Source organism: Homo sapiens, chromosome 6 (assembly GCF_000001405.40).
Source record: "Homo sapiens chromosome 6, GRCh38.p14 Primary Assembly".
Classification (NCBI taxonomy): Eukaryota; Metazoa; Chordata; class Mammalia; order Primates; family Hominidae; genus Homo; species Homo sapiens.
Window position 1 is genome coordinate 29,764,753 of NC_000006.12, and position 287,078 is coordinate 30,051,830.

At 44.6% G+C, this 287,078-nt stretch overlaps 2 protein-coding genes, 6 long non-coding RNA genes and 29 pseudogenes across 21 annotated transcripts in view, besides 14 other annotated features; 14 read left to right on the forward strand and 23 right to left on the reverse strand.

Annotated features, from left to right (window-relative positions):
- Positions 364–1,544, reverse strand: LOC353010 (HLA complex group 26 (non-protein coding) pseudogene; annotated as a pseudogene).
- Positions 15,316–15,816: an enhancer, noted in NCBI's record as "H3K4me1 hESC enhancer chr6:29747845-29748345 (GRCh37/hg19 assembly coordinates)". NCBI's record gives its function as "activates a minimal SCP1, AML or CMV promoter by ChIP-STARR-seq in naive H9 embryonic stem cells {active_cell/tissue: H9 hESC(naive)}" and the evidence as "EXISTENCE:reporter gene assay evidence [ECO:0000049][PMID:30033119]".
- Positions 25,469–26,668: an enhancer, noted in NCBI's record as "P300/CBP strongly-dependent group 1 enhancer chr6:29757998-29759197 (GRCh37/hg19 assembly coordinates)". NCBI's record gives its function as "activates an origin of replication core promoter dependent on BRD2, BRD4, P300/CBP, MED14 and CDK7 cofactors, with strong dependence on P300/CBP, by STARR-seq in HCT116 cells {active_cell/tissue: HCT116}" and the evidence as "EXISTENCE:reporter gene assay evidence [ECO:0000049][PMID:35650434]".
- On the reverse strand, positions 26,279–28,321 carry HCG4 (HLA complex group 4). Its single transcript, NR_002139.2, has one exon. It is a non-coding gene; the product is annotated as an HLA complex group 4 (long non-coding RNA).
- On the forward strand, positions 27,154–33,055 carry HLA-V (major histocompatibility complex, class I, V (pseudogene); annotated as a pseudogene). Its single transcript, NR_132323.1, has 3 exons — positions 27,154–27,553; positions 27,685–27,954; positions 32,441–33,055. The product of NR_132323.1 is annotated as a major histocompatibility complex, class I, V (pseudogene) (transcript).
- Positions 33,672–35,374, reverse strand: HCG4P9 (HLA complex group 4 pseudogene 9; annotated as a pseudogene).
- Positions 35,292–38,327, forward strand: HLA-P (major histocompatibility complex, class I, P (pseudogene); annotated as a pseudogene).
- Positions 35,680–36,179: an enhancer, noted in NCBI's record as "H3K4me1 hESC enhancer chr6:29768209-29768708 (GRCh37/hg19 assembly coordinates)". NCBI's record gives its function as "activates a minimal SCP1, AML or CMV promoter by ChIP-STARR-seq in primed H9 embryonic stem cells {active_cell/tissue: H9 hESC(primed)}" and the evidence as "EXISTENCE:reporter gene assay evidence [ECO:0000049][PMID:30033119]".
- Positions 38,380–39,265, reverse strand: RPL7AP7 (ribosomal protein L7a pseudogene 7; annotated as a pseudogene).
- MICG (MHC class I polypeptide-related sequence G (pseudogene)) lies at positions 47,638–47,940 on the reverse strand (annotated as a pseudogene).
- Positions 47,929–48,809: an enhancer, noted in NCBI's record as "H3K27ac-H3K4me1 hESC enhancer chr6:29780458-29781338 (GRCh37/hg19 assembly coordinates)". NCBI's record gives its function as "activates a minimal SCP1, AML or CMV promoter by ChIP-STARR-seq in primed H9 embryonic stem cells {active_cell/tissue: H9 hESC(primed)}" and the evidence as "EXISTENCE:reporter gene assay evidence [ECO:0000049][PMID:30033119]".
- Positions 49,769–50,269: an enhancer, noted in NCBI's record as "H3K4me1 hESC enhancer chr6:29782298-29782798 (GRCh37/hg19 assembly coordinates)". NCBI's record gives its function as "activates a minimal SCP1, AML or CMV promoter by ChIP-STARR-seq in primed H9 embryonic stem cells {active_cell/tissue: H9 hESC(primed)}" and the evidence as "EXISTENCE:reporter gene assay evidence [ECO:0000049][PMID:30033119]".
- Positions 50,270–50,770: an enhancer, noted in NCBI's record as "H3K4me1 hESC enhancer chr6:29782799-29783299 (GRCh37/hg19 assembly coordinates)". NCBI's record gives its function as "activates a minimal SCP1, AML or CMV promoter by ChIP-STARR-seq in primed H9 embryonic stem cells {active_cell/tissue: H9 hESC(primed)}" and the evidence as "EXISTENCE:reporter gene assay evidence [ECO:0000049][PMID:30033119]".
- On the reverse strand, positions 61,377–62,362 carry HCG4P8 (HLA complex group 4 pseudogene 8; annotated as a pseudogene).
- Positions 61,722–66,269, forward strand: HLA-G (major histocompatibility complex, class I, G). 7 transcript variants are annotated; one of them, NM_001384280.1, is made up of 9 exons: positions 61,722–61,795; positions 62,251–62,292; positions 63,084–63,165; positions 63,295–63,564; positions 63,791–64,066; positions 64,666–64,941; positions 65,064–65,180; positions 65,626–65,658; positions 66,016–66,269. In NM_001384280.1, the coding sequence occupies exons 2-8, from the start codon at positions 62,287–62,289 to the stop codon at positions 65,628–65,630; spliced, it is 1,032 nt and encodes a 343-aa protein (NP_001371209.1). In that variant the 5' UTR covers positions 61,722–61,795; positions 62,251–62,286; the 3' UTR covers positions 65,631–65,658; positions 66,016–66,269. The 7 variants fall into 7 exon arrangements, with proteins under 7 accessions (NP_001371209.1, NP_002118.1, NP_001350496.1 ...); NM_002127.6 differs by lacking the exon at positions 61,722–61,795 and having other exon boundaries at positions 62,215–62,292; positions 62,981–63,165; NM_001363567.2 differs by lacking the exon at positions 61,722–61,795 and having other exon boundaries at positions 62,215–62,292.
- Positions 68,836–70,376, reverse strand: HCGVIII-2 (HCGVIII-2 pseudogene; annotated as a pseudogene).
- Positions 80,209–81,408: an enhancer, noted in NCBI's record as "P300/CBP strongly-dependent group 1 enhancer chr6:29812738-29813937 (GRCh37/hg19 assembly coordinates)". NCBI's record gives its function as "activates an origin of replication core promoter dependent on BRD2, BRD4, P300/CBP, MED14 and CDK7 cofactors, with strong dependence on P300/CBP, by STARR-seq in HCT116 cells {active_cell/tissue: HCT116}" and the evidence as "EXISTENCE:reporter gene assay evidence [ECO:0000049][PMID:35650434]".
- Positions 83,250–92,634, reverse strand: LOC105375010 (uncharacterized). Of its 3 annotated transcripts, XR_926681.2 has the most exons (4): positions 92,594–92,634; positions 87,570–87,734; positions 84,304–85,877; positions 83,250–83,651 (listed from the first exon to the last, which is right to left on the reverse strand). It is a non-coding gene; the product is annotated as an uncharacterized LOC105375010 (long non-coding RNA). The 3 variants fall into 3 exon arrangements; XR_926682.3 differs by lacking the exon at positions 83,250–83,651 and having other exon boundaries at positions 83,683–84,396; XR_926680.3 differs by lacking the exon at positions 83,250–83,651 and having other exon boundaries at positions 83,683–85,877.
- Positions 83,360–83,654: a silencer, noted in NCBI's record as "tiled region #7378; K562 Repressive DNase unmatched - State 12:CtcfO". NCBI's record gives its function as "represses a minimal TATA promoter and a strong SV40 promoter by Sharpr-MPRA in K562 cells {active_cell/tissue: K562}" and the evidence as "EXISTENCE:reporter gene assay evidence [ECO:0000049][PMID:27701403]".
- On the reverse strand, positions 87,435–89,300 carry MICF (MHC class I polypeptide-related sequence F (pseudogene); annotated as a pseudogene).
- LOC353009 (HLA complex group 26 (non-protein coding) pseudogene) lies at positions 101,163–102,335 on the reverse strand (annotated as a pseudogene).
- Positions 107,143–109,031, reverse strand: HCP5B (HLA complex P5B). The gene has a single exon (NR_031762.2). It is a non-coding gene; the product is annotated as an HLA complex P5B (long non-coding RNA).
- Positions 121,358–122,255, reverse strand: HCG4P7 (HLA complex group 4 pseudogene 7; annotated as a pseudogene).
- HLA-H (major histocompatibility complex, class I, H (pseudogene)) lies at positions 122,821–126,327 on the forward strand (annotated as a pseudogene). Its single transcript, NR_001434.4, has 8 exons — positions 122,821–123,078; positions 123,203–123,472; positions 123,715–123,990; positions 124,576–124,852; positions 124,955–125,071; positions 125,512–125,544; positions 125,687–125,733; positions 125,901–126,327. The product of NR_001434.4 is annotated as a major histocompatibility complex, class I, H (pseudogene) (transcript).
- HLA-T (major histocompatibility complex, class I, T (pseudogene)) lies at positions 131,691–134,195 on the forward strand (annotated as a pseudogene).
- On the forward strand, positions 141,795–142,697 carry DDX39BP1 (DEAD-box helicase 39B pseudogene 1; annotated as a pseudogene).
- Positions 143,031–143,893, reverse strand: MCCD1P1 (mitochondrial coiled-coil domain 1 pseudogene 1; annotated as a pseudogene).
- LOC353008 (HLA complex group 26 (non-protein coding) pseudogene) lies at positions 145,483–146,648 on the reverse strand (annotated as a pseudogene).
- HCG4B (HLA complex group 4B) lies at positions 159,840–162,463 on the reverse strand. The gene has a single exon (NR_001317.3). It is a non-coding gene; the product is annotated as an HLA complex group 4B (long non-coding RNA).
- HLA-K (major histocompatibility complex, class I, K (pseudogene)) lies at positions 161,907–165,073 on the forward strand (annotated as a pseudogene).
- On the reverse strand, positions 163,446–180,841 carry LOC124901298 (uncharacterized). Its single transcript, XR_007059541.1, has 3 exons — positions 180,029–180,841; positions 163,687–163,985; positions 163,446–163,504 (listed from the first exon to the last, which is right to left on the reverse strand). It is a non-coding gene; the product is annotated as an uncharacterized LOC124901298 (long non-coding RNA).
- HLA-U (major histocompatibility complex, class I, U (pseudogene)) lies at positions 169,012–170,128 on the forward strand (annotated as a pseudogene).
- On the reverse strand, positions 176,160–177,049 carry HCG4P5 (HLA complex group 4 pseudogene 5; annotated as a pseudogene).
- HLA-A (major histocompatibility complex, class I, A) lies at positions 177,780–181,118 on the forward strand. The gene is made up of 8 exons (NM_002116.8): positions 177,780–177,874; positions 178,005–178,274; positions 178,516–178,791; positions 179,370–179,645; positions 179,748–179,864; positions 180,307–180,339; positions 180,482–180,529; positions 180,699–181,118. The coding sequence occupies exons 1-8, from the start codon at positions 177,802–177,804 to the stop codon at positions 180,701–180,703; spliced, it is 1,098 nt and encodes a 365-aa protein (NP_002107.3). The 5' UTR covers positions 177,780–177,801; the 3' UTR covers positions 180,704–181,118.
- Positions 190,453–190,881, reverse strand: HCG4P4 (HLA complex group 4 pseudogene 4; annotated as a pseudogene).
- HLA-W (major histocompatibility complex, class I, W (pseudogene)) lies at positions 191,082–194,306 on the forward strand (annotated as a pseudogene).
- Positions 200,199–200,343: an enhancer, noted in NCBI's record as "145 bp enhancer 17 fragment used in the MPRA reporter construct; PK_construct_3757". NCBI's record gives its function as "activates an SV40 promoter by MPRA in both HepG2 and K562 cells {active_cell/tissue: HepG2 | K562}" and the evidence as "EXISTENCE:reporter gene assay evidence [ECO:0000049][PMID:23512712]".
- Positions 200,199–200,618: a biological region, named in NCBI's record as "nonconserved acetylation island sequence 101 enhancer".
- Positions 200,266–200,276: a transcriptional cis regulatory region, noted in NCBI's record as "NFE2L2 motif; MPRA enhancer 17 activity is reduced when this motif is scrambled". NCBI's record gives its function as "necessary for full MPRA enhancer 17 activity {active_cell/tissue: HepG2 | K562}" and the evidence as "EXISTENCE:site-directed mutagenesis evidence [ECO:0005528][PMID:23512712]".
- Positions 200,323–200,618: an enhancer, noted in NCBI's record as "acetylation island sequence 101 enhancer". NCBI's record gives its function as "activates a minimal heat-shock promoter by reporter assays in Jurkat T cells {active_cell/tissue: Jurkat}" and the evidence as "EXISTENCE:reporter gene assay evidence [ECO:0000049][PMID:17135569]".
- On the reverse strand, positions 205,620–210,993 carry MICD (MHC class I polypeptide-related sequence D (pseudogene); annotated as a pseudogene).
- Positions 210,140–210,790: an enhancer, noted in NCBI's record as "H3K4me1 hESC enhancer chr6:29942669-29943319 (GRCh37/hg19 assembly coordinates)". NCBI's record gives its function as "activates a minimal SCP1, AML or CMV promoter by ChIP-STARR-seq in primed H9 embryonic stem cells {active_cell/tissue: H9 hESC(primed)}" and the evidence as "EXISTENCE:reporter gene assay evidence [ECO:0000049][PMID:30033119]".
- HCG9 (HLA complex group 9) lies at positions 210,363–213,651 on the forward strand. The gene is made up of 3 exons (NR_028032.1): positions 210,363–210,765; positions 212,902–212,965; positions 213,466–213,651. It is a non-coding gene; the product is annotated as an HLA complex group 9 (long non-coding RNA).
- Positions 210,791–211,440: an enhancer, noted in NCBI's record as "H3K4me1 hESC enhancer chr6:29943320-29943969 (GRCh37/hg19 assembly coordinates)". NCBI's record gives its function as "activates a minimal SCP1, AML or CMV promoter by ChIP-STARR-seq in primed H9 embryonic stem cells {active_cell/tissue: H9 hESC(primed)}" and the evidence as "EXISTENCE:reporter gene assay evidence [ECO:0000049][PMID:30033119]".
- On the forward strand, positions 228,457–229,381 carry DDX39BP2 (DEAD-box helicase 39B pseudogene 2; annotated as a pseudogene).
- On the reverse strand, positions 230,390–230,562 carry MCCD1P2 (mitochondrial coiled-coil domain 1 pseudogene 2; annotated as a pseudogene).
- Positions 231,205–231,663, reverse strand: LOC353007 (HLA complex group 26 (non-protein coding) pseudogene; annotated as a pseudogene).
- Positions 236,259–287,078, reverse strand: part of POLR1HASP (POLR1H antisense, pseudogene) — a 60,179-nt pseudogene continuing 9,359 nt past the window's right edge. The window contains exons 4-7 of one of the 2 annotated variants that reach the window (NR_145416.1): positions 271,164–271,231; positions 270,156–270,358; positions 256,915–257,009; positions 247,347–248,805 (exon numbers count right to left, since the gene is read on the reverse strand). The product of NR_145416.1 is annotated as a POLR1H antisense, pseudogene, transcript variant 2 (transcript). Of the gene's footprint in view, positions 237,981–247,346; positions 248,806–256,914; positions 257,010–270,155; positions 270,359–271,163; positions 271,232–287,078 lie in introns of those variants that run through there. The other variant, NR_026751.2, reaches the window with a different exon arrangement.
- On the reverse strand, positions 240,093–241,076 carry HCG4P3 (HLA complex group 4 pseudogene 3; annotated as a pseudogene).
- Positions 241,219–245,204, forward strand: HLA-J (major histocompatibility complex, class I, J (pseudogene); annotated as a pseudogene). Its single transcript, NR_024240.1, has 7 exons — positions 241,219–241,387; positions 241,688–241,917; positions 242,048–242,317; positions 243,437–243,710; positions 244,286–244,425; positions 244,568–244,615; positions 244,783–245,204. The product of NR_024240.1 is annotated as a major histocompatibility complex, class I, J (pseudogene) (transcript).
- On the forward strand, positions 266,961–269,125 carry ETF1P1 (eukaryotic translation termination factor 1 pseudogene 1; annotated as a pseudogene).

Below are 287,078 nucleotides of genomic sequence, written 5' to 3' on the forward strand. Positions count from 1 at the left end.
CCTTAGAAGACAAAACTACCCAAGAGCTGGCAGCAGCTAACCAGCTTGCTATCTGGGATATCACTCTGCAGTGGGAGGGAAGATAGCCTCTACCATGGTGTAGGGGTCCAGGGACCAGGCAGGGAGGTCTTCCTAGTGGTCAGTGCTTCTCACAGTTGGGAGATGAATCACCTTTCGATGAGGCCAAAGACCTCATGTTCCTCACTAGCTGACTTGTTCCCACTCAGTGGAAAAAGAACCCAGAACCTTTGCAAAATTTTAGGAGAGAAGGACTTTCCCTCTTGTCTCTTAGTGCCAGGGTTATGCATGACTCATACTTGAATTGCAATGTGTACACAGCTTAAAGTCTTAATTATTAGAACATAAGAGGCCCAAACCACTGTTGTTATAGATATGTAAAACTATGCAGTACAAAATTAAACAACCCCCAACCAATTAAGAGTGGAGATAAATTATCAATATTTGTAAATTTAAAACAAGATCGACAGCCCTTTAGAAAAACAACAAAAAATGAGACTTTTGCAAGACAATCTAAATGATACGCTAATAACAAACCTTCATGAAAATGACATTTCGACCATCTGAGTTTCTGCTTTAAGTTACAAATTCCAAAAGGTACTAATCCCCAATAATTTACAGTAGGGAGCCCTAAGCCACAAAGAAAGGTGTCAGGGCACACCTGAGACCTGAAGTGAGAACATACCCTCCCTCAGGGTCACGAGTGAATCCTCTAAGACCCCTCCTCCCTCAGACACTCCATCCAGTCATCAGAAGGTCCACACAGCACTAAGACCCAACCACCTCACTGTCTTCACCTCCATGGAGAGAGCCCAGGTGACAGCCATGCCTGCTCCTCCTCCCTCATCTCCCACAGCCTCAGCACCATCGTCTGCCTCGAGTCCACCAGGACTGAGCTCCTCATGCCCTTTCCCTGTTTGTGTCAGTCACACTGGGTCCCCCATATACCCAGCACTTGCATCCCCACAAGGCTCCGCACGCTCTATTCTGTCCCCCCACCATGTCCCCTACCTAACTCCAGAAATCTTCCCTCTGTACTCCCTGGAATCTGGAATCCTCAGTCCATGATCAGCAAAACCTCCTCATTCTCTCTCAGGATGCTCCCTCACCTCGAAGCTCTAGCAGGAACCAGGTCTTCCTGAGGATGTGACCCGCTCTGAAGTTCCCCTACATGGGGGAGTTTCCCAGCAACTTATACCCCTGGGTTCAGAGGTGAGGTGGGGTCCTTGCTCTTCACTGTGGTTCTCAGACCTTTCTGCCTCCCTCCTCCCTAAAACCCCTAAGCTGTCATCAGACTAAGGCGCCGCTCCCCTCATTGTAGCCATTCCCTGTGGGCCCCAAGCCATTCCTGTCAATCCTAACTCTTGTAGCTCCTAGATCACTGTCACCCTCTCCAGCAGTGCTGTCTCCTTGATTCTTTCTGACTTCAACATATGCAGATGTGCTGGGCTGAGTACTAGTCCCCAAAGAGATCCAGTCTTAGTCCTTGGAGTCGGTGAACAGGTTGCATTGCATGGCAAAAGGGACATTACTCATGTAATGAAGATAAAGGACCTTAAAGTAGGGAGATCATCCTGGACTCTCTGTGTGGGCCCGATCAAATCACATGAGCCATTAAAAGGAGAGAATCTGCTCTAGATGGAGTCACATGCTGCAGAGAAGGAAGGCAGAGGAGACACAGCAAAGGGGAGATCAGTGGTTCCAAGCAGGAGGATTGGATGTGCTTTAGGCACCAGAGAGAAGTCTCTAGGATCTAAGGGTGCTCCCAAAAAGGAAGTGGGAAGCTCAGTTCTATCTGCAGGAAGTGAATTCAGACAAGAACCTGAATAAGCTTGGATGTGGACTCTTCCCCAGATTCTCCAGGAAGGAGCACAGACCTGCCCATACCTTGATCTTAGCCCCGTGAGACTGGGTGGACTTGCAACCCACACAACTGTGACATGATAATTAGGTGCTGTTTAAAGCTGCTTGGTTTGTGGTAATTTTTATGGCAGCAATAGACACCTATACAGCAGAGAAGATGCCCTCACTCCCTGGCCTCTCAGATCCTGGAACTCCTTTTCTTCATTACCATCTCCTCTCTCTGCCGGAATCTCAGGACCTTGTCCTCCCCTAGGCCTCATCATGGCAAAGAACCCCAGCCCTTCCACACTCTCAATCTCACACTTCCCACTCTCTGACCATCTTTCCACTCATCCCCTTGCAGGGTAGCCACAGGCTCTGAAGACACTGATGCTATAATTTGATCATATGCTATAATGTAACATCAGTGAACCACTCATTGCATGTGTGCCTGCTTTCCAGGCATGGAGTCCATTCTGTAGTACATCTATTCCAATAATTTTTCCACCCCCTTGAAATTCCCAATCCAGTGATGCTGCTATCTATTCCTTCTCCCTTAGTGTTTGTTGTCCTCTCCTCCCTCCTCATCCATTTTGGATTCTGTAGTAAATAATTTCCATCCCTCCCTTGCCTCTCCCTTTCGTTGTCACACTTGCCTGGCAAAACTACACAGCTAGTGGATTCCACCTCAGCCTACACTGCACCTGCCCCCATAAGCTGCAGGAGGCTGGAGAGCAGCACACAGCATGCTGACTGTTCTCTCTACATTCACGACCCAAACCTCATGGGGAGCCCCCACCATAGCCAGCAATCACCCTCTCCCTGCATGGCTCACTCTCAGCCTCCTCCTGGCCTGGGTGACTCTTACATACCTTCTCTCTGTCCTCACACATCCAATCTTCCTTCCCCATTCTTACTTCCGCTGATGATCTTGCTTCCTACTTCACTGAGAAAACTGAACACATTTAGAAGACAACTTCACAGATTCCACCACCGTCTGCTCATGCATTTGCAGCTGCACCACATGTCAGGCATTTTACTACATGGGGGATTGCTGTGTGTTAACCATCCTGCTCCCAGCCAGAGCCAGTTCCTCTGCTGGTGCCCTGAACATCATCCCTTCTCATCTACTTAAAGTGTTAGTTCATCAATTAATACCTTTTTTTTCCCTCTATTGTCATCCCTTTTCCTTTTATTCCAGTGGATCATTGTGGCACTCATGAGGATGCACATCCCAGGCCCTCAGGTAGAGGAAGAATAATTGATGATGTCCCAGCTGTCGCAGCCTGAAATCTATTGTCACATTTGATCTGAGACCACACCTGCCCCAGCTTTTTCCAACCAATGATTGACCAAAGCAGGAAAACTAAGGCAAGAATATTCCTACTCTGAAGGCTGGCTGAGGCTCCAGGACTCCCTGCCATCCCTACTGAGCTTCCCTTAGCCTACACAGGGTCTAGGATGCTTCCAGCTGACCTTCCTGCCCTCTCTCCTTCACTGGGACTCAGAGTTGCATTGTGATCTGATGGCTTTTCCAGCATTTCTGTCTCTATCCTGATTTTCTCTCACAACTATTTCCCCTAATAAATCCTTACACATTTAATACTGTATTGGGGTCTAAGTTCAGGACCGCAGCTATCACAAGTGGTATCAAGGGTGATCCATGAAAATGACCAAAACTGGAAATTTGAAATAAGCTTTCCCACTGCCTGTCAGGCCAAGAGGATGCCATCTAGGTTAGCGGGGGACAAAGAAAGTCCATAGAGAAGTTGCATCTGAGCTGCCGTGGGTCTCACCAGTGCTAACCTGAGAAGATGCTCTGGTTAGGGGAAGCTATGGCAGATGTGGTGATAGAATGCCCTGCACAATAATGATGGAGTTGGGGGTAAACCCACAAAGACAGTGGAGTTGGCTGGTTACTTCCCAGCTGTGTTGATGCTCTATAAAAGGATAATGAGAATCTGCAGGTTGTTAACAGCTGTCACTGGCTATGTGTGAGAGTCTCTGCAGTGTCTCATGGAGAGGCCTTTATCTCCTGGATCAAAAGAGCAGATAGCATGGAATGGTAGCTGAACATCATTATGGTGGGCACAGTGCTCCAGAGACGTTTGATACTCAGCCAACACAGGCCTTTTATAGGAAAGTCAGGGCCCTGGTGGGGGAACCTCAGATTCTGCAAACTAGAACAGAGTTATCTGATGGGTGCCCTCCTCCAGGAACCCCTGGGCATGCAGAGGAGGCTCACCCTTCTCTAGTAATCGTTCCCACTTCCTATGCTGAAAGATGCTACAGAAGCCTCACTCCTACGATGCAGCAGGAATCCCACTCAGGAGCTTTGCAGGAACTAGCCAGCATGTCCCCATAGGGGCCTGGGGTGCACTTCTGGGATTGGAATTTGAGGGCATTTGATCAATAAACTAGAATTTCAGTCTGGATGAATAAAAATCCTTTGGCTTGGAGGCACTTTCTCAGGACATGGGTTTATCAAAGAACCCAGGACATGGGGTAAACCCACTACTGGGGTGAGTCCATATAGACTGGAAAAAATGATGCCCAACTCTCAACAAGGTAGATATGACCTAGTTATCCTGGAACATGTAGAGGATGCAATAACAAGGCTGAGGGAAGTGGGCGTGATGAAGGCCCACCAGGACCATGCTCCACAAGAGGACCCAGAGGGCACACCTTCCACCAGAGCCTCAGGAACATGCTGTGGAGAGGGACCTGCATCACTAAGAAGTGTCGGGGTGTTATCCTCTGCAGGCTGGGGGGGATGATAGTAAAGGTCCCAGAGTTGTGCTTATTCATATCTCTGGGGAGAATGTGGGCCTGAAGAGACTGAGAACAAGTGGTGGCAGTGACCTGCAAAAGCCGGAGGGCATGGTTACCATGGCAACCTCAGAGGAGCAGCCAAGGGGACTCAAGCTGCAGGGAGTGTGGGGAAAGTTAGTAGAGAGGACACCAGGGTTACAAGAGGCAGCCAACAAGGGCACTGCTTGATATATATGATAAGAAAGCAAGAATTGAGGAGCAGGAGACTGAGGGTGTTCGACCAAATACAAAGCCATGATCCCCTTCTCAATGCCTAGACCTCAATCAAGATTCAGACTCAGATCTCAGTGACAGAGGAGGAGTCCATATCCCTAGAGAAAGGACCCTGGGACACCATGGAGATATATGGCTGGGACAATTCCCTCAGTCTTTCAGCAAGGGAACCTATAGCCATTTACTCAGGAGACTGTACATTGGGGAAGGGAAATAGGCAGAACTAGGGGGGATCATTTTCATTGCATGTAAGCTGATATTGATGCCCAGATGCCCACAGCACAATCATCTTCTCCATCACAGTGGGGCTTACGGAGGCCAGGGAGTAAACCTGGACACATTATGGCCCGCAATGGGACCACTGGATGCATAGACCCAACCCTGATTATCTTCCAATTCCCTGAGTGCATAATTGACACTGATGCTCTGGTAAGTGGAGTCACCCCCACACTGGGTCCCCAGTCTGTGGTATAAGGGATCTCTTGATGCCAAAGGCCAAAGGGAAACCTCTGAAACTGCCCCCATCCTGGCCAAATCAAAAATCATAGTGTGTCCCAGCGTGGGTCTTGTGAAGGACACTGCAAGTATTGTGGGGGTCACACCACCATTACAAAGCTGAAGGAGGCGGGGTGGTGTTGAGGCTGCCTATTGTCTCCGTGTAATCCAGCAATCTGTCCCTGAGGAAGCCTAGTGAGGCCTAAAGAATGAATGAGATTACTCCAGATATGGCCAAGTAGGAGTTATAAGTGCAGCTTTTGTGCTGTCTGGATATCACTGGTAGAGCAGATTAACAAAGCCTTGGGCACACAGTGTGCAGCTGTGGATTTGGTGAGTGCATTTCTTTCCATTCCAATTACAAAGGGGATATGGAGTGATTCACATTCATGTGGGATCCACAACACATTGAATTATAGTTTGCCTCAGGACTTTTGTAACTCCCCTGTCCTCTATAGTATAGTCTTATGACTATACTAGACATACTGGATATCCTAAAGGATATTAAATCAGCTCATTTCATTTACAACTTCATGTTGACTGGGGCGAATGAGCAGCAGGTAGAAAGTGCACTGGCATCGTTGGCAAAACATTTGCACTTCAGAAGGTGAAGATAAACCTTACAGAGCTTCAGGAAAGGTCACTGTAGTGAAGTTTTATGAGTCCAGTGTTTAGGGGAATGCCAGGGGTGTCCCCTCCTAGGTAAATTACAAAGTGTTGCATTTTGCATCCTTACTGCAAAAAAAGAAAGCACACTCTCCGGTGAGCCTCTTGGAGTTCTGACGACAGCACATTCCACATGTAGAAATGTTGCTTTGGCCCACACTCTAGGTGACATAGGAGGAGGCCAGCTTCAAGTGAGGCCTACACAGGAAAGCACCCTGCAGCAGATACAGGCTGCGGTGCAGCCACCATCCCTCAGACCTCTTGGTACTGGAAGGGGCAGGGGTGGGGAAAGATGCAGGATGGAGCTGAACCAAGCAGCAGTGGGAGAGTCATGGTGGAGGGCCTGGGATCTGGAGTAAGATCATGTCATCCACAGCAGAGACATGGCTCCCCATTAGAAGCAACTTTTAGTGTTCCTGGTCCTGATTCGATAGAATGCTTAACCACAGGACACCAAGCAACGATGTGATTCCAAGTACCTGTGTGAATTGGCTTCTGTGTGACCCAGAAAGTCATAGATTGGACAGGCCCAACAGCATTCATCATGAGGTGAAAATGGTCCACCTGGGTTGTGCTTGAATCCCATGTTGACACCCCCAGAAAACACCCAAGTCTGAAGCAGCACTGAACAACCAAACAGACAAATGGAAGTTAGCCAGCCTTCACTATGGGTCAATGCAGGCCTGGTAGGATGGGCACATGAATGGAGCAAGCACAGTGGCAGGCATGAGGCTACATATGGGGCCAGAAGTACTGACTCCCCATTATCAAGACAGATCCAGCTGCTGCCACCTCTGAATGTCCAACTCATCAGCATTTGAGGCCCACCATGTGCCCTAGTGGGGCACTATTTCTTTAGGTGACTAACTAGCCACTATGTAACAAGTTGACTACATTTAGCTACTTCCATCCTAGAAGGGCCTGAGGTTCATCTTCACAGGGGTAGGCTCATATTCCATGGGTGAGTTTTCCTGTCCTGCTCTCGGACACTCAGCCAGCACCACTCTCTGGGTGCTGTTGACATTCCTGATCCACAGGCTAGGTGGTGCTCCCAACCCAGTATCTGCCTGAAGGACCCACTTGGCAGGGAAAGTTCCAGTGTTTCCGTGGCTATGGGTTTCACTGATCTGATCACCATCTGCACCACCCAGGGGCTGCCAGCCACAAGGAATGCTGGAAATGTCTTCTACAGGCAAAACTCAGTGTCATCCTGGAGGAAGCACTCTGAGGGGTGGGGGCCGTTTTTCAGGACATGGTGCATTGTTTGAATCAGAGACATCTCTACGGTGCTGTGTTCTCAATAGGAAGAATATGTGGGTCTAGAAACCGAAAGTTGGAAGCAGGTTTGTCTCCATGTCCAGTCTCTTAGATTCACCCACTGGGGTATTTTGCACGTTTTATCTCCCAACTTTGGGCTGTTCAGGGCAGGAGGTCCTTAAAAAGAGACACATGACAGCCCATTGAACTACACATTATGGTTGTCACCAGAGAAGTTTGGACAGTATGTGCCCAGAGACCAGCTGGTGAGAAAAGGAGTCTCTTCCTCTCCAGGTGCAGGTAATAGATCCTGATCTCCAGGAGGAGGCATGGCTACTTTCACACAATGAGGGCAGAAGTGTGTGTGTGAGAACCAGAGATCTACTTGGGGGCCTTCTGGTTTGCCTTGTCCCTTTGTAAATGTGAGCAGAATCATCCAGCAATCCAGCCTGAGAGGATTTGATTTCCAAGGGCCCAGACCTCTCAGGACAGGAGGTTTGAGCCACACTCCTGGGTAATCACCCAAGGCCCCACTCCTGTGCTCTGACATCCTCAGTGTCATTGGTGCAGAGACCCTGCTTCCCATGGGCTGTTCCCAGCCAGTGATGGGTCACACCAGTGACACTGAGGCAGGACATTCCTGGGAGACCAGGGACTCCTCTGACGGACAGCAGTGGCTCAAAGACTCCTCCATGGCTTTGCTCAACTCTCCTGAGATTGCCTGTGGTCTAGGACACATCCAGTAAACCTTCTGTCCTTCTGTCCATCACTGGGGGTCACATTTGCATCTTGGTCTGTTGCCTTTCCCAGGGTAACCTGCCTCCGTTGCTATATCTCTGACAGGTGTGTCCCCTAATAAAATCCTGTAACTTTAATCCCATGATGGCACTTGGAATGCAAAATCATTTTCATCTGCACACCAGTGACCTCTTACTTACTCCAATTTGTAAAATCCTTTTGTTTGTTCAACTTCTACCTGCATTGGCTCCATTTTGCTAGTATTTGTATTATGCTTTTGAGATAGTCGATGTTTGTTGCTTTAAGTCACTAAATTTGGGGGTAGTTTGTTATACAGCAATGGATAACTAATGAAGCCCTCTTACATTTCTGTTATTCTATAGAGGTTAAATACATCCGTTTTATTTCCTCCCATTTTGATAATATTAGCCATATATTGGGTTCCTAGTTTCTCTACGCCTGTTTTTTTCTTTATTTTCGTTTCTTTTCTCCTTTATTCCTTCCCTTTCTTCTCACTTCTATCTCTCCCTCCCTCTCTTTCTTTTCTATTTCCATTTGCCCTCCCTCCCTCCTTCTCTTCCCCTTCCTTCTTTGCTTCCTTCACTCCTCTCTCCTTCTTTCTCTCCTTTCCTCCATTTTTTTCTTTTTTATTATGACATATTCTGACATATAAAATAACCCTATGTGTTTGTACTATAAGGAAACATTTTCTGAATCTATATGTTAAAAGTATAAAGCCATGGTATATAGGATACAAGTTAACAACAGGAAGTTATTAACAGAGTCTGAATAAGAATGCCTGCTATAGGCTGGGCATGGTGACTCATGCCTGTAATCCCAGCACTTTGGGAGGCCTAGACGGGCGGATCACGAGGTCAGGGGATAGAGACCATCCTGGCTAACACGGTGAAACCCTGTCTTTACTAAAAATACAAAAAAAAAATTAGCCGGTGTGGTGGCGGGCACCTGTAGCCCCAGCTACTCAAGAGGCTGAGGCGGGAGAATGGCGTGAACCCAGGAGGTGGAGCTTGCAGTGAACCGAGATTGTGCCACTGCACTCCAGCCTGGGCGACAGAGCAAGACTCCGTCAAAAAAAAAATCTGCTATAATTCTGCAGCCAAGGCAGTTGCTATTAACTCTTAATTCCTTCAACTCAGTGTTTTCAGAACACATCAACATCACATATTACACATTTATTGTAAAAGCTTAAGTTGGCACAATTACTTTGGAAATCATATTATCATTATTTAGTATGGTTAAAGGCCATACAACATATCATCCAACCATCCCACTCCTAATCATACACTCTGGCGGCTTTCTCGCCTATGTGCCCAGGAGACATGCACACTAATGTTTATGGCAAAAACTGGAATCAGCCTCCTATACATCAATAGCAAAGTAGTGAAATTGTGGTATAACCATAAAATGTAAACCTTCAGCAGTAAAAATGAGTGAATGACAGCCTCCCACACAACAGATAACTCCTATACATAATGTGCATCATGAGAAAAGAAATGTAGTAGGAATTTCTGTACAGGAAGCTTAAAAACCAGTGAAACTAATATTTGGTTTGAGATTATATATACTTATTGTACAAATATTTAAAGAAATACAAAGTAATAATAAAAACAAGACTCAGGATGGGGTCTCATTCTGGGGGATGTGATTGGGCAGCAGCCCAGGGTGGCTTTGCGGGTTCTGTGTCTTATGCCAGTGCTGGGAACCCAGGTAACTACTAGATTATAACTCCTTAAACAGTATTTTTCAAACTAAAATATACCTGTTTCTTAAAAAATGAAAGAAAAAAATATCAAAGTTCATTGCAAGGATCCTTAACAAGAACTACTTACATTGGAAGAAAGCCACAGAGAATTGTAAGGAGCCACATGACAGAGAGGCTCCTTACAGGATGCCATGACAATACCCTTGGCTAAAGGGCCATATGATCCTTGGCTCACAGGCATCTCTCTAGATTTTCAGGTATACAAGATTCAATCTGATGTGCAAGGTAATTCCATTTTGCAAAGGATTTGATTTGTTACATATTCCACACATACAACTGAATTAAACTTTTACAGAATTGGAAATGCACATCATTGATCAAAATAGATGAAACAATAAAAGAGTATAAAGGAACAACCAGTGATGGAATAGCAAATATGAATGGAAAACACAACAGGATTGCTCAAAAAAACTTGAAAGCACAAAATTGCAGTGCCATTTAGAATCATAGTGGTGTCCAAATCACTTCTATCGTATCTGATTCAATACCAGAACAAAAGATGTTAAGTTTATTATAGAATGCTCACCAAATAGCCAGTTTTTGAAAAATCTTATGCCTCAGTTGGAGCTAACCATTTTGGGCTACTGCATCCAACCAAAGCTATTGACATCTTGCTAAGCTAGATGTGTTAACTGAGGTATGAGATTCACATTTTTGTAAATTAAAACCAATTAGGCAAATTTTTTAAAGTGAAATCAAGTTTATGAGAGAAGTAAGGAAACAAAAGAATGGCTACTCAATAGACACAACAGCCCTTTTTTTTAAGTGTAGGCAAATGTTTTTTGAAGATGATATTTCAATAAGAAAATTGGCACTTGGGGCATACTTCAACTAAATGTGAGACACCTTAGTTGAAACAAAGACTTATTTTCAAGTCATTATTTTTACGGCACAGAAGTCTTTGGAATATTTGCTCTAGTTACTCTGGGTTCTCAACTGTTGACTCATTGAAGAGAATATTGTTATTAAAGGTATTTGCAAGAAAAACTCAGACATACTATTGTATCCTCTTTCTCTGTCTCAAACAGTTTTCGCCACAACACCCAAGGCTCTGTGATGTCTCAAACTTTTAATCATTAATTTAAAAAGAGAAGCTTATCACAGAATTAGAAGAAACTATTTTAAAATTCATATGGAACCAAAAAAGAGCTCATATAGCCCGGACAATCCTACACAAAAAGAACAAAGCAGGCGGCCTCAGACTACCTGATTTCAAACTATACTACAGGCTACAGTAACCAAAACAGCATGGTAATAGACTAATGGAAGAGAGTAGAGAACTCAGAAATAAAACCGCATATCTAAAACCATCTGATCTTCAACAAACCTGATGAAAACAAGCAACAGGGAAATGATTCCATATTTAATAAATGATGTTGGGAAAACGGGCTAGCCATTTGCAGAAAACTGAAACTGGACCCCTTCCTTACATCTTACACAAAAATTAACTCTAGATGGATTAAAGACCTAAATGTAAAACCCAAAACTATAAAAACCCAAGAAGAAAATCTAGGCAATACCATTTGCCTGGGCATGGGCAAAGATTTTATGATGAAATCGCCAAAAGCATCTGCCACAAAAGCAAAAACTGACAAATGGGATCTAATTAAACTAAAGAGCTTCTGCACAGGAAAAGACACTGTGATCAGAGTGAACAGACAACCTACAGAATGAAAGAAAATTTTTGTAATCTATCCATCTGACAAAGATCTAATATCCACAATCTACAAGGAAATTAAGCAAATTTACAAGAAAATAACAAACAACCCCATTAAAAAGTGGGCAAATGACATGAACAGACACTTCTCAAAAGAAGACATACATGTGGCCAACAAACATATGAAAAAAAGCTCATCATCACTGGTCATTAGAGAAATGCAAATCAAAACCACAATGAGATACCATCTCATGCCAGTCAGAATGGTGATTATTAAAAAGTCAAGAAACAACAGATACTGGCAAGGTTGCAGGGAAATAGGAATGCTTTAACTGTTGGTGGGAATGTAAATTAGTTCAACCATTGTGGAAGACAATATGACGATTCCTCAAAGATCTAGAACTAGAAATACCATTTGACCCAGCAATCCCATTACTGGGTATATACCCAAAGAAATATAAATCATTCTATTATAAAGTTACATCCATGTGTATGTTCATTGCAGCACCACTCACAATAGCAAAGACATGGAATCAACCTAAATGCGCATCAACAATAGACTGGATAAAGAAAACATATGACATGTACACCATGGAATACTATGCAGCCTTAAAAAGGAAGGAGATCATGTTTTGCAGGGACATGGAAAAAGCTGGAAGCCATTATCCTCAACAAACTAATGCAGAAACAGAAAAACAAACACTGCATGTTCTCACTGATAATTGGGAGCTGAGCAATGAGAATCCATGGGCACTGGGAGGGGAACACTGTGTCCTTTTGGGGGGGGGGCAGAGGTGGGGTGCGCATTAGGAAAAATAGCTCATTCATGCTAGGCTTAATACCTAGGTGCTGGGTTGATAAGTGTAGCAAAACACCATGGCACACGTTTACCTATGTAACAAATCTGCACATCCTGCATATGTACCCTGAAACTTAAAATAAAAATTAAAAAGAAGCTTAAAGCATTAAAGAAAAATAATCACATGAAAGAAGCATTTGATTTACAAAATCCTGAAATAATAATTTTAATTTTGCTTTCAACATGTATGCAAATCCCTTGATACTCCTCCCTTCCAATGGTGCAGCTTAATTCCTTCCCTGTGAGTTCGGCTTGGACTTAATGATGCACTTCTGATATGGCCTCACCCTGTGTCCCCACCCAAACTCATCTTGAATTGTAATCCCCACGTGCTAGGGGAAAGACATGGTGGGAAGTGATTAGATCATGGGGATGGTTCCCTCATGCTGTTCTCATGATAGTGAGTGAGTTCTATGAGATCTGATGGTTTTGCAAGAGTCTTCCCTGCCACCCCCGCCCCCGACAACCTTGCATTTCTCTCTCCCACCACCATGTGAAGAATGACATGCTTCCTTCCCCTTCTGCCATGATTGTAAATTTCCTGAGGCCACCTCTTCAGTCATGCAGAACTGTGAGTCAATTAAACCTCTTTCCTTTATAAATTACCCAGTCTCAGGTATTTCTTTATAGCAGTGTGAGAACAGACAAATACAACTTCTAACTGATAGAGTAGTGCTGATATAACAGTTTTTGACTCTGGGTGTAGAACATAAAACTCACTGCAGCTTCTCTCTCTCTGTCTCTGGGATCATGAGCTCTGGGGGAAGCCAACTGCTGTGCCATAAGCAGCCCTGCAGGAAGGTCCATGTGGCTAAAAACTGAGGCCTCCTGGGACCGGACAACAAGGAACCATGTGAGTGAGCCATGTTTCTTGTAAATCCCAAGCCCTAGTGAAGCTCTCAGATGATGCAGCCCTGGACTGGACTGTAACCTTGTGAGAGGCTCTGAGCCAGAAGCACTCAGGGAAACCTTGCTCCTGGATTCCTGACCATTGGAAACTGCGGTAGATGATGTTTGTTGTTTTGCGCTGCTAAGTTTTATGTAATTTGTTATGCAATAGTAAATAACTAATACATTTTCATAAGAGAGGATGATTTATTGCACTTCAATTTTCATTTGCTCTAAATTTATGATCATGATTATTACTATTTTTGAGACAGCATCTTGCTCTGTCACAGAGGCTAGAGTGCAGTGGCATGTTCACCATTCACTGCTGTGTTGACTTCCTGTGCTCAAATATCCTCTGACCTCAGCCTCCTGAGTAGCTGGCTGGGACTACAGGCATGAACCACCATGCCTGGATAATACTCTAATGTTTTTGTAGAGATGGAGGTTTCACCATGTTGCCCAGGCTGATCTCAAACTCTTGGAGTCAATGGATCTGCCTTCCTCTGCCCGCCACAGTGCTAGGATTGTAGGTGCCAGCCACCACACCTGGCATGAATTAATTATAAGCTATTAAACCTGTCACTTGATTTTAAGAGGTAAGGTGAATCTCCATGGCTGAAGAGGATGTATTTTATTATCATTCACAATGATCGCTTTACTTGAACTTCAATTTCCAACTGTGTCACAATTAAACACAAAAGGAAAATCCAACCCTTGCTAGGCTGATTCTATAATAGTCCCAACAACCACCTCCTGGTCATCCACCTTCCCCCAATTATTCAACCAACTCTACTGTAGGTGCTGCTGTGAAGGGATTTAGCAGATATAATCAAGGTCCTCAATCAGTTGACTTGAGGCTGGGTTTAGCCTGCTTGGACACTCCTAATCAGGTGAGCCCATGAAAGGACTGGGTTCTTCCTGAGCATAGAGATTCACAGTGTGAGAGGGATTCAGTGTGAGGGGTTTCCTCCACTGTGGGCTTTGAAATTGAAGGGGCTGACTAGAAAAGAATGCTGTTTGGCTCCAGGCATTGAGCACAGCCCTCCCTCCTCTCTACCTTGACAGCTAGCAGGGAACAGGAAACTCAGTCTTAACGACTGTCAGAAACTGAATTCTGCCGCCTCTATATATGCTTGAAGGAGGATTCAAAATGAAAACACAGCTTTGGGAAGCCCTGAATAGAGACCCCGTCTACATCATGCCTGGATTTCTGCCTAAAGAACTGTAAACAGATCAGTGGATGTTGTTTGGGCAGGTGTGGTAGCACACACCTGCAATCCTAACATTTGAGGGGCTTACACAGGAGGATCACTTACACTCAGGAATTTGAGACCAGCCTGGGTAATGCAATGAGACCCTCATCTCTACAATTTTTTTTTAATTAGCTGGGCGTGGTGGCATTTGCCTGTAGTTCTAGTTACTCTGAAGACTGAGCCAGGAGGATCCTTTGAGCCCAGGATTTCAAGGCTGCAGTGAGCCATGACTGTGTGACTGCACTTCAAAATGGATGAGAGAAAGAGACCATTTCTCTAAAAATAAATGAATTAATTAAATAAATGGGTATTGTTTAAAGCCAATATTTGTGATAATTTGTTATGCAGTCATAAAATTCGTACAGTCTCAACAGACAAATGGAATGAATTTATGAATTGATATGCACACTAGTTACATAAAATAAAAACTTTCTCAATCTTTTCCAGTATTGTTTATTTTATAATTTTCTGTGATGAAATTAAATTTTAATACACTCATATTTCATTTATTCAGTCAACAAAAATTAATTTGGGGAATAGGAACAGCTCCAGTCTACAGCTCCCAGGGTGAGCAATGCAGAAGACGAATGATTTCTGCATTTCCAACTGAGGTACCAGGTTCATCTCACTGGGGACTGTCAGACAGTGGGTGCAGGACAGTGGGTGCAGTGCACCAAGTGTGAGCCAAAGCAGGGCGAGGCCACGCCTCACCCAGGAAGCGCAAGGGGTCAGGGAATTCCCTTTCCTAGCCAAGGAAAGGGGTGACAGATGGCACCTGGAAAATTAGGTCACTCCCACCCTAATACTGCACTTTTCCTATGGTCTTAGCAAACGGCACACCGAGAGATTATATCCCATGCCTGGCTCGCAGGGTCCTACACCCACAGAGCCTCGCTCATTGCCAGCACAGCAGTCTGAGATCAAACTGCAAGGCGGCAGCAAGGCTGGGGGAGGGGTGCCCGCCATTGCTGAGGCTTGAGTAGGTAAACAAAGCGGCCAGGAAGCTCGAGCTGGGTGGAGCCCACACAGCTCAAGGAGGCCTGCCTGCCTCTGTAGACTCCACCTCTGGGGGCAGGGCATAGCCAAACAAAAGGCAGCAGAAACCTCTGCAGACTTAAATGTCCCTGTCTGACAGCTTTGAAGACAGTAGTGGTTCTCCCGCATGCAGCTTGAGATCTGAGAACAGACAGACTGCCTCCTCAAGTGGGTCCCTGACTCCCAAGTAGCCTGACTGGGAGGCACCCCCCAGTAGGGGCAGACTGACACGTCACACGGCCGAGTACTCCTCTGAGACAAAATCTCCAGAGGAAAGATCAGGCAGCAACATTTGCTGTTCACCAATATGCATTGTTCTGCAGCCTCCGCTGCTGATACCCAGGCAAACAGGGTCTGTAGTGGACCTCCAGCAAACTCCAACAGACCTGCAGCTGAGGGTCCTGACTGTCAGAAGGAAAACTAACAAACAGAAAGGACATCCACACCAAAACCCCATCTGTACGTCACCATCATCAAAGACCAAAGGTAGATAAATCCACAAAGACGGGGAAAAAACAGAGCAGAAAAACTGAAAATTCTAAAAATCAGAGTGCCTCTCCTCCTCCAAAGGAATGCAGCTACTCACTAGCAATGGAACAAAGCTGGAAGGAGAATGACTCTGATGAGTTGAGAGAAGAAGGCTTCAGACGATCAAACTTCTCCGAGCTAAAGGAGGAAGTTCGAACCCATGACAAAGAAGTTAAAAACCTTGAAAAAAGATGAGATGAATGGCTAACTAGAATAACCAATGCAGAGAAGTCCTTAAAGGACCTGATGGAGCTGAAAACTACGGCACGAGAACTAAGTGATGAATGCACAAGCTTCAGTAGCTGATTCGATCAACTGGAAGAAAGGTTATCAGTGATGGAAGATCAAATGAATGAAATGAAGTGAGAAGAGAAGTTTAGAGAAAAAAGAATAAAAAGAAATGAACAAAGCCTCCAAGAAATATGGGACTATGTGAAAAGACCAAATCTGCATCTGATTGGTGTACCTGCAAGTGACGGAGAGAATGGAACCAAGTTGGAAAACACTCTGCAGGATATTATCCAGGAGAACTTCCCCAATCTAGCAAGGCAGGCCAACATTCAAATTCAGGAAATAGAGAGAACACAACAAAGATACTCCTCAAGAAGAGCAACTCCAAGACACATAATTGTCAGATTCACCAAAGTTGAAATTAAGGAAAAAATGTTAAGGAAAGACAGAGAGAAAGGTCGGGCTACCCACAAAGGGAAACCCATCAGACTAACAGCTGATCTCTCGGCAGAAACTCTACAAGGCAGAAGAGAGTAGGGGCCAATATTCAACTTTCTTAAAGAAAAGAATTTTCAGCCCAGAATTTCAAATCCAGCCAAACTAAGCTTTGTAAGTGAAGGAGAAATAAAATCCTTGACAGACAAGCAAATCCTGAGAGATTTTGTCACCACCAGGCCTGCCTTACAAGAGATCCTGAAGGAAGCACTAAACATGGAAAGGAACAACTGGTACCAGCCACTGCAAAAACATGCCAAATAGTAAAGACCATTGAGGCTAGGAAGAAACTGCATCAACTAATGAGCAAAATAACCAGCTAACATCATAATGACAGGATCAAATTCACACATAACAATATTAACCTTAAATGTAAATGGGCTAAATGCTCCAATTAAAAGACACAGACTGGCAAATTGGATAAAGAGTCAAGACCCATCAGTGTGCTGTATTCAGGAAACCCATCTCACGTGCAGAGACACACATAGGCTCAAAATAAAGGGATGGAGGAAGATCTACCAAGCAAATGGAAAACAAAAAAAGGCAGGGGTTGCAATCCTACTCTCTGATAAAACAGACTTTAAACCAACAAAGATCAAAAGAGACAAAGAAGGCCAATACATAATGGTAAAGGGATCAATTCAATGAGAAGAGCTAACTATCCTAAATATATATGCACCCAATACAGGAGCACCCAGATTCATAAAGCAAGTCCGTAGAGACATATAAAGAGACTTAGACTCCCACACAATAGTAATGGGAAACTTTAACACCCCACTGTCAACATCGGACAGATCAATGAGACAGAAAGTTAACAAAGATATCCAGGAATTGAACTCAGCTCTGCACCAAGCAGACCTAATAGACATCTACAGAACTCTCCACCCCAAATCAACAGAATATACATTCTTCTCAGCACCACACCGCACTTATTCCAAAACTGACCACATAGTTGGAAGTAAAGCACTCCTCAGCAAATGTAAAAGAACAGAAATTATAACAAACTGTCTCTCAGACCACAGTGCAATCAAACTAGAACTCAGGATTAAGAAACTCACTCAAAACTGCTCAACCACATGGAAACTGAACAACCTGCTCCTGAATGACTACTGGGTACATAATGAAAGGAAGGCAGAAATAAAGAGGTTCTTTGAAACCAACGAGAACAAAGACACAACATACCAGAATCTCTGGGATGCATTCAAAGCAGTGTGTAAAGGGAAATTTATAGCACTAAATGCCCACAACAGAAAGTAGGAAAGATCTAAAATCGACACCCTAACATCACAATTAAAAGAACTAGAGAAGCAAGAGCAATCACATTCAAAAGCTAGCAGAAGGCAAGAAATAACCAAGATCAGGGCAGAACTGAAGGAGATAGAGACACAAAAAACCCTTCAAAAAATCAATGAATCCAGGAGCTGATTTTTTGAAAAGACCAACAAAATTGATAGACCGCTAGCAAGACTAATAAAGAGAGAAGAATCAAATAGATGCAATAAAAATGATAAAGGGGATATCACCACCAATCCCACAGAAATACAAACTACCATCAGAGAATACTATAAACACCTCTATGCAAATAAACTAGAAAATCTAGAAGAAATGGATAAATTCCTCGACGCATACACCCTCCCAAGACTAAACCAGGAAGAAGTTGAATCTCTGAATATACCAATAACAGGCTCTGAAATTGAGGCAATAATTAATAGCTTACCAACCAAAAATAGTCCAGGACCAGATGGATTCACAGCCGAATTCTACCAGAGGTACAAGGAGGAGCTGGTACCATTCCTTCTGAAACTATTCTAATCAATAGAAAAAGAGAGAATCCTCCCTAACTCATTTTATGAGGCCAGCATCATCCTGATAGCAAAGCCGGGCAGAGACACAACAAAAAAAGAGAATTTTCGACCAATATCCCTGATGAACATAGATGCAAAAATCCTCAATAAAATACTGGCAAACCGAATCCAGCAGCACATCAAAAAGCTTATCCACCATGATCAAGTGGGCTTCATCCCTGGGATGCAAGGCTGGTTCAACATACGAAAATCAATAAACATAATCCAGCATTTAAAGAGAACCAACGACAAAAACCACATGATTATCTCAATAGATGCAAAAAAGGCCTTTGACAAAATTCAACAACCTTCATGCTAAAAACTCTCAATAAATTAAGTATTGATGGGACGTATCTCAAAATAATAAGAGCTATCTATGACAAACCCACAGCCAATATCATACTGAATGGGCAAAAACTGGAAGCATTCCCTTTGAAAACTGGCACAAGACAGGGATGCCCTCTCTCATCACTCCTATTCAACATAGTGTTGGAAGTTCTGGCCAGGGCAATTAGGCAGGAGAAGGAAATAAAGGGTATTCAATTAGGAAAAGAGGAAGTAAAATTGTCCCTGTTTGCAGATGACACGACTGTATGTCTAGAAAACCCCATCATCTCAGCCCAAAATCTCCTTAAGCTGATAAGCAACTTCAGCAAAGTCTCAGGATACAAAATCAATGTGCAAAAATCACAAGCATTCTTACACACCAATAACAGACAGACAGCCAAATCATGAGTGAACTCCCATTCAAAATTGCTACAAAGAGAATAAAATACCTAGGAATCCAACTTACAAGGGATGTGAAGGACCTCTTCAAGGAGAACTACAAACCTGCTCAATGAAATAAAAGAGGATATAAACAAATGGAAGAACATTCCACGTTCATGGATAGGAAGAATCCATATCATGAAAATGGCCACACTGCCCAAGGTAATTTATAGATTCAATGCCATCCCCATCAAGCTACCAATGACTTTCTTCACAGAATTGGAAAAAACTACTTTAAAGTTCATATGGAACCAAAAAAGAGACCACATTGCCAAGAGAATCCTAAGCCAAAAGAACAAAGCTGGAGGCATGACGCTACCTGACTTCAAACTATACTACAAGGCTGCAGTAACCAAAACAGTATGGTACTGGTACCAAAACAGAGATACAGACCAATGGAACAGAACAGAGGCCTCAGAAGTAACACCACACATCTACAATCATCTGATCTTTGACAAACCTGACAGAAACAAGCAATAGGGAAAGGTGCTGGGAAACTTAATAAATGGTGCTGGGAAAACTGGCTAGCCACATGTAGAAAGCTGAAACTGGATCCCTTCCTTACAACTTACACAGAAATTAATTCCAGATGGATTAAAGACTTCAATGTTAGACCTAAAACCATAAAACCCAAAAGAAAACCTAGGCAATACCACTTAGGAAATCAGCATGGGCAAGGATTTCGTGACTAAAACACCAAAAGCAATGGCAACAAAAGCCAAATTAGACAAATGGGATCTAATTAAACTAAAAAGCTTCTGCACAGCAAAAGAAACTACCATCAGAGTGAACAGGCAACCTACAGAATGGGAGAAAATTTTTGCAGTCTACCCATCAAACAACCCCATAAAAAGTGGGCAAAGGATATGAACAGGCACTTCTCAAAAGAAGACATTTATGCAGCCAACAGACACATGAAAAAATGCTCATCATCACTGGCCATCAGAGAAATGCAAATCAAAACCACAATGAGATACCATCTCACACCAGTTAGAATGGCGATCATTAAAAAGTCAGGAAACAACAGGTGCTGGAGAGGATGTGGAGAAACAGGAACACTTTTACACTGTTGGTGGGACTGTAAACTAGTTCAACCATTGTGGAAGACAGTGTGGCAATTCCTGAAGGATCTAGAACTAGAAATACCATTTGACCCAGCCATCCCATTACTGGGTATATGCCCAACGGATTATAAATCACGCTACTATAAAGACACATGCACATGTATGTTTATTGTGGCACTATTCACAATAGCAAAGAATTGGAACCAACCCAAATGTCCATCAATGATAGACTAGATTAAGAAAATGTGGCACATATACACCATGGAATACTATGCAGCCATAAAAAGGATGAGTTCATGTCCTTTGTAGTGACATGGATGAAGCAGGAAACCATCATTCTGAGCAAACTATCGCGAAGACAGAAAATCAAACAGCGCATGTTCTCACTCATAGGTGAATTGAACAATGAGAACACTTGGACACAGGGTGGGGAACATCACACACTGGGGCCTGTCGTCAGGTGGCGGGATGGGGGAAGGATAGCATTAGGAGAAATACCTAATGTAAATGACTAGTTAAAGAGGGCAGCAAACCAACAGGGCACATGCATACATATGTGACAAACCTGCACGTTATGCACATGTACCATAGAACTTAAAGTATAATTTTAAAAAAATGTAAGAGAAAAGAATACCAAAGTTAATTGCAAGGATCCTTAATAAGAACTACTTACATTGGAAGCAAACCACAGAGAATTGTAAGGAGTCATGTGACAGAGAGGACCAGGATGCCATGAAAATGGACTTGGCTAAAAATAGGTCATTTAACCCTTGGCTGACTGGCATCTCTCTAGATTTTCAGTTATACAATGTTCAATCTGCTGTGCAAGGTAATTCCATCTTGCAAAGGATTTGATGTTACATTCTACCACACATACAACTGAATTAAACTTTTACGGAATTGGAAATGCAAATAATTGATCAAAATAAATCAAACAAGAAAAGAATAGGAAGGAATAACCAGTGATGGAATATCAAATATGAATGGAAAACAGAATAGGACTGATAAAAAGAAAAAAAGCTTCAGAAGCACATAATAGCCGTGTTATTTAGAATCATAGTGGTGTGCAAATGACTTCTATCACATCTCATTCAATACCAGAGCAAAAGATGTTAAGTTTATTATGTAATGCCCACCAAATAGCTAGCTTTTGAAAAAAACTTGTTTCTCAATTTGAGCTAACCATTTCAGGCTACTGCATCAAACCAAAGTTATTGGCATCATGCTAAGCTAGATGTGTTGACTGAAGTATGAGATTCACACTTTTGTAAATGAAAAGCAATTTGATTAGGCAATGTTTTCCTAAGTGAAAGCAAGTTATTAGAGAAGTAAAGAAACAAAAGAATGGCTACTCCATATAGCGGAGTTTTTGTTTTTTTTTTTAAGTGTAGGCAAATGTTTAGTGAAGATGATATTTCAATAAGAAAATTGGTGCTTGGGACGTGCTTCCACTAAATTTGAGATATCTTAGACAAAACAAAGTCTTATTTTCAAGACATTATTTTTATCAGACTGAAGTCTTGGAACTATTTGATCTAGTTACTCTATGTTCTCAACTGTGTTAACTAATTGAAAACAACATTGTTATTAAAGGTATTCACAAGAAAAATTCAGAGTTACTGTTGCATATCCTTTCTCTGTTTCAAACTGTTTTCTCCTAAGCACCCAAGGCTCTGTGATGTCTGAAACAGTTAATCATTAATTTTAAAAGATAAGCTTATCGTGGAATTAGAAAAAAAAACTATTTTAAAATTCATATGGATCCAATAAGAGCTCATATAGCAAAGAGAATACTAAGCAAAAAGAACAAAGCTGGAGGCAGCACACTACCCCACTTAAAAGTATACTGTGAGGCTACAGTAAACAAAACAGCATGATACTGGTACAAAAACAGGCACATAGACCAATGGAACAGAATAGAGAATTCACAAAAAAAGTCCGCACATCTACAACCATTTGATCTTCAACAAACCTGACAAAAACAAGCAACGGGGAAAGGATTCCCTATTTAATAAATGGTGATGGGAGAACTGGCTAGCCATATGCAGAAAATTGAAACTAGACCCCTTCCTTACACCTTACACAAAAATTAACTCAAGATAGATTAAAGACTTAAATGTAAAACACAAAATTATAAAAACCCTGAAAGAAAATCTAGGCAATACCATTCAGGACACAGGCATGGGCAAAGATTTTATGATGAAATCGCCAAGAGCATCTGCCACAAAAGCAAAAATTGGCATATGGGATCTAATTAAACAAAAGAGCATCTGCACAGAAAAAGAAACTATCAGAGTGAACAGACACCCTACAGAATGGGAGAAAATTTTTGCAATCTATCTATCTTACAAAGGTCTAATATTCAGAATCTATAAAGAACTTAAGCAAATTTACATGAAAAAAACTTCATTAAAAAGTGAACAAAGGACATGAAGAGACATTTCACAAAATAAGATGTACATGTGGCCAAAAAAACATGAAAAAAAGCTCAACATCACTGATTACAGAAATGCAAATCAAAACCACAAATGAGATACCATCTAATGCCAGTCAGAATGGCAATTATTTAAAACTACATAAACACCAGATGCTGGCGAGGTTGTGGAGAAATAGGAAGGCTTTTACACTGTTGCTGGAAATGTAAATTGGTTGAACCATTGTGGAAGACAGTTTGGTGATTCCTCAAAGATTTAGAACCAGAAATACCATTTGACCCAGCAATCCCATTACAGGGTATACATCCAAAGGAAAATAAATCACTCTATTATAAAGATACATGCATGTGTATGCTTATTGCAGCACTATCCACAATAGCAAAGACATGGAATCAGCCCAAATGCCCATCAATGATGTACTGCATTAAGAAAATATGGTACATATACACCATGGAATATTATGCAGCCACAAAAAGGAATGAGATTCAGTCTTTTGCAGGGATATGGATGAAGCTGGAAGCCATCCTCAGCAAACTAACACAGGAACAGAAAGCCAAACACCACATGTTCTCACTTATAATTGGGAGATGAGCAATGAGAACACATGGACACAAGGAGAGGAACATCACACACTGGTGCCTGCTGGGGGAGGGCAGTGGTGGGAGGAGTATTAGGAAAAAATAGCTAATGCATGCCAGGGTTAATACATAGGTGATGGTTTGATAGGTGCAGCAAACCACCATGGCACACATTTACCTATGTAACAAACCTGCGCATCCTGCACACATAACCTGGAACTTAAAATTAAATTAAATTAAAAGACAAGCTAAAAGGGTTAACGAAAAATAATTAGATAAAAAAATTTTGATTTTCAAAATCCTGAAACAAGAGTTTTAAATTTGCTTTTAATATATATTCAAATCCTTTAATACTGTTCCCTTCCAGAGATGCTGCTTAATTTCCTCTCTTGAGTGTGGCTGGGACTTAATGATGCATTTCTGATATGGTCTGGCTCTGAGTTCCCACCAAATTCTCATCTTGAATTGTCATGCAAATTGTAATCCCTATGTATCGGGGGAGGGACCTCCTGGGAGGTGATTGGATCACGGGTATGGTACCCCCATGCTGCTCTTATGATGCTGAGGGAATTCTCATGAGATCTGATGGTTTTATGAGGTATTTTTCCCCACTTCGATCTGCAATTCTCTCTCCTGCCACCATGTGAAGAAGGACGTGTTTGCCTCCACTTCTGCCATGATTGTAAGTTTCATGGGGCAGCCTTCTCAGCAATGCAGAACTATGAGTCAATTAAACCTCTTTCCTTTATAAATTACCCAGTCTCAGGTATTTCTTTATAGCAATGTGAGAACGGACTAATACAACTTCTAACTGGTAATGCTGACATAAGAGTTTGTGACTCTGGGTGTAGAACATAAAACTCACTGCAGCCTCCCCCTTCTCTCTCAATGTCTCTGGAATCATGAGCTCTGGGGGAAGCCACCTGCTGTGCCATAAGCAGCCCTGAAGGAAGGTCCATGTGGCTGAGAACTGGGGCCTTCTGGGAACAGAAAACAAGGAACTAGGGCTTTTCCAACAGCCATGTGACCCATCCATGTTTCATGTGAATCCTCAGTCCCAGTGAAGCACTCAGATGATGCAGGCCTAGGCTGACAACTGGACTGCAACCTTGTGAGAGGCCCTGAGCAAGAAGCACTCAGGGAAACCTCTCCTGGATTCCTGACCATTGGAACCTGCGGGAGATGATGAATATTTGCCATTTTGAGCTGCTAAGTTTTACATAATTTGTTATGCAATAGTAAATAACTAACACATTTTCACAAAAGAGGATGTAGTATTACACATTAATTTGCATTTGCTCTAAATTTATCATTATTATTAATATTATTGTTATTGAGACAGGGTCTCGCTCTGTCGCCCAGGCTGGAGTGCAGTGGCATGATCACCATGCACTGCAGTGTCGACTTCCTGGGCTCAAGGGACCCTCTTATCTCAGCGTCCTGAGTAACTGGGACTACAGGCATGAAGCACCACGCCTGGCTAATTTTCTAAATTTTTTTGTAGAGATGGGGGTTTCTCCATGTTGCCCAGGCTGATCTTCAACATCTGGAGTCAACAAATCTGCCTTCCTCTGCCTTCCACGGTGCTAGAATCACAGGTGTGAGCCACCACACCTGGCCTAAATTAATTATAAGACATTACACATGTAACTTAGTTTTAAAAGGTAAGGAGAATGTCCATGGCTGAAGAGGATGCATTTTATTACCATTCACAATGATCACTTTACTTGAACTTCAATTTCCAACTGTGTCCAAATTAAACACAAAAGGAAGATCCAACCCTTGCTGGGCTGATTCTTTGATGGCCCCCAACAGCCACCTCCCGGTCATTCACTTTCCCCCAGTTATTCAAGCAACTCTAGTGTAGATGCTGCTGTGAAGGGATTTAGCAGATATAACTAAGGGCCTCAATTAGTTGACTTTAGGCTGGGTTTATCCTGCTTTGACTGTCCTAATAAGGTGAGTCCTTGAAAGGTCTGTGTTCTTTCTGAGCATAGAGATTTGCAGTGTGAGAGGGATTCAGCATGAGGGGTTTCCTCTACCGTGGGCTTTGAAAATGAAGAGGCTGTGTAGGAAAGAACACTGTTAGGCACCAGGAATTGAGCACAACCCTGCCTATTCTCTGTATTGACAGCCAGCAAGGAACAGAAACCTCAGTCTTACAACTGCCAGAAACTGCATTCTGCCACCTCTGTATAAGCCTGAAGGAGGATTCAAAATGAAAACACAGCTTTTGGAAGCCCAGAACAGGGATTCTATCCACATCTTGCCCAGATTTCTGACCAAGGAAGTATAAGCAGATAAATGGGTGTTGTTTTGCCAGTCGTGGTAGTGCACGAATGAATTGATGAATTGATATGCACACTAATTACATAAAATAAAATATTTCTTAACTTTTTCAGTATTTTACATTTTATAATTTTCTGTGATGCAATTTAATAGACTCATATTTCATTCATTCAGTCAAGAAAAATTAATTTAATCCCTACAATGAACCAGGTGTGCCCTCATATGCTTACGTGCCTGACATTCCAGAAGCTTCACAAGACCAAGGTGGAGCCAGTGGAATGTTTTAGGTGGAGAAATGACACACTCTGACTCACAGGAGCAGGACCACTGTGCAGAGAACAGTCACGTAGCAGGTAATGGGACAGTGCTAGTGTCACAAATAAGGAGTGACAAGGTGGTGGGGACTAAGGGGAGAGGAGGGCCTGAGGCATGAGAGGAATGGAGGGAAGGGCTGGAGATGCAGGAGGTGAGGAAATGGAGCAGAGGGAAAGAATTCGAAAGCAGCAGAACTCAGGTTTAAACACATTGTTTTATATATTTTAATACATCAATCTACAGAGCCTTGCAGGGTGATCTTTGCAGTTGGCCTTTAATACCTTATGTGGGTCTGCCTAAAAACTAATTTTTTTATGTTAATCAGGTTTAAAAAATACTAAGTGTTCATATAAAATATACACAACACTTAGAAGTGGATACTTCCTAAAAACAGGCAGTGCATGAGCACTGGTGAGGGGCATTGTGACTGCATTGAGTGCTTGCCACTGTGAGATGAATAAAGTCCGTACTGGCTCCTGGTTACAACATATAGTAACACAGTGGCTACCTTGTATTAGGAGATGTCCTGGACTCACACAGAAACTCAGGGCTATGGAATGAAGGTAAATTTAAAATACTACAAGCGGGAGTCACAGATACATTGTCTGGGAAAGTGAAACTTAGGAGCTTTGTGATTCCTGTTGTAATGCTTTTAGACACATTTATATGTCAAGGGACCAAAGTCACATTTTTGGCCGATTAGATTCCTGATCATTAGGAGTTACCAAGATTCTGCTACCCACTGTAGTTAATAAACAAAAAGCAAACTGGTCTCTATTCTATCTCATGCACTCAGGCACAACTTTTCCAGATTTAAAAAACAAACAAACAACAACAACAAAAAACCCTGTCTCTACACCTCCATTCCCAGGGCAAGCTCACTCTCTGGCAACAAGCTCCCTGGGGTGATTTTTCTTCTAGAAGAGTCCACGGGGACAGGTAAGGAGTAGGAGGCAGGGAGTCCAGTTCTGGGACGGGGATTCCGTGATGCAAAGTGAAGAGAGAGGGACGGGGCCCATTCCGAGGGTTTCTCCCTGGTTTCTCAGACAGCTCCTGGGCCAAGACTCAGGGAAACATTGAGACAGAGCGCTTGGCACAGAAGTAGCGGGGTCAGGGCGAAGTCCCAGGGCCTCAGGCGTGGCTCTCAGGATCTCAGGCCCCAAAGGCGGTGTATGGATTGGGGAGGCCCAGCGCTGGGCATTCCCCATCTTTGCAGGGTTTCTCTTCTCCCTCTCCCAACCTGTGTCGGGTCCTTCTTCCTGGGTACTCACCGGGCTGCCCCAGTTCTCACTCCCATTGAGTGTCGGGTTTCTAGAGAAGCCAATCAATGTAGCCGCGGTCCCGGTTCTAAAGTTCCCACGCACCCACCGGGACTCCGATTCTTCCCAGTCGCCGAGGATGGTGTCATGGCGCCCCGAACCCTGCTTCTGCTGCTCTCGGGGGCCCTGGTCCTGACCCAGACCTGGGCAGGTGAGTGCGGGGTCGGGAGGGAAACGGCGTCTGTGGGGAGTAGCTAGGGGCCTGCCCGGCGGGGGCGCAGGAACCCGGTTGCGGTGCCGGGAGGAGGGTCGGGAGGGTCTCAGCCCCCTCCTTGCTCCCAGGCTTCCACTCCTTGAGGTATTTCCACACCACCATGTCCCGGCCCGGCCGCGCGGATCCCCGCTTCCTCTCCGTGGGCGACGTGGACGACACGCAGTGCGTGCGGCTCGACAGCGACGCCACGAGTCCCAGGATGGAGCCGCGGGCGCCGTGGATGGAGCAGGAGGGGCCGGAATATTGGGAAGAGGAGACAGGGACCGCCAAGGCCAAAGCACAGTTTTACCGAGTGAACCTGCGGACCCTGAGCGGCTACTACAACCAGAGTGAGGCCTGTGAGTGACACCGGCCGGGGGCGCAGGTCACTACCCCTCCACATCCCCCACGGACCGCCCGGGTCTCCCCGAGTCTCTGGGTCCGAGATCCACGCCGAGGCAGCGGGACCTGGAGACCCTTGACCCGGGAGAGGCCCAGGAGCCGTTACCCGGTTTCATTTTCAGCCAAAATCCCCGCAGGTTGGTCCTGGCGAGGGCGGGGCTCGGTGGGCGGGGCTGGCCGCGGGGGCGGGGCCAGGGTCTCACACCCATCTAGAGGATGTCTGTCTGCGACGTGGGGTCGGACGGGCGCCTACTCCGCGGGTATCACCAGCTTGCTTACGATGGCAAGGATTACATCGTCCTGAACGAGGACCTGTGCTCCTTGACAGCCGCAGACACGGCGGCTCAGATCACCCAGCTCAAGTGGGAGGCGGCCCGGGGGGCGGAGGTTCATCCTCACAGGGATAGGCACCTATTAGATGTGGTGTGGTTTTCCTCTCTACTCTTAGACCCTCAGCCAGTATCACTATTGGCATTCCTGAGCCACTGGCTCAGAATTTCAGTACATTATCTGCCCGCGGGACACACCTCAGAGGAAAGGGGATGAAGCGTGGTCCATGACCATGGCACCCCCTGGTCTTATCACCACCTGCACCTCCCAGGGGCTGCCAGCCACACAGAGTCATGGACAGGTCTCTACAGACACAACTTAGTGCCAGCTTGGATGAAACCCTCTGAGGAATGGGTGCCATCTTTCAGGATGTGGTGCATGTATTGAATCAAAGATGTCTCTATAGTGCTGTGTTTACAGAAGGAAGAATACGTGGGTCCAAAAACCAAGAAGTAGAAGCAGGTGTGGCTCCATATCTAAACCCTTATATTCACCTTCAGGGTGATTTTGCACTTCTCATCTCCAATATCTGGGCTCTGTAGGGGAGGAGGTCCTGGTTTCCCAAAGGGGGCACCCTGGCAAGGAGACATTTAAATGAGAGTCCATGGAAATATACATTATGGCTGCCCCCAGGGATGTTTGAATAGTATGTGTCCAGATACAAGCAGGTGAGAAGAGGAGGAGGCAGGGCTGCTATCACACAAGGAGGGCAGGAGATGTGTGTGTGGAAATAAGAGATCCACTTGGAGACCTTATGGTTCCCCTTGTCCTGTTGTAAGTGTGAGCAGAATCATCCAGCAACCCAGCCTGAGAGGGTTTCATATTCAAGAGCCCAGAACCCTCAGGAAGGAAGGATTGAGTGATACTCACAGGTAATGTCCCAAGGCTGTGCTCCTGTGCTCTGACATCCTCAGCAGGATTGGTGCAAAGCCCTGCTTCCCATGGGCTGTTCCCAGCCAGTGACTGGTCACAGCAGGCATTAAGGCAAGCCATTCCTGGGAGACACGGGACTCCTCTGATGGCTAACTGTAGCTGGAAGACTCCTCCACGGCCTTGCTCAACTCTCCTTAGATTGCCTGTGCTCTAGGATGCGTCAAACAAACTTTCTCTCCTTCTGTCCAGCACTTGGGGTCACACTTGCATCGTGGTCTGCCGCCTTTTCTCAGGGATTTCTGGCTCACTTCCCATATTCCCTTACGGGTGTGTCCCCTTATAAGATGTCGCAGACTTTAAGCTCATCTTGGCATCTGCTCCTTGAAGGACTTGGACTAAAAATTATTTCCATCTGCATATCAATAACTCTTATTCCAACCTGTAAAATCCTTCTCTTTATCCAACTTCTGCCACCCCCACAGAATCTATTTTACTTGTGTGTGTAGTATCTCTTTGAGTTAACAGATATTTGTTCTATTAAGCTACTAAATTTTGAGGTAGTTTGTGACACAGCACTTGATAACTATTAAGGCTTTCTTAAGTTTCCATTATTCCATGGATATTATCTACATATCTTTTAATCCCTTGCATTTTAATAACATTAGCTATACTTGCTGTTTCCAACTCTTTCCTCCTATTTTTGAACATTTTAAATTTTGTCTTTCTCTGTCCTTCCTTCCTTCTTTCCTCCTTTCCTCCCTCAGAGCTTTCTCCCTCCCTCCATTTTTTTCATAAACTCCAAGTGTTTAGGCCAAAAGGAAGCATTATTTGAACTTTATGCTAAAAGTATAATGCCGTAATTTATAATATAAAAGTAAAGAAAAGGAAGTTGTTAATGGAATATGAAAAAATGCCTAGGGTGATTCTATAGCCAAGACAGTACCTTTTAACATTTAATTTCTGCCTCCAACTGAATGTTTTCAGAACACATGAGCAACACAAGCTCTTTCCCATTCTTGGTACAAGCACTTGAGAAATCAAATTAGCCTTATCTAGTATGATTAATGTCCATACATCATATAATCCCACCATCTGCCTCCTGATCATACCCCCTGGGGACATTCTTGGCTATGTGTCCAGGAGACATGTACACCAATGTTTATGGCAAAAACTGGAAACAATCACATATACATCAATGGGAATTAACAAAATAGTCGTATAATAATAAAAAGTAAAACTTCAGCAGCAACAGTGAATGAACAGCACCCTCCCACATCAGAGATAACTCTCCTACACATAACATGCATCAGCATCACAGAAGAATGCACATTGTGTGAGTTCTCTGTACGGGGAAGTTAAAAAAAGCAGGTCAAACTGTGATTTGGATATATATATATATACTTATTGTAAAAATCTTTAGAGACAATGAAAAGGAATAGTAAATACAAGACTCAAGATAGAAGTTCCTTTTGGGGAATAGAATTGGACAACAGCCGAGGGTGGCTTCATAGGTTTTGTTTTTTATGCCAGGAGGGGATGTCCAGGTAGTTAAGTTACTTGATCATAAATCTTTCTTTCTTTCTTTCCTTCCTTCCTTCCTTCCTTCCTTCCTTCCTTCCTTCCTTCCTTCCTTCTTTCCTTCTTTTCTTTCTTTCTTTCTTTCTCTTTCTTTCTTTCTTTCTTTCTTTCTTTCTTTCTTTCTTTCTTTCTTTCTTTCTTTCTTTCTTTCTTTCTTTCTTTCTTTCTTTCTTTCTTTCTTTCTTTCTTTCTTTCTTTCTTTCTTTCTTTCTTTCTTTCTTTCTTTTCGAGATGGAGTCTCCCTCTTGTTGCCCAGGCTGGAGTGCAGTGGCATGATCTCAGTTCACTGCAACCTCCGCCTCCCAGGTTCAAGCAATTCTCCTACCTCAGCCTCCTGAGTAGCTGGAATTATAGGCATCCACCACGACACCCAGGTAATTTTTGTATTTTTAGTAGAGACGGGGTTTCACCATATTGTCCAGGTTGGTCTCAAACTCCTGACCTCAGGTGATCCGCCAACTTCGGCCTTCCAAAGTGCTGGGATTACAGACATGAGCCACCATTCCCGGCCCACAAATCTTTAAAGTGTCATTTTTCAAAATGCACCTTGTGTGCCATTCCTGACTGATTATTTGGAAATGAAAGAGAAAAGAAAATACCAAAGTTCATCTCAAGGATCCTTAGCAATAACTACACACGTTAAAACAAAGCCACAGCCAATTGTAAAGAGTCATGTGACAGAGAGGACCAGGATCTCATGAAAAATAGCCTTGGCTAGAAAGAGGTCATTTGACCCTGGGCTAATTGGCAACTCTCTACATTGTCTGGCATACAGTGTTCAATCTGATGTGCAAGGCAATTGTATCTTGCAAAGAATTTGAGAATTTGATATGTTGCTCACATTTTACCACACATACAAGTGGATTAAACTTTTACACAGTAAAAAAAAAAAGCATTGTTGAGCAAAATAAATTAAATGAAAAGACATAAAGGAATAACTAGTGATGAAATAGCAATAAGAATGGAAAACATGAAAGAGATGCTTGTACAGCAATGATAGCAGCACAAAAGAACAGTGTTTTTCAGAATCATACAGGAGTCCAAATCACTTCTACCACATCTAATTAAAAAACACAGTGAAAGATGTTAAACTTTCATAGGATGCCCACTGAATAGCCAGTTATTGAAAAATCTTGTTCCTAGATTGGAGTAAACAATTTCTGCCTACCCTAGCCAAACAAATTATTGTCATGATGCTAAGCTAGTGTATAGACAGAGGTGTGAGATTCACATTTTTCTAACTGCAAAGCACCCTGATTAGGCAAATATTTTTGTAGATGCTTGAGTAAGAAAATTGGCATTTTGGGCATTCTTAAACCGAATTAGAAACTTCTGAAGAGAAACAAACGTAGTTATGATTGTAAAGGCATTATTGTATGGCACCAAAGTCTTGGGACACTTTAATTTAGCTACTGTATTTTCTCAACTCTGTTGCAACTTATCAAAGAGAATATTAATATTAAAGGCATTTACAAAAAAAATCTGAGATATTGTTGTATCTTCTTTCTCTGTCTCAAATATTTAATCAACTTTACAGAAGAGAATTTTAAAGTATTAAAAAAAGTCAGATACAAGAAGTATTTGATTTACAAAACCCTGAAACAATAATGTTAATTTTGCTTTTAACATGTTTATAAATTCTTTGATACTCCTCCTTTCCAGAAGTGCAGCTTCATTCCCTCCCTGTTCGTGTGGCCTGGACTTAATGACTCACTTCTAACTGATAGAGTAATGCTGACATAATAGTTTGTGATTCTGGGTGTAGAACATAAGACTCACTGAAGTTTCTACTTTGGTTCTTTCTTTCTCTGGAATCATGAGCCCTGGGGGAAGCTGGCTGTTGTGTCATAAGGAGGCCTGTGGTCCATGTGACTAGGAAGTGAGTCCTCCTGGGACCAGACAATAAGAAGCTAAAGCCTCTTCCAAAAGCCATGTGAGAGATTCTTGTGTCTTGTGAATCCCCGGCCCCATTTGAGCCCTCAGATGATTCAGCCCTGGAAGACAACTAGACTGCAACGTTGTGAGAGGCCCTGAGCCAGAAGCATTCAGAGAAACTTCTCCTGGATTCCTGACCATGGATAACTGTGGGAGATGATAAATATTTGTTGATTTGAGCTGCTAAGTTGTAGGTGACTTGTTATGCAGCAGTAGATAACTAATACAGCTTCACAAGAGAGGATGAATCACTGAACTTTTTCATTTGCTCTAAATTCATTATAAGATATTAAACATGTCATTTGCTTTTAATATTTAATAAAAATTTCCATGGCTATATAAGATATATTTTATTATCATTAACAATGATCTATTTTTTGATCTTCAACTTGTATGTTCTATTTAAACATGAAAGGAAGATCCAGGCTAGCTAGGCTGATTCTATGATGACACCCCAATAACCACCCTTGGTTTCTCAGGTTACCCCAGTTACTCAGTTGACACTAAAGCAGGTGCTGCTGTGAAGAGGTTTTGCAGATATATTTAAAGTCCCCAGTCAGTTGACTTTAAGATGAGGATTATCCTGCTTAGACGGTCCTAATCAGGTAAGCTCTGAAAAGGACTGGGTTCTTCCTGAGAATAGAGACTCACAGTGTGAGAGGGATTCAGCGTGAGGGGCTTCCTCCACTTTGGGCTTTGAAAATGGAGGGATCATGGGGAAAGAACACTGGTGGCCAATAGGAATTAGAAGCCCTCCCCACTGTCTACTCTGATAGCCCGAAGGAAACAGGGACCTTAATCCTACAATTGCCAGAAACCGAATTCTGCCAACAAACTCTACATAAGCTTGGGGGAGAACCCCAATCTTAAGATGAGGATACAGCTTTGCGAAACTCTGAACAAAGAGTCTATCACATTAGGCCTGGATTTCTGATGAAGGAAATGTAGACAAATAAATGGGTGCTGTTTTCAGCCACTAAGTTTGTGGTAATTGGTTATGTACTGCCAGGAAATAAATAAACAGATTCAAAGGATAAGTATATGACATTTTCTCCACCGGAATGAATTCATGAACTGATATGCATAGTAGTTGCATAAAACCAAATATTTCCTAACTTGCTTTGCATTTTCCATTTCATGATTTTTGTGTGATACAATTTTGAACACAATTATATTTCATTCATTCATTCAACAAAAATTAACTTAGTGCCTACTATGTGGCAGATATACTTTTATATTCTGTAGATACAACTTTGATCAAAGCAACCCAAAGCCCCTGTGCTTGTGCCTTCCATTCTAGAGGCTTCTTGAGAGTAAGATGGAGCCATTAGAGGCTTTTAAGTGAAGAAATGACACAATCTGACTCACATTAGCAGGATTGCTGACCTTTGTGGGGAGAACAGTCATGGGCAGCAGGCGAGGGACAGAGCTAGGGACACAATTCAGTAGTGACAGAGTAGTAGAGACTAAGGGGAGAGGAGGGCCTGAAGGATGACAGGGACAGAGAGAAGGGCTGGAGAAGCAGGAGGTGAGGTAAAGGAACAGAGAGAAAGAATTCTAAAGCAATGGAATTCTCAGACTTAAATACAGTGTTTTATAGATTTTTAATGCATTTATCCGCAAAGCCTGGCACAGTGTTACTTGCACCTTGGTCTTTAATGCATTCTGTGGGGCTGTCTAAAAGCTAATTGCCTCTCTAAGATAAAAAGGTTAAAAAAGGCCGGGCGCGGTGGCTCACGCCTGTAATCCCAGCACTTTGGGAGGCCGAGGCGCGTGGATCACAAGGTCAGGAGATCGAGACCATCCTAGCTAACATGGTGAAACCCCGTCTCTAATAAAAAATTACAAAAAAATTAGCCGGGCGTGGTGGCGGTCGCCTGTAGTCCCAGCTACTTGGGAGGCTGAGGCAGGAGAACGGCGTGAACCCGGGAGGCGGTGCTTGCAGTGAGCGAGATTGCACCACTGCACTCCAGCCTGGGCGACAGAGCGAGACTCCGTCTCAAAAAAAAAAAAAAAGGTTAAAAAAGAATACCAAATGTCTCAATAAAATATACACATAGCTTAGATGTGAATAATTCATAATAATAGGCAAGTGCATGGGCCGGCCATTATAGCTCATGCCTGTAATACCAGCATTTTGGGAGGCTGAGGCGGGAGGATTGCTTGAGCCCAGGAGTTCAAGACCAGCCAGAGCAATTTAGGGAGACCTCATCTCTACAAATATTATTTTTAGAAAAATTAGCCAGGAGTGGTGGCACAAGCCTGTGGTGCCAGCTACTTGGGAGGCTGAGGGAGGAGCATTGATCACATGAGCCAAGGAGGTCGAGGCTTCAGTGAGTCATGAGCGTGCCACTGCACTTTAGCCAGGGTAACAGAGTGACGCCCTGTCTGTAAATAAATAAAAAATAAAAAAATTAATAATAAAGGGAGTGCATGAGCACTGGCGAAGGGCACTTTGGCTGCATTAAGCACTTGCAATTCTGAGGTAATTAAATTCTGTACAGGCTCCTGGTTGCAATATACGGTAATACATTGTGCTTTGTATTGAGATGTCCTGGACTCGCACACACAAACTCAGAGCTATGAAATAAAGATACTGTAAAAATACAACAGACCAGAGTCACAGATACACAGTCTGGGAAAGTAAAACTTCACTTTGTGAGTCTAATTGCAATGCGTTTAGACATATTTATATATAATGGGGCCAAAAATCATCTCTTTTACAAATTAGATTCGTGACCATTCAGGGGCTACCAAGATTGTGCTACCCACTGTAGCACAATCGGAGACCCACGCCGAGGCTGCGGGACTCGTGGAGACCCTCGACACAAGAACCCCAGGTGCCTATACCCGATTCCATTTTCAGTTCAGGCCCAAATCCCCGGGGGATTGATCGGGGCAGAGGAGGAGCTCAGTGGCTGAGGCTGACCGCGGGCTTGGGGACAGGGTCTCCCACCTCCAGTGGATACACAGCTGCGACCTGGACCCGGACCGGAGCCTCTTCGCGCGGGGATGAACATACCCTACGATGGCGCCAGTTACCTCGTCCTAAACCAGGAACTGCTCTCTTGGACCGCAGCGGAAAAGGCGGCTCAGATGTTTTGGAGGAGGAACATGCAGAGCTGCTCAAAACCTACCTGCCGGGAAGGTGGGCGGAGTGGCTCAGCAAAGGCCTTAAGAATGAGAAGGAGAGGCTGCAATGCGCAGGTACCAGAGGCCACGGGTCGCCTCCCTGATCTCCTGCAGATATCCCTGAGCCACCTTCCAAAAGAAGGGGAGGAAAATGGGACCAACGCTAAAATATCCCTCTCCCTCTTGTCCTGAGGCAGAAGAGTCCTCCTGGGTTTCTAAATCCTATACCAGAGAGTGACTGAGGGCCCGCCCTGCACTCTGGGACAATTAACGGATGAAGTCTCTGCGGGAAAGGAGGGGAAGACAATCCCTGGAATACTGATACGCGGTACCCTTTGACCCCCCAGCAGCCTTGGGCACCAGGAATTTTCCTCTCAGGCCTTGTTCTCTGCCTCATACTCAATGTGTGTGGGGGTCTGATTCCAGCTCTTCTGAGTCCCTCGGCCTCCACTCAGGTCAGGACCAGAAATCTCTGTTTCCGCCTCAGACACTAGAACTTTCCAAGGAATAAGAGATTATCCCAGGTGCCTGTGTCCAGAATGTTGTCTGGGTTCTGTGCTCCCTTCCCCACCCCAGATGTCCCATCCATTCTCAGGATGGTCACATGGGTGCTGTGTCTCATGAGGAATGCAAAGTGCCTGAATTTTCTACCTCTTGCCCTCAGATCCCCTGAAGGCACAGGTAACCCTCCACCCCATCTCCAACTATGAGGCCACGCTGAGGTGCTGGGCCCTGGGCTTCTACCCTCTGGAGATCACACTGACCCAGGAGCGGGATGGGGAGGACCAAATTCAGGATGCAGAGTTTGTGGAGACCAGACTTGCAGGGTACAGAACCTTCCAGAAGTGGGCAGCTGCAGTGGTGTCTTCTGGAGAGAAGCAGAGGTACACATGCCATGTGCAGCACGAGGGGTTGCCTGAGCCCCTCACACTAAGATGGGGTAAGGAGACGAATGAGGGGTCATGTCTCTTCTCAGGCAAAGCAGAAGTCCTTCTGGAGCCTTTAAGCAGGGTCAGGGCTGAGGCCTGGGGGTCAGGGCCCCTCACGTTCACCTCCTTTCTTAGAGCTGTCTTCCCAGCCCATCATCCCCGTTGTGGGCATCATTGCTGGCCTGGTTCTTCTAGTTGCTGTAATCACTGTAGCTGTAGTCGCTGCTGTGATGTGGAGGAATAAGATCCCAGGTAGGAAAGGGGTGAGCTCTGAGTTTCCTTCTTCCATTGGTGGATTTCAAGCCCCAGGTAGGAGTAGGCTCATATCTTGCCTAGTTGTGAGGCACCATCTCCACACACATTTACCCTGTTCAGAGGCCCTGTCTATCAACGCTTACTCTTTTGTAAAGCACTTGTGAAAATGAAGGACAAATTTATCACCTTGATTGTGGTCATGGGAACCTGACTCCCAGCAGTCACAGGTCAGGGGAAGGTCCCTGCTGAGGACAGACCTCAGGAGGACAATTGGTCCAGCCTCAACACATCCTCTTCCCTTGGGTTTTCTGATCCTGACCTGGGTCTGTAGTCACAGTTCTGGAAACTCCTCTAGGATCTCATGCCCTGCCTCCTCCCTGGCCTCTCACAGTTTGTTTTCTTTCCACAGATGGAAAAGGAGGCAGTTATGCTCAGGCTTCATGTAAGTGTGGTAGGGGTGGGAAGAGTGATCCCTGAGATCCTTGGGATAGTGTAGACAGGAGCCCATGGGGGAGCTCAGCCACCCCAAAATTCCTCCTTTAGTCACATCACCTGTGGGCTCTGACCAGATTTTGTTTTTGTTCCACCCCAAACAGGAACAGTACCCAGGGCTCTGATGTGTCTCTCAAGGCTTGTAAAAGTGACACCTTAGAGGGCCTGAAGTGAAAGAGGAGTTGGGCAGAGGGGACACAACTAAGCTCTGGAGATTCTTTGATTTGGAATTTTTCAAGGTGTGGTGGGCTGTTCAGTGTCACAACTTACTATGACTGACCTGGATTAGTTTATGACTATGTTTTTTCTAAGATTGCCTTGTGAGGGACTGAGATGCAAGATTTGTTCATGCCTCCTCTTTGTGACATTAAGAGCCTCTGGCTTCTCTTTCTGCCAAAGGGTCTGAATGTGTCTATGTCTACAGTAACAGGTAAGAAATGGGAGACCAGCCCATCCTCATGTCCACCATGACCCCTGATATTGTTTGGATCTGTGTCCCCACCCAAATCTCATGTTCAATTGTAATCCCTAATTTTGGAGGTGGTGTCTGGTGGCAGGTGATCGGCTCATGAGGATGGATCCTTCATGAACGGTTTAGAACCATCTCTTTGGTGCTATTCTTGTGATAATTCTCATAAGATCTGGTGTTTAAAAATCTGTGTCACCTCCCTGCTCTCTCTCCCTCCTGCTCCAGGCATGTAAGTAATGTCTGCTTCCCCTTAGCCTTCCAGCATAATCGAAAGTTCCCTGAGGCCCTCTCATAAGATGAGCAGATGCCAGAATCATACTTTCTGTATAGCCTGCAGAACCATGACCCAATTTAAACCTCTTTTCTGTTTTTGTTTTGTTTTTGTTTTTTGAAGGAAAATTTATATTATTTTAATTATTTTTACATACAGAAAACTCAACAGCATACATTTCACCCAATTTAGTGGCATGTTCTTTACCCTTTGCCTTTTTGAGCTTGGCAATGCAAACCACATACTTGAGACCCAGGACACTGTCTCCCCAGTGATGGCGGATCTCATCGTATCTGTCATTGTAATTGGTCCTGAGAACTCCCACCAGCTTAGCCAAAGCACCTTTGTCTTCCGAGTTAACCTGTGTGAAGGTGACAGTGGTGCAGGTCTTCCTATGGACTAGATGTCCCAGTCTTGCCTTCCCTTTGATAATGCAGTAAGGGACCCCATTTTATGACACAGGACAGGCAAGAAGACAACCAGCTTGATGGGATCTACATCATGTGCAATCACCACCAGCTGAGCTTTCTTGTTCTCCACCAAGGTGGCGATGGTGTTAACTCCTGCTCGAAGGACAGGTGGACTCTTAGTGGGGAATGTCCCCTTTGCCAGCAGCTTTCTTCTTGGCCCGGGCCAACAGCCTCTGCTTCTTCTCTTGGTTTGTCTCTGGTCTGTATTGTGGGCCAGCTTAAGCAGCAGAGTAGCTGTTTGGCTGTCTGGTGCCTGGGTGAACTGGTTAATCTCAGGAGGCACTTTCAGCCACTTATAGAGGATGGTTCTCTGCTGCTGCAACCTGATATAGCAGGGCCATTTCACAAAGTGGGTGAGGTCTCTTTTGGGCTGGATATCCTGTCCAGTGCCAAAATTCTTAGGCCTTTTCTCAAACAAGGGATTTACCACTTTCTTGGCCTCCTGCTTCTTCACGACAGCAGGGGCTGGAGCCACCTTCTTCTCCTTGGCCTTCTTTCCTTTTGGCATCTTGGATGGTGGGAGGAGAAAGAAAGAAACCTATTTTCTTTATAAATTACCCAGTCTCAGGTATTTCTTTATAAAAGTGTGAGAATGAACTAATTCAGAAAATCGGTACCAGGAGTTGGGTATTACTATAAAAATTCTTGAAAATGTGGAAACAGCTTTGGAACTGGGTAACAGGCAGAGGTTGGAAGAGTTTGGAGAGTTCAGAAGACAAGAAAATGGGGGAAAATTTGCAACTTCCTAGAGATTTGTTAAGCTGTTGTGACCAAAATGCTGATAGTGATATGGACAATAGAGTCCAGGCTGATAAGGTCTCACATGGAGATGAGGAACTTATTGGGACCTAGAGGAAAGGTCACTTTTGTTATGCATTGGCAAATAACTTGGAGGCATTGTTCCCCCTCCCTAGGGATCTGTAGAACTTTGAACTTGAGAGTGATGTATAAGGGTATCTGGTGGAAGAAATTTCTAAGCAGCATAGCATTCCAGATTTGGCCTGCCTGCTTGTAATAGCCTATGCACATATGTGTGAGCAAAGACATGACCTGAAACTGGAACTGATATTTAAAGGGGAAATTTAATATCCAGGACAATTCCTAGTGGAGCTGCAGGAACAGGACCCCTGCCAAGACTACTAAATCATAGAGCCACTGGCAATATGCAAGCTCAGCCTGGAAAAGCCATAAGCATTCAATGTTCACCCATGAGAGCAGCTATATGGATTATGTTCACCAAAGCCACGGATATGAGGCTGAAGATGGCATTGTGAGTCCATTGCTTGCACCAGCCAGTGTGCTCAGGGTTCAAGATATAGAGTCAAAGGAGATTATTTTAGAGCTTTAAGTTTTAATGTCTGCCATGATGAGTTTCAACCTTGTGAGGACACTGCATTCATTTCTTTTGGTCCACTTATTTCTTTTGGAATGGAAATGTATAGGAAATGTCTCTACCACTGTTGTATTAATATTTTAGAAGTAAATAACTTTTTTTAATTTTACAGGTGCACAGCTATAAGAACTTACCTTGAGTCTCAGATGAGACTTTGGAATTTAGAGTTGATGCTGGATCAACCCAACACATTTTGGACAATTGGGAGAAGATTATTGTCTTTTGCAATGTGAGAAGAATGTGAGCTTTGGCTGGCTAGGGACAGGATGCAATGATATAAATATTTATCCCCAGATACCTCATGTTAAAATCTGATCCCCAATGTTGGACTTAGGGCCTAATGGGTGGCGTTTGGGTCTTGGGGGCCAATCTTTTATGAACAGAGAGATACTGCCCTCTCTCGGGAGTCAATGAATTGTTGCCCTATTAGTTTCCAAAAGAGCTAGTTGTTAAAAGAGTCTCGCACCTTCCTACTCCCTCTGTTCCTCTCTTACCACGTGACTTCTGCACATACCAGCTCCCCTTTGCCTTCTGCCATGAGTGGAAGCAGCCTGAGGCCCTCGCTAAATGCTCAAACATTTCCAGACATCAGAATCCTGAGCCAAATGAACCTTGTTTATATAAATTAGTCAGTCTCAGACATTTCTTTATAGCAACACAAAACGGAATAAGACAACCCTCTCATCATAGGTATGTGTCTGTGGCAGCCAGCCCCCATTCTCAAGGTATCCAGGATCCTCTCAGCCAAGAGTCCTTTCCTCAGTATTCTAAAGACACTCTAATCACTCAAGAGATTCTAAGGTTTTTAGGAGAAACCAGGGACAAAACTAAATGTTTTTGTGATAACTCATATTACCCCCTTTTCTTTGACCACATATTTTTCATACGAAAAGGATTATAACAGTAAAGAAGCATTGGCATATTATCCAAGTCTCATTCGGTCATTCAAAATTAGGCCAGTTTATCATCCTCTTGTATGAATATGTCTCCCAGAATGACATCACTCAGCTTTGCAGACACCATTCAATCTTATCAGGTTCCAAAAACAAGAATGGTCTCAGGGACATACAGCTTCACCCTTTTAGGCATCCAGTATAGTTGACCTAAGAGACAACATCTCTTGCTCACACCACTTTTGAGGAGATAAGCTAATATTGAATTTTCCTCATTACATAACCCTTTGATTTATTCACCTACCCTCAGCCACTATTCCTCCTTCTGTCCCTTTATATCAGTCTTTTCCAGTTCTAGAAGTGACATTAGGTTTGGCTGCTGTGCTGGCCTAGACTGCATGCAGCAATAGTATTCTACCATGTCTTCTCTTAATCTACTCTTGATCATAGACAGTAGGTTACATAGGTTAGGAACTAGTGCAGGCTATCTGACCACCAGTCTACGTAGCTCTACTTACAGTTAATCCCGACTTTGCCAGATGAAATGAAGGCACAGCGCAATCCTTGATTTGCTTGGGAATTCTTACATAAAGGTATAAAAATATAGTTATGGTTTTTTCCTTAGGGATAATTCCTGTTTCTGGCAGTTCGATTTGCATCCCTGTTCCTGGTACCACTGCACCCTGTGTAAAAAAAGAAATAAGAAATGAAGTGTAGTCATTATTCCAGCATCCTCCCCTTAAGAAGAATTGTATGTACAGTCATAACAGCATCACCCTGATCCATCAGGAAAAAGAGAGGAAGCTACCTAGTGGAGTCAGTTTCGCAGCTCCACCCATGTTGACAGTAAGCACATTCATGAAGATATAAAAGCCAGTCCTTCATGTTTATATTGCCCAACAATTATATTGGCAGTTTTTAGACAATTAGACAACCAATGTTTCAACTGACTATTTCTTTTTCTTTTTTTTTTTGAGATGGAGTCTCACTCTGTCGCCCAGGCTGGAGTGCAGTAGTATGATCTCGGCTCATGCAACCTCTGCCTCCCAGGTTCAAGCAATTCTACTGTCTCAGCCTCCCGAGTAGCTGGTAATACAGGCGCCCACCACCACACGCAGCTAATTTTTGTATTTTCAGTAGAGACGGGGTTTCACCATATTGGCCAGGATAGTCTCAAACTCCTAAACTCAGGTGATCCGCCCGCCTCGGCCACCAAAAGTGCTGGGATTACAGGCATGAGCCACCGTGCCTGGTCAGCCATTTCAATATTCTATCAAAGTTTCCCCTGAATAGTACATTTCCCTGTGCACTGTTGGCTTTTTAAGGCTGTAAAGTGTGTTTTCTTGTGTAAAGAAATGTGACTCAACAGTCCAAATTGGTGTAATCTCCATTTTTCTGGTTCTTGTATAGCCTTTGAAGCATTGACATCTACCCCTGGTTGATCATAGCCCAATCCAGAGTCAGTGACTTCCCTGTCAAGATCCATTGGCAGCTCCTTTGGGGTTGCTGGCATTAGTCTGGCTTGCCAGCTATGAATGATCAAAGCTTCCCACTACAGAATCTGTCACAGAGCTGCCTCTGTCTGTTTTCTTGACCAAAAGTCAAAACAGACAGTATGAGAAATGAGATAAATTACCAAAATTGTGAACACAAGAGAGAGTATCACTAATGACCCTTTAGAAGTTAAAAAACATTATAAGTTAATACTCTGAAAAACCTGAAGCCAATCAGTTAGACCACTTAGATAAAATGGACAGATTTATACAAAGATAGAAATTGCTGAAACTGACTCAAAAATAAATAGAAAATCTGAAGAGAACTGTACACTAAGACAGTAATTTTAAAACCTTCTCACAAAGAAATGCCAAAGCCCAGATATCTTCACTGGTGAATTCTATCAAATATTTCAAAAGCTCTTTCAGACAAGAAGAGAGGAGGCAAGACTTTCTAGCTCATTTACAGAACTGACATTACCCTAATATCAAAGTCAGAGCAAGACTGACAAGAAAAGAATACCATAGACCAGTGTCACCAATAAACATAAATGAAAACATCCTTAACAAACATTGGCAGACAATAGAAAGCCACGTAAAAAAGGATTACATTCCATGACCAATGGGATTCATCCCAGGAATATATGGCTGGATTAACAATTAGAAATCAATTAATGGAATGCACTGTAGTAAGGGAATAAAAGACATAATTATCTCAAAAGATACAGAAGAAACAGTTGACAAAAATGTTAACACCACTCATGTTCATAAGTTTCAACAAAATAGGAATGGAGGGGACCTTCCTCACCCTGATAAAGGGCATCTATAAAAAACCCACAACTAAAATCATGCTTGCTGAAGAAAGACTGAATGCTTTTCTCCTAAGATGGAGATCAATGCAAGGATGTCCAATCCAACACTTCTACTTAACATTGTACTGGAGATTGCAGCTGGTGCAATAAGGCAAATAATTAAAAGTTAAAGGCATCCAGATAAAAAGGAAAACATAAAACTCTATTCACAGATAACATGACCTTGTCTGTAGAATTCACAAGCAGATAAAAGCCTGCTAGCACTAAAAAATGAATCCAGAAGCTCCCATAGGATATAAAATCAAATTAAAAATTATTAACATATTTCTCTATACAAGCAATTAAAATCTAAACTTTCCTATCACAGTAGTTACAAAAAGAGAGAAATAGGAATAAATTTAGGAAGACAGCAGAGTTTGTTGAAAACTACAAAACATTACTGAGAGAAATTAAAGGTCTAAATTCATGGAGAGATGCGGTTGGAAAGCTCAATAATATTGTTAAGATGACAATTCTCCACCAAGAGATCTATAGGTTCAGTACAATCTCTATCAAAACCCCAGCAGGCATTTTATGGAAAATTGACAATTTAATCCTAAAAATGTATGTGAAAATGCAGAGGATGCAGAAAAGCCAACGCAAATTTGAAAAAAAATGGAATGTCATATAAAACTACAATAATCCAGACAGTGTGAAAGCGAGAGACACAGAGATTAATGAACAGAAGTGAGAATCTAGAAAGACATTCTTACATTTTTTTGTCAATTGATCTTCAATGAAGTTGCATAGGTAATATGATGTGACACTTATCGCCATATAAAATATAAGCTCAAACAAATTAGAGACCTAAACAGCTAAAATTTATAAGTTAAAACCATAAAATTTCTAAAAGAAAATATAGGAGAAAATTTTTGTGACATTGAGTAGTTAGGCAAAAGATTCTTACATAAAATACAAAAAACATGATCTACAGATGAAAAAAAAGTGAGAGACAAATTGGGCTTAGTTAAAATTTAAAACTTAAGTGCTCCAAAAGACAATATTGAGAAAATGAGAAGACAAGCCGTAGATTGAGAGAAAATATTTCACAATTTATCACAAATTACATCTGTGATGAAGAACATGTATCCAGAATATGTGAAAAGTTCTTAAACTCAATGTAAGAAGATGAGCAACTCAACTAAAAATGAGCAAAACATGCTCAACTGACTTTTACAAAAGCACAAAAGCAATTCAATGAAGGAAGGAGAGCTTTTCCATCAAATGGTGATGGAACAACTGGACAACCACAGTGGAAAAAAAATAACCTGAGCCAAAACCTCATGCTTCATACAAAAATAACTCAAAATGAGTCACAAGCTTTCATGTAAAGCACAGAGTTAAAATGGCAAACATTGAGCCAGGTGTGGTATCACAGGCCTGTACTCTCAGCTACTCAGGAAGCTGAGGTGGGAGGATCCCTTGAGCCCAGGAGTTCAAGGCCAGCCTAGGCAATAATTTTTTTTCTAAAATAAATAATAAATTTAAATTTTTAAATTACAAACCTTTTAAGAAAAAGTCATCAGAGCTAAGACTGGACAAAGAGTTCTTAAACATAACACCAAAAGTATGATCCATAAAAGTTAATAAATTGGATCTTATCAACACTAAAAACTGTTGTTCTGTGAGAGACCTATGAAGAGCATAAAAAGACAAGCTACAGAATGAGAGAAGATATTTGCAGGCAACATATTCTGTAAAGACTGTATTCAGAATATATGAAGAAATTTTAAAACTCAACAATAAAAATGAAATCCAAATACAAAACAGGCAATGAGCAAGACATGAACAGACATTTCACTGAAGAGGATAAATACTGGGCTAATAAGCAGATGAATAGGTGCTCAACATCATTATCCAGTAGGAAAATACAAATTAAAACCACAGTGATGAGAATGGCTGAAATACAAAATAAAGGTAGCAACAGATGCTGGCAAGGACGCAGAGGAACTGGGACACTCTTATATTGCTGGTAGGGATGTATTTTAAAATGGTACAGCCGCTCTGGAAATGAGTATTGTAGTTTTCTTCAAACCGAACATGCAATTTACCTTATGACTAGCAATTGCCCTCCTAGGCACTTATTTCAAACGAGGGAATACTTTATGTTCACGAAAATCCTGTGCACAAATACTCTTGCAGCTTTATTCATGATACCCCCAAACAGGAATTAATACAACTGTCTTTCCGTAGGTGAGTGAGATCTGCTGGTTGAAATAATAACTGAGTCACACAAGTGCCCTTTCTCAAGGCTACCATCCTGCTTCTCTGTGCAGTAAGTGTTTTATGCATATTTCCCATTTTCTCACAAAGAATATTAAACACGTATACTCAAGGATCAAACTTTAATCCACATAAATTTTTTACTGCTCCATCAAAGACACTCTTAAATGGGACTGCAGTTTGGAGCCACTGCCTGGTTCTGCTAAGGTGCTGGGTGTGTTACCGACCTTGGCATTTGCAGCACTATGGAAAAGTCAACACAATGAAACAGGCAGATGGCATCTTGGTATTACTGTGAAAACAAGTCTGCCTCCAGGACTCTCTGAAGGCTGCTCAGGGGACACACTTTCAAAATGGCAAAGATCAATTATGGTTCCTAGTGGGACACAACCCCTAGCCTATTCCTATTCAGCACTGTCTTGCTCTCTATTTTCCCTCATTCTTCCAACTTATAACTGTATAAATTTTCAAATGTGCAAAGAAGCTGAAAGAATGGTGCGGTAAAATTCAAGCTACCACTCTGCCGTATTTGGTTAATATCTCTTTATATACATAAAAGGAGAGTGTGAAATGATGGACCATGGAGACCCAGAAGGGTAAGGGGGTTGGCAGTTGGTGTATAATAGAGGGGTTTCTTGATAGGTACAATGTGCTTGTCTCCAGTGCTGGATGCTCTGAAGGCCCTGACTTTACCACAACCAATATAGCAATGTAGCAAAATTGCACTTGTGCCTCATGAATATATATGAATCTAAGAAATAAAAAATAAAATAACATAACATGTTTCTTTATAGATACAGGTAGACATGTTTGTATAGCATGTGTGTGAATGTGTGTGTGTGCCTGTGTGTGTGTGTCCACCTGTGTGTGTGTTTCCGTGTAGAGAGGCAGCACAAATTAAGAGATTAAGATTTTGTGACTGAGCTATTCCAAAGTAACTTAAACATAAAACACACATGGATAAATGTGTCTGTGACAACAAACCTGAATACAAACATGAAATAATATGTCTATAAACACATCTCTAGATAGATAGCTTATGAATGAATTCCCTACCCCAGCTCCCTTACTGGTTGCCCTGTGAACACAGGGAGTCAGGGAACAGGACCCAGCTAGGGTCCCTCATCCTTCTCTTGCATCCAGGCAGGTCCTGCATCCACTCTGGCTGCACAGAAGGCTCCCATCCCTGCCTTGGTCTGTTTCACAGGTGCTCCCCTAACTCTCTCTGCCACCACTGCTTTATCTGGATGGAGCTGAGGCTGCCCTGACCAAGAACAGCACCACCCATCTGTGTCCCCAAGACCAGGAAGTTAGGAGGAACCACACAACAAGGTCAGGAACTATCCCACCTCCCCAGTCAGTCTGAACTGATGGCGGGAGATGCTGATGCTTGCTTTACTCATCCTCAATCCCAGCTCACTTATTCTTCATTAATTCAATCCAATCTCCCCAGCAGTCACTTCACCCCAGAAGCTGACTGACCTCTACTCTTCGTAATCAGGAAACCACAAAGCACTCTCCTTCCCCTCCCTGATATCACCCTTCAGCTCTACATCATCATATGTGGGCTCTAACTCTGCAGGGAAGATGTTGCCCCACAGGGTCAGCCCCTGAACACTGGCTGCAAATGTCCCCCCATCCCTTCCCAGCCCTTTCGGTGTTGCTGTGAATCTGTCCCTCACTGAGAACTGGCGGGGAGATGTGGGGGAGGAGGGAAGGTTTCTTTATGCTGTGTCAAAGCATGGAGACAGACCTCTCCTTCTCTCCTGAACCTCACACTATCCCTTCCCAGACACTTGAAATAAAACGCAGACCAGAAATGTCTATTTAAGAGTTAAATATCTATAGTATAAAATATGAAGACAGAGTAGAATGGGGTAATGCAGGAGAGCATGACAGAGATGACAGGACCTCAAGGTGCCAGGAAAGCTGGTGCTGGGCCAGGACCAAGGAGCCATCAGCAGGACACTCACTCATAATGCTCACCTATAATAATACAATTACTGCATATGTAATATATCAAAATATAATAAAATAACAAAATAACAAAAATAATATGGCACAGCTGCAAATACCCCATATATACTAACCCTTTTCATTCATCCAACCACAAGAAATAAATGCTCGTAGTTTCCCCATGTCATAGATGAGGAAAATGAGGCACAAAGAGAGAACATGCTGGTGAGGCCTAGGCAAGGAGTTGAATCCAGATCGCCTGGCTGCAGAGTCTAGTTGCCCTCAGTGGAGCCAGCGAACCCAGGAGCTGACACCAGAGACTGAGATCTCAGCTGTGCACTGCCCTGGTGGTCTCCTGTCCCAACCAGGTGTTGACCCAGGCCTTGCAGGCTCACGCGCTCTGGAAAAAAGAGAGAAACCAATAAATGCTCCCCTGGGTGCAGAGTGCTGCTTTTTATTCCCTGAGGAGTTCTCCCTCCTCAGTCACTCCCAAATCAGATTTACCCTTTCTCTGACGGAAGATGACGTCCCCACTTTTTTCTCCCTCCCATCGCACTTTTCCAGCCCCTGCCAGTCCCCTCCCGTGACTCCATCAACATCAGCACCTGCCCTGTGTCCACCATCCATTGTGCAGTGAGTGAAAGGACCCAGGACTAAGGAACAAGACCCAGGAGGAAACTCAGTGCCCTTTCCTCCTCCTCTCAAGCCTGACCAGCCCTGACACAGTGAGAGGCCTCCCCAAAGAGAGGCCCTGGCCCTGTCTCCATGTCCTTCCAGGTCTGGGCCAAGTCACACACAGTCCTTCTCTTCCTGAGACCCCAGGCCCTCTTCACCTGCAGAGGCACCTGCATACCAGGGCAGGCCCTGCACGCTGTGGGTTCTGCCCTCCACCAGCAGCTCACTGTTCCTCCCCTCCCAGCTCTGAGCAGACAGCTCCTAACTAGAGATCCTATCAGGAAGCCCTGGGGCTCACAGGCCCTGCATGGAAATATGTGGCTGCCATGGAGTCTGCACCTGACCTGATGCTGGGGACCCCCTTGCTCAAGGAGGCCCAGCCTGCCCTCCCCATAACCTGCATTTGGGCTGTGCTTGCTCCTGCCTGTCCACTCAACCCTGGAAATGCAGCTCCACCCCAGGGCTGCTGCTTGGTGAGGCTGCAAGCCCTTCCTGTCCCATTCCTAACAGGGATTCCACCCAGGCCACTGCCATCGCAGCTCACAGGGGATCTTCTTCGCCTGTGGAGTAGGGGGTTTCTTCAGACCCCTCATCCTGAGGCTGCCTCTACGCACCCTCTGCACCTGGGGATTGCCACTGCCACAGGCACTGTCTCCCACATGGACCCTCTGAGAAACGAAGCCCCAAATTTGACTTCCTGTTCTATTCAACATCCTTTACAACATCAGTATTGGGGGAAATCCTATTAAGATTATCCAGCTGAAATTATGTTGATGGACACCAATACTTAAAGCAGGAATTTTGAGAAACTAACATGTAATTTTCATGCCTTTTTCTGGCCAATGTCCCAGTGACCTACGAGAAAACCTTTCCTGCCTACAGGGAACCAGAACTGACAATCCCTCTATAGGAGACACCGCAGGTGAGAGCAGGAGCAACCACAGACCTGCACTGCCCGTGCTGTGGTTGCCTCCTGGACGGGGCCCTCTTGCTGCAGGGCAGGGGATGAACCGTCCCATCTGCCCAGGCCTGAGTGGCCAACTAACTGTGCAATTAGGTTCAAGGATGAGTCACCACCACCTCACTGGCCAGACACACGGAAGTGGAGAAATGGCAGAAAGACTCGGGTTTCCTGGACACCCCAGACTCTCACTGTCCCCTGCACTGCCTCTGTCTTTGCAGAAACTCAAAACTTTCTGCTTGCTCTTTTCCTCTCCCCTCAAACAACCTGACTGTGGGGGAAATGATTCTGACTGTCTCTTATTGTAAACTTACCAGGCAGCGACTACACTAAGAACAAAAACATTGGCTCAGGAAAGGCAAGGTGAGGCCACAGAGCACAGAACAAAGCCCAAAAAACAGCCCACTGGGTACTATGACCCTCGGGGGCTGGAAAAAGTAACACCTGGACATGGGATGAAAACAGGGACCACAGCTGCCCTGACAGAGGGCTGGTCCCCACTCCCCAAATAGCCCAGGGACATCTGCTTATCAACTGGTCCATATTATCTGCAAGGAAACACAGGGAGACAGGGGCCATATGGTGGGAACCCAGAAAAAGCACGGTCTCGAGGGACCCAGAGGACGTGACACCCCTGAGACAGCTCCCAGATGAGGCATATGGGGAGCTGCAAAGTGGACAGAGGATGGCCATGTGCACTCAGGACTCTCCCTGTTACAAGGGGACCTCAAAGGGGCTGTACACATGGGGGCCCTCATTCTGGGCCTCGTGGGTCTTTTTCTTGATGTCCTCCTGATGGCTGGAGAAACAGGGGAGGGGGATGCAGAGAGGAAGGGACTAGAGGCACCACCTCTCCTTGGATTCCTCTCCAGTTTCTAGCCCTCCCTAGATCACATCTGCCTTTACTATTTGCTCCCTCTGAGATAGTGATCATCCAGGCCCTCAGCAATCAGCACGCAATTCCCAACTCACCCACCTGGATGCGACCTGGTAAGCCTGAGAGACAGAGACCGGGATGGGGACAAAGCAGGCACCACGGCCCTCCCTGCTGCCCACTCCTCACCTGCAGCAGGAGGAGGCCACAGCTGGATGTTCGAGGGCCTTGGCCCAGCCCTGGCTTGGGCAGGACTTAAGGGTGTAAAAAATAACCTACATGTGATGGTTCATTTTCAATTCTATGTGCCTTAGTATAGGTTTAAGCAGGCCACATGGTCATAAAGAGATAAAGAAGGAAAATGTACTAAGCCACCATCCCCCCTACTTCTTGCTTTCCCTTTCATGCACTGGCCAGGCACCTATCGGTTGGGGCCCCCTCAACGACCCCTTCCCCACCTCACCAAAAAATGTAGTTTAGGCTAGCTTGCAACATAGATAATTGTACCCTTTCTTATCAACTAAGTGCAGCCATTAGGGACATAAGTCAAATGTTTAAAGAGTCCTGAGACAATCACAATGCATTATGGGCTGCAACAAAATGCAGCAAAAAAAAAAACAAAACCCTAAGGAACATACTTGAAGTCTTAAACTACCAATAGGTGACATCCGGGAAGATCGTAAGTCCTTGGTACTCAGCTAATGAGCAACTGGGGGAGGGAGTTGCGCACTAGGGAATAAATTGTTGAAACTCTCCCTGGTGTGCCTGCATTCCAGACACCCAATATTGCAAAACCGTCACTAACACTCTCACTTTTGCTGTTCTCTGGGTCTCAGAGTCCATTCTTTGGGTTTGGATGGGTGCGTTTGTTTCTCATAATCTAGTTGCCTATATGGGGATCTCTGTGCTTGTGTGAAGTGAGTGAGACTCTGCCTGAAAGGAGAAACACGTACCAATTGATTCATGTGGCCCATTCTATCTGGATGTCCTGGCTCCTCGCAGAAGCCATAGACAAACTTGAAACTGTTATTCAGGACACAATGAAAGTGACATGGGGGTACGGGAGGGTGGGGTGGAAAGCGGGCACCACAGCAACCAGGCAACCTCATGTGTCTTGTGGAAGGCACTGAAAGTACTGTGGGGGTCACATCACCATGAGAGAGCTGAAGGATGTGGGGTGGTGTTGGGGCTGTCTATCGTCTCTACGTAATCCAGCAAACTGTCCCTGAGGGAGCCTGATGATGCCTAAAGAATGAATGAGATTACTCTAGGTATGGCCAAGTAGGAGTTATAATTGCAGCTTTTATGTTGTCTGGATATCACTGGTAGAGCAGATTAATAAATCCTTGGGCCCACAGTGTGCAGCTGCAGACTTGGTGAGTGCATTCCTTTCCACTCCAATTAGAAAGGGGATATGGAATGATTCACATTCATGTGGGATCCACAACACATTTATTTATCATTTGCCTCAGGGCTATTGTAACTCCTCTGCCCGCTATAGTATATAGTCTTAAGACTACACTAGACATACTGGATATCCTATAGGATATTAAATCAGCTCATTTCATTGACAATTTCATGTTTACTGGGGTGGATGAGCAGCAGGTAGAAACTGCACTGGAGTCCTTGGCAAAACAAGCACACTCCAGAAGGTGAAGGTAAACCTTACAGAGCTTCAAGAGTGGCCACTGAAGTGAAGTTTTATGGGTGAACAAGTGCCAAGTGTTTAGGGGAATGCAGGTGTGTCCCCTCCAAGGTAAAAGACAAACTGTTTCATCTTGCATCCTCACCAGAAGGAAGGAAGCACACTGCCTGATGAGCCTCTTTGAGTTCTGATGACACCACATTCCACATTTAGGTGTGTTGCTTTGGCCCACACTCTAGGTGACATAGGAGGAGGCCACCTTCATGTGGGGCCCACACAGGAAAGGACCTTGCAGCAGATCCAGGCCATGGTACAAGCAGCCAGCATCCCTCAGACCCCTTGGGGCTGGTGGTGCCAGTGGTGGGGAAAGATGCAGGATGGAGCTGAACCAAGCACCAGTGGGAGAGTCACAATGAAGGGCCTGGGATTCTGGAGTAAGATCATGTCATCCACAGCAGAGACATATGCCCCCTGTTAGAAGCAACATTTAGTGTTACTTGTCCTGATTTGATAGAATGCTTGACCATGGGACACCAAACAACAATGTGGTTCCAAGTGGCTGTGTGACCCACAAAGTCATAAATTGCACAGGCCCAACAGCATTCATCAACAGGTGAAAATGGTCCACCTGGGTTGAGCTTGAATCCCTTGCTGACACCCACAGAAAACACCCAAGTCTGAAGTGGCACTGAACTACCAAACAGACAAATGGCAGTTAGCCAGCCTTCACCATGGGTCAGCCCAGGCCTGGTAGGATGGGTGCATGAATGGAGCAACCACAGTGGCAGGCATGAGGCTATGTATGAGGCCAGCAGCACTGACTCTCCCAGCCCTACCAAGGTAGATCCAGCTACTGCCACTCCTGAATGTCAACTCGTCAGCATTTGGAGCCCATGATGTGCCCTAGTGGGGCGCTATTTCTTTAGGCGACCAGCCACTAAGTAACAAGTGACTACATTTAGCTACTTCCATCCTGGAAGGGCCAGAGGTTCATCTTCACAGAAATAGGCCCATATTCCATGGGTGGGTTTTCCTGTCTTGCTCTGACACTCAGCCAGCACCACTCTCCGGGTGCTGTTGACATTCCTGATCTGCAGGCTAGGCGGTGCTCCTAGCCCATTCTCTGCCTGAAGGACCCATTTGGCCTGGAAAGTTTTAAAGTTTCCATGGCTGTGGGTTCCACTAATCCTATCACCATCTGCACCACCCAGGAGCTACCAGCCACAAGGAATGCTGGACAGGTCTTCTATAGGCACAACTCAGTGCCAGCCTGGAGGAAGCACTCTGAAAGTGCCATCTTTCAGAACATGGTACATTGTTTGAATCAGAGATGTCTCTATGGTGCTGTGTTCTCAATGGAAGAACATGTAGGTCCAGAAATCAAAAGGTGGAAGCAGGTATGGCTCCATGTCCAATCTCTTAGATTCATCCACTAAGGTATTTTGCCTTTTTTATCTCCCAACAATGGGCTGTGCGGGTTAGGAGGTCCTGGTTTCCAAAGGAGGGTACCCTTAAAAGTAGACAAAAGAGAGCCCATTGAACTACACATTACTTTAGTCACCAGAGAAGTTTGGAGAGCATGTTCCCAGAGACCACATCGTGAGAAGAGGAGTGTCCTTCTCTCCAGGCCCAGGTAATAGGCCCTCATCCCCAGGAGGAGGCATGGCTGCTTTCACACAATGAGGGCAGAAGTGTGTGTGGAAACCAGACATCCACCTGGGAACCTTCTGGGTCCCCTTGCCCCATTGTAAGTGTGAGCAGAATCATCCAGCAATTTAGCCTGAGAGGATTTGATTTCCAAGAACCCAGACCCATCTGGGCAGCAGGTTTGAGTCACACTCCTGGGTAATCTCCCAAGGCCCTGCTCCTGTGCTCTGACATCCTCAGTAGCATTGGTATGGAGGCCCTGCTTCCCATGGGCTGTTCCCAGTCAGTGATGGCTCACACCAGTGACACTAAGGCAGGACATTCCTGGGAGACAGGGGACTCCTCTGATGGCCAATGGTGGCTCCGGGTCTCCTCCATGGCCTTGCTCAACTCTCCTTAGATTGCCTGTGGTCTAGGAAACATCCAGTAAACCTTCTCTCCTTCTGTCCATCACTGGGGGTCACACTTGCATCTCGGCCTGTTGCCTTTCCCAGGGTAACCTGACTCCCTCACAATATCGTCTGACAGGTATGTCCCCTAATAAAATGCTGTAACTTTAACCCCATGATGGCACTTGCTTTTTGGAGGATTTGGACTACAAAATCATTTTCATCTACACACCAGTGTCCTCTTATTCCAATTTGTAAAATCCTTTTGTTTATTCAACTTCTTCTACTTGCGTTGGCTCCATTTTGCTGGTATTTGTATTATGTTTTTGAGTTCGTCAATGTTTGTTGATTTAATCACTAAATTTGGGGGTAGTTTGTTATGCAGCAATGGATAACTAATGAAGCCCTCTTACATTTCCATTATTCTATACAGGTTACGTACATCTGCTTTATTTCCTTCCATTTTCATAATATTGGCCATACGTAGGGTTTCTAGTTTCTCAACGTGTATTCTTTTCTTTATTTTAGTTTCTTTTCTTTTTTGTTCCTTCCCTTTCTCCTTCCTTCTGTCCCTCCCTCCCTCTCTTTCTTCTCTATTTCCATTCAACCTCTCGCCTTCCCTCCTTTTTACTCTGCTTTCCTTCCCTTTTCTTCCCCTTCCCCTTCCTTCTTTTCTTCTTTCACTCCTTCTTCTCTTCCTCCTTCTTTCCCTCCCTTCCTCCATTTTTTCCTTTTTATTATGAAAATTTCCTAACATATAAAATAACCCTATGTGATTGTGCTATAAGTAAGCATTTTCTGAATCTGTATGCCAAAAGTACAATGCCACGGTATATGAGAAACAAGTAAACAACAGAAAGTTATTGACAGAATCTAAATAAAAATGCCTGCTATAATTCTGCAGCCAAGACAGCGGCTTTCAACTCAATTCCTTCAACTCAGTGTTTTCAGAACACATCATCAACATCAAGTATTACGCACTTATTTCAAAAGTTTAAGCCAGGCGTGGTGGTTCACGCCTGTAATCCCAGCACTTTGGGAGGCTGAGGTGGGTGGACCACCTGAGGTCAGGAGTTCAAGACCAGTCTGGCTAACATGGTAAAACCCCATTGTCGCAATCGGTTACTATGGGATATAATGAAGGGGGATGAACACAGAAATAAAGACAAAGACAAAAAGATCTGTTCTAAAAGAAGGGGTCGGGGGCTTCTTGCTTCTAGTGATTCCTTCTGGCAGCAAACTCAGTTTGTCAGTTTGCCAACATCCTGCTTTCATGAGAACAGTTTGCTGTTTGCTCATATAGCCTCCAGTGGTATACTGAGTTGATCACGACCCTCATTCTTTCGGCCTCCAATACCCCGACTCTACTAAAAATACAAAAATTAGCTGGGCGTGGTGGTGCATGCCTGTAATCCCAACTACTCGGGAGGCTGAGGCAGGAGAATTGCTTGAACTGGGAGGTGGAAGTTGCAATCAGCCAAGATAGCACCACTGCAGTTCAGCCTGGGCAACAGAGCAAGACTTCGTCTCAAAAATAAATAAATAAATAAATAAATAAATAAATAAATAAATAAATAAGTTTAAGTTGGCACAATCACTTTGGAAATCATATTATTATTATCTAGTATGGTTAAAGGCCATATAACATATCATCCAATCATCCCACTCCTAATCATACACTCTGCGGGCTTTCTTGCCTATGTGCCCAGGAGACATGCACACTAATGTTTATGGCAAGAACTGGAATCAGCTACATATATATCAATAGAAAACTAGTGCAATTATGGTATAACCATAAAATGTAAACCTTCAGCAGTAAAAACGAATGAATGACAGCCTCCCACACCACAGATAACTCCTATATGTAATGTGCATCATGGGAAAATAAATGCAGTAGGAATTTGCTGTACTGGAAGCTTAAAAACCATCAAAACTAACTAATATTTGGATTGGGGATATATCTATACTTATTACACAAATCCTTAAAGAAACTCTATAATTTCTTTATAGATATTATGAAAACAGCAAGGTACTGGTACAAAAACAGGCACATAGACCAATGGAACAGAACAGAGAACTCAGAAATAAGACCACACATCTAAATAAAGGAATAATAATCACAAGACTCAGGATGGAGTCTCCTTTTGGGGGATGTGAATGGGCAGCAGCCCAGGGTAGTTTACAGGTTCTGTGTTTTACAACAGTGCTGGCTAAAGTCCAAACAACATATCATCCATTCCCTTTTAAAATGGAACTTTTAAAATAAATGTGTAATACTTGATGTTGATGATGTGTTCTGAAAACATTGAGTTGAAAGAATTGACTTAAATTCCTAATTCCTTAAACAGATTTTTTCAAAGTAAAATATGCTTGGTTTTTATAAAAATGAAAGAGAAAAGAATACCAAAGTTCATTGCAAGCATCCTTAACAAGAACTACTTACATTGGAACAAAACCACACAGAATTGTAAGGAGCCATGTGACAGAGAGGACCACGAGGCCATGAAAACGGCTTTGGCTACAAATAGGTCATTTGATCCTTGGCTCACTGGCATCTCTGTAGATTTTCATGTATACAATCTTCAATCTGATGTGCAAGGTAATTCCATCTTGCAAAGGATTTGATGTTACATTCTACCACACATACCACTGAATTAAACTTTTACAGAATTGGAAATGCACATCATTGATCAAAATAAATGAAACAAGAAAAGAGTAGAAAGGAATAACCAGTGACGGAATAGCAATATGAATAGAAAACACAATAGGACTGCGAAAACAAAGAAACAAACAAAACCACTTCAGAAGCACCTGATGGCATGCTATTTAGAATCATAGTGGTGTCCAAATCACTTCTATCACATATCATTCAATATCACAACAAAAGATGTTAAGTGTATTATAGAATGCTGATCGAATAGCCAGTTATTGAAAAAACTAGTTTCTCAATTCGAGCTAACAATTTCGTGATACTGCATCAAACCGAAGTTATTGGCATGCTAGATGTGTTGACTGAAGTATGAGATTCACATCTTTGTAAATGAAAAGCAATCTGATTAAGCAATATTTTTCTAAGTGAAAGCAAGTTAATTAGAGAAAGAAACAAAGGATGGCTACTCCAGAGACAGAGCAGTACTTCTTTTTTTAAGTGTAGGCAAATGTTTTTTGGAAGACGATATTTCAATAAGAAAACTGGCACTAGGGGCATACTTCCCCTAAATTTGAGACATTTTAGACAAAACAAAGACTTATTTTCAAGGCATTATTTTTATAGCACTAAAGTCTTGGAACTATTTGATCTAGTTATTCTATGTTCTCAACTGTGTTAACTCATTGAAGAGAACATTGCTGTTATTAAAGATATTGGCAAGAAAAACTCAGAGATACTGTTGTATCTCCTTTCTCTGCCTCAAACTGTTTTCCCCTCAACACCTAAGGCTCTGTGATGTCTCAAACTTTTAGTCATTAATTTAAAAAGTGAAGCTTATCATAGAATTAGAAAAAAACTATTTTAAAATTCATATGGATCCAAAAAAGAGCTCCTATAGCCAGAAGAATCCTAAGCAAAAAGAACAAAGCTGGAGGCATGAGGCTACCTGACTTAAAACTATACTACAAGGCTACAGTAACTGAAACAGCAAGGTACTGGTACAAAAACAGGCACATAGACCAATGGAACAGAATAGAGAACTCAGAAATAAGACCACACATCTAAAACCCTGTGATCTTCAATGAGCCCGACAAAAATAAGCAATGGGCAAAGGATTCCCTATTTAACAAATGGTGCTGGGAGAACTGGCTAGCAATCTGCAGAAAATTGAAACTGGACTCCTTCCTTACACCTTGCCCAAAAATTAACTTAAGATGGATTAAAGACTTAAATGTAAATCCCAAAACTATAAAAACCCTGGAAGAAAATCTAGGCAATACCAATCAGGACATAGGGATGGGCAAAGATTTTATGATGAAAATGCCAAAAGCAACTGCCACAAAAGCAAAAATTGACAAATGGGATCTAATTAAACAAAAGAGCTTCTGTAGAGTGAAAGAAACTATTATCAGAGTGAACAGACATCCTACAGAATGGGAGAAAATTTTTGCAGTCTGTCCACCTGACAAAGGTCTCATATTCAGAAGCTACAAAGAACTTAAGCAAATTTACACCAAAAAAAAAGCTTCATTAAAAAGTGGACAAAGGACCTAAACAGACACTTCTCAAAAGAAGACATACATGTGGCCAATAAACATAAGAAAAAAAGCTAAACATCACTGATCATTAGAAAAATGCAAATCAATACTACAATGAGATACCATCTCATGCCAGTCAGAATGGCAATTATTAAAAGTCAAGAAACAACAGATGCTGGCAAGGTTGCAGAGAAATAGGAAGGCTTTTACACTGTTGGTGGAAATGTAAATTGGTTCAACCATTGTGGAAGACAGTGTGGCAATTCCTCAAAGATTTAGAACCAGAAATACCATTTGACCCAGCAATCCCATTAAAGGTTATATACCCAAAGGAATATAAATCATTCTATTATAAAGGTATATGCATGTGTATGTTCATTGCAGCACTATTCACAATAGCAAAGACATGGAATCAACCCAAATGCCCACAAATGAGGAACTGGATAAAGAAAATATGGTACATATACACCACGGAATATTATGCAACCATAAAAAGGAATGAGATCAAGTCCTTTGCAGAGATACGAATGAAGCTGGAAGCCATTATCCTCAGCAAACTCACACAGGAACAGAAAACCAAACACCGCATGTTCTCACTTATAATTGGGAACTGAGCAATGAGAATACATGGAACCAGGGAGAGGAAAAACACACAATGGGGCCTGTTCGGGGAGGGCAGTGATGGGGGGATCATTAGGAAAAATAGCTAATGAATGCCAGGGTTAACACCTAGGTGATGGGTTGATAGGTACAGCCAACCACCATGGCACACGATTACCTATGTAACAAACCTGCACATCCTGCACACGTACCCTGGAACTTAAAATTAAATTAAATTAAATTAAATTAAAAGATAAGCTTAAAGCATTAAAGAAAAATAATTAGATAAAAGAAGTCTTTGATTTACAAAATCCTGAAACAATAGTTTTAATTTTGCTTTTAACATATACGTAAGTCCTTTAGTACAGCTCTCTTTCAGAGGTGCAGCTTAATTCCCTCTCTTAAGTGTGGCTTGGACTTAATGATGCACTTCTGATATGGCCTGTCTCTGTGTTCCCACCCAAATCTCATTTTGAATTGTCATGCGAATTCTAATCCCCACATATTGGCGGAGGGACTTCATGGGAGGTGATCGAATCATGGGGATGATTCCCCCAAGCTGTGGAAGTCAGCGGTTGAACCTATTTTTCCTAATGCTCCCCTCAGCACTGCCCTCCCATAATAGGCTCCAGTGTGTGATGTTCCTCTCCCTGTGTCCATGTGTTCTCATTGCTCAGCTCCCAGTTACAAGTGAGAACATGTGGTGTTTGGTTTCCTGTTCCTGTGTTAGCTTGCTGAGGATAATGGCTTCCAGCTTCATCCATATCCCTGCAAAGGACTTGATCTCATTCCTTTTTATGGCTGCATAATATTCCATGGTGTATATGTACCATATAAGGGGATTTTCCCCACTTCACTCTGCATTTTTCTCTCCTGCCACCATGTGAAGAATGACATGTTTGCTTCCCCTTCTGCCATGATTGTAAGTTTCCTGGGGCAGCCTCCTCAGCCATGCACAACTGTGAGTCAACTAAACCTCTTGCCTTTATAAATTACCCAGTCTCAGGTATTTCTTTATAGCAGTGTGAGAACAGACTAATACAACTTCTAACTGATAGAGTAATGTTGACATAACAGTTTGTGACTCTGGGTGTAGAATGTGAAACTCACTATGGCTTCCACCTTCTCTCTCTCTGTCTCTGGGATCATGAGCTCTTGGGGACCCAGCTGCTGTGCCATAAGCAGCCCTGCAGGAAGGTCCATGTGGCTAAGAACTGAGGCCCCCTGGGACCAGACAGCAAGGAACTAGGCTTTTCCAACAGCCATGTGACTAAGCCATGTTTCACATGAATCCCTAGCCCCAGTGAAGCCCTCAGACGATGCAGCCCTAGGCTGACAACTGGACTGCAACCTTGTGAGAGGCCCTGAGCCAGAAGCACTCAGGAAAACCGCTCCTGGATTCCTGACCATTAGAAACTGTGGGAGATGATGAATATTTGTTGTTTTGAGCTGCTAAGTTTTACATAATTTGTTACACAATAGTAAATAACTAATACATTTTCACAAGAGAGGATGTATTATTACACATTAATTTGCATTTGCTCTAAATTTATCATCATCATATTACTATTTTTGAGACAGGGTCTTGCTCTGTCACCCAGGCTGGAGTGCAGTGGCATGATCACCATGCACTGCAGTGTCGACCTCCTGGGCTCAAGGGATCCTCTGATCTCAGCCTCTTGAGTAGCTGGGACTATAGGCATGAATTAACATGCCTGGCTAATTTTCTAATTTTTTTGTAGAGATGGGGGTTTCACCATGTTGCCCAGGCTGATCTTGAACTTCTGGAGTCAAATCTGCCTTCCTCTGCCTTCAACAGTGCTAGGATTGCAGGCGTGAGCCACCACACCTGGTCTAAATTAACTATAAGATATTAAACATGTAACTTAGTTTTAAAAGGAAAGGAGAATTTCCACGGCTGAAGAGGATGTATTTTATTACTATTCACAATGATCACTTTACTTGAACTTCAATTTCCAACTGTGTCCAAATTAAACACAAAAGGAAGATCCAGCCCTTCCTGGGCTGATTCTATCATGGCTCCCAACAACCAGCTCCTGGTCATTCACCTTCCCCCAGTTATTCAACCAACTCTAATGTAGGTGCTGCTGTGAAGGGATTTAGCAGATATAATTAAGGGCCTCAATTAGTTGACTTTAGGCTGAGTTTATCCTGCTTGGACTGTCCTAATAAGGAGAGTCCTTGAAAGGACTGGGTTCTTCCTGAGCATAGAGATTCACAGTGTGAGAGGGATTCAGCATAAGGGGTTTCCTCCACTGTGGGCTTTGAAAATGAAGGGGCTGTGTAGGAAAGGACGCTGGTGGGCACCATGCATTGAGTGCAGCCCTCCCTGTTCTCTACAGTGACAGCCAGTGAGGAACAGGGACCTCAGTCTTACAACTGCCAGAAACTGCATTCTGCCACCTCTGTATAAGCCTGAAGGAGGATTCAAAATGAAAACACAGGTTTAGGAAGACCGGAACAGAGATTCCATCCACATCATGCCCAGATTTCTGATTAAGAAACTATAAACAACAAATGAGTGTTATTTGGCCAGGCGTGGTAGTGCACACCTGTATCCTAACATTTGAGGAGCTGACACAGGAGGAACACTTGCAGCCAGGACTTTGAGACCAGCTAGGATAATATAGTGAGACACTCGTCTCTACATTTCTTTTTAATTAGCTGGGCATGGTGGCACTTGCCTGCAGTCCTAGCTACTCTGAAGACTGAGGTAGGAGGGTCCCTTGAGCCCAGGAATTTGAGGCTGCAGTGAGCCATGATCATGTGACTGCACTTCATCCTGGATGACAGAGGGAGACTCTGTCTCTAAAAATAAATCAATGAATACAATAAATGGGTGCTGTTTAAAGCCAATGTTTGTGACAATTTGTTACCCAGTCTTATAAAATTCATACACAGACTCAAAAGACTCCTGGAATGAACTGATGAATTGATACGCACACTAGTTACATAAAATAAAATCTTTTTTAACTTTTTTAGTGTTTTACATTTTATAATTTTCTGTGATGCAATTTAATACACTCATAATTCATTCATTCAGCCAAGAAAAAATAATTTAGTCCCTACAATGAACCAGGTATGCCCTCATATGCTCAAGTGCCTGACATTCTAGAAGCTTCACAAGAATGAGGTGGAGCCACTGGAGTGTTTTAGGTGGAGAAATGACACACTCTGACTCATAGTAGCAGGACCACTATAGAGAGAACACTCATGTAGCAGGTCATGGAACAGTGCTAGAGCCACAGTTCAGGAGTGAGAGGGTGGTGGGGATTAAGGGGAGAAGAGGGCCTGAGGGATGAGAGGGACGGAGGGAAGGGCTGGAGGAGCAGGAGGTGAGGAAAAGGAGCAGAGGAAAGAATTCCAAAGCAGCAGAACTCTTAGGTTTAAACACATTGTTTTATAGATTTTAATACATCCATCTACAGAGCTTCGCTGGGTGTTCTTTGCAGTTGGCCTTTAATATCTTATGTGGGTCTGCCTAGAAACTAATTGTTTTTTATGTTAATCAGGTTTAAAAAATACTAAGTATTCCTAAAAAATATACACTCCACTCACATGTGGATACTTCCTAAAAACAGGCAGTGCGTGAGCACTAGTGAGGGGCATTGTGACTGCACTGAACACTTACAACTGTGAGGTGAATAAAGTTTGTGCTGGCTCCTGGTTGCAACATATAGTAACATAGTGTGGTACTTTGTCTTGAGGAGATGTCCTGGACTCACACGGAAACTTAGGGCTACGGAATGAAGGTAAATTTAAAATAAAACAAGCGGGAGTCACAGATACACTGTCTGGGAAAGTGAAACTTAAGAGCTTTGTGAGTCGTGTTGTAATGCTTTTAGATGCATTTATATACCAACAGGCCAAAGTCACATTTTTTACCGATTAGATTCCTGATCATTCAGGGGTTACCAAGGTTATGCTACCCACTATAGTTAATAAACAAAAAGCAAACTGGTCTCTATTCTATCTCATGCACTCAGGCACAACTTTTCCAGATTTAAGGGGGAAAAAAAACCCTGTCTTTACACCTACAATCCCAGGGCGAGCTCACTCTCTGGCAACAAGCTCCCTGGGGTGATTTTTCTTCTAGAAGAGTACAGGAGGACAGGCAAGGAGTGGGAGGCAGGGAGTCCAGTTCAGGGACAGGGATTCCGGGATGAAAAGTGAAGGGAGAGGGCCAGGGACCTTGCCGAGGGTTTCTCCCTGGTTTCTCAGACAGCTCCTGGGCCAAGACTCAGGGAGACACTGAGACAGAACGCTTGGCACAAGAGTAGCGGGGTCAGGGCGAAGTCCCAGGGCCTCAAGCGTGGCTCTCAGGGTCTCAGGCCCCACAGGCGGTGTATGGGTTGGGGAGGCCCCGCGTTGGGGATTCTCTCCTCCTTCTCCTAACCTGTGTCGGGTCCTTCTTCCTGGATACTCACCGGGCGGCCCCAGTTCTCACTCCCATTAGGTGACAGGTTTTTAGAGAAGCCAATCAGCGTCGCCGCGGTCCTGGTTCTAAAGTCCTCGCTCACCCACCCGGACTCATTCTCCCCAGACGCCAAGGATGGTGGTCATGGCGCCCCGAACCCTCTTCCTGCTGCTCTCGGGGGCCCTGACCCTGACCGAGACCTGGGCGGGTGAGTGCGGGGTCAGGAGGGAAACAGCCCCTGCGCGGAGGAGGGAGGGGCCGGCCCGGCGGGGGCGCAGGACTCGGCAGCCGCGCCGGGAGGAGGGTCGGGCGGGTCTCAACCCCTCCTCGCCCCCAGGCTCCCACTCCATGAGGTATTTCAGCGCCGCCGTGTCCCGGCCCGGCCGCGGGGAGCCCCGCTTCATCGCCATGGGCTACGTGGACGACACGCAGTTCGTGCGGTTCGACAGCGACTCGGCGTGTCCGAGGATGGAGCCGCGGGCGCCGTGGGTGGAGCAGGAGGGGCCGGAGTATTGGGAAGAGGAGACACGGAACACCAAGGCCCACGCACAGACTGACAGAATGAACCTGCAGACCCTGCGCGGCTACTACAACCAGAGCGAGGCCAGTGAGTAACTCCGGCCCAGGGAGCAGATCACGACCCCCACCTCCATGCCCCACGGACGGCCCGGGTACTCCCGAGTCTCCGGGTCTGGGATCCACCCCGAGGCCGCGGGACCCGCCCAGACCCTCTACCTGGGAGAACCCCAAGGCGCCTTTACCAAAATCCCCGCGGGTGGGTCCGGGCGAGGGCGAGGCTCGGTGGGCGGGGCTGACCGAGGGGGTGGGGCCAGGTTCTCACACCCTCCAGTGGATGATTGGCTGCGACCTGGGGTCCGACGGACGCCTCCTCCGCGGGTATGAACAGTATGCCTACGATGGCAAGGATTACCTCGCCCTGAACGAGGACCTGCGCTCCTGGACCGCAGCGGACACTGCGGCTCAGATCTCCAAGCGCAAGTGTGAGGCGGCCAATGTGGCTGAACAAAGGAGAGCCTACCTGGAGGGCACGTGCGTGGAGTGGCTCCACAGATACCTGGAGAACGGGAAGGAGATGCTGCAGCGCGCGGGTACCAGGGGCAGTGGGGCGCCTCCCTGATCTCCTGTAGACCTCTCAGCCTGGCCTAGCACAAGGAGAGGAGGAAAATGGGACCAACACTAGAATATCGCCCTCCCTCTGGTCCTGAGGGAGAGGAATCCTCCTGGGTTTCCAGATCCTGTACCAGAGAGTGATTCTGAGGGTCCGTCCTGCTCTCTGGGACAATTAAGGGATGAAGTCTCTGAGGGAGTGGAGGGGAAGACAATCCCTGGAAGACTGATCAGGGGTTCCCTTTGACCCCACAGCAGCCTTGGCACCAGGACTTTTCCCCTCAGGCCTTGTTCTCTGCCTCACACTCAATGTGTGTGGGGGTCTGACTCCAGCTCCTCTGAGTCCCTTGGCCTCCACTCAGGTCAGAACCGGAGGTCCCTGCTCCCCCGCTCAGAGACTAGAACTTTCCAAGGAATAGGAGATTATCCCAGGTGCCCGTGTCCAGGCTGGTGTCTGGGTTCTGTGCTCCCTTCCCCACCCCAGGTATCTGGTTCATTCTTAGGATGGTCACATCCAGGTGCTGCTGGAGTGTCCCATGAGAGATGCAAAGTGCTTGAATTTTCTGACTCTTCCTTTCAGACCCCCCCAAGACACACGTGACCCACCACCCTGTCTTTGACTATGAGGCCACCCTGAGGTGCTGGGCCCTGGGCTTCTACCCTGCGGAGATCATACTGACCTGGCAGCGGGATGGGGAGGACCAGACCCAGGACGTGGAGCTCGTGGAGACCAGGCCTGCAGGGGATGGAACCTTCCAGAAGTGGGCAGCTGTGGTGGTGCCTTCTGGAGAGGAGCAGAGATACACGTGCCATGTGCAGCATGAGGGGCTGCCGGAGCCCCTCATGCTGAGATGGAGTAAGGAGGGAGATGGAGGCATCATGTCTGTTAGGGAAAGCAGGAGCCTCTCTGAAGACCTTTAACAGGGTCGGTGGTGAGGGCTGGGGGTCAGAGACCCTCACCTTCACCTCCTTTCCCAGAGCAGTCTTCCCTGCCCACCATCCCCATCATGGGTATCGTTGCTGGCCTGGTTGTCCTTGCAGCTGTAGTCACTGGAGCTGCGGTCGCTGCTGTGCTGTGGAGAAAGAAGAGCTCAGGTAAGGAAGGGGTGACAAGTGGGGTCTGAGTTTTCTTGTCCCACTGGGGGTTTCAAGCCCCAGGTAGAAGTGTGCCCTGCCTGGTTACTGGGAAGCACCATCCACACTCATGGGCCTACCCAGCCTGGGCCCTGTGTGCCAGCACCTTCTCTTTTGTAAAGCACCTGTGACAATGAAGGACAGATTTATTACCTTGATGATTGTAGTGATGGGGACCTGATCCCAGTAATCACAGGTCAGGAGAAGGTCCCTGGCTAAGGACAGACCTTAGGAGGGCAGTTGGTCGAGGACCCACATCTGCTTTCCTTGTTTTTCCTGATCCCGCCCTGGGTCTGCAGTCACACATTTCTGGAAACTTCTCGAGGGTCCAAGACTAGGAGGTTCCTCTAGGACCTCATGGCCCTGCCACCTTTCTGGCCTCTCACAGGACATTTTCTTCCCACAGATTGAAAAGGAGGGAGCTACTCTCAGGCTGCAAGTAAGTATGAAGGAGGCTGATCCCTGAGATCCTTGGGATCTTGTGTTTGGGAGCCCATGGGGGAGCTCACCCACCCCACAATTCCTCCTCTGGCCACATCTCCTGTGGTCTCTGACCAGGTGCTGTTTTTGTTCTACTCTAGGCAGTGACAGTGCCCAGGGCTCTAATGTGTCTCTCACGGCTTGTAAATGTGACACCCCGGGGGGCCTGATGTGTGTGGGTTGTTGAGGGGAACAGGGGACATAGCTGTGCTATGAGGTTTCTTTGACTTCAATGTATTGAGCATGTGATGGGCTGTTTAAAGTGTCACCCCTCACTGTGACTGATATGAATTTGTTCATGAATATTTTTCTGTAGTGTGAAACAGCTGCCCTGTGTGGGACTGAGTGGCAAGTCCCTTTGTGACTTCAAGAACCCTGACTCCTCTTTGTGCAGAGACCAGCCCACCCCTGTGCCCACCATGACCCTCTTCCTCATGCTGAACTGCATTCCTTCCCCAATCACCTTTCCTGTTCCAGAAAAGGGGCTGGGATGTCTCCGTCTCTGTCTCAAATTTGTGGTCCACTGAGCTATAACTTACTTCTGTATTAAAATTAGAATCTGAGTATAAATTTACTTTTTCAAATTATTTCCAAGAGAGATTGATGGGTTAATTAAAGGAGAAGATTCCTGAAATTTGAGAGACAAAATAAATGGAAGACATGAGAACTTTCCACAGTACACGTGTTTCTTGTGCTGATTTGTTGCAGGAGAGGAGAGTAGATGGGGCTGCGCCCAGTGGGTGCTCAGGCCACCATGAACTTTATGTGGTCACTGCTCAGCTGGGTCATCTTTGCTGCTCCATTGTCCTTGGCCCTTCAGTAGAACCTTGTCCCACCAGGACCTGTGATCACATAGACTTGGATATCACCTAGGATGGTCCCTACACGTAGAAGTTCCTGTGTTATCAGAAGAAAAATTTTCAGACCCCTACACCTCTTCCCCTCCTTCCAGGTCTCTTTCAATTGTATTTTCCATCTTTTTTTTTTTTTTTTTTTTTAGATGGAGCCTCACTCAGGCTGGAGTGCAGTGGTGCAATCTCAACTCATTGCAACCTCCACCTCCCGGGTTCAAGCAATTCTCCTGTCTCAGCCTCCCTAGTAACTGGGAGTACAGGCACATGCCACAATACCCAGCTAATTTTTTGTATTTTTAGTAAAGACGGGATTTCACCATGTTAGCCAGGATGGTCTTGATCTCCTGACCTTGTGATCTGCCCGCCTCTGCCTCCCAAAGTGCTGGGATTACAGGTGTGAGCCACCATGCCTGGCTTCCCCAACCTTCTTAAAGGAAGCAGATTCTGAAACTTCCCGAGAGGAGAGGTCCCAGAGTTTTTCATTGTAGTTTACTTTCTGTTGGAACTCCTCTTCTGCTCTCTCTCCTACTCTTCTTCCTGCCCTGAGTTGTAGTAATCCTATTGCTGGCTCCAAACCAAACTCATGGATTTGTAAAGCAGAGTCTAATTTAGATTCATATGTGGTTGGATAATTGGAGCCATAAGCCTTGGGTTATCTTTCCTCAAGAGACAAATATGGTTGTGTGCTGCAGTGTGCAGGAGGATTGGTGTGGGAGGAGGGAGGGAGGGAGGACACAAAAGCAGCCCTGGTGAGAAAAGCACTGGTGCATTTATATCCACATGAGATAATATTGTTCCACAGCGGCTACAAAATGACATTTGGCCTGAGTCTACATTAATAAAGATATTGCCTTTAGAATAGGGGGGCGCACTACAGTAATCATCCATTCAAGTGGCATTTGTTGTCTGCTAGGTATTTGACTGTTTTTGCATTTAGAAAACATCGTTAAAGTAAAAACAGAAAAATTTCTGGCCTTGTCGTGTATACATTCTAGATGCAAGCTTGTCCAACCTGCAGCTCTCGGGATGCATGTGGCCCAGGACAGCTTTAGAATGTGACGATTTTTTTGCTTATCTGTAGTGGCAGATATCATGAAAATTATCCATGCATTTTTTTTCTTTTTTCTATTTTTTTCTGCTCATCAGCTGTCATTAGTGTATTTTTTGTGTGGCTCAAGACAATTCTTCTTCCTATGTGACCCAGGGAAGCCAAAAGATTGGACACCTCTGCAGGCAGATGATATAGTATAAGCAGAGTAGGAACAGAAAATGCTTGAGTTAGAAGGTGGCAAGTGCTGTGTGGCAGGTGATCCAGAGGGTGGGCTGTGGGTACAGGGAGGTGGCTGTTGTGCTGGGTGGTCAGCATGGGCCTTGTTGCAAATGTGACCTTGGAGTAAAGATTTGAGGGATGTGAGGAGTTGTCTACACGGATGTCTCAGAAAGTTCTTTTCAGGCAGGGAAACCTTCAGTGCAGATGCACTAGGGCAGGAAATTGTCTGTGTTCCTGGAAGGAGGAAGAGGCCAGAAGTGTTGAACAGAGAGAAACTGAAATGAAGTCAGAGGTGTGCCCAGAGCAGGTTGCCCTGGAGGGTGTGGGAAGGATGTTGACCTTTGCTCTGAATGACATGGGGAGTTAGAGGACAGTTTTGGAAAGTGGGACATGGTAGGACTTATCCTTTGAAAGCTTCTCTCTGGCTGCTGTGCTGAGAACAGAATTGAGAGGTGGGGGACTAGTGAGGCAGTGGGAAAAACGGTGGGAAAGGAGTGCAGTATTCCAGGATGGAGACGTCGCTTACCTTGACTGGGGTGTGAGCAGGGGAAATAGTGGGAAGTGATGGGATTCTGGATGAATTCACAGCACTTGCTAATGGATTTATCTGTGGTGTGAGAAAGAAGAATCAAGGACACCCACAGTATTGGACTGAGTGAGCAGAAGGGTGGAGCTGCTGTCAATGGAGATGGGGAGACTCTGGCAGGAGCATACAGAGGAGAGGGCATTGCAGGCATCCAGTGGAGGTGACATCTACGAGGAATGAAGGTGAGGGGCCCAGATGCCTCTGCAGCTACAGATTCATCATCCAATCACTATCCTACTTCCACCACCCCTGTGTCTCAGAGCCAGAGCATTGATTCTCCCCTGTGCTGTCTGCACAGGTAGGTGAAAGTCAGGGAAGTTATGGTCTGCTGTTGGTTATAATAAGTCACAGATTATTGTGCTTTCTCAGATAATTAAAGAAATAATAAGAGAATTTGTAACTAGAACACTTACTGAGAAGACCACAATAATGCAAAGTTTTTTATTCATCTAAAGAAGGCAACAGAAGAAAAATAGTTGAGCAAGAAAGATAATATTAGAAGGCAGTAAATGAAAATGGACAGACTTAAACCCAATGAGGTCAACAATGACATTAAACGTAATGGACTCAGACACTCCAATTACAAGACAAATAGTGCAGAGGGATAAAAATAAATAAGTAAATAAATAAATAACCGTAGGCTATTTACAAAAGCCATAATTTCAGTAGAAGGTACAGAAAAGTTGAAAGTAAAAAGATAGAAAAGAAATACCAGACAAACATTCATGAAAGACCACATGGAGATGCCATTTAGAAAAATTACAGCACATGAGTCTCCTGAGACATAGAGTACATGTAGACAGCTCACAGTGTCTTTTTCCTTTTTTTCAGAGACAGGGTCTGTTGCCCAGGTTGAAATGCAATGGTGATATCAGACCTTACTGTAACCTCAAACTCCTGGGCTGAAGCAATTCTCCTGCCTCAGCCTTCTGAGTAGCTAGGACGAGAAGCCTGTGCCGCCACACCTGGCTATAATGTCTCATTTTCTCATTTGCTGTGGTGTGAACAAGGAAACAATATCATACCATGTATTTGACTTGCAGCAGGTACACAACAAATGTCAGGTGAATGAAGAAATAAAACCACTTAGTAATCCAAGCCATATCCACATTTACATTTTACAGGTGAGGAGCAACATCCCAGACAAGTAAAGTAAAATAAATTGATTTACATCATCCAGAGCAGAATCGAGAACACATTCCCTGTGCTAAAGGAATCAGAACTCTACTAGGGGTCATAGCAGATATCATGCAAGTCACATATGTTAATTACTAGAACTGGAGTTGATACATTTTGAGATATACTAAACCAAGGGTTTGGAAGGATTAACTGAATGCAGAAATAAAGGAAGAAAATAGATTTGTTTAAAAGATGGTTAGAATCTTTAAAGAAACAACATCTTTTTAAAGTGGCCTTATGTGGACCAAAGCAGAGATGAGCTCAAATGTCAGGTGGGAAAATGCTTGACTAAATGCAGCTCTAGACCCAAGGGAGACCTAAAAATCCTGGGACATTTTCGGTTGTCACGTGGGGATTGGTGGGAGGGGGTGAGTGGGGTGCTGCTGGCAAACCTCCCACAATGCACAGGACAGACCACAAGGGATTCTCTGTCTCAAATTCTTAATAGGGCTGCTGTTGAGAAACCCGCCCGAGAGGTAAGTGCTGTAATGTCCTCACCATTTCACAGATTAAGAAACTGAGGCACCAGGAAGAAAAGTGTCAGTAGGACCAGAGCTGAAGGTTGAATCCAGGCCACCTGGCTGCAGGGTCTTGGCTTCCCTGGTTAAGTCAGGGACCCAGGAGCCCACCACAAACAATCCCAGCTGCGCGGTGCCTTCATGGTCTGTGGCGCCCCCTGGTGTTGACACTGGGCCTGTGGCCAAATGAGGCTTGAGGGAAAAGGAAAACGGGTTTAGGTAGCGGGATCTCCTTCAGGCTCTCCAGATTTCAAGCCATGACTTACACTCAGAAAAAATAATGTTCACCTTAATTATCTCCCCAACCCTGTTTTTCCCAGTTCCGGCCAGTACCCTCCCTCGACTCCATCAACATCAGTACCTGCCAGATGCCCAGCACCCACCATGTGAGGAGTGAAAATGCCCCAGGACTAAAGGACAAGATGACGTTCCACCCCAGCCATCCCGCCCCTCCTAGAGCTCTAGCTCTGTGCATTTAGTGCTTAGGCTTTTAACCTGGGGTCCGCGAACCCACTTTCCCATGACACTGCGTGCAGAAGTGATGTTACATGCACACATGACTTCATTACAGGACATTGGATATTAATATTCATCCGATCAACTGGGGGCCCAAGATACCACTCTTCCCCCAACAGTTTGTGATCCTCTGAATTAAAGAAAGGGCAGAGATTGAGGGAGGCCCTAACTCCAAATCTTCTACCACTTCTAGGGAAGTGCTGAAAAGAAGTGCAAGGTACTCAACCCGCTCTGGGAATACAGCAGGAAAGCAGAGTGTTCATGGATTTCGAATTCCATCAAAGAAATACAACTTTGGCAAAATATCCAAGTCACTTTTCTAAGCCCCAGGCAGCAGCTCAAAACAAACAACACCAAAAACAAAACAAAATCTCGGCCCAGGTGAAATCATTGAAGACATAAAACTTTGTGAGACCTGTATTTAGAGCGAAGGACAATTCAATTTAGGGCTGCAGCAGAAAACCCCTACATCATATTGGGTTTTTCCTCATCATGAAGTTCTCCTGGAGGGACCTTCTCCCTTCAGCAGTGCATAGTGAGGCCATTTCTGTGTAAAAAGATAGAATCTCCTTGGATTCCTGATGTTTACATTTACTACTCACTTCTTTGACTTTGTAGATGCCAACTTCACATTCAACATCTTTCAATTATTTTCTTTACTTTGTCTAAGCAGAGAATTTAAACTTGTTTCTGAAGCAGAAAACCAGGGACTGGTTATTTGAGCTATCACCCCACTCTGTGGCTCTCTTATGCAATAAGCATAAGAGATTGTGGGCCAACAGAATTTGTAGCAAGATAAACATAAACCCTTCATTTCAGCCTATGTTTCTGTTTGTCTGGTGATGTTCCAGTCTTGCTCCAGTCTTAACATTTTAAAAAGTATAATTTTACTTAAATTTCATTTTATAGGAAGTCATATGTATTCATTTCTGTTAGGTTTCTCAGTGAAAGCCTCCTCAAAACAACTGTGAAGTAAAGACATGTAAATAAATTCATGGTGCTCCCATGTATTCGTGCTCATTGCATCTTACAAATGTGTCAGCCCCACTGCAACAGATGGTGCATCAACAAATGGTGCTGGAAACCTGGATATCCACATGCAAAAGAATGATGCTGGACAAAATTTATGCCCTTCCATTACACCCTTTTCAAAAATTAAGTCAGAATGCCTTAAAGAACTAATCTTAAGAGTTAAACCTGTAAAACTCTTAAAAGAAAATACTGAGGGAAAGTCTTATGGTCATTAGAATTGGTAGTGGTTTCTTGGCTGGTGACCAAAAGTACAAGCAATAAAAGGAAAATGACAAATAAGACTTCATCAAAATGTAAAAACTTTTTTGCATCAAAGGACGCTATTAAGAGGTGAAAAGAGGCTAGGCGCAGTGGCTCACGCCTGTAATCCCAGCACTTTGGGAGGCCAAAGTGGGTGGATCACCTGAGGTCAGGAGTTCGAAATCAGCCTGGCCAACATGGCAAAACCCTGTCTCTACTAAAAATACAAAAATTAGCCGGGCGCAGTGGTGGGCACCTGTAATCCCAGCTACTCGGGAGGCTGAGGCAGGAGAATCGCTTGAACCTGGGAGGCAGAGGTTGCAATGAGCTGAGATTGCACCATTGCACTCCAGCTGGGGCATCAGAGAGAGACTCCGTCTCAAAAAAAAAAAAAAAAAAAAAAAAAAAAAAAAAAAAAAGTGAAAATAAAAGAAACTGCATAGAATAAGATAAAATATTTGCCAATCACATATCTGATAAAGAATTAATATCCAGACTACATACAGAACTACAACTTAACAATAGCAAAACAATCTCATTCAAAAATGGGTAAAAGACATGAATAGACAATTCTCCAGAGAAGATACACAGTAAGGACATAAAAATAAGGAATTCCAATAAGGACATGAAAATATGCTCAGCTTCACTAGTCCAGGTGTTGGTGAGGATGTGGAGAAAATGGAATGCTTGTGCACTGCTGCTGAGAGTGAACAACAGTGCAGCCATCATGGAAACAGGATGACGCTTTCTCAAGAAGGTAAACATAGAATTTCCATATGAAGCAACAATTCCACTTTTGGGTGTATACCCCCCAAAAATTGAAAGCAGGTATGCACACAGATAATTGTACAGTCATGCTCATAGCAGTGCTATTCCCAATAGCCAAAAGGTGGACGCAACCCAAGTGTCCATCAGAGGATGATTGGAAAAACAAAATGTGGTGCATATACACATGGAATATTAATCAGCCTTAAAAGTGAAGAATATTTGGATTGGATGGAACCTTGAAAACACGCTAAATAAAATAAGCCAAAAAAAAGGCAAATATGATATTTCACTTATATGAGGCACCTAGAATAAGCAAATTCACAAAAACAGAAAGTAGAATACAGGTTACCAGGGGCTGAAGGCAGGAACAATGGGCAGCTGTCATTTAATGGGTACAGTCTCTGTTGGGATGATGAAAATGTTCTGAAAATGCATGTTGGTGTTTGTGTAACCACCATCAATTGTAAATGTGCTTAATGCCAATGAATTGTACACTGAAAAAAATTGTTAGAAGGTAAATCGTATAGTATGTGTGTTTTACCACAATTTTAAAAATATATATCAACACCAAATCCAATCACTTCTCACTCCTCTGCCACCTCCACCCCAGAACCATCCTCACTAGGATAGAAAACCGGAAGGGCCTTCCAGCTGGGCTGCCTGCTGACTCTCATGCCCACTGTCCATCACCCACACAACAGAGAGAGCGTGCCTTTCCAATGGGAATTAGGGCATATCCTATGAACGCTCCAGCTCCTTCCCTTCTTAGGCACAAGGAAACCCCAGTTTCCCACCATTTCCTATGCACTCCTTATCACAGGGTCCCCTCTGGCCACTTTGGCCTCATCCCATTACTCTCAGCCTAGCTCATTCTTCTCCACTCACACCAGTTTCTTGTCTACTCCACCCTGTCTCTACCACCTGCCCCTGCTGTGACTCCCACATGCATGTGCTGCCCAGTGATCCACATGGCTCACTCCTCACACCATTAAGGTCCCTGCTTAAATGTCCCATGGTCAAGTGTTCAGAAATGTCTTGTCCAGTGACCTCTTCTGAAATCTATCCCCTGCCATTCCCACCACCGCCACCAATCTTCTAACCCAAGCATATTTTTCTTAATGGCAATTATCAGTGATACTATGACAGGTTTTATTTGTTTATTGTCTGTTGATTTATTAAGGTTACCAAGAAAGAAAGAACCAATAGCATAGGTACATAGATGATAGATAGATAATAGATAGATAGATGATAGATGATAGATAGATGTTAGATGATGATAGATAGATAGATAGATAGATAGATAGATAGATAGATAGATAGACAGACAGATAGATAGGTGATTTATTGGGCTAATTGGCTCACACAATTATGGAGGCTGAGAAGTCCCATGATAGACTGTCTGGAAGCTGGAGAACTAGAAAAGCCAGTAGCGTGGCTCAGTCCAAAGTCAAAGCCCTGAGGACCCAGAATACAGAACAGGAGGATAAAGGGGCTCACTGGTGCAAAAGTCAGAGTCCAAAGATCATCGAACCTGGAGTTTTGATGTCCAAGGCAGGAGAAGAAGGGTGTCCCAGCCCCAGTTCCAGAGAGAGAGACAGAGACAGAGAGAGACAGAGAGACAGAGACAGAGAGAAATTTTACTTCTATCTACCTTTCTGTTCTATCTGGGCCACTAGGTGATTGGACTGTGGCTGCCCACAGTGAGAGAGCATCTTCCCCACCAGTCCACCCACTCACATCCCTTCCAGAAAAACTCTCACAGACACTGGTTTAATACTTACAATTTGAGTAGTCTATAATTTATTTTTTTGAGATTGGGCTTGCTGGCTGGAGTGCAGTGTTGTTCATGGCTCACTGCAGCCTGAATCTTCCAGGCTTAAGCAACCCTCCCACCTCAGACACCCAAGTAGCTGGGACTACAGGCATGTGCCACCAAGCCCGGCTAATTCTTTTGAATTTTTTGTAGAGACAGGGTTTCTCTATGTTGCCTAGGCTGGTCACAAACTCAGGGGCTCAAGCAATCTGCCAGCCTGAGCCTCCCAAAGTGCTGGAAGTACAGGCATGAGCCACCATGTCCATCCTGAGTGTTCTATGAATTTTTAAAATCACAACCATAGAAGAATCTTCATGTACAAACATGCTTGTCAAAATATTCTTTACCAAAAGACAAGATGAAAGCACATGGATCTAAAAGAACCCTGGTGACTTCTCCTTGTTTGAGATGGGATGCAGCTTCTAGAAGTGTGTAAATTTTATGCAGACTTTATGACATGGAAAACTACTTTCATAATAATACATTCAAAAAGCAACTTCAAAATAACCCACAACCACTCTGGGAGGCCAAGGTGGGTGGATCACTTGAGGTCAGGTGTTCAAAACCAGCCTGGCCAACAAGTGTAACCCCATCTATATTAAAAACACAAAATTAGCCAGGCGTGGTAGTGCACATCTGTAATCCCAGCTACTCGAGGGGCTGAGGCAGAAGACTCACTTGCATCCGAGATGCAGAGGTTGCAGTGAGCCGAGATCATGCCACTGCACTCCAGCCCCTGGGGGACAGAGTGAGACTCCATCTTAAAAAAAACCCCAAAACTTATGAATGCAACTTTCTACAATGAAAGCATATATAAAAATATATACATAGAAAACAAAAGAATGGAAGTCAGCATCACTGCAGAAGATAGCTCCAGGGATGACCATTCACACTGCAGTCCAGGAAGTTTCAATAATATGATAGCAGTGGTTCTTTGGAGGGGAAGCCTGGGTGATATTTCTTTCTTCTCTGCATTTTTTTTTCTTTAAAATTCAACCAGGTGTTGATGTGTGCATTTTAAATTCTTCTGTAATCAAATACATTTTCATATTTCTAATGTAGAAACATGTATTTTTAACATTCAAAATAAAACATTTGAAGTAAAATAACAATGAAAAGTGGCTGAACACTGTGGTGGGCACCTGTAGTCCCAGCTACTCAGGAGGCTGAGATAGGAGAATGGCTCGAGCTCACGAATTTGAGGCTATGGTCACACCTGTGAATAGTCACTGCTCTCCAGCCTGGAGAACATAGTGAGACCTCATATTTAAAATAATAATAATAAAAAGAAGTTCAGATCTCCTTCCAATCTCAACCTAAAACAAATTTCTCATTTGAAGTCCATATGGCAGAAATGCCTACTGATGGCTCCTCCAGAGAGTAAAAAAAATATTGTTCCTCTACAATCCATGACTCATCCTTCTGTTACAGTGTTCACCTGGGCAATGAAGTCAACACTGAGAATATCATCAATTTATGGAATACTGATTATCTCTTTTATAGATATATAAATTATAATTATGTATATATATATTATATTATAATATATATAATTACCATCACACCTGAGAGAGTGAGATGGATTCTTTTCTTCCACAGATGAAAATCTGAGTCCCTGAGAACCTAGGGTTTTGGTATGGGTTCACTGAAAATGTTGGCCTTGAGAATTAGGAAACAGCTTCCTGCAGGCCTGCCTGGATGTGAGCCACACCAATGGAGTCTCCACAACAGCAGGAAGAGCAACTGAGAACCCTGGAAGCTTCACACTTGTAATGTTCCATGTCCAGCGGCATTCAGTTGATGGATGGGCCAAGATAAGAATACAGCTCCTTCCTTCAATTGGGGGTGGCAGAGGGGTGAATCAGTCAGCTACACATAATGTGTGTGGTGTTTCTACAGATATCTTTAATTACTCTGCTGAGAACTCCACCTCAAATGTACAAAAACTCTGTACTCACTGGTAAGCAGGATCCTTTTTAGGAAAGCAAAGGACTTTGCTGACTTAAGCAAAACATTTTCTCTCCAAATGAATTATCCTGATTGGATAATCTCTTACTCCCACTGAAATTAGCCCCAGAGTTGCATTTGAGCATTTGGGTCAAAGACAGAAAGTCATTTTGAGGGTTGGGCCTGGCTGATCTTGGACAATGTTCTGAAAGAGGGCTTTCTACTTGCAGAAGAACAAAGGTTTGCTCTGGGTAGGAGATGATGTCCTGAGAAGAAAAGACAGATAGGCAGATTCTCAAGCAAACTCAGGAGTTTACTATACAAAAGATTTTGGAATACCTTCCTCAGCCTCTTTTTCATTGTGGTAAAATACACATAAACACAAAGGATACCACCGTAACCATTTAAAGTGCACAATGCAGTGACAATTCGTATGTTCACAATGTTATGTAACCATCATCACTCTCTAGTTCCAGAGTGTTTTTATCACCTCAGGGGGAACTCTGCACCCATTAAGCAGTCACCCTCCATTTCCACCTGCCAGCAGACCCTGTCGCCACAAATCCACTTCTTTCTCTATCGACTTGCCTCTTATGAATATTTCACAAAAATGGGCTCATAAGTTACGTAGCCTCCTGTGACTGGCTTCCTTCACTTGTCTTGTTTTCAAGATTCAGCAATGTTTTAGCATATGCCAGTGCTTTATTCATTTTATGACCAAATAATATTCTATTGTAGGAAAAAACTATATGTTGTTTCTCCATTCATTGGTCGATGGACATTTTCTTTTAAATCAAATAGGAAAAACAAGAGAGGAATTACAAATATATATATGTGTGTGTGTGTATATATATATGTCTTGTAGGGTTGAGACAATCTCAGTCAGCTTTTTTTAACCTGTGAATGTCGTGATTTCTCCATCATTTCTGAAGGAGAGTTTTGCAGACATACAATTCTTGGTTGATAGTCCTTTTACTTTCTCAGCTTTAAATTTGTCATCCCAACGCCTCCTGAACCCCATGGTTTCTGATGAAAATTTGTATGTTAATCTTATTGAGGATCCATTGTACCTGAAAAGTTCCTTCTCTGTTATTGCTTTCAAGATGGTCTGTTTGTCATTGGTGTAGACTGGTTGATTATAACGTCTCTCAGTGTGGACTTCTAAAATTCTTGCTGCTTAAAATGTATCAAGTTTGTTGGATGAGTAAAATTATATTTTTCATCAAATTTAGGAGATTTGAAGTTATTATTCCTCCAAATAGCCATTCTTCTTTTTCTCTCTCCTTTCTTTGAGGATTCCCAAAATGCATATGCTTGGTGTTGTCTCACAGTTTTCTTAAGTTCTGTTCATTTTTCTTCATAATTTTTTTTTATTTCTGCACCTCAAACTGGATAATTTCAATTGTCTTACCTTTAAGCTTGCCGATTCTTCATTCTGCATAGTGAAAGTTGCTTTTGTAAAAAAGTAAATAGTAAATTTACTCTAGTAAAATATAGTAAAAAATAGTAAAATTACTCTAGTAAATTTTTCATTTCAGTTATTGCACTTTTCAGCTCCAAAATTTCTATTTGGTTTCTTTTTAAACTTTCTATCTTTTTATTGATGTTCTCTATTTGAGTTAAGATAGTTCTTCTGATTTCCTTTAGTTTTTTGCCCATAGTTTCCTTTAGCTCTGTGAACATATTTAAGCAGTCAATTCAAAGTTGTTTGTCCAGTAAGTATGTTCAATGGCCTTTCTCAGGAACAGTTTCTGTCAATTCCTCTTTTTTCTTGAGAATGGGTCTTACTGTCTAGTTTAATTGCATACCTCATTTTTATTTTGAATACTAACATGTGGTGACTTTGAAAATCATGTTTTCTAAACTATTTTTGTATAGACTGTATTCTTTATTGTGTGTCATCACTGAAGTCTCTATTCTGTAAGCTTAGTGGTCAACTCATGATTTGATAGATATTTCCTGAAACATCTTCAGCCAAAAAGAAATAAGAAAAGAAAATTCAATCTTTTTATCTGGGCTCTCTGTGTGTTTTGGGGCATGCCCTCAACACTCTGCTGGGCAGTTTACAATACTGCTTTGGCCTTCATTTCCTACTTGTGCAGATATTGAAAGTTAGCAAGAGGTGTGAACACAGGGCATTCTCAGGTGCTTTGTGAGTCTGTGCGACATACTGGTCATGGAGGAGGCTATACAGATTCCCAGGGATATGGAAGCTTTTCAAAACCCATATTCCCATCTCACTCACCCAGTTTCTCCTCCAGGCTTTTCTGTATGTCTATTACCTTTCTCATGTAATATATTTTTGCCCCAAGGGGGCAGCTGCTGGTTCAGTGGCACTTAAATGGTTTTAGCAGATGCCCTCTGCCTCTGTGACCTAAGAGAGTTCTGAGTAGGGAAAATAAATGCAAACCATTTATTTTCTTTTTCTTTCTTTTTTTTCTTTTTTTAGACAAGGTCTTGCTCTGAAGCCCAAGCTGGAGTGCAGTTGCACGATCCTGGCTCACTGTAGCCTCAACCTCCTGGGCTTAAGCAATCCTCCCACCTCAGCCTCTTGAGTAGCTGAGACTACAGGCACATGCCATAATGCCCAGTTAATTTTTGTATTTTTTGTAGAAATGGAGTTTCACCATGTTGTCTAGGCTGGTCTCAAACTCCTGAACTCAAGAAATGCACCCAGCTGAGCTTCCCAAAGTGCTGTGATTACAGGCATGAGTCACCATGCCCAGCCCAATGTAAGCCATTTCTTATCATCCTTCACGGAGTCACCCAACAGGAAAAGGTAGACAACCACAACACTTTGAGAACATGGTCCACTCGGCTCCCACTGGCATTGGAGCCCACACTAAGGAACCAGGCTGCTGTCTTCAAGATCACTACTGACTTGAACAGGGAGGAATGGGCCAAGGGTAAGATATGGTGCCACAAAGCTCTGCTCCTGAGTTCCAGTTGATTTTTCTGGACTTGCTAGGTTGCAATAAACCTTTGATGATTTTTCAGGGTTCCAATGCAGTTGATTCTTTATCAACCCAATCAGAATATCTGGTGGTAGGTCCAGGAATTCTTGCTTTAACAGCTCTCCGAGGGAATTTTTTTTTTTTTTTTTTGATGGAGTTTTGCTCTTGTTGCCCAGGGTGGAGTGCAATGGCATGATCCCGGCTAACTGCAACCTCTGCCTCCCGGGTTCAAGCGATTCTCCTTCCTCACCTCCCGAGTAGCTGGGACTACAGGCGCGAGCCACCACACCCAGCTAATTTTGTATATTTAGTAGAGACTGGGATTCTCCATGTTGATCAGTCTGGTCTCGAACTCCTGACCTCAGGTGATCCCCCCACCTCGGCCTCCCAAAGTGCTGGGATTACAGGCATGAGCCACCATGCCCAGCCAAGGGATTTTTTTTTATAGTGATGTTTTACAAGCACATTGTCTCTGTGCAGAGGTGGCCCTTGGAGTTCCTATGCCACTATGTTCTCTGATGTCACTCCTCAGCCACCTTTGAATTGTGCTTATGCATCAGAATTCCTGATCTGCTAAGTACTTCCAGGAAACTCATTCAAATGGTAAACATCATTAAGCACCTACCTTATTCTGGGTACTGTGCTCTATGGAGTTGAGCCTCAGATAAAAGACTCAAACTTCCTTGGACTTCATAGAAGTCAAAGGTGGGGGTGGGAAGATAAATAAAGAAATTATAGCACAGCATGTTATGTATTTTACATGACTTTTTTCTTTGAAAGCTACATTATTAATATTTTATGACAGTACTGAGTTACATATACCAAAGATTACAAATTAAAATTTATGCTTTCTTTCTCTCTTTTGTTCTTACATATTTCTCTGTTCTTGTAGATATTTTGAAATTGGGTATTATGGAGACAGTGCAACAGTTTCATTTATATGATAATGTTTTGTTTTACCTTTATTCATCAAAGAGAGATTTGTCAGCTGCAAATTTCTAGTTTGACATTGGTTTTCTCTCAGATCTTTGATGATTATGTTGCTTCTGGCTGCTGTGGCTGACAGGGGATAGTCAGTTACATTTTAACCAGTTGCTTCTTAGAGGATCTGTGTTTCTCCTGTGGCAAATTTTAAGATATCTGTTTCTCTTTAACATCTTCTGTTCCAGTGCAGTATGAGTAAATGTGGATCTCTTTTTATTCACAGTGCTATGATACTGTTAGGTATGAGTTCTAAATTTCTCTTAAAATAATTAACATGTCAGTATGTTCAATTCTTTGCCCTCTACTTTTAAACTTAACTTCCTCATAAAGCAACCTTTTTTGATCACCTGTTCCACCCTGACTCATCCTGATTACTTGCTCCAGCCTGACTCATTCTGGTTACCTGCTCCACCCTGACTCATTCCAGTCACCTGCTCCACCCTGACTCATTCTGATTACCTGCTCCACCCTGATTCATCCTGATTACTTGCCCCAGCCTGACTCATTCCAGTTACCTGCACCACCCTGACTCATTCTGATCACCTGTTTCACTCTCTTTAAATTAGCCAATCTGAATTAGTTTAGCCTGTGCGGTCTAACCCTAGCCAATAGGGGAATAACACAGCAGCAGGGGCCACGTGCATCAGGGATAAGAACCCCTTCCCCTTCCTTGTCCAGGGGTGTGCTCACCATTGCTCCATCTGTGAGGGCACACCCTTGTATAGAAGTAATTGCCTTGCTGAGAAGAAAAAAAGAAAATTTTATATTTGAGTGCTATTTCTTTGTGGCATCAAGACTTTATTTACAATAATACATTTCCTTAATATTTTAAGATAACCTCTTTCTGGAATGCCTCTTTCCATTTACTCACTTCTCTTCTTCTAGGAATTTAATTAGAGAAGAATTAAATTAAACCTCATTCAACCACCATATACACTGTGGAATCCAAAATAATGGCCTCACACATATGTCCAAGCCCTAAGACGCAGACCATTTAGATATGTTACTTTACACAGCAAAAGGGACTTTGCTGATATGATTAAGAGCATGGACCTTTAGATGTGGAGATTATTTTGTATTATTTGAGTGGCCCCAATCTGATTGCATGATTTCTTTAACCTGGAGATGACTGGAGAAATATGGGTCAGATGGAGTGCTGAATTTCATCTAGAATAATTTCTTAATCTAGTAAAATAACATCATCTCTGTTTTTTATTCTTTAATTAAGTGGCAAAATGCATTAAAAGGTTTAAAGTTTAAATATCCTTGCATTCTTGGGCTATATACCTTGGTCAAGACAGTCTGTTTATAACACATTGGTTAATACAGTCTACTAATATTTTTCTTAGAATTTTCACATCTAATTAATTAAAAGTGATTTTCCTATAATAGGTAAATAGTAGAAGGGGGTAAGTCTCTTATTTTACAAATTATTCAAATAATACATGAAAAGAAATGGAAGACTGAGACTACAACTCTTTGCCATCCGTAATGAATGAACAGATCTAGCCACTGAACAGCAATGACAATTTTCATCACCAAAGGGAAATAACCAGTATTAAACTCTTCCCCTTGTTGAAAAACATGATATAGTACCACCAAAACTCACGGGGAAAAAAATCTGAATAGATGCAAACCTCTATACCAAACTACAAATTTCTAGAAAATGCAGGTAATAGAGATGCATATTAAACCATAGTTTGGGGTGCAATCCACAAAATACAAACAACAGGAAACTCTACCAGACAATATTAATTTCAAAGGGATAACCTATAGAACAAATAAGAACAAAAAACTTATTTTTAAAGGTAAAACTAAACTATCATTTGGGATGATGAAAATATAAAATAGAACAAAGAAGTGAGGACCACAAAAGTCAGGATGTGATTGATTTTTATTTGAAAAAATAAAAATTTACTATTGAACTGGGTCAATTGATGGGGCTTCTAGGTCAGCTGACAAACTTCTCTCTCTTTCTGATGGTTAAAGAGTGTTTACTGTTGATTAAAGGTCACCATTTTAAGATTTTTTTTCTTTTATGTCACCTGTGTTTTATGACAAAAAGGCGAACGCAGAATAAAATGAGTTATGGGGCACGGTTCCTGTTCTGCACAAAGCCTCCTCCCCATCCTCCTCTCTGGACACTGAGCACCCAGAACAACCGGCAGCCCCAGGACCCCTGGCAGGGCTGTCTCATTACTGAGTGTGCATCCAGCTCCACGGTTCCTGTTCTGCACAAAGCCTCCTCCCCATCCTCCTCTCTGGACACTGAGCACCCAGAACAACCGGCAGCCCCAGGACCCCTGGCAGGGCTGTCTCATTACTGAGTGTGCATCCAGCTCCACGGTTCCTGTTCTGCACAAAGCCTCCTCCCCATCCTCCTCTCTGGACACTGAGCACCCAGAACAACCGGCAGCCCCAGGACCCCTGGCAGGGCTGTCTCATTACTGAGTGTGCATCCAGCTCCACGGTTCCTGTTCTGCACAAAGCCTCCTCCCCATCCTCCTCTCTGGACACTGAGCACCCAGAACAACCGGCAGCCCCAGGACCCCTGGCAGGGCTGTCTCATTACTGAGTGTGCATCCAGCTCCACGGTTCCTGTTCTGCACAAAGCCTCCTCCCCATCCTCCTCTCTGGACACTGAGCACCCAGAACAACCGGCAGCCCCAGGACCCCTGGCAAGGCTGTCTCATTACTGAGTGTGCATTCAGCTCCACGTCGCTGGAGACAATGTCCACAGTTTATTTTTTGAGTCCTGGATGAACCTGACAGGACATAGCTGAGGGGAAGCCTGGCCCAGTCTGCAGGCTTTGGCCATCAGTGCAGAGGGAGGAGGTCCTCATCTCTCCACTGGAGCAGTTACAACCAGAGCCTCCTCTCTGCGTGGGAGTGAGGCTCGGTCCTTCCCCTGAACACGGTGACAGGGATCTCTCCACAGGTAGAGATGACACCATTCCTCCTGTAACATGGTCCAATCTCACGCTTGTTCTGCTTTACAAGAAAGTTGACCCACGCTGGTGTCCCCTGAAGAAATCACAGGCACAGAGGAGGGACAGGTGGATTTCAGGGCTGTGCTTGATCTGGGAAAGGAAGAGTGCAGACCGCCAGGTGGCGCCGCTGCACTGCTTCTGCGCCCAGGAGGTGCCTGCTGGGGCTGAGATTGAAGGTGGGGAGAAGGATGTCACAGCTCATCGCACAGGTTCCCGGTAAAAATCCTCCTGCCCAGCCTAGCGGGCTCTCCCTTAATCAACTGTAGCGAAAACTGTCTCCTTCTCACGTTCCTGGAAGGTGCTTTTTGACACAAGAAAGAGGATGTGATTGCTAGGGTCATCATGTCATTGTTTATTGTGTTGCCAGTAAAGTGAAATCAAAATACACAATAAATAATAAAATAACCCATGATAAGCCAATGTTTATAATGTACTAACACCACTGAGCCAGTGTTTATAATGTACTGACACACTCCAAGTGTGGGCACAGCTGCAGACATGCCTTGTCTCTTGGGTCAGGACACAGGGTAGAGTGAAATGGAAAGAAATCCCAGTCACTGCAGAAAAGGGCCCCCATGGAAGAGGCCTGGCAGGGAGGCCAGCTGTCCCAGGGCCGCCATATTTAGGGATGACTCCCCCTTTCTGGGCAGCACTGGTTTTTTTAATTATTTTTGCATTCACAGTAGTTCTGAAATTGCAGGATGCTGAGACCCAGCACTGGTCAGTTACACCGTCTCTTCTTCACCATTAAATACTGTGCCAAACAGCACCTTCATACATTTCCATCCTCTTCCAGGAGAGAATCAAAACAACAATGGACACATTGATGCATGCAAAAATACTTTAAATATGTGCTATCAGAAGTAGCTACTAAAACATTAATTCCACTGAAATGAGGGAGGCTGTAAAAAAGAAAAACATTGCATACCCGTATTCACAGCAACATTACTCACCATAGCCAAGACAAGGAAGCAAACAAAGCACCCATCAACACATGAATAGATGAAGAACATGTGGTCTATGTAGGCAATGGAATATGATTCAACCTTAAAAAGAAGGAAATTCTGTTACATGCTGCAACATGGATGAACCTGGAGAACAATGCTAAGTGTAATAAGCCAATCACAAGGAAATTCCAATACTGCGCAATTCGTTATATGCGGCGTCTAAACTCTTAGAACCTGAAAGTAGAATGGCGGCTGCCAGTGGTTAGGCTGGGGGGATTCTTGAGGAGATTTTCAGCGTAGAGTTTCAGTTTTGCAAGATGAAAAGTTCTAGAGATCTGTTGCATAACAATGTGCTACAGTTCATATTATAGTACTCTATACTTAAAAATTGTTACGATACCAAATTTTATATAATATGGATTTTGGCGCAATGAAAAAAATAATTAGCTCTGATACCAACTTAGGAAAAGAGCACATGAATTTATTGAAAATATATTAGCATGTGCTTACTATGAAAAAGAGATGCAGAAAACTGTGAGACAAAAAGAGAGATCCTTGCTACCCCAGCTATTATCCATGAACCAGCAGAACCAGCATCTCATGAAACTGGACAGAAAGGCTCACAGGCCCAGCCTTGACAGGTTGATCAGTCTGCATTTGTCAGGACCCCAGGTGGCTCCACTGCATGTAAAGCACCGCCCCAGATGGTGGTGGAGGGAGATCCTAGGAAGGTGACTCTGTCCCACAGGTAGAAGCCTCCAGTCCAGATGGGAGCAGCCAGAAGGGCCCAAGAGGGACATTTCCAAGAAAGTAAAATTAATAGAAAGTTCAAAGTCTCTAATTTCTTAACAGAGTCACAGAAATGGAACAGATATCAAAGTTAAATTAATGAGAGTTATCTAGAACATAAACAAAAACAAAGGCAAGTATTAACTTGAGGAAGAACAAATACTACGAAGCAAGTGAAAAGTAGTCAAGTTGACATATGAGAAGATGAGTCACGGAAAAAAACAAGGAGTGGCTGAATTAAACATAATTACTATATAAATATACTGGGAAAAGGAAAGAACGGGAAGAGTGAAAGAGAACAAGTGATGGATGTGGTGACGTCGCGTTCTCCCGGGCGGGGCCGGAGGCGGTACAGATGAGGGACACATTCATGGCTAACGGGACGGCTCTTCTCGTTCTGCGTTCCGCTTGCGGTCGGTAGTCTCTCCTCCCCGCCCATGGGCGGTGGTTGGAGGCAGGGGTGCGGAATCCGGCCGACCTCGCTGTCCTCGCCCTCTACCTTGTGGCGTCGGTGGGGTTGGGGAGATGAGTTCTCCGACGCAGCAGGCACCCCTGCTCATCTCCTATGGCTGTTGCCTTTTGGGCAGCCCCTCTTCGCGGCGGTGGGGCTGTCCCGCCGGCCTGTCACGTTGCCCTTCCCTGGGCTTGTGAGGATTGGCTCCGCTTGGACCTTTGCGGTGCTCCCGGAGCCCTCCAGGTTGTCCCTCCGGTGCCGGAGGCCAAGCGGTGGTGTCCTTCCTGTTCCCAGCGCCCCCTCCTCCTGTCGCTGCTGCAGTGCCTGTGTGTGGGTCCTGAGGGGTTTTGGGGAGGTAGAATATTTTTATTTATTTAAATAAATTAAAAAATAAGAAAAAAATACAAAAAGAAAGAGAACAAGTAATCTTAACTATTGATTCCACCATCGTGCAGTGCAATAGTCAATGGCTGCAACTGAAAAATCAAGCAATGTTAATAAAGAAATGGTGCTTTGGTGCTTAGATATGTGAAAGTAAAGTCAAAAGAATCAGCTGAAACTTGAAAGTGGTTGCTCCCTAGAAAGGCAGAAATAGAGAAGAGAGGACTCTCCCTAGAAAGGCAGAGAAGACTCTCATTTTTCTCAGAAAGTCCTGCACAAATATTTACTCTTTCCATTATGTGCAATTGTAACTTCGAATAAAATAAAAACAAAAGCTTCAGTTAACATGCAAGTTTATGCCTAATGACAACTTTGTTTAACAATGATAAAGGGCTAACCAAAATATAAAAACACTTAAACATAAAACAGCATGTATAAATGTGTATGTGACATCAACCCTGAATACAAACTTGAAAGAATATGTCTATAAACAACTCTGGATAGATAGCCCATGAATGAATTCCCCACTCCAGCATCTTTACTGGTTGTCCTGTGAGCCTAGGCAGGGAGGGGACCAGGACCTGACTAGGGTCCCTAATACTCTTGCTTCCAGGCAAGTCCTGCATGCACTCCTGCTGCACCAAGGGCTCCCATCCCTGCCTTGGTCTGTTTCATAGGTGCTCCCCTAACTCTCTGCCACCACTGCCTTACCTGGGTGGAGCTGAGGCCGCCCTGACCAAGAAGAGCACCACCCATCTATGTGCCCCAAAACCAGAAAGTCAAAAGAAACCTTGCAACAGGGTCAGGAACTATCCCACCTCCCCACCTCCGAATCAGTCTGAACTGATGGCGGGAGATGCTGATGCTTGCTTTACTCATCCTCATTCCCTGTGCATTTATTTTTCACTAATTCAGTCCACATCTCCTAGAAGCAGACTGACCCCTACCCTTCATAATCAGGAAACCCCAGAGCACTTTTTATCCCCTCCAGAATATAACACTTCAGCTCTGCATCATCACATGAGGGCTCCAACTCTGTAGGGCAGGTGTACTCTCACAGCTTCAGGCCCTGAACATTTGCTTCAGATGTCCCCCCATCCCTTTCCAGACCTGTCTGTGTTGCTCTGAATCTGTCCTTCCCTGAGAACTGGCGGGGAGATATCAGGGAGGAGGGGAGATTTCTTTGTGCTATGTCAACGCATCTAGACAGAGCTCTCATTCTCCCTTGAACCTCAACTCTATCCGTTCCCAGACACTTGAAATAAAACACAGACCAGAAATGTCTATTTAAAAGCTAAATATCTATAGTATAAAATATGAAGACAGAGTAGAATGGGGTAATGCAGGAGAGTGTGACAGGGCGAGGGGACCTCAACGTGCCAGGAAAGTTGGTCCTTGGCTCCCCGGAGGAGCCGTCACCAGGACACTCACTCATAAAGCTCACCTGTGATAATACAACTACATGACATTAATGTATTAAAATATAATAAAATCATAACAAAATAACAAAAATAATATGGCACAGCTGCAAACACCTCATATATACTAACACTTTTCATCCACCCAACCACAAGAAATAAATGTTGTTACATTCCCTATTTCATAGATGAGAAAGCTGAGCCAGCAAGAGAAAAAGTGCTGGTGAGACCTGGGCAGGGCGTTCAATCCAGGCCGCCTGGCTGCAGAGTGTAGGTGCCCTCAGTAGAGCCAGTGGACCTGGGAGCTGAGAGCAGAGACTGAAATCCCAGCTGTGCACTGCCCTGGTGTTCTGTCTGAGTCAGGTGTTGATCTGGGCCTTGCAGGCTCATGTGCTCTGGAGAAAAGAGAAAAAATAGTAAGTGCTCCCCTGGGTGCACAGTGCTGCTTTTTACTCCCTGACGACTTCTCCCTCCTCAGTCAGTCCCAAATCAGATTCACCCTTTCTCCGAGGGAAGATGATGTCTGCACTTTTTTCTCCCTCCCATGGCACTTTTCCCAGCCCCTGCCAGTCCCCTCCCGTGACTCCATCAACATCAGCCCCTGCCCTGTGCCCACCAGCCACCATGCAAGGAGGAAAAGAGCCCCAGGACCAAAGGACAAGACCTGGGAAAAACCCAGTGCCCTCCCCTCCTCTCAAGCCTGGCCAGCTCTGACAGCAGGAGGACTCCCCAAAGAGAGGCTCTGGCCCTGGCTCCATGTCCTTCCAGGACTGGGCTGGGTCACACGCACAGTCCTTCTCTTCCTCAGTCCCCAGTCCCACCTCACCTGTAGAGACACCTGCACACAAAGGCAGGCCCTAAACACTGTGGTTCTGCCCTCCACCTGCAGCTCAGTGCTCCTCCACTTCCAGCCCTGAGCAGGCAGCTCCTAACTGGGAAGCCCATTAAGAATCCCATCAGCATGGCAGGCCCAGCATGGAAACATGTAGCTGCTATGGGGTCTGCAGCTGACCTGACCCTGGGAACCCCCTTGCTCAAGGAGCCTACCCTGACCCCCAGGCCCATGACCTGCACTTGGGCCATGCTTGCTCCAGCCTGGTCCACTCATCCCTGGAAGCACAGCTTCTCCCCAGGGCTGCTGCTTGGGGAGGCTGAAAGGCCTTCCTCTCCTGTTCCTAGCAGGGATTCCTAGCAGGGATTCCACCCAAGCCACTGCCCTCACAGCCCATAGGGGATCTTCTTCTCCCTGTGGAGTAGAAAGTTTCTTGAGACCCCTCAGCCTGAGGCTGCCTCTGCCCACCCTTTGCACTTGGGGATTGCCACTGCCACAGCCACTGTCTCCCACATGGACCGTCCTGGAGAGGGAGCTCCACATTTGAGTTCCTGTTTCATTTGATATGGGTTACAACATTAGTATTGGTGGAAATCCTTTTAAGACCCAGCTGAAACTACGAACATCTTTATTGGACATCAGCATTTAAAGCAGGAATTTTGAGAAATTAGCACATAACTTTCACACCCCTTTCCTGGCCAGTGCCCCAGTAACCTACAAGGCAACCGTTCCCGCCCACGGGGAACCAGAACTGACAATCCCTCTTCAGGAGACACCACAGGTGAGAGCAGGAGCGACCACAGACCTGCACTGCCCCTGCTGTGGGTGCCTCCTGGACAGGGCCCTCTTGCTGCAGGGCAGGGGATGAACCATCCCATCTGCCCAGGCCTGAGGGGCCAACTGACAGTGCAATTAGGTTCAAGGATGAGAAATCACCACCCCCTGCCAGATACACAGAAGTGGGGAAATGGCAGAAAGACTCGGGTTTCCCGGACACTCCAGGCTCTCAGTGTCTCCTGCACTGTCTCTGTCTTTGCAGAAACACAAAACTTGCTGCTTGCTCTTTTCCCCTCCCTTCAAACAACCTGACTGTGCGGGAAATCATCCTGACCATCTCTCACTCCAAACTCATCAGGCAGTGCTTATTCTTTCAAAGGTATTTTGTGACTGTGCAAGCAAATATAAATGTATATGTGTATGTTCTTTCTCCCTTTGCACACAAATTTTAGCAAACTACATATGCTTTTCTGTACCTTGCTGTTTTCCCTTACCATTGTATCACGGAGACCATCCCATGAAGAAATATCAAGAACTACACTATGTCTTTCTTTTTTTTGTTCAAAAATTTCTTGGCAATCCACTGTATAGGCATGCATTTTTTAAAATAGAGATTACCCTTTTTGAATGCAATGCTTTTTAACCAGCTCCCTACTGATAGGCATTTGGATTATTTCTTTCAGAGAACAATTTGACATCATGTAGCATCATATGGGAAGGGTGCAGTGACCCCACTCTTACATGCATATCCTAGGGGAGCTCACATATTCTTGGAACCAGAAAGCAATGTCCCAGCATGTTCATTGCAGCAGTGTCTTTAATAAAGACTATGTAGAGGTCAATGAAGTGGGGAAGAGATAAATTGTAGCATATTCCTCCCATGGAATACTATCTAGCAATGAAAACAAATGAACTATTTGTGTGAACATTGATCCATCTCATAGACCATGTTAACGGAAAAAGCAAGCAAATGCATAACAAAATCAGCAAGAAACAATTTATAAAAAGTCTAAAAGTAAAGCCAGGCAAGGGGGCCTATACCCATAATCCTAGCATCTTGGGAGGCCAAGGTGGGCAGATTGCTTGACCCCAGGCGTTCCAGACAAGTCTGGGAAACATGATAAATCCCTTTCTCTACAAAAAATACAGAAATTAGCCAGGCATGGTGGCGCAAACCTCTAGTCCCAGCTACTCAAGAGGCCTAGAAGGGAGGAATTGCTTAAGCCTGGCAGGTAGAGGCTGAAGTGAGTTGTGTTTGTGCCACTGCATTTCAGTCCAGGTGACAAAGTGAAACCATGTTAAAAACAAACAAACAAACAAACAAACAAAAACAAGAGACTTTTTAAAACTTAGTAAGAATATAGGGGCATACAGCAAATTCAAGACACACATTCACCAACAGTTCTTGCTTTGCTCAGTACAGTATTGACTGAAACACATGCATAACAGAACTGTGGAAAATCAGGGCTATCTACACGTGTTTCTGTTATTTTCTATGTATACTACATACAGCCAATAATATTAAAATGTCACAAATTGACAAACCTGGGTGGCAGCTTCACAAAGATTTCTTATAATTCTCTATTTTTTCTTCTAGCTAGAACTACCTTATAATAAAATTTGTGAAGTGAATCCACAGAAATTGAGCAAAATAAAAAGGAGTCGTTGAGTGTGAGGAAAGCTACAGAGAAGTAAAGACAGGTGGAGACATGACAATACTGAGCATGTTAGTGACCTTCACAGTAACTGACTTCCTGGAGGAGTGTGAGCTTAAGCCAGAATGAAGTGATAGACCGTGAAAGACGGATGAAGGAGTAGGAGCTTCTGGAGGCAAACATGGTATGTGGTTGGCTGGATTGGGATATGTGGAGGGACTCTGAACATTCTGCTTTAGGTCCAGCACTAGAGAAAGAGGACTCATCTTTATTTAGCACCTTCCACAATCTGTAGAGAAATCTGAAACATTGCAAAAGAAGATATATGAATGGCCAGTTCAGGGAAAAATGCAAAGTAAAACCACAGTGAGAAACCACTAAGCAACCATTAGAATGGCTAAAATTAAAATGATTAATAACTATAAATGCTAGCAAGGAAGTGGAACAATCTGTACTCTCCTCCATTGCCTATAAGAATATAAAACATCCATTTTGAAAATCAATTTCATATCATCTAATAAAGTTAAACAAGCTAGTCCTCTACAGCTACCATTTCCACTCCTAGGTATATACTCAAGAGAAATGAAGATTTTGTCGATAATCCCTGCATAAAAATGTTCATAGTTTCTTTATTTATAATAGTAAAAAACAAGAAATAACTGCCAATGTACAAAAATCATGATTCAGTCATACAATGGAATATTATCAGCAATGAAAATGAAAGAACTACTGATACGTGCACCAACATGGATTGATCACATAGGTATTACAACAAGCGCAAAAAGCCAGATACAAGGGAGGCCATATGGGATGAGTAGATTTGTATGAAGTTTTAAAACAGGAAGAACTGTGCTATCCTGACAGCCGTCAGATCAATGGCTGCTGGAGGCATGGAAGCTGAGTTGAAGGGAGAAAAAGGGATCTTTATGTACATTGATAGTGGCAAGAGTAATATGCTGTATTGGTCAAAATTCATTGATAAATTTGATGAAGATCTGATTATTTTGGTATATGTACATTTTATAAGCTTAAAAAGCTTATAATAAAAATTATAAAGTTGCTGATAAAAATAATAATTAAAAATATTAGCAACAAAATCCAACAGTATACCAAAAGAATAATACACCATGATATATCCATATATGGCAAACACACAGCTAACATTATACTGAATAGGGACAAGCTTATAGCCTCTCCTCCAAGATCTGGAAGAAGGCTAAGACTCCCACTTTCATCACTTTTATTCTACACAGCACTAGAAGTCCTAGCAAGAGCAATCAGCCAAGAGGAGGAAATAAAGGGCATCCAAATTGGAAAGGAGAAAGCCAACTTAGCCTTATTCGCAAATGGCATAATCTTTTACTCAGAAAAAACTAAATATTGGCCGGGTGCGGTGGCTCATGCTTGTAATCCCAGCACTTTGGGAGGCCAAGGCAGGCGGATCACGAGGTCAGGAGATCGAGACCATCCTGGCTAACATTGTGAAACCCCGTCTCTACTAAAAATACAAAAAAAAAAAAAAAAAAAAAAAATTAGCTGGTCGTGGTGGCGGGCGCCTGTAGTCCCAGCTACTCAGGAGGCTGAGACAGGAGAATGGCGTGAACCCAGGAGGTGGAGCTTGCAGTGAGCCGAGATCGCGCCACTGCACTCCAGCCTGGATGACAGAGCGAGACTCCATCTCAAAAAAAGAAAAAAAAAGAAAGAAAGAAAAATCTAAATATTCCACCAAATAAATGGTGAGAACTAATAAGCAAATTCAGTAAAATTACAGGATACAAAATCAATGTGCAAACTTTCAGAGCATTTATATATACAAGCACCATATAATCTGAAGAAGAAATCAAGAAAGCAAAACTATTTATAAATCATAAAGAGGATAAAATAACTAAGAATCAATTTACCCCAGGAAGTAAAACAAAAACTATAAGGCACTGATGAAGGAAATTGAAGAGTACACAAAACTGGAAGAGCCAGGCGCAGTGGCACATACCTGTAATCCTGGCACTTTGGGATGATGAGACAGGAGAATTGTTTGAGCCTGGGAGTTCAAGACTAGCCTGGGAAACATAGTGAGACCTTGTCTCTAAGGAAAAAAAATAAAACACACAAATTGGGAGAATTAATATTGTTAAATATTAATTTAAAAAATGAAACACATAAATTTCATGCACATAAATTGGGAGAATATTGTTAAAATGTTCATACTACCCAAAGCAATTTACAGATTCAATTCAATCCCTATCAAAATACCAATATCATTATTCACAGAAATAGAAAAAATTATGAAATTCATATGGAATCATAAAATATCCCAAATAGCCAAAGCAATCGTGAGCAAGAAGAACAAAGCTAGAGGTATCACACTTCCTGAATTCAGAATACAATATAAAGTTATAGTAACCAAATCAGCATGGTGCTGGCATAAAAACAGACACATAGACTAATGGAATACAAAAGAGAACTCACAATAAATCCATGCATTGATAGCCAACTCATTTTTGGTAAAGAATATACAATGGAGAAAGAACAAAAGCAACAATGGAGAATAAATGGAGCTGGGAAAATGCTACCAGATGCAGAAGAATACCACTAGAACCCTGTCTCCCACCATATACAGAAATCAACTCAAAATGGATTAAAGATTTAAATGTAAGTCCCAAAACTATAAAACTACTAGAAGAATGCTTACAGGAAACACTCCAGACATGGGTCTGGGCAAAGACTTTATGGCTAAGACCTCAAAAGCACAGGCAACAAAAATAAAATAGACAAGTGGGACTATATTAAACTAAATAGCTTCAGCACAGCAAATGAAACAATCAACAGAATGAAGAGGCAACCTGTTGAATAGAGAAAATATTTGCTATGTATTCATCCAGCAAGGAACTAACATCTAGAATATACAAGGAACTTAAAAAACTCAGCAGTAAAAACACAAATAATCCAATTAAAAAATGGACAAAGTGTCTGAATAGATGTTTCTCAAAAGGAGACATACAAATGGTCAACAGGTATACGAAAAACACTCAACCTTATTAAATATCAGGAAAATGCAAATCAAAACTATAATGAAATATCATCTTATCCTATTTAGAATGGCTACTAATAGGAAATAAAAAATAATGGATAGTGGTGAGCATGTGGAGAAATGGGAACTGTTGTACACTCTTGGGAAAGTAAGTACAGCAATTATGGAAATCAGTATAATGATTTCTCAAAAAACAAAAAATAGAACTACTATTGGATCCAACAACTCCACTCATGGGTATTTATATAAAGGAAAAGAAATCAATATATCAAAAGACTACCTGCACCCCCAGGTTTATTGAAGCACTATTCACAGTAGCGAAGTTATGAAATCAATGGGTGAATTCATCAATGGGTGAATGAATAAATGGTGGTATATATATACACAATGGAATGCAATTCAGCCATAAAAAAGAATGAAATCCTGTCAGTTGCAGAAACATGGATGTAACCAAAGGTCATTACGTTAGGTGAAATAAGCCAAGCAAGGAAAGACAAATACCACATGTTGTCACTAATATGTGCGAGCCAAAAAGGTTAATCTTAGGGAGGTAGAGAGAGTAGAATGACAGTTCCCAGAAACTGGGAAGAATGTAGGGGTGGGAAAATATAGAGATGCAGGTTAATGGATGCAAATGTCCAATTATATAGAGAAAATAAGTTCTAATGTTTGATAGCACAGCAGACTGACTAAAGTTAACAAAAATGTATATTTCAAAATAGCTATAAGAGTGGATTTGGCTGGGCGTGGTGGCTCATGCCTGTGATCCCAGCACTTTGGGAGGCCGAGGAGGGTGGATCATGAGGTCAGGAGATCGAGACCATCCTGGCTAACATGGTGAAACCCCGTCTCTACTAAAAATACAAAAAAAAAAAAAAAAATTAGCCGGGCGTGGTGGTGGGTGCCTGTAGTCCCAGCTACTCGGGAGGCTGAGGCAGGAGAATGGTGTGAACCCGGGAGGCGAAGCTTGCAGTGAGCCGAGATCGTGCCACTGCACTCCAGTCTGGGTGATGGTGTGAGACTCCATCTCAAAAAACAAAACAAAACAAAAAAGAGTGAATTTAAAATGTTCTCAACAGAAAGAAATGATAAATGCTTGAGGTCATGGATACCCTAAATATCTTGACTGATACACACATTCTATGCATGTATCAAAATGTCACATGTATCCCATAAATATGTACAAATATTATGTACCAATTTTAAAAAATTTAAAAAATAAACAACACAATATGGGGCATTTAAAAAGGTACAAAAATTATGAGCATGATAAAAATTTGGCAAATATTTTCCTTTTTATTAAGATCTTTTTCATTCCATAAGTTTAAGGAGAATAAAGCCCATAAAGCATCAGAAGAAGTTGCTCTCCTGAAAGAGACTCTTCTGCTCAGTTAAAAAGACAGAAACAGAATCACTGGAGTGAGTAGGACTTTGGAGAACTGCACAGCACCATGTCTTAGTGTCTGGGATTACACAGACTTAGGGAGGAGGCCTCACCTTCCGGGAAGAACTAAACTTTGGTTCTCTTTCTTGTTTTTTCTATTGCAAGACCAAAATTTTAGAAAACCAAGAGAAAGATTTCAGCCAAAGGGTTGTACTGTCTATTACTCTCTTTTATTTTTTAGAACATCCATTGTCAAAGACGATCCAGACTGTTACAAGAGGAATTGTGTTCCTACGCCACCAAAATCCACATGTTGAAGCCCTATGTTGAGAAGGCAGAAGAAGTGGCCATCTACAAGCAAAGGAAAGAGGCCTCAGAAGAGATCAACCCTGCAGCACCTTGACCTTGCACCTGTGGCCTCTGGAACTGTGAGACAACACATATTTATTATTTAAGTCACCCAGCCTTTGGTACGTTGTTATGGCAGCCCTAGCAAATTAAAACAGAAATATTACCTTTTCTACCTTGTCCTATGTATGAACATGAGATTTTTTTAGGAGTATGAATTACCTGAGATTTCAAAAGATAGAGTGAGGCAATTGAAAATAGATGATATAGGGTCATTTCCAAGCCTCTGAGTGTCCCCTGGCCACCACAGAAAAATGAAGATGTTCCCATTCCCTTTCAGTTTCACACAAAGCAAAAGTTGTAGACCTAAACTGACATAGAATCGCCAACTGCATTAATTTATTTGAGATAATGAGGCAGCTAGTTTTGCCCAAATTTCACAGAAAGACGATGAACAAGTAGTAAGCTAAAGAGGCTTCTTTTGCAGGGGATTGCAGGTATTATATGTTTTTCTCCTACTTTTAAGATACATTTTCCTAAAAAGTTTTGTCTAGGAGTAAATGTCATCACTTTGCTTTTTTTCCTCCCAATTGAATCACTTGTTCCTCCCTGCATTTCAGTAATGTTGCTAGCATGGAGGTGTTTGTCCATGATTCACAGATGATTCAAAGAGCAGAGAGCTTCTCCTGAGGTCACACAGCACGTAAGCGGTGGAACAATGGCAGGCACATGACTCTCTAGGCCCCTAGTCCAGTTTTCTGGGTTCTATGAGAATTGTAGCCCTTGGTTTCTGTTACATGTGGTTCTCTTTTGAGCCAGAGAAGGAGGACGCACAGTGAGAAGAAAGTGCCAGAGCCCCAAGTCCTGGCTTAGATTTACTGGGCTGGGGCATGGAGACAGAGGCTGCCACTGATTCTCTTAACTCCAGCTTCTATTACCAGTCACTAAGCTGAAAGCAGGAAAGTTTATCTTCTGCACTTGGTCCATCAGAACTAAGATGGCAGAAAGCCCCACTATCTACCACGGAAAAGACAAGGGTCCCTCTTACCTTGAACCATGACCCAGCTTTCTAACTACATATGTTTTTCTGCACATGTAGCTATTTTTCTTCTCATCAAGCTCCAGTACTCACAGTGCAAACACAGGAGATACTGAGCCTGATGCTCTGATGGAAGCTCTGAGTTGAGATTTTATTTTATACTTAGGTGCCTCTGAGTCATTAGAGTTTTTTGCCTGACTCCACTCTGGCCCCATTTCAATCAAGGTCTATATGCTCTGGGACCTCTCCAGGTTCTCATCAGAAATGAAAAAAAAAAAAAAAAAAAGCCATGTCCAGCTCCTGGGTCCTCCCTGATAGCAGTGAGAGGCAGCTTCTAATGGGAGAGAGCCTTGGGGTGACCAAGGCCTCACAGACTTCATTATTCCTGGACCACATGGCTCCAGCCTCCTGATCACAATGGATCAGTGGTCTTAGATTCCGCTCCAATATTTGAAGTTTTTTGTTCTTCGGCCTCGGCAAATGCTCTCTGGTTGAGATGAAGGGAAAAGACACAGAGACGCAAAAGCTGTGACTGCATGGAACTCTGTCCAAGGTACCTCCCGGTGTTCTCTTACTTATGTTGGCCATGTCCTCATGAATTTAGTGAAATGGGCATGTTGTCTCTGAGTGGAAGTGAGGGGACACTACTGGGCAGAGCTCCATCAAAGGGTGGCTGGTGTCCTCTATACCATTTATCTACACATGTTGGGGTTTTTCTAGCATGAAATGTCCCAGAGGCAGCCAAACCCGAAGCTTGGCTCCTCCAAGGAATGAGTGTGAGTATCATAGCCCTGGCCAATGAGCACTGAACTCTAGAGAGACCAAGAGACCTTCTAAATATTGGGACACTTTAGTTCTGAATCCCAGAAGTTGGCTTCTTGCCTGGGAGGCAGGTGTCACTGCATCTGATCCAAAAAAGCAGCCCCATAGCTCAAGATGCTCTTCTGGATTTCTGCCTCTTCCTGGTTCCTGGCCAAGCAAATCTTCACTGCTTTGCTAGCCCATCTATAAATTCAACCAGACTTTTCAAATATGTATTTTCCTCCCATTTTTCTAGTTGTACTCAATGGGAGAAGTGGTCCAAATGACCTAATCAGCAATTGCTGGAAACCAAAGTAACAGTATACAATTCTATGTGTTAATATCATATACCAAGAGAGAAAATGTATAGATATCAGTAGTAGCCATTTAAGCACTGTAATAATATCTATCTATATCCCATGAGTATAATATATATAAATAAATGATAACAAGAAAATAATCTTTATGTGTAATACATGACTATGACTCTGACAGACAAACCTGAGAGCATAGTACGACACTTATCACCTTCACTCATGAGCCAGATAGTGTGAAATGAGAAGCAGAGATTTGAAATGTGTTGCAAAACTCTCTCAAAGAAAGTAGAGTAATATTTTTCGTGAGCAAATCAAAGCAATCTCCTCACAAATCACATTGGACTTATAATGTGTGGGATGTGTCTTTATTAAAATGGAGGTAATCCTAGGTATGTGGTCTTTTTTACATGAACCGTACTGTCACTGGCTCACTAGCTGTCACTTCACCAACAATCATTCCATTTAATAAAAGGGAGATCCCCCCATGGGCCAGCATTTCCCAGGTGGAGGCCTCTTGCAGGCATAATCTTCCAACAGAGAATTTCCCTGGGAACCTAGAAAGAAGAGAAGAGGCTCAAGCAAAAAGGATGAAAGAAATAGCAACAACGGCGGGGCATGGTGGCTCACACCTGTAATCCCAGCACTTTGGGAGGCCGAAGAGGGTGGATCACCTGAGGTCAGGAGTTCAAGACCAGACTGCCTAACATGGGGAAACTCCGTTTCTACTAAAAATACAAAAAATTAGCTGGGTGTAGTAGCGGGCGCCTGTAATCCCAGCTACTCTGGAGGCTGAGGCAGGAGAATCGCTTGAACTCAGGAGGTGGAGGTTGCAGTGAGCCGAGATGGTGCCACTGCACTCCAGCATGGGCAACGAGAGCAAAACTCCATCTAAAAAAAAAAAAAAAAAAAACACCAACAGCGATAATATCATACACTGTCATGGTGCTATGTGTTAATCCGTGTCCTTAGCACTTTCAAAATATGAATTCATTTAATTGTCACGATACATCTATGGGGTGTGCCTGCTAATTTTCCGTTTTCAGGTGATACAATAGGAAAGAAGGTCGCCTACAAGTCGTGGTGGAGCTGGGCTTGCACGCAGACAATCCTGCCCCAGGGCCATGCTCACATCTCTGCACTATCCAGAATGTGAGGGTGGGTGGAGAGTCCAGCTCAGGGAGAGTGATTGGAGAGACAGAATAATAAGAAGAGTGGGCAGACTGGATCACTCTGATGGTTCTGGGGCTTCTCTTCCAGGAGAGAAGACAAAAATTATGTCACCATCAAGGAAAGTATCCAAAATCTCTGGCTTAAACCTGGGCGTCTCCAGCTCTGGGACAGGTGGCTGGGCAGGGAAGACAAACTAAGCCAAGGGCCCAGCTCGGAAGAGTTTCCTTTCCTGAGAATTCTGCAGGAATTTCCCTGACCTCATGGCCACCTCTCATACTTTGCTCTTGTTTTTTCCCCAGGGCCGATGAGGGCGTCGTATCTGGTTTCCAGTGGGGTCTAAAGACGCCATCACAGTGACTGGAGATTGGGCTTCATAAAGTGGGAGATCTCCAGGATCCTTCCTGGAATCCAAGATTCCCAGAGAAGCCGGATCCCGCGTCCCGGAACCCAACTCCTGCTGCTCTATGAGCCCTGACCTTGGGGAGACCTGGGCTAGTGAGGAGAGGATCAAGATGAACTGGGCTGGGGAGGCAGGAGGTAAAGGGCGGCCTGGAGAGCTCAGCAGCTCCTCCCACGGCTCTTCTGCCCCGGTCTGGGGTCTGCAGACTCCTCAGGTCATATCTCCAAGTACGCCGCCCCACGCCACCCTCCCGTGGTCCCTGTCCCTCTGTCCCCTCCCCAGCTCCCCCTACACCGTAAGAAGCTCCCAGGTAAGCGGCTCCAGGGCCGGGCGGTAGGCAGGAGGGAGCCCGGGAGGCTGGGTCCCCGCGGGGAGGCGGAGAGAGCGCGTCAGGGAGACAGGGAGCGGGCGGGGTCCCTCTCCAGCCCTCAAGGTGCCGGTTCCCGGGGCCCAGGCTCGCACTCCCGGGTACTTGGAGGCCAGGGGAGAGGGAGGACTGTGGCAGGTGAGGCAAGGAGCTGTCTGAGCCGCTCAGCAGCCTCCAGGAGTCAGCTCTCTCCAGGCCTGTCTTCACTCCAGTGCCTGGTCCTGCCCAGGCCCCCACTCCCACTCTGCTCTCAACCTGGCCCCAGACAGGATCCCAAACAACTCCTGTTCCTAATGTGAAAAATGTTTCTGCCGCTTTAGGCAGAACTTGCTTTAGAGCACTGGCACAGACTTCCGCAGGTCTTGTGTCTGAATTTCTTGGCACTGTGTCTTTTCTCACTTATTCTTCTGCAAGGAAGGAATTATATCACTGGTTGGATGAGACAATTGGCTCAGATGGGTTCATTGAGCACTCACCCACTGGGCAAGTGTCTGTCGGGGCCAGCTCTGGGCCAGATGTGCCCAAGGATCTATAGCTAGTTGGTGGAAAGGCCTGGAGGGTTCATATTCAAGTCCACCTGACTTGAAAACTCATATTGACCTTACTTAAGTACTGATTCCCCCTTTATAATCCATGCCATAAACTTCATTGTCTTATTTTAAGAAATTGCCACAGCAGCCTTTAGCAACCACCCTCTTGAACAGCCGGTAGTCATCAACATTGAGGCAAGACCCTCCCCCAGCAAAAAGATTAAAATTAGCTGAAGCCTCAGACGACCGTTAGCATTTTTTAGCAATAGAGTAATTTTAAATTAAGGTATGTACATAGTTCTTTCATACATAATGCTATTGTACACTTACTAGGCTACAGTAGAGTGTGAATATAACTTTTATATGTACTGGAAAAACAAAAATTTGTGTAACTTGTTTGTTACCATGGTCTGAAACCAAATCTGCAGTATCTCTGAGGTACGTCTGTAGTTTCCCTTTCCCTCTTTTGAACTTGTTTCTTGTCCTTGTCTGGTCCTGCAAGCTGTATGAGTTTGCCTTCTCTGGTAGGTCTGGGGACATGGTATCCCTTATAACCTTGGTTCCTGGCATATGACACTGGTACCAGGCTCTGTTGGACTAGTGAGGCTCCCTACACACCTCCTGAACTAGAGCAAAAGCTCTGTGCACACACCGTGCATGTGTGAGCCTGTGAGGAGACGGTGCCTTCCTGCAGGCTGTTCTGAAGGGGTGTTCTGTTGTGACTGGAGGAAATAGCCATGGGCCCCTGGGCAGAAGTGGCTCAGAATGGAATGGATGGCCCCAGTTTTGATCATCTGGGAACAGGAAGATTCTCAGATAAAAACCCATGTTTTAGAAGACAAAACTGCCCAAGAGTGGACAGCAGCTAACCAGTAAGCTATCTGGGATATCACTGTACACTGGGAGGGAAGATGGCCTCTGCCATGGTGTAGGGTGCCTGACCCAGACAAGGAGGCCTTCCTAGGGGTCAGTGCTTCTGAAGCACCTTTAAATGAGGACAAATACCTCATGTTCATGATTAGCCAACTTGTGCCCACTCAGTGGAAAAAGAACCCAGAATTTTGCAAAATTTTCAGAGAGAGGGATTCCCCTCTTGTCTCTTAGTGCTAGGGTTATGCATGACTCGTGCTTGAATTACAGTGTGTACACAGCTGAAAGTCTTAATTATTAGAATATAAGAGGCCCAAACTACTGCTGTTACAGATATGTAAAACTACACAGTATAAGTTTAAACAACCCACAACCAATTAACAGTGAAGATAAATTAACAACCTTTGTAAATTTAAAACAAGATTGGCAACCCTTTAGAAAAAAAATGAGACTTTTGCAAGACAATCTAAATGATACACTAATAACAAACGTTCATGAAAATGACATTTCAACCATCTGAATTTCTGCTTTAAGTTATAAACTCCAAAATGAACTAACTCCCAATAATTTACAGTAGGGAGCTCTAAGCCACAAATAAAGGTGTCAGGACAGACCTGAGACCTGGAGTGAGCACATCCCCTCCCTCAGGGTCATGAGTCAATCCTGTAAGACCCCTCCTCCCTCAGACACTCCATCCAGTCATCAGGAGGTCAAGAAAAGTTCCCCACAGCACTAAGACCCAACCACCTCACTGTCCTCACCTCCATGGACAGAGCCCAGGTGAAAGCCACCCCTGCTCCTCCTCCCGCATCTCTCACAGGCTCAGCACCATCGTCGGCCTGGAGTGCACCTGGACTGAGCTCATCATGCTCTGTCCCTGTTTGTGTCAGTCACACTGGGTCCCCCACATACTCTGCACTTGCATCCCCACAAGGCTCTGCACACCTCTATTCTGTCTCCCCGACCTCCCCAGCCACAGAAATCTTCCCAGTGCACCCCCTGGATTTCTCAGTCCACATCAGCAAAACCTCCTCAGCCTCTCTCAGGATGTTCCTGCATCTCACAGCTCCAGCAGCAACCTGGGTCTCCCTGAGGACATGACCCCCTCCGAAGTCCTCCCACATGGGGGAGTTTCCCCAGGGACTTGTACCCCTGGGTTCAGAGGTGAGGTGGGGTCCTTGCTCCTCATTGTGGTTCTCAGAACTTTCTGCCTCCCTCCTCCCTAAAACCCCTAGGCTGTCATCAGATTAGAGCCCCATTTGCCTCACTGTAACCATTCCCTGTGGGCCCCAGGCTGTTCTTCTCAATCCTGAGTCTTGTAGCTCCTGGTTCACTGTCACCCTCTCCAGCATTGCTGTCTCCTTGACTCTTGGTGACTTCAACATACGCAGATGTCGTGGGCTGAGTAATGGTCCCCAAAGATGTCCAGTCTTAATCGTTGGAACCTGTGAACAGGTTGCATTGCATGGCAAAAGGGACATTACTCATGTAATGAAGATTAAGGACCTTAAAATAGGGAGATTCTGCTGGAATCTCTGTGTGGGCCCAATCAAATCACAAGAGCTATTAAAAGCAGAGAGCCTGCCCTGGTTGGAGTCAGATTCTGCAGAGGAGGAAGGCAGAGGAGAAGCTGGAGAGGGGAGGTCAGAAGTTCCAAGCAGGAGGATTGAATGTGCCTTAGGCACCATGTGTGAGTATCTGAGAGAAGGCTCTAGGAGCTAAGGATGGCTCTTAACAAGGAAGTGGAAACCTCTTTTCTATCTGCAAGGAAGTGAATTCAGGCAAGAACCTGAATGAGCTTGGAAGTGGATTCTTCCCCAGAGTCTATGGAAAGGAATGCAGACCTTCCCGTATGTTGATCTTAGCCCCATGAGACTGGGTGGACTTGCAATCCACACGACTGTGCCATGATACATAGGTGCTGTTTAAAGCCATTTGGTTTGTGGTAATTTTTATGGCAGCAATAGACACCCACACAGCAGAGAAGATGCCCTCGCTTCCTGGCCTCTCAGATCCTGGAACTCCTCTCCTCCATGATCTTCTCCTGTCTGCCTGAATCTCATGCCCTTGTTATCCCCTAGGCCTCATCATGGCTAAGAACCCCAGCCCTTCCATACTCTCAACTCACACTTCCCACTCTCTGACCATCTTTCCACTCATCCCCTTGCAAGGTGGCCACAGGCTCTGAGGACACAGATACTATCATTTTATCATATGCTGTGATGTAATATCAGTGGACCACTCATCGCATATGTGCTTGCTTTCCACGCTTGGAGTCTACCCTGTAGTACATCAATTCCAACAATCGTTCCACCCTCCTGGGATTCCCAATCCAGTGATCCTGCCATCTACTCACTGTCCCTCACCCTGGGTGTCCTGTCCTCCCTCCTCACCCATTTTGAATTCTATGGTAAATAATTTCCATCCCTCCCTTCCCTCTCCCTTGAGTTGTCACACTCACCTGGCAAAACTACACAGCTGGTGGGTTCCACCTCGGCCTATGCTGAGCCTGCCCCCATGAGCTGCAGGAGGCTGGAGAGAAGCACACAGTACGCTGACTGGTCTCTTAAAATTTAGGATTCCAAACCACATGGGAAGTCTCTACCATGGCCAGCAATCACCCTCTCCCTGCATGGCTCACCCTCAGCCTCCTCCTGGCCTGGGTGACTCTTCCATACCTTTTCTTTGTGCTCACACATCCAATCTGCCTTCCCCATTCTTACTTCAGCTGATGACCTTGCTTCCCACTTCACTGAGAAAACTGAACACATTAGAAGACAACTTCACAGATTCCACCACTGTCTGCTCATGCATTTGCAACTGCACCACATGTCAGGCGTTTTACCATGTGACGGACTGTTGTGGGTTAACCATTCTGCTCCCAGCCAGAGCCAGACCCTCTTCTGGTGCCCCAATTGCCACCCCTTATCATCTACTTAAAGGTGTCAGTTCATCAATTAATACCATTTTTATCTTTATCGTCAACCTTTTTCCTCTCTCCCCACTGGATCATTGTGGCAGTCATGAGAATGCACATCCCAGCCCCTCATCTAGAAGAAGCAGAATTGATGATGGCCCCAGCTCTTGAAGTCTGAAATCTATTGCCACATTTGCTCTGAGACTATGCCCACCCCTGGCTTTTTCCAGCCAATGATTGAGGAAAGTAGGGCAGAAACTAAGGCAGGACATTTCTCTTCTGAAGGCTGACTGAAGCTCCAGGGCTCCCTGCCACCCTTACTGAACTTCCCTTAGCCTGCACAGGGTCTAGGATGCTTCCAGCTGACCTTCCTGCACTCTCTACATCACTGAGGCTCAGAGTTGCTTTGTGGTCCAGTGGCTTTCCCAGCATTTTCTATCTCATGAATTTCTCTCACAAGTATTTCCCCTAATAAATCCTTACATGTTTACTACTGTATTGGGGTCCGCTTCTCAGGGGACCCTAACTAACACAAGTGGCATGAAGGGTGATCCATGAAAACAGGCAAAAATGGGAATTTGAAATAAGCTTCCCACTGCCTGGCAGGCCAAGAGGATGCCACCCGGGTTGGTGGCAGACACAGAAAGTCCATGGCACAAGGTGCAGCTGAGCAGCTGGGGGTCTCACCAGTGCTGAGCTGAGAAGTTGCCTTGGTTAGGGAGTGCTATGGCAGATGCAGTGATAGAATGCCCTGCATAATAAGGACAGGGTTGGAAGAAACCTACAAAGACAGTGGCTTTGGCTGGTTACTGCTCGGCTGCATCGATGCTGTGTAAAAGGATAATGAGAATCTGCGGATTGTTGACAGCTATGACTGGCTACATCTGACACCCTCGGCAGTGTCTCATGGGCAGGTCTTTATCTCCTGTAGCAAAAGGGCAGATACCAAGGAATGGTAGCTGAACATCATTATGAGGGCCACAGTGCTCCAGAGATGTTTGACACTCAACCAACGCAGGCCTGTTACAGGAAAGTCAGGGCTTTGGTGGGGAAACCTGAGATTCTGCAAACTGGAACAGGATTATGCGATGGGTGCCCTCCAGGATCTTCTGGGCATGCAGAGGAGGCTCACCCTTCTCTAGTAATGGTTCCCACTTTCAATGCTGGAAGATGCTACACAATCCTCACCCCTATGATGCCACGGGAATCCCACTCAGGAGGTTTGTAGGAACTAGCCAGCACATCCCCATCGGAGCCCAGGGACCACTTCTGGGATTGGAATTTGAGGGTGTTTGATCAAGGAACCAGAATTTCAGTCTGGATGAATATAATCCTTTGGCTTGAAGACACTTTCTCAGGGCATGGATTTATCAAACACTCCAGGACTTTGATAAGTGGAATAAACCCACTGCTGGGATGTATCCACATAGTCTAGAAAAAAACATGCCCAACTCTCAACAAGGTAGACATGTCTTAGTTGCCCTGGAACATGTAGAGAATGGAATAACAAGCTGAGGGGAGTGGGCTTGGTGAAGGCCTACCAAAACCATGCTCCACAAGAGGGCCCAGAGGACACACCTTCCACCAGAGCCTCAGGAACTTGATGGTGAGAGGGACCTGCATCACTAAGAAGTGACGGGGTATTGTCCTTTGTAGGCTGGGGGTGATGGTAGTAAAGATAGTCCCAGAGTTTCATTTCTAATATTACTGGGGAGAGTGTGGCCCTGAAGAGACAAAGACCAAGTGGTGGCAGTGACTTGCAAAAGCCAGAGGGCACGGTTACTATGGCAACCTCAGAGGAGAAGCCAAGAGGACTCAAGCTGCAGGGAATGTGGGGAAGGATAATAGAGGGTGGTGTCCCAGGGTTAGGACAGGCAGCTGATTGATATCTATGATAAGAAAGCAAGAATTGAGAAGCAGGAGGGTGAAGGTGTTTGACCCAATACAAAATCATGATCCCATCCTCAATGCCTAGACCTCAGCCAAGATGCAGATTCAGATCTCAGTGACAGAGGAGGAGTCCATATCTCTAGGCGGAATACCCTGCAACCCCGTGGAAGTATATGCTGGGACAATTCCCTCAGTCCTTCGGCAAAGAAACATATAGCCATTTACTCAGGAGGTTGTACACTGGGGAAAGGAAACAGGCAGAACTAGGGGGATTATTGACACTGGGTGTGAACTGACATTGATGCTCAGATGCCCACAGCACTATCATGTCTCCCATCACAGTGGGGCTTACGGAGGTCAGGGAGTAAACCTGGACACATTATGGCCCACAATGGAACTACTGGATCCATACACCCAGCCCTGATTATCTTCCTATACCCTGAGTGCATAATTGACACTGATGCACTGCTAAGTGGAGTCACCCCCACAATGGGTCCCTAGTCTGTGGAGTAAGGACTTTCATTGTGCTGAAAGCCAAAGGGAAACCTCTGACACTGCCCCCATCCTGGCCAAATCAAAAATCATAGTGTGTCCCAGGGTGGGTCTTGTGGAAGACACTTCAAGTATTGTGGGGGTCACATCACCATTACAGAGCTGAAGGATGTGGGATGGTGTTGGGGCTGTCTGTTGTCTCTACGTAATCCAGCAATCTGTCCCTGAAGAAGCCTGATGAAGCCTAAAGAATGAACTAGATTACTCCAGGTCTGGCCAAGTAGGAGTTATAATTGCAGCTTTTGTGCTGTCTGGATATCACTGGTAGAGCAGATTAATAAACCCTTGGACACAGAGCATGCAGCTGTGGATTTGGTGACTGCATTTCTTTCCACTCCAATTAGAAAGTGGATATGGAGTGATTCACATTCATGTGGGATCCTCAAAACATTGATTTATCATTTGTCTCAGGGCTATTGTAACTCCCCTGACCTCTATAGTATAGTCTTAAGACTATACTAGACATACTGGATATCCAATAGGATATTAAATCAGCTCATATCATTGACAACTTCCTGTTGACCTGGGTGGATGAGCAGCAGGTAGAAAGTGCACTGTAGTCCTTGGCAAAACAAGGGCACTCCAGAAGGTGAAGATAAACCTTACAAAGCTTCAAGAGTGGCCACTCGGCCAGGCGCAGTGGCTCACGCCTGTAATCCCAGCACTTTGGAAGGCCGAGGTGGGTGGATCACCTGAGGTTGGGAGTTGGAGACTAGCCTAACCAACACGGAGAGACCCCGTCTCTACTAAAAATGCAAAATTATCCAGGCATGGTGGCGCATGCCAGTAATCCCAGCTACTCGGGAGGCTGAGGCAGGAGAATCACTTGAACCCAGGAGGCAGAGATTGCAGTGAGCCAAGATCGTGCCATTGCACTCCAGAGTGGGCAACAAGAGCAAAATTCCATCTCAAAAAGAAAAAAATAGTGGGCATTGAAGTAAAGTTTTATGGGTGAACAATGGCCAAGTGTTTAGGGGAATGCAGGTGTGTCCCCTCCAAGGTAACAGACAAACTGTTTCATCTTGCATCCTCACCAGAAAGAAGGAAGCACACTGCCTGATGAGCCTCTTTCAGTTCTGACAACACCACTTTCCACATCTAGGTATGTTGCTTTGGCCCACACTCTAGGTGACATAGGAGGAGGCCAGCTTCAAGTGGGGCCCACACAGAAAAGGACCCTGCAGCAGATCCAGGCCATGGTGCAAGCAGCCACCATCTCTCAGACCCCCTGGTGCTGGTGATGCCATTGGTGGGGAAAGATGCAGGATGGAGCTGAACCAAGCACCAGTGGGAAAGTCACAGTGAAAGGCCTGGGATTCTGGAGTAAGGTCATGTCATTCACAGCAGAGACATATGCCACCTATTAGAAGCAACTTTTAGTGTCCCTTGTCCTGATTAGATAGAATGTTTGACCACGGGACACCAAGCAACTATGTGGTTCCAAGTGCCTGTGTGACCCACAGAGTCATAGATTGGACAGGCCCAACAGCATCCATCATGAGGTGAAAATGGTCCACCTGGGTTGAGCTTGAATCCCATGTTTACACCCACAGAAAATACCCAAGTCTGAAGTGGCACTGAACAACCAAACAGACAAATGGAAGTTAGCCAGCCTTCACCATGGGTCAGCCCTGGTCTGGTAGGATGAGTTCATGAATGGAGCAACCACAGTGGCAGGCATGAGGCTACATATGGGGCCAACAGCACTGACTCCCCCCTACCAAGGCAGATCCAGCTGTCGACACCTCTGAATGTCCAACTCATCAGCAATTGAGGCCCATGATGTGCCCCAGTGGGGCACTATTTCTTTAGGTGACTAACTAGCCACTAAGTAACAAGTTGACTACATTTAGCTACTTCCATCCTGGAAGGGCCAGAGGTTCATCTTCACAGGGATAGGCTTCTATTCCATGGGTGTTTTCATGTCCTGCTCTCAGAAACTCAGCCAGCACCACTCTCCGGGTGCTGTTGACATTCCTGATCTGCAGGCTAGGAGGTGCTCCTAGCCCATTATCTGCCTGAAGGACCCACTTGGCTGGGAAAGTTTCAGTGTTTCCATGGCTGTGGGTTCCACTAATCCTATCACCATCTGGACCATCCAGAGGCTGCCAGCCACAAGGAATGCTGGACAGGTCTTCTACAGGCAAAACTCAGTGCCAGCCTGGAGGAAGCACTCTGAGAGGTGGGTGCCGTCTTTCAGGACACCGTGCATTGTTTGAATCAGAGATGTCTCTAGAGTGCTGTGTTCTCAATAGGAAGAACATGTGTGTCCAGGAATCAAAAGATGGAAGCAGGTTTGGCTCCACGTCCAATCCCTTAGATTCACCCAATGGGGTATTTTGCACGTTTTATCTTCCAACACTGGGCTGTGCAGGGTACGAGGTCCTGGTTTCCAAGGAGGGTACCCTTAAAAGGATACAAAAGACAGCCCACTGAACTACACATTCCGATTGTCACGAGAGAAGTTTTGATTAGTATGTGCCCAGAGACCACCTGGTGAAAAGAGGATTCTCCTCCTCTCCAGGCCCAGGTAATAGATCCTCATCTTCAGGAGAAGGCATGGCTACTTTCACACAATGAGGGCGGAAGTGTGTGTGGAAACCAGAGATCGACCTGGGGGCCTTCTGGTTTCCCTTACCTCATTGTAAGTGTGAACAGAATCATCCAGCAATTCAGCCTGAGACAGCTTGATTTCCAAGGACCCAGACCCATCAGGGCAGAAGGTTTGAGTAATGCTGGGTAATCTCCCAAGGCCCTGCTCCTGTGCTCTGACATCCTCAGTAGCATTGGTGCTGAGGCCCTGCTTCCAATGGGCTGTTCCCAACCAGTGACAGATCACACCAGTGACACGAAAGCAGGACATTCCTGGGAGACCAGGGACTCCTCTGATAGCCAACTGTAGCTCAAGGACTCCTCCATGGCCTTGCTTAACTCTCCTTAGATTGCCTGTGGTCTAGGGCACATCCAGTAAACTTTCTCTCCTTCTGTCCATCACTGGGGATCACCTTTGCATCTTGTTGCCTTTCCCAGGGTAACCTACCTCCCTTGCCATATCGCCTGACAGGTGTGTCCCCTAATAAAATGCTATAACTTTAATCCCATGATGGAACTTGCTTTTTGGAGCATTTGGACTATAAAATCATTTTCATCTGCCCACTAGTGACCTCTTGCTTATTCCAATGTGTAAAATCTTTTTGTTTATTCAACTTCTACCTGCATTGGCTCCATTTTGCTGGTATTTGTATTATGCTTTTGAGTTCCTCAATGTTTGTTGTTTAATCACTAAATTTGGGGGTAGTTTGTCACAAAGCAATGGATAACTAATGAAGCCCTCTTACATTTCCATTATTCTATAGAAGTTAACTACATCTGTTTTATTTTCTCCTATTTTGATAATATTAGCCACACATATGGTTTCTAGTTTCTTAACACCTATTCTTTTCTTTATTTTAGTTTCTTTTCTCCTTTGTTCCTTCTGTTTTTTGTTTTTTTTTTTTTTTGAGATGGAGTCTCACTCTCTCGCCCAGGCTAAAGTGCAGTGGCTCAATCTCAGCTCACTGCAAGCTCTGCCTCCTGGGTTCATGCCATTCTCCTGCCTCAGCTTCCCAAGTAGCTGGGACTACAGGCACCTGCCACCACGCCCAGCTAATTTTTTTGTATTTTTAGTAGAGACGGGGTTTCACCATGTTAGCCAGGAAGGTCTCTATCTCCTGACCTCATGTTCTGCCTGCCTCAGCCTCCCAAAGTGCTGGGATTACAGGCATGAGCCACCACACCTGGCCTCTTCCTTCCCTTTCTCCTTCCTTCTAGCCCTCCCTCTCTCTCTTTCTTCTCTATTTCCATTCAACCTATCACCTTCCCTCCTTCTTTCTCCCTTTCCTTCCCCTTCCCCTTCCTTCTTTTCTTCTTTCACTTTTTCCTCCATTCCTCCTTCTTTCCCTCCCTTCCTCCAGTTTTTCCTTTTTATTATAAAATTTTCCTAACATATAAAATAACCCTATGTGATTGGGCTGTAAGTAAGCATTTTCTGAATCTATCTGTCAAAAGCATAATGTCTTTTATATGAGAAACAAGTAAACAACAGGAAGTTATTAACAGAATAAAAATGCTTGCTATAATTCTACCACCAAGACAGTGACTTTTAACACAATTCCTTCAACTCAGTGTTTTCAGAACACATCATCAACATCAAGTATTACACATTTATTGTAAAAGTTTAAGTAGCCACAATCACTTTGGAAATCATATTATCATTATCTAGTATGGTTAAAGTCCATACAATGTATCATGCAACCAACCCATTCCTAATCATCCACTCTGGGAGCTTTGGGGCTTTCTTGCCTATGTGCACAGGAGACATGCACACTAATATTTATGGCAAAAACTGGAATCAGCCACATGTACATCAATAGGAAACTGGTGAAATTGTGGTAAAACGATATGTAAGCCTTCAGCAGTAAAAATGAATGAATGACAGCCTCCCACACCACAGATAACTCCTACACATAATGTGCATCATGGGAAAATACATGCAGTAGGAATTTGCTATACAGGAAGCTTAAAAACCAGCAAAACTAACTGAGGTTTGTTTTGGGGAGATATATATATATATATATTTATTGCACAAATCTTTGAAGGAATACAAAGGAATATGTATCAGAAGACTCAGGATGGAGTCTCCTGCTGAGACCAGCTCGGTCAGGGAGACCCTAACCCAGTGGTGCTAGAGGAATTAAAGACACACACACAGAAATATAGAGGTGTGAAGTGGGAAATCAGGGGTCTCACAGCCTTCAGAGCTGAGAGCCCGGAACAGAGATTTATCCACATATTTATTAACAGCAAACCAGTCATTAGCATTGTTTCTATGGATATTAAATTAGCTAAAAGTATCCCTTATAGGAAACGAAGGGATGGGCCAAATTAAAGGAATAGATTGGGCTAGTTAACTGCAGCAGGAACACACCCTTAAGACACAGATCGCTCATGCTATTGTTTGTGGCTTAAGAATGCCTTTAAGCAGTTTTCCGCCCTGGGCAGGACAGGTGTTCCTTGCCCTCATTCCCGTAAACCTGCAACCTTCCAGCTTGGGCGCTAGGGCCATTATGAACATGTTACAGTGCTGCAGAGATTTTGTTTATGGCCAGTCTTGGGGCCAGTTTATGGCCAGATTTTGGGGAGCTTGCTCCCAACATCTCTCCCTTCTTTGATTTGTAAGGAGATAAAAGCAAGGGCTGCTTTGTCACGGTGAGCTACTTCTTGCAGGAATCGGGATCTGCATCTGCAGACTATATGAAGACAAACAACATAGATTAAAAGCACAGTCATCATTGAAATCACAGAGCTTCCAAGTGTTTTTATCCATTTTAATGGGTTACTAGCTGCTAATTTGTCGGCAGCTCCTTTAAGCACTCCAGTTTCTGGCATTAAGTTCAGGTGTTCCTGAGATGCTTTACATATTTCTTCTTTTAATTTTAAATCCTTATGTTAAGCTCCTACAGTGGGCCATATCATTTCAGGTTGAGGTGCCACTATACCGCCATGGTTCCAGATAATAGGAACTTTTGCCATACTTCTTATCATTTCTACCATCTGACCATTTTGTTCAGATCATCTGAATATAGTGTGACCATGGCATGCAGACTGAGAGGTGCAATTCAAGCTAAACATCCCCTTAGGGGACCAATTAATGATTCCATAGGAATTATTGTGCAGCACCTCTGCCTGTTCTGCAAAGCAATCTTCCTAAACAAGTATGTTCATTTTTTCTAACTGGGTCCAATTTTGTTTCCAAATACGTTTTTGAGGGTGGTATGCCTCAATTATAGGAGCAGATTTATTATGGTAAATACTGAGATCAGAAAGCATGTGTAACCATGTCATAGAGTGATTGCATCCAGGCATTATTACAAACCCTTATTGAAGGAATACTCACGGCAGTGGTGATAACCGCTATCATAGCTGCCATTAAATTATTCATTGTGACTGGTTGTCCTGCTTTCCTCAGGTTTTCTTCTGCCATCTGTGACAGCTTCTTCATCTGTCCCCAGGTAGGTGGCTGTGTTTGACAGGTGTTGCTCATGACAGTTGGGGTCCTCCTCAGCATCAGTCTCAACATGGCTGCAACCGAGGGGTCCTCGGGATCCTCCTGGAGTCTCTTCCTTGGCATCTGGCTCATGATAAGGTTTCAGGTATCTTGATGGTATCCAAATTGGCTGTTGATTTTGGCCTGGAGAAATACAAGCATAGCCCCTACCCCAAGTTATTATTTTACCTATTTTCCAATTTTTGTTATCGGATCTCTCCACCAAATCAGTTGTTCTGTTTCTGTCTTTGCAGCTGATTTCTGTAGATGCTGTTCAGCTGCTGATAACATCTGGCCTTTGGGCAGGCTCAAAAAATTTAAAGTTAATAATGATAGGTTCAGTTGCATTTGTGGGGTTCCATATTCTCTGTCTCTCCCTTTCTGCTTTTGCAACTGCTGTTTTAGGGAGAGATTCATTCTTTCCACTATGGCTTGTACTTGAGAATTGCATGGGATACCAGTAATGTGTTTAATAGTCCACATAGAGAAAAATGTAGCTAAAGCTTGGCTAGTAGAGCCTTGGGCATTATCTGTTATAATAGAAGCTGGAATGCCCATCACTGCAAAACACTGCAAAAGATGACGTTTAACACAGGCAGAAGACTCTCCTGTTAGGCATGTAGCCCAGACAAAGTGAGAAAAGGTGTCCACACATACATGTACATAAGCTAGTCTCCCAAGCCAGGGAACATGTGTGACATCCATTTGCCAAACAGAGTTAGATTCCAGTCCTCAAGGATTAACTCCTCCTGTAAAAGATGAGGAACGTACCATTTGGCAAGATGGGCATCGCTGGATAATAGCTTTAGCTTCTTTCCAGGTAATGCTGTATCTGCGTTTGAGACCAGAGGCATTAACATGGGTTAAATTGTGAAAGTGTCTAGCATTAAATATTGCAGTAGCAACTAAGCAATCAGCCATTTGATTCCCTTCAGTCAAAGGTCCTGGAAGAGGTGTATGAGCCCTAATATGAGTGATGTAAAAAGGATGCATTCTACTCCTAACTGCTGTTTGCAATTGGGTAAATAAAGTCATCAGTTGTTCATCTGTATGAAATTGTGAGAATTTTAAATAACTGTGTGGAGTGAACCATCCATGAAGAATCAGAAATCACATTAATAGGCATATCAAAAGCAGTCAATACCTCAATTACAGCTACAAGCTCTGCTTTTTGAGCTGAAGTATAGGGCGTCTGAAAAACTTTACTTTTTGAGCCAGAATAAGAAGCTTTACCATTACTAGACCCATCTGTAAAAACATTCTCAGCACCTTCAATTGGTTTAAGTTTATTTTAGGGAGAATCCAATTAGTTAATTTGAAAAACTGAAACAGCTTCATTTTAGGAAAATGATTATCCAGAATACCCACAAAGTCAGCTAAAATGGGTTTGCTGAGTAAGACTATTTATAAAAGCTTGCGTATTTGTGCCTTCGTGAGAGGGACAAGAATTTTTCCAGGATCATATCCATGTAATTTAACAATCCGAGTTCTCCCAATCCCTATCATAGTAGTGATTTGATCTAAATAAGGAGTTAGAGTCCATAAATTAGTATGTGAAAGAAAAAGCCACTCCACTAAGTCCTGTTCTTGGACAATAACACCAGTAGGTGAATGCTGAGTTGAAAAAATTAGCAAATCTAGAGTCTTCTCTGGATCTATTCTATTTAACTGAGCTTTATGGACTTGCTCCTCAATCAGTTGTAACTCTGCCTCTGCCTCCTTTGTTAATTGCTGAGGGCTAGTGAGACTAGGATTTCCTCTAAGGATAGAAAACAGATTACTCATGGCATAGGTAGGAATGCTTAGAGCAGGTCGTATCCAATTAATATCCCCTAGTAATTTTTGAAAGTCATTTAATATTTTTAGTTGATCCCTACGTATGGTTACTGTCTGTGGCACAATGGTAGTGTCATTTACTAAGGTCCCCAAGTAGGAGTAGGGAGTAGTGGTCTGAATTTTGTCAGGAGCTATAATTAAATCAGCATGAGAAATCGAATTTTGCAAGTGATCATAACATTGAAGTAATATTTCTCGAGTGGGGGCAGCACAAACTATATCATCCACATAGTGAATAATGTAACATTGTGAAAATTTTTTACAAGTAGGTTCAATTGCTTGCCCCACATATGTCTGGCAAATTGTGGGACTGTTTAACATGCCCTGTGGCAACACTTTCCAATGATAACACTTAGCAGGCTGCAGGTTGTTTACTGCAGGAATTGTAAATGCAAACCGTTCACAGTCTTGCTCAGCTAAAGGGATAGTAAAGAAACAGTCCTTTAAATCTATGACTATTAAAGGCCAATTTTTTTGAATTATAGCAGGAGAAAGTAATCCTGGCTGTAATGCTCCCATAGGTTGTATAACTGAATTGATGGCTCTTAAGTCAGTTAACATTCTCCATTTACCTGATTTTTTCTTAATTAAAAAAAACTGGAGAATTCCAAGGGGAAAATATTGGAGCTATGTGCCCATTTTCTAATTGTTCAACAACTAATTTCTCTAAAGCCTCCAGTTTTTCTTTACTTAGTGGCCATTGTTCTATCCAAATTGGCTTATCCATTAACCATTTTAAAGGTATAGGTTCGGAAGGCTTAACAATAGCCACCATAAAAAATGATATCTTAATCTTTGGTGGGAACTTTTTAAACCTTGCAAATTTTTTTCTAGTCCCATACCAGGGACATACCCCATTTCATGCATTGTTTGTTGATTTTCAGGGATATATAATTGATCTGGAATTAGAACTTGTGCTCTCCATTGTTGTAATAAATCTCTTCCCCATAAATGTATAGGTACAGAAGTGATAACTGGTTGAATAGTCCCAGGTTGTCCATCAGGCCCCTCACAATGCAAAATGTAACTATTTTGATATACTTCAGCAGCTTTACCAACTCCAACTATGTTAAATTGAGCGGGTTGAATTGGCCACATGGACGGCCAGTGCTGTAGAGAAATGATTGAAATGTCTGCTCCTGTATCTACCAAACCTTTACATTTCTTTCCCTGAATAGTTATTTCACAGGTAGGATGTTCATTAGTAATTTGATTCACCCAATAAGCTTCTTTGCCTTGTTTATTTGTGCTTCCAAATCCTCCTGTTCATTTAATTTCACTTTTTCCCATTCCCACATATGGCAAAATCAGGAGCTGTGCTATGTGCTCTCCTGGCTCTGCTTTCCAGGGAACAGAAGTAGATACAAGAATTTGAATTTCCCCATTGTAAACTGAATCAATGACTCCTGTATGTATTTGTACGCCTTTTAAACTTAAACTAGGCCTTCCTAAAAGTAATCCTATTTTCCCTGCTGGCAAGGGTCCACAGACTCCTGTTGGGACCTTTTGCTGGGGTTCCCCAGGCAGAAGGCTCACAGATTTTGTGCAGCATAAATCTAATGCGGCACTACCAGCTGTGGCTGGGGAAGGACATTGTACAGGGGTGAGGGAATGGCCTGAGCTGGAAATGCCCTGGTTTAGAATGGGGCCCGGGACGGGCCCCTCATGGTGTTTCCTGAGAATGAGTTCCCTTGTTTATCAAACTTAGAGTGACATTGACTAGCCCAATGTTTTCCTTTTTTACATTTTGGACATATTTCAGGCTCAACAGTTTTCTTTTTTCCTCTGTCTGGCGGCCTGACTCACTGACTTTTTCTACATTCTTTTTTAGTATGAATAGCTTGTTTAAATTCTTTGAGTAATTTAAAAGGGAAAGGCTCAAATGTAGCTATAATATTTCCCTGTTGATCTGGGGGGTGTATTCTAACAGGGAACTGCCAAGCCTCTAAATCACCCTCTTGTCTAGCTTGCTGAATTCCTGCCTGAATAGAACTAAGAGCTGTCACATGAGGCGCTGCTCGAACAGTCACTGGGGCAATTACTTTTTGCCCAGTGTCCTCCAGAAAAGAAAGATGTGGGGGGTCATCTTCATCAAAATAATAAGGAGGGGGTGCAGAAGGGTAGGGATGAATCTCTCCTTCCTTTGCTGCTTTAGCTTTAGCTGGCAAATAAACATGCTCTGTAACCTCTTCTGTTACTTCGCTATACTCTTGTTCCTCCTCATTACCAGTGTGAAAAAGTTCCAAGGTGAAATGAACCAGACCCCATACCTGTCCCATTGTTACCCTGACACTTCCGAGCTCCCCTTCTTACGCACGACAGGGATTGCTTTAAGAGTACTCGGGTGTCCTCCAGCTAGTTTCCCATTCCAACCATTGCTCTGGTGACCCTTCGACCTGGATATGAGCCCCCACAAATGGACACCACTTGCCAAGACCAGGTCAGTCAGAGAGACTCTAACCCAGTGGTGCTAGAGGAATTAAAGACACACACACAGAAATATAGAGGTGTGAAGTGGGAAATTGGGGGTCTCACAGTCTTCAGAGCTGAGAGCCCCAAACAGATATTTACCCACATATTTATTAACAGCAAACCGGTCATTAGCATTGTCTCTATAGATATTAAATTAACTAAAAGTATCCCTTATGGGAAACAAAGGGATGGGCCGAATTAAAGGAATAAGTTGGGCTAGTTAATTGCAGCAGGAACACACCCTTAAGACAGAGATCACTCATGCTATTGTTTGTGGCTTAAGAATGCCTTTAAGCGGTTTTCCGCCCTGGGCAGGCCAGGTGTTCCTTGCCCTCATTCTCGTAAACCCGCAACCTTCCAGCTTGGACGTTAGGGCCATTATGAACATGTTATGGTGCTGCAGAGATTTTGTTTATGGCCAGTCTTGGGGCCAGTTTATGGCCAGATTTTGGGGGACTTGCTCCCAACGGTCTCCTTCTAGGGGGTGACTGGGTAGCAGCCCAGGGTAGCTTTACAGGTTTGTGTTTTACACCAGTGCTGGGCACCCTGGTAGATACTTGATTATAATTCCTTAAACAGAGTTTTCCAAATTAAAATATACCTGTTTTTTATAGAAATGAAAAAGAAAAGAATTTCAAAGTTCATTGCAAAGATTCTTAACAAGAACTACTTACATTGGAAGAAAACCACAGAGAATTGTAAGGAGCCATGTGACAGAGAGGACCAGGATGCCATGAAAATGGCCTTGGCTACAAATAGGTCATTTGATCCTTGGCTCCCTGGCATCTCTCTAGATTTTCAATGATACAATGTTCAATCTGCTGTGCAAGATAATTTCATCTTGCAAAGATTTGATGTTACATTTTACCACACATTAAACTGAAATAAACTTTTACAGATTGGAAATGCACATCATTGATCAAAATAAATGAAACATGAAAAGAGTAGGAAGGAATACCCAGTGATGGAATAGCAAATATGAATGGAAAACAGAATAGGACTGCTAAAAAGAAAAAAAAAAATTCAGAAGCATGTAATAGCAGCGCTATTTAGAATCACAGTGGTGTCCAAATCACTTCTATCACATCTCATTCAATACCACAACAAAAGATGTTAAGTTTATTATAGAATGCCCATCAAATAGCCAGTTTTTGAAAAAAACTTGTTTCTCAATTAGAACTAACCATTTCAGGCTACAGCATCAAGCCAAAATTATTGGCATCATGCTAAGCTAGGTGTGTTTACTGAAGTATGAGATTCACATTTTTGTAAATGAAAAGCAATTTGATTAGGCATTTTTTTCTGCACAGCAAAAGAAACTATCATCAATCACAGTGAACAGACATCCTACAGAATGGGAGAAAAATTTTGCAGTCTATCCATCTGACAAAAGTCTAGTAATCAGAATCCACAAAGAACTTAAGCAAATTTACATGAAAAAAAACTTCAATAAAAAGTAGACAAAGAACTTGAACAGACACTTCTAAAGAAGACATACATGTGGCCAACAAAAATACGAAAAAAAGCTCAACATCGCTGATCATTAGAGAAATGCAAATCAAAACCACAAATGAGGTACCATCTCATGCCAGTCAGAATGGCAATTATTAAAAAGTCAAGAAACACCAGATGCTGGCGAGGTTGCAGAGAAATAGGAATGCTTTTACACTGTTGGTGGAAAAGTAAATTGGTTAATCCATTGTGGAAGACAGTGACAATGTGGTGATTCCTCAGAGATTTAGAATCAGAAATACCATTTGATCCAGCAATTGCATTACAGGGTATATACCCAAAGGAATATAAATCATTCTATTATAAAGATATATGCATGTTTACATTCATGGCAGCACTATTCACAATAGCAAAGACATGGAATCAACCCAAATGCCCATCAATGATGGACTGGATAAAGAAAATGTGGTACATATACACCATGGAATATTATGCAGCCATAAAAAGGAATGAGATCAAGTCCTTTGCAGGGATATGGATGAAGCTGGAAGCCATTATCCTCAGCAAACTCACACAGGAATGGAAAACCAAACACCACATGTTCTCATTTATAATTGGGAACTGAGTAATGAGAACACATGGACACAGGGAGAGGAACAACACACACTGGGGCCTATTGGGGCAGGGTGGTGGTGGGAGGATCATTAGCAAAAATAGCTAATGCATGCCAGGGTTAATACCTAGGTGATGAGTTGACAGGTGCAGCAAACCAACATGGCACATGTTTACCTATGTAACAAACCTGCACATCCTGCACGTGTACCCTGAAACTTAAAAAAAATTAAATTAAAAAACAAGCTTAAAGAAAAAGACAAGCTGAAAGAGTTAATGAAAAATAATTAGATAAAAGAAGTCTTTGATTTTCAAAAACCTGAAACAATAGTTATAATTTTGCTTTTAACATATATTCAAAACATTTGATACTGTTCCCTTCCAGAGGTGCATCTTAATTCCCTCTCCTGAGTGTGGCTTGGACTTAATGAGGCACTTCTGATATGGCCTGGTTCTGTGTTCCCACCCAAATCTCATCTTGAATTGTTATGCGAATTGTAATCCCTACCTATTGGGGGAGGGACCACATGGGAGGTGATTGGATAATGGAGGCGGTGCCCCCATGCTGTTCTCGTGATACTGAGGGAATTCTCATGCAATCTGATGGTTTTATAAGGGGCTTTTCCCTGCTTCATTCTGCATTTCTCTCTCCTGTCATCATGTGAAGAAGGATGTGTTTGCTTCCACTTCTGCCATGACTGTAAGTTTCCTGGGGCAGGCTCCTCAGCCATGCAGAACTGTGAGTCAATTAAACCTCTCTCCTTTATAAATTACCCAGTCTCAGGTATTTCTTTATAGCAGTGTGAGAATGGACTAATATAACTTCTAACTTACAGAATAATGCTGACATAATGGTTTGTGACTCTGGGTGTAGAACCTAAAACTCACTGTGGCTTCCACCTTCTCTCTCTCTGTCTCTGGGATCATGAGCTCTGGGGGAAGCCAGCTGCTGTGCCACAAGCAGCCCTGCAGGAAGGTCCATGTGGCTGAGAACCGAGGCGTTCTGGGAACAGACAACAAAGAACTAGGCCTTTTCCAACAGCCATATGACTGATCCATGTTTCATGTGAATCCTCAGCCCCAGTGAAGCCCTCAGATGATGCAGCCCTTGGCTGACAACTGTACTGCAACCTTGTGAGAGGCCCCGAGCAAGAAGCACTCAGGGAAACCTCTCCTGGACTCCTGACCATTGGAAACTGCGGCAGATGAGGAATATTTGTTGTTTTGAGCTAAGTTTTACATAATTTGTTATGCAATAGTAAATAAATAATACACTTTCACAAGAGAGGATGTATTATTACACATTAAATTGCATTTGCTTTAAATGTATCATCGTCATCATTATTATTTTTGAGACACGGTCTCGCTCTGTCACCCAGGCTGGAGTGCAGTGGCATGATCACCATGTACTGCAGTGTCGACCTCCTGGGGTCAAGGGACCCACTGATCTCAGCCTCCTGAGTAGCTGGGACTACCGTCATGAACTACTATGCCTGGCTAATTTTCTAATTTTTTGTATAGATGGGGGTTTTGCCCAGGCTGATCTTGAACTTCTGGAGTCAACAAATCTGCCTTCCTCTGCCTTCCACAGTGCTAGGATGGCAGGCATGAGCCACCATACCTGGCGTAAATTAATTATAAGATATTAAACACGTAACTTAGTTTTAAAAGGTAAGGAGAATTTCCATGGCTGAAGAGGATGTATTTTATGACCATTCACAATGATCACTTTACTTGAACTTCAATTTCCAACTGTGTCCGAAGTAAACACAAAAGGAAGATCCAACCCTTGCTAGGCTGATTCTATTATGCCCTCAACAACCAGCTCCTGGTCATTCACCATCCTCCAGTTATTCAATCAACTCTAATGTAGGTGCTGCTGTGAAGGGAGTTAGTGGATATAATTAAGGGTCTCAATTAGTTGACTTTAGGCTGGGTTTATCCTGCTTGGACTGTCCTAATCAGGTGAGACCTTGAAAGGACTGGGTTCTTCCTGAGCATAGAGACTCACAGTGTGAGAGGGACTCAGCATGAGGGGTTTCCTCCAGCATGGGCTTTGAAAATGAAGGGGCTGTGGGCCAGGTGCGGTGGCTCACGCCTGTAATCCCAGCACTTTGGGAGGATGAGGCGGGCGGATCACGAGGTCAGGAGATCGAGACCATCCTGGCTAACACGGTGAAACCCTGTCTCTACTAAGAATACAAAAAAAAAAAAAAAAATAGCCAAGCGTAGTGGCGGGTGCCTGTAGTCCCAGCTGCTTGGGAGGCTGAGACAGGAGAATGGCGTGAACCCGGGAGCCATAGCTGGCAGTAAGCCGAGATCCCGCCACTGCACCCAAGCCTGGGCTACAGAGCGAGACTCCATCTCAAAAAAATAAATAAATAAAATTAAAAATGAAGGGGCTGTGTAGGAAAGAATGCTGGTGAGGACCAGGAATCAAGCACAGCCCTCCCTGTTCTCTACATTGACAGCCAGCAAGGAACAGGGACCTCAGTCTTACAACTGCCAGAAACTGCATTCTGCCACCTCTGTATAAGCCTGAAGGAGGATTCAAAATGAAAACACAGCTTTTGGAAGCCCAGAAGAGAGATTCCATCCACATTTTGCCCAGATTTCTGATCAAGGAACTATAAGCAGATAAATGGGTGTTGTTTCGCCAGGCGTGGTAGTGCACGAATGAATTGATGAATTGATATGCACACTAGTTACATAAAATAAAATCTTTCTGAACTTCTTCCGTGTTTTGCACTTTATAATTATCTGTAATGCAATTTAATACACTCATATTTCATTCATTCAGTCGACAAAAATTAATTTAGTCCCTACGATAAACCAGATATCCCCTCATATGCTCACGTGCCTGACACTCCAGAAGTTTCACAAGACCGAGGTGGAGACACTGGAGTGTTTTAAGTGGAGAGATGACACATTCTGACTCCCAGGAGCAGGACCACTGTGAAAAGAACAGTCACGTAACAGGTCATGGGACAGTGCTAGTGTCACAATTCACAAGTGACAGTGTGGTGGGGACTAAGGGGACAGGACGGCCTGAAGGATGAGAAGAATGGAGGGAAGGGTTGGAGAAGCAGGAGGTGAAGAAAAGGAGCAGAGGAAAGAATTCGAAAGCAGCAGAATTCTTAGGTTTAAATACATTGTTTTATGGATTTTAATACATCCATCTACAGAGCCCTGCAGGATGTCCTTGGCAGTTGGCCTTTAATACTTTATGTGGGTCTGCCTAAAAACTAATTTTTTAATGTTAATCAGGTTTAAAAATTACTAAGTGTTCCTATAAAATATACACAACACTTAGCAGTGGATACTTCCTAAAAACAGACAGTGCATGAGCACTAGTGAGGGGCATTGCGACTACATTGAACAGTTGCAACTTTGAGGTGAATAAAGCCTGTACTGACTCCTGGTTGTAACGTACCTGGTTGCAAAGTACACAGTGTGCTACTTTGTATTGAGGAGATATCCTGGACTCACACAGAAACTCAAAGCTATGGAATGATGGCAAATTTAAAATATGACAAGCGGGAGTCACAGGTACACTGCAAAAGTGAAACTTAGAAGCTTTGTGAGTCCTGTTGTAACGCTTTTGGGCACATTTATACATCATGGGGCCAAAGTCACATTTTTTACCGATTAGATTCCTGATCATTCAGGGGTTACCAAGGTTCTGCTATCCAATGTATTTAATAAACAAATAAATAAATAAACTGGTCTCTATTCTGTCTCATGCACTCAGGCACAACTTTTCCCAATAAAAAAAAAAAACAAAAAGGAAAACAAAAAACAGTTTCTACACCTCCATTCCCAGAGCAAGCTCACTCTCTGTCACCAAACTCCGTGGGTGAGTTTTCTTCTAGAAGAGTCCAGGTGGACAGGGAGTCCAGTTCAGGGACGGAGATTCCGGGATGAAAAGTGAAGGGAGAGGGACAGGGCCCATGCCGAGGGTTTCTTCCTGGTTTCTCAGACAGCTCCTGGGCCAAGACTCAGGGAAACACTGAGACAGAGCGCTTGGCACAGGAGGAGCGGGGTCAGGGCGAAGTCCCAGGGCCCCAGGCGTGGCTCTCAGGGTCTCAGGCCCCGAAGGCGGTGTATGGATTGGGGATGCCCCGCCTTAGGGATTCGCCACCTCCGCAGTTTCTCTTCTTCTCACAACCTGCGACGGGTCCTTCTTCCTTGATACTCACGAAGCGGACACAGTTCTCATTCCCACTAGGTGTCGGGTTTCTAGAGAAGCCAATCGGTGCCGCCGCGGTCCCGGTTCTAAAGTCCCCACGCACCCACCGGGACTCAGATTCTCCCCAGACGCCGAGGATGGTGCTCATGGCGCCCCGAACCCTCCTCCTGCTGCTCTCAGGGGCCCTGGCCCTGACCCTGACCCAGACCTGGGCGCGTGAGTGCAGGGTCTGCAGGGAAATGGTCGGGAGGAGCGAGGGGCCCGCCCGGCGGGGGCGCAGGACCCGGGGATCCGCGCAGGGAGGAGGGTCGGGCCGGTCTCAGCTCCTCCTCGCTCCCAGGCTCCCACTCCATGAGGTATTTCTACACCACCATGTCCCGGCCCGGCCGCGGGGAGCCCCGCTTCATCTCCGTCGGCTACGTGGACGATACGCAGTTCGTGCGGTTCGACAGCGACGACGCGAGTCCGAGAGAGGAGCCGCGGGCGCCGTGGATGGAGCGGGAGGGGCCAGAGTATTGGGACCGGAACACACAGATCTGCAAGGCCCAGGCACAGACTGAACGAGAGAACCTGCGGATCGCGCTCCGCTACTACAACCAGAGCGAGGGCGGTGAGTGACCCCGGCCCGGGGCGCAGGTCACGACCCCTCCCCATCCCCCACGGAGGGCCGGGTCGCCTCGAGTCTCTGGGTCCGAGATCCACCCCGAAACCGCGGGACCCCGAGACCCTTGACCTGGGAGAGGCCCAGGCGCCTTTACCCGGTTTCATTTTCAGTTTAGGCCAAAACCCCCGCGGGTTGGTCGGGGCAGGGCGGGGCTCGGGGGACCGGGCTGACCGCGGGGGCGGGGCCAGGTTCTCACACCATGCAGGTGATGTATGGCTGCGACGTGGGGCCCGACGGGCGCTTCCTCCGCGGGTATGAACAGCACGCCTACGACGGCAAGGATTACATCGCCCTGAACGAGGACCTGCGCTCCTGGACCGCGGCGGACATGGCAGCTCAGATCACCAAGCGCAAGTGGGAGGCGGCCCGTCGGGCGGAGCAGCTGAGAGCCTACCTGGAGGGCGAGTTCGTGGAGTGGCTCCGCAGATACCTGGAGAACGGGAAGGAGACGCTGCAGCGCGCGGGTACCAGGGGCCACAGGGCGCCTCCCGGATCGCCTGTAGATCTCCGGGGCTGGCCTCCCACAAGAAAGGGAGACAAATGGGACCAACACTATAATATCGCCCTCCCTCTGGTCTTGAGGGAGAAGAATCCTCCTGGGTTTCCAGAGAGTGACTCTGAGGGTCCGCCCTGCTCTCTGACACAATTAAGGGATGAAATCTGTGAGGAAATGAAGGGAAGACAATCCCTGGAATACTGATGAGTGGTTCCCTTTGACACTGGCAGCAGCCTTGGGCCCCGTGACTTTTCCTCTCAGGCCTTGTTCTCTGCTTCACACTCAATGTGCGTGGGGGTCTGAGTCCAGCTCTTCTGAGTCCCTCAGCCTCCACTCAGGTCAGGACCAGAAGTCGCTGTTCCCTCTTCAGGGACTAGAATTTTCCACGGAATAGGAGATTATCCCAGGTGCCTGTGTCCAGGCTGTTGTCTGGGTTCTGTGCTCCCTTCCCCACCCCAGGCATCCTGTCCATTCTCAAGATGGCCACATGCGTGCTGGAGGAGTGTCCCATGACAGATGCAAAATGCCTGAATTTTCTGACTCTTCCCGTCAGACCCCCCCCAAGACACATATGACCCACCACCCCATCTCTGACCATGAGGCCACCCTGAGGTGCTGGGCCCTGGGCTTCTACCCTGCGGAGATCACACTGACCTGGCAGCGGGATGGGGAGGACCAGACCCAGGACACGGAGCTCGTGGAGACCAGGCCTGCAGGGGATGGAACCTTCCAGAAGTGGGCGGCTGTGGTGGTGCCTTCTGGAGAGGAGCAGAGATACACCTGCCATGTGCAGCATGAGGGTCTGCCCGAGCCCCTCACCCTGAGATGGGGTAAGGAGGGAGATGGGGGTGTCATGTCTCTTAGGGAAAGCCGGAGCCTCTCTGGAGAGCTTTAGCAGGGTCAGGGTCCCTCACCTTCCCCCCTTTTCCCAGAGCCATCTTCCCAGCCCAACGTCCCCATCGTGGGCATCGTTGCTGGCCTGGTTCTACTTGTAGCTGTGGTCACTGGAGCTGTGGTCGCTGCTGTAATGTGGAGGAAGAAGAGCTCAGGTAAGGAAGGGGTGAGGAGTGTGGTCTGAGATTTCTTGTCTCACTGAGAGTTCCAAGCCCCAGGTAGAAGTGCCCTGCCTGGTTACTGGGAAGCACCATCCACACTCATGGGCCTACCCAGCCTGGGCCGTGTGTGCCAGCACTTACTCTTTTGTAAAGCACCTGTTACAATGAGGGACAGATTTATCACCTTGATGACTGTGGTGATGGGACCTGATCCCAGCAGTCACAAGTCACAGGGGAAGGTCCCCAAGGACAGACCTCAGAAGGGCGGTTGGTCCAGGACCCATATCTGCTTTCTTCATGTTTCCTGATCCCACCCTGGGTCTGCAGTTGCACATTTCTGGAAACTTCTCTGGGGTCCGAGACTTGGAGGTTCCTCTAGGACCTTATGGCCCTGGCTTCTTTCTGGCATCTCACAGGACATTTTCTTCCCACAGATAGAAAAGGAGGGAGCTACTCTCAGGCTGCAAGTAAGTATGAAGGAGGCTGATCCCTGAAATCCTTTGGATATTGTGTTTGGGAGCCCATGGGGGAGCTCACCCACCCCACAATTCTTCCTCTAGCCACATCTACTGTGGGATCTGACCAGGTCCTGTTTTTATTCTACTCGAGGCAGCAACAGTGCCCAGGGCTCTGATGTGTCTCTCACGGCTTGAAAGGTGAGACCTTGGGGGGCCTGATGTGTGGGGGATGTTGGGGGGGAACAGTGGACACAGCTGTGCTATGGGGTTCTTTGAATTTGATGTTTTGAGCATGCGATGGGCTGCCAAAGTGTCATCCATTACTGGGACAGATATGAATTTGTTCATGAATATTTTTTCTATAGTGTGAGACAGCTGCCTTGTGTGGGACTGAGAGGCAAGAGTTGTTCCTGCCTTCCCTTTGTGACTTGAAGAACCCTGACTTTCTTTCTACAAAGGCACCTGAATGTGTCTGTGTTCCTGTAGGCATAATGTGTGGAGGAGGGGAGACCAACCCACCCTCATGTCCACCATGACCCTCTTCCCCACGCTGATCTGTGTTCCCTCCCCAATCATCTTTCCTGTTCCAGAGAGGAGGGGCTGAGATGTCTCCATCTTTTTCTCAACTTTATGTGCACTGAGCTGTAACTTCTTACTTCCCTCTTAAAATTAGAATCTGAGTAAACATTTACTTTTTCAAATTCTTGCCATGAGAGGTTGATGACTTAATTAAAGGAGAAGATTCCTAAAATTTGAGAGACAAAATAAATGGAACACATGAGAACCTTCCAGAGTCCATGTGTTTCTTGTGCTGATTTGTTGCAGGGGAGGAGAATAGATGGGGCTGTGCCTAGTGGGTGCTCAGGCCAGTATGGACTTTATGTGGTCACTGCTCAGCTGGGTCATCTTTGCTCCTTCATTCTCCTTGGCCCTTCAGTAGAACCTTGTCCTACCACCACCTGTGATCACAGGGACTTGGATGTCACCTACGGTGGTCCCTGCATACAAATCTCATTGTGGTATCAAGAGACTAATTTTCAGACCTGTCCAGCTCTTGCCCTCCTCCCAGGGCTCTTTCCTGGATTGTATTTTTCATCTTGCCTCCAATCTTTTTAAAGGAAGCAGATTCTAAAATTTGCAGAGAGGAGGGGTCCCATAGTTTCTCATCATAGTGAACTTTTTGTTGGAGCTCCTCTTCTGCTCTCTTACTCTTCTTCCTTCCCTGAGTTGTAGTAATCCTAGTGCTGGCTCCAATCCAAACTCATGGATTTACAAAGCAGAGTCTAATTTAGATTCATACGTGGTTGGAAAATTGTACCCATAAGCCTAGGGTTATCTTTCCTGAAGAGAAAAATATGGTTGTGTGCTGCAGTGTGCAAGAGGGTTGGTGTGGGAGGAGGTAGGGAGGGAGGGAGGACACACAAGCAGTCCTAGTGAGAAAAGCACTGGCGGCATCGATGTCCACATGAGATGATGTTGTTCTTTAGCTGCCACAAAACAGCATTTGCCCTGAGGCTACCTTAACAAAGATATTGGCTTCAGAATAGAGAAGTGCTTTACAGTGATCATTCATTCAACTGACATTTGTTGTCTGCTAGGGATATGACTGCTTTTGCATTTAGAAAGCATCATTAAGGTGAAAATAGAAAAATTTCTGGCGTTGTGGTACATATGTTCTAGATGCTAGCTTGTCCAACCCATAGCTCGCAGGCTGAATGTGGCCCAGGACAGTTTTGAATGTGAGGAGTTTTTGCTTTTCTGTGGCGGACCTGAGACCTGGAGTGAGTGCACCCACCTCCCTCAGGATCAGGAGTGAATGCTTTAGGAACCCTCCTTTGCAGTGACCTGCAAAAGATAGAGGGCACAGTTACTGTGAGAACCCAGAGTAGCAGCCAAAGGGGCTCAACCTTCATGGAGTTTTGGGAAAGGTTAGTAAAAGGTGGTGTCCCAGCGTCAGAACAGATGGGCAGCCAGCGAGGGCACTGCTTCATATCTATGATGGGAATGCAAGAATTGAGGAGCAGGAGACTGAGGGTGTTTGACTAAATACAAAGTCATGATCCCAGTCTCAATTCCTAGACTTCAGCCAAGCTTCAGATTCAGAATCCACAGTGGGGCTTAAGGAGGCCAGGAAGTAAACCTGGACACATTATGGCCCACTGTGGGACCACTGGGTTCATAAACCCAGTCCTGGTTATCTCCCCATTCTCCACATGCATAATTGGCCTTGATGCACTGGCAAAGAGGGTCACCCCCACACTACATCCCTAGTCTGGAGAGTAAGGGCTATCATTGTGCTGAAGCCCAAAGGGAATCATCATCTAAAACTTCCCTCATCCCAACCAAGCCAGAAGCAATATTGCGCCCCAGGTGGGACTTCAGGAGGGTACTGCAGATATTGTAGGGGTGGCACTGCCATTAGAGAGCTGAAGGATGGGGGGTGGTGTTGGGATTGCCTATTATCTCCATATAATTCAGCAGTCTATCCCTGAAGAAGCCTGATAAAGAATGAATGGAATTACTCCAGACTTGACCAAGTAGGAGTCCTGATTGCAGCTGCCATGCTGGCTGGATATCACTGCTTGGGGAGATTAATAAGGCCTCAGGCACATGGCAAACAGCCATGCATTTGGTGAGTGCATTCTTTCCCATTCCATTTAGAAAATGGATATGGAATGATTCACATTCACATGGGATTTATAATACATTTATTGATAGCTTGCCTCAGGGCTACTTTAACTCCTCAACCTTCTATAAATATCACCTTAAGAGATCTGGACAAATCAGACATCTCACAGAATACTAAATCTCTTCATTTCATTGGCAATATCACATAGATTGGGATGGATGAGCAAGAGGAGGAAAGTATGCTGAGTTCTTTGGCAAAACATGTGCACTACAGAAGGTGAAGATTAACCTTACAGAGCTTCAAGAGTGGCCACTGCAGTGAAGTGTTATGGGTCCAGTGGTTAGGGGCATGCAGGGCTGTCCTCTCCAAAGTAAAAGACAAACTTGCATCTTGCATCCTCAACAGAAGGAAGGAAGCACACTACCTGGTGAGCTTCTCTGTGTCCTGGCAACACCACATTCCACATCTAAGTATATTGTTTGGCCCACTGTCTGGGTATAATATAGGAAGAGGTCAGCTTTGAGTGCGGACTAGACAGGAAAGGACACTGCAGCAGATCCAGGCGGTGGTGTACCAGGTCATCAACCCTCAGTCCCCTGGTGCTGGGGGTGACAGTGTGGGGAAAGATGCTAGATGGAGCTGAACCAAGCAGCTGAGATCAAGTGAGCTGAGATCCCGCCCCTACACTCCAGCCTGAGCAACAAGAGTGAAACTCCATCTCAAAAAGAAAAAAAAAAAATTAAAAGGATAAGCACCCTCCCACATCAGAGATAACTCTCCAACACATAATGTACATGCGGTGTGAGTTCTCTGTATGGGGAAGTTAAAAAAAAAACAGGTCAAACTGTGATTTGGGTATATATATACTTATTGTAAAAATCTTCAGTGACAATGCCAAGGAATAGCAAATACAAGACTCAAGACATAGGTTCCTTTTAGGGGATAGGATTGGACAACAGCCTAGGGTGGCTTCATAGGTTCTGTTTCTTATGCCAGGAGGGGATATCCAGGTAGTTAGTTACTTGATCATAAAACTTTATTTATTTATTTATATATTTTGAGTCTCGCTCTTGTTGCCCAGGCTGGAGTACAGTGGCATGAACTCAGTTCACTGCAACCTCCGCCTCCCAGGTTCAAGGGATTCTCCTGCCTCAGCCTCCTGAGCAGCTGGGATTGCAGGCAAATGCCACCACTCCCAGCTAATTTTTGTATTTTTAGTAGAGACGGGCTTCACCATGTTGACCAGGTTGGTCTGGAACTCCTGACCTCAGGTGATCCACCCACTTCAGCCTACCAAATTGCTGAGATTACAGGCATGAGCCACCACTCCTGGCCCACAAATCTTTAAAGTGGTATTTTTCAAAATGCACCTTGTGTGCCATTCCTGATTGATTATTTGGAAATGAAAGAGAAAAGAAAATGCCAAAGTTCATCACAAGCATCCTTTGCGATAACTACTCATAGTAAAACAAAGCCGCAGCTGGCCGGGCACGGTGGCTCACTTCTGTGATCCTAGCACTTTGGGAAGTCGAGGCCTGTGGATCACGAGATCAGGAGTTCGAGACCAGCCTGACCAACATGGTGAAACCTTGTCTTTACTAAAAATACAAAAATTAGCTGGGCGTGTTGGTGCGTGTCTGTAATCCAAGCTACTCAGAAGGCTGATGCAGGAGAATCGTTTGAACCTGGAAGGCAGAAGTTGCAGTGAGCTGAGATCCTGCCATCGCACTCCAGCCTGGGTGACAGAGCCATACTCCATCTCAAAACGAACAAACAGACAACTACAAAAAACAAGCCACAGCCAATTTTAAGGAGCCATGTGAGAGGACCAGGATGCCATGAAAAACAGCCTTGGCTACAAATAGGTCATTTGATCCTTGGCTAGTTGGCGACTCTCTACATTTTCTGATACACAGTGTTCAATCTGATAGGCAAGGCAATAGTATCTTGCAAAGAATTTGAGAATTTGATATGTTGCTCACATTTTACCACACAAACAAGTGAACTAAACTTTTACAGAATAGAAAAAAAGCATTGTTGAGCAAAATAAATTAAATGAAAAGACATAAATGAATAACTAGTGATGAAATAGCAATAAGAATGGAAAACACGAAAGAGCTGCTTTTAAAGCAACATTAGAAGCACAAAATAACAGTGTTTTTCAGAATCATACTGGAGTCCAAATCACTTCTACCACATCTAATTAAAAACCACAGTGAAAGATGTTAAACTGATCACAGGATGCCCACTGAATAGCCAGTTACTGAAAAATCTTGTTCCTAGATTGAAGTTAACCATTTCCACCTACCACATCAAACCAAATCATTGTCATGATGCTAAGCTAGTTGTACAGACAAAGATGTGAGACTCACATTTTTCTAATTGCAAAGCACCCTGATTAGGCAAATATTTTTGTAGATGCTTGAGTCAGAAAATTGTCATTTTGGGCATTCTTTTTTTTTTTTTTTTTTGCCTTCAAGCATCTGTTTAACAAAGCACATCTTGCACCGCCCTTAATCCATTTAACCCTTAGTGGACACAGCACATGTCTCAGAGAGCACGGGGTTGGGGGTAAGGTTATAGATTAACAGCATCCCAAGGCAGAAGAATTTTTCTTAGTACAGAACAAAATGGAGTCTCCTATGTCTGCTTCTTTCTACACAGACACAGCAACAATCTGATTTCTCTGTCTTTTCCCCACATTTCCCCCCTTTCTATTCGACAAAACCGCCATCATCATCATGGCCCGTTCTCAATGAGCTGTTGGGTACACCTCCCAGACAGGGTGGCGGCCGGGCAGAGGGGCTCCTCACTTCCCAGACGGGGTGGCCAGGCAGAGGTGCCCCCCACCTCCTGGACGGGGTGGCTGGCCGGGCGGGGGCTGCCCCCCACCTCCCTCCCGGACGGACGGCTGGCCGGGCAGGGGCTGCCCCCCACCTCCCTCCTGGACGGGGCGGCTGGCCGGGCGGGGGCTGCCCCCCACCTCCCGGACGGGGCGTCTGCCGGGCGGAGACTCTCCTCACTTCCCAGACTGGGCGGCTGCTGGGTGGAGGGGCTCCTCACCTCTCAGACGGGGCGGCCGGGGAGAGACGCTCCTTACCTCCCAGACGGGGTCGCGGCCGGGCAGAGGCGCTCCTCACATCCCAGACAAGGCGGCAGGGCAGAGGCGCTCCCCACATCTCAGATGATGGGCGGCCGGGCAGAGACGCTCCTCACTTCCTAGACGGGATGGCGGCCGGGAAGAGGCTGCAATCTTGGCACTTTGGGAGGCCAAGGCAGGCGGCTGGGAGGCAGAGGTTGTAGCGAGCCGAGATCACGCCACTGCACTCCAGCCTGGGCAACATTGAGCACTGAGTGAGTGAGACTCCGTCTGCAATCCCGGCACCTCAGGAGGCCGAGGCTGGCAGATCACTCGCAGTTAGGAGCTGGAGACCAGCCTGGCCAACACAGCGAAATCCCGTCTCCACCAAAAAAATATGAAAACCAGTCAGGCGTGGTGGCGCGTGCCTTCAATCCCAGGCACTCGGCAGACTCTAAATTATTCAATGCCTCAGACACTAACTTTCCAAGGAATAGGAGATTATCCCAGGTGCCTGTGGCCAGGAGGTGTCTGGGTTCTGTTCTCCCTTCCCCACCCCAGATGTCCTATCCATTCTCAGGATGGTCACATGGGTGCTGCTGGAGTGTCCCATGAGGAATGCAAAGTGCCTGAATTTTCTTACTCTTCCCCTCAGAATCCCAGAATACATGTGGGATCCACTACCCCATCTCGGACCATGAGGCCACCCTGAGGTGCTGGGTCCCGGGCTTCTACCATGTGGAAATCACAGTGACCCAACTGTGGGATGGGGAGGACCAAATTTAGGACACAGAGCTTGTGGGGACCAGACCTGCAGGGTATAGAACCTTCCAGAAGTGGGCAGCTGTGGTGCTGTCTTCTAGAGACAAGTAGAGATACACATGCCATGTGCAGCAGGAGGCACTGCCAGAGCCCCTCACACTGAGATGGGCTAAGGAGATGAATGAGGGGCCATGTCTCTTCTCAGGGAAAGCAGGAGCCTTTCTGGAGGCCTTCAGCAGGGTCAGGGCTGAGGCCTGGGGGTCAGGACCCCTCACGTTCCCCTCCTTTCTTAGGGCCATCTTCCCAGCCCACATTCCCCATCGTGGGCATTGTTACTGTCCTGGTTGTTCTAGGTGCTGTGGTCACTGCTGTGATGTGGAAGAATAAGACCCCAGGTAGGAAAGGGGTGAGTTCCAAGATTTCTTCTTCCATTCGTGGATTTCAAGCTCCAGATGGAAGTTGGCTCATTTCCTGCCTAGTTGTGAGACACTATCTCCACACACATTTACCCTGTTCAGATGCCATGTCAACTCTCACTCTTTTGTAAAGCACCTGTGAAATTGAAGGACAAATTTATCACCTTGATTGTGATCATGGGAACCTGACTCCCAGCAGTCACAAGTCAGGAGAATGTTCCTGCTGAGGACAGATGTCAAAAGGACATTTGGTTCAGCTTCAACACATCCTCTTCCCTCGGGTTTCCTGATCCTGACCTGGGTCTGCAGTCACAGTTCTGGAAACTCCTCTAGGATTTCATGGCCCTGCCTCTTCCCTGGCGTCTCACAGTTTGTTTTCTTTCCTCATATGGAAAAGGAGTCAGCTATGCTCAGGCTTCAAGTAAGTGTGGTAGGGGTGGGAGAATGATTCCTGAGATCCTTGGAATAGTGTAGACAGGAGCCCATGGGGGAGCACAGCCACCCCAAAATTCCTCCTTTAGTCACATCACCTGTGGGCTCTGACCAGACTTTGTTTTTGTTCCACCCCAAACAGGAACAGTACCCAGGGCTCTGATGTGTCTCTCAAGTCTTGTAAAAGTGGCACCTTAGAGGGCCTGAAGTGAAGGAGGAGTTGGGGCAGATGGGACACAACTAGGCTCTAGAGAGTCTTTGATTTGGAATTTTTCAATGTGTGGTGGGCTGTTCAGTGTCACCACTTACCATGACTGACTTGAATTTGTTCATGACTATTTTCTTTCTAAGACTGCCTTGTGAGGGACTGAGATGCAAGATTTGTTCATGGCTCCACTTTGAGACTTCAAGGGCCTCTGTCTTCTCTTTCTGCCAAGGCATCTGAATGTGTCTATGTCCCTGGTAACATGTGAGAAGTGGAGAGACCAGCCCACCCTCATGTCCACCATGACCCCTGATACTGTTTGGATCTGTGTCCCCACCCAAATCTCATGCTCACTTGTAATCCCTAATGTTGGAGGTGGTGCTTGGTGGGACGTGATTGGCTCATGAGGATGGATCATTCATGAATGGTTTAGAATCATCTCTTTCATGCTGTTCTTGTGATAGTTCTTGGAGGCATTGTGCCACCTCCCTAGGGATCTGTGGAACTTTAAACTTGAGAGTGATGATTAAGGGTATCTGATGGAAGAAATTTCTCAGTAGCATAGAATTCAGGATTTGGTCTGGCTGCCTGTAATAGCCTATGTGCATATGTGTGAGCAAAGAAACGACCCAAAACTGGAACTGATATTTAAATGGGGAAATTTAATACCCAGGACAATTCTTAGCAGAGCTGCAGCAGTAGGACCCCTGCCAGGACTACTAAATGGTAGAGCCACTGGCTATGTGCAACCTCAGCCTGGAAAAGCCATAGGCATTCAATTTTCTCCCATGACAGCAGCTATATGGGTTATGTTCAGCAAAGCCATAAATGTGGAGCTGCAAATGGCATTAGGAGCCCAGCAGTTGCACCAGCCACTGTGCTCTGGATTCAAAATATACAGTCAAAGGAGATTCTTTTAGACCTTTAAGTTTTAATGTCTGCCATGATGAGTTTCAATCTTGTGAGGAAACTGCATTCATTTCTTTTGGCCCATTTATATACCTTTTGGAATGGAAATGTACAAGAAATGTCTCTTCCACTGTTGTATTAATATTTTAGATGTAAATAACATTTTTTAAAAAAAATTTTACAGGCTCAAAGCTATAAGAATTTATCTTGAGTCTCAGATGAGACTCTGGAATTTTGAGTTGATGCTGGAACAACCTAACACATTTGGGACAATTGGGAGAAGATTATTATATTTTGCAATGTGAGAAGAACATGACCTTTGGCTGGCTAGGGAGGGGATGCAATGATATAAACATTTATCCCCTGATACCTCATGTTAAAATCTGATGCCCACTGTGGGACGTGGGGCCTAATGGCCACCATTTGGGTCATGGTGACCAATCTTTTATGAATAGAGAGATACTGCCCTCTCTTGGGAATGAATGAATTGTTGCTTTATTATTTTCCAAGAGAGCTAGTTGTTAAAAAGACCCTGGCAACTTCCTACTCTCTCTGTTCCTCTGTTACCATGTGTTCTCTGCATATACCAGCTCACCTTTGTCTTCTGCCATGAGTGGAAGCAGCCTGAGGCCCTCACTAAATGCGCAAACATTTCCAGACATCAGAATCTTGAGCCACATGAACCTTGTTTATATAAATTAGTCAGTCTCAGACATTTCTTTATAGCAACACAAAATGGAAAAAGATAACACTCGCATCACAGGTATGTGTCTCTGGCAGCTAGCCACCGTTCTTAAGATATCCAGGATCCACTCAGCCAAGAGTCTTCTCATCAGTACTCTAAAGACACTTATCACTCAAGAGAGTCTAAGGTTTTTAGGAGAAACCAGGGACAAAGTCTAAATGTTTTTGTGATAACTCAGATTGCCCACTTTTCTTTGACCACATATCTTTTACAGGAAAAAGGATTGTAACAGTAAAGAGGTATTGGCATATTATCAGAGTCTCATCCATTCATTCAAAATTAGGCCAGTTTATCATCCTCTTGTATGAATATGTCTCCCAGAATGAAATCACTCAGCTTTGCTGACAACACTCAATCTTACCAGGTTCCAAAAACAAGAATGGTCTCAGGGACATACAGCTTCACTCTTTTAGGCATCCAGTATAATTGACCTAAGTGACAATATCTTCTCTTGCTCACACCACCTTTGAGGAGTTAAGCTAATATTGAATTTTTCTCATTATATAACCCTTTGATTTATTCACTTGCCCTCAGCCACTATTCCTCCCTCTGTCCCTTTATATCAGTTGTTTCCAGGTTTGGGAGTGACATTAGGTTTGTCTGCTGGGCTGGCCTAGACTGCAGGCAGCAATAGTATTCTAGCATGTCTTCCCTCAGTCTAGTCTTGATCATAGAGGGTAGGTTATATAGGTAAGGAACTAGTGGGGGCTATCAAGACCACCAGGCTATATAACTCTACTTACTGTTAATCCTAACTTTTCCAGATGAAATGAATACTTGAGAATTCTTACATAAAGGTATAAAAATATAGTTATGGTTTTTGGCTTAGGGATAATTCCTGTTTCTGGCACTTTTATTTACATCCCTATTCCTGGTACTATGGCATAACATATGAAAAAATAAATTTGAGGTGAAGTGTAGTCTTTATTCCAGCATCCTCTCCTCTTCAGAAGAATTGTATGTATCGTCATAACAGCATCGTCCTGATCCATCAGGTAAAAGAGAGGATGCTACCTAGTGGAGTTATTCTTGCAGCCCCACTCATGTTGACAGCGAGCACATTCATGAAGATATAAAAGCCAGTCCTTCATGTTTATATTGCCCAACAATTAGATTGGCAGTTTTTAGACAAACAATGTTTCAATTGACCATTTCAATTTTCTATCAAATTTTCCCCTGAGGAGGACATGTCCCTCTGCATTGTTGGCCATTTGAGGCTGTAAAGTGTGTTTTCTTGTGTAAAGAAGTGTGACTCGGCAGTCCAAATTGGTGCAATCTCTTCTTTTCTGGTTCTTGTATAGCCCTTGAAGCATTGACATCTACCCCTGGTTGAGCATAGCCCAATCCAGAGTCAGTGATTTTCCTGTCAAGATCCATTGGCAGCTCCTTTGGGGTTGCTGGCATCATTCTGGCTTGCCAGGTATTATGATCAAAGCCTTCCCACTAGAGAATCTGTCACATCTCCATCTGCTGCCTCTGTCTGTTTTCTTGACCAACAGTGAAAAAAGAGATTATGAGAAATAAGATAAATTACCAAAATTGTGAACAAAAGAGAGATTATCACTAATGACCCTTAGGAAGTTAAAAAACATTATAAGTGAATACTCTGAAAAACCTGAAGCCAATAAGTTAGACCACTTGGATAAAAAGGACCAATTCGTGCAGAGATAGAAATTGCCAAAACTGACCCAAATTAACTGGAAAACCTGAAGAGAACTGTGAACTAAGTCAGAAATTGAAAAACCTTCTCAAAAAGAAATGCCAAAGCCCAGATATCTTCACTGGTGAATTCTATCAAATATTTTGAAAGCTCTTTCAGACAAGAAGAGAGGAGGGAAGACTTTCCAGCCCATTTACAGAACTGGCATTACCCTCATATCAAAGTCACAGCAAGACTCACAGGAAAAGAGTGCCATACACCAGTGTCACCAATAAACATAAATGAAAACATCCTTAACAAACATTGGCAGATAATACAAAGCCACATAAAAAAGGATTACACTCCATGACCAATGGGATTCATCCCAGGAACATATGGTTGGATTAACATTTGAAAATCAGTTCATGGAATGCACTGTATTAATGGAAAAAAAGACATAATTATCTCAAAAGATGCAGGAGAAACAGTTGACAAAAATGTTAACATCACTCATGTTCATAAGTTTCAACAAAATAGGAATGGAGGAGACCTTCTTCACTCTGATAAAGGGCGTCTATAAAAAACCCACAGCTAAAATCAAACTTAATGAAGAAAGACTGAAGACTGAATGCTTTTCTCCTAAGATGGGGATCAATGCAAGGATGTCCAATCCCACCACTTTTATTTAATATTATACTGGAGATTGTAGCCAGTGCAATAAGGCAGAAAATTAAAAATTAAAGGCATCCAGATAAAAAGGAAAACATACAATTCTATTCACAGATAACATGACCCTGTCTGTAGAATTCACAAGCAGATAAAAACTGGCTAGCACTAATAAATGAATCCAGAAGGGCCCATAGGATATCAAATCAATATAAAAATTAATTATTAACATATTTCTCTATAGAAGCAATGAAAATCTCAACTTTCCTATCACAGTAGTTACCAGAAGAGCGAAATAGGAATAAATTTAGGAAGACAGCAGTGTTTGTTCACTGAAAATAAAAAAACATTCCTCAGAGAAATTAAAGGTCTAAATAAATGGAGAGATGCGAGTTGGAAAGCTCGATAATACTGTTAAGATGGCAGTTCTCCCCCAGTAGATCTATAGGTTCAACACAATCCCTATCAAAATCCCAGCAGGGATTTTATAGAAAATTGACAAAATAGGCCGGGCGCGGTGGCTCATGCCGGTAATCCCAGCACTTTGGGAGGCTGAGGCGGGCGGATCATGAGATCAGGAGATCCAGACCATCCTGGCTAACACGGTGAAACCCCGTCTCTACTAAAAATACAAAAAATTAGCCGGGCGTGGTGGCAGGCTCCTCGGGAGGCTGAGGCAGAAAAATGGCATGAACCCGGTAGGCAGAAGTTGCAGTGAGCGGAGATCGTGCCACTGCACTCCAGCCTGGGTGACAGAGCGAGACTCCGTCTCAAAAAAAAAAAAAAAAAAAAAGAAAAGAAAAAAAGAAAAGAAAATTGACAAAATAATCCTAAAAATGTATATGAAAATGCAGAGGATGCAGAAGGGCCAACACAAATTTGGAAAAAAAAATGGAATGTCATATGAAACTACAATAATCCAGACAGTGTGAAACTGAGAGACACAGAGATCAATGAACAGAAGTGAGAATCTAGAAAGATATTCTTACTTTTTTTGTCAGTTGATTTTCAATGAAGTTGCATAGGTAACACAATGTTACATTTAACACCATATAAAATATCAGCTCAAACAAATTAGAGACCTAAACAGCTAAAATTTATGAGTTAAAACTATAAAATTTCTAAAAGAAAATACAGGAGAAAATTTTTGTTACTTTGGGTAGTTAGGCAAAAGATTCTTAGTTAAAATACCAAAAGCATGATCTACAAATAAAAAAAAGAGAGAGAGAAATTGGGCTTAGTTAAAATTTAAAACTTGAGTGCTCCAAAAGACATTGAGAGAATGAGAAGACAAGCTATAGACAGGGAGAAAATATTTCACAATTTATCACAAATTACATTTGTGTTGAAAAACATGTTTCCAGAATAATGTGGCAAGTTCTTAAACTCAATGTAAGAAGATGAGCAACTCAACTGAAAATGAGCAAAACACACAAATATGCTCAACTGACATTTACAAAAGCACAAAAACAATTCAATGAAGGAAGGAGAGCTTTCCCAACAAACGGTGCTGGAGCAACTGGACAACCACAGTGGAAAAAAAATAAGCTGAGCCCAAACCTCACGCTTTATACAAAAAAAAAAAAAAAAACCTCAAAATGAATCACAGGCTTTAATGTAAAACACACAGTTAAAATTACAAACATTGAGCCAGGTGTGGTGTCACAGGCCTGTACTCTCACCTACTCAGGAGACTGAGTGGGAGGATCCCTTGAGCCCAGGAGTTCAAGGCCAGCCTAGGCAAGATTTTTTTTTAAATAAATAACAAATACATTAAAAAATTAAAATTACAAATCTTTTAACAAAAAGCCATCAGAACTAAGACTAGACAAAGAGTTCTTACACATAACACCAAAAGTATGATCCGTAAAAGAAAAAGTTACTAAACTGGATCTTTTCAAAATTAAAACTGTTGCTCTGTGAGAGACCTATGAAGAGCATAAAAAGACAAGCTACAGAATGAGAGAAGATATTTGCAAACCACATATTCAATAAAGACTTGCATTCACAATATATGAAGAAATGTAAAAACTCAACAGTAAAAATGAAATCCAAATAAACAATAGGCAATGAGCAAGACATGAACAGACGTTTCACTGAAGAGGATAAACACCAGGCTAACAAGCAGATGAAAAGACACTCAACATCACTATCCAGTAGGAAAATACAAATGAAAACTGCAGTGATGAGAATGGCTGAAATACAAAATAAAGGTAGCAACAGATGCTGGCAAGGTTACAGAGAAACTGGATCATTCATATTGCTGGTAGGAATGGATTTTAAAATGGTACAGCCACTCTGGAAATGGATATTGCAGTTTTCTTCAAACTGAACATGCAATTTACCATATGACTAGCAATTGCCCTCCTAGGCATTTATTTCAAACAAGGGAAAACTTTATGTTCATGAAAAACCTGTATACAAATACTCTTGCAGCTTTATTCATAATACTCCTGGAAGTAATTATTCATAATTACTTCCATAAACTGGAAATAATGCAATTGTCTTTCAGTGGGTGAAGGAGATCTGCTGGTTGAACTCATAACTGAGTCTACACAAGTGCCCTTTCTCAAGACTACTATCCTGCTTCTCTTTGCATATCTCCCATTTTCTCACAAAGAATATTAAAGACATGTACTCAAGGATCAAAATTTAATGAACATAAATATTTTACTGCTCCATCAAAGGCATTCTTAAATGGGACTGCAGTTTGGAGCCACTGCCTTGGTTCTGCTAAGGTGCTGGGTGTGCTACCGACCTTGGCATTTGCAGCATTAATGGAAAAGTCAACATAATGAAACAGGCAAATGGCATCTTGGTATTACTGTGAAAACAGGTTTCCCTCCAGGACTCTCTGAAGGCAGCTCAGGGGGCCATACTTTCAAAATGGCAGAGATCAATTATGGTTCCTAGTGAGACCCAACCCCTAGCCTATTCAGATTCAGCACTCTCTCTCGCTCTTTTTTTTCCCTCATTCTTCCAACTTATAATTGTATATATTTTCAAATGTGCAAAGAAGCTGAAAGAATAGTGCAGTAAAATTCAAGTTATCACTCTGATATATCTGATTAATATCTCTTTATATGCATGAAAGCAGCGTGTGGAATGATAGACAATAGAGACCCAGAAGGGTAAGAGTGGTTGGCAGTGGGTGTATCGTAGAGGAGTTTCTTGTTGGGGTCAATGTATCTGTCTCCAGTGCTGGATGCACTGAAGGCCCTGACTTTACCACAACTCAATATAGCAATGTAGCAAAACTGCACCTGTGCCCCATAAATATATACGAATTTAAAAATTTAAAAATAAAATAACATCTCTCTTTATAGATACAGGTAGACATGTTTGCATAGCATGTGTGTGAATGTGTGTGTATGTGTGTGTAGAGAGGCAGCAGGAATGAAGAGATTAAGCTTTTGTGACTGAGCCATTCTAAAGTAACAAACATAAAACACGCATGGATAAATGTCTATGTGACAACAAACCTGAATATAAACATGAAAGAATATGTCTATAAACATATCTCTGGCTAGATAACCTATGAAAGAATTCCCTACCCCAGCTCCCTTACTGGTTACCCTGTGAACACAGGCAGGCAGGGAACAGGACCCAACTAGGTTCCCTCATCCTCTTGCTTCCAGGCAGGTCCTGCATCCACTCCTGCTGCACAGAGGGCTCCCATCCCTGCCTTGGTCGGTTTCACAGGTGCTCCTCTAACTCTCTCTGCCACCACTGCCTTACCTGGGTGGAGCTGAGGCTGCCCTGACCAGGAACAGCACCACCCATCTGTGCCCCAAGACCAGGAAGTTAGGGGGAACCACGCAACAGAGTCAATAACTATCCCACCTCCCCAGTCAGTCTGAACTGATGGCGGGAGATGCTGATGCTTGCTTATCCTCATTCCCCGTTTATTTATTCTTCATTAATTCAATCCAAACTCCCCTCAGTCTGAACTGATGGTGGGAGATGCTGATGCTTGCTTATCCTCATTCCCCGTTTATTTATTCTTCATTAATTCGATCCAATCTCCCCAGCAGTCACTTCACCCAGGAAGCAGACTGACCTCTGCTCTTCATAATCAGGAAACCCCAAAGCACTCTTCATCACCTCCCTGATATCACCCTTCATCTCTACGTCATCACATGTGGGCTCTAACTCTGAAGGCAGGTGTCCTCCCACAGGGTCAACCCCTGAACATTGGCCCCAGATGTCTCCCCATCTCTTCCCAGCCCTTTCAGTACTGCTGTGAATCTGTCCCTCACTGAGAACTGGCGGGGCGATGTGGGGGAGGAGGGGAAATTTCTTGGTGCTGTGTCAAAGCATCAAGACAGACCTCTCCTTCTCTCCTGAACCTCACACTCTATCCCTTCCCAGACACTTGAAATAAAACACAGACCAGAAATGTTTATTTAAGAGTCAGCACAATTTCTTTTTCTAGACAAGTTTCTCTTATTCTCAGGGCTCAGCCATGACTGTGGGTGACCAAACAACTATTCACAAAGGACAGAGCTCACTTCAATGCCAGCTTATGAATCCACACCTTGCCACCTGCAGAGGTGGAAAAAGGCACCTAAATCCACGATCCAATAGTTCTTCCTGCCCTTAACTCCTCACACACATCAGGACACTTGGAGAGTGTGGAGGGCACCCAGGGTGCATGGTGGCAGTGGAGGCCTTGGGAAAACTGGCCAGGAAGCCAAGATATGCACCTCAGGTGACTACATTTTTTTACTGTTCTGCACTTGCTGGAGAATGACCCCAAAAGATAAGATCAATTTGTTGACTACCAACTTATTTGGCTGAGCCATGGACATGGAGCAGATGAGCATTGCCTTTACCTACGACATGCATGAGGATTCTGAGACCTACCTGCAGCAGTTAAGCCCCACACCCAGAGGGACACCCACTCTCCCACCTCCTTACTTTCTGTATCTTTTCACACTTTACATCCTCATCCTTCCCTCTGGGAGTCTTCCCTCTTTGGGTCTTCTAGTCCTATCCTACCCTCTATCCCCTTCCAGGTGGCACAGGGCTTGACCATCACATTTGTGTCAGGTGACAATAATGCCAGAATCCTCAGTATGGGCAGCATCGCTTTGAGGTGAGTGATAGTGAGCTGCCTGATGAGACAGACATCTCCTCCACAGTGAGTGCTGATGTCATGAAGCCCTTTAGGTCTTCCTAGTTCCTTAATATGTTTGTCTTCAATCCTGTCATGGGCACCTGATGCATAATGGACACTTGGCTGGTTCATGCACCCTGGTCTTTGATGCTGTGTTGGGATGTTTTTCTGACTGTTATGTGGGGTATCTGTTTTCTTTCATCATATTACATCTCTTTCCCCACTCCCAAGTCTGTCCTCTAAATCCACACAGTACACCAGCATCTGCATGTGTGCTGTGTGTTCCTGCCTCACTTTTTCCTTTTCATGCCTTATTCTCACCATGCCACATTTTCCCCTCAGTTGAACAGACACAGTAGGGGACTAGCCCATTCTGGCATGTGACCACGCTTCAGGAGGAGACTGCAGGTTGGGGGTGAAGGAGACTCTACTGACCCCACCCCTGACATCCTCTTCCCCCACCCCCTGGCTTCTGTCCTCTGCCTCAGCACCACTCCTGAACCCCCATTCCTGATTGTCAGAATTTTTAACATAACTAAAAATGAAACACAAGTGCCTCTGCATTATGTGTGGGTGCTCTCTCCCTTTATTTTATTTGGGGTGAGGTTATTTTAGGGCATGGCCCAGGGTAAATTCCTGCAAGGCCTTGGTGCCCTGCTGTGAGGTCAAAGAGGGATGGGACTAAGACTGCAGAGCCCTGGCTCCCCCACTACCTGCCAATTGCCAGCCCTTTGTGGGGTCTCTTCTGCTTTCTCTGGCCTGGGAGATGCTGGGGTGTTTCTGATCCTGGGGTTCCTGGGGGGTGGTGCACATTAGTTCCAGGCATGGAGGGTGCTGTGGGCACTGCTGGGAAGCTTGGCTGTCCCCTCCCAGGCTCTCTCCTCCCAGGCTCTCTCAGTGCCTCCTCATCTGTTTCTTTAGCTTTTGGATCTTGAGCACCAGGGCCCGGGCCCCCACCCACTCCTTCCCTTCCAGGAGGGCCTGGTCCAACTCCAGCTGCTGTGCAAGCAACTCCTCGGCTTGGGCCAGCTCAGCTGTGTGGGGGGCTCAGGGCCCTGGTCAGAGGGAGTGGAGGAGGGAACATCAGCCAGGGTAGAGGGGTTGAGGCCCTTGGAACCTGTGTTGCAAGATCTCATGGTAAGTGAGGAATTCGACGTTGTTTTCTCTTTTTCCAGCCCATTAGCTTAAGTCCACCTGTACTGAGAATCCCAGGGAGCAACCTGTCCTGGGCATAGGCCTCTGGAGGGCAGATACAGATCCCTGGCTCAGGGGCTATATCTGGATGCCTTGAATGAGGATGTGGGGTCACTGGAAAGAGACGACCAGGTGTCTGTCCCCACTAATAAATGATTAACTGTTAGATGAGGGGGAATTCCTGTTCAAGGACTCTGGACTGTGCTGCTCTGGGCAGAGGGAGGGCTGGAGAGAGGGAGCCCGGAGGGCTGGGTTGGGGTGGGGGTGGAAGGAGCTGAGAGTTGGAAATAGGCAAAAAGCTGCAGAGGTGAGGGTAGTGCAGGGTGGGATTGAGAGAATTTCCCCCGACTACTGTACTGATCCCTTCATCTCCTCCACCCGAGCACTTGGAGCCACCTAGGGGGTGGCCTCATCTTCCCACTGTCCCAGAAGCTGTTCTGCCCTTCCATACTTGCCTTGGAGTTTTGGGAGCAGCATGTTTATGAGCCCTGGGGTGCCAGGGACCAGGAGGGCAGGAGGAGGTGAAGAAAACAGCACCGAGAGAGCCAGGGGAGTGGGAGGACTGTGGCAGGTGAGGCAAAGAGCTGTCTGAGCCGCTCAGCAGCCTTCAGGAGGCTCTCTCCAGGCCTGTCTTCACTCCAGTGCCTGGCCCTACCCAGGCCCCCACTCCTACTCTGCTCTCAACCTGGCCCCAGACAGGATCCCAAACAACTCCTGTTCCTAATGTGAAAAATGTTTCTGCCGCTTTAGGCAGAACTTGCTTTAGAGCACTGGCACAGCCTTCCGCCGGTCGTGTGTCTGATTCTCTTGGCACTGTGCCTTTTTTCACTTATTCTTCTGCAAGGAAGGAATTATATCACTGGTTGGGTGAGGCAACTGGCTCAGATGGGTTCATTGAGCACTCACCCGCTGGGAGAGTGTCTGTCGGGGCCAGCTATGGCCAAGATGTGTCCAAGGCTCTATAGCTAGTTGGTGGAAAGGCCTGGAGGGTTCATATTCAGGTCCACCTAACTTGAAAACTTATATTGACCTTACTTAAGTACTGATTCCCCCTTTATAATCCATGCCGCAAACTTCATTGTCTTATTTTAAGAAGTTGCCATAAGAGCCTTTAGCAACCACCCTCCTGATCAGCCAGCAATCATCAACATTGAGGCAAGACCGTGCCCCAGCAAAAAGATTAAGATTAGCTGAAGCCTCAGATGATCCTTAGCATTTTTGAGCAATAGAGTAATTTTAAATTAAGGTATATACATAGTTCTTTTATACATAATGCTATCATACACTTAATAGGCTACAGTAGAGTGTGAATATAACTTTTCTATGCACTGGAAAAACAAAAATTTGTGTGACTTGTTTGTTGCCATGGTCTGAAACCAAATCTGCAGTGTCTCTGAGGTACGTCTGTAGTTTCCCTTTCTCTCTTCCTGCTGGCCCGGAATGACCTTGTTTCTTGCCCCTGTCTAGCCCTGCATGCTGCAAGGGTTTGCCTTCTCTGGTAGGTCTGGGAACTTTGCATCCTTGTAACCTTGGCTCCTGGCATACGACACTGGTACCAAGCTCTGTTGGACTAGTGAGCCTCCTCCCCACACACCTCCTGAACTAGAACCAAAGCTCTGTGCATGCACCGTGCATGTGTGAGCCAATGACAAGATGTTGTCTTCCTGCAGGTGTTCTGAAGGAATGTTCTGTTGTGACTGGAGGACACAGCCACGGGCCCCCCAGGCAGAAGTGGCTCAGAAGGGAGTGGATGGCCCCGGTTTTGATCATCTGGGGACAAGAAGGTCCTGAGATAAAAACCCATGTTTTGGAAAACAAAACTGCCTGAGACTGAAAAGTGGCTAACCAATTCGCTATCTGGGACATCACTGCACACTGGGATGGAAGATGGCTTCTGCCATGGTGTAGGGTCCTGGACCTAGACAAAGAGGCCTTCCTATGGCTCAGTGCTTCTGAAGCACCTTTAAATGAGGCCAAAGACCTCATGTTCATGATTAGCTGACTTGTTCCCACTCAGTGGAAAAAAAACCCAGAACTTTTGCAAAATTTTAGGAGAGAGGGATTTCCCTCTTGTCTCTTAGTGCTACGGTTATGCATGACTCATACTTGAATTGCAATGTGTACACAGCTTAAGGACTTAACTATTAGAATACAAGAGGCCCAAACTACTGTTGTTATAGATATGTAAAACTATATGGTATAAGGTTAAACAACCCACAACTAATTAACAGTGAAGATAAATTAACTACATTGCAAATTTAAAACAAGATTAGCAGCCTTTTAGAAAAAAAAACAAAACACATGGGAGGTTGCAAAGGCAATCTAAATGATACTCTAATAAAAATCCTTCATGAAAATGACATTTCAACCATCTGAGTTTCTGCTTTAAGTTATGAACTCCAGAATGGACTAACACCCAATAATTTACAGTAGGGAGGTCTAAGCCACAAAGAAAGGTGTCAGGGCAGACCTGAAACCTGGAATGAACACGCCCCCTCTCTCAGGGTAATGAGTAAATCCTCTAAGACCCGTTCTATCTCAGACAGACCATCCACTCATAAGGAGGTCAAAAACAAGTTCCACACAGCACTGAGACACAACCACCTCATTGTCCTCACCTCCACGGACAGAGCCCAGGTGAGAGCCACCCCTGCTCCTCCTCCCTCATCTCCCACAGCCTCAGCACCATTGTCTGCGCCGAGTCCACCAGGACTCAGCTCATCATGTCCTTTCCCTGTTTGTGTCAGTGACACTGGGTCCCCCACATACTCTGCACTCACATCCCCACAAGGCTCTGAACACCACTATTCTGTCTCCCCAACCTCCTGAACCACAGAAATCTTCCCAGTGCACCCCCTGGAATCTCAGTCAATGATCAGCAAAACCTCCACACCCTCCCTCAGGATGTTCCTGCACCTCACAGCTCCAGCAGCAACCTGGTCTCCCTGAGGACATGACCCCCTCCAAAGTCCTCCCACATAGGGGAGTTTCCCCCATGGACTTGTACCCCTGGGTTCAGAGGTGAGGTGGGGTCCTTTCTCCTCACTGTGGTTCTCAGAACTTTCTGCCTCCCTCCTCCCTAAAACCCCTAAGCTGTCATCAGATTAGACCCCCATTCCCCTCATTGTAGCCATTCCCTGTGGGCCCCTGGCCTTTCCTCTCAATCCTGACTCTTGTAGCTCTTGGTTCACTGTCACCCTCTCCAGCAGTCTCCTTGACTGTTGATGACTTCAACATGTGGTGGGTTGAGTAATGGTCCCGAAAGAGGTCCAGTCTTAGTCCTTGGAACCTGTGAACAGGTTGCATTACATGGTAAAAGGGACTTTACTCATGTAATGATGATTAAGGACCTTAAAATAGGGAGATTCTCCTGGACAATCTGTGTGGCCCCAATCAAATCAAATGAGCCACTAAAAGCAGAGAACCTGCCCTGGCTGGAGTCAGATTCTGCAGAGGAGGAAGGCAGAGGAGACATAGAAGAGGGGAGGTCAGACGTTCCAAGCAGGAGGATTGGATGTGCCTTAGGCACCATGTGTGAGTAGCTGAAAGAAGATTCTAGGAGCTAAGGGTGGCTCTTAACAAGGAAGTGGAAACCTCTGTTCTATGTGCAAGAAAGTGAATTCAGACAAGAACCTGAATGAGCTTGGAAGTGGATTCTTCCCCAGAGTCCCCAGGAAGGAACACAGACCTGCCCATACCTTGACCTTAGCCCCATAAGACTGTGCGGACTTGCAACCTACAGGACTGTAACATGATAATTAGGTGCTGTTTAAAGCCACTTGGTTTGTGGTAATTTTTATGGCAGCAATAGACACCTATACAGCAGAGAAGATGCCCTTGCTCCCTGGACTCTCAGATCCTGGAACTCCTCTCCTCCATGACCTTCTCCTCTCTCTGCCTGAATCTCATGCCCCTGTCATCCCCTAGGCCTCATCATGCCCAAGGACCCCAGCCCTTCCATACTCTCAATTTCACACTTCCCACTCTCTGGCCATCTTTCCACTCATCCCATGCAAGGTGGCCACAGGCTCTGAGGACACAGACTCTATCACTTTATCATATGCTGTGAGGTAATATCAGTGACTACTCATTGCATATGTGCCTGCATTCCAGGCTTGAAGTCCACCCTTTAGCACATCAATTCCAACAATCCTTCGACCCCCACCCTGGGAATACCAATCCAGTGATTCTGCCATCTACTCACTGTCCCTCATCGTTGGTGTCTTCTCTAACTTCATGACCCAAACCACATGGGGAGCCCCCACCAGGGCCAGCAATCACCCTCTCCCTGCATGGCTCACCCTCAGCCTCCTCCTGGCCTAGGTGACCCTTACACACCTTCTCTCTGTGCTCACACATCCAACCCTCCTTCCCCATTCTTATCTCAGCTGACAACCTTGGTTCCTACCTCACTGAGAAAACTGAACACATTAGAAGACAGATTCCATCACCATCTGCTCATGCATTTGCAGCTGCAACACATGTCAGGTGTTTTACCATGTCGGGGACTGTTGTGGGTAAACCATTCTGCTCCCAGCCAGAGCCAATCCCTCTTCTGGTGCCCCAAACATCATCCCTTATCATCTACTTAAAGGTGTCAGTTCATCAATTAATACCTTTTTTTCTCTTTATCATCAACCTTTTTCCTCTCTCCCCACTGGATCATTGTGGCAGTCATGAGAATGCACATCCCAGCCCCTCAGCTAGAGTAAGCAGAATTGATAGTGGCCTCAACTTTTGAATCCTGAAACCTATTGCCACATTTGCTCTGAGACCACACCTGCCCCCTGTCTTTTCCTGCCAATGACTGAGGAAAGCAGGGCAGAAACTAAGGCAGGAACATTTCTTCTCTGAAGGCTGACTGAAGCTCTAGGGCTTCCTGCCACGCTTACTGAACTTCTGTTAGCCTGCACAGGGTCTAGGATGCTTCCAGCTGACCTTCCTGCACTGTTTACCTCACTGGGGTTCAGAGTTGCTTTGTGGTCTGATGACATTCCCAGCATTTTCCGTCTGTGTCCTGAATTTCTCTCATAACTATTTCCTCCAATAAATCCTTGCACATTGAATACTGTATTGGGGTCTGCTCCTCAGGGGACCCTAACTAACACAAGTAGTATGAAGGGTGATCCATGAAAACAGGCAAAAATGAGAATTTGAAAAAAGCTTGCCCACTGCCTGGCAGGCCAAGAGGATGCCACCAGGGTTGTGGGAGACACAGAAATTCCATAGCACAGGATGCAGCTGAGCTGCTATGGGTCTCACCCGTGCTGAGCTGAGAGGATGCCCTGGTTAGGGGAAGCTATGGCAGGTGGGGTGATAGAATGCCCTGCACAATAATGACGGGGTTAGGGGGAAACCTACAAAGACAGTGGAGTTGGCTGGTTGCTGCTCAGCTGCAATGATGCCCTATGAAAGTATCATGAGAATCTGCAGATTGTTAACAGCTGTCACTGGCTACATGTGACAGCCTCTGCAGTGTCTCATGCAGAGGTCTTTATCTCTTGTAGCGAAAGGGCAGATACCGTGGAATGGTAGCTGAAGACATCATTATGAGGGCCACAGTGCTCCAGAGAGGTTTGCCACTCAGCCAAGGCAGGCCTGTTACAGGAAAGTCAGGACCCTGGTGGGGAAACCTGAGATTCTGCAAACAGGAACAGGGTTATCCGATGGGTGCCCTCCAGGATCCTCTGGGCATGCATAGGAGGCTCACCCTTCTCTAGTAATGGTTCCCACTTCCTATGCTGGAAGATGCTACAGAAGTCTCACCCCCATGATACAGCAGGAATCCCACTGAAGAGCTTTGCAGGAACTAGCTGGCACGTCCCCATAGGAGGCTGAGGAGCACTTCTGGGATTGGAATTTGAGGGTGTTTGATCAAGGAACCAGAATTTCAATCTGGAAGAATAAAAATCCTTTGGCTTGGAGGCACTTTCTCAAGGCATGGGTTTATCAAACACCCCAGGACTTTGATAAGCGGGGGGCCAAACCCACCGCTGGGGTGAATCCATATAGACTAGAAAAAATGATGCCTAACTCTCAACAAGGTAGACGTGACTTAGTTGCCCTGGAACTTGCACAGGATGGAATAACAAGGCTGAGGGAAGTGGGCATGGTGAAGGCCCACCAGTACCATGCTCCACAAGACAGTCCAAAGGAAACACCTTCCACCAGAGCCTCAGAAACGTGATGGTGAGAGGGACCTGCATCATTAAGAAGTGTCGGGGTGTTGTCCTCTGCAGGCTGGATGTGATGGTAGTAAAGATGACCCAGAGTTACATTTATTAATAACCCTGGGGAGAGTGTGGCCCTGAAGACACAAAGACCAAATGGTGGCAGTGACCTGAAAAAGCCAGAGGGCAGAGTTACTATGGCAAACTAAAAGGAGTAGCCAATAGGACTCAAGCTGCAGGGAATGTGGGGAAGGATAGTAGAGGGTGTTGTCCCAGGATTAGGACAGGAAGCCAACAAGGGCGCTGCTTGATATCTATGATAAGAAAGCAAGAATTGAGAAGCAGGAGGGTGAAGGTGTTTGACCCAATACAAAGTCATGATCCCATCCTCAATGCCTAGACCTCAGCCAAAGTTCAGATTCAGATCCCAGTGACAGAGGAGGAGTCCATATCCCTAGGAGGAATACCCTGCAACCCCGTGGAAGTAAATGCTGGCACAATTCCCTCAGTCCTTCAGCAAAGGAACCTATAGCCATTTACTCAGGAGATTGTACACTGGCGAAAGGAAAGATGCAGAACTGGTCAGATTATTGACACTGAGTGAGAGCTGACATTGATGCCCAGATGCCCACAGCACTATCATGTCTCCCATCACAGTGGGGCTTACGGAGGTCAGGGAGTAAACCTGGACACATTACAGCCCACAATGGAACTACTGGTTCCATAGACCCAGCCCTGGTTATCTTCCAATTCCCTGAGTACATAATTGACACTGATGCACTGTTAAGTGGAGTCACCCCCACACTGGGTCCCTAGTCTGTGGAGTCAGGACTCTCATTGTGCTGAAAGCCAAAGGGAAACCTCTGACGCTGCCCACATCCTGGCAAAAAAAAAAAAAAAAAATCATAGTGTGTCCCAGGGTGTGTCTTGAGGAAGACACTGAAAGTAATGTGGGAGTCACACCACCATTAGAGAGCTGAAGGATGTGGGATGGTGTTGGGGTTGTCTATTGTCTCTACATAATCCAGCAACCTGTCCCTGAGGAACCCTGATGAGGACTAAAGAATGAATGAGATTACTCCAGGTCTGGCCAAGCAGGAATTATAATTGCAGCTTTTATGTTGTCTGGATATCACTGCAGAGCAGAATAATAAAGCCTCGGGCACACAGCGTGCAGCTATGGATTTGGTGAGTGCATTTCTTTCCACTCCAATTAGAAAGGGGATATGGAGCGATTCACATCCATGTGGGATCCACAACACATTTATTTATAGTTTTTTCTCAGGGCTATTGTAACTCCCCTGCCCTATATAGTATGGTCTAAAGACAATACTAGACATACTGGATATTCTATAGGATATTAAATCAGCTCATTTCACTGACAACTTCATGTTGACTGCGGTGAATGAGCAGCAGGTAGAAAGTGCACTGGAGTCATTGGCAAAACACACGCACTCCAGTATGTGAAGATAAACCTTACAGAGCTTCAAGAGTGGCCACTGAAGTGAAGTTTTATGGGTTAACAAGTGCCAAGTGTTTAGGGGAATGCAGGTGTGTTCCCTCCAAGGTAAAAGACAAACTGTTTCATCTTGCATCCTCACCAGAAGGAAGGAAGCACACTGCCTGATGAGCCTCTTTGAGTTCTGACAACACCACATTCCACATCTAGGTACGTGCTTTGGCAAACACTCTAGGTGATATAGGAGGAGGCCAGCTTCAAGTAGGGCCTACACAGGAAAGGACCCTGCAGCAGATCCAGGCCATGGTGCGAGCAGCCAGCGTCCCTCAGACCCCCTGGGGCTGGTGGTGCCAGTGGTGGGGAAAGATGCAGGATGGAGCTGAACCAAGCACCAGTGGAAGAGTCACAGTGAAGGGCCTGGGATTCTGGAGTAAGATCGTATCATCCACAGCAGAGACATATGCCCCCTGTTAGAAGCAACTTTTAGTGTTCCTTGTCCTGATTTGATAGAAAGCTTGACCACAGGACACCAGGCAACTATGTGGTTCCAAGTGCCTTTGTGACCCACAACATCATAAATTGCACAAGCCCAACAGCATTCATCATGAAGTGAAAATGGTCCACCTGGGTTGAGCTTGAATCCCACGTTTACACCCACAGAAAACACCCAAGTCTGAAGTGGCACTGAACAACCAAACAGACAAATGGAAGTTAGCCAGCCTTCACCATGGGTCAGCCCAGGCCTGGTAGGATGAGTGCATGAATGGAGCAACCACAGTGGCAGGCATGAGGGCCAGCAGCACTGACTTCCCCCTACCAAGGCAGATCCAGCTGCTGCCACCTCTGAATGTCCAACTCATCAGCATTTTAGGCCCATGATATGCCCTAGTGGGGCACTATTTCTTTAGGTGACTAGCCATTAACTAAGAAGTTGACTACATTTACCTACTTCCATCCTGGAAGGACCAGAGGTTCATCTTCACAGGGTTAGGTACCTATTCTAGGGGGGTTTTTCTGTCCTGCTCTCAGACATAGCCAGTACCATTCTCTGGATGCTGTTGACATTCCTGGTCTGCAGGCTAGGTTGTGCTCCTAGCCCATTATCTGCCTGAAGGACCCACTTGGCAAGGGAAAGATTCAGTGTTTCCATGGCTGTTCCTTCCACTAACCCTATCACCAGCTACTCTCCCCAGGGGCTGCCAGCCACAAGGAATGCCCCATATGTAGCCTCACACCTGCCACTGTGGTTGTTCCATTCATGTGCCCATCCTATCATGCATGGGCTGACCCATAGTGAAGGCTGGCTAACTTCCATTTGTCTGTTTCGTTGTTTAATGACACTTCAGACTTGGCTGTTTTCTGTGGGTGTCAACATGGGATTCAAGCTCAACCCAGGTGGACCATTTTCACCTCATGATGAATGCTGTTTGGCCTGTGCAATCTATGACTTTCTGGGTCACACAGGCACTTGGAACCACATAGTTGCTTGGAGTCCCGTGATCTTCCACAGGCACAACTAAGTGCCAGCCTGGAGGAAACACTCTGAGGGTTGCATGCCATCTTTCAGGACATGGTGCGTTGTTTAAATCAGAGATGTCTCTACAGTTCTGTGTTCGCAAGAGGAAGAACATGTGGGTCCAGAAATCAAACGGTGGAAGCAAGTATGGCTCCATGTCTAATGTTTTAGATTCACGTAATGGGGTATTTGACATGTTTTATCTCAGAACACTGGGCTGTGCAGGGTACGAGGTCCTGGTTTGCAAAGGAGGGTACCCTTAAAAGCAGACAAAAGACAGCCCACTGAACTACACATTAAGTGTGTCACCAGAGAAGTGTGGACAGTATATGCCCAGAGACCACCTGGTGAGAAGAGGAGTCTCCTCCTCTCCAGGCCCAGGTAATAGATCCTCATCCCCAGGAGGAGGCATGGCTACTTTCACACAATAAAGGCAGAAGTGTGGAAACCAGAGATCCACCTGGGGGCCTTCTGTTTTCCCTCACCCCATTGCAAGTGTGAGTAGAATTATCCAGCAATTCAGCCTGAGAGGATTTGATTTCCAAGGGCCCAGACCCATCAGGGCAGAAGGTTTGAGTCACACTCCTGGGTAATCCTCCAAGGCCGTGCTCCTGTGCTCTGACATCCTCAGTGGCATTGGTGCTGAGGCCCTGCTTCCCATGGACTATTCCCAACCAGTGATGGGTCACACCAGTGACACTAAGGCAGGACATTCCTGGAAGACAGGGGACTCCTCTGATGGCCAGCTGTGGCTGGAGGACTCCTCCATGGCCTTGCTCAACTCTCCTTAGATTGCCTGTGGTCTAGGACATGTTAAGTAATCCTTCCTTCCTTCTTTCCATCACTGGGGGTCACACTTGCATCTTATTCTATTGCCTTTCCCAGGGTAACCTACCTCCCTCACCATATCGTCTGACAGGTGTGTCCCCTAATAAAATGCTGTAACTTTAATCCTATGATGGCACTTGCTTTTTGGAGCATTTGGACTACAAAATCATTTTCGTCTGCACACCAGTGACCTCTTACTTATTCCAACGTGTAAAATCTTTTTGTTTATTCAACTTCTTCTACCTGCATTGGCTCCATTTTGCTGGTATTTGTATTATGTTTTTGAGTTCACCAATGTTTGTTGCTGTAAGTCACTAAATTTGGGGGTAGTGTTTTACACAGCAACAGATAACTAATGCAGCCTTCTTACATTTCCGTTATTCTATAGAGGTTAACTACGTCTATTTTATTTCCTCCTATTTTGATAATATTAGCCATACAGAGGGTTTCCAGTTCCCAACGCCTATTCTTTTCTTTATTTTAGTTTCTTTTCTCCTTTGTTCCTTCTTTTTCTCTTTCCTTCTGTCCCTCCTTCCCTCTTTACTTCCATTCTATCTCTCACCCTCCTTCTCCCTTCCTCCTTTCCGTCCTTTTTCTTCCCCTTCCCCTTCCTTCTTTTCTTCTTTCACTCCTTCCTCAATTCCTCCTTCTTTCTCTCCCTTCCTCCATTTTTTCCTTTTTATTATGAAATTTTCCTAACATATTAAATAACCCCTACGTGATTGTGCTATCAGTAAGCATTTTCTGAATCTATATGTCAAAAGTATAATACCATGGTATATAAGAAACAAGTAAACAACAGGAAGTTATTAACAGAGTCTGAATAAAAATGCCTGCTATAATTCTGCAGCCAAGACAGTGGCTTTTAACTCAATTCCTTCAACTAGGTGTTTTCAGAACACATGAGTTTAAGTTGACACAATCACCTTGGAAATCATATTATCATTATCTAGTATGGTTAAAGTCCATACAACATATCGTCCAACCCTCCCACTCCTAACCATACACTCTAGCGGGCTTTCTTGCCTATGTGCCCAGGAGACAGGCACACTGATGTTTATGGCAAAAACTGGAATCAGCCACATATACATCAATAGGAAATATACATCAATAGGAAATTGTGGCATAAAATGTAAACCTTCAGCAGTGAAAATGAATGAATGACAGCCTCCCACACCACAGATAACTCCTGTACGTAATGTGCATCATGGGAAAATAAACGCAGTAGGAATTTGCTGTACAGGAAGCTTAAAAACCAGCAAAAGTAAATAATTTTTTTTTGGATATATATATGTACATATATATATATATACTTATTGTGCAAATCTTTAAAGAAATACAAAGGAATAAGGATCACAAGACTCAGGATGGAGTCTCTCTCTCTGGGGGATGTGACTGGGCAGCAGCCCAGGGGAGCTTTACAGGTTTGTGTTTTACACCAGTGTTGGGCATCTTTTTAGTTACATGATTGTAATTTGTTAAACAGAGTTTTCAAATTAAAATATACCTGGTATTTATAAAAATGAAAGGAAAAGAATACCAAAGTTCATTGCAAGGATCCTTAACAAGAACTACTTACATTGAAAGAAAACCACAGAGAAATGTAAGCAGCCATGTGACAGAGAGGACCAGGATGTGATGAAAATGGCCTTGGTTAATAATAGTTCATTTGATCCTTAGCTCACTGGCATCTCTCTGGATTTTCAAGTATACAATGTTCAATCTGATGTGCAAGGTAATTCCTTCTTGCAAAGGATTTGGTGTTACATTTTACCACACATACAACTGAATTAAACTTTCACAGAAATGGAAATACACATCACTGATCAAAATAAATGAAACAAGAAAAGAGTAGAAAGGAACAACCAGTGATGGAATAGCAAATATGAATGGAAAGCAAAATAAGACAGCTAAAAAAAAAAAAAAGAAAGCTTCAGAAGCACATAATAGCAGTGCTATTTAGAACTGTAGTAGTGTCCAAATCACTTCTACCACATCTCATGCAATACCACACCCAAAAATGTTAAGTTTACAATAGAATGCCCCTGAGCCATTTTTGGAAAAAATTTGATTCTCAATTCGAGTTAAGCATTTTGGGCTACTGCATCAAACCAAAGTTACTGGCATTATGCTAAGCTAGATGTGTTGACTGAAGTATGAGATTCCCATTTTTGTAAATGAGAAGCAATCTGATTATGCAATTTTTTCTAAGTGAAAGCAAGTTTATTAGAGAAGTAAAGAAACAAAAGAATGGCTACTCCATAGACAGAGCAGTGTGTGTGTATTTTTTTTTAAGTGTAGGCAAATGTTTTCTGAAGATGATATGTCAATAAGAAAATTGGCACTTGGGGCATACTTCCACTAAATTTGAGACATCTTAGACAAAACAAAGACTTATTTTCAAGGCATGATTCTTATGGCACTGAAGTCTTGGAACTATTTGATCTAGTTACTCTATGTTCTCAACTGTGTTAACTTATTGAAAAACATTGTTATTAAAGGTATTTACAAGAGAAACGCAGAGATACTGTTGTTTCTCCTTTCTCTGTCTCAAACTGTTTTCTCTGCAGCACCCAAGGCTCTGTCATGTCTCAAACATTTAATCATTAATTTAAAAAGAGAAGCTTATCACAGAATTAGAAAAAAAAATTTGAAAATTCATATGGATCCAAAAAAGAGGTTGTGTAGCCAGGAGAATGCTAAGCAAAAAGAATAAAGCTGGAGGCATCAGGCTATCCTACTTAAAACTATACTATAAGGCTAAAGTAACCAAAACAGCATGGTACTGGTAGAAAAACAAGCATATAGACCAACAGAACAGAATAGAAAACTCAGAAATAAGACCTCACATCTACAACCATGTGATCTTCAACAAACCTGACAAAAACAAGCAATGGGGAAAGGAAACGCTATTTAATAAATGGTGCTGGGAAAACTGGCTAGCCATATGCAGAAAATTGAAACTGGACCCCTTCTTTACACCTTACACAAAAATTAACTCAAGATGGATTAAAGACTTAAATGTAAAACCCAAAACTAGAAAAACCCTGAAAGAAAATCTAGGCAATACCATTCAGGACATAGGCATGGGCAAAGATTTTATGATGAAATTGCCAAAAGCAACTGCCACAGAAGCAAAAATTGACAAATGGGATCTAATTAAACAAAAGAGCTTCTGCACAGGAAAAGAAACTATCATCAGAGCGAAAAGGAGACAACCTACAGAATGGGAGAAAATTTATGCAATCTATCGATCTGACAAAGGTCTAATATTCATAATCTAAAAAGAACTTAAGCAAATTTACATGAAAAAAACAACTTCATTAAGAAGTGGACAAAGCACATGAACAGACACTTCTCAAAAGAAGACATACAGGTGGCCAAAAAACATATTTTAAAAAGCTCAATATCACTGATCGTTAGAGAAATGCAAATCAAAACCACAATAAGATACCATCTCATGCCAGTCAGAATGGCAATTATTAAAAAGTTAAGAAACAACAGATTCTGGCGAGGTTGTAAAGAAATAGGAATGTTTTTACACTGTTGGTGGAAATGTAAATTGGTTCAACCAATGAGGAAGGCAGTGTGGTGATTCCTCAAAGATTTAGAACCAGAAATACCATTTGACCCAGCAATCCCATTGCAGGGTATATACCCAAAGGAATATAAATCATTCTATTATAAAGATATGTGCATGTGTTTGTTCATTGCAGCACAATTCACAACAGCAAAGACATGGAATCAACCCAAATGCCCACCAATGAGGGACTAGATAAAGAAAATATGATACATATATGCCATGGAATATTATGCAGCCATAAAAAGGAATGAGATCAAATCCTTTGCAGGGATATGGATGAAGCTGGAAGCCATTATCCTCAGCAAACTAACACAGGAACAGAAAACCAAACACCACATGTTCTCACTTATAATTGTGAGCTGAACAATGAGAACACATGGACACAGGGAGAGGAACAACACACACTGCGGCCTGTTGGGGGAGGGCGGTGGTGGGGGGAGCATTAGGAAAAATGGCTAATGCATGCAGGGGTTAATACCTAGGTTATGGGTTGATTGGTGCAGCAAACTGCCGTGGAACCCGTTTACCTGTGTAACAAACCTGCACATCCTGCATATGTACCCTGGAACTTAACATTAAACTAAATTAAATTAAAGGACAAGATTAAAATGTTAAGGAAAAATAATTAGATTAAAAGCCTTTAACTTAAAAATCCTGAAATAATAGTTTGAATTTTGCTTTTAACATATATGCAAATCCTTTAATACTGCTCCCTTCCAGAGGTGCAGCTGAATTCCCTCTCTTGAGTGTGGCTTGGACTTAATGATGCACTTCTGATATGGCCTGGTTCTGTGTTCCCACCCAAATCACATCTTCAATTGTCATGCGAATTGTAATCCCCAGTATTGAAGGAGGGACCTCATGGGAGGTGATTGGATCATGCTGTTCTAATGATAGTGAGTGAATTCTCATGAGATCTGATGGTTTTATAAGGGGCTTTTCCCCGCTTCGCTCTGCATTTCTCTCTCCTGCCACCATGTGAAGAAGGACGGGTTTTCTTCCACTTCTGCCATGATTGTAAGTTTCCTGGGGTGGCCTCCTCAGCCATGCAGAACTGGGAGTCAGTTAAACCTCTTTCCTTTATAAATTACCCAGTCTCAGGTATTTCTTTATAGCAGTGTGAGAACAGACTAATACAACTTCTGATGGAGCAATGCCGACATAACAGCTTGTGACTCTGGGTGTAGAACCTAAAACTCCCTGCAGCTTCCACCTTCTCTCTCTCTGTCTCTGGGATCATGAGCTCTGGGGAAAGTCAGCTGCTGTGCCATGAGCAGCCCTGCAGCAAGGTCCATCTGGCTAAGAACTGAGGCCTTCTGGGACCCAATTACAATGAACTAGGCCTTTTCCAACAGCCATGTGACTGATCCATGTTTCATGTGAATCCTCAGCCCCAGTGAAGCCCTCAGATGATGCAGGCCTAGACTGACAACTGGACTGCAACCTTGTGAGAGGCCCTTAGCAAGAAGCACTCAGGGAAACTTCTCCTGGATTCCTGACAACTGGAAACTGTGGGAGATGATCAATATTTGTTATTTTGAAATGGTACATTTTACATAATTTGTTATGCAATAGTAAATAACTAATACATTTTCACAAGAGAGGATGTATTATTACATGTTAATTTGCATTTGCTCTAAATTTATCATCATCATTATTATTATTTTTGAGACAGGGTCTCACTCTGTCACCCAGGCTGGAGTGCAGTGGCATGATCACCATGCACTGCAGTGTAGACCTCCTGGGCTCAAGGGACCCTCTGACCTCAGCCTCTTGAGTAGCTGGGAGTACAATCATGAACCACTGTGCCTGGCTAATTTTCTAATTTTTTGTAGAGATGGGGGTTTCCCCATGTTGCCCAGGCTGATCTTGAACTTCTGGAGTCAACAAATCTGCCTTCCTCTGCCTTCCACAATGCTAGGATTGCAGGTGTGAGCCACCAAATCTGGCCTAAATTAATTAAAAGATATAAATATGTAACTTAGTTTTAAAAGGTAAGGAGAATTTTCATGGCTGAAAAGGATGTATTTTATTACCGTTCACAATGATTACTTTACTTGAACTTCAATTTGCAACTGTGTCCCAAGTGAACACAAAAAGAAGATCCAGCCCTTGCTAGGCTGATTCTATGATGGCCTCAACAACAAGCTCCTGGTCATTCACCTTCCCCCCATTATTCAACCAACTCTAATATAGGTGCTGCTGTGAATGGATTTAGCAGATATAATTAAGGGCCTCAATTAGTTGACTTTAGGCTGGGTTTATGCTGCTTGGACTGTCCTAATCAGGTGAGTCCTTGAAAGGATTGGGTTCTTCCTGAGCATAGAGATTCACAGTGTGAGAGGGATTCAGCATGAGGGGTTTCCTCCACTGTGGGCTTTGAAAATGAAGGGGCTGTACAGGGAAGAACACTGGTGGGCATCAGGAATTGAGCGCAGCCCTCCCTGTTCTCTACATTGACAGCCAGCAAGGAACAGGGACCTCAGTCTTAGAACTGCAAGAAACTGCATTCTGCCACCTCTGTATAAGCCTGAAGGAGGATTCAAAATGAAAACACAGCTTTGGGAAGCCCGGAACAGAGATTCCATCCACATCATGCCCAGATTTCTGACTAAGGTACTATAAACAGATAAATGGGTGTTGTTTGGCCAGGCGTGGTAATGCACACCTGCAATCCTAACATCTGAGGAGCTGACACAGGAGGATCACTTGCATCCAGGAATTTGAGACCAGCCAAGATCAAACAGTGAGACACTCATCTCTACAATTTCTTTTTAATTAGCTGGGCGTGGTGGCACTTGTCTGCAGTCCTATCTATTCTGAAGACTGAGGCAGGAAGATCCCTTGAGCCCAGGAGTTTGAGGCTGCAGTGAGCCATGATCATGTGACTGCACTTCACCCTGGATGACAGAGGGAGACTCTGTCTCTAAAAACAAATAAATCAACAATAATTGGGTGTTGTTTAAAGTCAATGTTTGTGATAATTTGTTATGCAATCTTATAAAATTCATACACAGGCTCAACAGACTCGGAATGAATTGATATGCACACTAGTTACATAAAATAAAATATTTCTTAATTTTTCAGTGTTTTACATTTTATAACTTTCTGTGATGCAATTTAATACATTCATATTTCATTCATTCAGTCAACAAAAATTTAGTGCCTAAGATGAACCAGGTATGCCCTCATATGCTCACGTGCCTGACATTCTAGAAGCTTCACAAGACCGAGGTGGAGCCACTGGAGTGTTTTAGGTGAGGAAATGACACACTCTGACTCACAGGAGCAGGACCACTGTGGAGAGAACAGTCACGTAGCAGGTAATGGGACAATGCTAGAGCCACAATTTAGAAGTGACAGGGTGGTGGGGACTAAGGGGAGAGGAGGGCCTGAGGGATGAAAGGGACAGAGGGAAGGGCTGGAGAAGCAGGAGGTTAGGAAAAGGAGCAGAGGGAAGGAATTGGAAAGCAGTAGAATTCTTAGGTTTAAACACATTGTTTTATAGATTTTTATTACATCCATCTACAGAGCCTCGCTCAGTGTTCTTTGCAGTTGGCCTTTAATACCTAATGTAGGACTGCCTAAAAACTAATGTTTTTTATGTTAATAAGGTTTAAAAAACACTTAGTGTTCCTTCTTTGCAGTTGGCCTTTAATACTATATTTGGGACTGCCTAGAAACTAATTTTTTTTAATTAATCAGGTTTTAAAAATACTAAGTGTTCCTATAAGATATACACACCACTTAGACGTGAATACTTCCTAAAAACAGGCAGCACATGAGCACTGCTGAGGGGCATTGTGACTGCATTGAACACTTGCAACTGTGAGGTGAATAAAGTCTGTACTGGCTCCCGGTTGCAACATATAGTAACGCAGTGTGCTACTTTATATTGAGGAGATGTCTTGGACTCACCCAGTAACTCAGGGCTGTGGAATGAAGGTAAATGTAAAAAACAAGCGGGAGTCACAGATACATTGTCTGCGAAAGTCAAACTTAGTAGCTTTGTGAGTCCTGTTGTAATGCTTTCAGACACATTTATGTATCAAGGGGCCAAAGTTACATTTTTTTACCGATTAGATACCTGATCATTTAGGGGTTGCCAAGATTCTGCTACCCACTGTAGTTAATAAACAAAGAGAAAACTTGTCTCTATGCTGTCTCATGTACTCAGGCACAACTTTTCCGGATTTAAAGAAAAAAAAAACAAAAACCTGTCTCTACGCCTCCATTCCCAGGGCGAGCTCCCTCTCTGGCATCGAGCTCCCTCTCTGGCGGCGAGCTCCCTCTCTGGCGGCGAGCTCCCTCTCTGTCACCAAGCTCCCTGGGGTGAGTTTTTTTCTAGAAGAGTTCAGGGAAATAGGTAAGGAGTGGGAGGCAGGGAGTCCAGTTCTGGGACGGGGATTCCGGGATGAAAAATGAAGAGGGACGGGGCCCATGACGAGGGTTTCTCCCTGGTTTCTCAGACAGCTCTTGGGCCAAGACTCAGGGAGACATTGAGACAGAGCGCTTGGCACAGGAGGAGCGGGGTCAGGGCGAAGTCCTATGGCCCCAGGCGTGGCTCTCAGGGTTTCAGGCCCCGAAGGCGATGTATTGATTGGGGAGGCCCAGGGTTGGGGATTCCCCATCTCCGCAGTTTCTCTTCTCCCTCTCCCAACTTATGTAGGGTCCTTCTTCCTGGACACTCAGGATGTGGACTCAGTTCTCACCCCCATTTGGTGTCGGGTTTCTAGCGAAGCCAATCGGCGTCGCTGGGGTCCCTGTTCCAGAAGTCCCCGCGAACCCATTGGGACTCAGATTCTCCCCAGACGCCGAGGATGGGGTCATGGCGTCCCGAACCCTCCTCCTGCTGCTCTTGGGGGCCCTGGCCCTGACCGAGACCTGGGCGGGTGAGTGCGGGATCCGGAGGGAAATGGCCTCTGCGGGGAGGAGGTAGGGGCCCGCGCACTGGGGCGCAGGACCCGGGGAGCAGCGCAAGGAGGAGGGTCGGACGGGTCTCAGCCCCTCCTCGCCCCCAGGTACCCACTCCATAAGGTATTTCAGCACCGCCGTGTCCCGGCCGGGTCGCGGGGAGCCCCGGTACATCGCAGTGGGCTACGTGGACGACACGCAGTTCGTGCGGTTCGACAGCGACGCGGCGACTCCGAGGATGTAGCCGCAGTCGCCGTGGTTGGAGCAGGAGGGACCGGAGTATTGGGACCGGAGCACACGGAACATCAGGCCCGCGCACAGACTGACAAGAGTGAACCTGCCCATGCCGCGCCGCTACTACCACCAGAGCTAGGCCGGTGAATGACCCCGGCCTGGGGCGAAGGTCACGACCCCTCCTCATCCCCCACGGACGTCCCGGGTCCCCCCCGCGAGTCTCCGGCTCCAAGATCCACCCCGAGGCTGCGGGACCCGCCAGATCCTCGACCCGGGAGAGGCCCAGGCGCCTTTACCAGGTTTCATTTTCCGTTTAGGCCAAAATCCCCGCGGGTTGGTCGGGGCGGGGGCGGGGCTCGGTGGGCGGGGCTGACCGCGGGGGCGGGGCCAGGGTCTAACACCCTCCAGATAATGTATGGCTGCGACTTGGGGCTGGAAGGGCGCCTCCTCCGCGGGTATGAACAGCACGCCAACGATGGCAAGGATTACATAGCCCGGAACTAGGACCTGCGCTCCTGGACCGCGGCGGACATGGCGGCTCAGATCACCAAGCGCAAGTGGGAGGCAGAAGAATTTGCAGAGCAGATCAGGGCCTACCTGGAGGGCACGTGCGTGGAGAGGCTCGCAGACACCTGGAGAACGGGAAGGAGACGCTGCAGCTCACGGGTACCAGGGAACACAAGACGCCTCCCTGATCGCCTGTAGATCTCCTGGGCTGGCTTCCCACAAAGAGAGAAGGAAAATGGGACCAACACTAGAATGTCGTCCTCTCTCTGGTCCTGAGGGAGAGGAATCCTCCTGGGTTTCCAGATCCTGTACAAGAGAGTGACTCTGAGGGTCTGCCCTGCTCTCTGATACAATTAAGGGATGAAATCTCTGAGGAAATGAAGGGAAGACAATCCCTGGAATACTGATGAGGGGTTCCCTTTGACACCAGCAGCAGCCTTGGGCCCCGTTACTTTTCCCCTCAGGCCTTGTTCTCTGCTTTACACTCAATGTGTGTGGGGGTCTGAGTCCAGCTCTTCTGAGTCCCTCAGCCTCCACTCAGGTCAGGACCAGAAGTCACTGTTCCCTCCTCAGGGACTGGAATTTTCCACGGAATTCGGAGATTATCCCAGATACCTGTGTCCAGGTTGGTGTCTGGGTTCTGTGCTCCCTTCCCCACCCCAGGTGTCCTGTCCATTCTCAGGATGGCCACATGCGTGCTGCTGGAGTGTCTCATGAGAGATGCAAAGTGCCTGAATTTTCTGACACTTCCTGTTAGACCTCTCCCCCAGACACATATGATCCACCATTCCGTCTCTGACTATAAGGCCACCCTGAGGTGCTGGGCCCTGGGCTTCTACCCTGTGGAGATCACACTGGCCTGGCAGCAGGATGGAGAGGACCAGACTCGGGACATGGAGCTTCTAGAGACCAGGCCTGCAGGGGATGGAACCTTCCAGAAGTGGGCAGCTGTGGTGGTGCCTTCTGGAGAGGAACAGAGATACCCGTGCCATGTGCAGCATGAGGGGTTGCCCAAGCCCCTCACCCTGAGATGGGGTAAGGCAGGAGATGAGTGGAGGGGGGGTCATGTCTCTTAGGAAAGCAGGAGCCTCTCTGGAGAACTTCAGCAGGGTCGGTGCTGGGGGCTGAGGGTCAGGGACGCTCACCTTCCCCTTTTTTCCCAGAGCAGTCTTCTCAGCCCACCATCCCCATCGTGGGTATCGTTGCTGGCCTGGTTCTCCTTGGAGCTGTAGTCACTGGAGCTGTGGTTTCTGCTGTGATGTGCAGGAAGAAGAACTCAGGTAAGGAATGGATGAGGAGTGGGGTCTGAGATTTCTTGTCCCACTGAGGGTTTCAAGCCCCAGTTAGAAGTGTGTCCTGCCTGGTTACTGGGAAGCACCATCCACACTCATGGGCCTACCCAGCCTGGGCCCTGTGTGCCAGCACTTACTCTTTTGTAAAGCACCTGTGACAATGAAGGACAGATTTATCACCTTGATGATTATGATGATGGGGACCTGATCCCAGCAGTCACAAGTCACAGGGGAAGGTCCCTGCTGAGGACAGACCTCAGGAGGGCAGTTGGTCCAGGACCCACACCTGCTTTCCTCATGTTTCCTGATCCTGTCCTAGATCAGCAGTTACACTTTCAGGAAACTTCTCTGGGATCAAAGGCTAGGGGGTTTGTTTAGGGCCGTATGGCCCTGACTCCTTTCTGGCCTCTCATAGGACATTTTCTTCCCACAGATAGAGTGAGCTACTCTGAAGCTGCAAGTAAGTATGAAGTGGGCTGATCCCTGATCCTTGGGATATTGTGGTCGGGAGCCCATGGGGGAGCTCACCCAACCCCAGATTCCTCCTCTAGCCGCATCTCCTCTGGGCTCTGACCAAGTCCTGTTTTTGTTCTACCCCAGGCAGCGACCATGCGCAGGGTTCTGATGTGTCTCTCACGGCTTGTAAAGGTGAGACACTGGGGGACCTGATGTGGGGGGGTGTTGGGGGCAATAGTGGACGCAGCTGTGCTATGGGGTTTCTTTGAATTGGATGTATTGAGCATGTGATGGGCTGTTTAAAGTGTCACCCCTCACTGTGACGGATATGAATTTGTTCATGAATATTTTATTTTATAGTGTGAGACAGCTGCCTTGTGTGGGACTGAGAGGCAAGATTTGTTCACGCCTTCCCTTTGTGACTTCAAAAACCCTGACTCTCTTTCTGCAAAGGCACCTGAATGTGCCTGTGTTCCTGTAGGCATAATATGAGGAGGTGGGGAGACCAACCCACCCCCATGTCCACCATGACCCTCTTCCCTCATGCTGACCTGTGTTCCGTCTCCAATAATTAATCATTCCTGCTCCATAGAGGTGAGGCTGAGATGTCTCCATCTCTGTCTCAACTTTATGTGCACTGAGCTGTAACTTCTTACTTCCCTATTAAAATTAGAATCTGAGTATAAATTTACTTTTTCAAATTCTTGCCATGAGAGGTTGATGGGTTAATTAAAGGAGAAGATTCCTAAAATTTGAGAGACAAAATAAATGGAAGACATGAGAACCTTCCAGAGTCCACATGTTTCTTATGCTGATTTGTTGCATGAGAGGAGAGTAGATGGGGCTGTGCCCAGTGGGTGCTCAGGCCACCGTGCGCTTTATGTGGTCACTGCTCAGCTGGGTCATCTTTGCTGCTCTGTTGTCCTTGGCTGTATGATCCGTCCCTACGGGGCTTAGCGGGTTTTCTCCCCGTGTGCGGAGATGAGAGATTGTAATAAATAAAAGCACAAGACAAAGAGATAAAGAGAAAACAGCTGGGCCCGGGGGACCACTGCCATCAAGATGCGGAGACCGGTAGTGGCCCCGAACAGCTGGGCTCGCTGATATTTATTGCATACAAGACAAAGGGCAGGGTAAGGAAGGTGAATCTTCTAAATGATTGACAAGGTGAAGCAAGTCACGTGATTACAGGATAGGGGGCCCTTCCCTTTTAGGTAGCATATGTCACCATTTTCTTTTCTGCACTTAAGATCAAAGACTTTAAGACTTTCACTATTTCTTCTACCGTTATCTACTACAAAATTCAAAGAGGAACCAGGAGTACAGGAGGAGCATGAAAGTGGACAAGGAGCATGACCACTGAAGCACAGCACCACAGGGAGGGGTTTAGGCCTCTGGATGACTGCAGGTAGCTCTGGATAATATCCAGCCTTCTACAAGAAGCTGGTGGAGCAGAGTGTTCCCCGACTCCTCCAAGGAAGGGAGACTCCCTTTCATGGTCTGCTAAGTAACAGGTGCCTTCCTAGACACTGGTGTTACCACTTGACCAAGGAGCCCTCAAGTGGCCCTTATGCGGGCGTGACAGAAGGCTCATATCTTGCCTTCTAGGTCACTTCTCACAATGTCCCTTCAGCACCTGACCCTATACCCGCCGGTTATTCCTAGGTTATCTTAGTAATGCAACAAAGAGTAATATTAAAAGCTAATGATTAATAATGTTTATAATAATGATTGATAATTGTTCATGATCATCTCTATATCTAATTTGTATTATGACTATTCTTATTCTAACTATTTTCTTTATTATACTAAAACAGTTTGTGCTTTCAGTCTCTTGCCTCGGCACCTGAGTAATCCTCCACCCACACTTGGCCCTTCAGTAGAACCTTGTCCCACCATGACCTGTGATCACAGGGACTTGGATGTCACCTACGGCAGTCCCTGCATACCAGGGTCCTTGTGGTATCAAGAGACAAATTTTCAGATCGTTCAAGCTCTTGCCGTCTTCCCAGGGCTCTTTCCTCATTGTATTTTCCATCTTTTCTGCAATCTTTTTAAAGGAACCAGATTCTGAAATTTGCCAAGAGGCAGGGTCCCATAGTTTCTCATCATAGGTAACTTTCTGTTGGAACTCCTCTTCTGCACTCCTACTCTTCTTCCTGCCCTGAGTTGTAGTAATCCTAGTGCTGGCTCCAATAGAAACTCATCAATTTATAAAGCAGAGTCTAGTTTAGATTCATATGTGGTTGGAAAATTGGACCCATAAGCCTAGGGTTATCTTTCCTGAAGAGAAAAATATGGTTGTGTGCTGCAGTGTGCAGTAGAGTTGGTGTGGGGGGAGGGAGGGAGGGAGGGAGGACACACAAGCAGCCCTGGTGAGAAAAGATCTGGTGGCACTGATGTCAGTGTGAGATGATGTTGTTCTGTAGCTGCCACAAAAATAAAGCATTTGTCCTGAGGCTACATTAATAAAGATATTGCCTCTAGAATAGAGTGGTTCTCTATGATCATTCCTTCAACTGACATTTGTTTCTGCTAGGTATATGACTGTTTTTGCATTTAGAAAGCATCATTAAAGTAAAAACAGAAAAATTTCGGGCCTTATGGTGTATATGTTCTAGATGCAAGCTTGTCCAACCCGCAGCTCGTGGGCTGCATGTGGCCCAGGACAATTTTGAATGTGAGGACTTTTTTGCTTATCTGTGGTGCACCTGAGTCCCGGAGTGAGTGCACCCACCTCCCTCAGGGTCAGGAGTGAATGCTTTAGGAACCCTCCTTTTCAGTGACCTGAAAAAGATAGAGGGCACACTTACTGTGATAACCCAGAGTATCAGTCAAGGGGGCTTGACCTTCAAGGAGTTATGGGAAAGCTTAATAAAGGGTGGTGTCCCAGGGTCAGAAAAGATGGGCAGACAGCAAGAGCACTGCTTGATATCTATGATAAGCATGTAAGAATTGAGGAGCCCTCTCCCTCTCCCTCTCCCTCTCCCTCTCCCTCTCCCTCTGCCTCTCCCTCTCCCTCTGCCACGGTCTCCCTCTCCCTCTCTTTCCACGGTCTCCCTCTGATGCCGAGCCGAAGCTGGACTGTACTGCTGCCATCTCGGCTCACTGCAACCTCCCTGCCCGATTCTCCTGCCTCAGCCTGCCGAGTGCCTGCGATTGCAGGCGCGCGCCGCCACGCCTGACTGGTTTTCATATTTTTTTGGTGGAGAAGGGGTTTCGCTGTGTTGGCCGGGCTGGTCTCCAGCTCCTAACCGCGAGCGATCCGCCAGCCTCGGCCTCCCGAGGTGCCAGGATTGCAGACGGAGTCTCGTTCACTCAGTGCTCAATGGTGCCCAGGCTGGAGTGCAGTGGCGTGATCTCGGCTCACTACAACCTCCACCTCCCAGCCGCCTGCCTTGGCCTCCCAAAGTGCCAAGATTGCAGCCTCTGCCCGGCCGCCACCCTGTCTGGGATGTGAGGAGCCCCTCTGCCTGACTGCCCAGTCTGGAAAGTGAGGAGCATCTCTGCCTGGCCGCCATCCCATCTAGGAAGTGAGGAGCGTTTCTGCCCGGCCGCCCATCATCTGAGATGTGGGGAGTGCCTCTGCCCCGCCGCCCCATCTGGGATGTGAGGAGCGCCTCTGCCCGGCCGTGACCCCGTCTGGGAGGTGAGGAGCGTCTCTGCCCGGCCGCCCTGTCTGAGAAGTGAGGAGCCCCTCCGCCCGGCAGCCACCCCGTCTGGGAAGTGAGGAGCGTCTCCGCCCGGCAGCCACCCACTCCGGGAGGGAGTTGGGGGGTCAGCCCCCCGCCCAGCCAGCCTCCCCGTCCGGGAGGTGAGGGGCGCCTCTGCCCGGCCGCCCCTACTGGGAAGTGAGGAGCCCCTCTGCCCGGCCAGCCGCCCCATCCGGGAGGGAGGTTGGGGGGTCAGCCCCCCGCCCGGCCAGCCTCCCCGTCCGGGAGGTGAGGGGCGCCTCTGCCCGGCCGCCCCTACTGGGAAGTGAGGAGCCCCTCTGCCCGGCCAGCCGCCCCGTCCGGGAGGGAGGTGGGGGGGGTCAGCCCCCCGCCTGGCCAGCCGCTCCATCCGGGAGGGAGGTGGGGGGGTCAGCCCCCCGCCCAGCCAGCCACCCCGTCCGGGAGGTGAGGGGCACCTCTGCCCGGCTGCCCCTACTGGGAAGTGAGGAGCCCCTCTGCCCGGCCACCACCCCGTCTGGGAGGTGTACCCAACAGCTCATTGAGAACGGGCCATGATGACAATGGCGGTTTAGTGGAATAGAAAGGGGGGAAAGGTGGGGAAAAGATTGAGAAATCGGATGGTTGCCCTGTCTGTGTAGAAAGAAGTAGACATGGGAGACTTTTCATTTTGTTCTGTACTAAGGAAAATTCTTCTGCCTTGGGATCCTGTTGATCTGTGACCTTACCCCCAACCCTGTGCTCTCTGAAACATGTGCTGTGTCCACTCAGGGTTAAATGGATTAAGGGCGGTGCAAGATGTGCTTTGTTAAACAGATGCTTGAAGGCAGCATGCTCGTTAAGAGTCATCACCACTCCCTAATCTCAAGTACCCAGGGACACAAACACTGCGGAAGGCCGCAGGGTCCTCTGCCTAGGAAAACCAGAGACCTTTGTTCACTTGTTTATCTGCTGACCTTCCCTCCACTATTGTCCCATGACCCTGCCAAATCCCCCTCTGTGAGAAACACCCAAGAATGATCAATAAAAAAAAAAAAAAGAATTGAGGAGCAAGCTTCACATTCAGAATCCAGTGGCTGAGGAAGTATCCATATCCCTAAGAGAAAGAACCTTGGGACACCATGACTGTTACATGCTGGGACAATTCCATCAGCCCTTCTGCAAAGGAGCCTATAGCCATTTAATCAGGAGATGGGATAAGTGTTAACATTGGGTGTGAGCTAACATTGCTGCCCAGATTCCCACAGCACCATTATGTCCCTATCACAGTGGGGCTTACAGAGGCCAGGGAATAAACCTGGACAAATTATGCCCCACGGTGGAATCACTGGGTCCATAAATCCTGTCCTGGTTATCTCCCCATTCTCTGTAAAAAGGATTCTCTGTAAAAAGATTACATCGCCCTAAACCAGGACCTGAGCTCTTGGACTGCGGCGGCCATGGCGGCTCAGATTACCCAGCGCAAGTGGGAGGCGGCCCATGAGGCGGAGCAGCAGACAGCCTACCTGGAGGGCAGGTGCGTGGAGTGGCTCCGCAGATACCTGGAGAACAGGAAGGAGACACTGCAGCACACCTGTACCAGGGACCACGGGCGCCTCCCTGATCGCCTGTAATCTCCCGGGCTGGCCTCCCACAAGGATGGGAGACAGATGGGACCAACACTAGAATATCACCCTCCCTCTGGTCCTGAGGGAGAAGAATCCTCCTCAGTTTCCAGATCCTGTACCAGAGAGTGACTCTGAGGTTCCACACTGCTCTCTGACACAATTAAGGGATAAAATCTCTGAGGCAATGACGGGAAGACGCAATTAAGGGATAAAATCTCTGAGGGAATGACGGGAACACGATCCCTCATTTAGTGATCCCAAGTCACTAAATTTGGGAGTAGTTTGTTACACAGCAATGGATAACTAATGAAGCCCTCTTACATTTCCATTATTCTCTAGAGGTTAACTACATCTGTTTTATTTTCTCCTATTTTGATAATATTAGCCACACATAGGTTTCTAGTTTCTCAACACCTATTCTTTTCTTTATTTTAGTTTCTTTTCTCCTTTGTTCCATCCTTTTTTTTTCTTTTTTCTTTTCTTTTCTTTTTTTTTTTTTTTTTTTTTGAGACAAAGTCTCGTTCTGTCGCCCAGGCTGGAGTGCAGTGGCTCGATCTCGGCTCACTGCAAGCTCTGCCTCCCAGGTTCATGCCATTCTCCTGCCTCAGCTTTCCAAGTAGCTGGGACTACAGGCACCTGCCACCATGCCCGGCTAATTTTTTGTATTTTTAGTAGAGACAGGGTTTCACCATGTTAGCCAGGATGGTCTCTATCTCCTGACCTCGTGATCTGCCTGCCTCAGCCTCCCAAAGACTGGGATTACAGGCATGAGCCACTGTGCCTGGCCTCTTCCTTCCCTTTCTCCTTCCTTCTAGCCCTCCCTCCATCTCTTTCTTCTCTATTTCCATTCAAACTATCGCCTTCCCTCCTTCTTTCTCCCTTTCCTTCCCCTCCCCTTCCTTCTTTTCTTCTTTTGCTTTTTCCTCCATTCCTCCTTCTTTCTCTCTCTTCCTCCATTTTTTCCTTTTTATTATGAAATTTTCCTAATATATAAAATAACTCTATGTGATTGGGTTGTAAGTAAGCATTTTCTGAATCTATATGTCAAAAATATAATGTCATGTATATGAGAAACAAGTAAACAACAGGAAGTTATTAACAGAGTCTGAATAAAAATGCCTGCTATAATTCTACAGCCAAGACAGTGGCTTTTAACTCAATTCCTTCAACACAGTGTTTTCAGAACACATCATCAACATCAAGTATTACACATTTATTGTAAAAGTTTAAGTAGCCACAATCACTTTGGAATTTGTATTATCATTATCTAGTATGGTTAAAGTCCATACAACGTATCATCCAACCAACCCATTCCTAATCATCCACTCTGGGGGGCTTTCTTGCCTATGTGCACAGGAGACATGCACACTAATATTTATGGCAAAAACTGGAATCAGCCACATATACATCAATAGGAAACTAGTGAAATTGTGGTATAACCATATGTAAGCCTTCAGCAGTAAAAATGAATGAATGACAGTCTCCCACACCACAGATAACTCCTACACATAATGTGCATCATGGGAAAATAAAGGCAGTAGGAACTTGCTGTACAGGAAGCTTAAAAACCAGCAAAACAAACTGATATTTGTTTTGGGGATATATATATATACACACATACATATATATATGTGTGTGTGTATATATACACATACATATACACATATATACATATATGTGTATATATACACATATATACATATATGGATACATATATGTGTATATATACACATATATACACATATATGTATATATATACACATATATACACATATATGTGTATATATATACTTATTGCACAAATCTTTGAAGAAATACAAAGGAATAAGTATCACAAGACTCAGCATGGAGTCTTCTGCTGAGACCAGCTCGGTCAGGGAGATCCTAACCCAGCGGTGCTAGAGGAATTAAAGACACACACACAGAAATATAGAGGTGTGAAGTGGGAAATCAGGGGTCTCACAGCCTTCAGAGCTGAGCCCCAAACAGAGATTTACCCACATATTTATTACAGTCATTAGCATTGTTTCTATAAATATTAAATTAGTTAAAATATCCCTTATGGGAAACGAAGGGATGGGCCGAATTAAAGGAATAGGTTGGGCTAGTTAACTGCAGCAGGAACATGCCCTTAAGACACAGATCACTCATGCTATTGTTTGTGGCTTAAGAATGCCTTTAAGTGGTTTTCCACCCTGGGCGGGCCAGGTGTCCCTTGCCCTCATTCCCGTAAACCCACAACCTTCCAGCTTGGGTGCTAGGGCCATTATGAACATGTTATGGTGCTGCAGAAATTTTGTTTATGGCCAGTCTCGGGGCCAGTTTATGACCAGATTTTGGGGGACTTGCTCCCAACAGTCTCCTTCTGGAGGATGACTGGGTAGCAGCCCAGGGTAGTTTTACAGTTTTGTGTTTTACACCAGTGCTGGGCCCCCTGGTAGTTACTTGATTATAATTCCTTAAACAGAGTTTTCCAAATTAAAATATACCTGTTTTTTATAGAAATGAAAAAGAAAAGAATTTCAAAGTTCATTGCAAAGATTCTTAACAAGAACTACTTACATTGGAAGAAAACCACAGAGAATTGTAAGGAGCTATGTGACAGAGAGGACCAGGATGCCATGAAAACGGCCTTGGCTACATATAGGTCATTCGATCCTTGGCTCACTGGCATCTCTCTAGATTTTCAATAATACAATGTTCAATATGCTATGCAAGGTAATTTCATCTTGCAAAGATTCTACGTTACATTTTACCACACATACAACTGAATTAAACTTTTACAGAATTGGAAATGCACATCACTGATCAAAATAAATGAAACATGAAAAGAGTAGGAAGGAATACCCAGTGATGGAATAGCAAATATGAATGGAAACAGAATAGGACTGCTAAAAAGAAAAAAAATTCAGAAGCACATAATAGCAGTGCTATTTAGAATCATAGTGGTGTCCAAATCACTTCTATCACATCTCATTCAATACCACAACAAAAGATGTTAAGTGTGTTATAGAATGCCCATTGGATAGCCAGTTTTTGAAAATAACTTGTCTCTCAATTCAAGCTAACCATTTCGGGCTACAGCATCAAGCCAAAGTTATTGGCATCATGCTAAGCTAGATGTGTTAACTGAAGTATGAGATTCTCATTTTTGTAAATGAAAAGCAATCAGATTAGGCAATTTTTTTCTGCACAGCAAAAGAAACTATCATCAATCAGAGTGAACAGACATGCTACAGAATGGGAGAAAAATTTTGCCATCTGTTCATCTGACAAAAGTCTAGTATTCAGAATCCACAAAGAACTTAAGCAAATTTACATGAAAAAAAACTTCATTAAAAAGTGGACAAAGAACATGAACAGACACTTCTAAAGAAGACATACATGTGGCCAACAAAAATATGAAAAAGAAAGCTCCCATCACTGATCATTAGAGAAATGCAAATCAAAACGACAAATGAGATACCATTTTATGCCAGTCAGAATGGCAATTATTAAATAGTCAAGAAACAACAGATGCTGGCAAGGTTGCGGAGAAATAGGAATGCTTTTACACTGTTGGTGGAAAAGTAAATGGTTAATCCATTGTGGAAGACAGTGACAGTGTGGCGATTCCTCAAAGATTTAGAACCAGAAATACCATTTGACCCAGCAATCCCATTGCAGGGTATATACCCAAAGGAATATAAATCATTCTATTATAAAGACATATGCATGTTTACATTCATGGCAGCACTATTCACAATAGCAAAGACATGGAATCAACCCAAATGCCCATCAATGATGGTCTGGATAAAGAAAATATGGTACATATACACCATGGAATATTATGCAGCCATAAAAAGGAAGGAGATCAAGTCCTTTGCAGGGATATGGATGAAGCTGGAAGCCATTATCCTCAGCAAACTCACACAGGAACAGAAAACCAAACACCACATGTTCTCATATATAACTGGGAACTGAGCAATGAGAACACATGGACACAGGGAGAGGAACAACACACACTGGGGCCTGTTGGGGGAGGGTGGTGATGGGAGGATCATTAGCAAAAATAGCTAATGCATGCCAGGGTTAATACCTAGGTGATGAGTTGACAGGTGCAGCAAACCAACATGGCACACATTTACCTATGTAACAAACCTGCACATCCTACACATGTACCCTGGAACTTAAAAAAAAATTAAATTAAAAGACAAGCTTAAAGAGTTAATGAAAAATAATTAGATACAAGAAGACTTTGATTTTCAGAAACCTGAAACAATAGTTATAATTTTGCTTTTAACATATATTCAAATCCTTTGATACTGTTCCTTTCTAGAGGTGCAGCTTAATTCCCTCTCTTGAGTGTGGCTTGGACTTAATGAGGCACTTCTGAAATGGCCTGGTTCTGTGTTCCCACCCAAATCTCATCTTGAGTTGTTATGCAAATTGTAATCCCTACCTATTGGGGGAGGGACCTCATGGGAGTTGATTGGATCATGGGGACGGTGCCCCCATGCTGTTCTCCTGATGCTGAGGGAATTCTCATGAGATCTGATGGTTTTATAAGGGGCTTTTCCCTGCTTCATTGTGCATTTCTCTCTCCTGTCACCACATGAAGAAGGACGGGTTTGCTTCCACTTCTGCCATGACTGTAAGTTTCCTGGGGCAGCCTCCTCAGTCATGCAGAACTGTGGGTCAATTAAACCTCTTTCCTTTATAAATTACCCAGTCTCAGGTATTTCTTTATAGCAGTGTGAGAATGGACTAATACAACTTCTAACTTATAGAATAGTGCCAACATAACAGTTTGTGACTCTGGGTGTAGAACATAAAACTAACTGCGGCTTCCACCTTCTCTCTCTCTGAATCTGGGATCATGAGCTCTGGGGGAAGCCAGCCGCTGTGCCATAAGCAGCCCTGCAGGAAGGTCCACATGACTGAGAACTGAGGCCTTCTGGGAACAGACAACAAGGAACCAGGCCTTTTCCAACAGCCATGTGACTGATCCATGTTTCTTGTGAATTCCCAGCCCCAGCGAAGCCCTCAGATGCTGCGGCCCCTGGCTGACAACTGGAGTGCAACCTTGTGAGAGGCCCTGAGCAGGAAGCACTCAGGGAAACCTCTCCTGGATTCCTGACGATTGGAAACTGTGGGAGATGAGAAACATTTGTTGTTTCGAGCTAAGTTTTACGTAATTTGTTATGCAACAGTAAATAATATATTTTCACAAGAGAGGATGTATTATTACACATCAAATTGCATTTGCTCTAAATGTGTCATCATCATCATTATTATTTTTGAGACAGGGTCTTGCTCTGTCACCCAGGCTGGAATGCAGTGGCATGATCACCATGCACTGCAGTGTCGAACGCCTGGGGTCAAGGGACTCTCTGACCTCAGCCTCCTGAGTAGCTGCGACTACCATCATGAACTACCATGCCTGGCTAATTTTCTAATTTTTTGTATAGATGGAGGTTTTGCCCAGGCTGATCTTGAACTTCTGGAGTCAACAAATCTCCATTCCTCTGCCTTCCACAGTGCTAGGATGACAGATGTGAGCCACCACACCTGGCCTAAATTAATTATAAGATATTAAACATGTAACTTAGTTTTAAAAAGTAAGGACAATTTCCATGGCTGAAGAGGATGTATTTTATGACCATTCACAATGATCACGTTACTTGAACTTCACTTTCCAACTGTGTCCCAATTAAACACAAAAGGAAGATCCAACCCTTGCTAGGCTGATTCTATGATGGCCTCAACAAGCAGCTCCTGGTCATTCACCTTCCTCCAGTTATTCAACCAACTCTAATGTAGGTGCTGCTGTGAAGGGATTTAGCAGATATAATTAAGGGTCTCAATTAGTTGACTTTATGCTGGGTTTATCCTGCTTGGACTGTCCTAATCAGGTGAGTCCTTGAAAGGACTGGGTTCTTCATGAGCATAGAGACTTACAGTGTGAAAGGGACTCAGCATGAGGGGTTTCCTCCACCATGGGCTTTGAAAAGGAAGGGGCTATGGGCCGGGCGCGGTGGCTCACGCCTGTAATCCCGACACTTTGGGAGGCCGAGGCGGGCGGATCATGAGGTCAGGAGGTCGAGACAATCCTGGCTAACAAGGTGAAACCCTGTCTCTACTAAGAAAAAAAAAATTAGAGCATAGTGGTGGGCGCCTGTAGTCCCAGCTACTTGGGACTGAGACAGGAGAATGGTGTGAACCCAGGAGGCGGAGCTTGTAGTGAGCAGAGATCATTGGGCCACTGTACCCCAGCCTGGGCTACAGAGCCAGACTCCGTCTCAAAAAAAAAAAAAAAAAGAAAAATTAAGGGGCTGTGTAGGAAAGAACGCTGGTGAGCACCGGGAATTGAGCCCCTCCCAGTTCTCTACATTGACAGCTAGCCAGGAACAGGGACCTCAGTCTTACAACTGCAAGAAACTGCATTCTGCCACCTCTGTATAAACCCGAAGGAGGATTCAAAATGAAAACACAGCTTTTGGAAGCCCAGAATGGAGATTCTATCCACATCTTGCCCAGATTTCTGACCAAGGAACTATAAGCAGATAAATGTGTGTTGTTTTGCCAGGCATGGTAGTGTGCGAATGAATTGATGAATTGATATACACACTAGTTGCATAAAATAAAATCTTTCTGAACTTTTTCAGTGTTTTACAGTTTATAATTATCTGTGATGCAATTTAATACACTCATATTTCATTCATTAAGTCAACAAAAATTAACTTAGTCCCTACAATGAACGAGGTATCCCCTCATATGCTCAAGTGCCTGACACTCCAGAAGCTTCACAAGACCGAGGTGGAGACACTGGAGTGTTTTAAGTGGAGAAATGACACACTCCGACTCACAGGAGCAGGGCCACTGTGAAAAGAACAGTTACGTAGCAGGTCATGGGACAGTGCTAGTGTCACAATTCATGAGTGACAGTGTGGTGGGAACTAAGGGGAGAGGAGGGCCTGAAGGATGAGAAGGATGGAGGGAAGGGCTGGAGAAGCAGGAGGTGAGGAAAAGGAGCAGAGGAAAGAATTTGAAAGCAGCAGAATTCTTAGGTTTAAAGACATTGTTTTATGGATTTTAATACATCAATCTACAGAGCCTAGGAGGGTGTCCTTGGCAGTTGTCTTTTAATACCTCATGTGGGTCTGCCTAAAAACTATTTTTTATGTTAATCAGGTTTAAAAATTACTAAGTGTTCCTATAAAATATACACAACACTTAGAAGTGGATACTTCCTAAAAACAGGCAGTGCATGAGCACTAGTGAGGGGCATTGTGACTGCCTTGAACAGTTGCAACTTTGAGGTGAATAAAGCCTGTAATGGCTTCTGGTTGCAACATATAGGAACACAGTGGCTACTTTGTATTGAGGAGATGTCGTGGACTCACACAGAAACTCAGAGCTAAGGAATGATGGCAAATTTAAAGTAAGACAAGCAGGAGTCACAGATACATTGTCTGGGAAAGTGCAACTTAGTAGCTTTGTGAGTCCTGTTGTAATGCTTTTGGACACATTTATACATTAAGGGGCCAAAGTCACATTTTTTACCTATTAGATTCCTGATCATTCAGGGGTTACCAAGATTCTGCTACCCACTGTAGTTAATAAACAAAGAGCAAATTGGTCTCTATTCTGTCTCATGCACTCAGGCACAACTTTTCCGGATTAAAAACAAAAACAACAACAACAAAAATCTACACCTCCATTCCCAGATCAAGCTTACTCTCTGGCACCAAACTCCATGGGGTGATTTTTCTTCTAGAAGAGTCCAGGTGGACAGGTAAGGAGTGGGAGTCAGGGAGTCCAGTTCAGGGACAGAGATAATGGGATGAAAAGTGAAAGGAGAGGGACGGGGCCCATGCCGAGGGTTTCTCCCTTGTTTCTCAGACAGCTCCTGGGCCAAGACTCAGGGAGACATTGAGACAGAGCGCTTCGCACAGGAGCAGAGGGGTCAGGGCGAAGTCCCAGGGCCCCAGGCGTGGCTCTCAGAGTCTCAGGCCCCGAAGGCGGTGTATGGATTGGGGAGTCCCAGCCTTGGGGATTCCCCAACTCCGCAGTTTCTTTTCTCCCTCTCCCAACCTACGTAGGGTCCTTCATCCTGGATACTCACGACGCGGACCCAGTTCTCACTCCCATTGGGTGTCGGGTTTCCAGAGAAGCCAATCAGTGTCGTCGCGGTCGCTGTTCTAAAGCCCGCACGCACCCACCGGGACTCAGATTCTCCCCAGACGCCGAGGATGGCCGTCATGGCGCCCCGAACCCTCCTCCTGCTACTCTCGGGGGCCCTGGCCCTGACCCAGACCTGGGCGGGTGAGTGCGGGGTCGGGAGGGAAACCGCCTCTGCGGGGAGAAGCAAGGGGCCCTCCTGGCGGGGGCGCAGGACCGGGGGAGCCGCGCCGGGACGAGGGTCGGGCAGGTCTCAGCCACTGCTCGCCCCCAGGCTCCCACTCCATGAGGTATTTCTTCACATCCGTGTCCCGGCCCGGCCGCGGGGAGCCCCGCTTCATCGCCGTGGGCTACGTGGACGACACGCAGTTCGTGCGGTTCGACAGCGACGCCGCGAGCCAGAGGATGGAGCCGCGGGCGCCGTGGATAGAGCAGGAGGGGCCGGAGTATTGGGACCAGGAGACACGGAATGTGAAGGCCCAGTCACAGACTGACCGAGTGGACCTGGGGACCCTGCGCGGCTACTACAACCAGAGCGAGGCCGGTGAGTGACCCCGGCCGGGGGCGCAGGTCAGGACCCCTCATCCCCCACGGACGGGCCAGGTCGCCCACAGTCTCCGGGTCCGAGATCCACCCCGAAGCCGCGGGACCCCGAGACCCTTGCCCCGGGAGAGGCCCAGGCGCCTTTACCCGGTTTCATTTTCAGTTTAGGCCAAAAATCCCCCCGGGTTGGTCGGGGCTGGGCGGGGCTCGGGGGACTGGGCTGACCGCGGGGTCGGGGCCAGGTTCTCACACCATCCAGATAATGTATGGCTGCGACGTGGGGTCGGACGGGCGCTTCCTCCGCGGGTACCGGCAGGACGCCTACGACGGCAAGGATTACATCGCCCTGAACGAGGACCTGCGCTCTTGGACCGCGGCGGACATGGCGGCTCAGATCACCAAGCGCAAGTGGGAGGCGGCCCATGAGGCGGAGCAGTTGAGAGCCTACCTGGATGGCACGTGCGTGGAGTGGCTCCGCAGATACCTGGAGAACGGGAAGGAGACGCTGCAGCGCACGGGTACCAGGGGCCACGGGGCGCCTCCCTGATCGCCTGTAGATCTCCCGGGCTGGCCTCCCACAAGGAGGGGAGACAATTGGGACCAACACTAGAATATCACCCTCCCTCTGGTCCTGAGGGAGAGGAATCCTCCTGGGTTCCAGATCCTGTACCAGAGAGTGACTCTGAGGTTCCGCCCTGCTCTCTGACACAATTAAGGGATAAAATCTCTGAAGGAGTGACGGGAAGACGATCCCTCGAATACTGATGAGTGGTTCCCTTTGACACCGGCAGCAGCCTTGGGCCCGTGACTTTTCCTCTCAGGCCTTGTTCTCTGCTTCACACTCAATGTGTGTGGGGGTCTGAGTCCAGCACTTCTGAGTCCCTCAGCCTCCACTCAGGTCAGGACCAGAAGTCGCTGTTCCCTTCTCAGGGAATAGAAGATTATCCCAGGTGCCTGTGTCCAGGCTGGTGTCTGGGTTCTGTGCTCTCTTCCCCATCCCGGGTGTCCTGTCCATTCTCAAGATGGCCACATGCGTGCTGGTGGAGTGTCCCATGACAGATGCAAAATGCCTGAATTTTCTGACTCTTCCCGTCAGACCCCCCCAAGACACATATGACCCACCACCCCATCTCTGACCATGAGGCCACCCTGAGGTGCTGGGCCCTGGGCTTCTACCCTGCGGAGATCACACTGACCTGGCAGCGGGATGGGGAGGACCAGACCCAGGACACGGAGCTCGTGGAGACCAGGCCTGCAGGGGATGGAACCTTCCAGAAGTGGGCGGCTGTGGTGGTGCCTTCTGGAGAGGAGCAGAGATACACCTGCCATGTGCAGCATGAGGGTCTGCCCAAGCCCCTCACCCTGAGATGGGGTAAGGAGGGAGATGGGGGTGTCATGTCTCTTAGGGAAAGCAGGAGCCTCTCTGGAGACCTTTAGCAGGGTCAGGGCCCCTCACCTTCCCCTCTTTTCCCAGAGCTGTCTTCCCAGCCCACCATCCCCATCGTGGGCATCATTGCTGGCCTGGTTCTCCTTGGAGCTGTGATCACTGGAGCTGTGGTCGCTGCCGTGATGTGGAGGAGGAAGAGCTCAGGTGGAGAAGGGGTGAAGGGTGGGGTCTGAGATTTCTTGTCTCACTGAGGGTTCCAAGCCCCAGCTAGAAATGTGCCCTGTCTCATTACTGGGAAGCACCGTCCACAATCATGGGCCTACCCAGTCTGGGCCCTGTGTGCCAGCACTTACTCTTTTGTAAAGCACCTGTTAAAATGAAGGACAGATTTATCACCTTGATTACGGCGGTGATGGGACCTGATCCCAGCAGTCACAAGTCACAGGGGAAGGTCCCTGAGGACAGACCTCAGGAGGGCTATTGGTCCAGGACCCACACCTGCTTTCTTCATGTTTCCTGATCCCGCCCTGGGTCTGCAGTCACACATTTCTGGAAACTTCTCTGGGGTCCAAGACTAGGAGGTTCCTCTAGGACCTTAAGGCCCTGGCTCCTTTCTGGTATCTCACAGGACATTTTCTTCTCACAGATAGAAAAGGAGGGAGTTACACTCAGGCTGCAAGTAAGTATGAAGGAGGCTGATGCCTGAGGTCCTTGGGATATTGTGTTTGGGAGCCCATGGGGGAGCCCACCCACCTCACAATTCCTCCTCTAGCCACATCTTCTGTGGGATCTGACCAGGTTCTGTTTTTGTTCTACCCCAGGCAGTGACAGTGCCCAGGGCTCTGATGTGTCCCTCACAGCTTGTAAAGGTGAGAGCTTGGAGGACCTAATGTGTGTTGGGTGTTGGGCGGAACAGTGGACACAGCTGTGCTATGGGGTTTCTTTGCATTGGATGTATTGAGCATGCGATGGGCTGTTTAAGGTGTGACCCCTCACTGTGATGGATATGAATTTGTTCATGAATATTTTTTTCTATAGTGTGAGACAGCTGCCTTGTGTGGGACTGAGAGGCAAGAGTTGTTCCTGCCCTTCCCTTTGTGACTTGAAGAACCCTGACTTTGTTTCTGCAAAGGCACCTGCATGTGTCTGTGTTCGTGTAGGCATAATGTGAGGAGGTGGGGAGACCACCCCACCCCCATGTCCACCATGACCCTCTTCCCACGCTGACCTGTGCTCCCTCCCCAATCATCTTTCCTGTTCCAGAGAGGTGGGGCTGAGGTGTCTCCATCTCTGTCTCAACTTCATGGTGCACTGAGCTGTAACTTCTTCCTTCCCTATTAAAATTAGAACCTTAGTATAAATTTACTTTCTCAAATTCTTGCCATGAGAGGTTGATGAGTTAATTAAAGGAGAAGATTCCTAAAATTTGAGAGACAAAATAAATGGAAGACATGAGAACCTTCCAGAGTCCACGTGTTTCTTGTGCTGATTTGTTGCAGGGGAGGAGAGTAGATGGGGCTGTGCCCAGTTTCTGTTCTGGCCACCATGGGCTTTATGTGGTCACAGCTCACCTGGGTCATCTTTGCTGCTCCATTGTCCTTGGCCCTTCAGTAGAACCTTGTCCCACCAAGACCTGTGATCACAGGGAGTTGGATGTCACCTAGGGTGGTCCCTGCATACAAATCTCCTTGTGGTATCAAGAGACAAATTTTCAGACCTGTCCAGGTCTTGCCTTCCTCCCAGGGCTTTTTCCTTAATGGTATTTTCGATTTTTCTCCAATCTTTTTAAAGGAACCAGATTGTGACATTTGCAGAGAGGAGGGGTCCCATAGTTTCTCATCATGGTTAACTTTCTGTTGGAACTCCTCTTCTGCCCTCCTACTCTTCTTCCTGCTCTGAGTTGTAGTAATCCTAGTGCTGGCTCCAATCCAAACTCATAGATTTATAAAGCAGAGTCTAATTTAGATTCATATGTGGTTGGAAAATTGTACCCATAAGGCTAGGGTTATTGTTCCTGAAGAGAAATATATGGTTTTGTGCTGAAGTGTGCAGGAGGGTTGGTGTGGGAGGAGGGAGGACATACAAGCAGCCCTGGTGAGAAAAGCACTGGCGGCATGGATGTCCACGTGAACTTATGTTCTTTAGCTGCCACAAAACAGCATTTGCCCTGTGGCTACATTAATAAAGATATGGGCTTTAGAATAGGGAGGTGCTCTACAGTGATCATTCATTCAACTGACATTTGTTGTCTGCTAGGGATATGACTGCTTTTGCATTTAGAAAGCATCCTTAAAGTAAAAACAGAAAAATGTCTGGGGTTATGGTGCATACGTTCTAGATGCAGGCTTGTCCAACCCGCGGCTCGTGGGCTGCATGTGGCCCAGGACAATTTTGAATGTGAGGACTTTTTTGCTTATCTGTGGTGAACCTGAGTCCTGGAGTGAGTGCACCCACCTCCCTCAGGGTCAGGAGTGAATGCTTTAGGAACCCTCCTTTTCAGTGACCTGCAAAAGATAGAGGGCACATTTACTGTGATAACCCAGAGTATCAGCCAAGGGGGCTTGACCTTCAAGGAGTTGTGGGGAAGGTTAATAAAGGGTGGTGTCCCAGGGTCAGAAAAGATGGGCAGACAGCAAGGGCACTGCTTGATATCTATGATAAGCATGTGGAATTGAGGAGCAAGCTTCAGATTCAGAATCCAGTGACTAAGGACATATCTATATCCCTAAGAGAAAGAACCTTGGGACACGATGATGGTTATATGCTGGGACAATTCCATCAGCCCTTCTGCAAAGGAGCCTATAGCCATTTAATCAGGAGATGGGATAAGTATTAACATTGGGTGTGAGCTGACATTGCTGCCCAGATTCCTACAGCACCATTATGTCCCCCATCACACTGGGGCTTACAGAGGCCAGGGAATAAACCTAGATACATTATGCCCCATGGTGGAATCACCAGTTCCATAAATCCTGTCCTGGTTATCTCCCCATTCTCTGAGTGCATAATTGGCCTTGATGCACTGGCAACTGGAGTCACCCCACACTGTGTCCCTAGTCTGGAGAGTAAGGGATCTCACTGTGCTGAAGCCCAAAGGGAAACATCCCTCATCCAAGCCAAACCAGAAGCAATATTGTGCCTCAGGGTGGGTCTTGTGGAGGGTACTGCAGGTATTATAGGGGTGGCACTGCCATTACAGACCTGAACGATGTGGGGTGGTGTTGGGATTGCCTGTTATCTCCATATAACTCAGCAATCTGTACCTGCAGAAGCCTGATATGGCTAAAGAATGAATGGAATTACTCCAGACTTGACCAAGTAGGAGTCCTGATTGCAGCTGCCATGCTGGCTGGATATCACTGCCTGGGGAGATTAATAAGGCCTCAGGCACATGGCAAGCAGCTGTGGATTTGGTGAGTGCATTCCCTCCCATTTCATTTAGAAGATGGATATGGAATGATTCACATTCACATGGGATTTATAATACATTTATTGATAGCTTGCATCAGGGCTACCTTAACTCCTCAACCTTCTATAAATATCACCTTAAGAGACCTGGACGAATCAGACATCCCACAGAATACTAAATCTCTTCATTTCATTGGCAATATCACATAAATTGGGAAGGATGAACAACAGCAGGAAAGTACGCTGAATTCCCTGGCAAAACATGTGCACTACAGAAGGTGAAGATAAAACTTACAGAGCTTCAAGAGTGGCCACTGCAGTGAAGTGTTATGGGTCCAGTGGTTAGGGGCATGCAGAGCTCCCCGCCGCCACACACACACACAAAGTAAAAGACACACTTGCATCTTGCATCCTCACCAGAAGGAAGGATGCACACTACCTTGTGAGCCTCTCTGGGTTCTAGCAACACCACATTCCACATCTAAGTTTATTGCTTTGGCTGACACTCTGGGTGATATAGGAGGAGGCCAGCTTTGAGTGGGGCCTGGACTGGAAAGGACACTGCAGCAGACCCAGGCTGTGGTGCAGTCAGTCACCATCCCTCAGACCCCTGGTGCTGGAGGTGGCGGTCTGGGGAAAGAAGCAGGATGGAGCTGAACCAAGCATCAGTGGGAAAGTCAGAATGCAGGGCCTGGGATCAGGAGTAAGGCCATGGAGTCCACAGCAGAGAAACATGCTCCATGTTAGAAGCAACTTTTAGCATGTTACTGGCCCTGATAAGATAGAATGCTTGAGCATAGGACACCAAGCAACCATGTGATTCCAAGTGCCCGTGTGTATTGGCTTCTATGTGACCCATAGAGTCATTCACTGGACAGGCCCAGCGGCATCTATCATGAGACGAAAACGGTCCATGTCGGTTGAGCCTCAATTCCATGTTAACACCCACAGAAAACACCCAGTCCTGATGTGGCCCTGAATAACCAAACAAATTGAAGACAAATTGAAGTTAGCCAGTCTGCATCATGGATCAGCCCAGGCCTGATAGGAAGGACCCGTGAGTGGAGCAACCACAGTGGCAGGGATGAAGCTACAAATGAGTCCAGCAGCACTGTCTCTCCACTACCAAGGCCCACCCAGCTACTGCTTCCTCTGAATACTCTGCTCGTGAGCATTGCAGACCAATGATAGGCACCAATAGGGCACTATTTCTTAAAGTAACTGACTAGCCCCTAAGTGACAAGTTGAATAGCTTGAGCACCATCCATCCTGGAAGGGGCAGAAGTTTATCCTCACAGGGATAGGCTCACAGGGATGCGATGTGGTGTGGTTTTCCTCTCTGCTCTCAGACCCTCAGTCAACAACACTATTGGCATTCCTGATCCACTGGCTCAGAATTTCAGTACACTATCTGCCTGGGGGACACACCTGTTGGGGAAGGGGATGAAGTGTGGGCCCTGACCATGGGATCCCCTGGTCGTATCACCACCTGCGCCTCTCAAGTGCTGCCAGGCACACAGAGTCATGGACAGGACTCTACAGGCACAATTCAGTACCAGCTTGGATGAAACCCTCTGAGGAATGGGTGCCATCTTTCAGGATGTGATGCATGTATTGAATCAAAGACGTCTCTAAGGCACTGTTTTCAGAAGGAAGAATACGCGGGTCCAAAAACCAAGAAGTCAAAGCAGGTGTGTCTCATTCCTTATATTCACCCCCAGGGTGATTTACTTATAAGTAAATAAATACATAACATGAATACTTAAATAAATTTATTTATGCATGTATGTATGTATGTATTTATTTTATTCATTATATTCACCCCCAGGGTGATTTTGCTCTTCTTACTTCCAAAATCTGGACTCTGCAGGGTAGGAGGTCCTGGTTTCCCAAAGAGGGCACCCTGGCAAGGAGACAAATGAGAGTCCATGGAACTACACATTGTGGTTGCACCCAGGGATATTTGAATAGTATGTGCCCAGAGACAAGCAGGTGAGAAGAGGAGGAGGCAGCGCTGCTATCACACAATGAGGGCAGGAGAAGTGTGTGTGGAAACCAGGAATCCACTTGGGGACGTCCTGGTTTCCCTTGTCCGTTGTGTGAGCGGAATCATCCAGCAACCCAGCCTGAGAGGGTTTGATATTCAAGAGCCCAGAACCCTCAGGAAGGAAGGATTGAGTGATACTCCTAGGTAATGTCCCACGTCTCTGCTTCTGTGCTCTGACATCCTCAGCAGGATTAGTGCAGAAGCCCTGCTTCCATGAGTTGTTCCCAGCCAGTGACCGGTCACAGCAAGCACACTAAGGCAGGCCATTACTGGGAGACATGGGACTCCTCTGATGGCCAAATGTGGCTCCAGGACTCCTCCATGCCCTTCCTCAACTCTCCTTAGACTGCCTCTGCTCTAGGATGCGTCGAACAGACCTTGTCTCCTTCTGTCCAGCACTTGGGGTCACACTTGCATCATTGTCTGCCGCCTTTTCCAGGGATTTCTGGCTCGCGTCTCATATTCCCTTACAGGTGTGTCCCCTCATAAGATGCCGTAGACTTTAAGCTCATCTTGGCATCTGCTCCTTGGAGGACTTGGACTAAAAAGCATTGCCATGTGCACACCAATAACTCTTACTTATTCCAACCTGTAAAATCCATCTCTTTAACCAACTTCTGCCACCCCCATAAAATCTATTTTGCGCGCGTTCGTAGTATCTCTTTGAATTAACAGATATTTGTTGTATTAAGCCACTAAATTTTGAGGTAGTTTGTGACACAGCAGTTAATAACTATTAAGGCTTTCTTAAGTTTCTGTTATTCCATGGATGTTATCTACATCTTTTAATTTCCTGCATTTTAATAATATTAGCCACACTTGCTGTTTCTAATCCTTTCCTCCTATTCTTTTTTGAAAATGTTCATTTTGTCTTTCTCTGTCCTTCCATCTTTCTTTCCTCCTTTCCTCCCTCAGAGCTTTCTCCCTCCCTCCACTTTTTCATAAACTCTATGTGGTTAGGCTAAAAAGAATCACTATTTGAATCTTATGCTTAAAGTATAATGCCATAATTTACAGGATAAAAGTAAAGAAAAGGAAGGTATTAATGGAATATGAAAAAATGCCTAGGGTGATTCTGTAGCCAAGACAATGGTTTTTTAACATGTAATCTCCACCTTCAACTGAATGTTTTCAGAACACATGAGCAACATAAGTTCTTTCCCATTCTTGGTACAAGCACTTGGGAAATCAAATTAGCCTTATCTTGTATGATTAATGTCCATACACTGTATAATCCCACCATCTGCTCCTGATCATACACTCTGGGGATATCTTTGGCTATGTGTCCCAGAGACGTGTACACCAATGTTTATGGCAAAAAAACTGGAAACAATCACATATGCATCAATGGGAATTAACAAAATTCTGATATAATTACGAAAAGTAAAATTTTAGCAGTAAAAATGATTGAACAGCACCCTCCCACATCAGAGATAACTCTCCTACACATAACATGCATCACAGAAGAATACATATAGTGTGAGTTCTCTGTACAGCGAAGTTAAAAAAACAGGTCAGACTGTGATTTGGGTATATATATTTATTGTAAAAATCTTTAGAGACAGTGCAAAGGACTAGTAAATACAAGACTCAAGATAGAGGTTCCTTTTGGTGGATAGGATTGGGCAACAGTCTAGGGTGGCTTCATAGGTTCTGTTTCTTATGCCAGGAGAGGATGTCCAGGTAATTAGTTACTTGATCATAAATCTTTATTTATTTATTTATTCATTTATTTTTGAGATGGAGTCTCACTCTTGTTGCCCAAGCGGGAGTGCAATGGTGTGATCTCGTCTCACTGCAACCTCCGCCTCCCATGTTCAAGCGATTCTCCTACCTCAGCCTCTGAGTAGCTAGGATTACAGGCACCTGCCATGATGCCCGGCTAATTTTTGTATTTTTCGTACAGACTGTGCTTCACCATGTTGGCCAGGCTGGTCTCCAACTCCTGATCTCAGGTGATCCACCCACTTCGGCCTCCCAAAATGCTGGGATTAGAAGCATGAGCCACCACTCCTGGCCCACAAATATTTATAGTGGCAATTTTCAAAATGCACCTTGTGTGCCATTCCTGATTATTTGGAAATGAAAGAGAAAAGAAAACACAAAAGTTCATTGCAAGGATCCTTAGCAATAACTACATGAGTTAAAACAAAGCCACAGCCAATTGTAAGGAGCCATGTGACAGAGAGTACCAGGATGCCATGAAAAAATAGCCTTTGATAGAAATAGGTCATTTGATTCTTGGCTAATTGGCAACTCTCTACATTCTCTGGTGTACAATGTTCAATCTGATGTGCAAGGCAATTGTATCTCGCAAAGAATTTGAGAATTTGATATGTTGCTCAATTTTACCACGGATACAAGTGAATTAAACTTTTACAGAATAGAAAAAAAGCACTGTCGAGCAAAATAAATTAAATGAAAACACATAAAGGAATAACTAGTGATGAAATAGCAATACGAATGGAAAACACGAAAGAGCTTCTTTTACAGCAACATTAGAAGCACAAAATAACTGTATTTTTCAGAATCATACTGGAGTCCAAATCACTTCTACCACATCTAATTAAAAAACACAGCGAAAGATGTTAAATTGATCAATGGATGCACACTGAATACCCAGTTATTGAAAAATCGTGTTCCTAGATTGGAGTTAACCATTTCCGCCTACCACATCAAACCAAATCTTTGTCGTGATGCTAAGCTAGCTGTACAGACAAAGATGTGAGACACATTTTCTCTAACTGCAAAGCACCCTGATTAGGCAAATATTTTTGTAGAAGCTTGAGTAAGAAAATTGACATTTTGGGCATTCTTAAAAGGAATTAGTAGCTTCTGAGGAAAAAGAAAGATAGTTATGATTGTAAAGGCATTATTATACGGCACCAGTCGTGGGACTCTTTGGTCTAGCTACTGTATTTTCTCAACTTTCTTGCAACTCATCAAAGAGAACATTAATATTAAAGGCATTTGCAAAAAAAATCTGAGATATTGTTGTATCTCCATTCTCTGTCTCAAAGTTTTATTCATTACTTTACAAAAGATAATTTTAAAGTATTAAAGAAAATTAGTCAGATACAAGAAGTATTTGATTTACAAAATCCTGAAACAATAATGTTAATTGTGGTGCCAGCTACTTGGGAGGCTGAAGGAGGAGCATTGATGGCATGAGCCCAGGAGGTTGAGGCTTCAGTGAATCATGAGCATGCCACTGCATTCCAGCCAGGGCAACAGAGTGTTACTTTGTCTAAAAATAACTAACTAGCTAACTAACTAACTAAATAAATAAATAATGGAGGCAGTGCACGAGCCCTGGTGAAGGGCACTTTGGCTGCATTGAGCACTTGCAGATTTGAGGTGATTACATTCTGTACGTTACTTAACATGCATACTGTACATACTTAACATGCATATAAATTCTTTGATACTCCTCCTTGCAGAGGTGCAGCTTCATTCCCTTCCTGTGAGTGTGGCCTGAACTTAATGACTCACTTACAGACTGATAGAGTAATGTTGAGATAATAGTTTGTGACTCTGGGTGTAGATCATAAGACTCACTAAGTCTGGGAGCGGTCACTCACGCCTGTAATCCCAACACTTTGGGAGGTCAAGAGGGCAGATCATGAAGTCAGAAGTTCGAGACCAGCCTGGCCAAGATGGTGAAACCCCGTCTCTACTAAAAATACAAAAATTAGCCAGGTGTGGTGGTGCATGCCTGTAATCCCAGTTGCTCAGGAGGCTGAGGCAGGAGAATCACTTGAACCTGGAAGTCGGAGGTTGCAGTGAGCCAAGATCCAGCCACTGCATTCCAGCCTGGGTGACAGGGTGAGACTCTGTCTCAAAAAACAAACAAACAAACAAACAAACAAACAAACAAACAAAAAACTCACTGCAGCTTCCTACTTTGGTTCTGGTTTTCTCTTTCTCTGGGATCATGAGCCTTGGGGGAAGCCAGCTGCTGTGTCATAAGCAGGCCTGTGGAAAGCTCCAAGTGACTAGGAAGTGAGGCCTCCTGGGGCCAGACAATAAGAAGATGAAGCCTCTTCCAACAGCCACGTGGGATATTCTTGTGACTTGTGAATCCCCAGCCCCATTTGAGCCCTCAGATGATAAAGCCCTGGATGACAATTAGACCGCAATTTTGTGAGTGGCCCTGAGCCAGAAGAACTTTGAGAAAACTTTCCTGGATTCCTGACCACTAGAAACTGTGGGACATGATAAATATTTGTTGATTTTAGTTGCTAAGTTTTAAGTGACTTGTTATGCATCAGTAGATAACTAACACACCTTCACAAGAGAGGATGAATCATTGAATTTTTCATTTGCTCTAAATTGATTATAAGATATTAAACATGTCATTTGCTTTTAATATTTAACAAGAATTTTCATGGTTATATAAGATATATTTTATTATCACTAACAATGATCAATTTTTTTTACCTTCAATTTGTATGTTCTATTCAAACACAAAAGGAAGAGCCAGGCTATGCTAGGGTGATTCTATGATGACACCCCAATAACCACCCTTGGTTGCTCACATTACCCCAGTTACTCGGTTGACACTAATGTAGGTGCTGCTGTGAAGGGATTTTGCAGATGTATTCCAGGTCCCCTGTCAGTTGGCTTTAAGATGGGGATTATCCTGCTTGGACTGTCCTAATCAGGTAAGCTCTGAAAAGGACTGGGTTCTTCCTGAGAATAGAGACTCACAGTGTGAGAGGGATTCAGTGTGAGGGGCTTCCTCCATTGTGGGCTTTGAAAATGGTGGGATCATGGTGAAAGAACACTGGTGGCCAATAGGAAGTAGAAGCCCTCCCCACTGTCTACTCTGATAGCCTGAAGGAAACAGGGACCTTAGTCCTACAATTACCAGAAACCGAATTCTGCCAACGAGCTCTATATAAGCTTGGGGGAGAATCCCAATCTTAAGATGAGGATACAGCTTTGCGAAACCCTGAACAAAGAATCTCTGACACTAGGCCTGGATTTCTGATGAAGGAAATGCAGAAAAATAAATGAGTGCTCTTTTAAGCCACTAAGTTTGTGGTAATTGGTTATGTACTAATAGAAAATTCATAAACAGATTCAACAGCTAAGCATATGACATTTCCTCCAATGGAATGAATTTATGAACTGATATGCATAGTAGTTGCATAAAACCAAATGTTTCCTAACTTGCTTTGCATTTTTCATTTTGTGATTTTTGTGTGATACAATTTTTAACACAATCATATTTCATTCACTCAAGAAAATTAACTTAGTGCCTACTATGTGCCAGATATGCTTTTAGATGCTGCAGACACAACTTTGATCAAAACAACCCAAAGCCCCTGTGCTTGTGCCTTCCATTTTAGAGGCTTCTTGAGAGTGAGATGGAGCCATTGGAGTGTTTTAAGTGAAGAAATGACACAATCTGACTCACATTAGCAGGATTTCTGACCATTGTTGGGAGAACAGTCATGGGCAGCAGGCGAGGGGACAGAGCTAGGGCCGCAATTCAGTAGTGACAGAGTAGTAGAGACTAAGGGGAGAGGAGGGCCTGATGGGTGACAGGGACAGAGAGAAGGGCTGGAGAAGCAGGAGGTGAGGTAAAGGAACAGAGAGAAAGAATTCTAAAGCAATGGAATTCTCAGACTTAAACACAGGGTTTTATAGATTTTTAATCCATTTATCCTCAGAGCCTGGCACAGTGTTACTTGCACCTTGGTCTTTAATACATTCTGTGGGGCTGTCTAATAACTAATTGCCTCCTTATGATAAACAGGTTAGAAAAGAATACCAGGTGTCCCAATAAAATATGCACATAGCTTAGATGTGAATAATTCCTAAATATAGGCAGGTGCATGAGATGGTCATTGTGGCTCATGCCTGTAATACCAGCATTTTGGGAGGCTGAGGCAGGAGGATCATTTGAGCTCAGGAGTTCAAGACTAGCGAGAGCAACATAGGGAGACCTCATTTCTACAAATTTTTTTTTAGAAAAATTAGCCAGGAGTGGTGGTACAAGCCTGTGGTGCCAGATACTTGGAGGCTGAAGGAGGAGCATTGATCGCATGAGCCCAGGAGGTCGAGGCTTCAGTGAGTCATGAACGTGCCACAGCACTCCAGCTAGGGCAACAGAGTGATACTCGGTCTAAAAATAACTAACTAACTAAATAAATGATAAATAAAGGCGGTGCATGAGCACTGGTGAAGGGCACTTTGGCTGCATTGAGCACTTGCAAATTTGAGGTGATTAAATTCTGTACAGGCTCCTGGTTGCAATATACGGTAACACATTGTGCTTTGTATTGAGATGTCCTGGACTCGCGCACACAAACTCAGGGCTATAAGATAAAGATAATTTAAAAATACAACAGACCAGAGTCACAGATACACAGTCTGGGAAAGTAAAACTTAACTTTGTGAGTCTAACTGCAATGCGTTTAGACACATTTATATATAATGGGGCCAAAAATCACCTCTTTTACAAATTAGATTCGTGACCATTCAGGGGCTACCAAGATTGTGCTAGCCACTGTACTGCGCTACCCACTGTTACTAAGATTGTGCTACTCCGCTGCGGGACCAGCGGAGATCCTCCACCCAATAAAAGCCCCAGGCGCCTATACCGGATTCCATTTTCAGTTCAGGCCCAAATCCCCGGGGGTTGGTCGAGGCTGAGGCGGGGCTCCGTCGAGGCTGAGGCGGGGCTCAGCGGCCTGGGCTGACCGCAGTCGCTGGGAATGGGTCTCACACCCTTCAATGGGTACACAGCTGCGACGTGGACTCGGACTGCAGTCTCCTCAGTGGGTATGAACATACCCTATCACGGCGCCAGTTACCTCGTCCGAAACCAGGAACTGCGCTCTTGGACTGCAGCGGACAAGGCGGCTCAGATGCCCTGGCGGAGGAACAGGCAGAGCTGCTCAAAACCTACCTGCAGGGAAGGTGGGCGGAGTGGCTCAGCAAAGTCCTTAAGAATGGGAAGGAGAGGCTGCAGTGCCCAGGTACCAGTGGCCACGGGGTGCCTCCCTGATCTCCTGCAGATCTCCTTGAGTCACATTCCAAAAGAAGGGAAGGAAAATGGGACCAACGCTAAAATATCCCTCTCCCTCTTGTGAGGAGGAAGAGTCCTCCCGGGTTTTCAGATCCTATACTAGAGAGTGACTGAGGGCCTGCCCTGCACTCTGGGACAGTTAAAGGATGTAGTCTCTGAGGGAAAGGAGGGGAAGACAATCCCTGAAATACTGATCCGCGGTCCCCTTTGTCCCCACAGCAGCCTTGGGCACCAGGAATTTTCCTCTCAGGCCTTGTTCTCTGCCTCACACTCAATGTGTATTTGTGGGTCTGATTCCAGCTTTTTTGACCTCGGCCTCCGCTCAGGTCAGGACCAGAAATCTCTGTTCCGGCCTCAGACACTAAAACTTTCTAAGGAATAGAAGATTGCCCCAGGTGCCTGTGTCTAGACTGGTGTCTGAGTTGCTCCCTTCCCCACTTCAGGTGTCCCGTCAATTTTCAGGATGGTCCCATGAGGTGGAATGTCCCATGAGGAATGCAAAGTGCCTGAATTTTCTGACTCTTCCCCTCAGAACCCCAAAGACTCACATGACCCACCACCCCATCTCTGACCATGAGGCCACCCTGAGGTGCTGGGCTCTGGGCTTCTACCCTGTGGAGATCACACTGACCCAGTAGTGGGATGGACAGGACCAAATGTAGGATGCAGAGGTTGTGGAGACCACACCTGCAGGGTACAGAACCTTCCAGAAGTGGGCAGCTGTGGTGGTGTCTTCTGGAGAGGAGCAGAGATACACATGCCATGTGCAGCACGATGGGCTGCCAGAGCCCCTCACCCTGAGATGGGTAAGGAAGGGGATGAGGGGTCATGTCTCTTCTCACGGGAACTAGGAGCCCTTCTGGAGCCCTTCAGCAAGGTCAGGGTTTGAGGCCTGATGGTCAGGGCCCCTCACGTTCCCCTCCTTTCTTACAGCTGTCTTCCCAGCCCACCAGCCCCATCATGGGCATCGTTACTGTCCTGGTTGTTCTTGGTGCTGTTTTCACCAGAGCTGTGGTCACTGCTGTGATGTGAAGAATAAGAGCCCAGGTAGGAAAGGGGTGAGCTCCGAGTTTTCTTCTTCCATTGGTGGATTCCCAGCCCCAGATGGGAGTTGGCTTGTATCCTGCCTAGTCATGAGGCACCATCTCTGTCTATCAACACTTACTCTTTTGTAAAGAACTTGTGAAAATGAAGGACAAATTTATCACCTTCATTGGAGTCATGGGAACCTGACTCCCAGCAGTCACAGGTCAGGGGAAGGTACCCGCAGAGGACAGACCTCACTAGGACAATTAGTCCAGTTTCAACACATCCTCTTACCTAGGGTTTCCTGATTCTGACCTGGGTCTGCAGTCACAGTTCTGGACACTCCTCTGGGATCTCATGACCCTGCTTCCTCCCTGGCCTTTCACAGTTTATTTTCTTTCCACAGATGGAAAAGGAGGCAGCTATGCTAAGGCTTCATGCAAGTGTGGTAGGGGTGGGAAGAGTGATCCCTGAGATCCTTGGGATAGTGTAGACAGGAGCCCATGGGGGAGCTCACCACCCCAAAATTCCTCCTTTAGTCACATCATCTGTGGGCTCTGACCAGATTTTGTTTTTGTTCCACCCGAAACAGGGACAGTACCCAGGGCTCTGATGTGTCTCTCAAGGCTTGTAAAATGACAACTTAGGGGGCCTGAAGGGAAGGAGGAGTTGGGGCATAGGGGACACAACTAGGCTCTGGAGATTCTTTGATTTGGAATTTTTCAGGGTGTGGTGGGCTGTTCAGTGTCACAACTTACTATGACTGATCTGAATTTGTTCATGACTATTTTTTTTCTAAGACTGCCTTGTGAGGGACTGAGATGCAAGATTTGTTCATGCCTCCCCTTTGTGACTTCAAGGGCCTCTGTCTTCTCTTTCTGCCAAGGTGTCTGAATGTGTCTACATCCCTGGTATCATGTGAGAAGTGGGGAGACCAGCCCACCCTCATGTCCACCATCACCCCTGATATTGTTTGGATCTGTGTCTCCACCCAAATCTCATGTTCACTTGTAATCACTAAGGTTGGAGGTGGCACCTCAGGGAGGTGATTGGCTCATGAGGATGGATCCTTCATGAATAGTTTAGGACCATCTCTTTGGTGCTGTTCTTGTGATAGTTCTCACAACGTCTGGTGTTTAAAAGTGTGTGGTACCTCCCTGCTCTCTCTCCCTCCTACTCCAGGCTTGTAAGTCATGCCTACTTCCCCTTAACCTTCCAGCATGATTGAAAATTTCCTGAGGTCCTCTCATAAGTTGAGCAGATGCCAGAATCATACTTTCATATAGCCTGCAGAACCATGAGCCAATTTAAACCTTCTGTCTTTATAAATTACCCAGTCTCAGGTATTTCTTTATAACAGTTGAGAATGAATAATTCAGAAAATCGGTACCAGAAGTTGGGTACTGCAATAAACGTAGCTGAAAATGTGAAAATGTCTTTGGAACTGGGTAACAGGTAGAGGTTGGAAGAGTTTGGAGAGTTTAGAAGACAAGAAAATGGGGGAAAACTTGCAACTTCCTAGAGGTTTGTTAAATTGTTGTGACCAAAATGCTGATAGTGATATAGACAATAGAGCCCAGGCTGATGAGGTCTCAGATGGAGATGAGGAACTTACTGGGACCTAGAGAAAAGGTCACTTTTGTTATGCATTGGCAAAGAACTTGGAGGCATTCTGCCCCCTCCTTAGGGATCTGTGGAACTTTGAACATGAGGGTGATGATTAAGGGTATCTGATAGAAGAAATTTCTAAGCAGCATAGCATTCAAGATTTGGCTTCCTGTTGTAATAGTCTATGCACATATGTGTGAGCAAAAAAATGATCTGAAACTGGAACTGATATTTAAAGGGGAAATTTAATATCCAGGACAATTCCCAGTGGAGCTGCAGGAGCAGGACCCCTATCAGGACTACTAAATGGTGGAGCCACTGGCAATGTGCAAGCTCAGCTTGGAAAATCCATAGGTATTCAATTTTCACCCATGAGAGCAGCTATATGGGTTATGTTCAGCAAACCCAAGGATGTGGGGCTGCAAATGGCATTGTGAGCCCACCACTTGAACCAGTGTGCTCAGGATTCAAGATATAGGGTCAAAGGAGATTATTTTAGAGCTTTAAATTTTAACATCTTCCATGATGAGTTTCAGCTTTGTGAGGACACTGCATTCATTTCTTTTGGCCCATTTATTCCTTTTAGAATGGAAATGTATAAGAAATGTCTCTTCCACTCTTGTATTAATATTTTAGAAGTAAATAACCTTTTTAAAACTTTACAGGCTCACAGCTATAGGGACTTACCTTGAGTCTCAGATGAGACTTTGGAATTTTGAGTTGATGCTGGAACAACCTAGCACATTTGGGACAATTGGGAAATTATCATATTTTGCAATGGGAGAAAAACATGAGCTCTGGCTGGCTAGGGACAGAATGTAATGATATAAATATTTACCCCCGATACCTCATGTTAAAATCTGACCCCCAGTGTTGGACGTGGGGCCTAATGGGTGCTGTTTGGGTCATGGGGGCCAATCTTTTATGAATAAAGAGATCCTGTCCTCTCTCGCAAGTGAATGAATTGTTACTCTTTTAGTTTCCAAGAGAGACAGTTGTTAAAAAGAGCCTGGCAACTTCCTAAGCTCTCTGTTCCTCTCTTACCGTGTGATCTCTGCACATACCAGCTCCCCTTTGCCTTCTGCCATGAGTGGGAGCAGCCTGAGGCCCTCACCAAATGCTCAAACATTTCCAGACATCAGAATCCCAAGCCACATGAACCTTGTTTATATAAATTAGTCAGTCTCTGACATTTCTTTATAGCAACACAAAATGGAATAAGACAGCGCTCTCATCACAGGTATGTGTCTCTGGCATTCAGCCCCCATTCTCAAGATATCCAGGGTCCGCTCAGCCATGAGTCCTCTCATCAATATTCTAACTCTTATCACTCAAGAGATTCTAAGGTTTTTAGGAGAAACCAGGGACAAAGACTAAATGTTTTTGTTATACCTCAGATTACCCGCTTTTCTTTGACCACATATCTTTTATAGGAAAAGGATTATAAAAGTAAAGAGGTATTGGCGTATTATCAGAGTCTCATTCAGTCATTCAAAATTAGAACAGTTCACCATCCTCTCGTATGAATATGTCTCCCAGAATGAAGTCACTCAGGTTTGCAGACACCACTCAACCTTACCAGGCTCCAAAAACAAGAATGGTCTCAAGGACATATGGCTTCACTCTTTTAGGCACCCAGTATAATTGACCTAAGAGACAATATCTTCTCTTGCTCACAGCACTTTTGAGGAGTTAAGCTAATATTGAATTTTCCTCATTATATAACCCTTTGATTTAGTCACTTACCCTCAGCCATTATTCCTCCTTCTGTCCCTTTATATCAGTCTTTTCCAGTTTTAGAGGTGACATCAGGTTTGTCTGCTGTGCTGACCTAGACTGCAGGCAGCAATAGTATTCTAGCATGCCTTCCCTCGGTCTACTCTTGGTCATAGAGGGTAGGTTATGTAGGTAAGGAACTAGTGGGGGCCATCTGACCACCAGGCTATATAGCTCTATTTACTGTTAATCCTGACTTTGCCAGATGAAATGAAGGCATAGCACCATCTTTGAGTTGCTTGAGAATTCTTATATAAAGATGTAAATATATAGTTATGGTTTTTGGCTTAAAGATAATTCCTGTTTCTGGCACTTTGATTTTCATCCCTATTCCTGGTACCACTGCATCACATATGAAAAAAGAAATTTGAGGTGAAGCGTAGTCATTATTCCAGCATCCTCTCCCCTTCAGAAGAATTGTATGTATAGTCATAACAGCATCATCCTGATCCATCAGGTAAAAGAGAGGAAGCTATCTAGAGGAGTCACTCTTGCAGCCCCACCCATGTGGACAGTGAGCACATTCATGAAGATGTAAAAGCCAGTCCTTCATGTTTATATTGCCCAACAACTATATTGCCAGTTTTTAGACAAACAATGCTTCAACTGACCATTTCAATTTTCTATCAAAGTTTTCTTCTGAGGAGGACATCTCCCTGTGCATTGTTAGCCATTTGAGGCTGTAAAGTGTGTTTTCTTGCGTAAAGAAATGGGACTCAGCAGTCCACATTGGTGCAATCTCTTTTTTTCTGGTGATTTCATAGCCCTTGAAGCATTGACCTCTTCCCCTGGTTGAGCATAGCCCAATCCAGAGTCAGTGACTTTCCTGTCAAGATCCCTTGGCAGCTCCTTTGGGGTTGCTGCCATCAGTCTGGCTTGCCAGCCATGTATGATCAAAGCCTTCCCACTAGAGAATCACATAGCCATCTGCTGCCTCTGTCTGTTTTCTTGACCAACAGTCAAAACAGAGATGATAAGAAATGAGATAAATTACCAAAATTGTGAACAAAAGAGAGATTATCACTAGTGACCCTTTAGAAATTCAAAAGCATTATAAGTGAAGACTCTGAAAAACCTGAAGTCAATAAGTTAGACCACTTAGATAAAATGGACAGATTCATACAAAGATAGAAATTGCCAAAACTGACTCAAAAATAACTAGAAAACCTGAAATAAGGAAAAACAAAAAATAATAATGTATTGCTTGCTGTTTTATCTGGCCTAAAAAGCCCATTTGTCAGCCTTCAGTCCTTTGGCCTAAGTTTAGCTCAAATAAGGACTGTATATGCCAAGCTTTAATTCTCTATGTGAATGATAAAACCCCATCTTCACAAGAGGAGATGGGTTATGCTGTTTGTTGGATTAGTGAATTAAGCCCCGTGTTCCCCCTTAAAGAGAAATAAAAAGAGCATAGTAAAGAGCCCTCACCCAGTGAAAAGCCCTGGGATCCCCTAACACGCTTGCCCTACACCCTATACATCTCACAAAGTAGAGGACAGGGAGATCAGGGGGCAAAAGGAAGGTCGGAGGAAAAGGATTTGGGAGGTCATGAAGGAGCTAAACCCAATGCTCCCTTAAATCCTTATCCAAACTTGAGGAAAGAATTAGAACAATGTAAGGAAGGACAAACCTGATAAAAACAAGCAATGGGGAAAGGATTCCCGATTTAATAAATGGTGTTGGGAAAACTGGCTAGCCATATGCAGAAAACTGAAACTGGACCCCCTCCTTACACCTTATACAAAAATCAACTCAAGATGGATTAAAGACTTAAACATAAGACCTAAAACTGTAAAAACCCTAGAAGAAAACCTAGGCAATACCATTCAGGACATAGGCATGGGCGAAGACTTCATGACTAAAACACAAAAAGCAATGGCAACGAAAGCCAGAATTGACTAATGGGATCTAATTAAACTCAAGAGCTTCTGCACAGCAAAAGAAACTATCATCAGAGTGAACAGGCCACCTATGGAATGGGAGAAAATTTTTGCAATCTGTCCATCTGACAAAGGGCTAATATCCAGAATCTACAAAGAACTTAATTTACATGAAAAAAACAAACAACTCCATCAAAAAGTGGGCGACGGATATGAAAAGACACTTCTCAAAAGAAGACATTTATGTAGTCAACAAACATATGAAAAAAGGCCCATAGTCACTTATCATTAGAGAAATGCAAATCAAAACCACAATGAGATACCATCTCACACCAATTAGAATGGCGATCATTAAAAAGTCAGGAAACAACAGATGCTGGAGAGGATGTGGAGAAATAGGAACGCTTTTACACTGTTGGTCGGAGTGTAAATTAGTTCAACCATCGTGGAAGATAATGTGGCAATTCCTCAAGGATCTAGAACCAGAAATACCATTTGACCCAGCAATCCCACAATCCCACTACTGGATATATACCCAAAGGATTATAAACATTTTACTATAAAGATACATACACACATATGTTTATTGCGGCACTGTTCACAATAGCAAAGACTTGGAACCAATCCAAATGCCCATCAATGATAGACTGAATAAAGAAAATGTGGCACATATACACCATGGAATACTATGCAGCCATAAAAAGGATGAGTTCATGTCCTTTGCAGGGACATGGATGAAGCTGGAAACCATCATTCTCAGGAAACCATCAGCTACGTGTTCTCTGGGTCTCTCAGAGAAAGACCCACAAGAACAGAAAACCAAACACTGCATGTTCTCACTCAAATGGGAGTTGAACAATGAGAACACATGGACACAGGGAGGGGAACATCACACACTGGGGCCTGTCTGAGGGTAGGGGGCTAGGGGAGGGATAGCATTAGGAGAAATACCTAATGTAGATGATGAGTTGATGGGTGCAGCAAACCACCATGGCACATGTATACCTATGTAACAAACCTGCATGTTCTGCACGTGTATCCCAGAGTTTAAAGTATAATAATGATAATAATAATAAATTGGATTTGTAAGTGTGCCTTTAACAAGTACTGAGGTTAGGAATTTTAAAAAGGAAATGAGGCCACTCTCGGAAGATCCCCTCAGTTTAGCAGAACAGCTAGATCAATTTTTAGAACCAAATTTTTATACTTGGGCTGAGATAATTCAATCATGAATATTCTGTTTACTGGGAAAAAGACGGGAATAATTAGAAGGGCAGCCATAATCATTTGGGAGAGACAGCAGCATCCTCCTGGGTAAGGAGTCCTGCCAGCTAAGCAGAAATTCCCAAATGCAGATCCTGGATGGGATAATAATGACCCCAGGGATCGGGTCCAAATGCAAGACCATAGGGAGCTAATAATTAGAGGGATTATGCAGTCCACTCATAGGACACAAAACGTCCCCAAAGCATTCAAGATCCAACAACAAGAAGAGGAGACTCCCTCTGCATTTCTGCAGAGGCTCAGGGATCAAGTGAAAAAATATTCAGGATTAAATCCAGAGGACCCAGTAGGGCAAGGCCTTTTAAAGGTTAATTTTGTAACTAAAAGCTGATGTAATATTACTAAGAAACTGCAAAAGATTAACGGATGGAATAAAAAACCAATTAAGGAAATACTGAGGGAAGCTCAGAAAGTTTGTGTGTGTGTGTGAGAGAAAGAGAGAGAGAGAGAGTTAAGCTGCTATACCTGAAGGAAGAGAGAGCCAGCGGCACAGCTGTGTGTGGCAGCTGGCTTCTAAAAGCTGTTGATAAAGGTTACTGCTGAGTCATTTCCGCAGAGCTGCCTGTTTTTGCAGACAGACAAGGGGAGCCAGGGCACAGCACGGCTCGGCTCATGCCCAGAGAAAGAGGAAGAAGCTGAGTGTGAGACAGAAAGGAAATGGGATGGCAGAGAGAGAATAGAAGAGGAAAATTAGCAAGAGAGACTAAAAGAGACAGAGATCAAAGAGAAACACAGAAGGTAAAACTGGGGAGACAAATAATGTAAAAGGAAAAAAGAGTACAAGACAAAGTGAGAGAATGCTGAGAGGTTGGCAGGGCTGGGGGAAGTTTCTGGGGACTTAAGCAACAAGGAGGTGCAGGGGAAGGGTGCATGCAGTGCGTGGCCACTGAGGAACGACAAAACCCGGGAACTGGGGGATGGATGCAAGTGAGAAAGGGATGTGGAGGAGAGTTTAGGATCAGGCTGCCTGAGGTGTAATGGGTTGCCTACAGCAAAAACTAGATGGCTGTTTATCAGGAGGTGGTCAAAAGGATTCAAGTTATGGAAGAGTAAATGAATAAGATAACATTAAGGTTTTGTTGTTGTTTTAGTGAGAGGCTGGAAGGCCACCAGGGGCAGTTAGCTGTCAGTAAGGCAGCAGAAGGGCTGGGGTCGCTACATAAGGAAAATCAGTACTAGGGCTGTAAACTCAAATGACTACAGGGCCAGCAAATAATAAAAAGGAGGGCTGCAGGGCTGGGTGGGAACTGTGGCGGCTGCTCAGCTCTTCTTACAGTGCTGGCACTGTGTTTTCAGATTGTCTGCTTTGTCAGAGGACAAAATTCTGACTTTTTATGTAAAATATAATTTTAAAATGCTGATATTCTGTTCAAATAACTTAAAAACCCAAAACAGGCAAAAGAGGATGCCAGTTTGCAATCCCTGAAGTAGAGAGAGCTCGTGCTGGGGAAAAGTCTGCCAAAATGCTTTAAGGTGGAATGTGTAAAAGTTCTGTTTCCCAGAGTCGGGCTGGGCCAGGGGAGGATCCTTGCAGCCCAGGAGGAGGAAAAGCCACTAAGTCCCCTCCCAGGGCTGGACAAACTGGAGACCCTTTACAGTTGCTGGGTCACCAGTGGGGGTTGCTTGAAACACAAACAGTGCACCTCTAGGCCTGCCACGGAGAGGAACGGTGCCTTTGAAGCACAAAAAAAAAAAAAAAACAGGAAGGGAGGGCGGAGCCAGAAATGCCTTTTCTAATGAGAGTACCCATCAGGGAAGGCTCCATAGGCTGGCAGATCTTCAAACCAGCAGCTCTTGGCCCAAAGCCAAACCCAGCAGGGCCCGGCCAAGGGCACTCTGGGATGCCAGCTGATCAGTCCCTTGCCTCCCCAAGACCTCCTGGGGTCAATGGGCCCTCGGGAGGTGACTAAACTAACACCAGCCAGTTTCTTATGAAAAGGAGAGGAGAATAAGAAGGCGTCAGAGTATAACTGTTTAGATATCACAGAGTATCAAACTAAAGTTAGTACCAAACCTTAAAGGAACTCTACTACATAATGGGATGAGGTTGTTTATGAATGGGTCATCCTGAGTAATAAATGGTAAAAGACACAATGGCTGTGCTGTCATGAACAAAAACAAACAATCCTTATGTGAAAAAGTTAAATTACTCAATAACTGGTCAGCCCAAACCTGTAAATTTTATGCTTTTAACCAAACCCTAAAGCTCCTAGAAGATCAAGAAGACACTATATATACTAATTCCAAATATGCCTATAAAGTAGTACACACCTTTGAAAAAATCTGGACAGAGCAGGGCCTAGAAAATAGCAGGGCAAAATAATTGGTACATGGGGAACAAGTTTTAGAAAGCCTCCTGTTTCCAGCAGAGACAGCCATAGTTCATGTAAATGGCCATCAGAAAAGAAACACTATAGAAGCTGTAGGGAACAGGCTTGTGGATAAGGCTGCTAAGCAAGTCTCCCTGGAGGAAAAATTTAAACTGTTTAGCCCAGATATCCCTAAGGTGATATTAAAACCCCAATTTTCAAAAGAGGAGGAAAAGCTAGGCAAGATAGGAGCCACTTAAACTAAGAATGGAAGGTGAGTGCTCCCTGATGGGAGAGAAATAATAAACAAACCCATAATAAAAAATCTAATGTTGGCCGGGTGCGGTGGCTCATGCCTGTAATCCCAGCACTTTGGGAGGCGGAGGCGGGTAGATCACAAGGTCAGGAGATCAAAACCATCCTGGCTAACACAGTGAAACCCTGTCTCTACTAAAAATACAAAAAAGTAGCCGGGGCGTGGTTGTGGGTGCCTGTAGTTCCAGCTACTCGGGAGGCTGAGGCAGGAGAATGGCATGAACCCAAGAGGTGGAGCTTGCAGTGAGCCGAGATCGTGCCACTGCACTCCAGCCTGGGTGACAGAGCGAGATTCTGTCTAAAAAAAGAAAAAAAAAATCTAATGTCTATATTGCATAAGGGAAGTCATTGGGGTCCCCAGGACATGTGTGATGAAATACTAAAGAATTATGGGTGTATAGAAATGTATGCCCTGGCTAAACAAGTGTGTGGGAATTGTGTGAACTCCCAGGAAACAACTTAAGGTTAAAAGAACTTGTAACACAAACCCCACCCCTTGAGTTCACAGTTCACCACTTCCAGCCTGGCAACTCAGTGCTAATTAAGACTTGGAAAGAAGACAAGCTCCACCCAAGCTGGGAAGGTCCTTATCAAGTGAGGCAGCTGTACAAACAGCTGATCAGGGGTGGACACATTACACTCGGGTCAAGAAACTGGTTAAAAAAAAAAACGGAAGGTAAATTGGAAGTGTATAGATCACCTAAGAAACCCTTTAAGCTAATTCTAAGGAAAACCTAAAAGTAAGCCATAAGCAGGCTCCATCACTGGGGGCTGATATGGTTAGAATTAATCCTAACACAAGGGGTGAAAGGAAACCTAAGTATTGTATAAGAACCACACGCCACCTAACTGTAAAAATTTAAAGTGCAATCCTATATTAATTACTATAAACAACCCAGCTACTCTAAACCAGAAATCTTGAAGGTATAAATTAAAAATAAATATCTCAGAAAGGAATCCCGTGGGACGGTTAGCTTTTAGGTTAGTCACCAACTCTACCCCAAGCCCACCCAGAATTACTAGAACTCCTGGTCCCATTAACTTCCTTTAACCCACCAAACAATAAACCTAAGAGAGTAAAAATAATTAAAGTAACTGACTTAAGGCAGACTTTAAAAATTAAAACAGGATATAGAGACATAAATGCCTGTGTTAAATGGGTGAAATTTTCAGCACAAGCCCTCGATAAAAGTAACTGTTATGCATGTGCTGCTGGTCAACCTCAGGCACAGGTGGTTCCATTTCCCCTTGGAGGGGATACTAATCCCAAAGGAATGTGTTGCGTGTTGGCTGTATACCAAGACAAGGTTGCATGGGGAAATAAGACTTGTAAAAGTCTGTCATTGCTCTTTCCCACTTTGCAGAGATCAGATCCTAAAGCAATCCCCTCATTCTCTATAGGGAATATAAATCACTCCTGTTGTCACTCTAGACAGAAGGTGAGGTTCGATAAACCTGTGGGAAAACTCGCAACCTGCACCCACATCCTAAATGTCACTGGTAACCCAGACTGTGGCAACCATTCAACTCTCCATATACCCCAGGCAAATGTCTGGTGGTATTTCGGGAAAGGGAACCTCCGTAACTTGTTACCGTCCAATTGGACCGGGACTTGTGCTTTAGTACAATTGGCCATTCCGTTCACCCTGTCATTCCATGAAACAGCTAAAAATACACATGGTCATAGAGATCAGAGTAATTTAGCAATTTATTTTAACCCATATATAATGTGTGTGTGTATATATATATACACACACACACACACAAACATATACATATACATATATATACACACACATATATATATACACACACACACACACATATATATATATACACACACACATACACACAAGGCTTCTGGAACAGTGGATGAAAGCTTTGTATATCTATCTATCCATCTATCTATCTATTTATCTATCTAAACTCCATAGGAGTACCTAGAGGAGTGCCTAATAAATTTAAAGCACGAAACCAAATACCTGCTAGATTTGAGTCAGCACTTTTCTGGTGGTCAACTATTAACAAGAATGTAAATTAGATTAATTACATGTCTTATAATCAGCAAAGATTCATCAATTACACGCAAAATGCCCTTAAGGGAGTAGCCAGACAACTAAATGCCACTAGCTAAATGGCTTGGGAAAACAGAATTACACTGGACATAATATTAGCAGAGAAAGGTGATATATGTGATATGCTGGGTGGAAAATGTGACACTTCCATTCACAACAATGCTGCCCCAAATGGAACCATCATAAAGGGATGGCAGGGACTAACAACTCTAGTCAACGAGCTGGCAGAAAACACAGGAGTAAATGACCTTTTTACTAACTGGTTAGAAGGTTGGTTTGAAAAATGGAAAGGAATGGTACCTTCAATTCTTACATCTCTCGTGATTATGGCTGGGGTCTTAACAGCCATAGGATGTTGTATCATACCTTGTGTGAAGGGTTTATTTAACACAAAGGTTAATTAAAGCAGCTATTAGTAAACAAATGCCCCTAATGTCCCAACAGAATGACTTACTATTATTAAAAGCCAAACTAAACTTCTCCTCCTATAATGAAGAAAGTAAAAAACTTCCAGAACAGTTAATAAACAAAGATATGTAAGTGAAAATAAGACCAAAAAGGGTAAAAAGAAAAAGAGGAGGTAAGTGTAAAAAATAACTTACATGTGAAGAAGGTTCATTTTCATAAGTGCCTTAGAATATGTTTAAGCAGGCCACATGGAAACAAAGAGATAAAGAAGCAAAATATACTAAGCCACAATCCCCTCCTTCCTGCTTTCCCTTTGACCCAGTGTCCAGGAGCCTACTGGTCAGGGCCCCCTCAATGACCCCCCTCCCCACCTCACCAAAGAATTTAGTTTGGGCTAGCTTGCCATCACCTAAGTGCAGTCACTAAGGCCGTAAGTCAAATGCTCAGAGTCTTGAGACAGTTGCCATGTATTATGGGTGGCTGCAACAAAATGCAGCAAAAAATGCAGCAAAAAGACCCTAAAGAACATACCTGAAGTCTTAATACAACTACCAATAGGTGATGCCCAGGAAGACTATAACCCCGTAGTACTCAGCTAATGAGGAATTGGGGAAGGGACTTGCACACTAGGGAAGAAATAGTTTGTTGAAACTGTCCCAGGTGTACCTGCACTCCAGACACCTGATCTTGCAAGACTGTCATTAAAAGTCTCTCTTTCGCTGTTCTCTGGGTCTCTGAGTCTATTCTTTGGGTTTGAATGGGTGAGTTTCTTTCTCACAGGGATGTAGATGGCAACGTGGCTCTCATTCCCCTCCCAAATACCCCAACTTTCATCGCCTGTTCCAGAAGCCTTGTCACCTACAAGCCTATCTGCACAGAAGGTATGAGGGGACCCTACAGCCCAGACAGGGACCCTCCCATCTCTAGCAACTGTCCCCTTTTCTCACCTGGACCCTCTGCACCTGATGTTGTCTTCTTCTTGCATCAAAGGACACAGAGAATAATAATACTACTAATAATACTAATGATGATGAAAGCAGCAACAGCAGCAACATATGGAATGGCTGGTCATCAACTCTGAAGCACCAGGGCCATCCCTGAAAAAAAGGGCCTATTACACACTGGGCACCCACAGCCACAGCCGTTCCTGCTGCCCCCACCCTGGCCTGATCCTCCTTATGTTGGAACCCTCAAGGGTGGTCCCAGGTTCACTAGAGGACACAGGGTGAGTGCTGTGATTCCTGCTGTATCCCATGGAGCAGATGACCCTCTGCTCCTCTCCTTGGGGAATCCTGCAGGCCACCTCTGTGTGGTAGGTCCCATCCCATTGGACAGAACACCCCAAGACTGCTGGGCATCCTGGCTCAAAGACGCCCCATCCTGTCACCAGGTCAGAGAGATATTCTGGAGATACAAGCCAGAGCCCAGCATATCAGGGTGATGTTGCCCTCCAGGGCCTCACTGCAGGCCACACTCATGGTGGAGGAGTGGGGGACTGGAGAAGAAAGGGCAGAGACAATGAGGCACATGGCCAAACCCTGCTCCCCTCTAATGGAGATGCAGGGAATAGGGCTGGTCCGCTCCACTGCTCCGACTCTGGCAGAAGTCCTCACGGACCCCAGACCTTCTGCAAGTCTGTCCTCACCCTGGGGACCAATTCCTCAAGGCTGGCAGAAGGATGGGCCTCGAGACTGTGTCTTTATGCTCTGGGATCCCTGCATTGATGCTGAGGAGGGGAATGTCAGGGCTGGGCTCCTGGTACATGGGGCCAGAGGGAACTCTTAGGGATGGGCAGGCTGGGAAGCAGATGGGGCAGCCTTGGCCCTGGGGGCTTCCTCTCCTGCCTGACACCCACCCAGGTTCAGGCTTCTGTCAGAGGGCCCACTGCTTCCCCAGATTGTGACACTGGACCCTTCAATCCCTGACCCACTGTCTTTTTCCAGTGGCTCTAACAGGAGAGAAAAATCAGGATATAACACACCAACAGAAAACACATGCATCCATAGCACAAGGAGGGTTTCCCTGGACAGAGTTGGGGGTCGGGGTGACTCTAGTGGAATAGGGGAGAGGAAAGCCCCTACCCAGGCCCAGTACCTGCTCTCCTGACACCCACACAGGATTCCAGATACTGCTGTAGTTTCTGCCTGCAGTCTACCCATATAGGGTGAGAGTGTGTCTCGGCCGGCATAGCATCTTCCTTCTAGAAATTTGTGATGTTCATAGCAAAGGTCTGAGTTCTGGAGGACTGGGATACTGTCCATTCCTGAGTCTCCAGGTTGAGAGAGAGGAAGAGCTACCCATAAGAGTAGGAAAGCCTAGAGCCCCTGGTGCTGCTGGCTTCCTGATCTCACAACCCCTAATCTCCTGGAGGGAATGCAAGGCTACCCCCACCCAGCAGTTCCAAGTGAGGAACTCAGACCAGAGGAGACCCCTCCCTGGCCCTCCTCCATGCCTTTCTGTGTGGGCTGAGTGCCAGGTTACCTCCCCACCGAGCTCTGCTGACCCCTATTCCTCACCCCTGCCCCCAGCCAGATCCAGTGGGGACAGACAGGTCCCTGCTCTCTGCCCCCAGCTCTCCTGGAAAAGGTCTCCCATCACTCTTGCCTGCTGCCACCTCTCACCTCCCTTCTGTCCCTTGATATATGCCAGGGCCCTTCTGAGGTCCTGCCCATTCTCTGTCAAGTCCTCAGTCTCTGTGTCCCAGGTCTCAGCTCCCAGAACTGCTTCTGCCCACTGTCCCCGGGACCCAGCCCTGCCTTTCTGCCTGTTGAAGAGCAGGAAGGGCTGACCATCCAGATGTCCCTCAGCAAGAAACCCTGACTGCACAGATCCATCCCGGGACAGCACCGTGAGGTTGTAATGAAGACTGTGGGGCCCTGGGGAACAAGAAACCACGGATGAAACTTCTTCCTGGAAGTAACTTCACATTGATGTTTAACACACAGGTCTGCTGTCTCAACCTTTCTGAGGAGGCAGGAAATGTACATATGCAAAGGGACAAGAATGAGGATTTCAGATACAAGGAAAACTGGGAGGGCAGGAGGATGGAGGAGCAGACTGAGGAACAGAAGAAGGGGGAATGGAGATGGCAAACATGTAGGCCAGCTGCCAAGGCAGGGTGGCTACAGGCCACCTAAGGGTATAGGGAGGAGGCCAAGGAGAGAGGCTGCCCTGCAGTGGTGAGGGAGGAGCACGAAGGCAGTGGTGGAAGGAAGGTCTTGCCAGAGGGGAGGGTGGAAATGGGAAGGGACCCAGGCTCAGAGGGACCCATGACCAGCATGGCTGTGCTACACAGGTGAGGGTGAGATGGAGTCGCGGGCCGCTGCCTTTGAGGAAGGCTCATCATGTACAAGATGGGAGTAAGGGAGGATCAGTGCATCTTTTCCAGAAACAGTGCCAGGAAAACGACATTCACATGCAAAAAGAAATGAAGTTGGACTCCTGACTTACACCACATATACAAGTTAACTCTAAATAAATCAAAGACCTACACTCAGGAACTAAAACTGAAAAATTCTTAGAATGAAACATTGGGAATAATCTTCATGACATAGGTTTTGACAACACTTTTATGGATATAACACCAAAGCACAGACAACAAAGAAAAAATTGATAAGTTGGACCCATCAAAATAAAAAAAATTGAGCATTAAAAAACACAATCTGCAGAGTGAAAAAGCAACCATTAGAATGGAAGAAAATATTTGCAAATCATTTATCTAATAAAAGATTAATATCCAGAATACATAAAGAATTCCTGTAACACAAACATAAGACTCAAAAAAACTATGTAGGCAAAGAATTTGAATAGCCAATTCTCCGAAGAAGACATACAAATGGCCAATAGACACATGAAAAGATGCTCAACATCTGTAGTTATTAGGGAAATGCAAATCAAAACTGCAATGGGCTACTACTTCACACCAATTAGGATGGCTATAATCAAATACACACACACACACACACGCACACACAGAGAGAGAGAGAGAGAGAGAGAGAGAAAGCAAGTTTGGCAAAGAGGTAGAGAAACTGGAACATTTGTGTAGTACATTGGGAAAGACAAAGTGGGGCACCTGCTATGGAAATCAGTGTGTTGCTTCCTCCAAAAACTAAAAAATTAATTACTATGTAATCCAGAAATTCTACATCTGGGTATTTACCCAAAAGAAATGAAAGCAGGAACATTAAAAAGATATTTGAACACTCATGTTCATAGCAGCATAATTCCCAATAACCAAATTCATAGAGACAGAAAGTAGAACCAGTGGTTCCAGGGGCCAGGGGGAAGGAGGAATGGGGAGCTACTGTTTAGTAGGCACAGAGTTTCAGGATGCACAAAAATGTGAATGTACTTAATGCCACTGAACTGTACACTTTTAAATGGTGAAAATAGTGAACTTTATATGTATATTTTACAACAATTAAACAACAAAAAAGAAATTGTCACCGCGTACCAAACAATAATATAGAATTAGAAAGAGGCTGGGGTCCTGGTCAGAGAGAAAAAAACCAAGGCCTGAGGAAGGGCCTTCAGAGAGGAGTGGTGCTGAAGGCGGAGCAGTCACACTCCAAAAGAGGGCTCAGGTTAGAAAACCCTCACAGGAGGAAGGTGGTGCTGGGAGAAGGCCCAGAGGAGGGGATGACCACAGCCCACTATGTGGTAAGTGAAGATTTTGGATATGAAGTCTAGGAACTGACAGCCCACCGGGGTCAAGGAACCGAAAGAGGATGAGGGTCAAGGAGCCGTTGGACTAGAGCCTGTTTTGGGTCTGGGTGGGGGTGAGGAGATGGGCAGGGCAAGGACTAAAGGGTGGCATGAGAAGGAAGTGGGGGTGACCCTGGGAGAACTTGGGGTAAAGTGAGAACAGGAAGGGAGGGGTTGTCTGGGGGAGGGTGGGGTTTGGGGAAGGTGAGAACTTGCTGAGGGCCGAAGGCAGCTGGTCAAGAGGTGGGAACAGCATAAGGTCCCAAGGCAGAGAGGGGCAGAGGGACCAGGGAGGGATGGTCCAGCACCTGAGGGTTTCAGGGTGGGGTCCTCAAGAGGGTGAGGCTGAGGATGAAGGAGTGGGGAACGGGTCACCTGAGGCAGGGCCCAGAGCAGGCATCTGCACTGGAGGGGAGGGGGCATCTGCGCTGCCCTGCGCCCTGCCTAAGGCCCAACTTTCATTAGCACCAGGGCTCCCCTTAAGTGGCCTGGAGGGGAGTGGGATGGAGGGAAGACTCCCCCGACAAAAGGCAGCACCAGAAAGTTAGGGTCAGGGACAGCTGGGAATGGAGAGGCATAGGGGCAGCACTGGGTGAAGGCTGCTTGTAGGAAAGGCCCATAAGGGAGGCAGGAGGGACGGGAGCAGGGGATGAGGGCAGAGGACACCCTACAAATGGATCAGAGAACTGCAGATAGAAAGGGGTAGCAGGGAGCAGGGAGGGCAACAGGACCCAGGGGGCCATGAGAAAGGAAGCTGAGGAAGTAGGAGGGAACTTGGTGTCCTTAGATCATTGGAGTCCACAGTAGCTGGGAGGGTTGACAGAGAGGAAAGAACCCTGGGAACGGGAGGCGAAGGGATAATGAGCTGGGGATGGGAGCAGTCGCAGGAAGAATCCTCTGCCTGGAGCCGGCAGGCTCCAACCCCTCAGCTTGAGAGTCAGGAGCCCCATAGTCCCCACAGCAATAGGAAGCACCAGCTCCTGGTCCCGAAAAAAGGAGGGCCCCAACTCCAGGGACTGCGGCCCGCCCTGGAGCTGAGAACACGCGGACTCCAGGGAGAGGACAGGGCTTCAGGGACCCGAGAGCCGCTCTGAGCACCGGGGGATGTGACTGCCTCAGCGGCAGAGCTGGAAGGGCCCTCGAATGCCATTCACAGGAACAGCCCAGGAACCCAGGGACTTCAGAAGGGCTGGTTTGTCCGAAAAGTGAGAGGAGGCGGAGGAGAGGTGAGGAGAGCAAGTGCAAGAAGAGACCAGAAAGTGCAGGGGGTGGGGGTGATGCGCGATCCCGAGGAGGACTGAAAAGAGACTGAAAAGCAGGGCTGAGGAGTGGCGGCAACCGGCAGCGTCCAGCTCCCGCACCTCGCTGCACATCGCACCTGAGCCCCGCCGCGACCGCATCGCGCTCGCTGCGACCCATTCAGACCCCCCAGAAACGCCAAGCCGCTCCCGCTCTAGCCGAGGGCTAGAACAATCCTGCCACCTCAGCCTCCTGAGTAGTTGGGACTACAAGCGAGTGCCACCACGTCCAGCTGTCATTTACCATCTGGTACCAACCCCCATTAGACAATGAACCATCCATGATCACGAACTGTGTCCCTTCCATCTTCGTCAGCTTTAGGAGCATTTTTTTTCCCAATGGAACTCCACCTATGATTACTAACCATTCCCCAGGACCCCTAGCCTACACTTTTCTGTAGATGAAAATGTCATACACCACAGAGTTTTAACAATTACTTAGTTTTCCCATCCACATTCACTGATTATTTATTTCGAGCATTATCATTTATTGAGCACAGCAGGGACTGGGGTCTTGTCCCCACCTTAGAGGGATTATTTACACTGCTAAAGGTCACAAGGGTAGTGAGGGGCAGAGAGGGAGATGGACCCAGCTCTCCTGACGCTGGTCCCAAGCTCTTCCCTCCACAGTGTCTACCCTCTCTCGAGGACTTTTTCTCCCTGCGGCAGTTCCAGCAAAGGATCTCATTCAGCTCACCCCCAAGAAGACTTTTAATACTTCAATGACGATGATACTAATAATAATATGCAAAGTTTGTTCCAACGCATTTAGAGGTGATCGCGACAAGACATGAAGCCAATCCCTCCCTTTCTGGGGCAGGGGAGGCAGTGATGATCTTGGACTTTGGATGAGTCGCTCCCCAGGGTCTAGGCCTGGCTGCCCCTCCCCAACCAAATCTCCCAGGTCTTTTCTGTCCAAAGCCCTCCCCCTCTACCCTACCTCCAGCTCCTTCTGCTCTGAGCCATCAACTACGTTTTCTCCCTCAGCACTCGCCTTAGATTCCTGGACTTACCAGCACAAAGGTGATTTTCTCCTCGCAGACTGTAGGCGCCACTGCTGGGTCCGGAAAAGAAAGAGAAAAGGCCCAGCGTGGTCGCGTGTGTAACTCAGGACGCGGCTGCGCTGGGCGCCCGAGCGCGTTCTCAGGACTGCGGCCCGGAGTTCACTGCGAGGACTGGGATCACCCATCACCCCGCCCTGGTCTACGGAAAATGACAAGTGTTTACTGATATAGAAACGGAATAACGGCGCTGTGGGCTGGGGAGGGCCGAGCTGCCTTCAGGGTTCTGGTCTCCAGCTGCGCGGCACTCACACCTGCCGCTGTGAAAATGCAGACCCACGGGGCAGGAATTCCGAGTCCCGGCTGGAGCGCGATCTGGAATCTGACTCGCTTGAAACAGCACCGCGGTGGATTCGGAGCCGGGTGAGCAGGGAACTGCGCCTCAGCCCCTCCCACGGGCCGCCCACTGATTCCAGGATCCGAAAACGCTTCCAGCTGCTCCGTCACCCCAGGAAGGCAGCGCCGGCCTCTGGGCGGTTCTGGTGGAAACGGGCTCCGCCGCCCGCAGGAAAACTCACAACTAAGGGACCAGGAAAAAGCCTCTCAGGGTCGCGCGCCTTCAGTGAGGATCCTAATTTACACCCCGAGTGTGGCCCCGTCAAAGACTAGAGCGAAGGTCACTGAAATGACACAAGATCAGCGAGGCCCAGGGCGCTGCCGCTCACAGAATGCGGAGACACGGCTGCCTCGCGTCCCTTCCCTGACCTGCCCCAGGCGGACGCGGTGACGTGTGTTTGCCTCGAGGCTGGAATACATGGGGATCAAATGCAGAGAATGGAGAAAGGAGGGAAGGATGGGGGGACATTTCGAGGAAAGGAAGGGAGAGGGAGAAAAGGGGAGAGAAAAGGTGAAGGTGAGAATAATATCTGAAAGATGTAGTTTTATTATTTCTAATTTTATTTTTGCCCTTTATCTAGTTTTGTTATTTATGAACATTTTTACCAAAGCTTTTTTTTCTCTGTGTGTGAATCTGTAAATATACGGCTTATTATTCTTATTTCAGAGCCTGCGAGGTCAAGCTGCAGAGAACATGAGCTTCTACCTCCAGATGTGCCAGGGTGCATCTCGTGGGTGCAAGAACAAGGGTTTTGTTTTGTTTTACAAAATCAAAGTACAAATCTCAAATAGAATAATATTTTTAAACCATTATTGGGACATACTTTGCACACAATCAGTGTATCTATTTGAAATGCACAGCTCATTGAGTTGTACTGCTTGGCTGTTTTACACACCCACATATCCACTACCACAATGAAGATAAAGAAATAACATTTCCATAGTCCCCTAAAGAATAGCCACGCGATAAAATTCCACGCAGTCCTTAAAAAGAGGAGGATAAATTTGTAAGTATTGTTATGAGAAGATCTGTGCCCAGCCTACTTTTATCCATTTTTAAAAGGACGAGGATATATGGAATTATAATACCAGTAATACCACTTACATAATATATATTTTAAGTAGGGGAAAACATGGAGGATTATTCCCCAAAATTTTGACAGGGACCCCAGGGACTGGGATAACGTTGTGACTTTCACCTTCTCTGAAATGTTGGAATTTTATATTACAGAATAAACTTGGATTTTGGCCAGGCGCGGTGGCTCAGGCCTGTAATCCCAGCTCTGGAAGCTGAAGGATAGCTTGAGCCCAGGAGTTCGAGGCTGCAGTGAGCTATGATCTCACCACTACACTCCAGCCTGGGTGACAGCAAGAGATCTTGTCTCAGAAATAAATAAATAAAATTTAAAAATAAAAATAATAAACTTGGATTTGTGTGGTGGTTAAGAAAAAATATTTGTTTGAAAATATTATAAAGATAAGCCACACACCCAAATAGTTACAGGATTTTAAAAACCAAAGTGTTAATTAAAACCCAACTCCAGAAACTCTCTTTTAAGGGGGCTTCATATTTTCATGTCATTAAATCTTTCTCAAAGTATCTTTGATAGAGCCGTTTTTAGTGCAGTAGAGAGATGTGTAACAATTTTACAAAAGGGGCGGGCTGTAATAAAAAGGGAAAGGCAAAATCCAGTGTGGACACACTGTCCCATTTATTTTCAAAGCACGTTTGAAAACTGCGCTGCTATAGCGTCTTTGGGTTGAGACAAAGTCGAGGAAAATCTTGTTCCTGGAGTACTGATTTCCTTTTTCCCAGGGCCAAAGTCTAAAACTCAGAAGCAAGTCTAAAAACTCAGGCTGACTTTCAGATCTGAAGAAATCTCAAGAATATTTGTGTGGAAGAACATTCCATGCTAATGGGTAGGAAGAATCAATATCGTGAAAATGGCCATACTGCCCAAGCTAATTTATAGATTCAATGCCATCCCCATCAAGCTACCAATGACTTTCTTCACAGAATTGGAAAAAACTACTTTAAAGTTCATATGGAACCAAAAAAGAGCCTGCATCACCAAGTCAATCCTAAGCCAAAAGAACAAAGCTGGAGGCATCACGTTACCTGACTTCAAACTATACTACAAGGCTACAATAACCAAAAGAGCATGGTACTGGTACCAAAACAGAGATATAGATCAGTGGAACAGAACAGAGCCCTCAGAAATAACACCACATATCTACAACTATCTGATCTTTGACAAACCTGAGAAAAACAAGCAATGGGGAAAGGATTCCCTATTTAATAAATGGTGCTGGGAAAACTGGCTATCCCTATGTAGAAAGCTGAAACTGGATCCCTTCCTTACATGTTATACAAAAATTAATTCAAGATGGATTAAAGACTTAAACGTCAGACCTAAAACCATAAAAACCCTAGAAGAAAACCTAGGCATTACCATTCAGGACATAGGCATGGGCAAGGACTTCATGTCTAAAACACCAAAAGCAATGGCAACAAAAGCCAAAATTGACAAATGGGATCTAATTAAACTAAAGAGCTTCTGCACAGCAAAAGAAACTACCATCAGGGTGAACAGGCAACCTACAACATGGGAGAAAATTTTTGCAATCTACTCATCTGACAAAGGGCTAATATCCAGAATCTACAATGAACTCCAACAAATGTACAAGAAAAAAACAAACAACCCCATCAAAAAGTGGGCAAAGGATATGAACAGACGCTTCTCAAAAGAAGACATTTATGCAGCCAAAAGACACATGAAAAAATGCTCATCATCACTGGCCATCAGAGAAATGCAAATCAAAACCACAATGAGATACCATCTCACACCAGTTAGAATGGCAATCATTAAAAAGTCAGGAAACAACAGGTGCTGGAGAGGATGTGGAGAAATAGGAACACTTTTACACTGTTGGTGGGACTGTAAACTAGCTCAACCCTTGTGGAAGTCAATGTGGTGATTCCTCAGGGATCTAGGACTAGAAATACCATTTGACCCAGCCATCCCATTACTGGGTATATACCCAAAGGACTATAAATCATGCTGCTATAAAGACACATGCACACGTATGTTTATTGCGGCACTATTCACAATAGCAAAGACTTGAAACCAACCCAAATGTCCAACAATGATAGACTGGATTAAGAAAATGTGGCACATATACACCATGGAATACTATGCAGCCATAAAAAATGATGAGTTCACGTCCTTTGTAGGAACATGGATGAAATTGGAAATCATCATTCTCAGTAAACTATCGCAAGGACAAAAAACCAAACACCACATGTTCTCACTCATAGATGGGAACTGAACAATGAGAACACATGGACACAGGAAGGGGAACATCACACTCTGGGGCCTGTTGTGGGGTGGGGGGAGAGGGGAGGGATAGCATTAGGAGATATACCTAATGCTAGATGACGAGTTAATGGATGCAGCACACCATCATGGCACCTGTATACATATGTAACTAACCTGCACATTGTGCACATGTACCCTAAAACTTAAAGTATAATAATAATAATAATAATAATAATAATAATAATAATAATAATAAAGACCAAAAAAAAAAAAGAATGTTTGTGCGGACAGCTACGCTCTAAGAATCCAGCTCTCTTGGGCTCCAAGCTCAAGCTCTCTGGGGCTTCACCCAGTGACAATGGCCGGAAGGACAGGACACAGTGAAATGGCACCAGTGAGTCAGAGGCCAAAGGAGGATTTCTGGCCCCAGCGCGCAGGATGTGCTTTGTTATAGTGGGGTTGGGATAGCGGAGCGGAGGCAAGGACACTCTGGGAATAAATGGCGAGAAAAAGTGCGCTAGGGAGGATCCAAAGCCTTCAGACTTCTTCCTTTCCTTCCTGTTGGGTGGGAGGGGACCAACATGGTCCCTGGTGGGGAGGTCCGTGGGATGCAGAGAATGGGGTCGCTGCAAAGGGGCGTTGCGCGCCCCACGCAAGGCTTCTGGCACTCTTCTCCTAGCTACTACTGATGAGTTCAAACTAGCAGGAGACTAAGACGTGTCCTTTGCAATGTAGACTCCATATCTTGCACTTCGGCTGGTTTACTAAATCCATCTTAATAAAACACAAAAACAAAGAACCAAATTCTGCGTGTGATATTTCTGACCTCTAGAAGGTCCTCCCTCTCCCCATTCCTCGTGGGCTCCCTTCTTGCCCCGCCCCCTCCGCTTTGTCTCCACTTCTCCATCCCTGTCCATCTCTGGACCCCGCTCCTGAGTATCTCCCCCCTTCTTCAGAGGACTTCCCCTCATGGAGTACAGACTCCTCCACCTCCAGGAAAAAGAGACAAAGTCCACTGAGAAGGAACTGAGAGACTCCTGTTACTCCACCCCTGAAGTCAGCCTGTCCCACAACGCTCACTCAGGCTGCATGTGTGTGTGTGTGTGCCTGTGTGTGTGTGCCCGTGTGTGTGAATCTGTGTGTGAGAGTGTGTCTAAATATGTGTGTGAATGTGTGTGCGACTGTGTGTGCCTGTGTGTATCAGTTAGCGTGTGTATCTGTATATGAGAGAGAGTGTGTGTGTATGTGTGTGTGTGTGTGCGTGAATGAGAGTCAAAGTGCTAAACCTGGCATCCAGGAAACCTCCCCACCTTGGCACTGCACGCAGGAGTCAGTGTTATGTGCACCTGTGCTTTTATTTCAGGAGCTGAGACAATTGTATTAATCAGATGTGCAGAGAGCCAAGGGCCCCACGCTGGAAAGCATCAGAGAGGAGGGTGAGATTGGAGGAGCCCCTGACTCCAAGTCTCTTGATCACTCTTACACAGGGATCTTGAAAAAAAAGTGCAGGACACTCCGTTCTCTCCTGGGAGTGACAGGGAAGCCAGAGCCACTGTGCGTGTCAAATTCCATCAAAGAAAAACCATTATAGCAAAACTTCCATGTCACAGTTTTAAGCCTGCACAATGACTCAAATAGAACCAATACCAAAAAAACAAATTCCTAGCTCAGGTGAGGTCAGTGAAGTTGGCTGTCAGGTGTAAAGGAAACTGCAGGTATAAAGAAGGACACCTGTAGATAGGGCTGCAGCCCAGTCGCCCCTGCATCTTAGGGCGCCTGGAAAGGACTGTCTCCATTCAATAGTGCAGGGTGAGGACATTTTGGGGGAGAAATATAGACTGTCCTTAGACCCCTGGGGTTTGTACATTTACTTTCTGACTTTTTAGCTGTTGACTTCATTTTTGAACAAATTACAGTTACATAAATTTGCTTTGACTTTAAGTGTAAAACAGGAAAATATTCCTGAAACAGGAAACAAGGGCCAAGTGACCTGCACTGTCACCCCCCTCTGTGGCTCCCTGATGCAACACAATTGTGAGCCAACAAATCTATGGCTAGGGAAACAGTCAACTCCATTTCTGCAAATGTTTCAGATGTTCCTTCTTGCTGAGTAATGTTCTAGTTTTACCCCAGCCTTAATATTTTAAGTCTATATTTTCCCAGCTGTTTTTTTTGTTGTTGTTGTTGTTTTTGAGAAGGAGTCTCATTCTGTCACCCAGGCTGGAGTGCAGTGGCACGATCTCGGCTCACTGCAACCTCCGCCTCTCAGGTTCAAGCGATTCTCCTGCCTCAGCCTCCCCAGTAGCTGGGATTACAGGGGCCCGCCACCACGCTTGGCTAATTTCTGTATTTTTAGTAGAGATGGGGTTTCACCGTGTTGGCCAGGATGGTCTCAATCTCCTGACCTCGTGATCTGCCCGCCTCGGCCTCCCAAAGTGCTGGGATTACAGGCATGAGCCACTGCGCCAGGCCTTGTTGGTTTTTAAATAATGCATGTATATTTATTATTTGGTTTGTTGTAGTAAGCCATCTGGAATCAACTGTGGAAATAAATGAATGGTTCTCTATTAAATAACTGCTGAGACCATCTGAAAAATGTATTAACCCCAAAACCAATCACTTCACACTCGTCTACTGCCTCCTCCCCAGAGCCATTCTCTCTAGGATAGTAAATCCGACGGGCCTTCCAGCTGGGCTGCCTGCTGCATCTCATGCAGCTGTCCATCACCCACACAACAGGCAGAGTGAAGCTTTCGAATGGGAATTAGAGCCCATCCTCACCACCACATCCCAGAGACACTCCAGCCTCTTCCCTTCCTCTCTCCATTTCCTATTAGCCCCTCAACACGGGGCCCCTCTGGCCATTCTGGCCTCATCTCACCACTCTCAGCCCAGATCACTCATCTGCACTCGCACCAGTCTCTTGTCACTGCTCAATCCTGTCTCTGCCACCGGCCCCTGCTGGTACTCCCACATGCACTTGCTCCCTAGGGATCCACATGGCTCACTCCTCATGCCATTCAGTTCTCTGCTCAAATGTCCCTTAGTCAAGTTCTCAGGAACCTCTTATCCAACAAAATATATCTCCTGCCATCCTCACCACCACCAATCTTCTAACCCGAGTATATTTTCTCCATAACAATTATCACTGATATTAGAATAAATTTGAAAGTTGTTGTCTGTACCACTAAAACATATTATTTGAGGCCAGGACCTTGTCCAGCCACCACTTGTATCCCTAGCATCTAGAACATACCAGTACAGAGGAGGGGCTTAACAAATAAGAGGTGAATGATGGGTGAATATAATTGGTATGCTGCTTTTGATAAGCAATTTTATAACATGTGTGTCCGAGGCGGGTGGATCACCTGAGGTCAGGAGTTCGAGACCAGCCTGACCAACATGGTAAAACCCCGTCTTTTCTAAAAATAAAAAAATTAGCCAGGTGTGGTGGTGCACGCCAGTAATCCTAGCTACTCGGGAGGCTGAGACACAAGAATGACTTGACCCTGGGAGGTGGAGGTTGCAGTGAACCGAGATTGTGCCACTGCACTCCAGCCTCAGTGACAGAGTGAGACTCCATCTCAAAAACAAAGCAAAAAAAGTTCATGCAGTTTGACCAAATAATTTATATTTGAGAAATCTATAATTCTACAATGAAATGCAAAATATAGAAGAATCTTTAGGTATAAGGATATTAATCAGATATTATTTACAATAAGGAAGAAGAACTTGTAAAAGAAGAGTAGCTGGGTCATTTTTTGGAAATAGTATACAGCCAGGAAAAGTACTGTTTAAGAAGAGTTTATGATAACATATAAAGTTGCTTATTGATAATAATAAAATTTGAAAAGCAAGATTCAAAATAACTCATACAGTGTGACTGCACTAAGTCATCCTGCACAGACACCACATGCACAGAAACCAGGGGTGGAAACTCAGGGGGCAGCTGCAAAGCACAGCTCCAGGGCCCCTTTTCACTGACGTCTCTGAGGCTCTGCCAGGCAGAGGTTCATCCGGATCCTCCCAGTGGGGACACAGGTGTTTTCCATCTTTCTGCTTCACTACATTTTTTATATTTTCTGTAATTGAGCAGATTCTACTTTCTAAAAGGGTAAAATGCTGATTATGAAGTTTTACAACATTTGAAATACAATTTTAATGAAAAAGTCCAAATGTCCTGTCCCAACTCAGGTCACTTTCTCTTTTTTTAGAGATAGGGACTTGCTCTCTCACCCAGGTTGTAGTGCAGTGAGTTGATCATAGTTCACTGCCGCCTTGAGCTCCTGGGTTCAAGTGATCCTGCTGCCTCAGTCTCCAGAGTAGCCAAGACTACAGGAAAGCCCCAAAATGACCATCTAATTAAAAAAAAAAAATTGAACAGAATACATCTCACTGCTTCCCAGGCTGGTCTTGAACTCCTGGGCTCAAGTGATCCTCCTGCCTTAGCCTCCCCAGTGTTCTAGGATAACATGGGTGAGCCACTGTGCTCAGTCCTAACTTAGCTTGAAGCAAAGTCTCCTCTCCATGTCATAGGGCAAAAACTCCAGCTGATGGAGCCTTCAGAAAGAAGAAATAAACTCTTCCTCCACAATGCCTCATCCATCCCTGGGTTATAGGCGTCGGCTGAATGATAAAGTCAACACTGAGAATATGATCATTTTAGATTACTGATTGTCATTTAATTTTAATTCCACCACACCTGAGAGAGTGGGATGGATTCTTTCTTTTATTATGATTTGAGCATCTGAGTCCCTTCCATCCTGAACATCTGACATGGGTGCTTCAAAAATGTAGGTCTTGAGACTTAAAGGGCACTTGGTCTCCTGAGCAGGCCCCCTGCATGCGCCACACCCACTAAGGCTCCATAACAGTGGGAAGAGCAGCCACAGTCAGAGCCCAGGTGGGTTCACACTGAGGGACCATCCACATCCAGGGTACGCTGAGGAGGGGCTGAGGTGAGAATCCAGCCCCTGCCTAGGCTCTGGGTGAGAGGTGGGCAGGACAGTCAGCTACTGAGTATTACTGGAGCTATTGCCTTTTTTCTCCTGAAGACCCCACCCCTGCACACACCAAAACTTTACATTCTTTGTGGAGCAATTTTCTTTTTAGAAATGTAAACACCCCCTAATCTTAAAGCCACCCAATATCACTCATAGTGACACCGCAGTAGGATAAGCTCTTAACTCCCACCAAATTAGCCTCAGAGTTGTAGTTTTTGTTTGTTAGACATGGGGTCTTACTCTGTCATCCAGGCTAGAATGCAGTGGCATGATCACGGCTTACTGCAGCCTCGAACTCCTCGGCCCCAGAGATCCTCCCACCTCAGACTCCTGAATAGCTGTCACTAGAGGTGAACGCCACAAGCCCCAGCTAATGTTTTGTGTTTTTTGTAGAGATGGGGTTGTGCCATGTTGCCCAGGCTGGTCTCTAAGGCCTGGGCTCAAGTGATCTGCTGCCCCGGCCTCCCAAAGTGCTAGGATTAGCATGAAGCCCCACACCAGGCCTGCAGCTGAGTATTTGGAGCTAAGGCAGGAAGTTGCTGTGGAGTTTGTACCCAGCTAATTTGAAAGGTGGTCCTGAAAGGTAAAGTGCGATTAGGTGGACCTTGGTGGGGAAGCATAGATGTTTCTGGTGAGAAGAGAACAAGATAGATGGGAAGCTTCTAAAAGTGAACATCAGTGGGCCCTGTGCTCACACAGCACTGGGATTTGGAAGACCTTTTCCCACCCACTTTTGGCTTGTGAGCTTTTATTCCACCTTCTTGTCTCCTAGGTCATTGCAGGAAATCCCTTCATTTGGTAAACATTTATCAAACACCTACCATGTGCTAGGCATTGTGTTAAAGGAGCTGGGGCTGAGGTAAGAGGAACCAAACCCCCCTTGCCTTCAAGGTTAAGCCGTCTTGCTCAGGCAGAGATCAGTAAGGAAACTCTTTATTTATTTATTTATTTATTCATTTATTTTTTTAGACAGAGTCTCACTCTGTTGCCAGTAAGGAAATTCTTACACAAATGGTTGGCAGAATATGCAACTTGCTTTGCGGATGCACATGTAGACCATCTGCTCTGACCAAGGAGTCACAGAAGCTTCATAAGACACAACATTTGAGCTGCGTTTTGAGGTATAAATAGGAGTCTGACAGGCATCCAGGACAGGAGAGCATTGCTCAGAACCCAGGACATGAATTTTTCTCTCCTAGGCCAGGCCAGGACTCAGACTAAGCTGACTGAGGAGCCAGGTGCTTCCTGGCAAGGAAGTGTGTCCCATATATGACTATCCAGAAGTCACAGCTGCTCAATATTGAGTCTTGAGACAGAGAGAGAGAGGCCTGATTTGAAATGCAGAATTCTGCTGGGGGCCCGTTAAAATGCAGTTTCTGATTCAGTAGGTCTGAGGCAGGGCCTGAAAATTGCATTTCTAACAAGTCCTCAGGTGATGCCAATGCTACTTGTCCCAGGAACACACTTTGAGAATCACCACCCTAAGGCAATCCATATTGATTTCTAATATCAGAAGAGGGCTGACAGGCAAAGGTATAGGATAAACTAGACCATGCATGGGCCATCTTGGAGAGCACCCCACCCAAGTCTGCAGCATTTGATTTCCTTGGGATCCCGGGAATGGCAGACACCCAGGAAGGAATCAAATGTGGGGTTACAGGGCAATCCAGAGGCTGAGCTTCACACAGCATCTGGGGTTCCCACTACTTCACAAGTGGCCCCCACACCCCCAATCCTTCCCACCCCTTATGAAACTGACCTACGAGTCTTGCTCTGCTGTCCTGGGCTGTTTGGGCCTGGGATGTGAGCTCTGACTATACCTTCTGATCCAAATACAGGGTGACCTCATATGACACATACTTAGAATGGGCTCATAATGAGAACCTTCCAAATTCAGCAAATGGATTCAATCGTGTGTTTTCCAGGAGAATTACCAAGTGTTCTCTTTTCTAAATATCACATACTTGAGCTCACATGGACAGTAGAGGAAGTTCTGAGCCTGCTGAAGCCACAATTGGTACATTGGACCCCGTAGAATTCCTTGTAGATTGGGCTTCACCATTTACATCAGGATTTGGTCAAAATTTCCTTCACCAAACCGGTTGCATTTGTGAAGTAACCATGCTCTCATTTTGACTTTTAATGAATGAAAGACAGACACACACATAAAGAAAGATAGTGCAATGAAAAAGAAAACAACATACTGAATTAAAGTGACAGGAAACATCCTTGTTTGAGAAGTGATATAATTTTTAGACAGTTTTTTTTTTTAATTAAGGAAGGTAAGAGAATTAATTCTGTTAGGCTCTTTTTTTAAGTTTTTTATTTTGAAGGATTTGATTTTGTTTGTTTTGTCTGCCTTGGAATTATCTTTTATTTTATGTTTTGACTTGGCTCAAAACTCAAAAAGTTAAAAGTCTCTCTCTTATGCTACCCCATCTTGACAGGCAGCTATTTATATCAGTTTCTTGCTTATTCTTTCAAAGGCATTTTATGCATATGCAAGTCAATCTAAATGTATATGTATATAATCTTTCTCCCATTTCACACAAATTTTAGCAAACTACATATGCTTTCCTGCACCTTGCCTTTTCCCTTCACATTGTATCACAAAGACCATCACATGAAGAAATACCAAGAGCTTAGCTACATCTTTGTTTGAAATTTTCATGATACACCATTGTATATATATGCAATATTTAAAAAAAAAATAGAGATTGCTTCTTTTGAGTGCGGTGCTTTTTAATCAGCCCCCTCTTGATAGGCATTTGGATTATTTCTTTCAGAGAACAATTTTGCATCATGTAACATCATATGGAAAAGCTGTAGTGACCCCACTCCTATATGCATATTCTAGGGAAACTCACATATCTCTGAGAGCAGGAGGCAATGTCCCAGGATGTTCATTGCAGTGAGGTCTACAATAGAGAAAATCTAAAGGTCAATGAAGAGGGAAAGAGAAGAATTGTAGTATATTCCTCCCATGGAATACTATCCACCAATGAAAGCAAATGAACTATTTGTATGAACATAGATTCATGTCATAGAACATGTTAACTGAAAAAGCAAGCAAATGAATGATAAAATTAGCCAGAAACAATTTATAAGAAGTCTAAAAGCAAAGCCAGGCAAGGTGGTGTACACTTGTAATCCTAGCACTTTGGGAGGTCATGGTGGGTGGATCGCTTGAGTTCAGGAGTTCAAGACCAGCCTGGGAAACATGGCAAAAACCCTCTCTCCAAGAAATACAAAAATTAGCCCGGCATGGTGGAGCATAGCTATACCCCCAGCTACTTGGGTGGCTGAGGTAGGTGTATCGCTTGAGCCTGGGAGGTTGAGGTACAGTGAGCTGTGTTTGTGCCACTGCACTCAAGCCTGGGTGACAGAGTGAGGAGACCTGTTCTAAAAAAACAAGTCTAAAAGACTTCAAACAAAGAGATTTCCTAAAACTTAGTAAAAATATAAAGGCATACACTAAATTCAAGTCACACATCCTCTTGCAATTCTTGATTTGCTCAGTACAGTACTGACTGAAACATGTGCATATCAGAGCTGTGAAAAATCAAGGCTATCTACATATATTTCTATTATTTTTCTATGTATACTACATATAGCCAATAATATTAAAATGTCGCCAATTGACAAACCTGGGTGGTGCCTTCACAAAGATTTTTTATAATTTTCTATTCTTTCTTCCAGCTGGAACTACTTTGAATTAATGTTTGTGAAGTGAATCCACAGGAACTGAGCAAAATAAGAAAAGAGTTATTGAGTGTGAGGAAAGCTGCACAGAGGTACAGACAGATGGAGAGATGACAATACTGAGCATGTCAGTGACCTTCACAGTAACAGACTTCCTGGAGGAGTGTGAGCTTGAGCCAGAATGAAGAGGATAAAATATAAAAGAGGGATGAAGGAGTGGGGACTTTAGGGGGCAAATATGGGATTGAGTAGGCCAGACTGGGAAGCGTGGATGGATTCTAAACATTCCACTTTAGGTCTAGCACTTAGAGAAAGAGAAATCATGTTTATTTAGCTCCTTCCACAATCTTTAGAGAAATCTTCTGAAACATTACAAAAAAGACACATGAATGGCCAATAGTCATCAGGGAAAAATGCAAAGTAAAACCACAGCGAGAAACCACTAAGCACTTATTAGAATGGCTGAAATTTAAGTGATTAATAAATATAAATGTTGTCAAGGATGTGAAACAGTCTCATCCACTGCCTATAAGAATATAAAACAGCCACTCTGAAAATCACTTTTATATCATCTAATAAAGTTAAACAAGCTAGTACTCTATGGCTAGCATTTCCACTCCTAGGTATTTACTCAAGTGAAATAAAGATTATGTCCAAGAATCCCTGTACAATAATGTCCATAGTTCATTTGTAACAATAAAAAACCGTGAATACCCCCAAAATGTACAAAAAAATTGTGACTCAGTGATACAATGCAATACTACCAGCATTAAAAATGAATGAATTACTGATACATGCAACAAGCTGGGCAGACCACATAGATATTACACCAAGTGCAAAAAGCTAGGCACAAGGGAGGCCATATGGGATGAATGGATACGTATGAAGTTTTGAAACAGGAAGAGCTACTCTATCATGATAGTCATCAGATCAATGGCTGCTGGGGAAAGGGGGCTAATTTGAAGGCAGAAAAATAGAGAACTTCGTGTATCTTCATAGTGGCATGGGTGCTATGGCTGTATTTGTCAAAATTCATTGATGAATTTGATACAGATCTGATCATTTCAGTATATGTAAATTTTACAAGTTTAAAATGCTTACAATAAAAATTTAAACGTTAGTAATAAAAAATAGTAATTGAAAATATTAGCAACAAAATCCAACAACAGATCAAAACAATACACCATAATCACGTGAGTTTTATACCCAGGATGCAAGGATTGTTTGACATATGTGAATCAAAATATGTCATATACCGCATCAACAGAATGAAGGACATAAACCATATTATCATCTCAATAGATGCAGAAAAAGCATTTGGTGAAACTAAACATTGCTTCTTAATGAGAACTCTCAAAGGAGTTCCTCTGACAAAGGAACCAAGAATATACACTGGGGAAAGAACAGTCTCTTAAATAAATGGTGCTGGGAAAATGCTACCAGATGCAGAAGAATGTAACTAGACCCCTGTCTCTCACCATATACAAAAAATCAACTCAAAAGGGATTGTAGACTTAAACGTAAGACCCAATACTGTAAAACTACTAGAAGAAAACTTATGGGAAACATTAGTCTAGGCAAAGATTTTATGGCTAAGACCTCTAAAGCACAGGCAAAAAAAGTAAAAATAGACAAATGAGACTATATTAAGCTAAAAAGCTTCTGCACAGCAAAGGAAACATCCAACAGAATGAAGCAATAACCTGTTGAATCGTGAAAATATTTACTAAGTATTCAACCAACCAGTATATTCATCCAATTAGTATATTCTAGACTAATATCTAGAATATACAAGGAACTCAAAAACTTGGCAGTAAAAAATACAAATAATCCAATTAAAAAGTGGACAAAGGATCTGAATAGACATTCCCCAAGAGGAGGCATACAAGTGGCCAGCAGGTGTGTGAAAAACACCCAACATCACTAAATACCAGGAAAATGAAAATCAAACTACAATGAGATATATCTTACCCTAACCCTAGTTAAGATGGCTATTATTAAAAAATAAAAAATAATAGATGTTGGTGAGCATGTGGAGAAAGGGGAATGTTATACACTGTTGGTGGTCATGTAAATTAGTGCAGCCATTATGGGAAACAGTAGAGTGATCTCTCAAAAAAACTGAAACTATTAATAGAACTACTATCTGATGCAACAATTCTACTTCTGAGTATTTATCCAAAGGAAATGAAGTCAATATATCAAAAGAGTACCTGCACACCCATGTTTATTGAAGCACTATTCACAATAGCAAAGATGTGAAATCAATGGTGAATTTATCAATGGGTGAATGAATAAAGTAACTGTAGTATATACACAATGGAATGCAATTCAGCCATAAAAAAAGAGTGAAATCCTGTCAGTTGCAGCAACATGGATGGAACCAGAGGTCATGTTAGGTGAAATGAGCCAGGCAAGGAAACACAAATATCACATGTTGTCACTCACATGTGTGAGCTAAAGACGTTAATCTCATGGAGGTTGAGAGTAGAATGAAAATTACCAGAGGTTGGGAAGAATGTAGGGGTGGGAAGATGTAGAGAGGTAGATTAATGGGTACAAATGTACAGTTATATAAAAAAAAAAGTTCTAATGTTCTATAGCACAGCAGGCCAACTAAAGCTAACAATTATGTATATTTAAAACAGCTAGAAGAGTGGATTTTAAATGTTCCCAACACAAGGAAATGATACATGCTTGAGGTGATGGATTCCCTAAACACCCTGACTTGATTATTCCACATTCTGTGTATGTATCAAATGATCACATGTGCCCCATAAACATATAAAATGTTATGTATTACCTTTAAAAAATATTTTTAAAATAAACTCAACACAATATGGGACATTTTAAAAAGTACAAAAATATGACCATGATAAAAATTGGCAAATATTTCCTTTTTATTAAGATCCACTTTGTAAGTTCAAGCAGAATGAAGCCCATACAGCATCAGAAGAAGTGGCTCTCCTGAGAGAATCTTCTCCCCAGTTAGAAAGGCAGAAACAGAATTCCTGGAGAAAGTAAGACTCTGGAGAACTGCATAGCACCTCTTCTTGGGGTCTGGGGTTACCCAGATGTAGGGAGGGTTCACCTTCTGGGAAAAACTAAACGTTGGTTCTTGTTCTTTTTTGTTCTTATTGCAAGACCAAAAATTGAGAAAACCAAGAGAAAGCACCAAGCCAAAGGGATATACTCTCTTTTATTTTTTAGAATATCCACTACCAAGGATGATCCACGCTGTTATGAGACGAATTGTGTCCCTCCCCAACCGAAATTCATATGTTGGAGTCCTATGTTGAGAAGACAGAAGTGGCCATCTACAAGCCAAGGAGAGAGGCCTCAGGAAAAAGCAACCCTGCAGCACCTTGACCTGCACCTGTAGCCTCCAGAACTGTGAGACAATACATATTTATTATTTTACTCACCCAGCATGTGGTACTTTGTTATGGTAGCCCTAGCAAATTAAAACAGAAATATTACCTTTTCTACTCTGTCCTATGTATGAACATGAGACTTTTTAAGAATATGAATTACCTGGGATTCCAAAACATAGAGTGAGTCAATGGAAAATAGATGATACAGGGTCATTTCCAAGCCTTTGTGGGTCTCCTGGCCACCACACAAACATGGATGTGTTCCCATTTCTTTTCAGTTTCACACAGTGCAAAAGTTGTGGACATAGAATCACAAACTGTGTTTAATTTATTTGAGACATTGAGTGAGCTAGTTTTGCCCTAATTTTATAGAAAGATGATGAACAATCATAATTACTAAACCAAAGAGGCTTTTTGGCAGGGGATGGCAGGTACTATGTTTTCTCCTCCTTTTAAAGTGCATTTTCCTAAAGAGTCTTGTCTAGGAGTAAATGTCATCACTTTGCTTTTTTCCTCCGCATTGATCACTTGGTCCTCCCTGCATTTCAGTAAGGTTGCTAGAATGGAGGCATTTGTCCATGATTCACAGATGAATCAGAGGCCCTATGAGTAGAGAGCTTCTCCTGAAGTCACACAGCTCGTGAGTGGTGGAGCAATGACAGGCACATGACTCTCCAGGTCCCTAGTCCAGTTTTCTGGGTGCCATGAGAATTACAGCCTTTGGTTCCTTTTACATGTAGTTCATTTCTGAACCTGAGAAGGAGAATGCACCTCAGGTGACTAACAGTTTTTGCTCTTCTGTACTTGTCTGAGAATGACCCCAAAAGATTTTTAAAGGCCAATTCTTTGGCTACCAACCCTATTTTGCCCAGGCATGGACATGGAGCAGGTGAACACTGCCTTTACCTGTGACATGCCTGAAGATTCTGAGACCTACGTGAATCAGGTAAGCTCCATACACAGAGGGACACCCACTCTCCCACCCACTTATTTTCTGTATCTTTTCACACTTCACTTCTTCATTCCTCCCTCTGGCTGTCTTCCCTCTTTGGGGTCTTCTAGTCCTAACCTCTGTCTCCTTCCAGGTGACTAGAGCAGGCTGGTTTGGAACAGGGCTTGTGTCGGATGAGAATTGTGCCAGGATCCTCAGTGATGGGCAGCATCACTTTAAGTTCAGTGTTAGGAGCTACCTGCTGAGACAGACGTCTCCTCCACAGTGAGTGCTGATTTCATGAAACCCTTAGTTCCTCCCTATTCCTTACTGTGTCTTCAATCCCATCATGTAGGTCATGGGCACTTAACGCATAATGAACAATTGACTGCTTCATGCCCCCTGGCCGTTGATGCTGTGTTGGGACGTTTTGCTGCCCTCTATGTGGGGTCTGTGCCTTTTCTCATATTACATCTCTTCCACCACACCCAAGTCCATCCTCTGAACCCAGGCAGTACACCAGCATCTGCATGTGTGCTGTGTGTTCCTGCCTTGCTTTGTCCTTTCATGCCTTATTCTCACTGTGCCATGTCTCCTTCTCAGTTGAACAGATGCAGTAGGAGACTCGCTCATTCTGGAATGTGACCATCTGCCCTTCAGGAGAGGACAGCAGGGTGTGGGTGAAGGAGACCCTGCTGCCCCCACACCTGACAGCCTCCACCACCCCCTGGCTTTCCTCTTCTGCATCAGCACCACTCCCGAACCATCATTCCTGATCGTCAGAATTTTTAATGTAACTAAACATGAAACACAAGTGCATCTGCATTATGTGTGGGTGCTCTCTCCCTTTATTGTATTTGGGGTAAGATTATTTTAGGGCATGGTCCAGGGTAAATTCCTGTAAGGCCTGGATGCCCTGCTGTGAGGTCAAAGGGGGACGGACTGCAGAGCCCTGGCTCCCCAACTACCTGCCTATTTCCGGCCCTTTGTTGGGGTCTCTTCTGCTTTATCTGGCCTGAGAGAGGCTGGGATGTTTCTGATCCTGGGGCTCCTGGTGGATGGTGCGCAGTATTTCCAGGGATGGAGGGTGCTGTGGGCACTGGTGGGAAGCTTGAGTGTCTCCACCCAGGCTTTCTTGGTGCCTCCTCATCTATTCCTTCAAATTCTAGACCTTGAGCACCAGGGCCTGGGCCCCTGACCCCCTCCTGCCCTTCCAGCAGGGCCTGGTCCAGCTCCAGCAACTCCTCAGCTTGGGCCAGCTCAGCTGTGTTGGGGGCTCATGGCCCTGGTGAGGGGGAGTGGTGGAGGGAGCATCAGCCAGGGCAGGGGGCTGAGGCCCTTGGAACCTGTATTGCAGGGTCTGGCTGTAAATGAGGAATTCTACCTCCCTTTCCCTTTTTCTAGCCCATTAGCTTAAGGCCTCCTGTACTGAGAAGCCCAGGGAGCCCCTTGTCTTGGGCATAGGCCTCTGGGGGGCAAATAGAGATCCCTGGCTCAGGGAGTATAACTGGATACCTTGAACAAGGATATGGGGTCACTGGAAAGAGAGGACCGGCTGTCCCTCTCCGCTAAGAAATAATTAACTGTTAGATGAGGGGGAATTTCTGTTCAAGGGCTCTGTGGACTGTGCTGCTCTGGAGGGGGTGGGGAGAGAGAGCCCTGAGGTCTGAGCTGGGGTGTGGTTGGGAAGGAGCTGAGAGCTCAGAGCTGGAACTAGGCAAGGAGCTGCAGGGGTGAGGGTGGTGCAGGGTGGGATTTAGAGGATTTCCCCTGACTCCTGTGCTGATCCCCTTCACGTCCTCCACCCCCACCCTTGGTGTCCGTCAACATGCTGGGGTGACCTCATCTTCCCACTGTCCCTGGAGCTGTTCTACTCTTCCACGCTTGCCTTGGGGTTTTCAGAGCAGCATCTTTGTGAGTCCTGGAGAGCTAGGGACCAGGAGGGCAGGAGGAGGTGAAGACAACAGCACCAAGAGATCCTGGAAGAGAAAGGACCATGGTAGCTGAGGCAGGGAGCAGTCTGAGTTGCCTAGAAGACACCAAGAGTTCGCTCCCTCCAGGCCTTGGCTTTGCTTCAGCACCTGGTGCTGCATAGGCCCCACCCCTGCCCTGCTCTGCTGCCTCCACCTCCCTCTCAGCCTGGTCCCAGACAGAATCCAGACCAATTCCTGTTTCTGATGTGAAAAATGATCCTGCCAGTTTAGGCAGAGCTTGCTTTAGAGTACTGGTGCCCAGCCTTCCACAGGTCTTGTGTCTGTTTTTCTTGGCACTGGGTTTCTTCTCACTTATTCTTCTGAATTGGCAAGGCAGGAATTACATCACTAGTTTGCAGATGAGGAAACTGACTCGTATGGGCTCATTCAGCACTCACTCACTGGGCAAGTGTCTGTCAGGGCCAACTGTGGGCCAGATGTGCCCAGGGCTCTATAGCTAGCTGGTGGAAGGGCCTGGAGGGTTCATATTCAGGTCCACCTGACTTGAAAACTCATATTGACCTTACTTAAGTACTGATTCCCGATTTACAATCCATGCCACAAACTTTATTGTCATATCTAAAGAAGTTGCCACAGCAGCCTTTAGCAACCACCCTCCTGATCAGCCAATAGTCAACACTGAGGCAAGACCCTCCCCCAGCAAAAAGATTAGCAAAACCTCCACACCCTCTCTCAGGATGTTCCTGCACCTCACAGCTACAGCAGCAACCTGGTCTCCCTGAGGACACGACCCCCTCCAAAGTCCTCCCACATGGGGGAGTTTTCCCAGGGACTTGTACCCCTGGGTTCAGAGGTGAGGTGGGGTCCTTGCTCCTCACTGTGGTTCTCACACCTTTCTCCCTCCCTCCTCCCTAAACCCCTAAGCTGTCAGCAGATTAGGGCCCCATTCCCCATGTTGTAGCCATTCCCTTTGTGCCCCAAGCCATTCCTCTTAATCCTGACCCTTGTAGCTCCTGGTTCACTGTCACCCTCTCCAGCAGTGCGTCTCCTTGACTCTTGGTGACTTCAACATACGCAGATGTGGTGGGCTGAGTAATGGTCCCCAAAGATGTCCAGGCTTAATCGTTGGAACATGTGAATAGGTTGCATTGCATGGCAAAAGGGACATTAATCATGTAATGAAGATTAAGGACCTTAAAATAGGGAGAGTATCCTGGACTATCTGCGTGGGCCCAATCAAATCACATGAGCCATTAAAAGCAGAGAAACTGCCCTGGCTGGAGTCAGATTCTGCAGAAGAGGAAACAGAGGAGAAGCTGGAGAGAGGAGGTCAGATGTTCCAAGCAGGAGGACTGGATGTGCCTTAGGCGCCATGTGTGAGTACCTGAGAGAAAACTCTAGGAGCTAAGGGTGGCTCTTAACAAGGAAGTGGAAATCTCTGTTCTATCTGCAAGGAAGTGAATTCAGACAAGAACTTGAATGAGCTTGGAAGTGGATTCTTCCCCAGTCTCCAGGAAGGAATGCAGGCCTTCCCGTACATTGATCTTAGCCCCATGAGACTGTGTGGACTTGCAACCCACATGACTGTGACATGATAATTAGGTGCTGTTTAAAGCCACTTGGTTTGTGGTAATTTTTATGGCAGCAACAGACACCTATACAGCAGAGAAGATGCCCTTGCTCCCTGGACTCTCAGATCCTGTAACTCCTCTCCTCCATGACCTTCTCCTCTCTCTGCCTGAATCTCATGCCCTTGTCATCCCCTAGGCCTCATCACGGCCAAGAACCCCAGCCCTTCCATACTCTCAATCTCACACTTCCCACTCTCTGGCCATCTTTCCACTCATCCCCTTGCAAGGTGGCCACAGGCTCTGATGACACAGACACTATCATTTTATCATATGCTGTGATGTAATATCAATGAACCACTCATTTCCTATGTGCCTGCATTCCAGGCTTGGAGTCCACCCTGTGGTACATCAATTCCAACAATCCTTCCAGCCCACTGGGATTCCCAATTGAGTGATCCTGCCATCTACTCCCTGTCACTCACCCTTGGTGTCCTCTCCTCCCTCTTCTCCCATTTTGAATTCTACAGTAAATAATTTCAATCCCTCCCTTGCCTCTCCCTTGCATTGTCATACTCACCTGGCAAAACTACACAGCTGGTGGGTTCCACCTCTGTCTATGCTGCACCTGCCCCATGAGCTGCAGGAGGCTGGACAGCAGCACACAACATGCTGACTGGTCTCTTTAAGATTCCAAACCTCATGGGGAGCCCCTACCATTGACGTGGCCAGCAATCACCCTCTCCCTACGTGGTTCACCCTCAGCCTCCTCTTGGCCTGGGTGACTCCTAGACACCTTCTCTCTGTGCTCACACATCCAACCCTTCTTCCCCATTCTTACCTCAGCTGACAACCTTGCCTCCTACCTCACTGAGAAAACTGAACACATTAGAAGACAACTTCCCCGATTCCACCACTGTCTGCTCATGCATTTGCAGCTGCACCACATGTCAGGCATTTTACCACGGGAGGGATTGCTGGGGGTTAACAATTCTGCTCCCAGTCAGAGCCAGTCCCTCTTCTGGTGCCCCAAACATCATCCCTTCTCATCTACTTAAAGTTGTCAGTTCATCAACTAGTATCTTTTTTTATCTTTATCATCAACTTTTTCCCTCTCTCCCCACTGGATCATTGTGGCAGTCATGAGAATGCACATCCCAGCCCCTCAGCTACAGGAAGCAGAATCGATGATGACCCCAGCTCTTGAAGCTTGAAATCTATTGCCACATTTGCTCTGATCCCACACCTGCCCCCTGATCTTTTCCAGCCAATGATTGAGGAAAGCAGGGCAGAAACTAAGGCAGGAATATTTCTCCTCTGAAGGCTGACTGCAGCCCCAGGGCTCCCTGCCTCCTTTACTAAATTTCCCTTAGCCTGCACAGGGTCTAGGATGCTTCCAGCTGAACTTCCTGCCCTCTCTCCTTCACTGGGGCTCAGAGTTGCAGTGTGGTCTGATGGCTCTCCCAGTGTTTTCTGTCTCTCTCCTGAATTTCTCTCACAAGTATTTCCCTGAATAAATCCTTGCACATTTACTACCGTATTGGGCTCTGCTCCTCAGGGGACCCTAACTAACCCAAGCGGTATGAAGGGTGACCCATGAAAACAGGCAAAAATGGGAATTTGAAATAATCTTGCCCACTGCCTGGCAGGCCAAGAGGATGCCACCCGGGTTGGTGGGGGACACAGAAAGTCCATGGCATAAGGTGCAGCTGAGGTGCTGTGGTCTCCTCAGTGCTGAGCTGAGAAGATGCCCTGGTTAGGGGAAGCTATGGCAGGTGAGGTGATAGAATGCCCTACACAATAATGATGAGGTTGGGGGAAACCTACAAAGACAGAGGAGTTGGGTGGTTACTGCTTGGCTGCGTTGATACCCTATAAAAGGATCATGAGAATCTGCGGGTTGTTAACAGCTGTCACTGGCTACAGGTGACAGCCTCTGCAGTGTCTCATGGAGAGGCCTTTATCTCCTGTAGCGAAAGGGCAGATAGCGTGGAATGGCAGCTGAAGACATCATTACGAGGGCCACAGTGCTCCAGACATGTCTGACACTCAGCCAAAGCAGGCCTGTTACAGGAAAGTCAGGGTCCTGGTGGGGAAACCTGAGATTCTGGAAACTGGAACCAGGATATCCGATGGGTGCCCTCCAGGACCCTCTGGGAATGCAGAGGAGGCTCACCATTATCTAATAATGGTTCCCACTTCCTACGCTGGAAGATGCTGCAAAAGCCTCACCCCCGTGATTCTGCGGGAATCCTACTCAGCAGCTTTGCAGGAATTAGCCGCCATTTCCCCACAGGAGCCCAAGGAGCACTTCTGGGATTGGAATTTGAGGGCGTTTGATCAAGAAACCAGAATTTCAGGCTGGATGAATAAAAATCCTTTGGCTTGGAGGCACTTTCTCAAGGCATGGGTTTGTCAAACACCCCAGGACTTTGATAAGTGGAGCTAAACCCACCGCTGGGGTGAATCCATATAGATTGGAAAAAAAGATGCCCAACTCTCAACAAGGTAGACATGTCTTAGTTGCCCTGGAACATGTAAAGGAAGGAATAACGAGGCTGAGGGAAGTGGGCATGGTGAAGGCCCACCAGGGCCATGCTCCACAAGAGGGCCCAGAGGACACAACCTTCCACCAGAGCCTCAGGAACATGATGGTGAAAGGGACCTGCATCACTAAGTATAGGGGTGTTGTCCTCTGCAGGCTGCAGGTGATGGTAATAAAGATGGTCCCAGAGTTGCATTTATCCATATCCCTGGGGAGAGTGTGGCCCTGAAGAGACAGAGAAGAAGTGGTGGCAGTGACCTGAAAAAGCAGAGGGCATGGTTACTATGGCAACTTCAGAGTAGCAGCCAGGAGGACTCAAGTTGCAGGGAATGTGGGGAAGGTTAATAGAGGGTGGTGTCCCAGGGTTAGGACAGGCAGCCAACAAGGGCGCTGCTTGATATCTATGATAGGAATGAAAGAATTGAGGAGCAGGAGGGTGAAGGTGTTTGACCCAATACAAAGTCATGATCCCATCCTCAATGCCTAGACCTCAGCCAAGATTCAGATTCAGATCTCAGTGACAGAGGAGGAGTCCATATCCCTAGGAGGAAGACCCTGCAACCCTGTGGAAGTATATGCTGGCACAATTCCCTCAATCATTTGGCAAAGGAACCTATAGACATTTACTTGGGTGGTTGTACACTGGGGAAAGGAAACACGCAGAACTGGAGGGATTATTGACACTGGGTGTGAGCTGACATTGATGCCCAGATGCCCACAGCACTCATGTCTCCCATCACAGTGGGGCTTATGGAGGCCAGGGAGTAAACCTGGACAAATTATGGCCCACAATGGGACCACTGGGCCAACAGACCCAACGCTGGATATCTTTCAATTCCCTGAGTGCATGATTGACACTGCTGCACTGCTAAGTGGAGTCACCCCCACACTGGGTCCCTAGTCTGTGGAGTAAGGACTCTCATTGTGCTGAAAGCCAAACGGAAACCTCTGACACTGCCCTCATCCTGGCCAAATCAAAAACCATAGTGTGTCCCAGGGTGGGTCTTGTGGAAGACACTGAAAGTATTATGGGGTCGCACCAACATTAGAGAGCTGAAGGATGTGGGGTGGTGTTGGGGCTGTCTATTGTCTCTATGTAATCCAGCAACCTGTCCCTGAGGGAAACTGGTAAGGCCTAAAGAATGAATGAGATTACTCCAGGTCTGGCCAAGTAGGAGTTATAATTGCAGCTTTTATGTTGTCTGGTTATCACTGGTAGAGCAGGTTAATAAAGCCCCGGGCACACAGTGTGCCGCTGTGGATTTGGTGAGTGCATTCCTTTCCACTCCAATTAGAAAGTGGATATGGGCTGGGCGCAGTAGCTCATGCCTGTAATCCCAGCTTTGGGAGGCCGAGGCCGGTGGATTACCTGAGGTCAGGAGTTCTAGACCATCCTGGCCAACATGGCAAAACCCCGTCTCTATTAAAAATACAAAAATTAGCCAGGCATCATGTCAGGTGCCTGTAATCCCAGCTACTCGGGGGGCCAAGGCAGGAGAATCACTTGAACACAGAAGGCAGAGGTTGCAGTGAGCCGAGATCACGCCATTGCACTCCAGCCTAGGGGACAAGAGCAAGACTTTGTCAAAAAAGAAAGGAAGGAAGGAAGGAAGGAAGGAAGAGGATATGGAGTGATTCACATTCATGTGGAATCAACGACACATTTATTTATTGTTTGCCTCAGGGCTATTGTAACACCTGTGCCCTCTATAGTATAGGCTTAAGACTGTACTGGACATACTGCATATCCTTTAGGATATTAAATCAGCACATTTCATTGACAACTTCATGTTGACTGGAGTAGATGAGCAGCAGGAAGAAAGTGCACTGTAGTCCTTTGCAAAACACACGCACCCCACAAGGTGAAGATAAACCTTATACAGCTTCAAAGGTGGGCACTGAAGTGAAGTTTTATGGGTGAACAAGTGCCAAGTGTTTAGGGGAATGCAGGTGTGTCCCCTCCAAGGTAAAAGAAAAACTGTTGCATCTTGCATCCTCACCAGAAGCAAGGAAGCACACTGCTTGGTGAGCCTCTTTGAATTATAACAACACCACATTCCACATCTAGACATTTTGCTTTGGCCCACAGTCTAGGTGACATAGGAGGATGCCAGCTTCAAGTGGGGCCTACACAGGAAAGGACCCTGCAGCAGATCCAGGCCATGGTACAAGCAGCCACCATCCCTCAGACCCCTGGGGCTGGTGGTGCCAGTGGTGGGGAAAGACACAGGATGGAGCTGAACCAAGCACCAGTGGGAGAGTCACAGTGGAGGGCCTGGGATTCTGGAGTAAGATCATGTCATCCACAGCAGAGACACATGCCCCCTGTTAGAAGCAACTTTTAGTGTTCCTTGTCCTGATTCAATAGAATGTTTGACCACGGGATACCAAGCAACTACGGGGTTCCAAGTGCCTGTGTGACCCACAAAGTCATAGATGGTACAGGCCCAACAGCATTCATCATCAGGTGAAAACAGTCCACCTGGGTTGAGCTTGAATCCCTTGCTGACACCCACAGAAAACACCCAAGTCTGAAGTGGCACTGAACTACCAAACAGACAAATGGCAGTTAGCCAGCTTTCACCATGGGTCAGCCCAGGCCTGGTAGGATGAGTGCATGAATGGAGCAACCACAGTGGCAGGCATGAGGCTCCGTAAGGGGCCAGCAGCACTGACTTCCCCACACCAAGGCAGATCCAGCTGCTGCCACCTCTGAATGTCCAACTCATCAGCAATTGAGGCCCATGATGTGCCCTAGTGGGGCACTATTTCTTTACATGACTACCCACTAAGTAACAAGTTGACTACATTTAGCTACTTCCAACCTGGAAGGGCCAGAGTTTCATCTTCACAGGGTTAGGTACCGATTCTATGGGTGGGTTTTCCTGTCCTGCTCTCAGACACAGCCAGCACCACTCTCTGGGTGCTGTTGACATTCCTGGTCTGCAGGCTAGGCAGTGCTCCTAGCCCATTATCTGCCTGAAGGACCCACTTTGCAGGGAAAGTTTCAGTGTTTCCACGGCTGTGGGTTCCACTAATCCTATCACCATCTGCACTACCCAGGAGCTGCCAGCCACAAGGAAGGCTGGACAGGTCTTCTACAGGCACAACTCAGTGCCAGCCTGGAGGAAGCACTCTGAGGGGTGGGTGCCATCTTTCAGGACACAGTGCATTGTTTGAATCAGAGACGTCTCTAGAGTTCTGTGTTCTCAATAGGAAGAACATGTGTGTCCAGAAATCAAAAGGCGGAAGCAGGTTTGGCTCCATGTCCAATCTCTTAGATTCACTCAATGGGGTATTTCGCATATTTTATCTCCCAACACTGGGCTGTGCAGGATACGAGGTTCTGGTTTCCAAAGGAGTGTACCCCTAAAAGGAGACAAAAGACAGCCCACTGAACTACACATTACTTTAGTCACCAGAGAAGTTTGGACAGTGTGTGCCCAGATACCACTTGGTGAGAAGAAGATTCTCCTCCTCTCCAGGCCCAGGTAATAAATAGATCCTCATCCCCAGGAGAAGGCATGGCTGTTTCACACAAGGGTAGAAGTGTGTGTGGAAACCAGAGATCCACCTGGGAGCCTTCTGGTTTCCCTTGCCCCATTGTAAGTGTGAGCAGAATCATCCAGCAATTCAGCCTGAGAGGATTTGATTTCCAAGGGCCCAGACCCGTCAGGGCAGAAGGTTTGAGTCACACTTGTGGGCAATCTCCCAAGGCCCTGCTCTTGTGTTCTGACATCCTCAGTACATTGGTGCTGAGGCCCTCTTCCCATGGGCTGTTCCCAACGACTGATGGGTCATACCAGTGACACTAAGGCAGGACATTCCTAGGAGACAGGGGACTCCTCTGATGGCCAATTGTAGCTCGAGGACTCCTCTATGGCCTTGCTCAGTGAAGTCCTCAGATGATGCAGGCCTAGGCTGACAACTGGACTGCAACCTTGTGAGAGGCCCTGAGCCAGAAGCACTCAGGGAAACCTCTCCTGGATTTCTGATCATTGGAAACTGTGGGAGATGAGGAATATTTGTTGTTCTGAGCTGCTAAGTTTTACATAATTTGTTATGCATAGTAAATAACTAATACATTTTCACAAGACAGGATGCATTATTACATGTTAATTTGCATTTGCTCTAAATTTATCATCATCATTATTATTATTTTTGAGACAGGGTCTCACTCTGTCACCCAGGCTGGAGTGCAGTGGCATGATCACCATGCACTGCAGTGTCGACCTCCTGGGCTCAAGGGATCCTCTGACCTTAGCCTCCTGAGTAGCTGGGACTATAGTCATGAACCACCATGCCAGGCTAATTTTCTAGTTTTTTTGTAGAGATGAGAGTTTCACCATGTTGCCCAGGCTGATCTTGAACTTCTGGAGTCAACAAGTCTGCCTTCCTCTGCCTTCCATAGTGCTAGGATGGCAGGCGTGAGCCACCACCCCTGCCTAACTTAATTATAAGACATTAAACATGTAACTTAGTTTTAAAAGGAAAGGAGAAGTTCCATGGCTGAAGAGGATGTATTTTATTATCGTTCACAATGATCACTTTACTTGAACTTCAATTTCCAACTGTGTCCCAATTAAACACAAAAGGAAGATTCATCCCTTGCTAGAGTGATTCTATGATGGCCCCAACAACCACCTCCTGGTCATTCACCTTCCCCCAGTTATTCAACCAACTCTAATGTAGGTGCTGCTGTGAAGGAATTTAGCAGACATAATAAAGGGGCTCAATTAGTTGACTTCAGGCTGGGTTTATGCTGCTTGGACTGTCCTAATCAGGAGAGTCCTTGAAAGGACTGGGTTCTTCCTGAGCATAGAGATTCACAGTGTGAGAGGGATTCAGCATGAGGGGTTTCCTCCACTGTGGGCTTTGAAAATGAAGGGGCTGTGTAGGAAACAACACTGGTGGGCACCAGGAATTGAGTACAGCCCTCCCTGTTCTCTACATTGACAGCCAGCAAGGAACAGGGACCTCAGTCTTAAAACTGCAAGAAAGCACATTCTGCCACCTCTGTATAAGCCTAAAGGAGGATTCAAAATGAAGACTCAGATTTGGGAAGCCTGGAACAGAGATTCCATCTACATCATGCCCAGATTTCTGACTAAGGTACTATAAACAGATAAATGGGTGTTTTTTGGCCAGGCGTGGTGGTGCACTCCTGTAATCCTAACATTTGAGGAGCTGACACAGGAGGATCACTTGCAGCCAGGAGTGTGAGACCAGCCCAGGTAATACAGTGAGACACTCGTCTCTACACTTTTTTTTTTAATTAGCTGGGTGTGGTGGCACTTGTCTGCAGTCCTGTCTACTCTGAAGACTGAGGCAGGAGGATTCCTTGAGCCCAGGAGTTTGAGGCTGCAGTGAGCCATGATCATGTGACTGCACTTCACGCTGGATGACAGTTTTTAGAGACTCTGTCTCTAAAAACAAATAAATGAATACAATAAATAAAAACAAATAAATAAATACAATAAATGGGTGTTGTTTAAAGCCAATGTTTGTGATAATTTTTTACACAGTCTTATAAAATTCATACACAGGCTCAACAGACTAATGGAATGAACTGATGAATTGATATATACACTAGTTACATAAAATAAAATCTTTCTGAACTTTTTCAGTGTTTTGCATTTTATAATTATCTGTGATGCAATTTAATATACTCATATTTCATTCATTCAGTCAACAAAAATTAATTTAGTCCCTACAATGAACCAGGTATCCCCTCATATGCTCACGTGCCTGACATTCTAGAAGCTTCACAAGACCAAGGTGGAGCCACTGGAGTGTTTTAGGTGGAGAAATGACACACTTTGACTCACATTAGCAGGACCACTGTGGAGAGAACAGTCACGTAGCAGGTAACGGGAGAGTGCCAGTGTCACAATTCAGGAGTGACAGTGTGATGGGGACTAAGGGGAGAGGAGGGGCTGAGTGATAAGAGGGACGGAGGGAAGGGCTGGAGAAGCAGTAGGTGAGGAAAAGGAGTAGAGGGATAGAATTCAAAAGCAGCACAACTCTTAGGTTTGAACACTTTTTTTAATGGTATTTCAATAGATCCATCTACAGAGCCTCGCAGGGTGTTACTTGCAGTTGGCCTTTAATACCTTAAGTGGGTCTGCTTAAAAACTAATTGTTTTTATGTTAATCAGGTTTTAAAAATACTAAGTGTTCCTAAGAAATATACACACCACTTAGATGTGGATACTTCCTAAAAACAGGCAGTGCATGAGCACTGGTGATGGACATTGTGACTGCATCGAGCGCTTGCAACTTTGAGGTGAATGAAGTCTGTACTGACTCCTGGTTGCAACACATAGGAACACAGTGGCTACTTTGTATTGAGGAGATGTCCTGGACTCACAGAAACTCAGGGCTATGGAATAAAGGTAAATTTAAAACACCACAAGCGGGAGTCACAGATACCTTGTTTGCAAAAGTGAAACTTAGGAGCTTTGTGAGTCCTGTTGTAATGCTTTTAGACACTTTATATATCAAGGGGCCAAAGTCACATGTTTTTACCGATTAGATTCCTGATCATTCAGGGGTTACCAAGATTCTGCTACCCACTGTAGTTAATACACAAAAAGCAAACTGGTCTCTATACTATCTCATGCACCCAGGCACAACTTTTCCAGATTTAAAGAAAAAGAAAAAAGAAATAAAAGAAAAAAACCTCTGTCTCTACACCTCCATTCCCAGGGAGAGCTCCCTCTCTGGCACCAAGCTCCCTGGGGTGAGTTTTCTTTTTGAAGAGTCCAGGGGAACAGGTAAGCAGCGGGGAAGCAGGGAGTCCATTTCAGGGACAGGAATTCCCGGATGAAAAGTGAAAGGAGAGGGACGGGGCCCAAGCTGAGGGTTTCTTCCTGGTTTCTCGGACAGCTCCTGGACCAAGACTCAGGGAACATTGAGACAGAGCGTTTGTCACAGGAGGAGCGGGGTCAGGGCGAAGTCCCAGAGCCCCAGGCATGGCTCTCAGGGTCTCAGGCCCCGAAGGCGGTGCATGGGCTGGGGAGGTGCAGCATTGGGGATTCCCCATCTCCGCAGAGTTTCTCTTCTCCCTCTCCCAGCCTGCGACGGGTCCTTCTTCCTGGACACTCACGACGCGGACCCAGTTCTCACTCCCACTGAGTGTCGGGTTTCTAGGGAAGCCAATCAGCGTCGCGCGGCCCCGGTTCTAAAGTCCCCACGCACCCACCGGGACTCGGAGTCTCCCCAGACGCCGACGATGGGGTCATGGCGCCCCGAACCCTCCTCCTGCTGCTCTCGGGGACCCTGGCCCTGGCCGAGACCTGGGCGGGTGAGTGCGGGGTCAGGAGGGAAACGGCCTCTGCCGTGAGGAGCGAAAGGTCCACCTGGCTGGGGCGCAGGACCCGGGGAGCCGCGCCGGGAGGAGGGTCGGGCGGGTCTCAGCCCCTCCTCGCCCCCAGGCTCCCACTCCATGAGGTATTTCAGCACCGCCGTTTCCTGGCCGGGCCGCGGGGAGCCCAGCTTCATTGCCGTGGGCTACGTGGACGACACGCAGTTCGTGCGGGTCGACAGTGACGCCGTGAGTCTGAGGATGAAGACGCGGGCGCGGTGGGTGGAGCAGGAGGGGCCGGAGTATTGGGACCTACAGACACTGGGCGCCAAGGCCCAGGCACAGACTGACCGAGTGAACCTGCGGACCCTGCTCCGCTACTACAACCAGAGCGAGGCGGGTGAGTGACCCCGGCCCGGGGCGCAGATCACTTACTCCCCGCTCCATGCCTCACGGACGGCCCTGGTCCCCTGAGTCTCCGGGTCCAAGATCGACCCCGAGGCTGCGGGACCTGCAGAGATCCTCGACCCGGGAGAGCCCCAGGCGCCTTTACCTGGTTTCATCTTCAGTTGAGGCCAAAATCTCCGCAGGTTGCTAGGGGCCGGGCCAGGGCTCGGTGGGCGGGGCTGACCGCGGGAACTGGGCCAGGGTATCACATCCTCCAGGGAATGTTTGGCTGCGACCTGGGGCCCGACGGGCGTCTCCTCCGCGGGTATGAGCAGTATGCCTACGACGGCAAGGATTACATCGCCCTGAACGAGGACCTGCGCTCCTGGACCGCCGCGGATACCGCGGCTCAGATTACCCAGCGCAAGTATGAGGCGGCCAATGTGGCTGAGCAAAGGAGAGCCTACCTGGAGGGCACCTGCATGGAGTGGCTCCGCAGACACCTGGAGAACGGGAAGGAGACGCTGCAGCGCGCGGGTACCAGGGGCCATGGGGAGCCTGCTCGATCTCCTGTAGATCTCCCGGGCTGGCCTCGCACAAGGAGGGGAAGAAAATGGAACCACCACCAGAATATCGCCCTCCCTCCTGTCCTGACGGAGAGGAATCCTCCTGGGTTTCCAGATCCTGTATCAGAGATTGACTCTGAGGGCCCACCCTGCTCTTCCTGGGACAATTAAGGGATGAAGTCTCTGAGGGAGTGGAGGGGAAGACAATCCCTGGAAGACTGATCCGCGGTCCCCTTTCACCCCACAGCAACCTTGGGCACCAGGACTTTTCCTCCCGGGCCTTGTTCTCTGCCTCACACTCAATGTGTCGGAGTCTGACTCCAGCTCCTCTGAGTCCCTTGGCCTCCACTCAGATCAGGACCAGAAGTCCCTGCTACCCTGCTCAGAGACTAGAACTTTCCAAGGAATAGGAGATTATCCCAGGCGCCTGTGTCCAGGCTGGTGTCTGGGCTCTGTGCTCCCTTCCCCACCCCAGGTGTCCTATTCATCAGGATGGTCACATGGGCGCTGCTGGGGTGTCCCATGAGGAATGCAAAGTGCCTGAGTTTTCCGACTCTTCCTTTCAGACCCCCCCCAAGACACACGTGACCCACCCCCCTCTCTGAACATGAGGCATAACGAGGTCCTGGGTTCTGGGCTTCTACCCTGCGGAGATCACATTGACCTGGCAGCGGGATGGGGAGGACCAGACCCAGGACATGGAGCTCGTGGAGACCAGGCCCACAGGGGATGGAACCTTCCAGAAGTGGGCGGTTGTGGTAGTGCCTTCTGGAGAGGAACAGAGATACACATGCCATGTGCAGCACAAGGGGCTGCCCAAGCCCCTCATCCTGAGATGGGGTAAGGAGAGAGATGGGGGCGGCCATGTCTCTTAGGGAAAGCAGGAGCCCCTCTGGAGACCTTTAGCAGGGTCGGGGCTGGGTCCTGGAGGTCAGAACCCTCACATTCCCCTCCTTTCCCAGAGCCCTCTCCCCAGCCCACCATCCCCATTGTGGGTATCATTGCTGGCCTGGTTCTCCTTGGAGCTGTGGTCACTGGAGCTGTGGTCACTGCTGTGATGTGGAGGAAGAAGAGCTCAGGTGGGGAAGGGGTGAGGAGTCGGGTTTGAGTTTTCTTGTCCCACTGGGGGTTTCAAGCTCCAGGTAGAAATGTGTTCTGCCTGGTTACCGGGAAGCACCATCCACATTCATGGGCCTACCCAGCCTGGGCCCTGTGTGCCAGCACTTACTCTTTTGTAAGCACCTGTGACAATGAAGGACAGATTTCTCACCTTGATGATTGTAGTGATGGGGATCTGACCCCAGTAATCACAGGTCAGGGGAAGGTCCCTGCTGAGGACAGACCTTAGGAGGGCAGTTGGTCCAGGACCCACATCTGCTTTCCTTGTTTTTCCTGATCCTGCCCTTGGTTTGCAGTCACACATTTCTGGAAACTTCTCAAGGTTCCAAGACTAGGAGGTTCCTCTAGGACCTCATGGCCCTGCTACCTTCCTGGCCTCTCACAGGACGTTTTCTTCCCGCAGATAGAAAAGGAGGGAGCTACTCTCAGGCTGCAAGTAAGTATGAAGGAGGCTGATCCCTGAGATCCTTGGGATATTGTGGTTGGGAGCCCATGGGGGAGCTCACCCACCCCACAATTCCTCCTCTAGCCACATCTCCTGTGGGATCTGACCAGGTTCTGTTTTTGTTCTACCCCAGGCAGCCAAAGTGCCCAGGGCTCTGATGTGTCTCTCACGGCTTGTAAAGGTGAGACCCTGGGGAGGCTGATGTGTGTGGGTTGTTGGGGTAACAGTGGATATAGCTGTGCTATGGGGTTTCTTTGACTTGGATGTATTCAGCACATGATGGGCTGTTGAAGGTGTGACCCCTCACTGTGAGTGATATGAATTTGTTCATGAATATTTTTTCTATAGTGTGAGACAGCTGCCTTGTGTGGGACTGAGAGGCAAGATTTGTTCATGCCTTCCCTTTGTGACTTCAAGAACCCTGACTTCTCTTTCTGCAAAGGCATCTGAATGTGTCTGTGTCCCTATAGGCATAATGTGAGGTGGTGGGGAGACCAGCCCACACCCGTGTCCACCATGACCCTGTTCCCCACACTGACCTACATTCCTTCCCCGATCACCTTTCCTGTTCCAGAGAAGTGGTGCTGGGATGTCTCCATCTCTGTCTCAACTTCATGGTGCACTGAGCTGTAACTTCTTACTTCCCTATTAAAATTAGAATCTGAGTATAAATTTACTTTTTTCAAATTATTTCCATGACGGGTTGATGGGTTAATTAAAGGAGAAGATTCCTAAAATTTGAGAGACAAAATAAATGGAAGACATGAGAACCTTCCAGAGTCCACGTGTTTCTTGTGCTGATTTGTTGCAGGGGAGGAGAGTAGATGGGGCTGTGCCCAGTGTGTGCTCAGGCCACCATGGGCTTTATGTGGTCACAGCTCACCTGGGTCATCTTTGCTGCTCCACTGTCCTTGGCCCTTCAGTAGAACCTTGTCCCACCAGGACCTGTGATCACAGGGACTTGGATGTCACCTAGGGTGGTCCCTACACATCGAAGTCCTTCCGGTATGAAGAGACAAATTTTCAGTCCCCTGTATCTTTTGCCCTCCTTCCAGGTCTCTTTCCTGGATTGTATTTTCCATCTTTTTCCCCAGCCTTCTTAAAGGAAGCAGATTCTGAAATTTGCAGAGAGGAGGGGTCCCATAGTTTCTCATCGTAGGTAACTTTCTGTTGGAACTCCTCTTCTGCTTTCCTACTCTTCTTCCTGCCTGAGTTGTAGTAATCCCAGTGCTGGCTCCAATCCAAACTCATGCATTTATAAAGCAGAGTCTGATTTAGATTTATATGGGGTTGGAAAATTGGACCCACAAGGCTAGGATTATCTTTCCTGAACAGAAAAATATGGCTGTGCGCTGCAGTGTGCAGGAGGGTTGGTGTGGGAGGAGGTGGGAAGGACACACAAGCAGCCCTGGTGAGAAAAGCACTGGCAGCACTGATGTTGGTGTGAGATGATGTTGTTCTTTAGCTACGTTAATAAAGATATTGCCTTTAGAATACAGAGGTGCTCTACAGTGATCATTCATTCAACTGACATTTGTTGTCTGCTAGGTATATGACTGTTTTTGCATTTAGAAAACATCATTAAAGTAAAAACAGAAAAATTTCTGGCCTTGTGGTGTATACGTTCTAGATGCAAGCTTGTCCAACCTGCAGCTCTCGGGCTGCGTGTGGCCCGGGACAGCTTTGAATGTAAGAAGTTTTTTTGCTTATCTGTGGTAGCAAATATCATGAAAATTATGCACGCACATGTTTTTCTTTTTTCTATTCTTTCTGCTCATCAGCTGTCATTAGTGTATTTTATGTGTGGCTCAAGACAATGCTTATTCTTCCCAACTGGCCCAGGGAAGCCAAAAAATTGGACACCTCTGTAGGCAGATGATAGATATAGTATAAGCAGAGTAGGAACAGAAAATGCTTGAGTTAGAAGGTGGCAAGTGCTGTGTGGCAGGTGATCCAGAGGGTGGGCTGTGGGGACAGGAAGGTGGCTGTTGTGCTGGGTGGTCAGCATGGGCCTTGTTGCAAATGTGACCTTGGAGTAAAGATTTGAGGGATGTGAGGAGTTGTCTACAAGGATGTCTGGGAAAGTTCTTTTCAGGCAGGGGAACCTTCAGTGCAGATGCACTAGGGCAGGAAATTGTCTGTGTTCCTGGAAGGAGGAAGAGGCCAGAAGGGCTGGACACAGAGAAACTGAAGTGAGGTCAAAGGTGTGGCTAGAGCAGGTAGCCCTGAAGGGTGTGGGAAGGGTGTTGACCTTTGCTCTGAATGACATGGGGAGGACAGTTTTGAAAAGTGGGACATGGTAGGGCTCATCCTTTGAAAGCTTCTTTCTGGCTGCTGTGCTGAGAACAGAATTGAGAGGTGGGGAACCAGTGATGCAGTGGGGAAAATGGTGGGAAAGGAGTACAGTATTCTAGGATGGACACGTTGCTTACCTTGACTAGGGTGTGAGCAGGGGAAATAGTGAGAAGTGAAGGGATTCTGGATGAATTTGAAGATGGACTCACAGCACTTGCTAATGGATGTGAGAAGAAGAATCAAGGACACCCACAGTATTGGACTGAGTGAGCAGAAGGGTGGAGCTGCTGTCAGTGGAGATAGGGAGACTCTGGCAGGAGTACACAGAGGAGAGGGCATCGCAGGCATTCAATGGAGGAGACATCTATGAGGAATGCAGGTGAGGGGCCCAGATGCCTCTGCAGCTACAGATTCATCATCCAATCACTCTCCTACTCCCACCACCCCTGTGTCTCAGAGCCAGAGCACTGATTCTCCCCTGGGCTGTGGGCACAGGTAGGTGAAAGTCAGGGAAGTTGTGGTCTGCTATTGGTTATAATAAGTCACAGATCATTATGCTTTCTCAGATAATTAAAGAAATAATAAGAGAATGTGTAATTAGGACACTTAGAAGACTACAATAATGCAAAGGTTTTTATTCATCTAAAGAAGGTAACATAAGAAAAATAGTTGAGCAAGAAAGAGATAATATTAGAAGGCAGCAAATGACAATGGACAGACTTAAACCCAATGAGGTCAATAATTACATTAAACATAATGGACTCAGACACTCCAATTACAAGACAAATAGTGCAGGGGGGTAAAAATAAATAACTAAATAAATAATCATGGGCTGTTTACAAAAGACATAATTTCAGTAGAAGGTAAAGAAAAGTTGAAAGTAAAAGGATAGAGAATACCAGACAAACATTCATGAAAGACCACATGGAGACGCCATTTAGAAAAATTACAGGATATGAGTCTCCTGAGACATAGAGTACACGTAGACAGCTCACAAGGTCTTTTTCCCTTTTTTCAGAGACAGGGTCTGTTGCCCAGGTTGAAATGCAATGGTGATATCATACCTTACTGTAACCTCAAACTCCTGGGCTGGAGCAATTCTCCTGCCTCAGCCTTCCGAGTAGCTAGGACCACAAGCCTGTGCCGCCACACCTGGCTATAATGTCTCATTTTCTCATTTGCTGTGGTGTGAACAAGGAAACAATACCATGCCATGTATTTGACTTGCAGCAGGCACACAACAAATGTCAGGTGAATTAAGAAATAAAACCACTTAGTAATCCAAGCCATATCCACATTTACATCTTACAGATGAGGAGCAACATCCCAGACAAGTAAAGTAAAATAAATTGATTTACATCATCCAGAGCAGAATCGAGAACACATTCCCTGTGCTAAAGGAATCAGAGCTCTACTAAGGGTCATAGCAGATATCATGCAAGTCACATATGTTAATTACTAGAACAGGAATTGATACATTTCAAGATATACTAAACAAAGGGTTTGGAAGGATTAACTGAATGCAGAAATAGAGGAAGAAAATGGATTTGTTTAAAAGATGGTTAGAATCTTTAAAGAAACAACATTTTTTTAAAGTGGCCTTATGTGGACCAAAGCAGAGATGAACTCAAGTGTCAGGTGGGAAAATGCCTAAGTGCAGCTTCTAGACCCAAGGGAGACCTAAAAATCCTGGGACATTTTCGGTTGTCACATGGGGATTGGTGGGAGGGGGTGAGTGGGGTGTTGCTGGCAAACCTCCCACAATGCACAGGACAGACCACTCCACAAGATTCTCTGTCCCAAATTGTTAATAGTGCTGCTGTTGAGAAACCCGCCCCAGAGGTAAATGCTGTAATGTCCTCACCATTTCACAGATTAAGAAACTGAGGCACCAGGGGGAGAAGTGTCAGTAAGACCTGAGCTGCAGGTTGAATCCAGGCCACTTGGCTACAGGGTCTTGGCTCCCCTGGTTAAGTCAGGGACCCAGTAGCCGACCACAAACAATCCCAGCTGCACGGTGCCTTCATGGTCTGTGGCGCCCCCTGGTGTTGACACTGGGCCTGTGGCCAAATGAGGCTTGAGGGAAAAGGAAAAAACAGGTTTGGGTAGGGGGATACTCTTTCAGGCTCTCCAGATTTCCAGCCACGACTTACGCTCAGAAAAAATAACGTCCACCTTAATTATCTCTCCAACCCTGTTTTTCCCTGTCCCGGCTAGTTCCCTCCCTTGACTCCATCAACATCGGCACCTGCCAGACGCCCACCACCCACCATGTAAGGAGTGAAAAGGCCCCAGGACTAAATGACAAGACGAGGTTCCACCCCAGCCATCCCTCCCCTCCTAGAGCTCTAGCTCTGTGCCTTTAGTGCTTAGGCTCTTAACCTGGGGTCCAGGAACCCACTTTCCTATGACACTGCGTGAAGAAGTGATGTTACACGCACACATGACTTCACTACAGGACATTGGATATTAATATTCATCAGATCAGCTAGAGGCCCAAGATACCACTCTTCTCCCAACAGTTTGTGATCCTCTGAATTAAAGAAAGGGTAGGGATTGAGGGAGGCCCTAACTCCAAATCTTCTACCACTTCTAGCGAAGTGCTGAGAAGAAGTGCAAGGTACTCAACCTGCTCTGGGGATACAGCAGGAAAGCAGAGTGTTTACGGATTTCACATTCCATCAAAGAAAATCCATTTTGACAAAATATCCAAGTCACTTTTCTAAGCCCCAGGCAGCAGTTCAAACAAATAACATCAAAAAAAACCAAAATCTTGGCCCAGGTGAAATCATTGAAGCTATAAAACTTTGTGAGACCTGTAGTTAGAGAGAAGGACAATTCAGTTTAGGGCTGCAGCAGAAAATTCCTATATCATATTGTGTTCTTCTTCATCATGAAGGTCCCCTGAAGGGACCTTCTCCCTTCAGCAGTGCATAGTGAGGCCATTTCCGTGCAAAAAGATAGAATCTCCTGGGATTCCTGATGTTTACACTTACTACTCACTCCTTCACTTTGTAGATGCCAACTTCACATTAGACATCTTTCAGTTAATTTCCTTACTCTGTCTAAGCAGAATATTTAAACTTCTTTCTGAAGCAGAAAACCAGGGACTGGTTATGTGAGCTATCACCCCACTCTGTGGCTCTCTTAAGCAATAAGCATAAGAGATTGTGGGCCAACAGAATTTGTAGCAAGGTAAACATAACCCTTCATTTCAGCCTATGTTTCAGCTTGTCTAGTGATGTTCCAGTCTTGCTCCAGTCTTAACATTTTAAAATTTATAATTTTACTTGAATATGATTTTATAAGAAGTCATATATATTCATTTCTGTTGAGTCTGTCAGTGAAAGCCTTCTCAAAACAACTGTGAAGTAAAGACAGGTAAATAAATGCATGGTGCTCCCATGTATTAATGCTCACTGCATCTTACAAATGTGTCAGCCCCACTGCAACAGATGGTGCATCAACAAATGGTGCTGGAAACCTGGATATCAACATGCAAAAGAATGATGCTGGAAAAAATTCATGTCCTTCCATTACACCCTTTTCAAAAATTAAGTCAGAATGACTCAAAGAACTAATCTTAAGAATTGAACCTGTAAAACCCTCAAGAAAATACTGAGGAAAATCTTATGGACATTAGAATTGGTAGTGGTTTCTTGGCTGGTGACCAATAGTACAAGTAATATAAGAAAAATGACAAATTAGAATGCATCAAAATTTAAAAACTTTTTTGCATCAAAGGACACTATTAAGAGAATCAAAAGAAAATGCACAGACCAGGAGGAAATATTTGCCAATCACATATCTGATAAAGAATTAATATCCAGAATATGTAAAGAACTACAATTCAACAATAGCAAAACAATCTCATTCAAAAATAAGTAAAAGACATGAATAGACAATTCTCCAAAGAAGATATACAATAAGGACATAAAAATAAGGAATGCTGGTCAGGCATGGTGGCTCATGCCTGTAATCCCAGTACTTTGGGAGGCCGAGGTGGGCGGATCACGAGGTCAAGAGATCAAGACCATCCCGGCCAACATGGTGAAACCCCGTCTGTACCAAAAAAATACAAATATTAGTTGGGCATGGTGGCAGGTACCTGTAGTCCCAGCTACTCAGGAGGCTGAGGTAGGAGAATCACTTGAACCTGGGAAGTGGAGGTTACAGCGAGCCGAGATTGTGCCACTGCACTCCAGCCTGGCAACAGAGCAAGACTCTGTTTCACAAAAAAAAAAAAAAAAGGAATGCCAATAAGGACATAAAAATATGGTAAACTTCACTAGGCCAAGTGTTGGTGAAGATATGGAGAAACTGGAACACTTGTACACTGCTGGTGAGAGTATACAGTGGTGCAGCCACCATGGAAAACAGAATAGTGATTCCTCAAGAAAGTAAAAATAGAATTACTATATGAGCCAACAATTCCACTTTTGGGCATACCCAAAAGCACTGAAAGCAGGAACTCACCCAGATATGTGTACACTCAGGCCCATAGCAGCACTATACCCAATATCCAAAAGGTGGAAGCAACCGAGTGTCCATCAGAGGATGACTGGATAAACAACCCACGGTGCACATAAGCATGGAATATTATTCAGCCTTAAAAGTGAATGAAATTCTAATTGGATGAGCCTTGAAAACACTATAAGTGAAATAAGCCAGAAATAAAAACAAATATGATATTTTACTTATATAAAGTAGCTAGAATAAGCAAATTCATAGAAACAGAAAATAGAATAGAGATTACCAGGGGCTGGGGGTAGGGAGAATGGGCAGTTATGGTTTAATGGGTACAGTTTCTGTTTGGGATGATGAAAATGTTCTGGAAATGGATATTGGCGGTGGTTACACAACATTGTAAATGTGCTTACTGCCACCAAATTGTACACTGAAAAAATGGTTAGAAGGTAAATTATATAGTATGCATGTTTTACCACAATTTACAAAAAATATATCAACACTAAATCCAATCACAGCTCTCATCGAGTTTTTTTATACTGGTGTTTCAACAAGCACATTGCCGCTGTGGAGGGGAGGGGTCCTTGGAGTTCTTATGCCACCATGTTCTTTGGTGTCACTTCTCAGCACAACTTTGGTGGTCAGAGCACAACTTGGTTTTATACATTTTAAGGGGACATGAGACAGTGATCAACATATGTAAGCTAAAGATTGATTCCGTCTGGAAAGGCGGGACAACTCGAAGCAAGGAGGGGGCTTCCAGGTCACAGATAGATGAGAGACAAATGGTTGCATTCTTTTGAGTTTCCGATTAGCCTTTCCAAATGAGGGAATCAGACATGTGTTTATCTCAGTGAGCAGAGGGGCGACTCTGAACAGATGGGAGGCAGGTTTACCCTAAGCAGTTCCCAGCTTGACTTTTCCCTTTAGCTTAGTAATTTTGGGGCCCCAAGATTTTATTTTCCTTTTACAGAACCATCAATACTTACAGAAAAAAAAAAACCCTGAATGTACACAAACCTCTATACCAAACTACCAATTTACAGAAAATACAGGTAATAGAAATACATTAAACCACACCTTGGCGTGCAATCCACAAAATGCAAACAATAGGAAACCTTACCATACAATATAAATTTCAAGGAGAAACCTATGGAACAAATGAGAACAAAAAACATATTTTTAAAGGTAAAACTAAACTATAATTTTGGATGATGAAAATATAAAGTCCAGCATAGGGAAGCAGTTCCTTTAGAATTTTAGTCACAATTAATGGAAGGGTACTGAAACCTGCTATTTCCCAGTTGAATAACAGGTCCTGGGGATATAGAAGGTCTTGCCACAAGTTGAATCCATAACTGCTGCTTTCCTGGTACCAGGGAGAACAGGTTTCCTATCAAGGACTGGGTAGGAGTGTTTGCCAGGCCTGTATCAGCTATTGCCCAAGTTTCCACTTTACAAAAGTGCCATGCATACATGCAACAACATAGTGCCTTCTCCATGCATCCCTTAAGAGATGAACTGCATGCTATCTTAGGGCCAGTACATTATGAGTCCAGTGCTGCCCCTATTGTGGAGCCCTCACAGGAGATGTCTCCAATGGTACATGAAGGCATGGCCCTCATTCCTGATAATGCTTGGTACTTAGATGCATTGAGCCAAGGTAACCCTGTGTATGGACAGTAGTAGCTGCACAACCACAGACAGTATCTGGTTTGAGATGGGAATGCAACAGAGCAGTCAATGGGCAGAACTCCAAGCTACATGGTTGGTTTGTACCCGTGAGCCACCACCTATAGTTCTCTGTACAGACAGTCTGGCAGTACTTAAGGGTCTTACAATTTGGCTTGCCCAAAGGGCCTGAGATGATTGGTATATAATTTAAAAATCCTTATGGGGAGCTGATATGTGGAAAGACATTTGGAAAAGTCTACAGGAACCCACTGTGGACCTAATTGCTTCAGCACACTGGTCAGATTCACCTCCCAGAAACATGGAGGCAGACATCCTAGCAAAAATTAGAATACTGAGCTAGTTGATTAGGTACATATCACAGTGGGGATTTCAGTGCATGAATGGGCTGCCAAATAGCAAAGGGAGCAGGATTGGCTCTCTGCTATGCAGATTTAGTGGTGGCGGTAGCAAACTGCTTAATTTGTTCCCGTCTGTACCTCTGCCACATCCCACATACACCTGGACATATACATAAGACAGCCACCCCTGTGACAGACTGGTAGATAGACTACATCAGACCCTTGCCAGTAATCTTGAGACGAAAGTATGCACTAACATGTGTATACACTGCCATGGGATTGTTGCAAGCTTTCCCTTGTAAGAGCAAACCAAACAGCCACCATCAGGGGCTTGGAGCAACTCAGTGTCATGTAAGGATACCCTCCACATATTGATAGCAATCGAGGCATGCATTTCACCAGACACGGTGTCCAAGACTGGATGCATGAAAGGGACATAGACTGGGTATTTCACTTACTGTATACTCCCCCAAGCAACAGGGTTGATTGAAAGGAAAAATGGTATTTTGAAGGCACAGTTTTGAGCACTCTCAAAATCCAATATCTTTCATAGTTAGACAAAGATTTTGCCTCAAGCCATTAGAAACCTTAATTTAGTTGAGACAAATATGGTGCTGGCACCACACCAATGACTCAGGACCACCACAGAGATGGATCCATTAACCATAATAGTAAAGAAAGTCCAACCAGATGCATCTCTGACCTGAGCAGATAAAAGGCCAATGGCAAAGGTTATTTAGAACTCCTCAAGATCTTGAGCCAGGGAGGAGACACTTGAATGGGGGTTGGACTAGCAACTTCCCCTATGTTGGATAGAGCATTTCTTTCCAGACAGCAAGGAATTCCCTACCAACTAAAGTGGTCTCCATTGATCCTGCTGAAGTCTGGGCCAAAACACTCCACATACCAATAAACTGGAACACAGTCCCTTTTAAGAAGCACCCTGGCTGGCCATTTGACATGGTCCTTTGCTGCCCCTGTAACCTTACACATAATACCAGCGCCTTTGCCCCTCAGGCAACATGTTTGGTGTGTACTCCCAGCCCACAATCCTATGTTCCTAATCAACAGAGATGGAGCTACCAGTAATTCTGTTTAATGGGGAAGAACTGCCCCACCAAATACCTACTAAACATTTTTAATTCCACCCATAGTCTTCTGTTCCTATTGTTGTTCTGCTCTATACCTCTTGGTTTGGTTCCTGAATAAACATGGTAAAGGGCATTTTTAATTCTGTGTCTTACACCTGGCATACATATCATCGCCTGTTGTTTGTGTTGTTGCTGTGGCCCCTGCTTAACAAGTAGAAAACAAATTGATAAAATGTGTCACTCACACCATCAAAATGTCACCCACAGCCCTCTCTGAAGGCTCAGGGACTATGGGGGAAATGTGAGTCCATGAGATTGTAAGAGCTGGATTAGAGGGCTGGGATGTGGAGAGAAAAGTGACTCCCTCTTGGATGCTAATTCTCTATGCTGACTTCTGATTAGCCCCAGTCCCAGGACTGACTCCTGATTCCCACTTTATTTACCATCCCTATTGTAAGAACATGTCAACCTTGATGTTATACAAATTCTAGGCTATGACACATTAGCATTCTTACCTGTTCTGGACAGTAGTAGCCTTTGTCTTGCACAGAGCATGTATACTCTTCCCCTGTGGTATATAAGCCCTGGGTGTGGGGGTAATAAGTGCAGAAACCTACCTGTCTTCCTGCCATCCAAGACCACGCTTCTGTCTGTAAGTTCCCCAATAAAACACTCTTTACTGACAACTAGATTTGTCTGTCTTGTTCCTTGGTTTATTGGCTCCTTTGGCATTTGGGGGGCACTTTGCATAGATGGCCCTTTCATGGAACAGAGGGTCTGTGTGGGGCTGGGAGCCCAAGTCAGCACTTGCAGTCAGAGCCTAGAACATGTGCTGAGGAGACAGAGCTAGACCTGTTAGCAGAGACAGACCTGTTAGCGGAGTGGATAGCTGGGCCAGCAGGTCTGAAGTAACGCTATGGAAGAGCAGGCCAGTAACAGCTGAAGAGCTTCAGAAACTCCCACTTCTAACAAGGTCACTTCCTCTAAGAGGGACTACTGTTGTATCATAGTACACAGCTGTCTCTGCCTGGCTGTCCTAGTAAATATGCAGCATTTGGGGGCATCCACACTACTGGAACAGTAGCCATGAGAAGAGTCCATTGTGCCAGCTTAATTGCACCCAACTGTACAATGAGAACATGGGGATCAGTGTGTTCTGCTACTTCTCTGCTTAGCATTCCTGATATACCTGCTTTACATAGGCACCATGTGGCACCGTGGTGTGTGCCTGTGCCACTTTGAATCACATTTGGGTATCTATTGGAAGGCTTCTTCGGGACTGTTGTGACACCAACTACACTATGGACTGATCCCTGTCAGAAGGTAACAAAGGGGCAAGGGACAGCATTTCCAGTCTAAGCCCTGGAATGTGCGTGGCATCAAACTGTTTTGCATTTGTGAGCAGGAATACAACTGCTGGACAACAGATATTCCATCAGCCAACAGAAACTGTGACTGGCTTTAAAGAAAATGGGCTTCCCTTGGTCTTGGGAACACAAGACTCAGCAGTATAGAAACAGAAATGGTTGCAGGTGGAGGAAGCACTTTCGCCGGAGTCAGGAAAGCATGAATAACACAAAATCTTCAGCTTTTCCTCCCTTCTCTCTCCTGAGCTTTCTGCACCTCTGCTGTAGCAGTGATGGCAGCAGTGTGGAGAACACAGCCTCAGGGAACAACCAAGGTCCAGGATCACTAGCAAAGGTTATGAGAAACTATGACTTCCTTTAGAAAAAAAAAAAAGGGAAATGAGAGTGCCCAAGGTCTTAGGAGAGGGCTGGTGCAGGCCTGGGGCGTAGTAAATTCTTTAGCTTGTCTAGATTCACCATGCCAAGTGGGGAGGTTGCTTGGGTCAGACTATATTAAAGGACAGCATCTCCACCCTCCCCTAGAGGTCTCAGAATGTCCACTGACTGTGGCTTTAGTGGTCCTTGAACAGAAATTTGGTAACATGAAGAGTAGCAGATGCTGGCATGGTAAGATTACAAATGTGTATCAGAAGAATTATTTTGTGGGTAACAGAAAAAACAACATATAAAGAAACAAGTTAATACCATGAGAATGTCATTAGCCAAACTCAGAATGTGGATCATTCTACAGGACAAGTAACCTGGCTTTTTTGGGGAAACAGAAGCATAGGAGAGCCAGGGTGACACCATTTTAAAGTCAACTCCATCTTTCAACTAGCAAGGCATATTCCTTGCCAGTCACAACCCATGGTCATAAGAGGTTTACAGCTGATTAAACAACTTAATAATGCCTGCAAGAACAAACGCCTATGACAGACAACAGAATGTCCACATGTCCTGACGTCACATTATAATATATGCTTTTAAGATTATTATAGTCATGCTTTGATATACTAACTAAAATGCCAAGGATAACTTTCTTTAAATCAATAGGTCCTAAATTTTGTCATGCTGTCAGAGCACCCACACATAGACATTTAACTTAGCTTTTATGTAGATTAAACCCCTACATTAGAAGAGTTTACAACAAAGATGGTGCATTCTTCCTTTTGCTTTCTGAGGACACCTACTCTGTATCTGAGTAACTTTCAATAAACTATCTCCTTCTCACTGCACTCTGTGACTCACCTTTAATTCCTTCCTGTGCAAGATCCAAGAATACTCTTTTGGGGTCGGGATCGGGACCTGTTTTTCTGGTAACAGTTTCTCCAACAAATCAAAGCCTTGAGAAAAAAAAAATAGGTAGGGTGGGTGGTATGGTATAGAAGAACAGAGAATAATGAGACATAAGAAGCAATTGCAATGTGTGGACCTTCTCTAGCTTCTGTTTCAGACAGACCAATTGAAAAAGACAAGACAGATATTTGAATATGCATTGAGTGTTTAGCAAAATTAGAGAACTGTTGTTAATTTTGTTAGTGTGAGAATAGCATGGCTTTATGTTTTTTAAAAACCCTATTCTGTGAAAGATGCATGCTGAACTATTTAACTGTGAAATTGTATGTAAAGGATTTGCTTTTACAATCCTCCAGAGATGAGTTTATAATGATATAAATGATGTGATAAATAAATCAATGGAGGAGAGGAGGCAAAATCTCTCCTGCAGAAGAACTCCAAATAAGGTAGGTAGATACTTTGTCCTTAAAGGAACAGCATTAACTCCCTCTTCTGGAAGTGTGAATTCTTGATATCATGTAATGAAAATGGTACCTCACTTGTGGCTTTCCTCCCCCCGAATCCATAACCTCTACTTATTATGAAAAAAAAAAAAAAACAAAAAAAAAACACCGAATTCCAATAGAGGAACATTCTATAAAATACCTAACTAGTATTCCTCAATAACGTCTAGGTCATCAAAAACAAGGAAAATCTGAGGAATTGTCACAGCCAAGAGGAGCCTAAGGAGGCATGACAACCCCATGTAATAGGGTATCTTGAATGGGACCTTGGAGTAGAAAAATATTATTAGGTAAAACTCAAGGACACCTGAGTAATGTATGACTTTTGGTTAAAAATAATGCATCAATATTGGTTCAATAATTGTAAGAAATGAACCATACTAATGTTAGATGTTAATAACAGGAGAAACAACTTCTCAATTTTCCTGTAGTTAAAACTGTTCTAGAACTGAAGTCTATTTTTTAAAATTCTCCTGGAAAAAAGTGGAAACATATGAAATATGATGGACAAATGTTAGTAATTATTGAATGTGATGATGGATAATGAGAATTCATTATATAATTCTGTTTTTGTGTATTTGAAGTTTTCTATAATGGAAAGTTTGAGGCTGGGCACAGTGGCTCAAACCTATAATCCCAGCACTTTGGGAGGCCAAGAGTTCAAGACCAGCCTGGGCAATGTAGTGAGACCCCATCTCTACCAAAAAACAGAAAAATTAGCCAGGTGTGGTGGGCTTGCACCTGTAGTCCTAGCTACTCAGGAGGCTGAGGTGAGAGGATCACTTGAGCCCAGAAGGCCAAGGCTGCAGTGAGCCATGATGTCATTGTACTCCAGTCTAGGTGACAGAGAGAAACCTTGTCTCCAAAAATAAAAAATAAAAAAAGTTTGAACAAGAAATAAAGAAATATGGAGATAAGGATAAGAAGAAGCTATTTAAAGCACTAGAGTAGCTGCTTTTTTAAATTATGGTTAAAAAAATATATAATAAAATTTACCATTTTGCCATTTTTAAGTGTATAGTTCTATGACATTAAGTATATTCATGCTGTGTAACCATCACCACCCTCCATCTCCAGAACTTTTTCATCTTCCCAAACTAAATGCTAGGTCTATTAAGCAACATCTCCTCACTCTCTCCTCCTCCCCAGCCCCTGATAACCTCCATTCTACATTCTGTCTATGAATCTTACTAAACTAGGTGAATCATGTAAGTGGATTCATACAATATTTTTCCTTTTCAGTCTGATTTATTTAATCTAGCTTCATGTCTTCAAGGTTCATACATAATACAGGAAAATAATTTCCTTCCTTCTTCTGAAAAATATTCCACTGTATGGATCTACCATACTTTGTTCATCCATCGATGGATGTATACTCTGTTGCTTCTACCTTTTGGCAGTTGTGAATAATGTTGTTATAAACATGATGTACAAATATCTGCTTGGTCTCTGCTTTAACTTCTTTTGGGTCTGTACCCAGAAGAGGAATTGCTGGATCATATGTCAATTCTATGTTTAATTTTTTGAAGAACAAAAAGTGGCCGCTTCTACAAAACAGAAATTTTCAGATTAGGAGATGTGGGACAGGGAAAAATTCCTGTCTCTGAAAAGTTAAGAGTTTTCACTATAAGCTTTGTAGAACCATTTTTAAATAATATATGATAAAAATGAAGTAAAGTATGCAATAAAACTCATCTTGTGCTAAGTACTGGAGATACATGGAGGGAGCCCTCAGTCCTCTGGGGGAAGAACCTGGTTATAGAACAGTGTGATCACAGGTGCAACACAGAGAAGACTCCAGGGGCAAGCACAGAAAATAGCCATCAAGGGAGATTCTTTGCACGCCATGCAGAAGTGCCCTACAGGAGGTGACGTGGGAGTGAAGGAGGAAAATATGACATTCTGAGTTGGAGAATTGGAAGATTAAACTTGGAATGATGTCAGCACTGAGATTCTGGGATCATATTGTACAACTGGCCCCATCTCAGCACTAACACTGTGAAATCTTACCTTTCTTATGTCTTCAAATTGTGGCCCTATATTTAGCTTCTATATCTTTCTTTGACTAAATCTCAAAACTAAAATTGGTCCTGATTCCAGGGGAGGTGTTTCTCTGACTCCTCTCTTTTGAATCTCATAGCCTGACATTTTCTCTTCATCTTGAAGACCATATTCAGGAGGGACCCTAGGAACTCTGTATCTCAGCATGTGAGGCTTCAGGCCAAGGGGTGCTAATTTGATTCTGAAAGATCTTATCTGCCTCCAGCGCCATAAGGTCCTGATGAAATGTCCAGCATCTTTGTGGAAATTCAAGTGTCTCCATACAGCATTATATGTCTTGGAGATTATGTATATGAAAAGCTTTACAGATAGGTGTGTCTCAGTGATGCTGTGCAGAGTAACCTGTGGCCTAAGTCAAGTCAGAAAATGCTTTTGACTCTATATTTCTCAAAAATGTAAGTCTTAAAATTTGGCTATGGATGGGAAAATATTACATAATTGAAAGGATAAATATAAGTATGCCAATCAGCCAAAAACACTGCAAATGTTTAATGCAGATTTAAGTTTTCCCTCAAAAACTGTTAATAAATTAATAGTGCAGCTTACAAATGATGAAAAGAGCTGAGACGTTTAAAAAAACTTTCCAAGTGTCAGGTCCTGGTACTTTACATTTATTCTACCTCCTAATCCTTATACTAGGTCAAAGCTCATTTTATGTCTTCAAGATTCAGATGTAACACTGGGAATGAGAAAGGTTAATATAAGTGATATGTCCAGGACTATACTTCTAGTAATTATAGCTCACTGATGGAGAGAACATTAAAATCTGTTTGGCCTTCACTTAAAAACAAATAATATTTGTGTTATAGAAGCAAGACCTTTTTAGTCACAAGTTAATAATTTTAAAGAAAAGATTCAACATGTAAATTTATCTGGAAAGGCCAGGGGTGAGGCTGCCTAGAGACATGATTAGATTCGGAGATACATTTGTCATCAGATCTCTCTGTACTTCTAAAGAAGATAGCCAATATCAGCTTATCAGCTCCAACTCCTCTCATATTATTCTACCTTAACAGCTTCAGCAGAAAAATAGACATCTTTCTCACAATGTTCATAAATAAAGAACCAGAGAAGATGACCTTTGGACCAATACCTGTTGTTATGGAGATGTGGTACAGTGTGGGAAACTCTGATTGGTCAGGGCTGGGTCATGTTATTTCCTCATCCCCTGGTCCATTATATTATTTCTTAAGTTATTTAAAGTCATGGCTACTATTTTTATTTATTTTAATTGACATAATTATACATATTGATATAGTACAGTGTGATATTTTGATACATGTATACAATGTGTAATAAGCAAATAAGGGTATTTAGCCTATGCATCACATCAAACGTTTACCATTTCTTTGTGATGGAAACATTCAAAATCATATCAAAAAGATAATCCACCACAATCAAGTGGGTTTCATACCAGGGAAGAAGGGATGGTTGAACACACTCAAGTCAATAAATGTGACACACCACATAAACAGAATTAAAAACAAAAATCACATGATCATCTCAATAGATGCAAAAAAAACATTCAACAAAATCTGGCATCCTTTATGATTAAAGCTCTCAGCAAAATCGGCATACAAGGAACATACCTCAATGTAATCAAAGCCATCTATGAGAAACCCACAGCCAACATAATACTGAGTGGGGAAAAGCTGAAAGCATTCCCTCTGAGAACTGGAACAAGACAATGATGCCCACTCTCACCACTTCTCTTCAACACAGTCCTGAAAGTCCTAGCCAGAGCAGTCAGACAAGGGAAAGAAATAAAGGTCATCCAAATCGGTAAAGAGGAAGCCAAACTGTCACTGTTTGCTGATATGATTGTATACCTAGGAAACTCTAAAGACTCCTCCAAAAAGCTCCTAAAACTGATACAAAAATTCTGCAATATTTCTGGATACAAAATTAATGTACACAAATCAGTAGCTCTCCTATACTCCAACAGTGACCAGGCTGAGAATCAAAACAAGAACTCAATCCCTTTTACGACAGCTGTAAAAAAAAAAAAAAAAAAAACAAACTTAGAAATATACCTAGCCTAAGGAGGTGAAAGACCTCTACAAGGAAAACTACAAAACTCTGCTGAAAGAAATCACAGATGACACAAGCAAATGGAAACACATCCCATGCTCACGGATGGGTAGAATCAATATTGTGAAAATTACCATACTACCAAAAGAAATCTATAAATTCAATGCAATTCTCATCAAAATACCACGAACATTCTTCACAGAACTAGAAAAAAAATCTTAAAATTCATATAAAACCCAAAAAAAGCCTGCATAGCAAAAGCGAGACTAAGCAAAAAGAACAAATCTTGAGGCATCACATTACCTGATTTCAAACTATACTATAAGGCCAAAGTCACCAAAACAGCATGGTACTGGTATGAAAATGGGCCCATAGACCAATGGAACAAAATAGAGAACCCAGAAATGAACCCAAATACTTACAGCCAATTGTTCTTCAACAAAGCAAACAAAAACATAAAGTGGGGAAAGGACACCTTATTGAACAAATGGTGCTGGGATAATTGGCTAGCCACATGTAGGAGAATGAAACTGGATCCTCAACTCTCACCTTATACAAAAATCAACCAAGATGGATCAAGCACTTAAAACTAAGACCTGAAACTATACAAATTCTAGAAGATAATATTGAAAAAAACCTCCTAGACATTGGCTTAGGCAAGGATTTCATGACCAAGAACCCAAAAGCAAAATGCAACAAAAACAAAGATAAATAGCTGGGACCCAATGAAACTAAAGAGTGTTTGCACGGCAAAAGAACAGTCAGCAGAGTAAACAGACAACCCACAGAGTGGGAGAAAATCTTCACAATCTATGCATCTGACAAAGGACTAATATCCAGAATCTACAACAAACTCATACAAATTAGCAAGAAAAAGAACAAACAATCTCATCAAAAAGTGGGCTAAGGACATGAGTAGACAATTCTCAAAAGAAGATATACAGCTGGCCAACAAACATATGAAAAAATGCTCAACATCACTAATGATCAGGGAAACGTAAATCAAAACGCCAATGTGATACCACCTTATATCTGCAAGAATGGCCATAATCAAAAAATCAAAAAATAATAGATGTTGGCATGGATGTGGTGAACAGGGAACACTTCTTTTTTTTTTTTTTTTTTTTTTTTTTTGAGACGGAGTCTGGCTCTGTAGCCCAGGCTGGAGTGCAGTGGCGCAATCTCGGCTCACTGCAAGCTCCGCCTCCCAGGTTCACACCATTCTCCTGCCTCAGCCTCCCGAGTAGCTGGGACTACAGGCGTCACTGTGTTAGCCAGGATGGTCTCGATCTCCTGACCTCGTGATCCACCCTCCTCGGCCTCCCAAAGTGCTGGGATTACAGGCTGGAGCCACCGTGCCTGGCCTGAACAGAGAACACTTCTACACTGCTGATAGGAATGTAAACTAGTACAACCACTATGGAAAACAAGGTGGAGATTTTTTTAGAGAACTAAAAGTTGAACTACCATTTGATCCAGCAATCCCACAATCCCACAATGGGTATCTGCCCAGAGGAAAATAAGTCATTATATGAAAAAGATACTTGCACACACGTTTATAGCAGCACAATTCACAATTGCAAAAATGTGGAACCAACCCAAATGCCCATCAATCAATGAGTGGATAAAGAAACTACTCAGCCACAAAAAGGAATGAATTAATGGCATTCACAGCAACCTGGATGCGATTGAAGATTATTATTCCAAGTGAAGTAACTCAGGAATGGAAAACCAAACATCGTATGTTCTCACTCTTAAGTGGGAGCAAAACTATGAGGATACAAAGGCATAAGAATGACACAATGGACTCTGGGGACTCGGGGAAAGGGAGGGAAGAAGGTGAGGGACAAAAAGCTACAATTTGGGTGCAGTGTGTACTGCGTGGGTGATGGGTGCACATTTGCTCCTTTTAAAATGATACTATTATTATTTTGCTGTTGTTTGAGTTTCTTGTAAATTCTAGCTATTAATCCCTTATCAGATGAATACTTTGCAAATACTTTCATTCTCTAAGTTGCTGTTTTATCTCTGTTGATTGTTTTCATTGCTGTACAGGAAATTTTTAGTTTGATGTAGTCCCATTCATACATTTTTGCTTCTCTTGCCTGTGCTTTCAAGGTCTTAATCACAAAATCTTTCCTGCGTCCAACACTCTAAAGTGTTTTCTGCATGTTTTCTCCCAGTAGGTTCATAGTTTTGGGTCTTGCATTTAAGTCCTTAACTCATTTTCAGTTGATTTTTGTGAATGGTGAGAGATAGCAGTCTAGTTTCATACTTCCTAATATGGATATCCAGTTTCCCCAGCATCATTTATTGAAGAAACTGCCCTTTCCTCAGTATATGTTCTTGGTGATTTTGTTAAAAATAAATTGAGTGGCTGGGCACGGTGGCTCACGCCTGTAATCCCAGCACTTTGGGAGGCTGAGGCAGACGGATCACGAGGTCAGGAGTTTGAGACCAGCCTGACCAACATGGTGAAACCCCGTCTCTACTAAAATACAAAAATTAGCCAGGCGTGATGGCACACGACTGTCATTCCAGGCTGAGGCAGGAGAATCGCCTGAACTCAGTAGGTGGAGGTTGCAGTGAGCCGAGATCGCACCACTGCACTCCAGCCTGGGTGACAGAGCGAGACTCCGTCTCAAATTAAAAAAAAAGAAAAAAGAAATTAACTGTAAATATATGGATTTATTTCGGGGTTCTCTATTCTGTCTCATTGGTTTATGTGTCCGTTTTTATGCCAATACCTTGCTTGCCATTTTGGTTACTATAGCTGTATATTTTGAAGTCAGGTACTGTGATACTTCCAGCTTTGTTCTTTTTGCTCAAGATTGTTTTAGCTATTCAGGGTCTTTTGTGGTTCCATACAAATTTTAAGATTTCTTTTTCTATTTCTATAAAGAATGACATTGGTATTTTGATAGGTATTGCATTGAATCTGTAGATTGGTTTGGGTAGTATGGTCACTTTAACAATATTAATTCTCCCAATCCATGATAATGGAATATCTTTCAATTTTTTGTGTCCTTTTCTATTTGTTTCATTAGTATTTTATAGTTTTCATTACATACTTGGTTAAATTTATTCCCATGCTTTTTTATAGTTACTGTGAATGAGATTTCTTTCTTGATTTTTCATCATTTTGAGTTTGCCTCTATGGCCTTTATTGTGTTTAGGTACATTCCATCTATACCTAATTGGTTGGAAGTTTTTATCATGAAGTGATATTGAATTTTATCAAATGCTTTTTCTGCAGCTATAGAGATGATAATATTAGTTTTGTCTTTCATTCCACTAATATGCTCTATCATGTTTATTGATTTGTATGGAAAGTCTACAGTTTTTTTATGTTGATTTTATATTCTGTAAATTTACTAAATTTGTTTATCAGTTCTGAGAGTTTTTTGATGGAGTCTTTAGGTTTGTGTATAAATAAGATTATGTCATCTGCAAACAGCAACAATTTGACTTCCTCTTTTCCAATTTGGATGCCTTTTATTTCCTTCTCTTGCCTAATTGCTCTGGGTCGGACCAGTACTATGTGTTTTTGTTGTTGTCATTGCTGTAATCTTTTAAAATTTTCTATCCATTTCCATAGGAATCAGTCTAGTACTATGTTAAATTTGGTAAAAGCAGGCATCCTTATCTTGTTCCAATTCTTAGAGGGAAATCTTTCAACTTTTTTTCCATTATGTATGTTGTCAACTATCGAATTGTCATATGCAGCCTTTATTGTATTTAGGTACATTTCATCTATACCTAGTTGGTTGAGAGTTTTTAATCATGAAGTGATGTTGAATTTTACCAAATGCTTTTTCTGCATCTAGAGATGATCATTTTATTTTTGTCCTTCATTCTGTTGATATGATCTATCACGTTTATTGATTTGCAGATATGTAACCATTCTTGCATCCCTGGAACAAATCCCATTTGATCATGGCATATAATCTTTTTGATGTGTTGTGGATTTAGTTTGCTACTATTTTGTTAATTTTTGCATCTGTGTTTATCAGCGTGTAGTTTTTTTGTTGTTGTATCCTTCCCTGGTTTTGATAACAAGGTAATGCTTGCTTCCTAGAATAAATTTGAAAGAACTCCTTCCCCCTTCAATTTTTTGGAATAGTTTCAGATGAATTGGTGTCAGTCTCTCTTTAAATGTTTGGTGGAACTGAACAATGAAGGCATCCAGTACTGGGCTTTTCTTTGTTGGGAGACTTTTTATTCCTGATTCAAGCTCATTACTCATTATTGGTATGCTCAGGTTTTTAATTTCTTCTTGGTTCATTCTTGGTATATTTTATGTGTCCAGGTTAAACTTCAGTTGCCTTTATAATCTAATGAGAGCTATGGACCAAAATTTTGGGTAAAGCACTTTCCGTGGCAGTTAGATTTTTTAAAAAAACTTCTTTCATTGCCCCCACCTTTTTTGTTGTTGTTGTTTCAAGTGAGTTATGGGTTTCTTTTTAACTGAATTGTATAAGCAAAATATCTCCAAGTAGCCTTGAATTAGTAACAAATCAATCTTTTGTTTACCAGTCTTGTTTGCTTAATTAGCAAATGTGGGGAGGGAAGAATTTTAGCTGTTTTTTTTTCTTCACCTTTTTCTTTTTGGCTTTTGCATGGCACAAAAAACAAAATTTTTCTGTTGAACAGGGATACCTTCTATTATTGCTCTGAGATCAAGATTTTGACCTATTTGGTCTGAGAGCCTAACTTTTATAAACATTTATTTTTTTTTCTTTTATGTTACTAATTTTTCAATTAAGTGTTTCATTATTGTACACAGTTGTTAGGGAAACCTAAATTTATATTTATAAAAGGTGTCAGCCAGGTGCGGTGGTTCACGCCTGTAATCCCAGCACTTTGGGAGGCCGAGGCAGGCAGATCACAAGGTCAGGAGATTGAGACCATCCTGGCTAACACGGTGAAACCCCGTCTCTATCAAAAATACAAAAAATTAGCCGGGTGTGGTGGCGGGCACCTGTAGTCCCAGCTACTCAGGAAGCTGAGGCAGGAGAATGGTGTGAACCCGGGAGGCGGCGCTTGCAGTGAGCCCAGATCAGGCCACTGTACTCTAGCCTGGGGGACAGAGTGAGACCCCATCTCAAAAAAAAAAAAAAAAGGTGTCTAGGTGGTTGATTACCATGGAGCTATTGTAATCTGTAAAGCCATTAATTTCAAAGCCTTTAAGGCTGTTTTCTTTCCTTGACTGAAATGCCATAAGCAGTGAGTTTTATCTCAACACCTGTAGAAATGTCATCATGTTCAAAGTAGGCAGAAAAAAAAAGAGAGAGAGAGAGAGAACTTCTACATGTTAACTCTATAATTGCTGGTTTTTAAAAATAATGACCATTTCAGTTCTGAATTTTCCTTCATTTTGCCTATCTACTTATAAATGTGCACAAGAAAGTTAACATTGATTTTGAACATTTCAAACCAATTAATACATCATTGTATTTGTGTGACAACAAATTCCATACAGAAGCTCTTACAGCACTACTTTCAGATGAAAGCAAGTCTGGATTCATCGTAATAGATGGTAGTGGTGCACTTTTTGGCACCCTCCAAGGAAACACAAGAGAAGTCCTGCAAAAACTCACTGTGGATCTCCCAAAGAAACACGGTAAAGGTCAGTCAGCCTTGCGTTTTGCCTGTTTAAGAATGGAAAAGTGACCTAACAATGTTCAGAAAGTAGCAGAGACTGCTGTGCAGCTGTTTATTTCTGGGGACAAAGGGAAGGTGGCTGGTCTAGTTTTAGCTGGATCCGCTGACTTTAAAACTGAACTAAGTCAATCTGATACGTTTGATCAGCGGTTACAATCGAAAGTTTTAAAATTAGTTGATAGGCCGGGCGTGGTGGCTCATGCCTGTAATCCCAGCACTTTGGGAGGCCAAGGCGGGCGGATCACGAGGTCAGGAGATCGAGACCATCCTGGCTAACACGGTGAAACCCTGTGTCTACTAAAAATACAAAAACAAAATTAGCTGGGCGTGGTGGCGGGTGCCTGTGGTCCCAGCTACTTGGGAGGCTGAGGCAGGAGAATGGCGTGAACCTGGGAGGCGGAGCTTGCAGCGAGCCCAGATCACACCACTGCACTCCCGCCTGGGCAACACGGCAAGACTCAGTCTCAAAAAAAAGAAATTAGTTGATATATCCTATGGTGGTGAAAATGGATTCAACCAAGCTGTTGGGCTATCTACTGAAGTCCTCTCCAAAGTGAAATTTATTCAAAAGAAGAAATTAGTAGGGATACATTGATGAAATCAGCCAGGACACAGGCAGGTACTGTTTTGGTGTTGAAGATACACTAAAGGCTTTGGAAATGGGAGCTGTAGAAATTCTAATAGCCTATGAAAATCTGAATATAATGAGATATGTTCTTCATTGCCAAGGCACAAAAGAGGAGAAAATTCTCTAACTCCAGAGCAAGAACAGGATAAATCTCATTTCACAGACAAAGAGACCAGGCAGGAACATGCGCTTATCAAGAGCATGCCCCTGTTGAAATGGTTTGCTAACAACTATAAAAAAGTCGGAGCTACATTGGAAATTGTCACATATAAATCACAAGAAGGGTCTCAGTTTGTGAAAGGATTTGGTAGAATTGGAGGTCTCTTGTGGTACCAAGTGGATTTCCAAAGAATGGAATACCAAGGAGGAGACGATGAATTTTTTTACCTTGATGACTACTAGGTAGTCGACATGGGTCCGGCAAAACATGCCTCACTCTCCAGCATCCAACCCAAGGAGCATACTCATGATGGAATCCAAACAGATCCCTGCCTTACAATTGGAACATTTCCAGAACTTAATCCATGAGCACTGGATATTGAAAAGAAAACAGAAACAAAACCAGACCCAACCCTACACTTTGGTTTGTCACGGTGTCAGCGTAGCAGCCTACAACTAAGTTCCTAAATGCCACTTTGGACTAATTTAAAAAAGAATCCCAGTTTTTACTTTTACTCGATGGTGAAATTGGCTGCTCTTGTATTTTATTTAAAAAATGATTTTTTTAACCTTTATACAAATAAGCAAAAATACTTTAACTGCTGTAAACCTTCAAAAGTTAATAGAAGTGAGATCGTACTGCTTTCTTATTTTGATTGGAGAGAAATTAAATTGCTACATTTTGCAGTGACCCATTTACATGGCATTCTCAGCTTAGACTGCATAAGAAGAAATATATGTGGTGAAATGTTGGAACCATTTCTCTCTTGGTCTCTGTTTAATGATGAAAGAGTGAGCTAATAGGAGGCAATTTCAACTTCACTCCCTCACGCTACCCCTTCCCCCTCCAGACTGGCCGTTTCAAGGATGAAAATTGCATTGCAAAATCAAACTGACTCATGAAGCATTTGGGCCAGTGCACTGTTTACTTCCATCTGTTTGCAGACACATTTGTGCCCGGTGTTTGGGAGCTCTTTGTATCAATGTTCCGACAAGGGTCCCAATAACCTTAACCTACTCGAAACCAGTTTGGGATGGATATGATGGGGCTTCTGTGCTATTGCTGGGATTGGGAGAAATAAAACATGCAATTTAAGTGGAAGCAAAACAATTAAAAATAAAATAAATAAATCCATTGCCTGATTCCATGTCTCCCTCCAATTACCGCCCCATTTCTCTGACACTCCTTATAGAATAATTCCTTAGTCAATTGTCTCATGATGTTTTTAATATATCAAATGGATTTATGGACAGTGTTTCAAAAGCCAAATACTTCTACAAGGCTTGTTATGAACACAGATGTCCCCAATCTTTCATGTACACCATTTCCTGAATCCTAGAGGCAATCTACTTTATTCTGCCTAATTTTTTGATCGTTACATCTGTGCCTCCAAATAGTGTGTTATAGTGCCGTTTTGTTTTTCACTCTTATGTATCATCCTTAGTGTATAGCTCCCTTTCATATACCCCTCTCCTCTCAATATAGTTATTTTATAATTTTGGTTAGCTGGGTGTTCACTATTTATATTATTATGACCACAGAAATGCTATTCACAGCTAGACTAGGAAATGCTATTCACAATTAGATTAGGAAATGCTGTTCACAATTAGATTAGGAAATGCTATTCACAAGGATTATTTTCCTTCCTGGAATTGACTTTTTAATTTCCCTGGAATTAATAAATGTTTTATCCCTTCATGTGCTTAATTTCTGTTGTACTCATTATAAAATCTCTTCCAAATTTCCCTCCAAGGCCTCTGCTATAGTTTGAATGTGTTCCCCAAAGTTCATGTGTTGGAAACTTGATCCCCAATGCAGTGATATTGGAAAGTAAGGCCTAATAGAAGCTGTCTGAGTCATGAGCGCAGAGCCCTCATGAACAAATTAATATCATTATTATGGCAGTGAGCCCATAATAATAATATTGTCCTCTCTCTTGCCCTTGACCCACTTGCCATGTGAAGACACAGCAAGAAGGCTCTTGCCAAATGCTGGTGGCTTGATCTTGGATTCCTAGCCTCACAACTGAGAAAACAAATTTCTGTTCTTCATAACTGACCCAGACTATGGCATTCTGTTATAGCAGCATAAATGAACTAAGACAGTCTCCATGAATATATTCAACCATGCCCCGTGTTCTACCAACCTCATCTTTGTGAAGACACTTCCCTTGGTCCTGCCACACGTGGACTGGTGCATGCACATCTGGGCTGATTTCCAAGATCGTCTTCACCTCATCCTGGGCATCCCTCTGGCTCTCTCTTATGCTGGCTCTCCTATTGCCTGGATCCCATGTGTCCCCTTTTTTGGTTTTCTCCATCGTTTTTGTTTCTCATTTCATCTGTGTTCCTAAGGGAACATGGAAAGTAAAATCTGAAAGCCTAAGCTTCTGAAAATGTCTTCGGGCTACCCTAGCACTTATTCCAACCTGGACTTGGTATGGAATTCTGTATTGAAAACATTTTTCCTAGGAATTTCCATGACATTCCATCAACATTTTTTAGCTTCTAATGTTGTTTTTCTTGCCTTTTGATGTTTTTGGGATTTCTTCTTTTCCACCCACCTTCTAAAATTTCATTGTGATGTGTCTTGGTGTGGGTCTGTTTTCATCTACTATAGTAAGAACTTGGTTGGGGCCATTACAAGTTAAATTTTTGTCTGTAAACTTGGAGAAATTTTTTTATTTTAAATAATTTCTATCTTTCCATTCTTTTAGAATTTGTATTATTAAGTTGCAGGAAATCCTTGACTGATAGCCTAGTATTCGTATAGTTTTTCTGTCTTTCTTGACATTGTTTTTCCATTTTTAATATTTAGTGGTAGTACAAATTTACTCTTCCAAGTGATCTATTGAAATACTTATTTAAATGATCACTTTTTGATTTCCAAGAGTGCTTTTTGGTTCTCTGATTGTATATAATTTTATAAAATCCTATTCATCATTTATAAATGCCATATCTTATTATTTCTTTTAGGTATTATTGAGAATAGTGGTAGTGGACCTGTTAGATCTCCTGGTTATCTGCTTTCATGGTACCATGAACTTTTCTTCACCACACTTAGCTCAGCAGTAATTTTATATTTCTCTTTGTAAGTTCTGCTAAATGTGCATCTCCTTCATGACAGTGCAAACATCAAATTGCCAGCATCTTACTTTTGCTCTTCACTGTATCTTCAGGGTCTAGTAGATCACATGATTCATCAGAGGACTTGAAATACATGCTGAATGAGGAAATATAAGTGTGGTTAGGCAGGGAAATCAGACTTCCTTGATCAATTGCCCCTTGATGTTCTCCTGAGCACTGTATCTCATGACCTCCTGTCATAGAACATTCAGGGACATTGAAAGAGTTCACTGGCATGGGATACAGCGTCATATCCACCACCAGATGGACAGGGAATCAGTGAAAGATGATTCCATTAAGAGAAAATTCCCTGGGTCCACTCCACCCCCACCACCTGCTTAACCTCTCTGAGTCTCCCTTTCCCTGTCTATACAAAGATATCACATATCGGGCTTCTCATGGGTTTGCATTGAAGATCAAATTTGACTCTCTCAGTAAAACACATGGTATTATACCTTGAGGTATATTAAGTGTTCTGCTACTCATAGCTACTATCCCTATATTGATTACAGCATTTGGATTGTTTCAATCATTTTGCTTTTATAAACCAAAATTCAAGAAACATCCTTGAACATATATTTTTTAGAATGTGTGCAGTTATCTTCTTAGGAAAAATTCTTGAAAGAGAAATATATGCATTGAAATGTAAGTCCATTTATATTGTTAACATGTTTCGCAAAAGTCCCCTCTAGAAATTTATACCCCAGTGTTTTTTGTTGTTGTTTTGTTTTGTTTTGTTTTTGAGACAGAGTCTTGCTCTGTTTCCCAGGCTGGAGTGCGGTGGCACGATCTCGGCTCACTGTAAGCTCCGCCTCCTGGGTTCACACCATTCTCCTGCCTCAGCCTCCCAAGTAGCTGGGACTACAGGCGCCTGCCACCACGCCCAGCTAATTTTTTTTTTAATATTTTTAGTAGAGACGGGTTTCACCGTGTTAGCCAGGATGGTCTTGATCTCCTGACCTCGTGATCCACCTGCCTCGGCCTCCCAAAGTATACCCGTTTTTCATCAGCCTTCATGACAGTGTATTTTCCCTACCTCTGGATAATATGCTTATCATTTACTTTCACATATGCCAAACTGACAGATTTTAATTTTCATTCGCATTTCTAATGTCATGTTCTCATTTTTCCTCATATTCATTAATCAGAGTATATTGTCTGATATTTGATTTATTCTTTCCCATATTGCTTTCTAATATTATTATTTTTCTATTGGGATGACTTAAAAATGTTGAATTTGACTAAGAAAAAAAGCAGCTCTTGACTTCTGACACTGACAGTAGGTTTCAGTACTGTTAGAAGCTGTCCTACTGCTCAACACTAGGCCATATTATTCTTTTCTTGGACATAAACCATATTACACAACATCAGACAAGGACACTCTGGGAACATGATAAAACAAGACAAAACAGGGGCACTACATAATTTAGTATAAGCACAGACAAAAACCAAGGCACTGTGTACCTCACAAAATACCAAACCTCTCCCCCTGCTGGCTAATATGAGTGACGGCTGTTTCTTTACCAGCCACAACTTTATCCTTGCTCTGCTCTGCATTTATTATGGGTAAGATTTATTGAGACAGTCGTAGAAATGTTCCTGCTTTTTGACAACACCCCATCTACAGTCAACCCCTACCTCGTTAGCTCTCCCCAAAAACATCCACTAAAAGACCAAATCCTATATTGCATTTTTTCTAATATCCTCACGCTAAGATGGTGTGCATTCTCTCTTGTGACAATGAGTAATAAACCCCAGTTGTTCAGCTATAGATGTTCCTGGTGGTCTTTGGCTGAAAGACATTGAAATATGCTACCTTTTGTCTTTCCAATTATTTATGTGTCTTTGAATTTGATCACAGGCATATGTTTGTATATTTGTGAGTCTGTGGTTGACATAGAGAAGTTTTATTTTTTTATTTATGGCTTTTCATATTTGGGTCATGCTTACAGAATCCTTTTCTACCTCACAATTGTAAAACTTAACATCTATTTTCATCTAGGTACAGATGATATGAAGAGAGGGAAGTCCCAGAGTGAAGAGAAACACACAGATATGTTTGATTTGGGGAGAAAGCTGGGGGGAATGAGCAAGAAGCAAAGAGTTCTAAGGTGGAGTTTTAACATTTAAAACCTGGTCAGGTGTGGTGGCTCACGCCTGTAATCCTAGCACTTTTGGAGGGCAAGGTAGGCAGATCACTCGAGGTCAGGAGTTCAAGACCAGCCTGGCCAACATGGTGTATTCACCAAAAAATACAAAAACTAGCCAGGTGTGGTGGCGTGTGCCTGTAGGCCCAGCTACTTGGGAGGCTGAGGTGGAAGAATCACCTGAACCTGGGAGGCGGAGGTTGCAGTGAGCCATGATTGCCCAACTGCAATCCAGCCTGGGTGGCAGAATAAGACTCTATCTCAAAAATGAAAAAGTTTAAATCATTTGCTTATAATTTTAAAATATGTCTACAAAGCCTATAAGATATTTTATATGGCAACTTCAATAAATACTTTCTCTTGGGCTAAGTAATGACTTATATACCTCCTTGTGTTCACCAGGTTATAGAAAACAGTAACACCAAGAGTCTCAATGAAATATTGACAAGGATTAGCTCTGGTGATAAGCATTTTTGAAAATGTATGACCTTGAGTTGATAAATCATGTTTTGGTAATCTATACGTACACTCTAATTGTTAAAATACATATTGAACTTTCTTGGGCCTGCTGTATTTTAGGGATATGTCTAAGACCCACATAGCCAAATCCATGGGTTCTATGTGAAGGTAATTTTAATGTATTTCAATCTGGGAGTCACAAGGTATCTTTTTTTGTGGGGGAGATTGAAAACTAAGAGCACTCTAGATAAGCAAAATGGTAACTACTAGCTACACATGGCTATTTATATTTCAATTAATTGAATAAAACTTTTAAAAAATCAACTCTTTATCACACTAGCCACATTCCAAGTGCTCAATAACCACATGTAACTAGTGGCTCCCATATTGGACAGTGCAGATATAGATCAATTTCATCATCACAGAATGTTCTATTGAACAGCACTACTGCTATAGAGATTTTTATGCTCCTCCCAAAATAAAACCTAATCCCCAGTGAGATGATATTTGGAAGTGGGTTTGTTTTAGAGGAAGTGATTATGTCATGAGGTCAGAACTCCCATGAATTGAACTTGTACCCTTATAAAAGAGATTCTAGAAAGCTGTCTTGGCCCTTCTGCCATGGGAGGATGCAGTGAGAGGACAGCTATGAAGAAGCAGGCCCTCACCAGACACAGAGTTAGCTGACACCTTGATATTGGACCTCCCAGCCTCCAGCACTGTGAGAAATATCTTTCTTTTGTTTATAAGCCACCTAATCTAGGGTATTTTTGTTATAGCAGCCTGATGGATTAAGATAACTGCTCTTGGTGCTATGTGGGCCTCAAGTCAAGTGCATTAGACACATCTAAAATGAAAGGGTGACTGGTTGTGGTGACTTACGCCTGTAATCCCAGCACTTTGGGAGGCCAAAGCAGGAGGATCGCTTGAGCTCAGAAGTTTGAAACCAGCCTGGGGAACATAGCAAGATCCCATCTCTACAAAATATTTTTTAAAATTAGCTCTACAAAATATATAATTTTTAAAATTAGCTGGACATGCTGGCAAGTGCCTGTAGTTCCAACAGCTTAAGAGTCTGAGGTGGGAGGATGGCTTGAGCCCCCCGAGAGTTCGCCACTACAGTGAGCCATTATCATGCCACTGCACTCTAGCTTGGGTGACACTGTGAGACCCCATCTTGGAAAAAACAGAAATGAAAGGGCCAATATTATTTCTCATAGAGATTGCAAATTCAAAGTGGGTCAGGAGTGAAATCTCTATTTTGTGCTTTTAGGCGCAAACCATTCCCAGCTCCAAAATGGAAACACATTTGCCACCTCTGTTCCCAGACTAAGGACACTCTCTGCATCCAATTTACAGGTGATAGGTTCTCTTCTATAAGAGCCCAGGGCAAGGCAAACTTAGCGCTAGCTAAGTTTTGGGATGCAGGGAGTCCTGCTCGGGGAGAAAAATTTGGGAAAATGAAGAGGCAAAGGGGCCAGTCAAGAACTCTCCACAGCTTACCCAGAACAGGATTTCTCAAAGTGCAATCTGTGGAACCCTTGTGGGCTGCTGAAACCCCTTCATAGATCCACAAGGTTAAAAGTATTTTTATAATACAATGAAGACATTATTTGTACTAAAGTAAAACTTGACAAGAAGGGAGGCTATGGTACCAAACTGAAATAGTAGTTATTATATTCTTAACCACTTCTTAATTATAGAAGAAAAAACAGGTTTCACTTAAATATGTCCTGGTTGAAGTATCAAAGAATTATTAACTTTATTAAATCTCTATCCCAGAATCCACAGTTTAATATATCTTAAATGAGTAAGTGGGAAGTACGCATAAGGTATTTCTACTACATTCCAAATTAGGATGTTTGAGGCCAGGCGCAGTGGCTCCCACCTGCAATTAATTCTAGCACTGTGGGAGGCCTAGGCAGGTGGATCATTTGAGGTCAGGAGTTCAAGACCAGCTTGGCCAACATGGTGAAACCCTGTCTCTACTAAAAATACAAAATTAGCCAGGCATGGTGGTGCGCACCTGTAGTCCCAGCTACTAGGGAAACTGAGTCACAACAATCACTTGAACCCGGGAGGTGGAGGTTTCAGTGAGCCAAAATCATGCCACTGCACTCCAGCCTGGGTAACAGAGCGAGACCCTGTCTTAAAACGAAAACAAAAACAAATTAAAATGTTTGTGTCCACAAAATCATTTTGTGAGTTGTACTAGTCTATTTTTTATGGAATATCCTTTTTACTTGAAAGAATGAATGACAGAAATGATTATCATTTAGACTTGAATATTTGGCTGACACTTTCTCAAAAACGAACATAACCCTGTCCCTTCCACATAATCAACTGATGGTATTATTCCCAATGATAAAAGGCAAGCTCTCAAGAGAAAATTAGAATCCTGGGGAACTTGTATCCACCATCATAAGCCTGATGGCTTCCCAATACTTAACAATCTTTTCTGGTAATATCTGTGGTAATATTAAAAAATGTGATTTTTTGATAACTTGTAGTTAAATGTGTCAACACTGGAAGACATAATGTGGTGAAATTTTGTTTCTTTTTTTAAAAGTCATGTATTATACAAGAAGCATTCAATGTGGAAGTCGGACCTATATATTTTAATGTAACAGCATGTGAAATAGTTATTGATAGTTTCATGTTCCACATTACAAATAACCTTTAAGAAGCTAACACTTCTATCATTTTAGTGTAGTATCAAGGATGAACATCCAGTTTTCTAAAAATGTTATTAAAAACATTCCTGGCCTAGCGAGGTGACTTATACCTGTAATCCCAGCATTTTGGGAGGCCAAGGCAGGAGAATCATTTGAGCCTAGGAGTTCCACCCAGGAGTTCGAATGAGACCCCCATCTCTACAAAAAATAAACAAAATTAGCTGCGGTGGTGTTTCGTGCCTGTGGTCACAGCTGCTCATGAGGCTGAATTGGGAGGATCACTTGAGCCCAGGAATTCGAGGCTGCCGTGTGCTATGATCACACCACTACACTCAAGCCTGGGTGATAGCATGAGACCAAAAGAAACAAACAAACAAACAAAACCCCCCAACAAAACCCAAAACAAGAACAGCAACAAAAATATCATTGTGTGAGGATGGATTTTTTTTCATACACTTCAACCAAACATAACAGATTAACCAAAATAACAGATTAAATGAAGGAGAAGAAAATTCATTAATCTTCTAATGAGACACATAAGAAAAGGATTTACAAACATACAAAATGTAAAAAGATGCACTCTTCTCACTATACTGTTTACTTTGGGAAATACTGACTTTGCATAAAAATATTTCTAACATGCAATGCATTATTAATATTCTAAATGAATAAAATAATTTAAGTGATTTTAGTTTCTAATATGGTAAATATTAACGTATATAACTCACATAAAATTATCTTCAGAGTCCTCACTAATTCCTAAGAGCATGCAGAGATCTGAAACCAAAACGTTTGAGAAACGATGACGTAACTCCTAGCTCTGGATTAAGGGAGAATGTGTGACAAAGAGCATTTGGTATAGGAGGAGAAGGGCCAGGCCTTATCCTGTCTCTAGGACTGTGGCAAGGGCTTTGTGTGACCAGGTCAGCCTAGGCTCAGGCTTAGGTCTGGCCCTCAGCCCCCATCTTGTTCATTGTTTTGTTTTGACAGAAGACTATGCCTGTTCTTCTTCTTGTATCTGAGTTCTGGTCTCCAAGTCTCCAATCTCCTCTAGGACAGCCGTAGGAGTTACTTTTTCTGTCATTGTCCTCACAAGCCCTGGGGTGGCCCCTGCACACAGGAGTCTCTGTGGTATCAAGAGACCAATTTTTAGACCCACCCAGCTCTTGTCCTTCCAGGGCTGTTTCCTGGACTATTCTTCGCATCTTTTCCCCAATCTTTTTCAGGAAATCAAATTCTGGAATTAGAGATCATATCTCGGTTTCTCACCTTAGATAAACTCCTGTTAGGTTTCTAACAGGAATTTATTTTTGGCTCACCTACCCTCTCTCCCTGCCTTTGGCTGTAATAATCCTAGTGCTGGCTCAAATCCAAACTCATGGATGTCTAGACTCTAATTTAATTCACAGTTGGTTGGAAAATAGGGTCCATAAGCCTAGGATCATTTTTTTTTTCTGAAAAGGGAACTATAATTGTCTGCTGTGGTATATGAGGATTGGTGTGGGAGGGAGGCGAGAACAGCATTTGTGAGAAAAGTACAGGCAGCATTGATGTCAACATGAGTGGTTGTTTCACTGTAGCTGCCACAAAACAGCATGTGGTCTGCAGCTACATTAATAAAGATACTGTTTCTAGAATAGGGAGGTGCTGTACACTGGTCATTCATTTAGCCAATATTTGTTGAGTGCTGGCTGTATGAAATGCTAGTTTTACATCTGGAAACTAAAAACAGGCAAAAATTGCTGGCCTTGAGGGGCACATGTTTTAGTGGGAAAACACAGACTATGTACTATAAGCAGAGTAAATAAGGAAAGTGTTTCTGTCAAAAGGTGCTGAGGGGTGTGAGGCAGGTGATCCAGATTGTGGGTGTGTGGGGACAGGGAAGATGGCTGTTTTACTAGGGTGGTCTATGGTCTCACTGGGAATGTGACCTTAAGAGAAAAGATGAATTATCTATGAGGACGTCTGGGGCAGGTTCTTTCCAGGCAGGGGAACCCCCAGTGCAAAGGCACCAGAACAGGAGCACATCTGGGTTGTGGGAGGAGTTGAGGGGGCTCAGATAGCTGCAGCAGTCATTGATATAAGGTCAGAGATTTGGGGAGATCATGTAGGCTTGAGGATACTGGAAGGGTTCTGACTTTGCTCTGAGTGAGATGGGGGAGACACAAACAGCTGTCAGCAGAGTAGAGACTTGGCACATCTTTTAAAAGGATCATCCTGGCTGCTATGCTGAGAACAGAATTGAGAGATGAGGGGTGAGTGAGAAAGTGGGAAAACTGTAGGAAACTAGTGCAGTATTTCAGATTAGCAACTCTGGTTGCTTTGCCTGGGGTGTGAGCAGAGAAAAGAGTGGGAAGTGATTGGATTTCAGACACATTCTCAATATGGACTTCACAGTACTTCCTAATAGATTAAGTCTGGGGTATGAAAAAGAGGAGTCAAAGAGGAACCCCAAAATTTCAGACTGTGCAAGTAGAAAAATGAAGTTGTTGTCAGCACAGATGGGGAAAATTCTGAAAGGGGCATATTTGAGGAGGGGGCACTATAGGCATTCAATTTAGGAAATGTTGAATCTCAGATGTCAGACATTCAAGTGAGGTTGTTGTGTTGGCAGATGGATATGCAAGTTGGAAATGTAGGAGAAATGTCTGGGCTGGGAAAATAGATTTAGGAGTTAATGCCATATTAATGATATTTAAAGCATAGAGCATGCATGAGTCGCCAAGGGAAAGATGGCTATAGAAGAGAAAAAGGACATGGACTGAACCCTGGACCTTCAGTGCTAAGGGATTTCATCAGAACACACTCTGACAGCAGACTGCACAGTTCTAACACCACATCTAGAAAGTAAGTAAATCTGAGAATCTCAAATTTTAGTGTGCGTAGGAATCACCTGGACAACTTTCTAAGATTCAGGTGGTCTGGAGTTGAGAATGAGATTCTGTGTTTATAAAAAAGTTGAGGCAGACACTGATGGTCTTCAGATCACACTTTTAGTAGCAAGAATGTAGACCAGGATTCCCAGGTGGCTGTGCATCAGCCTCACCTGTGGCTTGTTATTCCTGGGATCCATGTTCCACTTCTGAGATGGTGGGTATGGGGAAAGGCCTGAGTATTTTTGTAAAAAATCTACAAGGAATCCTGGTGATCAGCCAGATTGGGAACCACTGAGGTCAGTGATCAACAGTGCCTAGGGTGGGAAAGGGTCTTAAGTCCACATTTAAATGCTATTTTTTCTAATTTAAACATAAAGGACTTCTATCTGTCTATCTATCTATCATCTATCTTCATTAGGCTGGTGTTTATTTTATTTTGGGAAGGTCTGTGAGAATAGGCTTAAAGCTACATAGCTAGAAGCAGCATCTATAATCCCATCCTAGGTGGAGTCTCACATAGGAATCACTGCCCCTGATGCTGGGCACAGATGTCACTGTTCATACCAATGACACTCTAAAGCTAGACACTGGACCTTGCAGATAGAACTGCTATCACGACTGCTCCTGGCAACTGGACATTGCTGCTGCAACTCACACCACACTTACTAAAATGTGTGCACAGTACCAGCTTATGTCACCAGGCTGAGTCAGAATCCAGCAAGTGGTTATCTGCCTGGTGGAACCTAAGCCTCATCCCATATCCAGCTGCCAGAATATTTGGAAAAGTGAGTTTTTCTTTCGTGGAAGAAGTTGGTGTCTGCTTCCTACAATGACTCTTTAAGTATGAAATTCTTTAAGTATGAAATCATACTCTTTAAGTATGAAATTCTCCCTAACATGGAGAGGGTTCAGGTGCTGGGACACAGGAAGATAGAGTGGAAAAAGAATGAAAAAAAAAGTCAATTCCTAGAGCAGTAATCTGAGACTAGAACCTTATCTGGTATATCATAGACACTTGGGTTTTGCTGAATGAATCAGTGACTAATTAATTACAACTTTCAATTTATTTCCTTGATAGTCTGTTATGAAGTACAACTTTTTCCTGATCAGTTTATACTCAGATAAGTAGAGTGGCACTGTGGGATGGTGAAATGATTGCTCAAAACTTATCTCTTGTTAGGATTTTTTAAAATCTAGATGTCTAAGACTTCAGAGGACCTGTGTATACACTAAGATTTTATACTAATATTTATATTTCTTTGTATATGCACATATTTTCTGGAAAGAATATCTGTGACATTTATGTTTTTGTAACCCTATTTTAGGAAACCCTCTCTCAAACCACATTTTCCCTCTGCTCTCATACCACAACAATCATCAACACAGAAGACTTCTGTGACCAAAGATGTGGGGGTTTTTCCCCACACACCAAGCAGTGGACACCAGCTGGGTATCCTCCAGTTCAATGTCAACACTGTCTACCTGGAGATAGCATCATATCCCACAGATTGGGGGCTTAGTCCCCAAGACTACTCCACATCAGACACCAATCGCAGAAGTTCCCACCACCCACTCTGGGCTTCACTAATTTGCTGGAGTAGCTCACAGAATTCAGGGAAACATTTATGTTTACTAGTTTATTATAAAGGATATTACAAAGGATACAGATGAAAATACGTGTAGGGTGAGGTATCAGGGAAGGAGCATGGAGCTTCCATGCCCTTCCTGGGCACACCAACCTCCAAAAACCTCCACTTGTTCAGCTACCTGGAAGCTCCCTGAACCCAGTTCTCCTGGGTTTTTATGGAAGCTTCGTGACACCAGCATTCCTTCTCCCAATGTATAGTGTGGGACCCTCTCCAGAGAGGGTCTTAAGACCCATAATCAGAAAGGCAGAAGATTAGAGTCCTGCCTTGGGGCAGGTGAAATGAGGCCAGAAGAGAGATTCTGATTCCTGAGGCCTGCCGAGGCCGAACACACCCAATATTATTACAAAAGACCGAAACAAGGGAATATAGGAGCTAGGAACCAGGAACTGTGGCCAAAAACCAATCTATAACACCACACACCCCCACTGTCTTAGTCCACTCAGGCTGCTATAACAGAATACCTTAGACTGGGTGGCTTATAAACAACATAAAAGTATTTCTCACAGTTATGGAGGCTGGTAAGTCCAAGAGCAAGGTGTTGGTTAATTTCATGTCTGATGAAGGCCCCTTTCCTGTTTCATAAACGTATATCTTCTCCAAGTGGCCTCACATGGCAGAAAGGTGAAGAGAACTGCCTGGGGTCTTTCTGATAAAGGCAGTGATCCCATTCATGGGGGCTCTGCATTCATAACCTAATCACCTCCAAAAGGCCCCACCTCTAAGTATCATCACACTGGGGATTAAGTTTTAAACATAGGAATTTGGGTGGGGGATTGGAGACACAAACATTCAGTCTAGAGCATCCATAAAAGTCTAAAAAAGTATCCATGCTACTCAAACTCTGATCTATGAATAGCTGATATCAAACCATTTCTTCACAAACTCTCCCAAAAAGGAGAAAGGAACACTGCCCAACATATTCTATAAGGTATGTTCTATAAGGCTGGTACCAAAAGCAGACAAAACAATCACAAAAAAACTACAGATCGCTATTCATGAATATAGATGTGAAAATCTTCAAGAAAATACTAGCAAACAACCCAGCAATGTACAAAAATAATTATACACCATGACAAAGTGAGATTTATCCTAGGAATGCAAGATGGGTTTAATATCCAAAAATCAATTAATGTAATATATTATATCAATAGAATAAAAACCCACAATTATCTCAATAGATGCAGAAAAAGGTTTTGATCAAATTCGATACTCTTTCATAATAGAAACAGTCAACAGGTGGGCACATTGGCATGTGTCTATAGTCCCAGCTACTCAAGGAGACTGAGGAAAGAGAATCACTTGAGGCCAGAAGTTCGAGGGCATCTTGGGCGATGTGTTGAGACCATGTTACTTTAAAAAAAAAAGAGTCAACAAACTGGGAATTGAAAGGAACTTTCTCAGCCGGATAAAGGGCATCTATAAAAAAGCTACAGCTAACATCATACTCGTATTAGTCCATTTATGCATTGCTTTAAAGAAATACATGAAACTGGATAATTTATAAAGAAAAGAGGTTTAATTGGCTAAAGGTTCTGCAGGCTATACAGGTTTCTGCTCCTGGGGAGGCCTCAGGAAACACAATAATGGTGGAAGGTGAATGGGAAGTTAGTACATCTTACATGGCTGAAGCAGGAAGAAGAGAGAAGGGGGAGGTGGCACACATGTTTAAAAAGCCAAATCTCACTACAAAATCTCAACGAAAATTCACTATCATGAGAACAGCAAGGGGGAAGTCCACCCCCATGACCCAATCACCTCCCACCACACCCTTCCTCCAACACTGGGGACTACAGTTTGACATAAGATTTGGGCGGGTACACAAATCCAAACCACATCAATATTTAATGGTGAAAGACTGGTTGCTTTCCTCCTAAGATCAGCAATTAAAACAAGAATATCCACTCCCACTATGTCTATTCAACATTACCAAAGGTTCTAGCTAAGATAATTAGACAAGAAAAAAGCAATAAAGTATATTCAGATTGGAAAGAAAGAAGTAAAACTATATTCACAGATGACATGATCTTTTATATAAAAAAATGCTAAATGATCCATTAAAGAGCTATTAGAACTACTAACTTCAGCAAGGATAAAGGATATAACACCAGTATACAAAAATCAATTGTATTTCTAAACCCTTGCAATGACAAATCCAGAAATGAAATTAAGAAAACAATTCCATTTGTAATAGCTTTAAAGGAACAAAATACTTAGAAGCAAATTTAACAAAAGAAGTGCAACTCAAACATCAATGAAAGAAATTAAAAATCTAAATAAATGGGGTAAAGTTCATGGATTAGATTTAATATAACTCAATGATTATATTTCCAAACTGATAGATTCAGCACAATCCCTATCAGATTCCTAAATGACTTCTTCGTAGAAATTTGCAAACTAATTGTAAATTTATAAAGAAATTAAAGGGACGCAGACTATGCAAACAATCTTGAAAAAAAGAACAAAGGGCCAGGCACAGTGGCTCATGCCTGTAATCAATCGCAGCACTTTGGGAGGCCGAGGCAGGAGGATTGCTTGAGGCCAGAAGTTCAAGACCAGCCTGGGCAACACAGCAAGATCCTGTCTCTACAAAAAATAAAAATTAGCGGGGCATGGTGGTACACACCTGTCATCCCAGCTACTTGGGAGGCTGAGGCAGGGGGATTGCTTTAGCCTAGAAGGTTGAGGCTGCAGTGAGCCATGATTATGCCACTGCACTACAGCGTGGGTTACAGGGTAAGAAACTGTCTCTAAAAAATAAAAAGAAGGAAGAAAAGAACAAAGTAGAACTCATTCTTTCCAGTTTCAAAACATCGCATAAAGTAATGGTAATCAAGACAGTGTGGTACTTGCATAAGATAGACATAGATCAATAGAATAGAACTGAAATTCAGAAATAAAACCATGTGTCTACTGTCAACTGATTTTCAGCAAGGGTGCTGAGCACATTCAACGGGGGAAAGCACAGTCTTTTCAACAAATGGTACTGGGGAAACTTGATAGCCACATACAAAATGATGGAGTGGACCTTATGGTGGTTGAAGTGTGTACTCCGAAAGGTTTGTCTAAGACCTGACCACCAGTACCTGTGAACGTGAACTTATTTAGAAATGGTGTCTTTGTATATGAAATTAAGTTCAGGTTCCCAAGAAAAGATCATCCTGGATTTAGGGTGGGACCTAAATCTAGTGACTGGTGTCTTAATAAAAGAGAAGGAGATATGACATAAACAGAGAAGAGACACAGGCAAGAATGCCATGTGAAGATGAAGGCAAAGATTTCAGTGATGTATCTCCAAGCCAATGGAGCAACAACTACCAACAGCTACCAGAAGTTAGGAAAGAATCATGGAATGAACTTTCCCCCAGAGCCTCCAGAAGAAACTAATCCTGCCAACACCTGGATTTCAAACTTCTGGCCTCCAGAACTGTGACAGAATACATGTTTGCTGTTTTAAGCCATCAAATCTTGGCAATGTGTTACACAAGGTCTAAGAAACTAATACAGGCCTTTACTTCACACTATATACAAAAATAAGCTCAAAATGGAAGAAAGATCTAAATGTTAGTGGTGAAATTACAAAATTCTTGGAGGAAAACCTAGGTGATAAATCTTTATGAACTGGCCGGGTGCGGTGGCTCATGCCTGTAATCCCAGCACTTTGGGAGGCCGAGGCAGGTGGATCACAAGGTCAGGAGTTTGAGACCAGCCTGACCAACATGGTGAAACTCCGTCTCTACTAAAAATATAAAAATTAGCCGGGTGTGGTGGTGCACACCTATAATCCCAGCTACTCAGAAGGCTGAGGCAGGAGAATGGCTTGAACCCAGGAGGCAGAGGTTGCAGTGAGCCGAGATCACACCACTCCACTCCAGCCTGGGCAACAGAGTGAGACTCCGTCTCAAATATATATATATATATATATATATATATATATTTATGAACTCAGGTTGGACAATGGATTCTTAGATATTATGCCAAAGCACAAACAAAAGATATTAGATAATATTGAGAAAAATTAGATGTCATCAAAATTAAAATGTTTATGCTTCAAAGGACACTATCAAGAAAGTGATCCACAATATATACATATATCAAAACATCACATTGTACCCCATGTGTATTATTTACTAATTAACAGTAAACATTTAGATCAAAAAATTAAAATAGTTTTAAAAATTAAGAATTTTTTTAAAAGTGAAAAAAACCCACAGGAAAGGAGAAAAGATTTGCAAATCATACATTTAACAAGAGATGTTTCTAGAATATATAACAATCTCCTACAACTTAATTGCAAAACACACATAATCCCAATTTTAAAATGAGCAAAGGAGTCCGAGCGCAGTGGCTCACGCCTGTAATCTCAGCACTTTGGGAGGCTGAAGTGGGTGGATCACTTGAGGTCAGGAGTTCGAGATCAGCCTCACCAACATGGTAAAACCCTGCCTCCACTAAAAATACAAAATTAGCTGGGTGTGGTGGCACACACCTGTAGTCCCAGCTACTTGGGAGGCTGGGACACAAGAATCGCTTGAACCCAAGAGACGGGGGTTGCAGTAAGCCAAGATCGCACCACTCCACTCCAGCCTGGATGACAGAGCAAGACTCCGTCTCTAAATAAATAAATAAAAATAGAATGAGCAAAAGATATGAACAGTCATTTCCCTAAAGAAGATATACAAATAGCCAATAAGTTCATAAAAAAGATGATCGACATTATTAGGGAAATGCAATTTAAAACCACAGTGAAGGCTGGGCATGGTGGCTCACACCTGTAATTCCAGCACTTTGGGAGGCCAAGGTGGGTGGATCGCAAGGTCAGGAGTTCCAGACCAGCCTGGCCAACATGGTGAAACCCCATCTCTACTAAAAATAGAAAAAATTAGCTGGGCATGGTGGCAGGTACCTGTAATCCCAGCTACTTGGGAGGCTGAGGCAGGAGAATTGCTTGAACCTGGGAGGCAGAGGTTGCAGTGAGCCGAGACCACACCACTGCACTCCAGCCTGGGCAACAGAGCGAGACTCTGTCTAAAACACACACACGCACGCGCGCACAAACACACACACACACACACACGAGATACCACTTCCCAGCCAAAGAATGGCTAGAATCAAAACATCAGATAATAAGTATTGTTAAGGATATGCAGGAATGAGAACCCTCAGACACTGCTGGCAGGAATGTGTAATTATGTAGTCACTTTGGAAGGAGTCAGGCTGTGGCTCAACTGATTAAAAATGAAGATACCATACGACTCACCCATTCTTAGGTATATGTCCAAGAGAAATAAAAATGTGTCACACAAAAATTTGTAAATGAACATTCATAGATGCATTATTTGTATTAGCCAAAAGACAGAAACAATCCAGATGTCTATAAACCGATAAATAAACAAATGTGATACATCTATGGAATACAGTATTATTTGGCCATAAAAAGCAATGAAATACTGATACATGCTATAATATAAATGACACTTGGAAACATTAAGTGAAAGAAACTAGTCACAAAAGACCATATATGATTATATTTACATATGAATTTTCCAAAATAGGCAAATCCATACAGGTAGGACATAGATTAACTCTTGCTTAGGGTTTGGGGTGATGGGGAAGGGGGAATAAGAGAGTAATAGCTATAGGGCATGGGGTTTCTTTTTCAGGCGATGATAATATTCTAAAATTGAATGCAGTGATGGTTGCACATATTTGGGAATATACTTTAAAACTTTGATTGCATACATACTTTATTTTTTTCCAGATTTATTGAAGTATAATTGACAAATAAAAATTGTACAGTGTGACTTTTTATTTGTACATAATATTTGCACATATTTATGGGGTACATGTGATATTTTGATACACACATAGTATCTAATAATGAAGTTAGGGTACATAGGATATCCGTCACCTCAAGCATTTATTTCTCTGTGTTGGGAACATTACAAGTCTTCTAGCTATTTTGAAATACACAATATATTGTTGTTAATTATAGTCACCCTACTGTGCTATCAAACACTAGAACTTATTCCTTCTATCTGACTGTACGTTCGTACCCATTAACCTACCTCTCTTCATCACCCCCCTCACACACCCACAAACACACACACACACACACACACACCCTTCCCAGCCTCTGGA

What these genes read in the sequence shown, in the direction of transcription:
- HLA-G (NM_001384280.1), top strand. An exon ending in GGAGATGCTGCAGCGCGCGG is followed by an intron (nt 64,067 to 64,665) that starts GTACCAGGGGCA and finishes TCTTCCTTTCAG; the next exon opens with ACCCCCCCAAGACACACGTG. An exon ending in GCCCCTCATGCTGAGATGGA is followed by an intron (nt 64,942 to 65,063) that starts GTAAGGAGGGAG and finishes CTCCTTTCCCAG; the next exon opens with AGCAGTCTTCCCTGCCCACC.
- HLA-A (NM_002116.8), top strand. Translation starts at nt 177,802, where the DNA reads ATGGCCGTCATGGCGCCCCGAACCCTCCTCCTGCTACTCTCGGGGGCC. An exon ending in CTACAACCAGAGCGAGGCCG is followed by an intron (nt 178,275 to 178,515) that starts GTGAGTGACCCC and finishes GGTCGGGGCCAG; the next exon opens with GTTCTCACACCATCCAGATA. An exon ending in GTGGAGGAGGAAGAGCTCAG is followed by an intron (nt 179,865 to 180,306) that starts GTGGAGAAGGGG and finishes TTCTTCTCACAG; the next exon opens with ATAGAAAAGGAGGGAGTTAC.